The sequence below is a fragment of the Tinamus guttatus genome, unplaced genomic scaffold (genome assembly GCF_059628265.1).
Source record: "Tinamus guttatus ecotype Peru unplaced genomic scaffold, ASM5962826v1 Tinamus_guttatus_pri_ptg000847l, whole genome shotgun sequence".
Lineage (NCBI taxonomy): Eukaryota > Metazoa > Chordata > Aves > Tinamiformes > Tinamidae > Tinamus > Tinamus guttatus.
In genome coordinates this window covers 6,630-294,987 of record NW_028289381.1, presented here as the reverse complement: position 1 = coordinate 294,987, position 288,358 = coordinate 6,630, and the positions used below count along the sequence as shown (strand labels likewise).

Below are 288,358 nucleotides of genomic sequence, written 5' to 3'. Positions count from 1 at the left end.
CCGTCCAGGTGATGATCCCGGGTTTCGGCACCACTTGTTGCCGTTCAAGCGGCGTGGCAACCTGGTTCAGGAACAGCAAGGCGACCACCCCCAGGCCGGTCGGGCCATCAGCACGCTGACACCAATGTGGTGGACGGCAAATGGCGTTTATTGATGGGTAACAAGGTGTTATATAGCTAAGGTTTACAACGTCACATCCGTCTGCTTACATCATAAACTAACACTATTGGCTATTAGGGGCCCTATCTTTCCGTACAGCGTGATATCTTCCGGCCGCCGGACCCTAACTATCTGCAACACTCAACCCTGGCAGTATCGGATTCACAAACAGTCTGTCAACTGTAGGTCCGATCGCCTCCCCCCAAACAAGTAGCCGAGTTCACAAACAGCATGATTTATTCAAATGCAACATTTACAAAGCAGGTTTCAGATGTCAGTACAGGAAATTCTCTACTACAGCGTGGGGTTTTTAGCTACCTCTGATGTACAAATGTGCAATCATCACTCACCCCAGAAGATGGGAGAGGGCTCTCAGTCTCAAGTCTCCTCAGGTGGCGCGCCAGTCCGAGGGGAGGAAAGGGAGATCAGCCTGTCAACTGACCCAGGAGTTACAATGGATTCTTCCTGCCCTCCTTTTCATCCTTATTTCGCCTTTTATACTTTTCTTTACATTCAGGGGGAGCTTCAGTGACTAGAGTCATACTTAATATTCTTATTGATTGGTGAAAAAGTTTCTCACTTTCATTTAAAGGTACAGTCAATCCAAGATCTAGAGCGCATGCTCGGTGAGGGGTGGTCATACCTCAAAGGCAGGTAACTTTTGGAATGGAGGTGTGGTTTTCACATTATAATGAGCAAAGTTCAAGCAAAGTTCATCTGAAAGGAGTGATTTGCCACCTTTGCTGGCTCAGCACTGGACTTGTTATCGTATATCTCCCACTGGACAGCTACTGTGCGGCTTATCAGCAGCCCAGCACAGGGAGTGCAACAGAGTTTGGCCGCGGTGTCTTCACTCCGCTCCATCCTCTGTTACTCCCCTTTGCAGCTGTGAGGAGGGCAGATTGTGTTGCCTAGGGAACCGTGGAAGAGCAGAGTCTGTGCGCACCAGCCATCCTGGAAGTGGCAACTGTGTATCACCCCAAGCAAGCTTTTGTAATGCCAAATCTTCGGTGAGGCCCTAGTTTTCCTCTCAGTCTCTCAGTTCCTGCTTTCAAACAATTCTTCCACAAATAATTCTTCCACATACTCACAGGAGCAGCTTTATTCATGTGTCTCAGAACTGAGGAACTACATTTTCTTACACTTGCTCATGTCTTCAGCCAACAGTTTTCTCCTTGGTGTGCCTTGTTTTTGTTCTCCCAGCCTTGTTTTGTCCCTTCCAACCTCACCTGTTCTGGGATTCTGTGTGATTACCAACCAACAGGGCTGTGAGTGTGTTAGAACATAAACATAGCAATAATCTTAACACAAAATAGGGAATTCTCCTGTGAGGAAAGTCATTGACCTCCTTAAGTGTATGCAAAAGGCTGAAATGAGATGGACTACATTTATGGCCATGTCTATTCTGGTACATCCTCTGGAGTAGAAGTGTTCAATAATTACTTATGCTTAAGGTCTTGCTTTCTGATAGCATCAACTTGTTTCTGTGGTACAAAGCAGTTGGAAAGCCATCATAGCCTAGTAGAAAGCAGGTCCTACAGATACTGTTGCAAGGAAGGTTCACCATGATGGTATTTCCTGTGCTTAGCCTATAAGGAGCTAATATAAAAAAGGTGGTGAAATTCTTGGGGAAATTCATGTTGATTTCTATTAATTTGGAGCAGGCTGTTGAAATGTCTTAATGCTCAGAATAAGCCTGCCAAAAGATCTACCTCCGGTAGGTGCCATTAAGATAGAGCTAATAGTGCTTGTTACCAAAAGGTGGCACAAATCTCATTGAATTTAATGGACTGCAGATCAAAACCTTTCTGCAGTGTTTTCCATTTCATCTACAAGAAGATATCGCTCATACACTTTCAGCTTGAGAGTTATGGAGGACCACTTTCTTCCCACCAGTGAGACAATGAAACTCTCCTCTCTTCCCACTGAAAGAAAAGGATATGGAACAGCAGGGGAAGTCATGTTACCAGAGCTAGTATTTCTCCTGGTATAAAGCAATGTGATTCTCTTATCTTCAATGAACTGATGAAAGTTTACAACAAACATGCTCTGCAATTTCAGGCTACCTAACTGAAATCGTTACTGCACCAAAAACAAAACAAAGCAAACAAAAAAACTTATAATGAATATATTAAAAACAAATCCCTGTGCCGATAGACATATTTCTATAAGCCTTAGCGCATTTTCCATACAGATATGCACATTGTGTAAGTTATTATTTTCCTCATGATGTCTTGTGCATAGAAAATGCAAAGCTCAGGTATTAATAATAATCATAAAAACACCAAACCCAACAATAATAATAATTATGGAACCAATTTGACATGATGGCAGCAATAACTGGTTTTGAAATCCCGCGAGTGTAACAGGCTTGTTTGTTTTATGAGTCTGCACACAGTGCTAGCCTTAAAAATAAGAAATGTTCTTTCCAACTCAGATTTCATAAAGAAAAAAAAATACATCTTTAATTAAGATTTATGATGTTCAATAGGACTCAGCAAGGATAGAAAAACTGCTTCGGCATGTAAAAAATAACAATTAAAAATGGGGAAATATGATTAAGTGCCTTTAATTCCTACTTCCTTTACAGGATTTCCGATGGCCTCAGGCAGAAATAGGCACTTATTGTCTTTAAAACGGCATTATTCTTGGCATAAAATGTTTATGGATCAAGATGAAACTCGTTTTGAGAAATAACAACACTGGCATGAGTTGAAAGGACCTTGCCTTTGGAAGAGAAAAAAAAATAAACATATATTTATTTTAATGGAAAAATATACTTAAAGAGAAACACTTTTAAAAAAGAGAGAGAATTTCATAATGAAAAATACCATTTAGACATATAATACTTATGAGACCAGAGTGATTTGCATCTCAATAACATGAAGTTAAATTTAAATCTCAGTTCAGCCTTGGAGATAACATGGAGATAACAATGACCCTTAAAAGGAGAATAAAACTTTGCAAGGTGCACCATTAAGTATTTCTAGGCAACTGTATTGCCTGAGGCAGTGAAGAGCTGGAAAGGTGGAATCCCTCAAGGGCTCACACTCCTAAGTACTGGGCACCTACGCCTGCAAATGAAAATACATGGTACAGCAACTGCTTGGTACTGTGGACAACCAAACCCTTGGCTGATTCTTTGCAACCACAAATCCCTCAAAGGGCTTGAAAGCTACAGCCAAAAACATCCTGGAAAAGATAGTATTACATACATGACCCAGTTTTTAAACCTTTTGCACATCCCAGAAACGCATTCTAGATATAGACCAACTTGGCCACGGGTGGGTCTGTTGCCTGGAGGGAAACACGTCAACTCACTGGTGACTTTGTCAAAGTTTGGAGCTCATCAGGCATTAATAACTCAGGTCTACAACCCAGCTTTTCCTCTTGGGAAGGATAAAGAGCGACAAGAATTGGGACTTTTGCTGGTCCCTTGAACTGGCAGCATGTAGTATCTCATGAGGAACTCTGTTCCTTTGAATATGATTGTTTACCCAGTTGCATGCTGAAAGACTTGCACCCAAAAACCTTGATTAAAGTGCAACTAACCTCAGCCAGAAAACAGTTCAACATGATGAAACCAAGAGGACTGATGAGGCGCTAACCAATTCCCTTTGATCTTGTTGAATCTTTGAACTTCAAGTGGTATTAAGATCCCCTTTAACATTTTATCTAGTTGCAGAAACTTGGTTAAACGTTTTGCAGTGAGTAAGATGGCAATCTTGCTGCAAGTGGGTTTTCGGATTTGGTTATGGCTGTAATATAGACAGAGCCTCAGGGAAATGTAGAAAAATAAAATAGCAGCAAGCAGCATATTCTCTCCCATCTGACAAAAGTGTGTTCCATTAAAAAGTGTTTCATGCAAGTAAACATCTAACTTCATTGAGATGACACCATAAAATGCTAAGGAATAGACTATATTCTTTTATCATCTCTTCCTAACCAATAAAGGTGAAATACACTGGATGCTCAATTACTTCCTTCAGAAAAAAAAAAAAAAAGAGAGAGAGAGAGAGAGAGAGAGAGACAGCCTGACCATTATTTTGTTTCCTAAGATCAAAGCCCATAGAAAGGGAAACCCATTCCCTGCATAGCTGTCCCAAAGCCTCAGCTCATACCTCTGCTAGGTGTCTATAAGGGATCACATGTGAATTTATCAAGACCCACTATTGCTCAGCACTGCTTGGACAGGGTTTCTAGAAAAGGCCATCCTGAACATGTCTCACCAAGGGGACATTCTGGGAATATCCCTGATAGACAAAACTTCCAACAAAATTCAGGGACAAGGGTGTCTGAAACTTCACCTAAGCTCTCCCTATATTTGAAGCTACATAACCGCAAAGAAAGAGGGAAAAAATAAAAAGGAAAAATAAAACCAAAATCCTAATAAAGAAGAGCTCAGACTGGTAGAGCAAACCGAATGTGCTGTGCTTCATCAGTGTAACTCATCTGAAGGGCAACAGACACAAGGGCCATTCAAATCCCCCCATAAGCATCCTAAAGTATGATTATTGACTTGGCTTTTACTGATGAGCAAATTTACATCTTTCACCACTTTTCACCTTCATAGCAAGCCCCTGAACAGGTCCCCAGATATCAATTAGTTTGCAAAGGTACTTACTGGAAAGGTACTCCATAAACTCATTTTCATTGAGTTACTGAAATAGTTTGTGGGTCTGTGCTGCTCATCACCTAACCCTTACTGAGATGACAACCATCCAGTTCATATTTACACAAAGACACTCATTTCTGGGCAAGGGAGAAAGAGGAAGCAGGTGTGTGTGTTGTCTTTTGCCCCGTAAGCTCAGCCGGATCACTGAACTGAGCTTCCCATATCGAAAGTGGGTGCAATACCAAGCATTTGTGCAATCAGTTTGAACCACAGAAAGAGATTTGGAGATTCCAAGAGAAATGAAGTTTTTTTTTTTATTATTTTTTTTGCCTCTCAATGACACAGCAAGACACAACTTCAGACACAGATCTGAGCTCTCCGTAGGGCTAGGCACTGCGAGCAAAAGGTTAAACATATCTCTGTTTATGAGATGCTTCATATCTCTGTCTCTGCAGTATATCCCATTTCGTTTTTCTGCATGATGCTTTATTTCTTCCTTTCCCTCTGATTATGACTTGGAAATATTTAGAGGTGAGCTTTTAATTTTTATCTCTTTCTTTAGTCTATCATCTAGTGAGCCCACTGGAGGCTTCAATAAAACCAGAAGTACACAACACGAGATAATTGCTATAAGCTAAAAATACAAGGGGACTACAAAACAGCTCAGCTCATGGGCTTCTGTGATCACACATCTGAGGCAGATCATTAGCATTTTAAGGAGTGGGTGATGCTTGCAGCCTCTCAGTTAAAGCATTGTAACATTAACTGACAACTTGTGGAAATCAAGGCATTTTCCTTACATATGTAAAAATGAAAGTCATGCAATAGTTACAAATTCTGCACTCCAGGGGAAGTGGGCAACATTAGCAGAGGATAATCACATGGCTGAGACTAGGAGCCTTGTTATTCTCTCCTTCAGGGCTGGCTTTTTTTGGAGGCAGAAGTAGGAGCAAGAGTGTTGCTACAAGCCTCCTTTGTTGCCCCTTTCAAGCTAGAAGGGGCAAAGCTTGGGACTGAGGTGGGAGCTAATTTGTTACCTATAGCAAATGAGAGAGGGAATCAGGAGATAAAGATGCTAAAATCATGGTCATTTTGAAGTATCTGTAGTATCCTAAGTACCCCGCACAACTTCTGATAGGAAGGGAGGGCTCGAGAATAAAATTCTTTCAAGTACAATGCAAATGTCATGCATTGGGAATGACATTAGAAAGTCAGGGGAGAGACCCTGGGCCAACTTCATGCAAATTCCTATATTTTTGGCAAGTTCATGTCAGTATGCGTTTTGAACTTAGGATTTTATTTCTATGCAATTATGTACTTTTGAAGGACAACACTGCACTGTATGTATTAGGGCTTACTGGAGGTGAATTCCTCTGTCACTTAAAGCTGGGTTTCGGCTTCATTGATACAAATAACACAGATTTACATCACATAACTGTGACAGAAAGATTGTACTCAGCTATATATACACCTAGTCTGTGGTCAATGTATGAAGTAATTTTTCTGTAAAAGAGGTACTTAAGACATTTCTGAAGTCTGACTTTATTTTGGATATTTTTTAATCCAAACTTTGAAAATGCTTAAGAATTCACAGCCAATTTCCTTTAAATGAACACTCTGGGTGATTTACATTGCAATTAGGAAAGTTACTTTTTTTTTTTTTTTCACCTTCCCAATATATTCACATTTGCTTTCTCAAAGTGAACACCATTGTCAATGTCTTCATCATTTCATGAACGTCTTTGTTCATGGTCACTCTCTACACTTATCCATATGCGACAAATGCTCAAACCAAAGAATAGTAGCTAGAGGGGTTTTTCATATCTATTTTTAAATGACTTATGTTCAGAACCTATACTAAATAGTAGGGTTTTATTTATTAAATTAATTATATTTTAAATTATTTGTATATGTTTTTTCATTAAAAGGAAAATAATTAATGCTTCCCACAAGCTGGTGCCCAATTATGTTATCAGTATGTTATCATTCCCTCAAATGGGAAAATATCTCTCCAAAATGAGGGTACATATAAGGCTGAAGATGTTCCTCCCTCAGTAATATTTTTTAGCATTGCACTACTAATAGCAATCTCATATAAGATTTCTGTTTCTCCTTCTGCCTTTCTTGACCTTCCCATTAAATAGATCAGATCAAAATAACTCTTCTCCGAAAAGAACATTCCAGAAATAGCCACTGTTTCCTGTAGCTCCCTTTTCCTAGCTTGTAAGCATTCTCACATGTCCTTTTTTCTTTGCTTCTACAAGAGAACTGTGGTCCATTAGCATACAGATGCACACAAAACTGCGAATGTAAAAATTTTAGAATGATACTTGCAGGTCAGAATATTCCCAGCTGACTTTGAGAAGCAAACCTTCATGTTGGAAAGCAAAATGGGGTCCTTCAGATACTGGATGTCATTTGCATGTGCAAACTTAGGAAAACTTGGACCTGCATATCATGGGTAGAAGGATTTTGTATGTTCTGTCCTCAAGACTCAAGTGGAAAAGAAACATTTCCTAAATGTGATTTAGTTGTTAGAAGGTAGTAACTAAAGGAGGCAATAGAAAAACACTTGTTTCCAAATGGAAATCCAGAAGTCACTGGATCACAGAACCGGTAAGGAAAAATACAAGAGGGCGGAAAGTCTTCACAAAGGTTCTCTCAAACCTGTTTTCCTGGACCTCTCTGAAGTCAGTGGTGAGAGAGGGCTCTCAGTTCCCCTCTGAAGGGATCAGTGTCTAACAGGGCCTGCAGAAGGAGACCAGGGAGACCAACTTCTCTGGATCAACATTCATTTTTCCATTGGCCTCCCTACATGGTGCTAGTAAAGCAGAAAAGGTTGTTTTTGTCCTTCCTGAGCCTTGCTGCATTTTTCTGCACAGCTACCCAGCTTCACAGAGGATGTTCTGAATTCTTTCTTCCCTTTCCACCTTGCCACTCACTCTCCCTAGAGAAAGTGAGTCCCTTCATTGGTACCATGAGGCATGAAAAACATTCTGCAAGAATTCAAAAAAATAATGGAGTTCAGTTTGTCTCCTAGTAGCGTGTTTTATGTCACACAGATAGATAGCCCCTTCTTTGGTTTTGTGCTTATTTTTTAAGGAACCTTTAGCCTGTTGAAAAGCCAAGCTGCTAAATTAAGTCACAAATATTCACCGAAGGTAAAATCATATCCGTATAGGAGGCTGTTTATGGCTTATCTCCTCTCCTGGAACCCACTTATTAGTTTGGGCTTCATTTCAAGTCCTCTAAGGCACTGAATATTCCTGAGAGCAACTATCAAACCACATAAGCAGTTGCAATATTCAAAATTGACACTTGGTTGGTTAATTAATTGAGTAATTCAATCAGGAAGCAGCAAGACTGCCAGGTGACTGGTGTAAGTAATAGATGAAGCGTGTATTTTGACGTCCCAGCAATGAATGTCCTCCCCAAACCTCTGTGTGAGCTATTCATCACTTTTCAAGTTGTTTTCAATAACGAATACATGTGAGAATGTTGTGATTGGCTCAAATATCTCACTGGCCAAAAAGAGTAACCCACAACCAAATAAATGGTCCACCTTAAATGATTCACTCAGCTCTGTTATTTTCTATTGAAAGGCTTTAGGTAGCTGGGATCACTCCTCTTTCACATAAACAAACATCTTAGTACTTGGCTATTTGGTTTGATTTATCTCAATAACAAGAACAACAACAACAATACATTTGTGATAAAATTAGATAAAATAGGGAGATAGAGGAAAAAGTGTCAGGTGATTTATATTAACCAGAATTATATGATTCTGCTCAACAAACATCCATACATCAAGTGCAATATGTTTCACCAGGAGATTGCTCCTCACACCCTGTTGAAGTGTCTCTGGCAGGCTGTGCTTCTCAGCCTGTACACAGCGCTCCAGTAAATGATGACTGACATTACATAGCACCTTTCACCTCCAAATCCCAAAGCACCTGACAGATTGCTCAAATTGATTGCAAGCTGTGGACCAGATTCTGCTCTCTGCTGTGTTAGGGTAGATGGAAGGATCCAGCCTTGGTAGCCTGGCTGCAACCTCAGCTACATTAGTGCAACTCCACTGGCCAGTTTTTACTCAAGGATTGTTTTATTAGTTCATGAAACTTCACTCATCTTACTGAGTTGGGCTTCTGTGCTGCAAATCAAAGGATTTTACACAGCCCACCCACATTCATGGAGAAAGTCCATAGCAAACAAGCATCAGTGATCCCCTCAGCAATAATCCAGCCTAAAGACCATAAAAATCATCAAGAAAAACAGCACTTTGAGACCAGATGTTCTTACAGCCTATGACTCCAGTTTAATACCAGAATGTGGAGTTGTTCTTGGAGGAAAATGGCTGCCCGATGAACCAGCCATACAAGACGTTGGAGTAAGCACATGGCGCAGAACAAAAGGTTACTTGGAACCTGCGACCTAAGGGAAGATTGACGGAGCCTGACAACAACCAATCAGAAGAAAGGCTCTAGCCAATCAGATGAGATAGGAGCATGTGTGCGCGCGCATGGGAAAAGAACTGGTATATAAGGGGCGGCTTTGTTTCAATAAACTGTTTTTTTCAGGTTGATTCACATTGGATCGTTCTGAGCCCACGGTTTTTCTCTCCTCACCAGAAGGTAAAGTAATCCTGAAAATTGCAGAGTATCTCAGCTTCCATGTTCCTCAGAGAGATGAAGACCACGAAGATTGCCATAGTCTTGCCCAGCCATGCTTTTAATATTAATAAATATTAGCACTCATCATACAGTTCTGCCCTGTACTTATGACCAACTATTCCCAGGGTACATTGCACAGCCATATGTATCTTTAAAAAGTCAGGTCTTGTTCATGTTGGTATGGCAAATACTCACTTAGATGGTGTCCTGAATCAGCTGGGAATAGAGTTCACATGGGTATTATTTGAAATATAGCTATAGCATCATACTCTGCTGCAGCATTTTTAGGCATGGACTGCAGTTATGAAGAATCTGCAGATACATCCATCAGTGAACTCCAGCGCAGGAGGTTAGAAGAGGGAGGATGATGAATTTGAATGTCTGGGCTGTTACTTGTTGAAAAGCTGCATGTAAAGGGTTGTCGAGATGAAGTTGTGAGTGTTACAAAACATTAGGGAATCTTACTAGCCTCCCCAAACTTTCAGATTTATTATGTGCTGTGTTAAGCATAGCCTAAGCTATTCTTTCTATCTGCATAAACACAGAGCGTGCTTGTTAAAGCCAACAAAAGTGCAAGGGATTGCCCAAAAGCTGACCTTGCACATTAACTAACAACCTGAAGTGTGAGACTGTGGTCTCAGGTCACCTAATGGAAACATGTTGCAGGTAGTTAGGTCCGGCGGCCGGAAGATGTCGTGCTGTACGGAAAGATAGGGCCCCTAATAGCCAATAGTGTTAGTTTATGATGTAAGCAGACGGATGTGACGTTGTAAACCTTAGCTATATAACACCTTGTTACCCATCAATAAAGGCCATTTTGTCGTCCATCACATTGGTGTCAACTAGTTAATGGACCGAGTGGCTTGGGGGTGGTCTTGAACCGGGTCGCTGCGCTGTTTGAACGGCAACAAGTGGTGCCGAAACCCGGGATCGTCATCGCCTGGATGAGCGAGCAGCGTGAGCAGCAGCCAGAGCAAGTGGACCATCCCGGCGAAGGGGACACTACCGAATCAACAAGGAGGATGGAAGCCCTCATAAAGGTCGTATCGCAATTACATAAGTACTGGGGGATTGATTGTAAGCCAAAAGATTTTACTCTTGCAGTTACAAGGCTTTTGAAAATTAAGGCTATAGACCAGCCGGTGGATATTCTCCACCCTGAACTGTGGGACAAATGTACTAAGGCATTAGCTGAGGAGACAATGTTCTCAGGTTGTGGGAAAAACCTTAAGGCTTGGGGAAAAGTTGTACAAGCCTTACAGAAAGCTATGAAAGAGCAGGAGACTTGGGTAGCAGTAAAAGACTGTTTAATGACCACGTCCAAAGTGGGAATCGGGACAACTGCACAGACTTTGGACCCCCCAGATGATGGCAATTCTACTGAGCCTAAAGGTCAGCAAGAGGGTGAAACATCCCCTCCATCCCCGAACCCCACCCCACTTACAGAGGAGCAGAAACAGCCGAAATCTGTTTGGAGCGAGCTAGCCGAGGAAGCTAGAAACATTGAAAAGAAGTCAGAGCATGATGACGTCTGGGCCAGGCCACCACCCTATGCCCCTCAATATGGCGCCGAGCCACAAGGGGAAGGGCGGGGCGAGGGTGCCCCCGGCGCGAGCGAGGCGCCGGAAATCAATGGGAGTGACCGGACACCTGAGGGCGGCCCGAGGGAGGGGCCGAGAGCAAGCCGGAGGGAGGGGCGAAGAGCAGACCCGAGGGAGGGGTCGAGAGCAAGCCCAAGTGAGGGGCGAAGAGCAGACCCGAGGGAGGGGTCCAGAAGAAGCCCGAGTGAGGGGCGAAGAGCAGACCCGAGGGAGGGGTCGAGAGCAAGCCCGAGTGAGGGGCGAAGAGCAGACCCGAGGGAGGGGTCCAGAAGAAGCCCGAGTGAGGGGCGAAGAGCAGACCCGAGGGAGGGGTCGAGAGCAAGCCCGAGTGAGGGGCGAAGAGCAGACCCGAGGGAGGGGTCCAGAAGAAGCCCGAGTGAGGGGCGAAGAGCAGACCCGAGGGAGGGGTCCAGAAGAAGTCCGAGTGAGGAGTGGAGAGAAGACCCGAGCAGTCATTTCAAAGAAAAACCGGGGGGGAAAGAATCGCCTTACACAGACTGGAAGGAAATAAAGATCGCATGTGCCGACTGGGCCCCATCAGCCAAGCTAGCATTCCCGGTTCGGATGGAAGGAGAACAGAGGGTCTACTCGCCGATAAAATCTAAGGACATACAAGCGGTTGTTAAAGCAATTGCAGATAAAGGAATTAATTCTGCCATGGTCTCAACCCTCATAGATGGTATCTTCGGGGGGGACGATATGCTCCCGTTTGATATAAAACAAACTTGTAGGCTAATCTTTGGTGGAGCAGGGATGATCGTTTTCAAACAAGAATGGGAAGACAACTGTACGAGGTATTTAGCCCAAGTAACTGGGGTAGATCATCCATTACACGGCTCCAGCCTGCAGCGGTTAATGGGTACAGATCCAACAATGATTACCCCCCAGGCGCAGGCCCACAGCCTGCGGCCCCATGAAGTTATGGCAACTACTCGTGCGGCCAGAGAAGCCATTAGCGCAGCCATTAAAGTTGTCGCCAAATCAACGCCATGGTCCTCAATAAAGCAAAATGAAAGTGAGAGCTTTACACAATTTGTAGATCGTCTCCAAGCAGCGGTCGACTCTTCATCCCTCCCTACGGAGGCAAGAGGCCCGGTCATAGCGGAATGTTTACGCCAACAATGCAATTTGGCAACCAAAGAAATCTTGCGATCATTACGGACGGGGGCAAGTGTTGCAGACATGATTAAGCATGTTGCAAAGGAAGAGCATTTAACCCCAATTCAGGTGGCTGTTCACGCCGCAGTAACCAACGCAATGGCATGTCAATGACATCTTTCCAGGTATATAAAGATCACATAACATGGGAATAAGATGCAACTATATGTGTGAATGAGGGTACAGTCGCATAGCATGAATCTTTACAAGCATCAGTAGCCAGATTCTTCATCCTCCAAGTCCCCTGCAATATCAAGTCACCCCCATCCTGGAGATAGATCAATGAAATCTATCTTCTTCTGTTGTTTTTCTCCACCTAAATGACTTCAATGCAGAAAGAAAGGGATGATGAATGAGACTTAAATCCATGCTTCTAACTGGTGTAACAAGAAGAGTACTACCAGGCAATTATTCTCCAGGCTTGGTCTTGGAAGTATTTATTATTCATTGCAAGGCTTCATCAGGACTGTATGAGTAAATACTTCCCTGCTAACATTCAGCACATGCATTAACTAGTGCTAATCACCACTGCGCTGCATGTGACAGCAATTGTCATCTTTGTTAACTCTGATCGCTGAGAGATAAACAGTGCATCTGTAACTCAACTTGTTTAGCTGAGAGCCTGCAAGCAATTATGGAGCTAAGGTGAAATTGGCTAGCTGTGTATTTTAGTCATATTGCATGCAAATCTCTTCCTAGGGAGAAAATAATAATAATAAGACCAAGGGATCAGCTCCGAAGGGCAAAAGAACCAGAGCAAGGTAAGGACAGATGGCATGTAAGCCTCTTTACATGATTGCCTATTTATCCTTGGATGCTGCCACTTAATAACATTGACAGAAGAATAGTTAACAGAAGCAAGTGATTAATTAGTGGGTCAAAGGCCATCTCCACTTTGTTCCTTTTATTTACCTGAGACAAGATCAAATCAAATAAAAGCGCCTAGAAGGAGACTTCTGAGGGAAACTGCTAGTCACAACTCCTGTACTTAGTATTCACACTGTGCTCTCCAACTCTGTTTAAAAAAAAATGGCTGAGAGAATTGCAACAAGAAGCCAGGCGATCTATTGTAAAAACAGGGGCTCCTGGCTAGCTTTTCTGGGAGCTTTTACTCTTTGAATTGGAAAGACCTTATTGAGTCTAGAGTCCCACAGCTCCAGCCAGTGAAACAAAACAGATGTTGTCAGAATACCATGTATTATATTTGACAGAAAGTTAGCCCAATTTCACATGAACCTGTACCCAGGCATGAAATAAACAGACTTATAATATTTACTAATAGACAATATCCTCCATTCTATTATCATGTTCTACTCCCTTAGTGAAATATTGGATTTACAGTTTCTTCTTTTGGTTTTGTAACAGATTGCTTTATAACCTTGATGAAAATTAGTAAATAATAATAATATAGGAGCTTTATTCCTTTCTATTGATCTTGTTTAGCTCTTTGGGCTGAACACGGTATATTAATTCAGAGAAAAATGGGTCCTCCTTCCTGTTATTGCTCTACTAATAGCTAGGAACCCCATTGCATTTACAGACATTAGTGAAATACTGGAGTATCAGTGTTTCTGCTAGGTAGAGGAATACATGTCCCCATGAATTCAAAACCACTTTTGAACGATTGGAAACCGTCTGTTTTCCAGATGCACACTTCTAGGGTGACTTCATTTCTATGGCAGGCCAAAGAGAAATGCTGGACTAAAACATGCTAGGAAATTCAAATTTTCATCCAAAACCAGGTGATGTGGTTTGGGACCACCTCTATGTTTTATGAGATTTGGATACTGAAGGTCCCCCTTGCCAGAGTCAACACATGAGTTGGTGTGGGAAGCAGTCTGAATGACAGCAGAAGCCAGATCCATTTGGGTTGGGTTGCAAATCCAGTTCCAGGGCCAGGCTCACCATAGAGCTGGTTAGGGTCTCCAGTTGGGCTTGTACACAGTTCCACATGATGTTGCTGTGCAAACAGCCAGACAATTCTTGAGATTTGTTTTTGAAACATGAAGCTTTTTCAGACTTGAAGCTCAAACCCAAAATAAGAGGCTCTGAAGAACTGGGCTACATGAACCAAAGCTTAGAAGAACTCAAGGGTGACTGCATTTCTTTCATAAGAAAGAGAAACAAACATATATGCATTCATTGCTTGAATATTCAAAACACCAGACTGATAGTAGTAAGATGAATTAGAGCATTTTTAGATGAGAAGAAAGCTTCTGTGGGTCAGGTAGGCTTTAGGCTTATTTTCTGTCTCTGCCACAGATTTTCTATGGGATATGGGTAAATCCAATGCAGATTACTTAGTTCTCTTTGCCTCTACACTTCATCTGTAAATAATAATATTTGTCTATGTCTGCTTGAATATAAAAGATGAGGTGTTCAGTTGTTGCCATCATGAAAGCCAAATAGGTGTCTCAGATGCCAAGATCTGCAAGTTTGACCATGTAGTTCTCCAAACCTCTAGAGAGTTTTGTCTTGTCCCAGTTATATGGCTGAAAACCATTCAGATGCACTCAAAATGACAGCTCTCAGATACCTCTGGTCTCTAAGCTGCACAAAAGCATGCTTTCATAGCTTGAAATTTTATTTTTGCTTGATTTTCCTTCTTTCTTTGTTGTTCTGCTTTATTGCATTTCATTTAGTAAATTAAGCCTTAAATGCTTCTGGACATAATAGGCTTAGAGGTTAGCAATATAACAAACTAAAATGAGTTCGAGGGGTTAGCTATAGTGAGACAGAATCCTTAGCCTCATCAAGCTGTCCTGTGGGTGGTGTTGACACCATTGCGACATGATAAAGGTGTCTTGAAACCTAGCATGGGTCACCCTCCAGGAAGTGTGACACTGGCGTACGGTCCACAAGTCTGTTTTACTGGGGCTGCTAATGCTCCGTGACTCCATACCTTTTTCACCTACCTATTAGGTTCCAGACTAATCCTCTGATTTCCTCCCCTGAGACGACCTGACCCACTTGGCTCACAGTCTCTTTGCAATGACAGCCCCAAGGAAACTCTCAACAGAGCTGCCATGCTTGCATAGCCTCATGCTTTTTAGTGTCTGAAGAGGACTGGAAGTAATTCTAAAGGACAGCGAGAAAAAGTTTAATCTGATAATTGTGATAATGTTATCAGCCTTTAATTGTCTCCATTGAAGAAAATATAATTATCCCACTTAGCCCCAAGAACCCACTAGCTGCTGATAGGCTGAGGCTTCCAAGCAACCCAAATGTTTGCAACAACCTTGTCACATGAGTGCTAGTGTTTTCACATCCAAGAGATATCAGTCATTAAACAAAGAGTAATGAAATGGTGAATCGGGGCAACTGTGCCGAGTGGAACAGGTTGGCAGCACTGGCAGCCTCCAGGGCTGTCCTGACTGTCCCGCTCTATGGGAAGAGTTTGCGTCTCTTTTAGCATCAGCAAATGAGGTTTCTTTTGGCAGGAAAAAAGATACAGGAAAGGTTCCAGCTCCATAAATTTCAATAAAGTCTCACCATCTTACAGTCATGCTAACTGGTCTGTCGGGGATTGCGGCTGGTCAGCCGGTGGGCTTGGGGGCCGGCGCCCCCGGAGGCGGCCATGAGCTCTGCGGAGCGGAGCGCATGCCCGGAGCCCTGCGCAGACGGCCCCTCCTCCGGCCCGGGGCACAAGATGGCGGCAGGCAGCCGGCGGCTGCGGCCCGCCTGGATGGCAGCGGCAGAACAGCCTGCAGCACCGGCTGGGCCTCCCCCCACGGCAGCCCGGCGGCGCCGGTGGCGGAGGCAGGGGCAGGGGCAGGTGCTGGCTAGGGCAGCAACCATTTACTGCATGACCGAGGTAGAGCTGGTGGACGTGGCCCTGAGGATTCTGGCCGAGATCAGAAGCTGCAGCGCGAGGAAGCGCAGGAGAAGACCTGCAGCGCAGCCAGCATGGAGGAGCGCAGCAACTGCGACACTGGTCCACATCAAACACTTGCACTGAGTGATGAGAAGAAAAAAAAAAAATCTTGACTATGGGAAAGAGGAGTCCTGCCACGTGAAAATGTGTGTGTCGAGAGATTTTCTGGGGCAGAGAAACATGCCATGGGAAGAAGAACCCATGCTTCATTCTCATTTGCTACTTTGAAAGGTCATATTTGACTGTTAACGGCATTTTCTATCCTTGGATTGCAAAGGACGTGTAGGTTGAAGGTGACATAATCTTGCCTGAGAGAACCTTGTAACACCTCCTCATTTTTGTGGCACTCAGCCTCACAAGATGGGAAAACTGAGTCAGCCGACATTAACAAAATATTGTGTTTTCCAGATTCATCAGGAGGTGTTGTGGAAGAATTGTTTGAAAGCGGGAACTGAGAGGAAAACTAGGGCCTAACAGAAGTTTTGGCATTACAGAAGCTTGCTTGGAGTGATACACAGTTGCCACTTCCAGGATGGCTGGTACGCACGGACTCTGCTCCTCCACAGTTCCCTAGGCAGCACAATCTGCCCTCCTCACAGCTGCAAAGGGGAGTAACGGAGAATGGAGCGGAGTGAAGACACTGCGGCCAAACTCTGTTGCACTCCCTGTGCTGGGCCACTGATAAGCCGCACAGTAGCTGTCCAATGGGAGATATATGATAACATGTCCAGTGCTGAGCCAGCAAAGGTGGCAAATCACTCCTTTCAGATGAACTTTGCTCGAACTTTGCTCGTAATAAGCTCATTATAATGTCAAAACACACCTCCATCCCAAAAGTTACCCGCCTCTGAGGTACGACCACTCCTCACTGAGCATGCGCTCTAGATTTTCGGTTGACTGTACCTTTAAATGAAAGCGAGAAACTTTTTCACCAATCAATAACAATATTAAGTATGACTCTAGTCACTCAAGCTCCCCCTGAATGTAAAGAAAAGTATAAAAGGCAAAATAAGGATGAAAAGGTGGGGGGAAGAAACCATCCTAACTCACAGGTCAGTCGACAGGCTGATCCCCCTTTCCTCCCCTCGAACTGACGCGCTGCCTGAGGAGACTCGAGACTGAGAGCCCTCTCCCATCTTCTGGGGTGAGTGATGATTACACATTTGTACATCAGAGCTAGCTAAAACCCCACGCTGTAGTAGAGAATTTCCTGTACTGACATCTGAAACCTGCTTTGTAAATGTTGCATTTGAATAAATCATACTGTTTGTGAGCTCGACTACTTGTTTGGGGGGAGGCGATCGGACTTACACTTGACAGACTGTTCATGAATCCGATACTGCCAGGGTCGAGCTTATAGGTGATTACACTATTTGGGAACTCGATTCGCTCCCAGGAAGGCGATCGGACCTACGGTCCACAGACTGTTTGTGAATCCGATACTGATTTGATATCTCCTTCCCCGCCCACCACCACCACGACGGCTTTCAAACTGCAACATTTCAGAGGCGTGAGCCTGGGGTATTTTCTCCGGCAGTTCCTCACCCTGCTTCAACATCAGATTAGCAGAAACCGTGAGGGGGTAGACAACGTGCCATTTGGACAAGGAACGCCTTCCAGATTAGCATTAGCCCTTCTCCGATCTCTGGTGTGTGCCCATGTTCTGCATGTGGAAAGTATATTGGAGGTGGAGCTGTCCTTTCCACTGTGATACCTCTCCTGCAGCAAGAGTGGAGTGGTAGGGGCAACACAGCTCTGAGTTCTGCACAACTCTCAAGGTTCAGCACATCTCCAAATTGCACTTTCTGCCTGCAGCTGCAGCGATGCCTTGCAACACAGGCTCTGACTCCAAGTGATCACAGCTGGTACATCTCTTTGAGATGAATTGGTGAAAGACAGAGTGAATGACAGGTTACTTCACTGCAGCTCTAAGCAAGAACTTATGGAGATTATTATGAAGTAGCTGGAAAGACATCACTGGAATCTGCTCGTGGAGCTGACAACTGAGTGATAGCTTTCTTTGATAACTTTTAATCACTGTGTTTTCTACTTATGCAAATTGCAATAATAACCTTGATGCTCTGGATTTCTATAGCATTGAGACTTGTGGCAGTGACATAGAGACTCAGAGCTGGATGCTCATCCGCCACTTGTTTTCCTTAAGATCTTCCTAAAGAAAAGGCAATGCCTTTCTTTTTTTCACAGGAGCAAAATCTGTTTTGTTCATTTTGTAAATGAACTGGAGGTGAAAGCTGTTAAGTATTTTCTATGTTTATTCACAAAGGAGGAAAATTGCTGCACCTCGTGGTGACAGTTTACTTGATAGTTCAGACCTGTGACTCCCCATGCTCATCTCCAGCAGGGTGGTCTTGCCTGGCAAAAGGGAGGTGCCCCGAGTTAGGTTAACTTCTTCCTTTGGGGACTTTCAAAGGCATTTGTTTAGAAACTACACAGGGAATATAGAGGCAATTACTTTTCAAATGCATTCCTCTGAAGCCTCAGTAGTAGTTATAACATAATTGTGTATAAAAGGGCTGCCCCACTGATTTGTGTAGGCAAAGGGTGCCTGGTGCTACTCTATGAGCAATTCCTTCTACTATTTGAAAACAACTTCAGCACTGGCTCTGTTCAAGTATCCCTACCAAAAGTAGCATCCTGATTTAACTAAATCAGGGGCACAACATATGTTAAGTTAAACAAAGTCATTTAGCTCATCTTAATCTTTCAGCTGCTGCCCCCTTGCCTGGTGTGTAAATTAAGAGCTCTCGTGCTAACCATTGATTCTCCTATCCAGTACAAGGATCCCAAGGGGATGTATCCTGCTGGTTTTATTCTTGAGGAAGCCCATTCTGCTGCTGCACAAAGCTGGCATTGTCAGGAAGATTTAGCTCCTGATGATGAAACATCTTTCATTGTGAATTCTTCTCATCATAAGGAGCTTACAAATCCTAAATCACAGTGGGGCCACCCCTTATTTTGCTCTCCGCACACCGTCGCAATTCTTCCACCTTAACTATCACAGGAATGCTGTCTATTCCACTTATCATGCTTGGGTGAAAGGTGAATATCTGTGCTTCTAGGTCACCGTGATATGAAGTGCTGTGAAATACGGTAATAACAATCTTTCGGGATTCTGTGAAGCCAGTGTGTAACCCTCTAAGCCAGGGGTCATCAAACTATGACCCGCGGGCTGGATACGGCCCCCCAGGGTCCTCAATCCGGCCCGCCGGTATTTACAGAACCTCCCCGCCCCTCCCCCGCCGGGGGTTGGGGGGGAGGAAACCAAGCAGCCGCAGATGACTTCCTGCCATTTAATCTGTGCGCCGGCCTCCGCAGCCCCCAAGCACCCACCGGGACTGGGCTGAAACCAGCGCCTCGTCCTCGACTTGCCCCCCGCAGGGGGCGCCTCTCGGCTACAAACCGCGCCTCCTCCTCCTCCTCCTCCTCCTCCACTGACTTGTTTCTGCATCAAGGATGCACGTATGACGGTGACATACAGTGATTCTAGTAATACTTGTGTCATCAGAACAAACATTCAGAGAGCGACATGCCACAAAATACCACTACAGGAGCCTCCACTCTAGTTTCAACACGACTTAGGATAAGTTCACAATGTAAGTTGCAGTTAAGCCCCTTTTTTGTGTGCCCAAAACAAAACAGGCGCCTAAATAACCCTCTACCAAGCTTTCTGCCAGTCATCTTTGCAATAGAGCACAGGCAAGGCAAGCTTGTGTCTGCTTGCAGTACTCCACGTATGACCCTAGGTGTCTAGTCCTAGATCAGCAGGAGTTTGGTACCTAAGTACTTTTAAAAGACAGAGTGTTATAAACTTAATTCTCACTAGGTGATACAGTGTGTTTTAGATGCCTAAATCACCATGCTGTTTTTTAAGAAGAAATCAGGTTTCCTAAATCACTCAAGGCAGTTTTGAAAATGTTGTCCTGGATCTTTATAGAGACATAGGGCTTATTGGATATCATTACCTGGTATGGTATCTACTTATGAATGACATGGAAAGTACCTATTTATTCCACTCTGGCTCCATCATGGGATTGGTCCTTATATTACACTTACTTACCAGTGGTTTCTTTGAAAGATAATTTAATAGGCCAATAGATTATAATGCTGTCAGTAGCTATGGTGCTGCTAGCTCATACTGCCACTAATTGAGACTTAATACATCCCCTTGCTTAAAATAATGTGAGTAATTTTATCTTGTTCTTCAATCTAAACTTTCCTTCTCATTACTCCTAGCCTTACCTACTTCAGCCACCGTAAATGATTACTCTTCCTGTTTTCACCTATGATAAGGATGTGCTGGGTTATCATATTTCACTCTCTGTTCATCTGCCTGTATTTAGACCAAGGTATAAAGTGAACTGGATCATCAAGGTCAAAGGCTTGTCCCAAAAGAATAGGTCAAGAGGAGAAAGGAGAAGGGAAAGTTGAGCTCTATAAAGGTAGTGCAGTTGATGAGCTGAACTCTGAATAAAAGTGAGCCCGGCATCTTCAATTCCTTTATTTTAATCTTTTTTTTTTTTTTATTGATGTACTTTGTTTTTCATAGTTATTTGCACTGGCAGTGACTGAGGATGTCTGCCTGGCCTGGATTTTAGGTTTGTGGAAATATCGCACAAGCTGAGTTTTTCTGGTGTGACACAAGAGCTGTCAGCGTTAGTTAGCTAGCCTATGTTATCAGATAAACATGATCTCAAGTTTAAGCCCAGGTCCACACTCGGATACATACTCTGAGACTTGCCCAAAGCACACAACCAACCTTCACAGGTCTCATTCACTGGTTTGGAAACAGTGCCATACGTCAGATTAGGCCATACATGAGATTTAGTAGGCCATGTCTCTGATATGGCCAGATAAACTGAAGGCAGCATGGTGTGGGTGCTTTGAGTGAGATTCATTACATCTAACTTCAGCAAAGAGTTGTAGCGATAGGGCTGAGCTTGCAGATTAAGACCCTGAAATGATGTTGCCCCTTATTTTTTATTGCTATTGGAAATGTATTAGAGTATTCCATCTGGTTTTCATCTGTTCCAGAAGAGCAAAAGTCCAGTATTGTCTCCTCCATCCCTTGTAGATGTCTCAGACACTCTCTGGCCTTTCAAGGGCACTAGAAACCTGTATATGTGTAAATGAAGCAGGTCACAGGTGTGGCTGGCAGAACCTAGAGATCCATTCAGCTGATAAAGGGTACAATCAGTAGCCCAGACATAAATGTTTAGTGTTCTTCCCCCTTTGCTATTCCTCATGGCCTCCATCTGCTAATCCATGCTAGTGCTGGTCTCATAGAGCTCCTATGTCATCGCTGGCCTTGAAATTGTCTTAGATACTCTAGGATATGTCAAACGATACCAGGCACCTAAGATAGGCAACCGAATCCCATCCCCAAAAGTCAGGTGAGTAGAAAAGGTCTCCAGAGTCCACCTCTGCAGTGACCATAGCAATAACCTGGCTCACCTTGGACACTGAAGCTCAGGTGTGATGCTGAATCTCACCTGATGAGAGAAAAGACTGGTTTATGCACAGGTAATGGCTCTGATCTCTTGGAGCTTCAACAGGTATCTGGACTATGAATACAACCTATGTTCATGTGCCCTTTTGCTAAAAGCTGATCATGATGGTATTTCTCTTCTTAACACATCTCTCACATTCACAGTGCAAACTCTATAATGTCAACCTTGTCAGCCAGGTTTGCATACCACTTCACAGAACAGCTCCACATTGCTGTTGGTTTCTCTAAAATATGACAGTAATACAAATAATAATGACAATAAAATACATATTTGAAACCTTCTCTAGCTAATTCAAGTGTGACTAAACTCATACAGGCTCAAAATTTGTTTGGAGGCAAATTAGCCAAAAAGTGCTCAGTATCTACAAAAGCATGTAAATGCCATATTTTCCAAGCAGTAAGCAATCAGCAACTTCCATTTTGATACCACTTAGAAAGATTTTTAGAGATAAGGGCTTTATTGTGGAGCATGCCATACATCCAGACTAGAAGAGAGGGTTCCTGATCCTTATGATATAAATATTAAATAAAGCTAAAGCAAAATTGCTAAAATAAGGTTACCACTGTAAAACAGTGTCACAAGGTTTTGATGGGAATGTGTGTGTTAACATTTTCAACCAAAATCTTATCAAATAAAATGTTTCATGAAAAGAAGTCTTCATTCAGTTATATCATTCTGAGTCATTTCCTTGTTATTTAACATTTGGAATCTGCATAAATATCACATATACAGTATATACAGTTTGAAATCCATATTGCAATTTTTCATACTGCCTATGCAAATCCTTCTCTTGTTTTGAGCTCCTTTTGCTGTGGTGAAGTTTTTGCAGAAATCCCATTCCATGGGAAATTTTGAGAATGCATTTTTTTCTGTCAACTCAGTTTTGAATCAAAACATATTTGAAGCATTGCCATTTCTTGCTGGGCAAGAAATATGTTTTCTTACCAGCTCTATTGAATATAAAGCGAGTGATGGGAAACAAGGTACTTCATTCAAGAAAAACAACCGAAGTGCCAGAGTGAAAATGTCAGACTAGATTAAGTGCTTTTGTTGTGTTTGTATATAATACAAGGCAGGGGTCCTCAAACTACGGCCCGCGGGCTGGATACGGCCCTCCAGGATCCTCAATCCAGCGGTCCTCTGTGATGCGCGGCAGGTGAGAGGCGCGGGCATCTCCTCTGCCGGGCAAGCTCAGTCGGCAGCCTCTGGACTGCGAGGTCCAGCCAACTCGGGCGAATCGCCAGAGCCCCGGTGCGGCAAAGTTCCTTCGGTCCCTTCTGGCCACCCTTTCCGGACTGCGCGGCCGGGCTGAGGAGGGGGGCGGCGGCATCGACATCAGCGAGGTGGGCGGCTCCCCCGTCTCTCCCTCCCTCCCTCCAGCTCCCAGGCAGGACAAGCAAGCCAGCACCAGTGGGAAGCACGCGCACCATCATGTCAAAAAAAAGACAAATTGACTCCGAGTGCAGGGTATTCCAAGAAAAGTGGACTTCTGATTATTTTTTCACGGAGTACAAAGAAAGAGCTGTTTGTCTGATATGCCAGAATTCAGTGTCTGTGTTCAAGGAATACAATTTGCGTCGACACTACGAAACTCAACATAAAGATAAATATGATCCATTGGTCGGACAAGTGAGAAAAGATAAAATATTAAGACTGAAACATGGATTGACAACTCAGCAAAATACTTCTGTGAAGCAAAAGCAGCTCAATATATCATCACTTCGAGCAAGCTATCAAGTTGCCAAGCTCATAGCGCGCACTTGCAGAGCATTCATAGAGGAAGAATTTGTCAAAGAATGCCTTCTTTCTGTTGCCAAAGAGATGTGTCCAGAGAAGGCGGATTTATTTAGTACAGTGAGGTTTTCAGGACCTACAATGACACGAAGGATTGAAGAAATGGGGGAAAATTTGAATCTGCAGTTGCAAAACTCCTCAAGAAAACTTTGCTATTTCTCATTGGCACTCGACGAAAGCAATGATGTTCGTGATTCTGCACAACTTCTAATTTTCATTCGTGGGACAAATGATTCTTTCGAAGTCACAGAGGAGCTTGCTGCACTGAAAAGCATCAAAGGAACAACTGCAGGAGAGGATATCTATGAGAAAGTTTGCCAAACTACGAATGATTTGGAGCTGGACTGGGGTAAACCATTCAGTGTGACAGCTGATGGTGCTCCTAGCACGGTGGGGTCCATGAAAGGAGTGGTTGCACGCATTAACAAAGAGATGGGCAAATGCAACCATTCACATCTAATAGCCATACACTGCATCATCCGCCAACAAGCACTGTGTTGTAAATCACTGAAGCTGGACTCTGTCGTGAAAATTGTAGTTTCTTGTGTTAACTTCATTAGAGCTCATGCACTAAACCACAGACAGTTTCAGGAATTTCTGTCTGAGCTAAATGTTGCCTATGAAGATATTCTGTACCACACAGAAGTCCGTTGGCTGAGTCGAGGGAGAGTTTTGAAACGGTTTTATGACTTACTTCCACAGGTTTATGATTTTATGCTTTCTAAAAACAAAGAAGTACCAGAGCTCAAAGATGCAGAATGGAAATGGCACCTTGCGTTTCTGACAGATGTAACAGAGCTACTCAACAGTTTCAATGTCCAACTTCAAGGAAAGGGGAAGCTCATCTGTGATATGTATTCACATGTGAAAGCATTTCAAGTCAAATTAGACCTGCTCATTAACCAAGTAAAGGAGGAGAACTTCTGCCATCTCCCCACAACTCAAAACCTGTCTGCAGAAAAACCAGCAGTTGCATTCCCAAACAAAACATGTATGGATGTACCAGAAATGTTGCAAAAGGAGTTTCAAATTAGATTTAAAGAGCTTCGTCTCCATAAACAGGACGTACAGCTTTTCCGGAACCCATTTTCTGTTGACATTGAAACTGTTGATCCGATTTACCAAATGGAATTGGCCGGACTACAGACTTGTGACTCGCTGAAAGATGCATTCAAATCAAGCAGCCTTACTAATTTCTGTGCATCTCTCCCCTCAGAGACATATCATAATCTCAGGAACCATGCACTCAAAATTGCAACCGTCTTTGGCAGCACCTATGTCTGTGAGCAGACTTTTTCCCGAATGAAACATCTGGAATCTCCAATCAGATCCATACTAACTGATGAACACTTGCATCACTTTCTACGACTAGCAGTGACAAATATGGAACCTAACATTGACCATCTCATTAGCCAAAAGCAGGCCCATAGTTCACATTGAAATATTATTTGTTTTTGTTGATTACAATTGTTCTTCATTTTAAATATTGCATTCTTTTTCCTGTTTTTTGTGCACTACTACAAATAAAATATGTGCAGTGTGCATAGGAATTCGTTCATTTTTTTTCCAAACTATAGTCTGGCCCCCGACAGTGTCTGAGGGACAGTGAACCGGCCCCCTGTTTAAAAAGTTTGAGGACCCGTGCTCTAAGCGGTCCTGCGTGACTATCTTTTTTCTCCTATTGCAGTCCTGATGCTAGTTTGGCACAGAAGGTTAAAAGTCCTCCTGAAAAGAACTTCTGCATTTGGGGACAGGGCTGGTTTTTAGTCATCAGTATTATTGGGAATCATCTGGGAGGGGAGTTACACAGTGAATTCTGGTCTATAGTGCAGTTGACAAGCCTTGCACACTTGATACGTTTTGCTAGTGTAAATAGACTCTAATTACTAGAGTCATTCAATAACCTTTCAGTGCCCCTTCTCTTTAAAATAAAGACTTCTTTGTTCTTGAGGGAAAAAAATACCACCCCCCCACCCCCAACTAAAAAATGTTAATGAGCTAAAAGCTTCTTCACTAAGATAAGGATATCCATCTTTCAATAAGAATAAAGAAAAGAGGGGGGACAAAAGGGTTAGTTAGCTACCACTCGTGTGTGGTGGACTGTGTGTTTAGGGAGTGTTTTTGGTCTTTCTGGAGCCTCGGCAAATCCTGGTTGTGGAGCATCAAGGACAATGATGATAGTGGGGAAATACTGGAAGAGCGACACCAAACCAAGGGCTCTTAATTTGATACTGTACAGTGAGCGATGTATGCACGTGGTAAGTAGAGAGTGTCAGGACGGCCAGGGATGCATGCTATACGTAAGCTTTTATTGATCAAGCAGGTACAGTACTTCAGACCCCACGCTCAGCGTGTTCCCCCCCCCCTCCCCCCCGAGTCCTTCTTTTATACTCTTCATCCTGATCATGGCTGCATGTTGGTTCGCGATTGGCCGTTCCGCTTAGTTCCTCTTTGTTGGCAACTTCCACGGCTTCACTTTCTTTAAGTTGTTTACTTGCTGCAGTCTGGGTTTTTTCAATCTTGTTCAAGGACATGGTATCTTGAGAAAGTCCCGGCTATCAGACCAGCTGAAGGCTGTCCGACCATCTCTCAATCCCCACAAGAGAGGATAGCCAACACCGTCAGCTCTGTGCTTTGAACCCATAACAGTCATCATCAAAACAAGAAGCGCCATGAAATGGAGCAGAGATGGGCAGAGATAAGCATGGTAAAGCACAAAAAAGAAAGCATGGAAGCTTTTTATTTTGCCTCTTGCTGCAAAGGCCAGGAAACACAAAGAAAAACCTCTTCCCCTCAGTTTGCTTAGGTAAATGAGCAGAATCCAAATTCCGCTAATTTTGTAGAGTGAGAAGCTGAGGCAGGGATATTTCAATTGCATCCTATATTGCCATCGATAGCGCTATGGGGATCAATGCGGGTCAGTCCCTCAAAAGCCATATTGTGATTCCCCAGCCCTGAAAGGAATGAAAATCAAGCCGCGCTCCATAGCAGCCCAGCAAATAATAGTGACATTAAATCTCAGCAGCAGATAGCAGTCACACTTTCTGCTCAAATCCCCTTTGGTCTTCATGCGCTTTTCCCTGCCCCTGGTCCTCTCCCTCTGCCACTGATCTAGACCCCTTCTCCTCGACATGCTTAAAATCCAGAGACAGGCTCACTAATTACAGCGCCTGTGATTTGCAATCTGTCCAGCGGTGCCAGGAAGTGAAACATAGTCTTTTCAAGTGCAGGGGCATCAATCTGGCTCCAGTCAAAACATAGGGATGTGTTTTCAGCTCCTTTGGAGGTTCAGTGATGACAAGCCCCACCAAACAGAGAGGATGGGCTGTTAGAGCATGCAGCAGAGTCAAGAACTTGCCACATAGGAAGGGAAAGGGGCTTTTTTGTTTTTATTTTGATTTCTCGTGATCCTATATATCAAAATAAAAGAGGAAAAAAAAAAAAAAAGACGAGAGGGGGGTTCCCCAGACAATTTTGAAGTCTGTTTTCAGATTGACTATTTTTTTCTCCGGGGTTGGTTTTCCTCCCACTCCCCTGGCCTTGCTTCCTCTTTTTTTTTTTTTTTTCTCCTCCAGAGGTAAGTGATTTTTCTAATAGTCATGATGAGATTTTGCCAATTTCAGATTTTTGGTGTTATAGAGTGCAATTTGTTTTATAAGAACTAAGATATCTGGAGGAAAATAGAGGTCTCGGACCTGGCTGCTTTTGCAGCATATCTTGACAAAAAGTAATTCTTACAGAAATAAGGTAAATCATATTAAATTACATTGTGTTGCTATCAAAGCATGTATGGTGTGTTGAAAAATTAAATTCTGAATTAATTGAATGCTCCGGAAAATGTGAGAATAAACCTGAGTTTTCACACAGTTCTGACCAAACTAGAGAAAAATCATTTTTAAGACCAGAACCAAAACTTAAGCTATCAACTTTTCCAGCCTTCTATGTAATAAAGCTTGCAACAGTTAATAAAATTTTTCAGAGGTTAAGAAACAGTCATTTAATTTCCCCTTTTTTTTCTTTTCAAGTTTTAGAAAATGATAAGGTATGTAAAGAATATGTGATTTATTTCCTCAGTGGCAGAGTTTACAGATGCAAGGGCCAAGTTCCCTGGATGGTTCTCATATATACAAGTACCGAGACTACGACAACATGATGCCCTTGTCATGCAGCCATAAAATGCCATTGCTGAAAAGATCTGTGACATGATAGACAGGAGGTGACTCCCAGACACATGTTCCTCAGCAAAGACAATTGAGAACTTCTGAGGTGGGAATCAGCTGGAAATCTCCTATTTGGCCCTATGAACATATATGATTAGGTGTGACACTGGCCTGGCTGGTACACCTGAGATCTTGGGGGATGTCTTGAACTAAACAAGAGCTTCTCTGGGGATTAATGGCATTATTGCAAAGATGGTGGATATTTTTCATGTTTGACTGGGCTATGCAACTTAGTCAAATCCACTTGCTGCTGTATCCTGTGTTCATTTTTTGTGTGTGAGCAAAATTAGTTTGAACTGAAAATGAGTAATTAAAAAGTATTATTGGACTATAAATTGTTATATATAACATTGCAGATGCATAGCCATGTATTTAGTCATGGATGCAACAGGAAAGAAAATAAGCATCACTTTAAATTAAAGAATAATCTGTGCATTGGCAAACTGTCTTTTATGTTCAAGAGAAGGAAAAGAGAATTTTTGATCTTCTTAATAAAAACTGATGAAAAAGATACGGTGATCAACTGTGATCTTTTTTTAAAAAAAAATTCTTTAGAGAAAGCAAAATTTTCGGGCTTACACACTCAATGGTAAACTGAAATCACAGGATAACATAGACTGCAAGGGACCATGAAGGTCATGGCGTCCAACCTTCCATTCAAAGCAAGGCTTACTTAGGTTAGATAGCCCAAATCTCTACTGAAATGATGGAAAAATCAGTAGTGTTTTGTCTCTTGAAATACCTTAATTTGCACATCATCCTAAACATATTTCACTCAGTTTTAGTGAGGTCTGCCAGGTAACAAGGCTGAGATTGCCTTAGAAAGGAGCAGAAAAAAACTGCAGAGCTATCCTAGTGCTGTTTCCTCAGAAAAGAGATTTCTTTCAGCTTTAGACATCTGAACTGTGGATGTTTGCAACCGAGCGAGTTTCTTCAGGCTCCTTTGCAGTCAACCAAGAGAAACAGGTAATTTTAAAGCCTGATCCATCTGACCTACTTTAAATGTCCACTTCAGGTTTTGATGAATTGCATCTTAAAAGTGTCTGCTTCTCTCCACTGGCTGCAATGGGGAATCTGGTGTGATATTCATAGTGCATCAATGAGTTCCATCTGTTTTTTAAAAGGCAGGTGTCTTTAACACTTCACTAGCCAACCACTCTTAACTCCTTTTCTAGTCAATGGAATAGAGGAAATGATTTGACTCATTCTAAAGCAGTCATCTACATGGGCAGATGAACATCTTACACCTGTGTTAGTTAGATCTCTACTGACAAGAACGGGAGCCCATGGTGACTATTTCCAACACAGATATCACCACTGTGGACACCTGAAATTAAGTAGTGAATTCTATCACAGTACTGGAAAATATTCCAACCTACACATCTGGATCATTGTTGAGGTCTGAGCAAGATTTATTTATAGTTTGATTCAAGAACTGACTCAGATTAGTGTCTTTTAACTATTTAACTATTTGTTTTTTGTGCACTACTACAAATAAAATATGTGCAGTGTGCATAGGAATTCGTTCATTTTTTTCCAAACTATAGTCTGGCCCCCGACAGTGTCTGAGGGACAGTGAACCAGCCCCCTGTTTAAAAAGTTTGAGGACCCCTGATACAAGGACTTCAGTGAGAGCAAGAGTAAGTTTAAAAGAATGGGAAAAGAGAAAAAGAAATAATAGAAAATGGATGCAAGTAACAGGAATAAAAGGCAAACCAGAAAGACTGTCTAGAATTTAAACTGAAGATGACATTCTTAGGGGTGACCATTCTCTGGGGTGATGTGAAGGTCTATCCTTTGTAAATGCAAGGGTAAATACTGCCATGGTCAACAGCAGCAGTCCCTCGTGAGAGCAGATGAGCTGATGGCACCTCTGCACAACAGGTTGGCAATGGTCTGGGCAAAGCACTCAATTCAGCATAGTGCCATAGATGCTTTCCATCCCTACCAAAAAAAAGCTTGGCATTGCTCATGTGTTGAAAAGTGATGCCCAAAGTACCTATCAGTCCCAGGTGGCAAGGAGATGAGAGGCTTTTGGCATCAAAGATTGCAAGAGCAGTAATGCAATAGGCAACAGAGGACAAATTTACTGCTACCTCTTTTCATAGCTTGTATTCATGGGCAGGATCTCAGAGGTGATGGCTATGGCTCTGCTTCTGCTCCAAAATCTTTTCTTCTTGCTGCTTTAGGATCTCAGTCTTTGATGTTGAATCCTGTCTTTCATGCCAAAATCTATTCCAGAGGCTCAGTAGGAAGAGGATAAGGTCTTCCACCAAGTCTGCTGCTCCTACCCAGGCGACAGGCTGAGTAAATAATTTGGGTAGCAGGAAAGTGAAGAAGAGGGATATGAGGTGGGAGAGGAGATATTGCTACATAATGTGACAATCATCTACTGTCTCTGGGCTACAAATTTATGTCCAGCACACAGAAGCTTTAACATGCAATTCGCAGTTATGGATAAACCCTGTAGGATGTGAAATAACCTGAGGTCTGGTGCATGGTCCAACACTCACCAGATCAGGAAATTATAATGCTCCTTCTGCTTTTCTAACCTTAATCCTGGCCTTAAGAGGAGGGCTTTCATGCCAGTGGCTTTCATCAAACTGGTACAGATTCTCATGGTAAATCCTATTATAAGATTGTTTTTCTTCTGGCTAAAGGTCTGTGTATTCTGACAGATACAGGATTGGAAGACAGAAGGGTATATGTAACTGATGAAGCAAATGCCTAATTAGTCAATTAAAAATAAAAAAATCTTAGCATTTTCGTATGCCTGTGGTCAGAACACCATGAGAATGATTCACACTACAGTCCAAATCCACAATGGTCCCTTCACAACCAATAGAGAAATATTCACAGATAAAAAGCAAGAGAAATGACAGGCAAAGACTAACAAAGTGGGGCAAAGTCTCCAAATCCTGGGTGATTCATCACTAACCTGGGTCAGTCAGGGAGGGTCCAGACCTAAAAAAAAATGTCCTTTCTCTTAAAGATTCTGCGCCCAAAGGAAATTCCACACTCCCTCCCACAGGATTAGGACATAGGGTGTCATATGTTTGTCACTTCCAGGATGGATTACTGAAACTCCTGGCATTTGATGATGAATAAAAAAACAATGTACAGGATATGGCTGATCTGAAACATTTTTTCTTCACTTCCTGAAGGACTTAAGCAGCCTTGAATACATGATGCCCATGTACCAGCACCTCCACTCTAGTTTTCATCTAGTTTTCTAGTTTAACATCTTGATCTTAACTAGACATTGGTGATGTTCTACAACCAAATATTTTATTTACAAAAAAAGGAAGAAAAAAAACCCAGTTTCCTATATATTGAAATTCCACGTGAATTCACATTTCATTTATTTAATTGCTGGAAAAAAGCTTTTCTTTTCAAGTCAAAATCTCTTACTTTTACCTTCTCTAATGCCAACACCTATCTAAATTTAAGAAATGATAACAAAAAGAAACACAGTGATTTTGACCTAAAATGATGTTTTCCTTTTTTTTTTTTTTGGGGGGGGGGGAGGAGGAGGGGGAGGAGAGCAAGAAAACAAATTAATAGCTGACTAATCTGAAAGAAAAATATTTGTATTATCCTGAGGGGTCTGACTAGGAAACCAAGAAGCTTATTGTTCACAAAGCTGTAATCTCAATGTAGAAAGCAAATAGTTCATTAAAAACGGATACATTAAAAACAAGCTTCCAAGCTTTGAACCATACCTACACATTTAGAAGTCTAAGTCAGAAAAAGCATCAAGTTCTTTTTTTTTTTTCATTTTGGAAGTTATGAGCTAAAAAACAACTTTTATAAATTGTGAGAGGAAGAGATATTACAAACTAACAGCTCTGCCTACCCCACTATGGTTTCAACCAGAGAGCAGATCAGCATTAAGACCCTTGTCTGGGGGCTCTAGACTTGTATTAACTTCACTTATGCTAGATCTCCCCTATGAATCAGTTCAAGGGAAGGAGGAAATGGCAGTTTAGGTTATAAGAACTTCATGTTAAAGATAAAACACATTTACATGTCTAGGGATAGACCACGTCTCTCATATTAAAGACCCCTCCTAGATCAAGCCCTCCTTGGTTTAATCTAGACCAAATGTACATTATACTGGACCTTACTGGGTTCTTAACCATGGACTTTCCACTCCATTCCCTTGGAAGATCCCATATTCTCGTGGCCTCCTGAGAAGCACTGCTGTACAGGAGGGCTGTGTGTGCCAGCTGGCAGATGCTGTTACTTGCTGAGGATAGAAGTGCCCCACCAAGGCATTGAGAGGACATTCGCTGTTAAAACCCCGTTTGCTCTTAGCTGGCCATATTCTAAAGGAAAAAGCCTCTTTCTGTCTGCTCCTGCCTGCATCTGCCCGAGTGGTCTCAGAGCTGTCCCCTCCAATTGGGCTTGCTGCGCAGCCCTTGTCAGGGGGTGGTGGCAGTGACCGTGGTGATCTCTCACGGTCCCTTTGAGCCTTATTTTTCCACGATTCTAATGTGCTCCACATGGGGCTTGTGTGGCAATCACTCTGGAGATGAATCGATGCTGCTCGCAGCTGCTCGCGGCATGGCGGCACCAGGAGCCGTGCCAACCACTGGCAGCATTTGGAGAGAGGTATCGCTTCAGATGTCTGGATCTCCAAGAGGTTTCAAATTAGCCTTGTTTTTTCTCCCTGGGTAATCCTGATGAGTTGAAGGCCTCCTGTGCTTGCTTCCCACTGAATGAAAGCCTCTTCCAGCCCAGCTGAAAGCTCTTGGCATGGATTATAGCAGGTTGTGCTCTTCGCAGTTCAGCAGTGCAATCGCAGGGGGTTTCACTGAGATGGTGTCTGACCCGGCTATCCACAGCCAAAGCGTAAGAAAGAAGTGAAGGAAGACTGCTGAGGCTTTCCTGGAGCATGCTGTCTGCGCTGGACCAAGCAGCGTGTTTTTCCTGAACTGCTGCAAAAACGCCAGCACTGCCACCAGATCGTCTAGGCTGTTGGGAAACTAGGTTTACTACTGGAACGTGACTCTGTGGATGGGGCGAAGGGATGATTTCCACTCTTGGGTGCATCATTTGGTTGTTTGCTTTTCCATGGGAAGGCTTTTCAGTGGTTATTTCACGAAAAGGACATAAATGGTTGCAGATGGAGTTAGGGCACATAAAATAATAATAAAGATAAGCAAATATCATTGTAGCCACATCACGAGTTAATCTTAGGATAGAAGATCCAAGGATTTGAGCTTAGACTCCCTCATCCTCAGCGAATGCTAAGCATGTAGTAACGTTATCTCAACGGACTTGGGATGGGTCCCCTGGCCTCTTCCACCTACCTGATTAGATAAACAGAGAGCATTTCAGGTTTCTTAGGAAGTATGGACTTGGATATTTGGAGACTGTACAGGCCTTAATACCAAGCTCCATAGGCCAAGTTCCCACTATTTTTTTTTCTTTTGGATGCATTTAGACCTGTATTAATGTCCTTTGCTAGAAGTCATTACTCATCTAAAATACCTTCATCTCCATGAGGCTACGTAATCAATATTGCCAGTACTGAATAATAGCTTCTGGGGCCGTGTTAAACCTTGGGAGGTCAGTCCTGAAATAAGGCCTGATGTGGTATAAGCAAAGGGGCTCTGCCCTAGATTTACTGGGCTATTTGAGAGGAAAAGTGTCAAGTACAGGTACCTTTCTTTGGAGTGACCTTCTTCCCTCGGGATGGGGTTGGATGTGGCTGGTGTGGAGCAGCTGAAAGGCGCCAGGCACAGGATGCAATCCATGCCAGCAGACAGTAAACCAGGCAGAAATGCTGTGGTTTTGCCAAGCAGCCTCGCACCTCGCAAAGCAGTTTATCTAGGGAAGCGGCTCTGCGCGGCGTGGAGCTCCACTCATCCAGACGATGTTGTCATTTCCATGGCAACTGAAGTACCTCAAAGGCAAAAGAACAGATGGAGACTGAAGAAAAAATAATAATAATCTGAGGACCAAAAGTGAACATATGTAGTGCAAGAAAAAATATTAAGCTGTGGGCAGCTATTAATTAGGTTTATTATCACTTGTGAAGGGAGACCTCGATAAACTCGGTCATGGCTCTGTGGCAAGGAGGGGCACAATCAAACCAGACCTGTGGCAATACAAATTTTGCAACAGCCCTTATCCCCTCAGCTTCCTCGTAGACAAAGATCAGCAATAAGGTTCCTTGCTCAATGAATGGCAACAGCAGCCAAAAAGTTTAACTCTTCATATACTTGCCTGCCTGCTCACCCCATTGCAAGTTGTTAAGAGTAAGGTCTCCAGGAGGGAGGCAGGTATCTGTGTTTCCCCCTCAGCTGTGCAGGCTGCAGTAGTCGGGGAGTCAAAACATCTCTGGGATGCTTGGTTGAGAGCATCGCCCTGTGAATACGCAACCCGTAGTCCACTGTATCCCATCCATAGGTATCCTGCACTTTGGATATACACGCATTGTTGTTTGAAGTCCACGCTTGAAGTTCAGAAACAAACTCGGAGCATCTTCCAAAATGGGTTAATAGTCACAGCACTGTCTTCGCTTGACTTCCCCTGGAATTAGTCCATCTTTATAGACTGCTGTCAGTCAGGAGGAAAACTTGCAATTTGCATAGGACAATTTGTTCTGTTTCAGCATTCTAAGGCTCCGAGCAAGGCAAGTGTAATTTGGGAACAGGAGCTGTGATAGAGAGAAAAAAAAAAAAAAAAAAAAAAAGAAAAGGAAAAAAAAAGGGGGGCGGGGGGAATGTATTTTTAGCTTGCTCTCCCTAGAAGTTCTCTGCTCTATATTATATAATTTATTTTAAATGCAAAGTTTCTTCAAAGTGAAAAAGAAGTTTATAATGTATCATGCCAACTAAAATACCTGCAATCGGAGCTGGACGGAGCTGGTGTAAACTTTGGAGAGAGGAAATCTCCTCCTCCCACTCAAGACTCCTGTTGTGCTTTGATGTAAAATATTTTAGTTTTTTTTTTTTTTTTTTATGCCTCACTTCCCTGTCTGTAAAATTGGACCGTTGCGATCTCTATGTCTGACAGGTCATGGGTATTAATGTTCTCTACGGGACTGCAAGCTGTTCTAACGAAGGACCAAACACGCATCTAAGGTAACTGCATCCTGGGCTTAAACAATGTTTTTCATCAATGGCTTTTTACTCCCTGTTCTGCCAGTCTACATTTCTTATTTCTTCATTTACTTATTTTTTCTTGACTTTCTTCTCTTTCCCCAAATCTAAATAATGGGCAGCAAGTCTTCAAGCTTTGAATCCCTAAGGCCGTGGGCGCTGCACTCCAGTGTCCGAGCATGCGGCCAGCTGTTGCAGAGAGCCAGCAGGGGGCAATGGTTCATGTCTATTAAACCGAGCGCATGGAAACTCAAAAATCAGCGGTTTGCAGGAAAGGACAAGGAGGAAAAAAAAAATGATGCTGTGATGCTAAAGGCAGCAAGGAGGAGAAGGAAGGAGCAGGTGTCCTGGTAGCACTCGGAGTGCACAGCCTGGTGTGTCACCCAAAACTCAGCTTTGGCAGGGGGGAGGGTCCCAATCAGCAAAGCACCCCAACACACCACTTCTGTTTGCACCCAAAATTTGCCCCTTTGCACTGAAATTCAAGGCATCTTGCTCTGCTCATGCCCATGTTCAAATATTTAGGGTGTCCCACAACAACCATAAATGATTAAAAGGTACCAGGCATCTGTGGGTCAAGATGTGCAAAGCCCTGGGAGGAAAGGAAATGACTTGGCTATGCGTGAAGGAGGTTGGGGGATACAGAGGGCTGGAAAAAGGCACCCTTTGACTATTGATATTATTTCATGGTTTGAGTTTCCTGGGTTGTGGTTGGCACCATAAAGTCACATGGAGCAAATGAGGAAGAAGTTTTCCATTCTCCTAAGGTTGTGAAGATTTTTGGAGGGGAGGGTATGCCTCATTTTAATAAAGCCAAAGCCATTCTGCTTTTTTTTTTATGAGAAATAAAAACATCCACCCTCTCCATGGGGTTGAAAATGTACTTAGGTGAAGAAAATCGAGACTCCCTGGACCCATCCATGTCATTCATGCAGACCAGAAAGGTCCAACAAAATCGCATGACAGTCCTGCCTAAGAACAGCCGGCTGTGTTGCATTCAAAGCACTAATGTGGAGGCCCAGGTGCTGGATGGAGGTCCAGCAGTCATGCCGCCTCCCATCACCACTAGGATCTGACCATGAAGGTGCCATGAAATCCAAATAGGTCAAATCCTAGGCCCTGGGCATTGCAAAAAAAAAAAAAAAAAAAAAAAAAAAACACCAACACCAACAACAAAAAAAACCCCACTAATTCAACACCTAGACTCATTGTGAACCCAACACTCGAAGTTAGGGCTTTCCGTGGACAGAGTTGGGAACCTAAAAATTGAATTTACAGTGGGTACAGACCATTTGAACTGTAGTTTAGAAAATCCTGAAAGAGGAATGGTCTCAGCCCTGCTTCTTTGAGAAACTTATATGCATGACTCCAAGCCTCCAGCACCTTGCAATATCCTCCCTTATAAGGCATTTTTCCCCTGGAATCAAATCTCTCTCTGATAGCTAACCATAATTCTTCAGCGCTTGCCCTGCAAATCATTTTCTCCAGCCCTCAATCATTTTTGTGGCTCATTTCCATACCCTCTCCAATTTTGTTGCCATATATTTTAAAATGCGGCTGTCAGAACCATCCAAGAGTCTCTCAGAACCGACCTTACTCGTGCCATCCCCTGCAAGTCACCTGGCCAGAGAGCCCAGGACCACATTAGCACTTTCTGACCTGAGGGTCCTGCAGTGCTTCTCCAGCCTGCAGTCCCTGGTGTTACAGAGGGTTGTTTTTTCTTTTTTAGGTCTATTTTTCCAAGGGGTCAATCTTGCATTTCACTGCATTTTGTTTGCATTTCGTTAGCCTGATCCAGGCTCTGCTTTTATTTTTTTCTTCTTCTTTATCACTAGGTTGCTCTGGACTCCTCACTCTTTACTGTTTCACCAACCATAATGTCATCTACAAATGTAATCAGGAGTAGCTTTATATTTACTTACAGATCACTGATGAATAGCACAGGGGACAAACTCTAGTAACACTCCTCTTCAGCAACAGTTCTGCATTGGCAATTACTTTCAGAGGTCTGTCAGTTAGGCAGTGCTTAACTCATTTCGGGTCTCCTCTTGTACTGAACCAAATTACTTTTGCTTGACTAAAATGTATCTCCTGCAAAGTCACCGAGGCTCCAACCTGAAAATGTCAGGAGATGGTGATTTTTACCAATCGTCCTATTAAGTTTCTGGAATGATTAATCACTGTCAACCACGTATATCCTCATTGCAATGTGATCTTTTCCCTGACTTCAACTTCTAGTTATCAACCCCTTCTTATGACTTCTCTAGCTAGATTAAACAACTCTCTATACCTAGAATGGCAGATCCAGTATTTGCATTCACTTCCTATTCCTAAATTATGTAGCTCTAAATTGTCTCCTGCCACTCCTATGCTTCTTTGACTGATATTTTTTGCCTGATGTTATGCTTCTTATACATGTTACAGCATCTATATTAATTTATAAGGATCTATATACATACATATATATATATATGTAAAATTGTAATCAGCATGAAAACTGTGATTGAAATCCACAACATATTAGAGGAATGATGCACATAAGAATCCAGGGTAGGTTTTGATGCTTATTAGTAATTAGCTTCTTTGAAGTCATTTATGAAGGAAAGAATTTAGTGCACTTACTAAATCAGAGTTCCTGGTTTGCTCCAGAAAGGCTGCAAAATATAAACACAACAGTAAGAGTAGTAACATGCAGATATGTGTTGAAAGAGCTTCAGGATGCAAAAATTCAAGGACTTTCCAAAGGACTCAAATGTCGGAGCAACCTGAGCAAAGGGCATCCCCTGATCTTCTGCTGGTGAGTCAGCAAGCATCACATCAGCACATCTTATAGCTTCTGAATATATCCTTATTTTGGAGCAATGTTTGGTTGCTGGCTCCTTAGCGGGGAAAGCAACTGTGGAAAGATCTGACATACAAGGAAGCTTGGAGTTGAAGCCAAACTTCCCAAGTCTCCCACACTACAACACCGTGCTGCGAGGCCACCACAGCTTCCTTCCAACTGCTACCATAGCAAAGTTGCAGGTAGGATTACTGTTTTTTGTTTGTTTGTTTGTTTCTAGATAGTAGCAATCAAGACATAGTCTTTGGCCACTGCGAGGAGATACTGAGATAGGGATAATGATACTTAATTAAAAAAAAAATATGCACAAGAAGCAAAGGTTTGGGAATGCTGGGAAAAAAAAAAAAAAAAAGACAAGCTAAAGCCATGAAGAATTCAACCAAGAGAGGGTGTTTTGTCTTCTCTGATTAGGTTTCCAAACCCTTGGCCCTGAGTTTCAGGCCTTGCCTGCTATTGTTCCTGCAACAATGCTGCAACCTGATACAGCATGTCTGTGCCCCCCCAAAAAAGGGGGCCGCTGAAAAGCACTTCGATTTCTATTTTTGGACCAACCGCTCAACAGCTGAATTTCAAATTCTTGAACCAAAAATAAAAAAGAAAATATGGGAGGACTTCTCCTCCTCCTTTCAGCTGCCTCGGAATACAGTTTCTTATGGCTTAGGTTGCAGGATCCAATCAATTGTAACCACTATATGCCCAGGAGTTTCTCATGGATGCAAACCTCAGAGGTCTCCTAGAGATTTGAGAAGATAAAATAAGTAGGCTAAATGGCCTGATTTAAGCAATCCAAAATATTTGTAAATGGTTGTTTTTACATTTTTTGTTTTTAATCCTTCAAAGTGTTATAGGTATTTGACCAGGGGTTTTGCAAGATACCCTCTTTTCCTTTCATATTAGCTTACAAATCACCTGATAATTCTGCATAACATTAAGCCATGCCTTGAACCCAGGAAGACTTACACATATTTAACTCAATATGCTATTTATATAATAATAACAGGCTCGTGGGTTTCATTATAAAACATCTGCCTATCTCATGCAGTCAAGGTTAGGTTATGTGCTCTAGGTGTCCCTGCTGGAGCAGGGGGGTTGGACTAGATGATCTCTAGAGGTCCAGACCTAAACCATTCTGTGATTCTGTACAGATTGTTAGGCACAAATAGGAAACACATCCCAGGTCCACTGCAGAAAACCAAACCAACTTTAGGAGTGCTATGGTATTTTTTAAGTGAAAAGAACAAAGAAAATGAAACTTCCTTCTGCAGACAACCCACCCGAGTTATACTAATGCCCTGACACATGGAGTGGAGGGAGGAGATTTTTTTTAATAAAGATCCAGAAGACAAAACTATAGATAATGAATCTCTTGAGGTGACCCCTGATCCTTGATGACTTATTGGTTGCATATGGTAGCCACCAAATGGACTCTGTCCTTTCATGTTAGTAAACATGAGCTTGACTTTTTTTTTTCAGGGTTTGAGGCCTACAGGTGGTTAGACATGATTATTTTGGCATTTGCAAGTTATACATAAGAAACGCCTAAAAACAATTTTGGTCAGTCAAAAATGTCTTATAAGGACTTTTTATTTTTTTAATTTTAAACATTCCTATGACTTCAAACTAGCAAAAAAAAAAGTCAATATCTCAATTGCTTCCTAAATTAAACTTCTCATTTTGAAATTATTGAAGTGTGGCTGCTTAAATATATATATATAGGTATATGCATATGTAAACTCTCCAGAAGCAGTGAAAAGAAAAAAAAATAGCAAAGACCCAAGAATTTTTTTTTTTAATCAGAAACTTATTGAAAATGAGCTAAGCTATTTTCTAACAAAGGAAAATCAAAAATAATTTATGTGTGTGTACTGAAATATTTTGTTCCAAAGTTGGATTTTCTGCTAACCTGATGAGTCCAACTATTTCAGGCCCATGTATCAGCTTATTACAGGGAGGAAGACGATGGCCAGTGGAACTTTTTGATGCAGTTTTATCTGCCAAAAGTTTCCAAACCCAAAATTCTTCACAGAGAAATGCCATTCTCAGTTCTGCCAAGGAACACTGAAGCTCACTTTGTTTGTTTTTTGTTTTTGTGTCATTTGGATATAAAACGACAAACTGTAGCTCCAGTTGGGTGATTTAATTTAAACAAAAAAGCCCACGTCCTATGTCAAAGCACTGATGCAAAATGACAATTTCTGTTTGTTTTCAATCAGAAATGTCAACATTTCCAGTGTGACATTTCCGACATGCAACTTTCTGGAGTGGGTGTTTGTTTGGGATGGAGGTGGGGTTGATCTGTCGGCCATATATTTTTTTGTGTGTGTGCGCAGGCGTGTGCATTGCTCAGTGCAATTCAGATCCGTGAGCTTTCCCCCCAAAAAAGCAGGAGAAAGCCCAGCGGGGCTGACAGCTCCTGTTGCCCCATGAGGACAAGGCCACCGACTGGTTATGGGTGTGATGGAGCCTTGTGGGCAATGCAGAGCCCTTGTGTCCTGGGTGAGCACCCTTGCAGCACATCAATGGCATCTAAATAAGCCTTCATGGCTGGCAGGGGTCAGGCCAGGTTGTCCTTGCATGAGTGCTCCTTGGGCTACCTCCACCTGCAAGGCGACCTCTGTGGATCCGTCCCACCGTCTCCTTCCCTGGAGTCCCTTGTCATCACCCATGTGGTTACTCCAGCAAGCTGATGATCTACCCCATGGTAAACCCACAACCCAGAGTGCTTGGAAGGAGAAAAACCTCATTGGTTGTTTTTTGCACAACCCCTGCTTTTGTGTCCCCAGGCACAGAGCTGCATTTGGGCTGCGCTTTGGGCACTGTTTCTGTGTCACATTGAGAGCAGGTGACGGGGGCTTTAATCCTAACCTTGCAGAGGGTGTTGGAAGCACCAGCCCAGCCCCAAAGTGGGTCTCCTTGCCTCGAGTGCGAACATGAGACCCTGGGGAGCATCCACCATGGGACATGCAAACCCCGCGATCTGCAGGATAAGACAGGAGGGGACAAGTGGGTGAGAGAGATGCCTAAAAGAAGGCTGCAGAAAAGAGCCTGGGCTGGGGAAATCCAAGCAAAATGGGTCCCTCAACCTCCTCTGCTTCTGCTCCCCTGCCCCCATCACTGCTGCTGTTGTGTCAGGTAGTGGCACTGTTGAGTACATTAACCCAGGGCTGAGCACTGCAGCCACACCGTGTGTGTGGTGTATGTGCTTGATCACTGCCATTTATTTATTTCACCATCCCTTCCTCCCCAGCCACTAGTGCTGCAGGACGCCGGGAACAAGGGAAAACCCGAGCTGGGGCGGGGGGGGGACACGACAAGCGATAGCCGCAGCCGTGGGCCCCAAGCTCTGCTTATAAACAAACTGCCACCTTTCAGGCGAAATTAAAAAAAAAAAAGACAGAAAGACAGAAAGACAGAAAGACAGAAAGACAGAAAGACAGAAAGACAGAAAGACAGAAAGACAGAAAGAAAGACAGAAAGAAAGACAGACAGAAAGAAAGAAAGAAAGAAAGAAAGAAAGAAAGAAAGAAAGAAAGAAAGAAAGAAAGAAAGAAAGAAAGAAAGAAAGAAAGAAAGAAAGAAAGAAAGAAAGAAAGAAAGAAAGAAAGAAGAAAAAGGAAAAAAAAATCTAAACTCACCCCCTGATGCCCCCCTGTGCTCTCGGGTGCGGGGGAAGCCCGCAGGGGAGCCGGGTTTGGCCGCCCGCCCTGCGCAGAGCAGCGCAGCCTCTGCCCGGGGTGCGCGAAGAGGCTTCCGCGGCGCTGCCTGCGCAGCCCTTTCTCCCACTCGCGGGGCTGTGGGTTTTTATTTATTTTTTATTTTTTTCCTAACTCCTCGCCGGGAAAAGCCAAAACCAAAACGCTGCTCCCCCTCCCCTCCCCTTTTCCTCTCCTCCCCTTCCCGACCTCCAGAAGCCCCCAAACAGCCACCACCACTACCAAACAAAAAGAAGAAGAAAAAAAACTTCTCTCCTAAAAAAAAAAGGGGGGGGGGGGGAAGGCACAGAAAAGCTAAAGCGAGCAAGCCGGGGAGACAGAGACAAGCTCCATCGATTCCCAACCCATGATTTTATCCAATGCATTGATTTTTTACCCGCCCCCCCTTCTCCTTCTCATTTTATTTTGACTCCTACTAAAATTAGCCGGGACTGCTCTGGGTGTTGCGCGTTAATTTGATTTACTCTGGGATTCCGGCTTCCAAGACGCCATTTTCCACCCCCCCCCTCCCTTTCTCCCTCTCCCCCTCGCTCTATTTCTCGTTCTATCATTTATCTCGCTATCTTTCCCCCCACCTCCATACTCCCCCCCCCCCCCGCCCGCAACCCTTTCTCCTTCTCTTTCCACGTCCCGTCCATTTCCCTCTCCCCGGGTACCTTCCTCCTCCTCCCCCTCCCGCAGGCGCTGCGTGCGCGGCGCGGCCGGGCTCCCCCTGATGTGACAGATGAGCCGCGCCATGGGTTTGCCGCAACGCGAGCACCAGCACCTCGGGAGGCTCTGGCGAGGGCTTGGAACCGGCGTCTGACACGGAGGGGGGACCAGAGGCAAAGGGAAGAGGGCCGTGAGAGCCCGGGCGAGGAGGAGGAAGAAGAAAGAAGAAAGAAGGAGCCGCCTCAGAAAGCCCCGCCGCCGCCGTTTTGGGGATATGGGTTAGTAAAAAATAATAATAATAATTGGAAAACAAAACAAAAAATAGAGAGGCATTGAGGAAAGGTGTGTCTGGGTGATGCGGGGTCCCTGCTCCCCCTTTCCCTCCCCCCCCCCCCCGCATGCAAAAGTTAATGTCGTCTCCTTTTTTTCTTCTTCCCTTTTTTTTTTTTTTTTTTTTTTTTTTTGTGTGTGTGTGTGTGTGTGTTGTGACTTTGCAATGGCGCGGAAAGAGCTTATTTATTTTTGTTGGGGCGGGGGGGGGGGGGGGGGGTTGCTCTGCCGTGCAATGCCTGCGAACACCGCCCGCGCAGACCCCTTCCCTCCCCGTGCTTTGTGGCCGCCGGTGGTGCCGGGAGGGGGTGTGTACGCGGGGGAGGGGGTGTTAAACCCGTGCTGCCGGAAAGGGGGTGCATTTATTTCGGGAGTTTGTATAATATCCCCTCCTTCTTTGCTAGTGTGTATCTGTTTTCCCCGACGGGGGTCGGTGGCAGAGCTGCGTGTAAAGGAAAAGGGGAGTGGGGGAATTCTCCTCCCCCCCGCCCCATCCATAAATTGCATGTTAAGTGAAACTAGAGAGCAACACTAACCTTAGGGGGGGGCAGGTTGCGCGTGCCCGCGCGTATTTTTTGACATTGAAAAGGACACGCAGTCCCGAAAAGCGGGGCTTTGCACCGGCGAATAAGTGTCTCCGTGCAGAGGGGCGGACAGGGGAGCTGCAGTTCGCAACGCGGGACTTCCACCCTCTCCCGCCTTTGCTGGACTTCCCCCCATCGCCCTCGGCTTCCCCTGCTCGTGGCGGACGGAGAGCGCGTTAATCATGAGGATTAATAAGGCTGTGACTAGCCGGGATCGCCCCTCGCTTCCCCCTGCCGGAAATCAAGCCAGGTAGAAGTGGAGTTGAGCATGGGGCGGGTTGCACACGCATGTGAGTGAGTGAGTGTTGGAGGGGGTGGACACGCGAGGTGGGACCGGGAGGGAGCAGCGCAGCCCGCAGCCGAGGGCGGCTATTGTCACCTCTAGCCCTGGCCAGGGGCCGCGTGTTCCCCCCGCCGTGCACACGCGTGCAACACGCACATGCGCGCACACCCCTGCTCGGTACCTCGAGGCGGCGGGTGCGCCTCTAGGTGTCTATAGGTGCATGCATATGTGTGTGTGTCTATATGTATATATATATGTGTGTGTGTGTGTGCGCGGCCGCGTGTGCGCGCCCGCGGGTGCCTTTCTGCGTCTCCTAGGGCAATCGAGAGAAGGATTTCCAATTCGTTTCCGCTTCACATCAGCAGCTCTGATAATTTCCGCGCGGCCGCCGGGCGCTCCGAGGGCAGCGCGGAGCCGCCGCGGGCGGCGTTTGCGGCGCCCGGGCGGCCGTCGGGGGGGGGGGGCGACGGGGTGTGAGGCAGCGCGGGGGATCGCGCTCCGTAGCGCGAGGCGGGCACTGGGAGGAGTTCGCGACAAGCGAATGCGGCGGCGGGCGCCGAGGTACCGCAGAGAAGGGAGCAGCTCGGGCTGGACGGGCCGGGTCGGGTCGTCGGGGGTGTGTGTGGGGGGGGTACAGGGGTGTCTGTCGGGCTGGGGGAATCGCCGCGTTGCCTTATATGTCCATCTGTCAAAGTGCACGGGGACGTTGCGGCAGGGGAAGCACTGAGCTGTCTGATCCAGCGCTGTCACGCAGGGTAATTTGATCCCTCTCGTATTGACAGGAGGATTTGAGGGGTGAAGAGCTCGCTGGCAGATCCAGTCCCGTGTTTAATATCGCGGGCCCGAGTGGTAGCAATTATCAATTCAACAATGCTCGCAGCCAGGAATGACGCGGCGCCCGCGATCGTAATGGCACGAGTGCCCAGCTGGCGTTAGGCAACGGTGCTGCAAACCTGGAGAAACAAGTGTCTAGGGCCTGTGATGGCAAACGAGGGGAAAAAACTGCAAGAAAAAAAAGCCCTTTGGTGAAAATGTCCAAGCGTGGCTGTTTCACTCGCACCTTTCTGCATTTCCTCGGCCTTCAGTTACATTGCTGCCCTGGTTAGAAGCTGCTCCCACTGGAGGGAGAAACTTATCTTCTTTTTTTTTTTTGGCCATTTACCTTTTTTTTTTTTTTAACTAAAAGGAGAAAAACCCTGCAAACAATGTAGTTATACTTTAATCTCTGCTCCTAGCTTGGAATGGTTATGTAAAAGCAGAGGGGGGAACAAAAAGGAGAAACACACAGTGAATGTGCCTCTTTTTTTTTTTTTTAACTTTTCAGACTCAAAGTTTTAATTGAAACCAGAAATCTATTGAGAAGTAACTGAGCCAAGAAAACCTCTGTTTTCTCTGCAACTAGGGGTGGGGAATAAATATTTTTTTGCTGATGTTATTTCAAGTTGAGTTCTTTGGCTCCTGCCAAAAAGCCCAGCATAGGTTATTAACACATTATCATTTTAGGAGGACGCACTCTCTGAAATGTAATAAAATGGTGTGTTAGGTTTGTGCAGAGCCATAAACTATGTTAGTTGTTGGCAAACAAAAGAAACAGTGGCCATGATTTATTATTAATAATAATCATAACTGAGCTATTTAGCTTGACTTGATATTTACTGAGTTTCTCTACTGAGGTTTCTCAGTATCATTTCCAATAATGTGCTTTAAGTTGGGAACCATTCTTTTTTAATAACTGCTCTTGCCATGTGTTTAATTAACTCAAGAAGTTAAGTGCTTGAAAATGTTCAACCATCATTTTTTTTTTGGCTTTGGATGCTGCTTAATCTCCTCTTCTGGTCTGTTTTGACCTGTTCTTGGAGGTCCGTTTCCCCCACGCACACATCTCTTAGGTGTAAGTGCCGTCTTGCCAACAGGGCTCTTGTTTTCCATTATGAGATTTGGCTAATCCCAGTTTCAGTGACTTTTTTTTTTTTTTTTTTGCCCTCTCAGTAGGGCTCAATTGCTCATGCATAATCTTTCCCTTCTGTTTTCTTTCCCCTTTGGACAACACCCTCCAGGACTGAAAAACTCTTGCCTTGTGCTTGGAGACTTGCAATTACACAGCAATTTTGACTCTTGACCCAACTGGTAGCAAGAAAGGCTATTGTCTAATGAACCGCATAAAAACAGTCCTCAAATCCAACCGATTGCTCTGAATTCACTCACTCGGTGAATCGATGACCGATTTGTTTACCCATGCTCCTTGGCAGTCCTTCTCGCTCCCCATAGCTGCCCACCTCCGGAGTGATGCATGGGTCTAGGAGGGTGCTGGTGAGCAGCATTGCTAACTGCCCAAGTGTGCTCCATGCTATATGGGGCAGTAGTGCCCATTGAATTAGCCTTAAACCATCTTCTGAAAACTTGGCATGCTGCTTTTGCCTGCAATGAGGCATGCCTGTGGCAGGAGGAGAGGGGCAGCCAGTCTGTCCCATGCACAAAAAGGTGGTCAAATGAAGCCCACTGCAAAATCTCTCTTTGGTTGAGTCACTGCTGAGAAGTCTGGGCACTTTTAAGATAGCAGCCTCACAAAGTTGAGAGTTAGCCCAGAGTCTAGTGAGAAAGGCAAGATTTTGGGGAGATGCTTAGATATTTAGTGGAGAAGGTTCCTGGTGTTTTGCTGCATAGCTTGTGGTTTCTGCTGGGACTGAAGAAAAAGAAGTTTCCTTCCCCATTATTGATGTTGAGGAAATAAAATGACTCATCCTTTTAGGAAATTGTCATCTTGATTGAAGATGGGCTTTAAATCCCCTTCACTCTAGTTTCTAGCCAGAGGGACTGTTAGATCTGTAAATAATTCCAAACTTTCCAGGTTGGCCATGCTCTGCTTTTTGTTGCGGACATGAAATCGGGTTGCAAAGGCATTTTCTTAGCATGCTCACTTCTAAGATGCCCTCAGAGTCTTGGAGCTGGTTTCTTCCTCTTCCCAGTGTGAAGGTTGACATGGCTTTGAAAGTTTGTTGCGTACTTGGACCTGCTTGGGCAGCTATGGGATGCTGTGAAGGTCCCCAAAAGACACCTGGATTCTGCATTCACATTTACTTAATTAATGCAGATTAATTATTAGTTTAATGCAGGTTGTGAGGAGAGCACGGTGAGGGGAACATGGAGGTGAGGGCAAAAGAGAAAGGAAAAATAATTACTTTGGTTGAATAAAAGCAGTCAGAGGATAACACAACATGTCTTCCCAGGCTGGGCAATGTTGGAGTGGTAATTCTTGTTTATCAGCAACAATAGAGGGAAGAGAATTAAGGGCTATTTTTGCCATTTTGGAGTTGGATTTACTTGATAGCACAGATTGTCCAAACAAAACAATTTGCTTTTCCTGTAAACTGTGGGGCAGTTCATACAAAAAGCAGTCTTTTGATATGATTCATTTAGGCTCTTGTTGTCTTTCGTAAAGTTGAATATGCCTAGAAGTCCTCAGATTAGTCAGACCCCTCCGCAAAAGGCCAAGTCAAAACTCTAGACCTCAAATACCCCAAAGACAGGGAGGATTTGATCTGGACTTGATTTAGATCTTCACAGCTCTACTTTATCTCCAGTCTAGCTTTGGGTCTCTGTATCTCTGCCATCTTCTTCAGGCTGTCTGGCCACCAAATACGTGTGCCGTTGCCAGTCTATGATGATGATCCTGCTATCTTCAGATGGGGGAAAAGTGGAGAGCTGAAGCACAGGTGACAAAATGGGAAAATGCAGAAGATCTCGAGGGATTCAGTCCAGTTCAACTCAGGATCAGCTTCACTCTTGCCTAAGATTGGTGACCTTCCAAAGGCACCACTCTGGGGTGTGTTGGGATACAAGGGCCTGGAAGAGTGGGGTGCTGTGATTATATCCAAATGCTGCTCTCTGGGCAGGAGTGACTCTTATTTAGCTTTTCTCTTTGTCTGAAGAGTGAGTTCTTGGTTTTTTTTCAGCAAGCAGGGACTGCAAGAGTTGTTATATGGTCCTGTAGAGCGAAGCAAGACTGCGTCAGTGGGTGACAGCAAAAGTTTCCTCTCTGCTAGTACAGAATCTCCTGTAATAATGCTCCACAAAACTATTCAGAAAAATGTGTGGTAGGCAAGCATGGGATAATCCAGTACTCAGTTATAGACCTCAAAATTAGAGATGGGTTAAAGATTGGAGGCCTGAGGTTTTATGTTGCTTTGAAATTTTTGTTAGCCATAACCTTTATAACTGAGAGATATATATGCATACAATGAATCATTCTGTTTCTACCCCAGTATTTTAGCAGATAGGGAACTGGGGTTTAAGATGGAAGGGAGAAAATGATGATACTCAAACCATAGGTCAAGCCGCAAGGCATGTCTTTCCTCCATATGAATGCACTTATCCTGAATGTGCTAGTCATGTGATTTGGAAGACATGGATATTGGTCTTATTTCTCTGTGTGTTTCCAGACCCAGGTCTAGAACAAATACTATGACACATACCCGCCTCTTCTTGAGTCTTGCTAAATTTTTGGTCTGGGAAGATGCAATGGAGTTGCACAGAAACTTCTCTGAAGTCCTGTTAGTTTGCTAGACAATGACATCTTTCCTGTATTTTTTTCCTTTTTCCTCTTTCTCTCTCTAAAACCTTCCTATGGAATTCTATAGTGGGGAGTCAATAGAATTTTATACAGGGGAATAATTCTCTGCTGAATCCTTTAGTCCTATTTTTCAGAAGGGATCAGAGATGTGAAGCTTAAGGAAGGAAGTTTAGCAAGTGTTTGAGAAGGATTGTATACATGCAAAATATTATAACAGGCATCTAGGCAAAGAGTTATTATACATGCCTGTTATTCCTAATGTTGCAAAACAATTTAAAATGTTAACCCATATATTCACGTCCTTGTAACTTCCAAAAACCCTCACCTAATGGGATGAAAAATGTCACGCTTTTTCTTTGCTTGATGGTAATTTTCTTCCTGAAAGGTTGAGTAAATTCCCTCCTGCTGTCAGATGTTTCTCTTTCTTTAAATTTATTCAGGAGGAGTGAGGGTAGGGGAAGAAGAGGAGAGACTTTCCCCTTTTAAATTATTCTAACCACATGCTTTTAGACAGGGCAACAGTCTAACCTGCTGGACTTTGACCTGATAAATGGATATAAACATAGGGCTTGCTGAGGGCCTCTGTCTTCTGCTGACATGTTAGGGGGAAGAAAAAAAAATGGAGATCATGGTTCCTGAAGCTGTGACAGTTTGAAAATGGCCTTGTGAGCATCCTGAAGCCAATCAAAATCTTTTAGTGACTTGACTTAAACAGATAGCATTTAACAGATAGTGGATAAGTGCCACAAGCGTTATCTGCTGTGGATGTTGCTTTACATTACACCCCAATTTTGTGCCATGGGAGGTGGTCACAGAAACAGCTCCTGCTCTTCCATCCTTTTATCTACCTTTCTGTGTTCAAGGACTCAGATTAGGAGTGAGCGGAATGCTCAAGTTTCTGTATTCATCAATAAGGGGGTTTCTCCACAGTTTGGCTGAAGAGCAGGACAAAGGGAGGGGAGACTGAGTGGAGCCATGAGCCAAGTGGGACAAAAAGAGCCATCTGCAAGGAGATGGGGCCTTTACAAAGGAGGGAAATAGGGCAATTCCCCCACATTCTTTAGCAAGGGGGACAAAGGAGTTGCTGAGCTCAGGTGAGAACAGATGGCGGGAGGTCGGAGTTCGGTGTAGGCGGGCCGGGAAGGCTGTAACTTCTGAGTACCTTGGCCAATGGGGAAAAGGAGAGGGCGTCCCTCGGTCGGGAAATTAGGATAAAAGGGGGGCTGCGTCCCCCAGCAATTTGAGAGACCCCACAGGGATATGCCCGGTGGACTCTCCCTTTATTCGAATAAAGTTTTAGGACTCCTCTGTCTCCTTTTGGACATTCAGTTCTTGACAGCGAGATTTTCCGCACAGGAGCACAGTGACCCATATGATATTGGTATAGAGAGAGGGACACTTGTGACTGAGCTGACCTTGTATTCCCCTAAACTCTAACCCTTCCTGACCTTTGAATCCTCCCCTGAAGTTAGCAGTGTTGCAAGTGAATGACTGAGGCCAGATTTTCACTAGTAATCTTTAGCTATCTATGAAGATATTAAGCCTGCAAAAATTTGTCCTCCATTTCTTCCAGATGAAAATGGTTGGATGTACTGGGCTGGCAGAGCAGAATATTTCATGGGGAAATGCCATCCTGAAAGCATGGTCCTGCTACTCTTCAAGTCCTTAATCTGATGTTCTTGATCCTATTTGCCTCCTCACATTGAGTCCAATGTTTACTCAGCAGGCCTTTTAGCTCCTCAACTCAGCTTCTGACTTAACTCCTATTTTAACTCCCAACTCAATTCTCCCGTTTCTGTAACCATTTCGTCATCGGCCTCATTAGAGGCTAAGCTACTCCTCTCCTTTGCCCATATTCCTCTCCTTGTGTCTTCTTGTGTCACACTCCTGTTTCAGGTTTATGCCTCTTGACTCCACTCTCTATGCACTGCAGGTGGTTCTTGGTGCTCTCCTCCCTATATCCTAAATCAACATTCTCCTCATATGACATTTCTTGTATGCCCCGTTTTCTCACAGCCCCTCCGTGGGCCTAGGGATTCCTCGATACATTATTCAGCACCAAACATGATACTAGTGCTTACTCATCATACTAACACATATGGACAAAATCCAGCCTTCCTTATTCCTAGCCTCAATTGAAGCATGCAGAATTGGGTAACATGGGATGTGTTGTTTGTACAGCCTGCAGACTGGGCACAGGATAGATTCTGGACCGAAGCCTTTTTGGTCCTTCTTGTGCCATCACTTACGACTCTCAGGAATGGATACTGAGCCAAGACCGGGTGCATTTCCTATCAGATGTGTTGTTTTATTTTATTTATTTCTTTGTTTTTCCTGAAGGGAAGGAAAGCTGGTGTCTTTGGCATTTGTGCAAGAGAAAATGAAATAATGGAGGAGGGGAGAAAAAAAAAAGGAGGGGGGGGAGCGGAAGGAAAGAGGAGTCCCATGGCAGCAGTAGTAAATAAAAACAAGGCTCTTGTTAATTATTTATATAGAGAAATCATTTTCCACACATTTCAGGGCACAGAGGGAAATGTTTGATCAGAGGGAGGAGAGATTACTGCCCTACCACAATGGTGTTAGAAGGAGGCTACTGTGCCTGATGGCAGCTTTCCAAGAGCAGAGTCAATCTAGGAAAGTTTGGTAACACAGATGATGAAATTGTGCAGGGTTTTGCTTTCTGTGGCTGGTCTCTGTGCCAGTATCCTCTCCCTAAATACCCATAAAACTTTCCATTTGTAGCTTGGAGCTGCCTTCATTACCTCCAGGATGGTGCATGTGGCACCAGCTGGGTAAAGCAGAGTAAGCATTTGAAATGTATGTTGACACTTCTCCCAAAGAGTTTTATGTCTGTTTTTAATGGCATAAACTTCTTCCCTGTAGTGGTACACACTGGTCCACCCAGCAGAGTTTAGACTATTCTCCTAGATCATCTCAGGAGTCACCTTTGAGTATGTCATGCTTGAGCATTGAGAGATGATGTACTTGATCTGGGAGCTCGGCAAACTGTGCACCTGATGTAGGTAGATCTCCTGGATTGGCTCGTTCACTTGTAATGAGCTGGAGTACAGTTTGTATTTCATTCTGCTTTCTAATCTCCCGGAGGCCTCATCTTTGCAAGGATGACGAGTAAAAATAACATGCTATCTGTTGGCATCAATGGGATCAAACACTCTTTCTTGCTTTAGAGTATTTCTTGCATCGAGTCATGCTTTACAGCAATTCTGCAGCAGCATTTGTCTTTGAGGGTGCAATTTGGGTGAGATCCGTCCTTCAGAAACCAGCAGTGAGCATTAGGAGATGTTTATTGGTCTGATAAACAGACTCTTTTCCCTCTATACCCAGGGCTAGCTTTAAGTTGTGAGTGAGTGGATTTATAAATCCTTGGCGCTGTTCTCAGGCAGGAGCTTGTAAAAGTCCTTGGGCAACCTGATGGGCATCTCTCCTCCTACCACAGATGGGTGCTTTGCTATGCTGGCTGTTGCCACAGCTGTACCTTGGGCAGTATTGCTTTTATGGGCCTTGTGATTTATGGCCGTGTCAGTTGTTTAATCATTCAGTTGGCCCTCCCTTCTGCGCTGTACAATAGTTAGTTACTTACATAGAAAGGTGACTATCTGATCTAATTATGGAGTCTCCAACCTAATTATGAAGTCAAATATGATTCCATAATCTACTCTTAATGTCTCTATGTAGAGAAGACAGATACACACGTGTGTAATGTGCACACTTACATGCCTCCGTAATTAAGGATATGCTTGGGCTCTCATTTATTTTTGTCTCTTTATCTTGGGTGGAGATGAGATGTTGTAGCCTTGTCTGGCTGTGGGAGATCTTTGGGTTATCTTGTCTTTTTTTTTCCCTCCAGACTGACTTTTCCTGGCTGCCTTTGCTGAGCTTAGTTGTGCTAGGGTAGACCTCAGTCAGCTCATTCGGTCACACTGATGGAGGTGCAGAGGGCTGACAGCACTTAGATTCAGGGCAATCTAATGGAAATGAATGGAGAGATTACAGTTTTGCTGCTTCTGGCCCTGGCCGGTAACTGTCATTACCCTTGCTCTTTATTTTCATGTGGATAGACCACACTCGAGATAAACAATGTCCCTTCCCTTCAGAAAATATCCACCCATAACCCACACAAAATCAGGTGGAAGGGCCAGAAGAAGGGCAGGGGAATGGCACAGAAAGGGGAAAAGCTTTCCTCTGTGTAACCCCCTGTGCATGTAACTCCCTGTATTAAAGAATCACGTCTTATTTATTTGTACAGATAATCAGTGGATTATAGGTATTAAGTTACGGTCATTCCTCTGACAATCATACATATCAGTTGAGGAGCTGATACTGCACTTAGTGTATATCCACTTATATTTTACACATGCCCTGATCCACGTATATCTTGTATACAGGTATCTTTGCAATGTGTTTAAAATTGCCGTACAATAGAGTCCAATTTGTCCATCATTGGAGATAAAGGCCAAAAAATACACCACAGAATCAGCAAATGGTTGAGGTTGGAAGGGACCTCTGGAGATGGTGGAGTCCGACCGCCCTGCTCAAAGCAGGGTCAACTAGAGCAGGTTGCTCAGGGCTGTGTCCGTTTTTTTTTTTTTTTTTTTTTTTTTGAAATCACTAGGTCATCTCTGATTCTTTATTAAGAGATTATGTTCATTTGTTTTGCTTGAAGGGAAACTCTTTCTGCCTCCTTTTCCTCACAATTGACGTCAGCCAGGTGAAAAGGAGAGGGTGTTTCCTATGGGATCTATAGCATGGGTGGAAAATAGTGGTCAAAGTCATCCTTCTAGCTCCCTGCCAATGCAGGATTGTTCTTGCAGAATATCTTGGCCACAGGAAGTGGCTAAGGCCATGGTTCAAAGACAATGATAAATCTAGCTCTAGGGCACCGAGCTGCAGATTAAATGCGCTGCTGGTGTGTGATACCAATCCAGTATAAAGTCATTCTGCTGGTGGAAATTTGTTCAGAAAAGTACAATAGCTTAATTTTATCCCAGCAGGCTTTATACTCCATCAAGTATCATCTGTCTGCACCACTCTGACTTGAATCACTGCATTTTTACCTATCCTCTGGAGCTGCCTCTAAGTTGCTATGAAAGAAGGTCCAACCTGTTTTGTGTGTGCTGGTCAGTTTGAGACAAGTGTGATCACACACTTATTGCTGCTCCTCATCGGACTTGCTCTTACCACATGGTGAGAACACTGTGCTCGAAGCTCCTAGACTTTTGAAAGCAATACGGAAATATGTTGCTTTTTTATTGCTAATGTGGGTTAACTGAGTTCAATGCAGCTTGCTGTATGCCAAACTATTGCTCTTTTATATATATATATACACACACACACATATATTTCTGTGTAAGTGTTTTGGTGTCCCATGATGGATTCTGAAGTTTCGCTGACACTTCTCATAAAAATAGATTTCTGACCCAAACATTCCCTCAGGTTGTCCATTGGCCTGTGCCCCGTAGGCAGCTACATTTCATTTCAGTGGTGACCACTGAAATGAAACCCAGGATTCTTTGGTGTGAAAGGTGATATTTTGTGATTAAATATTGCTGTAGAGTCTCCAGCACTTTGTGGTGAAGGGATTTAGAAAGATGGAGTGTAAAGAGGTTTCCAGGACTGCTGATACTTGGCAGAGATTAGGGATTTCTTAACAACCCTATGGCACGCGGAAGAATGTGAGTTCCAAACGCTACGCAGTAGATATGGGCTCAGGAGAGGCTGGCTCTACTTCACCTTTGGTGTGACACGCTCTTATTATTTGAATCCCGTTAATAGCATTGCTCTTTCATTTCAAGGTGTTTTGGACTGAATAGATAAAAAGAAAGCAGTTTTAGTAACTAGGCATACTCCGTGCTCTCTCCTGGTGTCCCCTGTGCTAGTACAAAGCAGCCAGAGTAGCAGCGCAAGTGTTGGGCCGCTGACTCTGACTTGCTTTTAGTTGTTTATTCAACAGTCCCTATGCATTTTTTGTTTGCCTATTACTAATGCAATCACTACTGTATGGCAAAAGCTGTACCAAGTGTTATAGCCACTTTCTTCCATCGCATGAAGAATTTAAAGTATCGGATTTCCCCTGACCCTGTTCTTAACAAGGCAGCGGTGTCTCACCCTTGTTTTTGTCCTTAGCTAATTTTCAGTCTAAGCAGTTTACAGTCCCAGATTTGAATACTTACATACATGTGATTGCCTGAGGCAGAATAAGGAAGTGTGTTTGGAGCCTATTAGGGCAGATGTCCAGTTTGACCCAAAGGGAGATGTTGGATTTCAAGCTTTTGCCTCTAAAAGCAAATCTGAGGTGCCCAGAGCTGCTGATAAGAGACATGTGAGCAACTGTAGCAAGGCTGAACACATAGCAGCTGTTTGATAATTTCTCAGTACTTATCAGAGGAAGTGTGAATCACTCCCTAATTAGGAGCTAATGCCAACTTCTGTGAAATTTGTTGTCATTCACCTGTGAATTATCCTTCTCAAATTTAACTTGAGTGCAGGAAGCCTGATAATGGTAACACTTTCTTCTGGGAGCTTAGTTTGGATGGTAAAATGCATCTATAGTTGCTTATTTATCAGGACTTGATGTTCTGAGTCTCAGGGGCATGGGAGGTCAGTTTGGGTAACCACTTAAGTGTCTAGACAAGTCTGATTTCTTGGGCTTTTTAAAACAGAGCTACAAGTGTCTTAGAAAATAAACTTCCTTGCTAGAGTTGGAGGTCTGCACAGTGCTAGCTAAGGCAGAAGAACTGCTAGAGGAAAAGTGTTTTTTGCCTTCTCGTAGAGTACTTCTTCATGAAGTCCAAGCGGTGGCCTGGAAGGCAGAAGTCCAAAAGATAGGCAGTTGAACTAGGGGGGAAGCTGGTTCACTGCCCAGGTGATTTTGGGAGTTTATTTTCTGCTTGTTCTGTTTTCATAGATCCCACTTCTTGCTTTTTTTTTTTTCTCCTTTTTTTTTTTTTTTTTTTTCAGTTGCAAAGTGCAGACCCCCATATCTTTGGTGGTGGGGACACTAACAAAAAAAGTGTTGTGGCTGCAAGGGAAGAAACGCAGCTCCCATTGAGAAAGCTCGTGTGGAGGGATCGGGCCGATGGGGTGTCTCGTGCTGCCCATGCTTCCACATGGGGAACCATTCCCACCGCTGCAGTGTGCCTGGAGCGCAGGAAGGAAGGGAGCGCTGGAACCTATCAGTGGGGTTGCTTGCTCAGAAGCCTGCGGTGAGTCAGCATGCACTTAGCCTGCCTGAACAAGAAAGACGAGTATAATGTCCCTGCACCCAAGTCATTTAACTATTAGCCCCGAAGGAGAGAAAGGAGATACTTGAAACAATGACCCATTTAATGCTGTAGAGCATTTGAGCTCTGTGTTATTTGTTGCTACCTATGAGTCTGTTGATATCATCCTTTGTGGACTCTTAACATAAGGTGAAGCCAATATTTTTAAGCAGAGTTTTAAGCTGGATTTAATGTCAGCCCCTCTGATGCTGGTGGGACACAGTGACTTTATTCCTCCCTTTCTTGTCTCTGCTGACCTGGAGGTGCACACCCAAAATGTTTGGATGGTGACCTAAAGTGCCTGCTTGAGACCCAGGACTCTCCTTCAGGGAGGAACCTGGGTTTTTTCATGGCCTTCCATAAAGCATTGCCCAAAACACAGAAGAACTTTCCTTATTTCCACCTTATTTCAGATCCCCTCTGGATGCCGGGTCCCAATCCTAGAGCCCAGCACCCCTGTTCGCTTGCCGCGTTGGTGGCCGTAGCTGCCCCTGCTTGGCCGTGGCCTCCTTGGCATGGTGGACCGTGGCCCACATGCTGACCTAGATACTCTGCAGGAGAAGCCTGCTCTTTTCCGCCAGCAGGGGGAGAGGTTAATGGGCTGTGGGTGGAGGCTGGCACAGAGTGCCCATTGTACATGCGTGTAGAGCAGTAACTCCCTGGAATGCTGCACAGCTGAGCTTTTACCACCTTGTGTTTATGTTGCTGCACAGAAGTGTGTGTACATTGTGTCCCTCTCTAAGGAGATTAACAATGTGAAATGGCAGATAAATAAGACTGCCTTCTTTCCTTCTTTCTTTTTCTCTCTCTTCTTTTTTTTTTTTTTCTCCTTCTTCTTCTTCTCCTAATTGGACTGTTGGATTGGTTGGAAGAGGAAGGTAACTGTGACTCCTATCTCCATAGGCACAAAGGAGAGGCAAGGTTGGTGGGTTAGTCAATTAGGTGGCCCAGTGCCATCCAGCTGGGCAGCTTTAATGTGCTAATTGCATTAGTAATTAGCAACTACCACATGATAAACACTCTTGAGTTTGAAGCTATGTATGTGCATTAGCTAACCCACCTTTGGAGGGGCTTAAATGAGGTGGTGTTCTTTTGTAGGTGGTGAAAGAGGAGAGTTGCTGACTGCAGGGTGAGTCAGTGTGGAAAGGGGCAGAGGTGGGGGATACCTTGGGTCTGTTGGTTCTTCCAGATCATCTTAATGAGACAGGAGTGACAACAGCTCTGGGAAATGAGTCTTTTCCCTATCGCCAGGAGATATGCAACTTAAATGTTTTTGTGCTGTTCTGCCAAGGTACTTCTAACTACCATGAGCTACAGAAGCTACCTCTAAGGCTAGATGATGGTTCAGACCCAATGACAGTCTCCCTCTTCCCCCTGCCCCTCCTGCTTAGGCTGTCAGCTTGTGCTATTTATGAGAACTCTATTTAAATTTGTGCCTGCTGGGACCTGGGTGGAGGTCACCCAATGATTTCATGGAACTGTAGATTGTTTAGGACTTTCCATTACTAGCCATACTGACTAGGGTTAGACAAGTGAGTGGAAGTGCAGCTGTGTAATTAAGAAAAGGTGCTTGATATTGGCTTTTTTTTTTTTTTTTTGGGGGGGGGGGGTGAAATTGTAGGCTCATGCAAGAAGTCAGTGGTAAAGTCCTTATAGGAGGGTGTGTTGGACCTCTCTTGGTGAGCTGCACTTTGAAGTAAAACACACTAAGAGTGCTGCTATGATTTGGTGATAGGTAACAGGATGATTTCTGTTTCTCCTTTACAGCTTATAGCTGTGAAGAATGGCCTGGGAAATCCCTGGCTGTGCTCAGATCTTGCCTGTATTTGGTCGGGGGGGGGGGGGGGTTGGCATTATAGCCAAGCTAATCTAAGAGGGAGCTACTGCTGCGAGTGTAGGTCTGTACCCCTAGCACCTAGTCCTGGCAGTGTGTTCTCCTTTCCTTCTCTGCATGCCAGAAGCAATACTCCCCTGACCCCTCGGGGAACTGTTGCAGGGTACTGACATAGGATAAACGTTTTCTCCTTCTTTTCTGAGTTATTCTTCTTCCAACTTTGTACTCTCATCTGGTTTGCTGTAGGGTGGGGATTTTATATGGGGGAGTTCAGCATGTGTGAAACCACCTCAGTACTGACAAAGAGCAGCTTTCACAACACCCTCTGTGTATTTCTCTACCAAATGTTTGGTATTTGGCTCAGCTTTTTTATGTTACTGGATGATTAATCTCTTGGCCTTAGAGGTCCATTCACAGCTTCTGCTGTTAATTTTTGGCCAAGGCTCTTGGAAGGTACTAAATGTGAGCGTTTCTATTTTGGAGGGTTACATTGGTGATATCCCTGTAGAAAGCCCAGCTATGAAGAGGTGAGAGCACAGTCTTTACTTCTCATGGCCTGGGCCTTTGCCACCAAGGGCAGGAGTAGCTCTGATGTTGACTCTATCTTTCTTCCATCGCTATTTAGGTCCCTGCCACACAGGAGACCAGGTGGATCCTCCTATGCTTCCAGCAGCCCAGGGGAATATCTCAGGCTCCAGACAGTGTGTGTCTGGCCCAGGGATCGTTGAATAATTCATCCAAAGTGGAGTCCCTGATAGAATAGCCAGCAGCTGAGTGCTTGAGTCTCCTGCCTAGGAAGCAGGGGACACTGAAGTTTGAAACTCTACTCCCTGTTACATAGGGCAAAACTGTGTTTTCAGTGTTCTGATCACATAGTTTAACCTAAGGCAAATAAGTCTTTGCCTCCTCCTTTTAAAAGGTGAAAAAAGAAAACTCTAACAGGGATTGTTCTGAAATAACAAGGACATTCATGGGTATGGAGAACTGGTTCCCCATTCGCCTTTTTCCCAAATCCAGAGTTTGAGGAGTGTGCATTTATACACTGTCTTCCATGTTTTTGAATATCCACTTTTATCAGCATAGCAGTACACCTGGCTGTCATTCTTGGGCTCAGCTATTCCACAGCACCAGATCCAGCTCTGGGAAGTGCAGGGCAGCATCAGGTCCCGTTTTGCTTCAGGGAAGGTATTTGAGATATTGCAGGGGAAGCTTGATCGTGCTCCATTTCAGTCACTTCCACAGTCATGTTTGCAGCGTATGTGAGTGCTAACTTCCTTTTTCTTCTCCTTTCTTTTGACAGTTGCAGATTTGATCTCTTCTGAGCTCCCTGTGGTACCTGGACTACTGGGACTCTGAATCCTGTAGACAGTTACCATCGTACCTGCCCTTTTTCTTCTCCTGCTCTCCCCTTCCCTCTGATAAGACTCCAGTGCGCTGTGGTATTGCTATGGAATCCAGGGAGACTTTAGGCAGCTCCCGGGAAAGGGGAGGAGAGGTAGATTTTATGCCAGCCACTGTTACCTCTGCAAAGCCCCCACCTGCCTCTAGCTGCACAGGGGAGACCATGCTGCCTGCTTTGGACTTGGGGAAGGGGATCCTGGTGAGCAGAGAACGGATGGAGCCTGAGGAAGAGGATGAGTTGGGTTCTGGCAGAGATGTGGATTCCACTTCCAATGCGGACAGTGAGAAATGGGTGGCAGGAGATGGCCTGGAAGAGCAGGAGTTTTCCATCAAGGAGGCTAACTTCACGGAGGGAAGCTTAAAACTAAAAATCCAGACCACCAAGAGAGCCAAGAAGCCCCCAAAGAACTTGGAGAACTATATTTGCCCTCCTGAGATCAAAATCACCATCAAGCAGTCTGGGGAGCAGAAGCTCTCCAGAGCTGTGAAAAATAGCAAAGCAGCTAAAGAGGAGGACAGAGAACACTCCAGGAAGAAGGTAAGGTCCTACTCTCCTTTCTTAGTCTTCCACACATGCAGATCTCTTCCGTAGTGGTTGGCAGCCAGAGCTGTCAGCCCTCTCCACCATCCCCTTGCTGTGTCTTGCTCGTGGGAAGGCAGTCTGCCCCATAGGGCAGAATTTGGCTCTGGAGGTTAGATACTGTTATTTTGCACAAGAATATCCAGAAGTAATCAGCCTTGTTACCCAAATGAGGCCAGGACAATGGGACTCTTGCTTGTTTGGGGATCTTTGTGCTGGTATCCTCCTAGGAAGAGGGTAGATCAGCTGAAGAGTTGATCTGCTTGGACATGGGGTTTTAAGCCTATGCAACTCTTGAAAGCAGGGAGAAGCTAGAATTAAACCTGTCCAAAACAGCATGTGTCAAGACATAACCTTAGCGCAATATGCAAAGCTCTGCTTGGCTACAAGGAAGCCAACACAAACTAGGGATCCTCCAGCGTTCCTGTGTGCATTAAAGAGATGATCTTGAACTATCCTTCATATTAACCAATTCTGAAGGGATCAAAAGTTCAGCCAGGCCTCTTCTGTTTTACACGTAATTGAGACTTAAGATCACTCATTACATGAGTGAAAAATGAAGGAACCCACTTCTCAACTGCTTTGTGTCTGAACCTTTTGGCAGTTAAAGCTTTTTTGACTACATTTTAAAATGCAGGTATGTGCACAGAGAACAATTGAATCCATTCCTGTATTCCAGGCTAACGGCTCTATCCTTAATTACGGCATTGTGCTAGCAACACTGTAGTTACGCTCGAGAAAACATTTCCATTATAAGTCTCATTTTCTTCACAGTGCTTATCATTTTCTTGAAATAGCTCACTTTTGGCAAGAATTTTTTGATACTTTAAGTTGGATTAAAAATATATATATATTTCCGATTCCTTCAAGAAGAAGCAGAAGAATCCTTTCTTTATTAACTATGTTTTGTTTTCCAGAAGTGGCCTTTTTGTCTTGTTGGTTTAATTTTCAGTAATGTACCATGCATGTGTGTTCTCATATGTTTAGTTGAATGTTCTGAGCAGTACAGGGGGAAAAGTGGCAGGGGGGAAAATCCTTGTGACTAAGTGTGTTACTTTGGGTGTTAGGGTGTTTTCTGTCCTCAGTGTTGGACAAAGGAGCCTTGCTCACGTGGAGGTTTTTCTCATAGTACTTCACCTCTGTAGCACTGCAGAGGTTTCATGACTAGTTTGGTTAGGAATCCACCTTTGATGAAGGGTACATGAGTATCTCCAAAACATCGACAGATTCATGGACAAATTCCTCTAGGATTTAACCACAATAATTTAGAGCTCCAGGGATAATTTATCCTTTCTGTTCTTACAGCTTTTATTTCCCTCACAATGTAGGAGTTCTCCACTGCTCATACATGTGGTGGATGCTCAGAAAGCTGCTTTAAGCATGAGGAAGCTTACTGCCAATGATGCACACTCATCCACAGACTGTTTTAGACCAAAAATCTGTTAACAACTCTAAATCATATTGCTGAAGTAGGCTTTTTTTCTCACTCACTCCAGGCAGATCTGGGGGAATGAGCCTTACTCACTTTGAGACTACTTCAGTAGAAGCTAAACTTGGGGGGGGGGGGAAGAAATCAAGGTGTGGTTTTTTTTTTTTTTTTTTTTTTTTTTTTTTTTCTCCTCTCCCCACTCTCTCTTCCTCTTAGTGAATGACACTGTGTGTGAAAGATGCTTCTTTAGCCTAGCAAAGAGGCACTGGAGGTTTGGCCCAGGAGTATAGTAAGACTTTTCTTGTGTATTGAATAAGATGGGAAGTTGTCATAGCATTTATGTCTCCTTTCTACTCCCCTTTCCTCCCTGAGTAGCTCCAGAGACCTGGGGGAGCAAACTCTTGTGTAAGACCATGCTTGATGATAACAAGGGTGTTGCAAGCAATCCTTGCATGATTGTGCAGTGAGGGAAACACCTTGCTATCCAATGCCTGCCCTGAGTCAACCAGGGGGAATGTGGATGCTTCGAAATGGGAGTTCTCATTTCCACTTCTTATCTAGTAAGATAGTTATGGAGGAATGGACACACCTTCTATGTAGCTGTCCAAAGAGAAGGTTAAATAAACAAAACTAGCTGTGAGGAAGCTCACAGGGGATAAAATTCTTGCAGCGTGGTCACATGCCAAGTGAGATCTTGGTTGCGCAAAGATAAGGAGCTTCAAAGCGGCGGCTCTCGTTGCAGCCCCAACATGGGCGTGTGCAGCGTGTGTTTGCAGACTGTGCGCCAGCTTTAAGCTCTTTGGGGCTGCACTGGCCTGACCTAGCTATAAAAAGCTGCAGGTGGATCCTCTGAGCAGATGGGGAGAGGCTGTCCTGGTGCTGTGACTAGCATAATGTCAATGGCTGCCGCATGGCAGCTGCCTGACCAGGGCCGAGCGAACCCATGGAGAGATTTGAAGGCTTGTGGTGCTGTGACCTTGAAGGATTTGAAACCCAGAGATCTGCATTGCCCTCTCTAGAGAGCAGTAAATACAGGTGCTGCTGCATCTCCTGTGTGGCTGCACCTTGGGTTGTCCCATCTGGCCTAAACTGTGAGCATCTCCTATCAGTCCTTGATAGAAGACACTGTGGGAGAAGCAGGTCAGAAATACATGGGAGAAAGGCTCCAGCAGTCAAAGTACCTGACTGCTTTAATGACCGACATGAGTGTCTCGTGGCAGTTGCAGAGATTTTTGTCAAGAGAGGGTTAGGAGGAAGCAATGAATTGAAACTTGACTTGAACTGGTGCTTTCTGGCCCATCTGTGGGTTTTCCCGTGAGAGAGAGCAGTGGGCAGGTAGATTTTTTTGCATATACTTGCAGAAATGTCCAGAGCTGCAGTAGGGATAAGACAGCGATGGCTACATTTAAATCATTGTGGCTTTTTTTTTTTTTTTTTTTTTTTTTTTTGGCATTTTGGTGACACTCCAGAGTTGGACTGATTGTCCATTGCTTTAATCAGCACAAACTCCAGAAAAGCAGCTACTGGGAGGAACAGCAGCAGTGGACAAAGGCACATGTGCATCAGTGGGCCAGATACTTAGTTGGATGGATGCCCCTGTCCTCTGTGGACTTCTACCAGGAGAGTTTGGCCCAATATATGCATTTTCCTTGGGAATGAGAGTGGTGTCATTTAAGTTTATGCCTTGCTGATGTAGGCAGGGTTGTGTTGTGTATTGTGTCCAGTTCTGGGCTCCACAGTATAAGAGGGATGTGGAGCTGCTGGAGAGAGCCCAGCGCAGGGCCACAAGGATGATCAGGGGCCTGGAACATCTGCCCTATGAGGAGAGGCTGAGGGAGCTGGGCCTGTTCAGCCTGGAGAAGAGAAGGCTGAGAGGGGATCTAATCAGTGTCTATAAGTACCTCAAGGGAGGGAGTGCAGAGGATGGTGCTGGCCTCTTTTCACTGGTGGCCACCGACAGAACTAGAGGTAATGGCCACAAACTGAAGCACCAAAAGTTCCACAGGAACTTAAGGAAATTTTTTTTAACAGTGAGGGTGACAGAGCCCTGGAACAGGCTGCCCAGAGAGATTGTGGAGTCTCCTTCTCTGGAGCTCTTCAAAACCCGCTTGGATGCAGTCCTGTGCCACGTGCTCTAGGTGACCCTGTGTGTGCAGGGGGGTTGGACTAGATGACCTCTAGAGGTCCCTTCCAACCTTAAGCATTCTATGATATGTAACAGGAAAGACAATATACTCAGGACATGTGTCCTATTCTTTTTCCAAGCAAATGTTTTTCTAAGTGTCACATGAATATAGATAAAAATGAAGCCTGAGACAGAAGCAAGAGAGTAGCAGCTGTACCGGTTGTACCATCATGGTTTGGGGAGGGAATATATGAAATTCTTCTTCAGAATCAATGTATTTTTCAGCCAGAGCTCCCAGATGAGATAATACTGCTAAATTTAAGATACATCTGAAATGCGTATTTGATCAATATATTTTCTGTCTATTCTTGGAAGATCATTTAACATTTAACCTCTGTCTTATGCTTAGGGCTTTCTTTAATGTTGTGTAGAATTTTTAAAGATCACTACACAATTCTCCAAGTTCCTGTCTACAAAGAGCTATATGCGTCACTGGTAGAATTCACAAAATCTTTTCTCAAGCTATAAATCACTAATATGTTTTTGAAAGCAATTGATTGGAAAAGCTCACCATAGCCTACCAGATAAAATATAAACCTGGGAGGACAGATTGCATAGTTAAAACTCCTATAGATAAAACATCTGCCTACATGGAGGTCCTAGTAAGTTTTCAATACATTAATAATGTACATAATATAAGAAAAGAAGTCAAGGAACTTTTTGTCTTTTCAACAGAAGAGGATTTTTATGGAAGCAAGAGCTTTCAACAGTGATTTATGATTCCCAGAGGATGACAGTCCTGATTTATCCTAGAATACTTAGATTCCTCTGACTGAATGGAAATCAATGGGTTTCTTCCAGTGGCAGATAGGAGAAGAGTGGCTGAAGATATCCGATATGTTTGCTCAGTTTCTAATGGAGTTCTTGATTCACAAAATAAAGGAAAAAGTCTGCGGAGAGAAAGTACTCCCTGCATTGTTGCATGGGCCAGTCTGGATGGATGGAGAGCTGGACATAACCTGAACTGGGACCACCATGCTCCTCTTTACAGCTGGTGGAACTGGTTGTCTCACATCTCATGGAGAAGCGCCTGAATCTCCTCTCTCCCCCTTAAGGAGGAGCTAACTCTGTTAGGACTTGAAAAATTGCTGGAGTTTGTTGCATAATAATTTAAGCTGCATCTATAGTAGACCCCAGCACTTTGAAGTATTGCTGCAGCATTCCTGCAGGAGCTCCAGTGTGGAGGGCAAATAATAAAAACATAGAAGCAATTTAAGTAGCAGCATGTGAGTACACCAAGGACTAGGGATGCTAGCCCTGTGAAAAGGGGCTGTGAGCTGGGGGTGTAGGATTTCTTCTTGGCCACTTAGGGTGCAAGAAGATATGCCAGATCCTAAGCTTTCTCCTGTTCTGCTAATTGGGCCAGTACCTGCTTTCCTATGCTGTGGTCGACGATGGGTGGTGATTAGAGCGGAGCTTTGCAGTGCACTGTGCTGCTCATGTGCTGAGGCCTGTTCTACTTTATTTATTTAGGTTTTTCCCCTCTCTTTGATTCCAGCTGCTACACTATATTAAAAAGAAGTAAGGATGCATTAAATACTTACCTCAGTTGCTTTTCCATGTGAGCAATTGCCCTGGGGATGCCTGATGATGGGGAGGGAAGGAGGGAGGCAACCTCGCTGGGTGTGGTTGCCTTTGTCCCCCCTGGTGAGGAAGACGAGGGGGTGAGAGAGCATCTGGATTGCAAAGTTCAGTTTTGCTGCCTTCAGTGCTTGGCACTAGCCCAGGAGCTCTTGTTTTTTTGGTCAGAGCCTTGCCAAGTTTCACATCAGCTTTCTCTCCGCTGCTCCCTCTTTAAAATAAGACCCAAGGTGATTTCCTCCTCTTTTTCTTTTTTTCATAGGTCTGCTGGTGAGATGGATCCCAGCACGCTTTGTCTGCAGGGGCACTTGTGCGGCGATTTGAAAATGCAGAGGTGTTGGGTAGGATTTGGCTTGGGCTTCAATGGTCCCACACCTGGGGATGGAGCTGGCTCAACCATTGCTGCTGCTCAGCCCCATATGGCTTATTTACTTTTTTTTTTTTTTTTTTAAGGCAGGTTGCCCAGGGGACAAGGTCCTGGCCTCGTGCTGTGGTGCTTTCCCACCTGCAGTGGGGTCTTCTCCAGCCTTGAGCATTTTGGGAGTGCCTCTTTCAGACCAAGGTAAATGTGCTGTTGGTTTTGAAGGGCACTAAAATCATGGCACCAAATGCAGAGGAGCAATCTGTTCTGGGCCAACCTGCAGTGATTAACAAGCCCCAGATGAGTGGTATTTATTTTCAGTTTCCCCTCAGCCTTTGTTTGCTGCCCTCTCTGCTTTCCTGTGTCTGCAAACACTTCAATTTTCTTTTTTTCACCTCCTTTTTTAAACATATCTTGGCAAAGTTTCTTTGGTGCTTCCATCATTTGCATAATTTACTGCTTCAGGGGATGTAAACTCTTTTTTTTTTTTTTGGTAATTATTACTGCACACTCTTCTTGAGCAAGCACTTGGGATGGGTGAGCATGTTTTATTGCTGCAAGATGAGTAGCAGTAAGTTGATTGGAAGTAAAGCTTCCTGTGTGCAGTTGGAGGAAGCGCTATCCTTGGACATATATATATATTTCTTGCTGCATGATTTTTGATTTCCTCTTGATTCCTGCAGGTATATCCCATTTGTCTGCGGGAAGCTGTCCTAGTGGCTTTTCTCTGGAAATGCCATTCCCTGCCTGCCTTTCCACTGCTTAGACTCACAGAGGAAACTCTCTGCTTGGGTCCCCCTCTTCTTTCTGCCTCCCTCTTTGAGAGCTCTTATGTTCACATGCTTTTCCCCTTGGATCCCTCCTCCTTCCACAGGATCATGAACATTTTCCTCCTGTTTCCCTTCCCTTCTTTGCATTGCTGAGTGCACATTGTGCCTTCCCTCCTGGTTCTCGTGTGTGGCGAGAGATGCGGATGCACCCCTGGCCATTGGTGTGCATGAGCATCACATTGCTCATCGGCTGTGCTTGTCTCCCTTGCAAAGGGCGTTCCCGCTTGAGCTCTTTCTAATCGCATCCCAAGTGTGGCTCGGGGAGCTGGGCTCGCTCCCTGGACTGTGTGGGGACAGCAAGGAGAAGCCGTTTGTGATTTTCAAGGGATGATGGCAAAGCTTGGAGCCACCCAAGCCTTCTTGGCTCAGGCCTATTTCTGTGCTGCTTTTGATCTCCCAAACTATCTATGAGGCTGACTGCAGGTACTGAAGGCTTGTGGTAGCAGTGGGAAGCAAAGGGCAGTGTTGTAGACCTCATCCTGGGTGTGGGGTTGGGGCAAACCCATGGAAGTGCCAGAACAAGTGGGGCGATTCCTCCTGGCTGTGTTAAGGTGAAGCTGGGTTTTGAGCAGCTGAAACTCCAATTTGGAGCTGCTTGAACAGGCACGAGGCTCCTGGTGCTTTCACAATCTCTCTATCCAAGCATATCAGTGCCAAGTTACATGAATTCAGCTCTTTGATATTTATTCCATTTTCTTTCCTGACTACTGTTTTTTTTTTTATTATTATTATTATTCTTTTTTCCTTCTTCCCCACTGTGTTGTTGAAGATGCAAATGAAAGGACTGCAGTTTGGTGTTCTTCCACCGCAACCACCTCCAGAAAAGGGAGAGAATGGCATTCTTAGATAGTTTAGATCTTGGGAAACCCATTTCATTACGAGTTGAAAACCATTTTGGCCCAGATTCATCTCAATCCTTGAAACCGGTTAGCCAGGACACCTGGACAGGGGAGCTGAGTGGCCTCTGGGCTGCCTGTGTGTCACCCATCAAGCCCCTCTTGGAGGTGGGTCAATCCGCACCATGCAGGAGTGTTGAATACTGAGCTTTTTAGTCTTATTTTTCTTTCACCAAAGCTGCTGCCTGTTGGAGCAGTGCCCACCCTGCATCATGCCATGGGTATATCGCAAAGGGAGTAAAGCGGCTCTTTTTCCATCTCTGTGCTTTGCCTAGAGCCAGCTGATACCTGTTTTTCACTGTCTGTCTCTGCTCCTGTTGAATCGGTGATGTTTTTCTACATGTAGTCAAGTATCCTTTAAAGGAGAAGGAGTCTGGGAGTAGAGGGATGGGTTGGGGAAATCTGAGCGGACTTTTGGTGCCAAATGAGGAAGAGTTGCTGTATTTCATTAGCTACTGCATGATCTGGGCTAGGAGCCTGTCCAGAGTGAGGGCTGGTTTTGTTTTTTGGCGGGTCCCTCCCACGGCCCAGCTCTGATGGTCCTCTGTGTCACTTCTTTGTATCCCTAGCCATCCCTAGACCTCGTGCCATGCTTCTTTCAAAATATGGCCAAATGTCCTGTACACTGCTTGGTCTGGTGTTGTGGGGATGCTGTGCCCCTTTGGAGGGGAAGGGAAAGTAACTGGGATCAGCAAACCTAGGACCTGGTGATGCCGGATGGCAGGAGCCAATTGCCCCAGCAGGACCATGCCAAATGCAACAGCAGGGAGGGGCCGATGTTGTGTGGCAGGGAAGGGGCGGATGCTGCTCCCAGCCAAGTTCGTAAGGGCTCGGCCAAGTCGGCACACGCTGGCTGGGTTTCGAAAGTGCTGTGTCCTCCAAGGTTAGTGGAGACTCATGTTGCAAACCTCTGCCTTGGTTATGTCTTTATCTCTTACATGCATGAGGAGCTGGTCCTTCATGCATGTGTCCGTGTTTTTCCTGCCTCTCTTCTTCAATGCGGTGCTCTTCCAGCTCTACTTATGGGCATGCATGACCAGAGAGCTGCTGATTTACCTCCAGCTTTTTTTTTTTTTTTTAAACTTGCTTTCAACCTTTTTTTACACACTTACATGCCCAGCTATTCCTCCTTAGGTCAAGTCTAGTCCTTTCTATGCTTCATTCTTGAACTGCATTCTACCAGTAAATAAGCTTGTGCGTAGCCTGCTGTAGTACCCATTGGTTGATGGACTGGTCTAGAGTTAATGGTCTAGAAGGAGTTCACCCACTACCGGCAGCTCAGCACAATGCCCTAGCTTGTTGCTTGCCCCAATGTTGCCCAAGAGGAGGTAGATTTTTATATATGTAACTTATTTTTTAATGAACATTGGAATCTGTGAAGATTGGTTTCTGATGACTTTCTCTTAGGTAGCTTCTCTGCTGTTTAAGGATATATGAACTTACTGTCTCTTCGAGAGCTTCTCTAAGGTCTTTCTTCTGGGTGGCTAACAATTTTAAGAGAACTTTCAGGGATGTAATACTGTAAAGATTTAGGTTCTTCTGTCAAATTTGATTGAAATTGGCCAAAATATTCAAAAAAAACATTGAGGAGAAGGTCAGTCAGGCAGAGAGCCTTGCTGTATATTCATGTATGCATGCATGCGCATCCAGAGTGTGGTCACATTAGCCTTGTTTCCTTAGGAAACCATTCTAAAAATATCCGGAGTAAACAAACTTTGTTTTGTTTCTTAACTTTAAGACTTTTTCTACTCTTGAAACTTAAAATGATTCTGTTTGAGACATGACTCTGGAGGACAAGTCCCATTTGCTGTGTTTTCTTAAGAGCATTTTCCCCCCTGTTTCTTGCTGTGACCTCTAACGTGAATTAAACCAGTGGCACTTGGCTTCTTCATTTCAGAACATGAAGTGCTATTTCTATAGTGTGATTATATTTGGACTCAGAGCTGCAGTCAGCTGATATTAGGACAGGGCTTCTCAAGCTGTGATGCATGCAGCATTAGCAGGACACAAGCTGCTTCAGAATGGGATGTTCAGCCTGGAAAAAAATGCAGTTGTTTTGGGTGGTATGAAGTAAAACTGCAATGCTTTTTTGGGTTCTCTTTTTCCTTTTCCAGAGCTATGGGCTAAGGGGTGAAAGGGACAGCGGAAGGTCTAAGGTGTCTTAATGCAGAAATGATGTTGAGTACTTCAGATGTGGTCTGGACTCATGCCAGGGAGAGTGTTGCTGAAGATGAGGACATGGTTATTCAAGATGAACAGTTGACTGCAGCTGTTTTTTTGCAGATCTGAGTATGTGTCTCTCAGGTTCATTTTACGGTGGTGTCTCCTGTTTCTGCTGCATGCTGATGTCTACAGTGGCAGGCCCTGTATGAAGGCATGAGAAGTTTGCCTTTCTGCAAAGCACTCACAAGTTTGGTAGGAAAAAAATAAAAAAGGAGGAGAAATGACACAATATTGTTTCTCGGTGCAGCATGGGAAGTAATGAGATTGACTCGTTCAAGGAATTTGCTACAGACCAGAGGTAACACTTGGGCCTTTTTCATCGCAGTATGGTTGCCTAACCATAACACAATCGATCCTCGCATCCCTGGAACTCTTTTTCCCTGTATTTGTCACAGTTTGGTTGGAGGCTGCACAGCAGGATCAGCTTGGGGAGCTTTCATCCTTGCTACCTTCATGAGCCCTGGCAGCTTGATGATCTCCTCCATCCTGAGGACAGCGTGCATGTGCGTGTAGTTGTCTGAACATAGTGATGGAGGGCTGATCAGGTCACAAGTAACTTTCATGACAGAATTACAGCTCAGAAATATGTCCATCTGTGAAAACAAAAAGGCATAGGGGGAAAAGGGGAAAATGTCAATGCTAGAAGCAATAGATCAGAATGCTCCAGTAGTTGAGAAAATGGCTGCTTTCTTAGAAAAGGCAGTGGTGGCCCGTTCATCAAATGATATGTGCATAGCTCTTCTGGACACCAGTGTTCTGCTTGATATTGAAATTGATGGATTTATTTCAGAGTTTGTGGCTGTCTGCATCTTTGGCAGCTTGAAAATAAAGTTTATTTCAAATAAGAGTTAGGGCTTGATACAGAAATCTGGAGACTAAGCTTTTGGGCTTGTGTTATGATCAAACTTGATGCTCTTAAAAGTCCACTTTGGTTTCTAAACGCTGAAGTGTGGTAAGAGTCAAATTAGGCGTACTTATTGCAGGAACTTATGTACTTAATATTGCATTATCTTCTCATCGGTTTCCCATGGCTTTCTCACCTGGGTGGCAAGGTTTGTCGAGAGAGATGGTAACTTCTATTGACATCGGTGTTATGGCAACTCCACCGCTATAAACCTGGGTGTTTCATTGAGGAATTTCAGTGCTTAATAGCACCATAGCCTTGGTGGCTTCATGTGAGCTGCTCTCAATGTGCGTGGCTGCAAGATGAGGATCAGCCTTGGAGGTCTTTTGTGCATAATCTTCCCTTGCCCAATGCACCCCCTGGAATGCGGTGGCACCAGCAGCAACGCCAGAGGCCATGGCGGCCCCGCTGCTCTTGTTGCCTGCCTTGCTTTGTTTGCAAGGAGAGGTCTGAAGGGTGGACTTCTGCACAGGGTGCCACCCATTGTGCTTTTGCTTAACCAGTGGGTTAGTGTCGCTCCGTTCCAACCACCAGCGCATGCTCCTGGCCAGGAGGCAGCTCTTCTGTAATTGCCCTTGGCAAGATGTCTGAGAAGGAAATGGAGGAAATTGTTTCTTTGTGCCTTCAAAGTAGATCTTATGCTGTCATTTCTGAAATGACTTTTTTTTAAACAGTCTTCCTGTCTCTTCCCCTCTCCTTCAGTCTGTGCTGAAGCGCTGTACTAGGCTGGCAAGCTAAACTCCTGCATGATTTCCAAGTGGGTAATTTGTTGAAGGCTTACTTCTAAGGCTAAGAAAAATAGAATTGAAGCAGATATTTTCCCGCTGGAGAGCAGCACTGAGAGGCTTGATCAACCCTCGTTCCTGCCTCTTAGCCCTCCTATCAAAACCCCTCCACTATAGGGACAGCCCTGAAGCCAGTGTCTTGCTTAATACATACTAGCAGGGAGTTTGGAGGCACTTGTTTTCATTGCATCTTCTAAGGGAACCCATGTTATGGGATTAATCACATGGTTAATTTCTATCTTATAAACCTTATATGTATAAGTTAGATGGGGATAATTAACATCTTTTCTGCTTTGCTGATACTATCCTGTAATTTACAGGATGTTTGCCAGTGCTCAGCTGAGTCATTGGCAAACTCTTCCTGAAGACAGCCTGTCACTTTGCATGGGATACTTTTCTTCAATAATTTATGCAATCATTAGGATGAATTCCCTCTAGCCCATTTCTTTCTTAATTCCTTTGCGTTACTTGTAATTATATTCCTGATTTGGAGGAGAGGTGTGGGGGGGAAGCCTATTTTCTTTTGTAACTACAGCAAACCAATTGCAGGAGGCATTTAGGAGCTTCATCTGCCCATAGGTGCTTGGTTCTTGGGTGTGGGCAGAAGCAACTATTAGTTACTTATGGACAACAATTGCTAACGTACTTCCTGGGACTGGGAATTTGTGAAATGTGGGACAACTCTGTGGAAGGGCAGCTCACACTTTATTTTTTTTTACAAAACAAAATCATTCTTTATCCTTGAATTGCAAGGTGGGACTTGGATACTTGGACCATGGAGCCTTTAGACCTGCTTGGGGCATCCTTGAAAATAATGGGACTTTGACTCTCGATGCCAATGAGTGCAAAGAAGAGGTTTTAAGGAGGAGGGATACCCTTTAAGGAGGGAGGGACACCTTGTAATAGGCAGCCAGATCCTTACCCTGAAGCATGTGAGTGCTACATAGTGAACTGACATTCTTTTCTTTGACTCTCCGCATTTGCAGGGGTTCATATTACTGCTGTATACTTAACGCTTTGGTAAAGTGCACTGGTTTCAGGTTATAGAACAGTGCTACTGAATAAATGCAGGAAAAAAAAATTCTTTGCATTAATAATAATTAAAAAGAAGCTCAAGGAATTGGGACAGATACTAATTACTGTTTAAATAAGCCTTTCACTCCTTACATGGTGAATTTGCCTGCTGAACTTCACTTCTACCTGCTAACATTAGCCTGTGAGATTGGCATGCTGCACTGAAAAGATGGGATGGAAATCTGGGGAAACCTTGTTGTTTAGCGCTGTCTCTCTATCTGGCCTCGCTTGTGTATTGTGCTAATAAAACTTTGCGTGAACCTGTGGTGTGCAGCAGCTGCATGCTGGAGATACAAGTTGACTCAGTCCATCTCAGCCACATGGTTTAATGGGCCTCTGTGAAATCCCCGGATCAGAGGCCATCTACCATGCCCATCTTTGTCACATCTTGGTGATGTGTATTCTGGCAGGTTTTTCTTTTTGTTCCCTCCCTAGTATGGAAAGAACCATCTGCTGCATTGGCTTTCAGAAGAATTTTGAAAAATACCAATTTCCCTTTGTTCCAAATCATGCTGGTGGTGGGAGGAGGGGAGGACAGAACGGGGATGGAAAGCCTGACCTAAAATCAAGCCAGTATTTGTAAGGGTTTTAGAATAGCTCGTATTGTGTTTCCTACTCCTCAAGGAAGGGTTGTCCTCTTTCTTCTTTTCTCTTTGATTCAATTCCCTGTTATTCTGTGAGCAAGTCAGAAGCTGCAGCTGCTGCTGTCAGCTAGGGCAGGGAGTCCCCTTGTTTAAAACCTATGTGCTAATCCCTGGTTAGGAAAAGTAGAAATGCTTAATGTTCCCTCTGCAGTTCCTTTGGCATTCTGTTTGCCTGCCTGGAGTCCTCAACACTGGATCTGGGTTGTGTCTGCAGTTCAAGCTCGATCTCTTCCATAAAATACAACCAGCTTGGACCAAATAGCTGATCACCATGCATATATCATGTGCTTGGTTATGTTACAGGGACAGTTTGAGACTTAGACTGGAGAAGAAGAAAGGGACAGTGAGAGAAGGGGAGGGACATGACAGAATCCCTTTTCTACTTGCTTTCTGTTCAAGTCAGATGAAATTATAGATAGTGGTAGCCCCAAAATGACCTGGTTGGGGATTGCCCAGTCTTTGGGTCTATTTATTCATGGAGCATCATCCTACCAGACAAAGAGACCAAACATGACTGATTTTCAAGTGTAAGGAAGGAGTTAGGAAAGGCATAAAGTATGTTATGAAGTCTGAGAAAAATGATGGAGTGGTTTCCAAGTAAGGAGAGCCATTTCTGTGAGGCTGCAGATGGATAGAAACATTTGCTAGCCAGGGCTGGGCAGTTTCCAACTCTTGGTCATGAACTAAAGCAGACCCTGTGCCTTTGAGGAAGCACCCAGTGCCTCCTCAAAGGAAAGGGGGGGGGGGGGAAAGGGGTGAGGGGGAGTGAAGTTGGTTTCTTCATTTCACGGTGCTGTCAGGTGCCCATTGCCACCTCTAGCCATTGCGTTTGTGTCTCTAAATGACTGAAACGCAACCGTATGCTGACCACAATATTGATTTCTTGGGCGTTTCAGCTGTTTGCTTGCTCTTTTTGTTTGCTCCGCTTAACTGGGCCAAGGCAAAATGTAGAAGAATTGTTGTTTTCTCCAGCTAATGCATCTCGCTTTCCGCTTTATGCGCACTAATGTGTTGCCTTTGTATTCGAGGTCATGGTTCTTGCTATGTTGCCTCATAACTCCCTTCAACCACCTCCATCCTTTTTTTAATGGGAATAGAAAATAAAATAAGTTGCAAACATTTTTTTTTCTGTACCTTTACTATCAGTAATACATACTCTTAAATTTCTTAAGGCTAACCTAAGTGGAACGTGTCTGTACTGGGATGGATGGTCTTTCCTGTTGAAAAGCTTGTGTTTCTGCTGTGTGAAAGTTGCAGAAAAATGTGCATGGGATAGGCAGGGTTTTTTTATTTTATTTTTTTTAAGGTAGAGAATGGGGTAGTGGTGTGAAAGAATGAATTAGTTATGGCAAATCTTATTAGCATCTGTTGTAAGCAGAGAAGCAGAGGCATAAGGGAGCATTGCAGAATTATTTTTTTGTTTATTCAGCTTCCTGACTGAAGCAATTTTTTTTTTTTTTTTGCATAGTGTCATTTATTTGGCAACTGGAGGGGTGTGGAAGGTGTGTGTGCGTATATGTAGCGAAAAGACGGGGGATGGGGGAAGCACAGTATTGGTATTCCATTAAAACTGACGCTCAGTGCTTTGTCTGTCAGCTTTTGGCAAGGCTTTTTACTTTGAAAACCCTTCAGAAAGGATTGGAGCAGATAGCAGGGAGATCCTGTTTGTGTTATTTTTGGACATTCCCATTAAAAGTCTCAGATCGTTGTCCTTTTCTTTCTTCCTTCCTTTCCCCCTTTCTTCTCAAAGTTTTTTTTTTTTTTTTTTCTTTAAAGAAATGCGTATATTGTTAATGATACAAAATCACGTAAAAGCAGAACGCATTTCTGAATGACCAAAATGTGGATATTTTATTTCTGTCAGCCTATGTTTGGAAAAATATGGCAAGGGAGATTGCTTCCTGCTGCCTGTTGTGGCCGAACTGGGTAGAATTGGGAAGCAGAACTGCTATTTTGGGGGAGTTCAGTTCAATAGTTGCATTTTGCCCTAGTTGGTCAGGCCTAGGAAATGAGTTGAGATTAAGTTTCTGATAAAACAGCTTTAGTGACTTGTGCAACATGTGTTTGTGACCTCTATCCTTCTTAAGTGCTCCTGGTGGAGAAGGACAACTGTAGATAGACTGGAAAAGTGGGCTTTGCCCTGGCTCTTCATGGTGGTCTTTCCACGTCACTGAGATTCATTGGTCTTAGGTGGTTGGGAAAGCTTTTGCTCTAACTATGCCCAGCTTCTGGGCAGAGAGAACTTGGTTGCTTTACATTCCTGCCATGAGCACTTCTTCCAAGCAGTAATTTAGCTTAATATGACAATGCTGGTAATGCATGGGGAAGTCTTCAGTACCTTTGTACAGGCAACAGAGTAAAACTGAGTCCAGTCCAATCAATTAAAGTACTTGGCTAGCTAAGGTCCATCGGTGGTGATGTGCATGCACAAGGTGGATAGGAGGTCTTGGCCAGAATCAGTAGCCAAAAGTTCAGGTGATTCACCCCAAGCTCATCCTGATGATTAAATCTCTTAAAGTAAGTGGGAAATCTTAAAGAAACAAGCTTTCTCATGCTTGTGCTGTCAGTGGTTGCTCCTAGCTGGGAGCAGATATTTAAATCTTCAAATCTGTATGTCTGCTGATAGAGCACTGTGTTGAAAATGTTGCAGTTTGAAAGCCGTAGTGGTAGTAAGGACTGGGGGGGGGGAAGGAGATATCAAAAAAAAGTATCGGATTCACAAACAGTGTGTGGACTGTAGGTCCGATCGCCTTCCTAGGAGCGAATCGAGTTCCCAAATAGTGTGATCCACTATAAGCTCGACTCTGGCAGTATCGGATTCATGAACAGTCTGTCAAGTGTAAGTCCGATCGCCTCCCCCCAAACAAGTAGTCGAGTTCACAAACAGTATGATTTATTCAAATGCAACATTTACAAAGCAGGTTTCGGATGTCAGTACAGGAAATTCTCTACTAGAGCGTGGGGTTTTTAGCTAGCTCTGATGTACAAATGTGCAATCATCATTCACCCCAGAAGATGGGAGAGGGCTCTCAGTCTCGAGTCTCCTCAGGCGGCATCCTGACGCAAGGGGAGGAAAGGGGGGATCAGCGCATCAACTGATCCAGAATTTATGATGGAATCTTCTCCCTCACTCCTTAGTCTCCTCAGGCAGCGTCCCGACCTGAGGGGAGGGAAGGGGGCTCAGCCTGTCGACTGACCCGAGAGTTACGATGGTTTCTTCCCTTCCAGACTTTTCATCCTTAGTTCACCTTTTATACTTTTCTTTACATTCAGGTGGAGCTTGAGTGACTAGAGTCATACTTAATATTGTTATTGATTGGTGAAAAAGTTTCTCGCTTTCATTTAAAGGTACAGTCAACCGAAAATCTAGAGCGCATGCTCAGTGAGGGGTGGTCATACCTCGGAGGCGGGTAACTTTTGGGATGGAGGTATGGTTTTCACATTATAATGAGCAAAGTTCAAGCAAAGTTCATCATTTGCCACCTTTGCTGGCTCAGCACCGGACTTGTTATCGTATATCTCCCATTAGACAGCCACTGTGCGGCTTATCAGCAGCCCAGCACAGGGAGTGCAACAGAGTTTGGCCGCGGAGCCTTCACCCCGCTCCATCCTCCGTTACTCCCTTTTGCAGCTGCGAGGAGGGCAGATTGCGTTGCCCAGGGAACCGTGGTGGAACAGAGTCCGTGCATACCAACCATCCTGGAAGTGGCAACTGTGTATCACCCCAAGCAGGCCTCTGTAATGCCAGAGCTGTGTTAGGCCCTAGTTTTCCTCTCAGTTCCCACTTTCAAACAATTCTTCCACAAACACTTCTTCCACAAGCACATTGCCATGTTTCAACTATGAGAACGTCAGGCTTTGGCCCCAGAACTATGAGTGAGTCAACTTAGCAGCCTTAAGCTGAACTATCCTGATCCTTGAAGAAAGTTTGGTTCAGGTTTTGTCTGAGTTCAAGGTGATGATTCATGTTGTTTTTTAAGGTTACTTGAACCTGTGTACCCACATCCTCAATTATTATTTTTTTTTTAACCAGTGCACCAAGGGAAACCCAGTTCAGAAACTCTGAAAACTTGCCTTCTTCTTGCTGCTATGCCTTGCTAGACAATTAGCCTCCTCTTTGCAGAATTTCCAGGATTTTGCTCTGCAACATTGACTTTTTTAGGTCCACATTTCTTCCATGTTCAGCTTAGGCACCTGTTGCTCTCTACCTGCTGCACAAACCTTCTGCCTCGAGGACGGATAGGACTGTCTTTGCCCTGTGTTCTTCCTCGCTCGAGAAGTTTCCCCTCTGAGAGCTCCTGGCTATGAGATGGGAGCTTTCCCTGGCATGTCAAGGAGCGAGCGAAGCAGCAGCCTCTGCCTGCACAAAAGGCAAACCCGGCCTACTGTTTATGTAGTTACTTAAACATGATTTAACCGAAATAACGTGCGTGGCGGCTGGTTGGAGTGGAGGGGAAGGGCTTGTCCCTAAAGAACTGGGAGACAGGTGATTAATTATGTGCTAAGGGCAAATAACGGATAGCAAACCGGGACAGCAAACTGTCTGCACTGGTGAGGGGCAAAATGCCAATACCAGCTCTTAAAGCGCCCATGTGACAGGAGGGCTGTCAGTTTCTCATGCAGCGGGAGGATGGCTCAGGCCCTGGGGGACTGACATGGTGGTGTGGACGACACAGGACCCATATTTCAGGGCCTTATGGTGCTGTTGCTGTTCAAGTTTTGGTGGTTGATGGCCTGGGTGTTATTTTTTTTTTTTTTTTTTTTTTTTTTTTTTTTTACCACATGAGCTGCTCAACTCAGTGCTGTGCAAGACAGTGGGCTGGGAAGGAGGAGAGCAAAGGCTCTGGAGATGCTTAGGTACCTCAAGGTGCTGCAGCCCCCTGGAGGAGGCCCGAGGGAAAGGAAGCCCTTCTCCTCCTTTCCTCCCCTCCAAATCTTATTTTTCTGCCACTTTCTCCCAAACATGGGAGCGCAATCAGTGTCTCCTAAGATGACAAATATATACCTCTTCCGCCTCCAAATATTGCAGTCTTGGTGTCTATTGTAACGTTTTTCCATCCCCCGTTCGTCCTTCCTTCCCTTGCCAAGGACCTTCTGCTGGGGGCCATGGTTGGAGAACCAGGAAGGGAAAGGGCCCATGGATTAGAGCAAGGAAGGTCACAGGTTTAAACGTGTGGGGTCTGCAGCGTTTTAAGGGCCACGATGGAAAGATCTGTCCAAGGCTGACAGGCAGCAAAATGGAGGCAGGCAAGTGGCAAATTCCTGTTTTCTGCCCTAATTGAGGAAGTATTTTGAGCTGTACTAGTTTCTCCTGTGAGAGGAGTCTTTGGGAGGGCCGCTTCCTACTGGGAGTGGGGAATTAGTGGAGCGCTCTGGTCAGAAAAGCACCCAGGCTAAATCTGCTCCCCAAAACTTTCTGCTTGTGCTGGTAGAAATCCCTGGAAACTGGTATTTACAGATTGCTCAGCCATTTGGTTCCCCCCCCTCCCCCCTCACATCTGCAAGAGCAGAATTTGACTTGTTCTTGATGTCTTTCAAAGGAGACTTGCTCTGCCTCTCACATAGTTGGTACCACTTGGGAAATGGTCTTCATCAAAGACCTGCTCTGGGCATCCAGTCCATTGGGATGTAGATGAGCCTGTTGCAGGGCATAATAAGAATGAGACCTACTTGCATGACAATAAAATGTGGCAGCTGTCCAATCCTTGGTATATCCACTTGTCAATTAGACCATATTTAGCAGCATTTAAATTCAGAACAGCAAGGCATACTTTAGTAACCACGTGCCTGAAGTCTGAAATGATTTCAGGCAGGGAAAAAGAGACTGGAAGGTGCACATGTGCAGCAGTCAACAGAGATGAAGCCAGACAGGCAAAATTTTGTCTGTCTGACGCCTTGCAGATGAGTCGCCCTGGTTCCTGGTCACTTGCCCTCTGACATGGGAGGTTTCAGTGGCCCTTGGGAGGAGGAGGTTCTAGCCAGGTGGGGGCCTGGTGTGAGCAAAAGTGGCCTTTGGCCTTTCATACACTGAGTCCTCCAGCAAGAGGCAATTTAATTGTTCCTTATCCTCCTTTGCCCTCCCCCTTCTCCAAATGCTCCTGCTAAAGCTGATAATGTCCTGAGAAGGTTTCAATTAACATAATTTCTCTCTTGGAAATCTGTGGTTGGTTAAGGAGCCTAAGAGAGGTGAAAGAAAGATGTGCAAAGAATCAGTTCCTTGAGCTGAAAAGCAGCCCAAGGGTCATCAGAGTTTACATTTGCTTCTATATACTCAAGCCATAAAACTCTGCGATGGGGTTATAAAATGTGTTTTTTGGAGAATGCTATAGCTGCCAATGCAAGCTGCAATGTAGTGGGGTTTTGGCAGGGTTATATCCTATTTATGACCAGCAAATTATGTTGCTTTTGCTCCTTGAAGATGCCCAAGAGAAGGTCGGGAGCATTTTTACAGTCAGTACAGGCTTGATAAAACCATCAGTGTTCATTGACAGGTCTAAAAAATGTGGCTGATATTAAGGCAAGCTCTCCCTCTTTGCTTATTTTATGCACCATCTTTAGATATAGCATGCTGAGATGTGCCAGGATTGGCTCCTACTAGTTGGGCCTTGGAGCTGGATGCTGGAAAGGTCATGGGGGATATTCCTGCTGCAGGAACAAGGGAAGAGCCTGCTCTTTTCTGGTTACACTGCTGGTACTGCAAGCTTGGATCTTGTTTCTGAAGTGCTTTAGCTCTGGTAGGAACAGACAGAGAGATTACCAGTGTACAGTGCGGAAACTGAGGCATGGAGGCATTCAAATGCCTCCTGCTGTGCTATGCTCTGTATCAGCAAGAGCGAAAGTGAAGCCCCAGCCCATTCAGCCACCAGACCGTCCTCCTGCCATGAAATCACATGTCTGTAGTGACCTTCCCGTACTCTGCTCTGTGGCCGCTAGGCTTGCACAAGTGAGAACAAAGTGGCGCTTGTTTGCCCCGTCCAAAGAGCTCAGTCAAGCAGGTGATTGTCTTGCCTCCTTTTTCAGCCCCGAAACAAAGTGTTGAAAGTGGTGTCCTGCGATGTAAGACATCCCGTATATTCCTCCCGGGGTTGAGTTTTGTTTTGGCAAAGCTCTGTTTTTTGAGTGTGAACCACACTGAAAGGAGGAGAGATCAGGTTCCTGAAATGGTAAAGTTAGGGGAGATTATGGGAGCACCACTTCTCTGCACTTTTCACGGGCTGGCCTTAATAGCTCTGGTTGCACTCGCTAAAGAGCTGATCCTTCATTTGCAACCCTGCCAGCAAAAACAGAGAGAGAGGAAGTCAATCAAAATCAGTTTCAAAAAAAACTTCGTTGTTTATTTGGGTAGAGTATGCCAAGAGGCCAGCAGATCAGAGACCGATCTGAAGCCATCTCCTGCAACAGAGCCCCTGGTTCCCAGCAATGAACTGCTGCTCCTCTTGATCTGCTCCCTGAAGTTTGCAGCTTCCTTGTTCAGCAAGGGTATGGGCTCTGTTTTGTTTAATCAAGTGTAATTTTGGAGTAAGGCCAAACGTGCTGCCTCCTATTTGCATGAAGGTATGAGGATTAAACTCCAGTGGGCCTTGGGCTTCCAAACCCATGCATATCTACTATTGCCAAGGAATTCGAAACACAAATTATTCTTAAAATGAGAATATCCAGGCATTTAAACTTAATCTGGTTTGATTTCCCTTGCTGCGAGTCAGGGATATGTTAACAAGGTCCAACATATAGGGGAAAGGAGGTAGCCTCCCAAGACTATACTGCATTTTGAGCCCCAAAGTGGTATCTCTGCTGTTTCATTTTGTTTGGTCTGCTTTGGTTTCTAGTCAAAACTAGATAAATGTGGAAAATTCGGTGACGCTTTCAGTTTCCGTTTGAGTCTGAAGCCCCAAAAATGAAAGAGGAGGGAAGCAGGAAACACAATCTGAAACTAAAAAGGAGACCTGAAGAAACCTGAAAGTAGTAGAAACTCTGAGTTAACTGGGGTGCCTTCAGCTGTAATGGTTTAACTAATGCTGGAGTGGAAGATCATACTTCTTTGCTTAACGAGGAGAGCTTCCCTGGGGAGTGCTGAGCCTGGCCATCTCAAAGGTCTTAGTTTCTAAAATACTATCTGCAACTGCTAGCTTTTTATTAGGGCTTTCTGTGGAGAGAGGCAAGGTGCTTTGGAAAGTCACTTTTCGGGGAAACTGAGGCCCAGAGCCATAACTTGAGTTGCTGAAAGTTGTTCATATGCTAGGTCCAAAAATGGTGGAATTTCATGACTTCCGGGTTTGGGCTTTGTTTCTGCAGGTCTCCAGGGCGTTTCGCATAGTGCCTCAGGGTTTTGGGTTGAGAAGACGTGCTTTCTGATGCAAAACTTAGAAATTTGTCTGATATACAAATTAATTTTGTTGTTGTTGTTTCACTGCATGCCGTTTCTGGTGGGCTGGTTCTCAGCAGCTCATTTCTCAAGAAGAGGTTAAAAGAGCATTCTGGCGGCCCTGTGACACGTGGTTTCAGTAAAGAGGTGGCCAAAAACAAATCCAAGGAAATGTCTTGCTTGGGTGTTTGTAGTCTGACTCAGCAGCCTGGACCATGATTTTTATCTTTCCAAAGGAATGGGTGAGAGGAGGAGGCGATAACAGTTAAAAGCAGTGTAATTTCTGGCACATGAGGCTGGAAGGTATGATAGTATTTTACAGTAAAGGCTATCGTTGTGATACTTCTAATTGGTCACTGGTCCCGTTGCTGTAGCGCTTTGCGGCCAAAATAGTGGGTCAGAGCATCCTCATTTTGTAGAGGGCACCTTATTCAGAGTGTTGTAGGAAATAGAGAGAAGCTTAATCCTGCCTTCAGGACGTTGCTGTTTGCAAAGTATAGGTGCAAGCTAACACCTGGAATGCGGAGGAGATGATGAAGTGACATGGTGGAGACTGAAGATAGACTGAAGTTTGTTTGGTGGGCAGGATCTCCCTCAGACTTTAAATGAAAGACAGGTCCCACTCCCCAAAAGAGTAATTCTTTTGTACAAAAAATTAAACACTCAAGGCATTTTTTCAGTCTTCAGATATTCACAAAAAATGCTCTGACATCCTCAATGCTGTGGTGGGACTCCCTTAACCAGTCTGTCATGCCACCCCTCAGCAGTACAAACATGCTCCTCTTCTTGCCAACATGATTGGGTGTGATGCAGCACTGAGGAAGCTCTTTAAAGGCTGAAGATAACAAAGTCCTCTCCTCTTGATGGGAGGAAGCAATCAGTGGAGTTTCACTGCCAGTGGTATTATAGCTACTGCAAGAGTTCCTGCCTGAGGTTGTGATCCACATCTCTGTGCTAGATTGGCCTATTTGTTTGTTCAATATTTGGATGGCTTAGCTATTGATAAGCCTGGGTTCTGTTGGCATAAATAAAGAAGTTGTGGTTGAGCACCTGGTGTTTAATGGATTATGTATGATCCTGAAACTATGATTTGAAGAACTTTTTTCAGGCCCCAGGAGAAAGAATGGGCCTTAATAAAAAGATGCATTGCCTCTGAGATGGAGGGAGGGAAAGAGTCACGAAGAGTTAAAGTGAATTTCCAAATACAAAAAGCAAAAGCAAGTCAAGGTCTCCCAAACTTCTCAATGTCAGACTTCTCAATGTGGTCATTTGATGACATTTTTTGCTTAGTCCTGTATGCTGATTCAGAGTATTTTGCATCTCAGTTTAGAAAATAGGAATGTGAAATGATGTATTTCTGGAGTGGCTTGAGTATTAAAACTCTGGATGTGAAAGATGGACCTTCTGTTCTTTGGTTTACTGCAGACCTAATCTGTGAGTGGGCAAGATGCATGGTCTCTTTGGGCTTTCGGTGTCAGCTATAAAGTGGGGAGCATCCTTATTTCTCTTTGCACACTGAGTCTATTAGTTTCTGGGAAACTAAGAGCTAAGAAGCCTTAAAGTGCTCAGGAGTGAGGCTGGACATCCTTAGCTCAGTGTTGGTCACTCCTAATTCCTATACCTACAAACAAAATCCAGAAACCTTTCATTTTTCCAGTCTGCACTGAGTCTTCCCTTCTCATTGAATTTATTTCAGTTTATTGTTAACAAACTGACTGGGGAATTTTCACAGAATTCCAGAATGGTTGAGGTTGGAAGTGACCTCTAGAGATCATCTAGTCCAACCCCCCTGCTCCAGCAGGGACACCTAGAGCACGTGGCACATGGTGGCATCCAGGTGGGTTTGGAAGATCTCCAGAGAAGGAGACTCCACAGCCTCTCTGGGCAGCCTGTTCCAGGGCTCTGTCACCCTCACAGGAAAGAAGTTCTTCCTCACATGGAGGTGGAGCTTTCTGTGTTTCAACTTATACCCGTTACCCCTTGTCCTGTCACTGGCCACCACGGAGAAGAGCCTGGCCTCATCCTCCCTACAATCACCCCTCAGGTATTTGTACATATTCATAAGATCCCCTCTCAGTCTTCTTTTCTCCAGACTACAGGCCCAGCTTGCTTAGTCTTTTCTCATAAGATAGATGCTCCAGTCCCTTAATCATCTTTGTGGCTCTCTGTTGGACCCCTCTCTAGAAGCTCCCCGTCCCTCTTCTCCTGGGGAGCCCAGAACTGCACCCAATACTCCAGGTGCGGCCTCACCAGAGCTGAGGAGAGGGGCAGGATCCCCTCCCTTGACCTGCTGGCAACAGTCCTCCTGATGCAGGCCAGGATCCCATTGGCCTTCTTGGCCACGAGGGCACATTGCTGCCTCATGGTTAACTTGTTGTCAACCAGGACTCTCAAATCCCTCTCCTCTTTTTGATTTAATGCTGCAGTGGATAGGTAGTGCTTGACACTGTTCCCCTTTCCTTCTACCCTGTTTCCGTAGAGTGGTGTAATATGAGTTTTGGCAAGTTCCCTTTGTTTGAAAGAAAACCCTCATGAAGGAATTGGATTGATTGTTGGGTTTGTATGATTTTCTGCTCACTGGAATGTCTTCCTATTGTAGTAACATAAAATGTAAAGATTGAGGAACTTGACCCAGCAGGTGACAACTCTTGGGAATACAAATGCTCAGTTGTAGGAAGAAACCTTTGTTGCAGCAGTGCTGTGGAAGCAATTAGGTAGAGGATAATGGATGGGCCACAGTAAGATATGAGGGAATCATTCCATGGAGGTGCTTAGTGGTGAGATTGTAAACCACAAGAGCAAAGAGCTTGGATTGGTTTATAATGCTAGCAGAAAGCCATGGTGGAATCCATCTTCTTGCACGACTGCAGGCTGCAAAAAGACTTTTCTTTAGCTGTTGCTCTTGTTGTTGCTGATTCCCAAAGCTGGAATCCCTGCTGGCGACTGACTGCAGCAATTTTAAAGTTAGCAATGATGCTGTGTTTCAGTTTTAGGAAAATCTGTTTTCTATTTCTGCTGTTGTTACTGATGAAGTATTCTGCAAGATTTCCTTCCTTTCCAAAGATTCCAAGTGGGTTCCTTGGATGAGGAAAGAGCTGTTCTATATCAGTTGGAACCATAATCCCAAATACTTGAAGAATCAACTCAAACTTTGTTTTTGGGTATCTGTTACCATGCTTCTGCATGTTGCATATGATATCTCTTTGCCTTTTCCTCTGTGTTTGTTGAGGAATTGGCGACTTGGGTAGAGACTCACAGCTAAAGCAAGGCTCTTAATGGTAGATGCACCAATACCTACCTTCTACCACCCTCCTCCAAGGAGGAAATCCCATCTGGGATTTCTCCAAATGCATGCTGCCTCTGGAAGAGTAGGGTCTGCTCTTCATCCTGGCTGTCTCTCCCTGGAGGGGTTTCCTCACCATAATCTCATGGAGTGCTAATAGTAGTTACTGAGTTGTGACTCAGCAGCGTCTGCCTTGAGATGAGCTGGTGAAGGTCTTTTGATATGTATCTCAGTGAGGGTGCACAAAACCACATCTCAATTTATACCACCTTTTACAGGCAAAGACAAGATGAATTCCTCTCCCATTTCTTGTAGATGTATACATACGCAACTGTGTAAATGGACTGGAATATAGTTAAATTCCACATCACCATATGTACCGACCTTTCCATGCATATACACTGTTTCATTGCCTTTTTTTTTTTTCTCTCTTTTCTCCTTAAGCTGAAAAGGCAGTAAAAGAGGTTGATTTTAGCTTAAATGACACGTTTAATCCCTCTCCAAATGCAGTTTTCTCACCCTCTTTTCATTCTGCTGAATAAACGACTTTGTAGTTCTTTTCTACAAATTACTTTTCAAGTTAATCTATTTTTAAAACCCGGAGGATTTTTTGTCTTGACTTGAAAGACAAATAAAAATTCTATTATCCCCACAGCTCTGTTCTCCAACTTTTGTCCCCTGCCACAAATCTTCAGTAATGGTGGACTGTGTAACTTCGGAGTTTGTATTTTCCCCTTCTGCCTTCTCCTTTGGCAGGGTCAGGAGATGCCTGACAAGCTTGAGTAGCTTGTGTGGATGAAAAAACAAGGCAGAACTGCAGACCTCATGCACCCCCACGCTTCTCTCTTGGTTAGTCTACTTGCAATGCTGTAGAAGAAATAAGGTGATGTTGAGAGTGAAGCAGCTGACGTTGCACTCTGCTATGTCTGGTGGGTTTTCTGTGGCCCTTTGCAGCAGATGAAGATCTCTTCTCCACAGCAGGGAGCTCTATGCTGGAGCACTGCCCCTCCATGCCTGGGGAGCAGCACATGAGCTGATCTATCTGAACAGTTTAAATAAACAGGACTATGGGTTAATTGTCACTGGTTCTGCTGTTCTCCATTACTGATCTATCTGGGAGCCCAGCTGAGGAGCAGATGTGAGAGACAGCATCATCACCTCCCTCCTCATTGTGTCTGGCTTTATCCTTCTTCTCCTTCCCCCCCCCCCCCCACACACACTTTATTTATTTATTTATTTATTTGCTGCCTTTAGCTGAGCAAATGTGCCATGGCTCACTTTTTGTCTGTTCCTCTCATTGTCATCTGGCCTCTGGGCAGCCTGTTTAATTTTGGCTCCTGTTGGGTAGTAGCTTGCAGAGAGAGAAGTTACAAAAGCATAAGAGGAGGAGATGCGTGTGCTTGAGGGACGGAGGGAAGGGGTGACCTTTCCTGGGGGAAACCAGATTCAATTTGCCCTGGCCGGTCACTGGAAGCCCCATCAGTGCAAAGCCCTTCCGTAAAGTCGAACTGTTGCCGTGAGGATGACGCGGACAAGGGAGTATGGAGGGGACTGAAACCCTGGCCGCATTCCTGACACAAAGCACTAAATTAGCTGTTTCCGTGTCAGTTTGTGTAGGAAGTCTTGTCAGGTGCAGAAGGGAGGAAAGATGGAGATGTTCCTCCTCGGAGGAGGAGGACGTGTCTCCGATTTCCATCTCACCAGCCCTCCCCCAACCATGCTCAGGCCAGACTTGCTGTCCTTATGGAGGTGGGGTCCTGAGCCCAGCTGTGCAGGGGAACCGAGCTCAAACTTTCTAGCTGTGCATGTGTTTGTGCAAGCTCGCATACACGTGTGTGCATCTGCATTTGGGTATATGTGATTTTTGCATATATGCTTGCATGTGCGAGATCATTTCTTTGAAGGAGAAGAGATTGCATTTTGGGGTTTTGCTGCAAAACTAAGTAAAAAGTAGACACACAACCAAATAAAAGGCAAATTTGGAATAATGCATCTTAAAACTGCTCTCTTTCTCCTTCCCTTCTCTATTTCCCATGCATTTTCTCTCTCTTATTTTTGCTTTTCAGTTTCAAACTGTTAGCTGTGAAGTTCTTGCTAGCTGTTCATTTTGTTCATGCATTTTGGATTTTGCTGAGTGAGATGAAAATAGGTCTTGCCTTGAACGTGCCTCAGTGATTTAGGGACAAAGAGTTAATTGCACTAAATTATATATATACATGTGTGTATATATTTATAAGTGATGCTAACTGGTTTCATTTTGATGAACTGGGACTTTGGAAAATGGAGGGTTACAATCTGTTTCTCATATTTTTCACAAATATATTTTTCATCAAAATAATGTTGAAGTACAGTCTTCAAAAATGCCAAAGCAATTTAGGAACTTTAGAAACTGTAGTCCTGTTGGTTTTCGGTGAGATTTCAGACTCCTCGAAACCATTTTCCTTCACCCATGAGGTGCTTGAAAAAAATCGCCTGTTTTGGCACAAAACCTCCATGTTTTTTTTTTTTCTACTCTTTGATGGGAATGAGCACCCCGCGTGAATCTGAATGCAACGGGTTGCGTAAACCTGGTCCCTTGCCCCCCATGTAGGGCCATTCAGAGGGCTCTAAATATTGTCAGCATCTCGATTGGCATTGTGGAGCTTGGGCTCTATGCGCCCGTAGATGCGATTCAGCTGTGAGCTCCGTGCTCACACTTGGCAGGCTGGGAAAACGCTACAAACCAATTAGCCCTGGAAATCTCAAGACCTGTTGGCAGACTGTATAAGATCCTCGGTTGCAATTGTGCTTCGTGCCTGCACAAAGAACTTATTATACAGCGTTAATTCTGCAGAGAAGTTTTTATTCACCAGAGAGTCTGGGGAGAAATGATTATGCATCAACTGACTTGATGGAGCAGAATTTTAACTTCCAACTCAGATATTCCTTCGCTGATTAGTTACAACATGAAATAGAAACACAAGCCTGTGATTTATTGGTGAAATATTTAAGATAGGTTGTTAAATTATTCACGTGGCAGAGTTCAAAGCATGCAAGCAAGTGGAGGAAAACAAAAAAGTAATCCAAATAAGATCTCGGTTCTCTGAATTTCAAAAAATTACATTTGGAATTGCTGGGTATGTAAAACAAATTTAGTTATTGCAGCAAGAAGAAAAATGTGGTTTAGAATGAAAGATCTTGATGTTATTTTTCTACCAACAGACTTCACCTTGGATCTTCCTCCATGTAATTCCAGCAAACTGAGTTTCAACTAGTTTGCTGGACCTCCTTAGCCTTCCTGCCTGCGGTTCCAATATTGCCTTGTCTGGTCTTGCATGTTCAGCTGGTCTCCAGTTCTGCCTCATGCTAGGAAGTCTTTTAAATCTGCTCTATTTGTCATTGCCCAGTTTCCTTCTGCCATCTGGATTCATGCAGTAGAACCAGAGCTGTCTCCTCATCAGAGGAGAATGTCCACGGTCTGTAAGTTGACCTCAGTTGCAGCAATAGTAGCGTTGTAGACTCAGTGAAGTAAAGGGTGGGTAAAGAAGGCGGCTTTTTGTGGAAGCCTTAATACTAAATCCCCAATTTTTGAGAATAAAGCGTGTTGAAATTGCTAGGTCTTAAGGAACGCTTGTTGTTGTTTTCTGTCTCTGTGTACCTCAGTGTTTCCAAATCTGAGCGACTGCTGGTTCCTACAGCCCTATATTTTCTAAGATCAATGGGACACTTTAAAAGCAGAGTTGATTGGATTTTTGACACACCATCAATTAAAACGCCTGGGAAACATGCATCAAAATCTCTAGACTGCTTTGAAAACTTCAGCCCTTTGTCTTCATCTACTCCCCCAAAAAACAAACAAAAAAAAGTGTTTTTCAAGTCTGACCTCCTATAGCTAACACTGTCTTGCACAGGGTAGCGGAAGAGAAGAAAACATGCAAGGTCTGACTTTCAGATATGTAGCAGCTTTTTGTGGGTGCTGTCTACTCCTACACCTGCCTTCAAAGGGAAGCTGATAAAGAGGATTTGCTTGGCTTTTTTGTGGCCATTGCCACATGCTTGGGTGGGAGGAAAGGGTTCCATTTGCATGTGGTGCTGCAAAGCAGATGCTGCAGGTGAAATTACCCTGGATTGTGCTTTCCTTCCCCCCCCACCCCGGAGGGGATAACTCCTCAGACCTCAGCATAGCTGCGAAGGAAGGGGGATTGCGTAGATGCAAAACACTGCATTTTTTTCCTTAGAAAGACCACATCCGTGTTGTTTTTTTTAATGCTTTTTTTCAGGCCGCGAGGGCTCATGTTTGCGCCGCTGCTGCCGCTCGAGTGGGAAAAGGCAGCCTTTGAGGTTCACACAGGAGGAATTTGTGACAAGGGCACAGAGCAGAGGGGCACAGGCCGTGCACCCGTGCATGCGCAGAGGCTCGTCTGCCTCTCTGCATAATGTGTACAAAGTGCTGCCTTCTAATAAATGCAACCTCAGGCGGCTGGGATGCAGCAGGCCAGATCTCACCATTAATAAACTGGGAACATTCTCCTTTTGAGTCCCTTTCAATGGCAGCCTGGTGGCTTGATCTCCCTTGAATGCTGTTCCCCCTCATTTGGGGCTCCAATTCTGAGAAGATTTGGCGCATTGTTTGAGGTCACAGGCTGTCGGATTGATTTCGAAGCTTTTGTATTGACTTGGGGCTCCTGAATGAAGCTGTCGTGTGTCTGCGGTTGGCTAGCGGGCTGTCCATCTGCAAGCTGTGCCTCCCTTTGTTGTTTTGGCATCATTGAGCTGAGGAAAGAGGCTCATTTCAGGGTGATTTACCACCACCCAAACACCAGCTGTCTGTTGTACTGCTGCTTGTCTCCACCTCGGATTCAGCATGTGTTTTCCGGTGCTTCTCCCCCTCTCTTTTCACCTCTTCTGCTCTCCCAAGCCATTCTGGAGGCACTGGGACAGCGGTTTCTTGAGACCCATGGAGCATCTCAAGCGGGTAGCAGCACATCAACATGGGATACACTGTCTTTCTCAACTCCATTTAAGCAAGCCCCATTTTTTGGGGTTCTCTGTTGGAGCACCATGCATGTATCTTCTCCCTGGTGAAAGCCTGCAGACCTAGGGGAAAAAACAAAAGTATGTTTGCAGTGCTTATATAGGTATCAGGAGCTGTTGTGGGGAAGGGCTACAGTGCTGCACAACTCAGCTCCATGAAGCTCCTTAAGGGAAGTGCTCCTCTCTGAAGCAGAAAGATGCTTCAGCAGATGAAATGCTATTAAAAACCTTGGAAAGTCTATGCTGGAAGCTTGGCACTTCCATGGGTTTCTTCTGAGACACAGGGTGAGTCAGTCAGCCATTGGACGCCCTAGATTTTCATCTGGCCGTGTGCGATTTTAGCAGGATATTGCAAGACAGGAGGGATGGAGATAGGTCAAATACCTCCTATAGCCAAACAGGAGGGGGAGCAGCATCTGCTAATTTAAAGGAGAGGCAGTGAGAAGCCGGAGGGGCATATTGGCTGCTGACATAATCACATTCTTGGCAGGATTTGCAGCTTTGTTTTGGAGAGGTCCTTGGAGCTGCATGAAATCTGGAGGTGCAAGAAAAGTCTTGTGCCAGGTGCTTGAGGATGAGAACATTCCCTAGATTTTTTGGTGAGCACAGTTGGCCCAAGCCCCTCTATCCATTCAGTCATGCCAGCTGGTGGAGGTGGCCCATTGAGCGGAGTCTGTGGCGAGGGGCACCATTCTGGAAAACATGTCAATGTGGCCACCATGGGGGCCACCCCGTGCAGCGGGATTTGCTTGTCCCCAGTGCCGCTCGCGTGAAACGAGCTGTGACGAGCCTGCGCCCCACTTCTGCTTTGACGCAGTTTGGGGGTTTCTTGACTGTGGGGCCAGGTTGTTAAAACTGGCGATGGATCAGCACCTGTCACCTGTGAAGCTAAGATGATTAAGCCTGTTTTGTTGTTATTTTTTTCTGCAAACTTTGGCCTGCTGCTGGAGCCCCTGGTACGGTGGTGGCATGTGAGGAGGAGGATGCTGTAGTGCTTCCCCGTGGCAGTGTTTGAAGTGGTGGGGTAGTGACCCGCACATGCTTTCCTCTGATGTGCTCACAGTTGAGCCTTCTCACTTTTTCTTTTGGGAAGAGGAGTTGGTGACAAGGGTGGGAGCAGCAGAAGGCAAAGCGAGCTCCTCCATCACTCCTACCTGCTTGCAGCCCGGAGCATCGCCCCCAAAGCGAGCGGCACACGAGTGTTTGGAAATGATGCATTTGTGAGCTTGCAAGAGCGCAGCTACAAACTGTTACCCTCCCCAGCCTGATTATTAAAGGACTGTGAAAATGATGCTCCCTAAATTAAGACTGACTATGCGTAACTCCTCATGACTTGTTGCAAAGTTCTCTTCTGCCCTGAAATCTCTGGAGCATACGGACAGATAGAGGATGGAGGGTCGTGATAGGAAGCGATGACCTTGGTGTCATGGCCCTGGTGAGGTGTTTCACATGTCCTGACCAACTCCTTGGGCACCAGCAACTGTAAAATAACACACAAATAAACAGACCCAAACTTGGTGACCCTTAGCACCCCAGAGGGCTGCGTTTCAGAGCGCTGAATAAAAGACACCGTTATACATGCATATTTAACGTAACATGCGGCGTGTGCCATGGGAAGTGCCTGTTCCTCTAATCTGCTTCCAGACAGCAGCCTCCAAACAGAAGCCCCTTTCTATATCCCCACTGAACTGCCTGGTGTATGAGAGGAAACACCGCAATGACAAGGCCTCCATTTCCCTCGTGGCCAAGAAGACCAATGGGATCCTGGGGTGCATTAAGAAGAGTGTCTCCAGCAGGTCGATGATCCTGCCCCTCTACTCAGCCCTGGTGAGGCCGCATCTGGAGTATTGTGTCCAGTTCTGGGCTCCACAGTACAAGAGGGATGTGGAGCTGCTGGAGAGAGTCCAGCGCAGGGCCACAAGGATGATCAGGGGCCTGGAACATCTGCCCTATGAGGAGAGGCTGAGGGAGCTGGGCCTGTTCAGCCTGGAGAAGAGAAGGCTGAGAGGGGATCTAATCAGTGTATATAAGTACCTCAAGGGAAGGAGTGCAGAGGATGGTGCTGGCCTCTTTTCACTGGTGGCCACCGACAGAACTAGAGGTAATGGCCACAAACTGAAGCACCAAAAGTTCCACAGGAACTTAAGGAAAAAATTCTTAACAGTGAGGGTGACAGAGCCCTGGAACAGGCTGCCCAGAGAGGTTGTGGAGTCTCCTTCTCTGGAGATCTTCAAGACCCGCTTGGACGCAGTCCTGTGCCACGTGCTTTAGGTGACCCTGTGTGTGCAGGGGGGTTGGACTAGATGATCTCTAGAGGTCCCTTCCAACCCTAAGCATTCTATGATTCTATAATCTGCTCTTAAATGGAGCTGCGACTGGCTGCAAATGTTGTCCATATGCTTTTTTTTTTTTTTTTTTTTTTTTTTTTCCCTCCTCTCATTCCCCTTTCAACTTAGACACCTAGCCCCAAATTAGGCAGCTGTTCGCAAAAGGACTTTTCCTAAAAAGTAGATGAAGGTAGCAGCTAATGCGGGCAGCACATTGAAAGAGGGAGATCTGCAGTCAGAGAATAAGATGGGATCATTCATTGAATGCTTTGTTTTCATTTGCTTTTTCTAGGGAACAGAAATATGCCCCCTGGAAATGCTTTCTTGTACTGTCAAGGGAAAAGGAAACTATCAAGGTTTGGGTTTGGATTCCCCCTCTACGCTTGGTTTTCCAAGTGATTATGGCCAACATCTTGTAATTCCTCTCTGTTACACAAAGCTCTTAATACTTCCCTCCTCTCTATGAGAACATTGCCTTTTTTTTTTGCCATGAGTTTAGCTTGCTTGGGAGTGTATCCAAGAAATGAGAAGTCAGAGAAGGGTCTAAAAATGGGAATTCTTCCTCATTTTGTGGTGTAAAAAAGGCTGGATTATCTTTTCCCACAGGGTGACTTTGCAGTAGATACTGAGACAAGTTGACTACCAGGAGGTCGTATATGGATCTAACTGCCTAAACACAGGCATATGTTGCCACTATAGACTCCCTGAGCTATCCTGCCCATCCATCAGCCGCTCATCAGGAACTCTGCAGGTCTCCTTTAGGTCCTCCTGGCTCAGACTTATCATATCTCAGATAGCCTGGGATGTCTAAAAAGTTTTCTTGGGTCAGTGGATCCCTTCCTACGCCTTGGTTTCTCACGTCTAAAGTAATAATTTAATGCAATTGTTCTGCCTGTTACTTTAATGGTTTTAGAATTTAAGATATTACACATTGAATCACTAAGGAATTGTAGTAAGGGGGCAAGAGCAAAATATTTTCAATAAATAGGAGCCGCAGGCAGAGACTGCCAGTTTTAAGTAGTTCCCCGGAAACACTGAATTCTGATAGTGTGTGATCAGGCCTGAGCATTTGAGTATTTTGGTTACATATCGGATCAGGGCACAGTCCTTTCAGCGTGCATTTGGAAAGAGCAGAAAGAATATATTTTGCATATTACTTGGCCTTGCCTGAGCTTTTGAGATGTTGGGGGTCACAAAATGAGAGACCCCAGCACACCTGTCAGGTTGCAGACTCCTGAGGTGATCCCAAGTTTATCTTCCTGTTTGTAATTCCTGCCACCGAGGGTCATCTCTCTGCTATGGCCTGACATTGAAGAATGGCTGCAATTCCTTTTAATCACATCCTTTCCCTTCCTCATCATTTAGGGCAGAGTGTTTCCACTTTGTTAAACTCATTAACTACTCTAATGTTGTAGTCTCCTTTTCCATAAAAATCCATCTGGCTGAAATCTCGCTGCTCTCCAAAGCTGCACACAAGTAGATTCCCCTTCTGTTGCCCAGCACATGCTGAAAGTGATTATTTTTCAGCTGGAGACTGCAGGTGTCTGAAAAAAGACAATGTCTTTGTATGACTCTGACGGAGAACGTGTAAATATGACGGGTTTATGGGGACTTGATTAGCCACGTTACTATCTGAGCTCAAGGGGTTTTTGAGAAAATCTAGAATCCAAGCCCCTTTCTACCAGGGTGATTTATGAAGTTCTCCAATTTGATAAGCTCTGATTATTCCTTGGTGAGGAACCGAAGTGATCCAAAAGATCCTCAGAACTGAATTGGATTAATGTGAGACATCCTGCTGCATGGATTATGCTCAGTCAACCTTACAGGTTGTCAGTGAAAAGGAGTTTATTGAGCTCAGGTTATTTCTCAAACTGTTGGCTGTGGCCAGAGGGAGCGGGAGGGGACTCCGTTTCCTCTGAAAGAAATCTCCACAGCATTTTAATGGTGATGTTGGCTCTGCTCGAGCAGACTGTAGTGTTTGATGAACGTAGGTGCTCTTGAAATCATGGCAAAGATTAGCCAGCGGTTACATGGACCAGTTCCACAAACATGGCTAAGTCACAGCTTTAGATCTGTATTTAGCTAAACCTAGTTAATCAGGAAGCACTAGCTTGGCTACAGTACACATTAATGCTGGTATATGAGGTTTTATTTCAAGTTACTTGAGCTTGGTCACAGCACTCGACTGTGATGGACACGAAGATATTGGGCTGTGTTAGTTCCTTTTCAGCTTGGCTTGTCCATATTCCCTGTATTTATTTCTGCACACCTTGCTTTCCTTCTGCCCCTTTCCTAGTCTACATGGCCTCCCTGATGCTGCTGCTGGTCTTTGAGGATGACTTGGCTGCACACAAGCTATTTCTCTGGAGCAGGGCATCTCCCAGCAGTGCAGGATGAGTCTCCCTTTCTTCACCCGCCAGCTGTCATAAATAAAAAACATCTTGGACTTTGATGATTCAGACTGTGATTATGTTTTTCTTGAATTATCTTTTGTAGAGAAAAGTCATTGGAGATGCAAAACTGCTCATGAGTTGTGGTTGCAGAAAAGGGAAAAATGCTCTGGTAAAAGACTCAGATCAGGTCAGTCAATACGTACCTTAACTAGTGGAAATAAAAGAATGTGTTAACGTTTGGTTCATTTGAATTGTGCTGTTGTATATCTGAGTTCCTGGACACAAATAGAGTCTTTGGCATGTCTGACAAAGATACTGCATTAATGCTTTTAAATTTGTTATTTGTAGAAAAACCCTCAAGTGAGATCAAGGATTCATTGCGCTAGGAGCTGTTAATGCCCTGGCCTGACTTATTCCCATCTGGTTTATTTATTCATGAATTCTGTTTCCTAATAATAATCCACTCTGGGCAATGTCATTCTTAAAGATTATTGAACTTCATTGCTGACTAAATGCACGCAACCTTTGGTCTCATGCTGTAGCTGTCTGGATGTGTGACAGTTACAGAGAAAAGCACCATTTGTTACATGCTTTTGTTCTGAAGTGACACCACCAAAAAGAACATTCTTTATTGAGGTTGCTAATTATAACCTCATTAAAAACTTGCTCACAAACAGAAAACTCATGGTTTCAATATTAATTGCCCAGAAGGAACAGTACCTTCTTCTAAAACTGGTCAAATTGACATCACTGTAGAGTTTTGCTGGTAGAGCTGAGCGATTGCCCGGGCTCAGACCAAGAGCCATCCAGAGGTCTGCTCACCTGGTTTTGGAGTGAAGTGATCTCTGAACCCAGAGATCATTCATACCGAAGATGGAGCAAAATTTGAGTTGGATAGACACATTTTATAAATATTGGATCATCCACTATGAAACATGTTGGTGTGAAGCAGTTGATTTCAAATGTTGAATCACTGGCTGACTTCTTTCATGCAGCTTGTGAACAACCCATCAGAGCAGGTATAGCCCTCAAGTGGATTCAAGCAGAGTCCACAAAGCTCCAGGAACTCCAGATAATTTACTGATGGGGAGAAGGACTGAATTCTTGGAAGGAGAAATGTTTTATTTTTTGTTTTAATCATTTATGTTCATAAGACCTAATTAATCATGATGCCTCTGAACCTCACTTTGTTATGATCTAAGAAGATCCGAGTGACTTCGATCGTGCAAACAGATCTATTTATCCTGCTATGGGCTCTGTTGTGAGTGCGCGGAAAATCTCGCTGTCAAGAACTGAATGTCCAAAAAGGAGACAGAGGAGTCCTAAAACTTTATTCGAATAAAGGGAGAGTCCACCGGGCATATCCCTGTGGGGTCTCTCAAATTGCTGGGGGACGCAGCCCCGCTTTTATCCTAATTTCCCGACCGAGGGACGCCCTCTCCTTTTCCCCATTGGCCAAGGTACTCAGAAGTTACAGCCTTCCCGGCCCGCCTACACCGAACTCCTGCCTCCTGCCATCTGTTCTCACCTGAGGTCACCTGACTCCTTTGTCCCCCTTGCTGAGGAATGTGGGGGAATTGCCCTATTTCCCTCCTTTGTAAAGGCCCCCACCTCTTGGCAGATGCTCTTTTTGTCCCACTCCCTCATGGCTCCACTCAGTCTCCCCTCCCTTTGTCCTGCCTCTTCAGCCAAACTGTGGAGAAATCCCCTTATTGATGAATACATAAACTTGAGCATTCCGCTCATGAGGAATTCTAGTTACATTTATAAATGCTTTGAAAGACTGAGTACTCTATTTTTCAAAATTAATATCTTTAAAATAACCAGTTTATTTATTGGCATGAGGCATACAACCTGTTCACCACTGAGACAAGGATTCATGTTGCTTTTCTTTAAAGAATAGCTTTCTGTTGGGTCAAATGGAGTCTTAATTTTCTCATCTTGAGCTTCTAATGCATCAGAAGAAAACTGATTTAGAAAAGGGGGGGGGGAGGAAAAAAAACCCAAACTAACACTGTTACCCATTGTACACTTCTGTATTTTGATGTACACTATTTGAATTGTCCTTGATATACAACAGGCTAGAGCATGGTCAGACCACAGACCCTGTATAGTGGAGATTAATAACAAAATGGGAACATTCGGATTGGAGAGAGGTTTTGACGAAAGCTGCATGTGGGACCTAAAACTCATTGATGACAACGCTTTAATTATAGAGCAGGCAGTAGTTTGGGGAGGAAAAAAATCCCATTCTGTTTAATATTTTCTGGGACCATAATAAATTATTTCTTTGCATTCACTTGCTTTCTGAAATCTAATTTTTGGTATCTGGTGATGTGTTGATGCTCTAAGTATTTGTGTTTTTTTTGCTGGTTCAGCTTTAAACTATAATGCAAAGTGCTAGATCCGGAGGCTGTAAAGAGCATTTATGGTGCCTGTGATTGGATCAGTATTTCAGAGGACAAGACGTAGATGGAGAGGAAGTTAGGGCAGGAGGGTGGCTGGCGAGAGTGGAGTATCTGCCTGTGAATGTAGGACCTCAGTGCAGCTTATAAATTATCCCCTGGGCCTTGTAGGTAAACACAGACTTCTATGGTGACAAGGACTGGGAAAGGCAAACACTCACTTATGATTGTAGCCTAATCCTTCAGAACACTAATTGTCAGAAAACCAAGGAAGCATTATTTTAGGAGCAGCTTGTTTCACTTTGTGAAGGGGAAAAAGAGCGTGCTGGATTTATTTTTGTTTGCTAAGGTCCTTCCCCCCAACCCATTCTCATTTTAAAGATTTACCTTCATTATTATTGTGCAGCATTTTTTTTTTGATCCTGTTTTGTGTTTTCCCGGGGTGAAAATGTAAATTTAGTTTGTTGTCATTTTCTTGAATGTGGTTATAAACGGGTGTGTGTTTTTATTTCATTGACTGTTGCAAGGTTTAGGACTAACCATCTACATCTCAGTGAAAGATAATGGTTTGCAAAAATTTGCCTTTTTTTTTTTTTTCCCTGTAACTTACTTTTCATATGAATTCAGAGTCTTGCAAAAAGTCGAGGTACGCTACTCTGGCGAAAAAAACATCCTTGGTTAAACCAAGTCACGATTCTGCAGCCGAAGATTCCACAGTTTGGGATTTCTCCAGCGTGCCTTTGGAGAAGGCTCTTTAATCTCCACCTGAAATGCCTTCCCCTGTGACGGGCAGCCAGCAGCACCTCTCCAGCTGGATGTTTTCCACGGTGCGGTCAACAGTGAATAAATCCCAACCCTCTTGCTGTACATATCAGACATCCCAGCAGACTCACATGGGGCTGGGATTTCACAACAGTCCCAACTTCACCTTGGATCCTCCCCAGAGTAGGAGAGGAACCGTAGGTGCGTGTCAGAGGACCTCCCAATTCCTGTCAGTTTGCACTCAAATCAAACCCTGCAAGCTGAGGTGAAGGGTGAAGTGGTGCAATAGAAATGTTAGGATCCCTAAACCCCTGTCCTTCGTCGTCTTCTGCTGTGGATAGTCTTGACGAAGCTTTGCCAGATGACTAAGAGGAGTCCCAAAAAGCGGCCATCTCCTGGCAGCAGCACAAAGCTCCTGCCCCACAAATGTCCTGCTGTAATTGCAAGGTTCATCTATGCCCTTCAGAGCGGTGATTAGTTTCCCCGTAATTTATGTCTCCCCATAAATTACCGTGCTGTTGCTTATTATCTGCAGCGCCTCCTTGTATGAGGGTGGCAGTCGGGGACGCAGATTTCCTCGTGCAAGGTGCTGTATTAACATCAAGCTGGGAGGATGCTTCCCAGAGTGTAGGGGGACGTTGTACAGGGGGGTGCCTTTGACTGTCCTTAACCCGGACTGAAAAGGCTGACGTGCAGAATCACTGAATTTCGGTAAACAACTTTTAAGGAAGTACCTCCTGTACTTGAGGAAGTTCCTAGGGCTGAGATACTGTTTTTAAATCTTGCGGTTAGGCGCTTGGATACCGGCATGGCAACCTATCAGCTCCATAAACGTCAATACAGGTTAATGCAGATAACCAATCATATTATTACATGATGCGCTGTTGCTATGGCTTGGGCTATGTATTCTGCTAATTAAAAGCTAATAAACGAGATCAGATGCAGCTTCCATGAAGTTTCGGGTCTGATTCTCCACACCGCTCTAAGTTTCCACGGCACCAGGAGAACACCCTGAGTAGGGATTCCCTACACCAGAGAGCGATTTCAGCTGTGTCTAGTGCCTTCTGAGGAAGGCAAAATGTCATTTGAAAAAAGGGGAAAAATGTGTGGGATGACAAATAATGTGTATATTGGAGATGTGCGTAAGGTTGAGAACTAGGAGTAGCAAAGAGCTCCACATCTTCAACAGATGAGAATCTGCCTGCTCAGGCTTTAGCTTTATTTGTTTCTCCCCTGCTTCTCCCCAAAGGTAGGCAGCTCCTTGGTGTTTTAAGTGCTCTTTTCCTTTGCTTTATTATTATTATTTTTCCTTTTCGCTTAGCTTTTCTGGTGGCTTATGTCAGCTCAAGTGTTACTTAGAGCTCCAGTCCTGCTGTCCTTCCGTGTGTTTGTTTTTGGTTTTAATATGATAAATGTGTGCCTTCTCTGGAAACGGTATCCACGCTCCAAAGTAATTATTTAGTGAATGGTGGATCCAGTTCATGTGGGCAAGGATCAGATTAATCATTATTAATCATGACCCCTCCGACAGTAACTTCATCCCTTGCCTAAGTGCTGCTCTTTATTAAGAAGCAATAACTATTAGGGACTGGTTGGGCCGCTGCTCCTGTTACACCATCAGAGTGCTCAGGACTTCTGGCAGGAGGCAGAGGAACTTGGTTCAAAATTAAAAATAGACACACATGGTGTCCATGTTCCAAAAATGAAGTAGGCAGCTTCCCTTGTGGGCTTCTTTGGCTTCATCTCATGTCCTCCTTTCCCCTGAAGCCTCCTGAGAACTGTTTTTCTTCAGAAGATTGAATTCAGTGTTGGGAATGAAATAACATCACAGATATTTTTTTCATTTATCTGTACTTTTTTTTCTTTTTGAAATTGGATAGACCCCACTGCAACCCAATACTCTTGGAGGCCAGAGCCACACAGTCCTTAAAAGGATAAGATTTTCATGTCCAGGCTGCAGCAGATTTCGGCAGCTGATGAGGCTTGAGTTGGCCTTGGCTTCCTGGGACTACGAATGTCCCCCAAATCAAACACCTTACCAGGACTTCAGGGTTTATTGAAAAACAACCTCAAAACCCTGTGTTCAGATGGAAAAGCACAACAGCATTTGCTTCAGGCACTAAGCTGTGAGAAGTCCAGCTGCTTTCTCCAGATCACCGGACTTGGCATTGCAGACCTGTGTATATAACCTGACCACTTGTGACACCAGGGATCTGCTGCTAGCAGGCAGTAATTTAATTCAGATTTATTGTGGTTTTCCTAGCCCTGCAAGCTTTTTTTCAGGAGGTAAGACCCTGCTGTTAATGGATGTCATCTTCATTACAGCACAATGACTTAAGTGCTGGATCAAAACTGGTCTCCCCAAGCCCCCACCTCAAAACAAGCCACCTTAATTACCTTTTAAAATGTTTTCTTTGACCGTATGGAGATCCAGGACAAAAATCCTTTAGAAGAGAGCAAAGGAAAGAAAAACTTTGTTGGTCTCCATCTCCTTCCTCAATACCTGGAGGGTAGCAACAGGAATTTGGAGCAAATTTCTTTTGATCTCTGTCAAAGTTGTTGCGGGAGTAACATGGTTTAATGTTTGAAGGAGTTTACTGAAGAATAAAAGTAACAGCAAAGCCAAAGGGCCCAATACAAATTATCTGGTAAACCACTGTTAAATTTTACGTGCTCTGAGCTACTGATAATTTCACGTCTTTTTTTTTTTTTTCTTTTTCCTTTAAAGGAAGAGAGGGGGAATATGGGAGGAGGGAAGGAGGGTTAAAAAGTGTAAAAATAAACCCACTTCTTTAAATAGCTAGCTGGCCTGGACTGAACTGTGCCAGAGCTAAGTTCCCTTAGCAGCCATTGCTGCAATATCAGCAAGCCTGGATTGCATCCCCACAGTGTTAGCGTTTCTCTCTGTTAAGAGGAGTAGTAGGAGAAAAAATAAATGAAAGTAGTAGCTAAGTGTTGGAGGTCCACAGGAGGGAGAAAGCAGAAGGAAAAAGTGAGAGGAGAGGAGGAGTCAATGTATCGTCATCTGTTGTCTTCTGCTCTGAGCGTATGGCAGAGTTTGACTCTTGGATTGCTCAAAAATCATTGGATTCTGCCCAAGTTATGAAAAGCTGAAGCAATATCAAAAGCACAAAGAGCAAAGTCATGAATTGAGGTGTCGAGGCAGGAGGCACCTTTAAAAATGCTTCTTTCATTGAGCGAAGCAAGCTAGGTGATCGTACAAGAAAAGCAGGATCATAGGGGACATCCCTGGGTCAGCAATTCCCTATAGCACCACTCGTAAAGGTGCCCCTTTTGGCACCAGCGCCTCCTGAAAGCAGCATTTGGGCCTCTGTATTTATGTTGACTTCACTGTTTGTCTTTTGCTCTCCAAGTCCTCGAGCATGTGATACTTCTGCGTCTCATTACTGCCACTTGGTGAAAGGTTTTTTTCCCTATGACATGAGTGTTGATCTCCATGAGGTGGACCCTTTTTGCTTGTCCATTCACCCGCCAAAATTCACTTGCTACTGGTGGTGCCCCAGGAGGAAACATGTTCCACTTGATGAATCAAAGCAGTGTAGAATATTTAATCTGCAAAAACAAAGAAAAACTTGAAATCTCTTCCTCTCCATGACATTTGACTTTAGAACAAGAAATGTTTGAAGGGTGGGTTCACCAGTTACCTTTTCTCTGGACCACCCAAATTCCCAGAGCAGCTGTACCCTGGTGATCATTGAAAATAGTGCTAAGCATCTGTGTTGATGATGGTTTGGGGAGTTTTTTTCTGTTTGTTTTTGTTCGTTTGTTTTGTGCAATTGAATGAGTTGTGAATCGGAAGCTGTATGGAGAAGTCCCCATTCTTCAGTTTTATATAAGTTTTAGAGGTATCTTGCTATGAAAGAAACTTCTCAGATGTAAGCTTGTGAGTGGAAGAGCCTGAGGTCGTGGGTGTCTTGTGCAAGTTCAGCTGTAGCGGGTGTGTGTTGAGGTGGGTTACACCTCTCTTCACACAATGCCAATGGAAACCTGACATTTCTAATGACCTTCTGTAATTGCCTATTTCCATTTCTCCCTCGGTTTATGAATAGTCTTCTACTCACTTCAAGAGTTTCCCACCTTGTGGTCTCCTCTTACAGTTCATATCAATTTCCACATGGGCTGGGCTTCCTGTGAAGTGTAGACTGAAGTTAAATAGACTCTCCTTTCTACAGGAAGAGGGTGGTGGGGAAAAAGAACTACCAAAAAACTTACCATGCCCTTTTCCAGGAACAGCTCCAGAAATGGCAGTCACTAAAGTGTTTTTTCCTCAGAGTCGGTTCTGAACACGGGCTCCACCATGATGTTCTGCCCCTGCTAGCAAGGCAAGACTTAGGGCTGGCCTTTCATGGTGAGGGATGATCCCATGGCACTTTCCCTCCTGAATTGGAGTACGCAGCTCTTGGCAATGGATATTTTGTCGAGATTCCAATTCAGGAAATGTATTCTGCCAACTCGACTTGACCCCGTGTGTTCAGCGGGATACATTATTCTTCCTGCCATAAATTGCTGTGTACTACCACCTTGTATTGATAAGTTCTTTGTTCCATCTCAGAGGTAGTTTCATTTCAGTGCTGGGTGAAGTGAGTCAGGCCAGTTTTAAAAAGCAATTTGAGAGCCATCTGAATGAAAAGTGCTTCACACATGAAAAAATTAGTGTTATCAATTGTCATCGTCAACCTCAAGTCCTGAATTTGAAAGGGTCATTTATACTTGTCAAAGGCAAACACCCGTGAGCATGGTAAAAGGGAGCTAAAGCAGCCAAAGAAAATGCTGCCTCATGTCATTTCAGGTGCTGGAATCCAAGGGAGTATTAATAACTATTTTGTTCTCTTCGTTGATCTCCCTATGTGGATGGAGGGAGAAGTGTTGCTTTAGCAGCTCACCTGCTCCTGCAAGACTTGGAGCAGACAACATGCATGTGAGTGGGTTGCGGTGAAAAGGCAAAGGCATGAGTGAAAAAGGAGTACATTAAGATTTGGATCAGTCCCTTTGAGAAAATGCTGCTCCCAGTTCTTGAGTGGAAGATTTTGGACGTCTTATAACACATGATTGCACCCATTTTTAACTCCCAATATCCCAGAGTAAGTGTCGAGATAAGATGAAATTCAAGTCCTGCATCTCAGCAGGTCACCTGTCAGGTGTTCTGCCATACATAGAGATCTGCATTCAGAAGATGTTCCATTAAACCATTAGTTATTCAAGGAAAAGAATTTGATCTTCTAAGCAAAGGCCTGGGTGGTGCAAGGATATCCCACATAGAACAATATTTTGGGGGCTTTGTTCAATGGAGTTTTCCAGTGACTCAGGTGATGACTCTTCCTGACTTTCTCATGGGAGCCTGCTCTGCTGCTGAATTGACCATGCTGATAGGAGTATTTTTGCATTTCTCCATCTAAGCAGTCCTTTGTTAATTATTTCTCTTTAATCTTCCTTATATCCTATTTGGTGAATTTCTTATCTGTGTCTACAAGTCTGAATTGGCAAGCGATTAGTGACAGACTGAGATGCATGTGTACCCTGGGCTTAGAATTTGATTGTAGGGCCAAAGTCACTTTTTAAAACATACCTCCTGGAATCCACTTAAAAGCTCTGTAAAGACAAACAAACAAACAACAACAACAACAACAAAAAAAAAAACAGAAACAAACCCAAGAACCCCCCCAAACTCTTAACTAAAGTGGTATTTGAGAGAAAAATAAAACCTGTTGCAGGGGGAAATTGTTCAAGCTGTAACTTGAAAGTCAATATAACAGGACAATTTTCTTCTATAAGACTAGGTGGGATAAGAAGTCATTCAGCATCTACTGAGTCAGCTCACTTGTCAGTGCTTGAGTCTGCCACAGGTTTTCTACACAAATAAACACATGATTTAATTCCCACCAGACCTCATCTCTTTATTTGGGAAGCACTGGAATCAGCACAGATATCCTTCATGCTAAAGACCAGGGAGTACTCAGTTATGAGAGTGCTGTAAGCCTTGCCAGAGGTAGATTAACACCTGCTTGAAATATGGCATAGTATCTCGACAGAGGGGATGTTTTATTCTTTTTTTTTTTTTTTTTAAATGTCATATCTTAAAAAGAACCAGACACAAATCTGATCTAACGTAGGAGAAAAAGGCATATGTTTGCTGCAGGACTAAATCCCCTCTGCAACTGGTTCCAGCCTACAGAATATATTTACATCTGAGTTATAAACCCTCAAAACCAGTCAACATAGTTTTAACTAACAGAGCACTACTAAGGTACTGCTATAATGGGATCATTCTGCTATGGCTCATGGGCACATTTTAAGTGTCATCAATTTAGCCTGCAACTGAAGGCTGTTAAGTACAAACTGTTATAGCAACTGCATCTTACATGCAAGAATGATTGAATATTGATGGATTTTTTTGCTGGGAGAAAATATGGAGAGAAAAATGAAAAGCCACAGGAAACCTCACTGTCCTTCCTCAAATAATTATGTGTTTTTGGAGGGCAGCAGAATCAGTCTAGCAGCTATGTGTTGGTGCAGGACGCAGGGAAATCAGCTCTCCTTCTCTGACACTGCTCTATCCTATAAACTTACTTTATTTTATCCTGGTTTTCCCTCCAAGTGCTGTCTTTTTAGGAAAGTGAGTTCTTTCTCACAGTGGTTATTTAACTCTGTTGTTGGGATGGCTTAGACTTTGCCTGGGAGATGTTGTCCTTAGCAAATAGGGAAAAGCTCTGAAGGGTGATGCTTTATTCCACCAAAGATACCCATCATGATCACTTTGGTGGTTGGTGTCAAGCTTTAAAAGGAGCTCAGTTTGTTTTGCAGAATCGTATATCAGGGATGGGATCAGGAAAAGCAATAAAATTAGCTTCTCCAGTTCACCATTCCCTGGATTGCAAGATGATGAGGTGGTACCAAAGTTTCCATTTGGCTTCAGATACTTGTGTTGTCTCTAGAAGTTATGGGACAGGTCTTGAACCAGCATCATGAGGCTGCCGAAGTCGCTGTGTGCACAGGAGGACCCTGGGCTGCTGGGCGGCTTCCCCAGGCTTCTGCGTTCCCCCCTGCTGCGAGATCTGAGCTGCTGGGCGTGGAAAACAAGGGAATGGTTCCTGCTGAGTAGCAGTCTGCAAAAGCTTTTACGTGCTCTTTCTCTCCTTATCAAGTCTCCCTAAAGAGGCTGCCAGGTGAAGAAACTCTCCATATTCGTTTTGAAGAGGTGCTAGGATGAGGATGGCATTTCAAAATCAATGCTAGGGCTCATACACCAAAGAGCAAATGGGAGAGTCATTATAAGTTGCTTCTCATCTCTAATTCCCCATATTCATAACTTAAGCCCTGTCATTTGGATTTATCCTCTATAGCCTGCAGTGACACTGGGAAAAGTCCTTCTTTTTAATTCTGTGGCAAAAAAACAAATCAAACAAACAAAAAACCCAACACTGCAGCACTGCAGGGTAGGATCATATTCCCACAGAAGTTTAGGACTTAAATGTTTCATGTCGGGCACCAGATTTTGCTGTCTTCTTCCCCTCTCATCTGTCTCCCTTCTCCCTCCTCTGCTGCTGCACATCAATCATCCTCTTTCCTAGAGGCAAGATTACAAACGGTGTATTCCCAGATTGAACTGGTGCTGTAGGATGCAGCCAGTGCTTGTCTTGCTATTGCGCTGTCTTCCTAGATGCCATTGCTAAATGTAACAAAAGGCTTTTGCTGATGGGAGGGCTGCAGCTAGAGGGGATGAAGTGATGGGAAGGGCAGTCTAAGAAAGACCTCATCTTTGGGATGTTCAGCCGATCCCCTGTATCTCCATCTGCTTCTCATGGTGGCTTTCTAAACGTTTCTTTCCTTTGTTACTTATCGATTTGTGTTATCTTGCCACTGAAAGCATCATAAATATGGTTTCCTCACCAGCAATATCGTTAATAGTGACCTGGAAATGGACCTTAGACCTGATTCAGCCAACTCAGCTGAACTTTTCATTGCGTGTGAAGGATTGGTGTTGAATTAACTCATGACTCCGAAACAAGGAAGACTTCCTGCATAGGTTGCTTTTTTTGAGAAAATACTACAAGCTCAAATGCAATTCTGCTAGGCAAGCTTCTTGAGAGACTTGGGGCTTTGTTGGTTCTTTTGGTTTGGAAGTCAAGAGCGTGGTCAGAAGAGGAGGTGTGTTACACACCTCCAGAAAAATGCTGTGGTAGTATATATGTTCAGGAGAAGCTGATGAACAACAGTTGACTTCTGGCAAGCCAGGGCAATGGTGACTTCTTCTAGCAGCATCGTCTTCCTGCTTTTGTGCCTATTGAACCCAGCTGGAGACTGCATGATGTTCTGCTGGCAAGTTCTCTGGTGGAAACGCAATACTTTCTCTCATCTGCTAAGCCCTTATTAAACCCCATGACCACACTATTACTTTTTCTAACTCCCCTCTGGACTTTGAATTACGCTGCAGTGAACTGAGCACATGTGAGTAAGAGCTTAAGGTCTCACTCGCTTGGGTGGTCTCATTAAAAAGACCAGGTTCGCTGCCTTGGCTTCAGAGCCATTCTAAACACTGCTGCTATTTTTCTTCCCCCAGCATTTCTCACCTGCCTTTTTTTTTCCCTTTTCTTTTCTTTTCTTTTCTTTTCTTTTCTTTTCTTTTCTTTTCTTTTCTTTTCTTTTCTTTTCTTCCATGCCCAATCTATTAATACGCATTTTAACCAGTTAACTTTGGAACCAAAATATTAACTGCGGAGGAGGCAGCTTTTCTGAAGGTTCATAAAATATGTATCAGAGCTGGGAATATGAAATGCTCCCATTTTACAGTGGACAAAACGTATAAAGCACTGAGTGAAAATTGAGAGGGACCCAACTCAAACCTCTGAAAAGGTTTGCCAGCTCCAACGCGCTGTATTTATTTTGCCTCAGAGCACTCCATCCCGGTCCAGATGAGGTTATTTGGTTGGAGGCACATGTGTCCGCCGGGAGGCCAGAGAAGCCTGCGGGATGCTCCAGTCCCTCAGTGCTGAGCTGCCAGGGAGCAGCGGTGGGAGCGGAACTGGCAGCCCGGCCCTGTGTTGATGCTGATGCCGGAGTGTAACCACGGGGTGGAGGCGTCGTCATGTTTAGGTTGACGTCTTTTGAGGCAAGCGGGGCAGTGTGGCTTTTGTGACCTGAGCTGTGCGCCGGGTAGGGTAAGTGGAGGCCATGCTCAACGTGCTCCAAGACTTTGGGGATGGGGCTCTGGGTACAGATGGGGTGTCTGCAGTGATACAGCTACATGCAGCACAGAGCCTGTATTTCTTTAGCTCTGTTCTGTCTCTCATCTTGCCCTCTTTAACCCATGTCTTCTCCGCACCTGATACCCGCTGAGCACCATTTTCCTTCCACCTCTTCCTGCTCCTGTACCTTTACTTCTCCTCAACAAGACTAATAGCTTGACCATGTTGGGACATATCTGCAAAATGTCACTTTTTCCCTCCTGGAGTGCCATCCCCGTCTCTCCTTGCTCCGTCCCGGCCATCAGGAAAGGTTTCTGTGTCCTCCAAAAGGAGCCCTGGCTGCCCCTCTTCCCCCTTCAGCCTCCCTGCCAGCAGTGCGTTTGCCAACACTTTGCACGAGGAAGCCGCCTCTATAAAAATAAACCATGTTCAAATCCGAGAGACAGAAACCATGCCAGCCTCGCACTTTGTTATTGGAATGGCAACCTATTTGATTCCCATTTGCAAATGGTAGCCTGTGTATGGTCCTCACTGCGTGGCCCTTCTCCCCACATGCTTTTGAGCACAACTGCAGGTTCTCTGAGCCTGTTGCTGAGTCTGCTCGGTGGTTCGCTCGCTGTAAGCCCCAGACCATGGGGGCAGATGCCTGCTTTGCAAATAAAGCACAGAAAAAAGCCTGTTAAGTCGCTGCCTTAATTGCCTGGTTGCTCCCTGTCACCACGGGGTTGCCATCTGCAAGCGGCTTGAGCCTCTTCTTGCATTGGTTTCACCTTTGTGAGTTTTTGCAACTTCTACCCTGCTTTTATTGCTGATTTCCAGAAGGGAAAGAGGAACCAGCCCTGTATTTCTTCCTTTCATCCTCAGAGACCACGTGGGCATTGCCAGGAGTCAGCAGAATGTGCCATACAGCACCTCCAACAGTAGTGGGACCTCACTACGCAATCCAGCCTTGAGGTCTTTGGGAAGAGACTGGATTTCCCGGGAGATGTCTCTATTAAAAAACAAGGAAGAAGTGGGGTGAAGGAAGAGAAGGAATGCTTTCTCACCAGCAGGATGAATGCTGCATTGCCACGTTCTTGGAGGGAGCCCAGCTGCGCTGCGGTGGCTGCTCACCTCCAAGCTGCACGTGGTTATATGGGGTCTCAGCTGGTCGCAGCAGCAAGGGGCCCCAGGAGGGCTTGGGAGGGGGGACACAAACACAAGGCCCACGCAGGAGCTGCCTGTATTGACTTTCACTTGATTTACTGGAGCAATTGAGTTTGTCAGTGAAATGCGAGATGGGCTCAATCAGCTGTCACACTGAGACACTCCTGTCACTACTGTCAATAGCTTCGAGTTTCTGATCCTTTCTCAGATTAGCTTGGTGCCAGAACATCAAATGAAAAGCTGTTTGGAGGATGAGGAGGGGAGAAACTCTAGGCAGTTACCTAGGAATCGGTTTGCAGACTTCAAAGCACTGTCCGTTTTATTCTGAGGGTGTAGAGCAGCGCATGAGGAGCAGTAATATGTTTGGAGTGTAACTAACTTAGACGCTCCTCTTGAGCCCAAGTTCACTTGCAGCCTGGTAGGCAGAGCCCAGAGAAGAATAGGGACATTTCTCCTGGTGCAGCCAAACAGCAACCCGCATGAATGCGGATGCTCTTCTTCCCCTGGAAGACCCGCACTTTAACTTGATGGAATAACTTGCTTTTCTTAGCTTACCTTTTATCTTGAAGGATTCTTCTACATTTCGCTTGGCACTGAAATGGAGCCACTTCTGGTAGCGACGGGTCACAGGAAAACAACACCCACCACAATAAAATGGGAATCAAAAGAAAGGCCATGGATTCTGGCAGATTGGATAAAAAGCGGGTTGGCGAGGGGTTTCCAGGCCGTCCATCCAAGGAGTTTTCTTTCAGTGCTGAGTGTTGAGGGTGGGTTTTTTTTCGAATAGCAAATCAAGAGCTATGTGGCCCATTAAGTTCTTCCAAAACCTTTTACTTGAGGTTTAACTAGTTGGATCTTTGGATCTGGGACATCCTTTATCATGAATATTCCTATCATCAGGGATGTCAAAACAAATATTTTATTTTTGCAAAGATTAATCCATCAGGAAACTTTTTTTAATGATTAAAACAAACAAACAAACAAACTCCAGGAGCGAGCAGCTCTTTCCTTTGTTCAGCTGAAACAGTTTGTAGCAAGGTGAATTCACCCATTTGCACAGATACCAAGAGGGTAATGTTAATCCTATTAGAAAAATAATCTACCCCCCCCCCAAAAAAAAAAAAAAAAAGGAATGGGAAGGGAATCCTTTTGAGGCAAATTCACTGAATAATTCTTGTGAATCTACTCTTTTCTCCTCAAGGTTGAGATGATAAGCCTTTTGCTATAAATATGTGAATTACAAAGCTTACTATTTTCCTTTTATTAAGATTTTAAGGAAGGGAAAGGCCATGTTCCGCCTCATCTGTGCAATTTCTCCAGGGTTGTGTCTTTTAGAGACTGCTCCATTAAGATGGAGCAGGTCATTAAAATGCTCCAGAGACTAGAACATTAAGATGGACCATCTCCATCTCAACGGGAGGGACAGTGTCACTGGTGAGGATTGACTTGCACAGTCCTTATCTGTGTTATTTTCCTGCATTGCCATGTTAACATGACTGATGGGTGATGAAATTAAGGCAGATGGGCAATGATTGGCCCAAGGTGGCATTGCCATCAGTGCAGGCCTGGGAGAGGTGTAACCCATTATTTATATTAACATTAATTATTATTAATTAATAATAACAATGATATAAATAATGAGGTTAAAAGCCTTTCTTCTTGAGGGGAGGTGAAAAGGGAGCAGAAGCAGAGCTGCTACTCAGCTTCCTGGCTTTTCCAGGAGTTGCAAAGAGAGTGCAAAGGGTATTGCAGGATATGTCAGAGTATTTAGGCTTGACTTATTTGCCATCCTGTGTTATTCCCTCACAGATATATTTCAAAGAAAGTGTTTAGCTGGAGCTGGTGATCTCATGTATAGTTTAGGTTTCCTGTGATGAATCCCCAGTTTGGTCATTTGGGCTGTGGCAGCTTGCAAGGTTGCAGCTCCCTGGCTGCCTTGGACTGAATTCATTTCAGAGGAGGAGGATTTTCAGTGTATCAATAAAAACATATTTATTTTAATGATTTGCAAAGTTGTTCCCCACATTTTCTGCTTAGTAATGTTTGAAGCTGGAATCTGTGTGTATGCTTACATATGTACATATGTGCTTGGGTCTATGAGATGTGAGGCCAAAGGTAATTCCATTTACATCTTTCTCTTAAGTAACATAGTTGCTCTTGGATCATCTAAAAAGTGTTTCCATTTAAAATTTTATTCCCCCTGGTATCGTATTTGCTTCTATGGAAAGGATGCTCACAGCATAGTTGAAGTTAAGATCATATTTTGTATTGAAGAGACCATTTTACTTGTAAAACATCATTCTGAGCTGTTCCTGATTATATAACACACTTTTCTTCCTCCATCACTTCTTTTCTTCACCCCATCTTCAGCATTTAGTCTCTGCAGACTCATGTACAACAATGAACAGCTTTCGTTCTCAGCGGGCCAAGGTTCCTCGCTTGGCCGATTCATTTTGGTCTGATGGAGCATTTCCATCCGAATCTCTCCCTCCTGCCCCTGTTGTGCACTTAGCACTCAGCTAGATACAGGAATGGCAGGACGACTGGTTTGCGTGGGTTGAGCTTTGGTTTGGGACATGCACAGGCAGTTGCTGTCATCTTTACGAAGAACATTATGATGGGAGGTGTGCAGTGTTTTGTTTTCCCATTTTCTTTCCTTTTCTCTTTAAGTCTCTGTAGCTGCATCCATGAGGCTGAATTTCTAACCCTCAAAAAGTCACAAGTCACATAAATAGTATCTAAATTGCAGGACTTTTGAGCTAATCCTGTATTTTTGGCCCATGCTCTTCAAATATTTTGATGTTAGCACTATTAGCAACTCCAGTGATAAGTCTGCTGGTAGTGGCTCACATATAGGTACAAACTTTAATCAAGGGGATGTGATTCACCACCAAATAACTATTACTTCCATGTTCCAACTGCAACATGCTTTCCCTGTAGCAGCTGGGTCCTTTTAGTAAATACAATAGAGACATTGGCCTGTTCCTCTGTTTCCTTATTCAGTTCCCAAGGCAATTTTTTTTTAAAATGAACTTATTAGTTTTGATAACCCCACCTGCTCTTTCATATTACAATGCAAATGTTTTTTTTATATCCTATATGAGTATTTTTTCCCATAAAAAAGATAAGTGTGATTTTCACTTTTACAATCTAAAGTAACAGTAAAAAATAAACATTATGATCTAAGATATGATATACAGTAAGGAGGGCTACAAGCTTTCAAACTGTTTCAAACACTAGCCACAAAACTACTGCTCCGTTTTTAAAATTGGACTGAAATTCTGAATTGACAATAGGTCTTTCAGTTTGTCTTCTGATTTCTGAAGCTGTAAGGAAGTTTGGAGTCATGTTTTAAAGGTTTTATCTTCAGCACACGGTTCAGAAATTATCACTCAACCCAGACGATGGGACACAAGAAACAAAAAAAAAAAAAAAAAGAAAATTCACAGGAAACGTTACATTTGTGCGAATTGGGAACAATATTATTTCAAAAAAAAAATCCCATCAAGTTGATGCACATCTAGTAAGCATTGCGCTGTCTTGGGAGAAAAGCTTGAGGTAATGCAGTTAGATAGCAGGAAAATGAGTTTGTGCCAACCTGAAATTTGGCTGGAAAGGTCACCGAGTCCCTTCATAATCAGATTATCATCCCATGCATCTTAAATATTGCTGTCCAAAGAGGCTTCTGTGTTCAGTAGATCATTTCCTGGCCTCCTGGATGGCCTTCACTAAGTTGCAGAGCCCTCTTTCCCCTGTTTCTCCATGCGTTAAGCAGGTACCACCAACTACTCCAAGCGTCATGGAGCCAGGCGCTGACCAGGCCCTCAGTGACCCCACCATGGCAACACTAGTAGAAGGTGAACTATCAAGAGGACTTTGCTGGTATGGGGGAAGAGATTGTTCCTTCCTTGGCAGTCGGGATATGCGTGTGGCTCTCTGTAATGCTGTGTGTTCATGGCACTCGAGCCATCTCTTGGTCGCTTCTCATCATGGGCTACTCATCTTTTGTCAGGTTCTCTTCATGGGCTACATACTCATCCTCTGTCAGGAGAACGTTTGCATGGTGAGAGACAGTGTCCTCATAGAAAGTCAGCTGAGCTTTTCTGCACAAACTTTCAGAGGACTTGACTCTTTTTTCCTCTCTTTCTGAAGAACCTTTTGCCCATATTTACTTGTTTTTGTGTTGATTTTTTTTTCCCCTCTCTGAAGGCTGAGAAATGCCTCTGGAATGCACTTGCTCACTCTCTGCTACCTCTCCTGGTGTTGTATTAATTAGCTGGAGCACTTCACATGAATGAGCAACTGCAGGCTGATCTTGTTAAACATTAAGCTCAACTAGAAAAGCAAGAGCTGTTAAAGATACACCACTCAATGTCATCCTTGTCCGAATGTAAAAGAAGGTCGTCACTGAGCTGCTTGCACTTGCATTTCCGAAAGGAGTGAGAAAGAGCAAAGGAGATCCGTTTTGCAGGGTCTGCTGGAAATAACTCCACCGCAGATGGCTTCTACCTTTCTCTGATCGATATTTGCATCAATCACAGTCCTTTCCCACTCGCAGCCTTCTCTCAAGGAGAAGGATGTGCCAATTTGTGTGGCCACTTCTGGTTTTTGACTTTCGTTCGGGTCTTGTTTTAGTGGTTAGGTCTGAAAGCCAGCACAGGTCTGCTCCTTATCTGCTCTTTAACCAGAAGCTAGTGCTTAAGGCCAACGTTTTCAAATGTAAGAGTTTCAAATCTTGCAGTTACGCCCCAGTGGAGTCATCCAAATTAGTGGCTGTCTTGATCATTATTGACTTTGCTGGGTATTTTAGGTAACTCTGTTTGAAAATATTGACCTTATCACCACTTTGCTTCAATTTACCCTGGGGGTAACTTGTTAGGAGAACTCTTTATATGTATGTGTATATATATATATATATATATATATATATATATCATGAGGCTTGACTGTTATTAGTAAAAATATCTTGACAACCTCCTGAGAAAGTTTCAGAGTATTTATTTGTTCATTAACCAGCTGGAAATTCCAGTGCTGAGCAAGGATGGAGTGAGAGCCTCGGGCTCAAGCAGCAAAGCTCCTACTTTCTTCAAGCCCGTGCAATTGCAACCTAGCAAGAGCAACTGCCGTGACAGCCTATCTGCCCCGTGCATTTGCATGGGCAAGAGATGGGGGTTTTGTAGGCACGGTCTTCACAACTGTCCACATGCAAATCAAGCATACTGTTTGACCTGAGTTTTTATGCTTTGCTTTCTTAAGAGTTACCGGCATAGCCCATGTATCATAGGATGCACCTTGGGACCTGCTGTAGACTTGCCAACCTTCCAACTTACTTTCTGCTCCCACCTGCTCTCCAGTATCCTGGTGAGGATACAGCAGCCAGTACTTTTCCTTACCGACCGACTGTTTGCATTATGCAATTGGATTGCAATTGATAATTCATGAATCATTTCCTATCGTGGTCAATATTTACCCTGCTTTCTACTTGCTACTGTGTAGCAAGGGTGCTGGGAGGGACGGGAGCAGGGAGATGAAAGATATAGTCGGAGAAGTACAAACTGTGTGAGAACGCCAAGTCTTCAGCAGCAGTCTCTTATTTTTTTCATCCTTTTTTTTAAAAAAAAAAAAAAAAGTAGATGTTTCTGTAGTGTTGCCACCAGCAATTCTGCAGAAGTTGCAAGTGCTGCTTGGTGGCCATTGTAGCAACCTCAAAACAAACAAACAAACAAACAAACAAACCCCAAACAAACAAAAAAGAAAGGGAAAATGCTGCTCATTGGGTTTTTTTCTTTTGTCCTCTAGCATGATGCATCCTCTGACTGTGTTTAAAAGCCACTGTGCTTGATTTTCCTCCCTAATGGCTTTAGGGCTGGAAGCCACGCTGCCCTTGCTGCTGCCCATCCCTTCAGACGTTATGTCACGGTTCCCAGGGCTGCTCTAGCCAATCTCCCAGTGGGAGAGAGCAGGTTCCCTTTGCCATGGCAGCAGTGCCCACGTTTAAGAGGCTGCAGTACTGAGCCATGACTGCATTAGTTCTGCTACATTAGAACAGAAGCAAAGAGCTTAATTTAATTCACTGGCCTGTATACTGACACCTGAGGGCCACTAATTCACTGTCACGTATTCTCAGGGAAACCAAGCTCTTTATATTGTGCTTTATATATATATATATTATATATATATATTCCTCTTTTGCAAGAGCAGAGTCTTTCAAGGGGAATGCTGATTTCCTAGGGCTGGAAGAAAATATTTCCTTGCAAGGTTCACGGTAGGTCAGGATGACTCACTTTTGCCAGCGTCCACAAGGGATGGAATATCATGTCCCTTTCTCTCTCTCCCTCTCTCTCTTTTTTTTTTTTTTTTTGCTTTTAAGTGTATAAATTGATCTCTGTTTGCTCATTTTGTGATTAGCAACATCAGTAAAAGAGTTGATTCAGAGTGACACATACCTGGCCGTAAAACATCCTGGCCATAAAACATTTATTCATCACAAGAAATATTTGGAAATATTTCAAGGGCTCTGAGCCTATCAGATGCTTCAATCTGCTCTGCCTTAGCGAGTTACAGGATCAAATCCTATAGCACTATTTTCTGCTTTGTAACTTCCAAGGACCAAGTCTCGCCTGCATTGTTTGTGCATGAGGACCTATTAAACTAAATGAATCCCTAAGGAAAACCTACAGACTTCAATGGAATGTTACCAGGGACAAATTAGGCCTATTGATTTTTAATGAGGCTCTTACCTGAAAAAAAAGACAGAAAAAAAGAAAAAAAAAAGAAAATGGAATTTCTCTTCTGCTCTGTTCTATTGTTCTACTGGAAACATTACCATAAGCACCTGCTTTGGCCCTGAATTTTTAAGCCTGGAAATTCTTCACCTCTTAAACAAGTGGAAAACTCTTTCCCCTGCCCATAATTTATAGTCAACACCCTTATATAATGGGAAATGCTGCCTGGAATTTCCACAGCTCCAGAAACCGTTTTTTTTTTTTTTTTTAAGTGATTAGACTGCCAGTAAAATTACAGGCTTTCCACCTTTCAAGACCAATCTCCTCCTCCAGATGGCATCAGGGCACAATGGGCTTTCTCCACACTAATGAATTTCTAGAGAAACCATTTTCAGCAGTAAGGACTGGCCCATTTTTCTGATCAGAACTAGCTGAGATGGTCCAAGCCTCACTTTTTTATACTAAGGATTTCTCAACCTGGCTCGCTCCTGCTGGCCTCACCACACCCTCCGAGCCCTCATCAGATGGATCATTTGGAGGTATCTCACATCCCCAGGAGACACCTCCATGGATGGGTTGGTCGTTGGGGATTTATCACCACAAATTGCTTCTCCCCTTCATCTCATGCTGCTGGTGACCATGCCAGGAGAGGGAAAGGCAGCCCTTTAGGGAGCAGTCTCCACACCTGGGGGTCTGAGAGGAAGGCAGGGACCTCAGGTCATGCCTTGTGTTCAGTGCAGAGGCAGTGCATTGCTTAGTTAATATGCATGTCATGTTTTCATCCCCTTGCTCTACTCCTTCCTGACCCCAGCAAGTGACAGCCCACCTGAGGCTTCTCTGGTGCTTCCCTAGTCCAAGCAGTGATTTTTTTTGGGGGCCCATGTCTTTATAAAGAGTAAACATTGCCTGTAGAAGGTGATTCGGGGGGCTTTTGCTGTAACACACAATATTCAGGGTCTGGATAATTTTAGCATGACTTCCAGAAAGGACTTCTCCTTCAGCTCCCTACTGAGGTCTGGGCTCTGCTCGTAGTGGGACGCACCTCCATGGCCCATTGGAGCAGTCAAATTTCATGTCTTTTTGGGTTTCACAGGTGCCTTGTTCCCCAGGGCCTTCCGTCACTTTGCTGTCCATGGCCCACACTAGTGTGACCAAAGATGTTTGCCCACAGGACTGCACGTCAGTGAAACTTGGAGTGCACCGAATTCTGGCTCATTTGCATCTTTTATGGTGTTTGTTTTTAATTGTCATGTTTAGAAATTAATAAGCACTCATTCATTCCTGCAAAGCTGTTAGATAGGTATCAGCATTAATAAAATTTGGTTAGCACTGGCTGGTTTAGGTTTAACCACTGATCTAAATGGCAACATCTCTGCAGCCTCCTGAGTCATCGTGCAGTGTGAATGCACATTGCTATTGGGAGAAACATTTATATTTGCTTAAAAAAGTTAGTGGAAGTTCATGGTTCTTTGTGCCCTTTTAACACATCTGATGGAGCTGAGAGGGCTGAACCTGGCCGATACTAACTTGAGGTCTCCACCTGCAATACTTGCACATTTCTTGAAATGTGTTTATTTTAGAGCAGTCTTTATTCTTCTGTTTGAAGATATTTTTGTCATTTGTGGCTAAAGTAACAAATGGTGTAAATAATTATGCAGGTGGATAGATGGATCCTTTTGAGCTGGTAGCTTGCATGAGATTTTTTTTTCCTGTGTTTGTATTTTCAGAATGGTACCTTTAACTTTTGTTTATCTTGTAATTACTTTAATTCCTGCCCTTCTCAGAGCCACGGCAGTGAACTGTGATTCTCCAACGCAGGATTTCATAGAAAGACTGAAAGGAAATAAAAACTCCTTGAACTGGAGTCTCATTTCGGAAAAAGCAAGCAAATATGAGTATTCCTATGACACGTAGTGAAAGCCCTTATTTAAGCAATGCAAAACACAAGACGTAAACTTCTTAATTGCTTAAATGTCGCATTCTCAACATAATCATTCTGTCTCATAGACCCATCTTTCTTCCCAGAAAATACTACCATGTCCTCCACAGCATCCATGGGCGGCAGGAGAGATAAGGAATGCTCCAACGTAGAAACATACCCTAAAAAGCGAAAGGACCCTATTTGCTTGCAGGGAAGCTCAAAGCCTTTAAACTAGCCCCCTAGACAAGAAGAATCAATGTCTCTTTCAAAAATGCCGCACTGTTATATAGCAGACCGTTAAACTATGCTAACAGCCATATATTTTCTGTTCAAAACTGTGCCTCTTTGTATATAAACACGTGGAGGCTCTGTAGCTGTATATGTCCAGATTTTTGACATGGGGAGGAGGAGTTTGTGCTCCACGAGTCTATTCAGGACTTAGCAGATGCCCTAATGGGATCCTATTGACTTTAGTTACATCAGGGACTAAATATAGACCGTGGAATAATGTACACAGGGCTGGGTCTGACAGCCAGGACAGAACGTGCCATCCGGCTGGACGCTCTTCAGACATTGTTTCTCCACGGATGCTCCTTTTAGGTCCCTGCTCTTTCACCCGCCTGCCCCCTCACTCCTGGGCCGTGGGGGCCCGTACAGATCCTGCCGTCCATTTGGGATCAGGCCGGGAAGGGAGGTGGAGGCTGCCCTGTGTGCCGATGGGTCAGCCGGTGCCTGTTGGCATCGCTGCCTTGAAGTGAGTTGTGCTGATTTATCCTGGGTGAGGGGCTGGTCCATGGAGACTCTCCAGCGTGAGGGATAATCACACTTCAGATCTGTCTCCACCAACCTTCCTCAATTACTGTGGCCTCCTCCATTCCTCCCTCGCTCCCTGGCAATTCCTGTTTGGAAGTTGGGGCTGGCAGAAGGGATGATAGGCTGTTTTCCCTCAAAATTGCATGCAAGAGCCATCGACAAAACAGGAGCATAGCAACCTTGCGAAATCTGCTTGAGACCTAGCTGTGGAAGGTACAGACTTGCCCGTGGTGAAGAAGAGGGGACTAAAGCAGAGCCCTTTCCCAAAGCCATGGGGCAGGTGTGAGCCACCTCCCTGCTTCCCGAGGTTGCGTTTCCAGCAGCCCAGCCTTCCCGTCAGACCCTTCCACAGCCTGAACTGTGATGACATGGTCCACGCGTGCCATATCTGTGCGCTCAACAAGAGTGTCTGTCCCTCTCCTTACTGTTAGAAGATAGGGAGATCTGAGACCTTCCCCCTGTTCTCGGGTGCCCTGTCCTCACGAGAGCCCCGCTCAGAACAGAGCCTGTTCTTTTTTCTTATTGTGAATGAGGATGAAGCCTTCCAAGGTAACCTCCCACCTTCCCAGTCTCTACTGCTATTTTTAAGCTAGTAGAGCACCGGTCATGAAAGGAATGTGCTCGTCCTGATAGGCTCTATCCAAGAGCGCAGACAGGTTGCAGCGGCTCTCAGAGCAGAGACGTTAAGGAGCTCTGAAGACTTGGCAAGCCACGAGGCAGCCAAAGGCAATGCCCAAGGTGCCCGCAAGTTCAGAGAGCCTTTTATTTCCCTTCCTGGGAAGTAAAACACAAGGCGCTCACATCACAGTAAGTGACAGTTTTGAAGTGAAGCAGGCTTGATAGTCCAAATGCGCTGGATTTGCTCTTCTCTGGGAGTGTGGAGTGTGCGTGTCCCCTTGGAGCTGTTGCTCTTGTGGATTCAAATGCAGACGGTGTCTGCTGTGCTCAGAGAGGACCCATGGTATGTCCCAAATGACTTCAGTATGCACAAACTATTAAGTCTACACTTGCTCATTGTTCAAGCTAACGTTGTTCCTAACACAAACTACAGGGAGTCATGTAGTTGTGCTTGCAATGGTGAACAGGATCCGACATTTTTATGAAAAACATCCATTTAAGGGTTTTTGGGTTGTAGTGATAGACAAGGCAAGGGATGATCCTGGGTGTTGGACTCTTTGCTTTCTCCTTTATCGTCTGTAATATATCTAGAATATTGTCCTTTTGCTCGCTGTCATATTTCTAGTTCATCCATATTTACTGAACATAGACACAATGAAAGCAACACAGGCTATGTGGGAAAGGACTGCATGTGCTTGTTATTCCATTTGGTAATTTCTAGTTGCAGCCCATTGCCATGAGCATTACGAATTATATATTTTTGACACTTGTTTCTCATTGCTTGCACAGATAAAGCGCACTTTCCCTTCCCGTTCAGACTTTGGACAATCATTACTGCTTTAGAGTATGAGGAGCAAAGTAGAATGAGCATATTGTCCTCCAAAATTTATAGTCCAGGAGATAGGTCACAACCCTTAGCTACTCTAAAAATGATCTATACTTCAGAGACCCAGGGAACAAACCTGAAATATATATTTTCGTGTGTCTGAAGCCGCGTTGTGAGCTGCGAGCGTGGTGCAAGCCCTGGTCCATCGTTAAGCAACGGTGTTGCACAGCACACCAGTGCGCGCGTGGGTGGGAGGGGCGTCACCTCTTGGAATCTGATATTGCGCTGACAGAAGGGATTGATGGTCCCACGTCCTGGTCATGCCATTGGGATCCTGTAATGAGTTTTTGAAGATTGGGGAGACATTTGCTCGCGTGTGTGGCAGTGTTGCTGTCGCTTAGTGCTGTTTTAGCAATGTACAGGGGGAATAGGACGCTCTTCTGTGTGAAGCACTGTGCTGTCCACCACCAGTGTCACCAGAGCTTCGCCAGCAGCTCCAGCGCCAAGGTTGGGCCCCCGGCTGGGCCTCACGAGTGAAGCTGTTTCACTCTCAACCCAATTTTTTCCTACCCTCTCAGTCAGCCACAGTGAGGCCCACTTTGAACCTCCAAAAGTGGAATTTGAGATGTTCTGTTCAGAGACAAAATCCACTTTTCCTCCCCTTCCATGTGTTAAAGTTGGACTCCAGGAAGCCCTGTTGTGACTCTGTAGTCAGTGACGGCGAGGAGAGAGATGGCCTGGTGCGGCATTGGGAGGTTCCCTCGGGCCCTGTAGTCCACAAGCAAGTCCTCAGCCACCCAACCTGCCCCATTGTTCTCAGGAACACCTGGAGGAAAAGGCTGATCTGTCCCTCTGAGAACATCTTTTCCTTCTGTTTCTGTGCCTGCCCACAGAGGTTGTGCAGATCTATCTTGTTATTATCTATCTTATTATTATCTATCGTGTTATTATCAAGAGCCTTGACTGTGTCAAACATGCCTACAGGGTATCAAGCAACTTGCCTGCCTCATCCCAATGTATTGAGGGGAGATAACCTCTGAACTGTTTTTTTTTTCTTTTTCTTTTTTTTCCTTTTCCTTTTTTTTTTTTTTCTTCTGGAAGCAGGAAAAACTCTAGTTAGGTACAGAAATGGAAGAAACCAGAGGTGAAACATCTGTATTCTTCCCTAGATATGGAGTGATTTGCTGCTTGCTCGTCAGGTGTCCTGAGCCATGAGCAAGTATCACAAGGAGTCCTTTCCTTGCAGAAGTTGTGCTTATCCTGTGATCTCTGTTTCTTCCCTCTTCTCTCTATTGCTGCTCTTATCATTCTGCTATCAAAGAGCTTCAAAGGAGACCAGCAGAGCTAGGTCCTCATATCCTCTTGAGTTTCAGTGAACTGATGCAATACTAATTTTGAGATGTTCCAGATGCCCCTTAGTAGTTAGAGCACCCTTAATGCTCTGCAGCTGCTGTGTTCTGGAATAGCTCTGCTGCCAAATTCCTTTGTGAGTTAAAAGGAAGGAGGTTCAACTGATGGACAGGCAGGAGCCAAGCACTGCGAGGGCCGCTGTGGAAAGGAAGGGGCTGGGAAGTACTTAGTATTTGCTTCTTTTCTCTTTCTTCCCAGTGTGCCTGGTTGCTTTCTTTCTAAAGCAATGCTCACACTTTTCTCTTGGTCAGAAGGGTGCCCTGCAGACCACACCGATGCCCCCAAAATGATGCTTTAAAAAAAGTTTAAAAGCTTTAACACTTTAAACTCCAGGTGTGGGCTATAGGTGCACATTTGCCATACTTCCCACTTGCCACGTTTGTCTTCGTTCGGATAAAACATCCAGATAAAACAGGGGTGCTGTGCTGGCCACATATTGAAAGCAATAGCAGGGCTCCCAGGGCGAGCAGGAGAGCAGTGCACGCTCTGGAGCGCTTGGAGAGCGTGCACAAATCCGTTCCACAGAGAGATGTAATCGTGGCCCTCACGCAGCTGCTGAAGTTGGAGATCAACAGATCAACAAGCTGGTGGATATGAATAGCAGCCATCCCTCCTGATTTCCATTTCTGTTATTTTAACCACTGCCTGAAAATCAATCCCGTTCCTGCCTTTCAGGATAGGTAAAAATACATAGCCCACGCTCATGCTGTAAATCGCGGACGTTTTCTTATCTGCACATAAATACTGTCCTCCTCCCAGGGCTCTCGTGCTTGTGTTTTTTAATATTTCCCGCACGTATCCTGCAAACCTTTTAACGTGCTAATGGATTCGTTTGCTTGTCAGGAAGGATTTTGACCCCTGCAATGACAGTTTGCAACTCTCGCTGCAAAAGGGCAGGGCGAGCAGCCGCAGACGGACAGGCATGACGAGCCTCTGCCAGCAAGAACGGCTCCCGACTCCAGTCAAGTTCCTCACCACTCTGCTCAGAAGCCGGTTTAATCATGTTAATGCGCTGCCTAATTATGGTAAACACTGCATATTATTCAAATTAAAAATGTATATTGCCATGCACGTAGTCAGCCAGCAGATGTTTTTGCGCATTAGTGTTTCCTAAGCTGAATGCCCTCTGGTAGGAACTGAAGGCTTTGGAGCACCACAATTAGCTAAAATGGGAGATGGAGGATCATGTACTGTAGCAGCCTGATTCAGACAGTGTTTAGCTCTGCAAGCTGTCCTAAGTTGTCTTTGCTTGATGATACCTCCATCCTACAAAGTTGTCTTTCCTTAGTGGCACCTCCAATGGCAGGGATTCAGCTCATAGGTGCGTTGCATCGGAAGCAAGAGGCTGCTTTTGTAGTTGAAAGCAATCCCACTCTGAGTTACTGTGCTGGCAGATCTGCAATTACTTATGAAGGACACGTAATTAGACCCAGAAGTTTTTGACATGGGTCCAAGCTGGAACGTATTCACCTAAATCTAGATCTGCGGTTCTCTGTGGGGGATTGCTGGGATCACTCACTGGATCCAGCGGCAGCATCAATAAATAGTCCCTTGATTTTGCAATTTTTGTCGATGATGAGAGAGGAAACGAACATGATATATAATAATAATGCCATATAGCCCATCTGCGCTATCAGATATCTGGTGTAGTTTCTCCTGTAGGATTAGGATCATGTTCAGACTATTCCATATGCCTATATGCAGTAAAAAAATCATATGTACTCGGATATTTTAGTAATGTCCCATTTTTATACCACAGTCATGGGTTATTGAGTGGAAACATGAGAGTACTTCACAGAGCTGCTTAACAAGTGGGCAATCAATAAAAAGCTGGACAGGACACTGCAGTGTGTATTAGGAGGCAGCTGGATAGTGCTTAGCAGGCAGGGTTTTTTGTTTGCTTTGTTAGGAAATGGGAATCTTGCATGCACTTGGCTCCACAATTATACAATTGGACCCATAAAATTCTTTCTCATTGTATTAGGCATTTATAGATTCCCTTTGAGGAGGTTTCTTTCTTCTTCTTTTCTCTGGAATGCAAGGGTAGATGCTTAGACTTGTATATTTAGTGTGCTCTATTATTCTTTTGATTGCCTCCCCATGCTTCATTCACTATGGTTCAAGCTGGAAAATTACAGTGGAAAGGACTTTTGTGCCTTGGGATTTCATTCTTTTAGGGAACAGAAAAAGTTCCTTGAGACAAATTACATTGTGCTGCAACTGTCCCAGGTTATTTGTTTGGTTGGTTTTTCCCTGTTTGATTTGTTTTGACTTCTGGGAATGGTTCCCAGTCGCCATCATCTTGTAGAGCTGGGCTAGATCGAGGAGCTGGAGGAAGAAGGATTTTCAGACATATTAACACATTCTGAATTTTAGCTCAACAATTATCCGCTTCTAGTTTTTGAGTATTTGGGGACTGAATATGTTCTATAAGTGCATATGAGGAATTGGATGCTCTTTAACGTAACATAGGTTGTGCGTAGGTGGGATCACATACTGGTTTGTATACAAAGAAGTTCAGGAAGAAAGAGGAAAAAAAACACTCTGGGTGGTTTTATATGATCATTTGCCACAGATAATCAAAGTCAGAGCAGATGATAGCTTGCAAAGAGCCTTCCAGATGGTATATTTATGTCCTGGTTGAATTTTAAAGCTATTGAACACATGGATAAATAATTTATTTGGTCCTAATTTACAAATGGATTTTAACGCATAGCCAGCTCCCTAATTGCAGTCCTGCCTAAGGAATCTTAATGATTAAAAAGTTCGTTCTCGATACCAACTTTGTCCTGAAGAGAGAGAAGAAAGTTGCTAGAGGTATATATTGCAGGATGCGTGAGCTATACCATCGTAAAGGGTATCCCACCAAGGGGAAGCAAAGGCATTAGAGCACTTTTTCCACCTCACGGATGCACAAGTGGTACTTTCTGGGAGACGAGGAGGAGGAAGGAGCTGCAGCCCTGCCTCAGGTGGGATGCACCTTGTCCATGTCCCTCCTGTTGGTGCAAGCTGGTCCAGTCCAGCTCTGATGTGTTGTGTCCAGACCGCTGGCACTTTGGAAAACTGAATTCCTTGTATTTTGTTTTTCCTAATGGAGAAGCACGGCTGAAGTGCTCTTCCTGGAGGGACTCAGCCAACCTCTCCCTACCTCAGTTTCTCTCTCATCGATAAATGCTGATGCACGGCGAGGAGGCCAAATCCATATTTATGAAGTGCTTTGTGCTCTCTGGAGCAGAGCTTCCCATTCTTGCATATGGAAGAGCCTGGGAATCCCCATGCTCATCCCAGCTTTCCCCCCCCATGAGACGCGACGCCGGCTTTGGGGATCCTTCAGGCCACAACAGGAGGCCTCCCGTGCGCTCCCCTCCCACTTGGGCCCCGTCTCAGCTCCGTGATCAAATGCTCTGTGTACAGCATGGATGTTGCTCCAGAGGCTGCGCTCATCTTTGTTCTGGCCGGAGACTCAGGGCCATTTATCAGGGCAGACAATAAACGGTACCCTTTGGTTCCCGTGGGTCCGGGCTGAGGGGACAGGAAGGAGAAGGGGCTTCCTTCTTCTCCAAAGGCCCTGCAGAGCCTGATGCATGGAGGACAGGGCTGTAAATTTTCTACCCCCTTTCCTGGTACTCTCTCTGTCTCCCGGTCATGAGAGGCTGGATGCTTAGTCACACTCGAGTGCCCCGTGGAGTGCCTGGGCCCTGTTTGATAATGTAATACTTATTGCAATAGATAGGGCTAAGAGGTATTCATTACTGTGTAAACAGGGGCCGCACGCTCCACCGATGCTCCGAGGTAGCCGCCGAGTTGGCTCCGACCGGCCTGGAGATGGGACAATTTACAAATGATGATCTAGGAATAAATAAGTAAATAAATAAATAAATAAGGTGCAACTGGGAGAAGCCTGCTGTTTGGGCGCACAGAGTGTCTCTACCATCGGAGGGCAGCACGTGTGCAGAGACAGCCGGAAACCCAGTTTTGGGGAGAAAAAAAAGGAAGGGGGGAGGGGCGCATGTGAGCCAGTGGGAAGAGGGACAGTGCCCCATGTCCATTGCTCTTCCAGGTGGCCATTTGGTATGACATCCCGAGTTGGGATTTTGAAGAACTGAGACACTCCGTGGTGCGAATGGGCGATGGCTACGTGTGTGAGTACAGGCTGGAAATTTTGGAGGAATATACTTCTGTAAAGATAAGCCTGAACCACAGTCCCGGGCATGGTGCTGGGATATTTGACCTGGGTGGCCGTGAATTGCGTTGGGTGACAACATCCTGCTTGTCCTGCACTTGTCCTGCTCTGGTGTTCATGGGACCCTCTGGGCTCCCACCTCCTTGGGGACTTCAGCCAAGCTGATTTCCCACATGCAGAACTCGGGTTAGGGATTTCTCCCAACTCCTTCTGCATTTGGCTTTGGAGTCGCTGATGGGTGTTGCAGCCCCTGAGAATATCTCATGCTGTGGCTGGTGGGCAAATTGTTTCCTTTGCTCCAATTATTGCTGTCAGGCAGTGCTGGGAAGGGGAGAAAAAAATAGCAGAAAGCTGAGTCTCTAAAACTGGGGAAAAACGTGGGAACCTTAATGAAAAAAGTGTAAAAAAAAAAAAAAAAAAGGAGAGGGAGAAAAGCAGTGGCCAAAGAGCAGCGAGGTGGAAGGGGCAGGGACAAACGCGAGGTGGAAGGGGCAGGGACAAACACGTCTGGCGCAGACAAAGGGCCTGGAGCGCGGCGAGTGCGGGGTGCCCGAGTCCCCAGTGAGCCGCGCTTTGCATCCGAATGCATCGCCTGCCGGCCGTCCCGGCCAGCTTGGCTAATGGGGCAGCCGGATGAGGGGGGGGTCCCCCGGCACTGGGGGCCCATGGCAGGTGTGGCCGCAGCCACAAAGCCCTGGCGAGCCCAGAAGACAGCCACTTCGTCCTCCTCCTCCTCCTCCTGCTCTGCTTCTTGCCCGCATCTCGGCAGGAGGCACGGGGAAAGGGGAGACACCGGTGCAAAGCTCCCTCCCTCCTTCTCTGCAAATAATAGATGGTGTTTTTACAACCTCCCAGAGGCCTGCTGCTGGGTACACAGTGAAAAGCAATACTGCAGCACTGCTGGGTTATGGGAGGCTATAAAACCGCTCTTTCCTATATTTATATATATATATATATATATATATATTCTCTCTTTTGACAATGCTCTTTTTGCAAAGTGCTTCCTCTCTTTTTCTTTTATCGCTGTTCCAATCCGTATGTCACCTCCCTCCCCGGTCCTGTCCTCCCCTCTTCACTTTGACCTGTCAAACTGTAAGTCTTACCCTGAGCTGACGGGGAGTTGTTAAACGACTGACCAGGCCACCAAATTGAGGGAATTGATGATCTTTGGAGCTTCCCCTCTTGCGGGTCAAATTATAATGTTGCCCTTTGGGTTAAATTCATACATTGTGTTGGGAAACGCGGGAGCTTCCAGTGAACTCGGGGCCAGGGGACAGCAACCAACTTTGGTCCTAAGCCATCATTTAAGAGCTGACTTTGAGTAGAAGGACACGTCCATTTGTATCTTTTTATCATGTTTTTTTTTTTTTTTTTTTTTTTCGGCCCTAATTTGCTGTGTGGTCTTCCCAGCAGCCATTTTCTGCTTGTCTTCTAATCTTTAAATGAAAATGTTGCTTTTTATGTATAAATATAGATATATATTCATATCCAAAATATGTGTTCTGTACCACATGTACAAACAGAAGTAAACGGAATTAGGTTCATGGTCTTGGAGTCCAACCTGTTGGTGCATCAGACCAGGGCCTACAGGTGATGCCATGTGACTAATTATTAACAGTGTCTTCTAGTTTCCATGTTATGGTCTCCTTTGCACCTTGCTATGTCCTCTTTACGTCAACTCTTCTGTGTCATCATTATCTTGTCTTCCCTTTGCTTCTCAGCTCAGTGACCGCACATCAACAGCCAACTACGTTTTGCTTAAAAACAGATATATTGAACGGTTCAATAAATGGGGAAAAATGACTACCCTTCTCCCTTTTCGCATTTCACATTCTCTTTGGAATCATAAACAAATCATGGGTAATGGGCATTTATTTCCCTCTGCACCAATGACAAATGAGACTGATATTATGGGTCTTTAGCCGTTAGTGGTTACAAAATGGTTTAAAATCTACTGGGTCCATTCAGAGCATAGCCTACAGTTGTTTTTATGGGCATAGATTTTGATAAATGCATCCTATTTTTTTTTTCCTGGGGGAGATTCCAGTCATTCTCCCCCAAAATCATGAATTTTCACTCACACACATTCAGAGGAACTATCTATCTGAATTATTTGGAAGGAAAGGAAGGGGAACTGACCCCATGTGTTCTACCTTCGCTCACCAGTGGCTCGAGAGACACATAGACCACTTAGCTGGAGATAAGGGTCTGAGTTCAAGTAATACTTTGGGCAAATTTGCATCTGAATCTAAGTCAAAGATGCTTTTGCTATGGGAAATCATCTGCATGCTTGACTAAACAAAAAGCATACATCTTGCCCACCCCTGTGCACAAGGTTCAGGTCATGTCTTTCTCATCCAAGAAAAAGTTGAATTGGCCAGACTTTATTGCAGGGGTAGGCAGGCTCGGTTTCTGAAACAGTGCCTCTGTCTGTGTGAGAACAAGAGTACTTTGACAGATACTTAAATAGGCAGTGATAGAGTAAAAAAGAAAAGGCATCTGTGGAAACTATAAACCCTTCCACTTTCAAATATGTGGGTCGAAATCATTTGTAGGGGCCTCACATTCAAGAGCCACAAGAGGCCTGGAATGAGGATACTCTATTAGCATCGCTCCGACTCACAGATCGCTGAGATTTGCTCCCTCTCTGAATACCAAGCTGTCATGTAGCAGTGCCCCATTTGAGGCCCAGTCGGGGCATGTTCCTTGCAGTGGCACACCCTGACAAGCTTAAATCCCTGCTGTTGAACCTGGTATGAGATTGCTTGACAGGGGCTGAGCTAGTGCTGGACTCTAGGCTATATTTTCTGGACCAAGAGCTGCCTTGACCTGGTAGTCTTGGCTGTTCGAGCAGTCAACAGTGAAGGTTCATTGGGTATGGAAACAGTGGAGAATCATATTGTGTTTTTCTTTCTCAATTTTCTACAGGATTTAAGCTACACAGGCTACCTTGTAAACACAGTGGGAGTAGAAGCAAAAAGCTACAATTGGTTGGCAGCTTCAAAAACACCATGGGGTGTTTGGAGAGGGCGTCAGAAATGAGCTTCAGTGTCTAAGAGCAACGTCATTTCTGGGAGCTTGAAGATAACTTCTTTACCAAGGCTGTTTCAGGTTTCCCGAGGGATCTTTGGGGAACTCAGAAATGAAGAGCTGACCATTTTCCCTCAAAACAATCAGACTTGCTAGTCTTCACATAGTCAGGCTTAAGATACCAGCGATTAGGAATTAGTTGTGAAGGTCGTGTTGAATTTATGGTACAACATTAGCACACGCCTCCTGGGGAAGCAAGCCTTTGGTCAGAAAATCTCTTTCAAATATGCGTTATTGCTATTATTCTCCCAGAATATGCCATTCAGTGTTACTGGGTGAATTTGGGTTGGTAGAGTGAACGTTTGTGTCAGATATTTCACCTATGGTAATTGCCAGCTTTGCATTAGGAGACCTTGAGTATGGACATCTCTGACAAGGAAATACTTCTGAAATTTCCCAATAGCTCATTATAGCTGTTTCAATGTAAAGCATGTAAATAAATGAGGACTTTTCTTCCCTGGATCCTTACGGGGTAGTCAGCAGCCTGCAGTAGACAAATTGCTAACCACATAGAGATATCAAGTGTCCTTCAGGCCTCGGAGAGGGAGATTACTTGCTGCAAGGAGTTTAATGAGCAAACATGGAATAAGTATATTCAGCACAGAGTTTTCTCAGATATTATTGACATGATGGTATTTTGCCTTGATTTAAAAAAGCAAAAAAATCAACTTGTTGATTATTATGTTCTGTTTTCATCTTATTAAGGTTTCATAGAATCATAGCATTATAGAATGCTTAAGGTTGGAAGGGACCTCTAGAGGTCATCTAGTCCAACCCCCCTGCACACGCAGGGTCACCTAGAGCACGTGGCACAAGATTGCATCTAAGCGGGTTTTGAAGATCTCCAGAGAAGGAGACTCCACAACCTCTCTGGGCAGCCTGTTCCAGAGCTCTGTCACCCTCGCTGTTAAGAATTTTTTCCTTAAGTTCCTGTGGAACTTTTGGTGCTTCAGTTTGTGGCCATTACCTCTAGTTCTGTCGGTGGCCACCAGGGAAAAGAGGCTAGCACCATCCTCCTCACTGCCTCCCTTGAGGTACTTATATACACTGATTAGATCCCCTCTCAGCCTTCTCTTCTCCAGGCTGAACAGGCCCAGCTCCCTCAGTCTTTCCTCATAGGACAGATGTTCCAGGCCCCTGATCATCCTTGTGGCCCTGTGCTGGACTCTCTCCAGCAGCTCCACATCCCTCTTGTACTGTGGAGCCCAGAACTGGACACAATACTCCAGATGTGGCCTCACCAGGGCTGAGTAGAGGGGCAGAATCACCTCCCTCGACCTGCTGGAGATGCTCTTCTTAATGCACCCCAGGATTCCATTGGCCTTCTTGGCCACGAGGGCACACTGCTGCCTCATGGTCAACTTGTCGTCCACCACGACACCCAGGTCCCTCTCTGCAGAGCCGCTCTCCAGAAGGTCAGTCCCCAGCCTGTACTGGTGTCTGGGGTTATTCCTCCCCAGGTGCAGAACCTTGCACTTGGCCTTGTTGAATTGCATGAGGTTTTTCACCGCCCAGTTGTCCAGTCTGTCCAGGTCCCTCTGGATGGCAGCGCAGCCCTCTGGGGTATCGGCTACTCCTCCCAGTTTCGTATCATCAGCAAACTTGCTGAGGGAGCACTCTGTGCCTTCATCCAGGTCATTGATGAATAAATTGAACAGGACTGGGCCAAGGACTGACCCCTGGGGGACCCCGCTAGCTACAGGCCTCCAACTAGACTCTGCACCGCTGATCACCACCCTCTGAGCTCTGCTATCCAGCCAGTTCCTAATCCACCTCAGTGTCCACTCATCTACCCCATACTTCCGGAGCTTGCCCAGGAGGATGTTGTGAGGGATGGTGTCAAAAGCCTTGGTGAAGTCTAGATGGACGACATCCACCGCTCTCCCCTCATCTATCAAGCTGGTCATTCCATCATAGAAGGCTATCAGGTTAGTCAAGCAAGATTTCCCCTTGGTGAATCCATGCTGACTACTCTTGAGCACCTTCTTGTCCTCCATGTGCCCAGAGACAAGAGCCAGTATGAGCCGTTCCATCACTTTTCCGGGGACGGAGGTGAGGCTGACTGGCCTGTAGTTGCCTGGGTCCTCCTTCTTGCCTTTTTTGAAGACTGGCGTGACATTGGCCTTCTTCCAGTCCTCCGGCACCTCCCCCGTTCTCCAGGATCTTTCAAAGATGATGGAGAGCGGCTTAGCTATGACCTCTGCCAGTTCCCGCAGCACTCTGGGGTGCATCCCATCAGGGCCCATGGATTTGTGGGTATCAAGTTTCCTTAGGTGCTCTCTGACCCAATCTTCCTCTACTCAGGGCAAGTCTTCCTCTCTCCAGGCTTCTTCTCTTGTCCCTAGGGCCTGGGGCTCTATAGGGCTGTCCTTAGGAAACACCGAAGCAAAGAAGGCATTCAGCAACTCTGCTTTTTCTGTGTTATTCGTAATCAGGGTGCCCATCTCATCCGCCAGCGGACCCACGTTTTCCCTGATCTTCCTTTTGCTGTTAATATATTTTAAGAAGTCTTTCTTGTTATTTTTAATGTCTTTTGCCAGGTTGCGTTCCCAATGTGCCTTAGATTTCCTTGTTGCATCTCTGCATTCCCTGACAACGTTCCTGTATTTCTCCCAGGGGGCTGTGAAATGTTGCAGTTTGAAAGCCGTAGTGGTAGTGGTGGTGGGGGGGGAAAGGAGATATCAAATCAGTATCGGATTCACAAACAGTCTGTGGACTGTAGGTCCGATCGTCTTACTAGGAGCGAATCGAGTTCCCAAATAGTGTGATCCACTATAAGCTCGACTCTGGCAGTATCGGATTCATGAACAGTCCGTCAACTGTAGGCCCGATCACCTCCTCCCAAACAAGTAGTCGAGTTCACAAACAGTATGATTTATTCAAATGCAACATTTACAAAGCAGGTTTCAGATGTCAGTACAGGAACTTCTCTACTACAGCGTGGGGTTTTAGCTAGCTCTGATGTACAAATGCGCAATCATCACTCACCCCAGAAGATGGGAGAGGGCTCTCAGTCTCGAGTCTCCTCAGGCGGCGTCCTGACGCAAGGGGAGGAAAGGGGGGATCAGTGCATCAACTGATCCAGAATTTATGATGGATTCTTCCCCCTCACTTCTTAGTCTCTTCAGGCAGCGTCCCAGCGCGAGGGGAGGGAAGGGAGGTCAGCCTGTCGACTGACCCAGGAGTTACGATGGATTCTTCCCCCCAGACTTTTCATCCTTAGTTCACCTTTTATACTTTTCTTTACATTCAGGTGGAGCTTGAGTGACTAGAGTCATACTTAATATTGTTATTGATTGGTGAAAAAGTTTCTCGCTTTCATTTAAAGGTACAGTCAACCGAAAATCTAGAGCGCATGCTCAGTGAGGGGTGGTCGTACCTCGGAGGCGGGTAACTTTCGGGATGGAGGTATGGTTTTCACATTATAATGAGCAAAGTTCAAGCAAAGTTCATCATTTGCCACCTTTGCTGGCTCAGCACCGGACTTGTTATCGTATATCTCCCATTAGACGGCCACTGTGCGGCTTATCAGCAGCCCAGTACAGGGAGTGCAACAGAGTTTGGCCGTGGTGTCTTCACTCCGCTCCATCCTCCGTTACTCCCCTTTGCAGCTGCGAGGAGGGCAGATTGCGTTGCCCAGGGAACCGTGGAGGAGCAGAGTCCGTGCGTACCAACCATCCTGGAAGTGGCAACTGTGTAGCACCCCAAGCAGGCCTCTGTAATGCCAAAACTTCTGTTAGGCCCTAGTTTTCCTCTCAGTTCCTGCTTTCAAACAATTCTTCCACAAACACTTCTTCCACATTATCCACCCCGTGACTACAGTCACTCAAGCTTCACATGAAATTGTTTAGGTGTTAATATTACATGCCCTAAACATGATGCAGTTAGGCGAGTGATTGCACTTTGGTACATTAGACGGCGGAAGTTACAGAAAAGGCAGGGAGTCTAGTTCTACAAGAATATATACAGAAATATTTGCAGTTACAATAGTAAGCAATGATTATAACAAGCTTTGTATCCACCCCGTGACCCCAGTTACCATTGTATATTGAAATTTAGTCTCAAATTAGAGTCTTAGTACTTGGGACATCAATTGGGTCATCCACCTGTAAAGGGGTATAAGCGGTGAACTGAATCATCTTTACGTTAATAGCTTTCATTATAGTAGATTTTACACAGGATATTGCTATACTTAGGATAATTATCATCACAATGAACATCACCACTGTTGCAGTTCAAACGGCTGCAGCGACCTGGTTCAGGGACGGCACGGCGACCACCCCCAAGCCACTCGGGCCATCAGCTAGTTGACACCAATGTGGTGGACGGCAAAATGGCCCTTATTGATGGGTAACAAGGTGTTATATAGCTAGGTTTACAACGTCACATCCGTCTGCTTACACCATAGACTAAACACTATTGGCTATTAGGGGCCCTATCTTTCCGTACAGCACGATATCTTCCGGCCGCCGTTCCCTAACTATCTGCAACACACCACATAGTCTATTAAACTTTGGATCCAACCAGTGACACCAAATCCAAACCAACTAAACACCTTCGCCAACCAGGTAGTGTTCATTGATTCCTGGAGTTCATGGGTGTCTTTCGCCACCTGTCGTATCTTCTCTAATTGGATATCGAGGTCCTGTGTAACATTAGGGATATAAATGCAGCAGTCGGTACTGGAGAGGTTCAGGTAGCCACAAAGTCCATTTTGGTGTAACAGCATCAAGTCCAGTGCCATCCGGTTCTGAAGAGTCATTTTTGATGTGGCTTGTAATTTATGATTGAGCAACTGTATCCTAGTATCGGTGGCATTAGCTAATTTTTCTACTTGATAGGCTATCTTACTTAACCATAATCGCGTTTGCATAGTAGCACGACCAAATCCAAAAAATCCTTCCATTCCCCAGGCTATGTGGGTGGCTGCTCCTGGGTCCTGCCACCCTTCTACATGTCCTGACAGTTCTGTTTTTGCCCGTTTTGCTCGAGCCATCCAGTGGGGTCAGAGAGGAGTCCTCCTCCACATGGGACACAATGTTGGAAGGCCCAAGGTACACTGGAGTTCAGGTAATCCAGCCCATAAGGAGGTATACCTATTGCCATCACTGCAGGCCCAGATCAAACCAGCCGGAGTGTCACCAGAAGCTATACGGCAATCATTACGAGGCGCAAAGTCTTCACTTACTGATTTATATTTTATGCTGTGATTATGGCACAGACAGCCTATTTTTAGGGAAATGTCAACTGTCCAGTAGTGTCTGACCCAATCGTGTTGTTCCTAATTGGAGCAATTTATCACATTTTAGCAATACCACAACACTGGCTTGTTTGATACTGAACCAAAAGAAAATCCTGGGCCAAATGGTGTAAAACCCATGAAGTTAGGAATTCTCCAAACCAAGAGCAATCTAATTTATGTTTATGTTGAGGGGGACAATCTTGCCCTCTCTTCCCCTGTATACACCAGGATGCATTTATAGGTTGACTATATTGCAGAGTGGCGGTTGCTCGTCCCCAAGGTTGTAAATCTGTTGCTCCCCATAAGATCCAGTCAAAGGGAAGAGTTGCAGTATTATTGTTTTCATAATAAGTGCAAATTGTTTTATCAATAGTAGAAAAATTAAATGGCTGACTAAACTGCACAGCAACTCGCTCTCTCTTTGGAGAATAAGGATTCACTATATGGAGAGTGCCTGGTGTACTCCACAACCTCAGCAAGTTCCCTGCTATGTCAGTGGGAAGGATACCCATAGGAAGGGGGTCTTCTACAGATTTAGGTAGAGGCAAGCAAGCGGTAATACTAGATTCACTGAGAGCAGTTGCAAACCCCTTTAATAAAGTTAGGGCTAAGTTATCCTTCAAACCATGGGTGGCAGAGTCAGGGACGGATAAGGTTTGTGCGTTGTCACTATGAGTATCTCCTTGATTCCAGTGCACTAAACATATCAAGCCAAAGCATATCTTCCCAATGCAAGTTGTAAATATCATATTTGCTAATCCTAACTACAGCTCTATAACCCTATTACAAATATCTGATTTACAAATATCAAAACAACACTTTGTAGGAAACTAACAATCCCGATGGATACTCAAGATCAGTATAGGAGAGTCCTTGGCTGCAGGTACAATTGTCCAGCATTCCGGGTTTTTGATATCCTGGAAAACAAAAGGAAGAATGCTCGGTCTCTGCCTTGACCGGCACAAATTGGATTGTTATTGATTTTGCAAGCATAAACAAGCAATTATATTTGGTCAGAAGTTGGGAATGATCCACCGACTGCTTATGCGGTGTATCTTCCCACTAGCATCAGTGGCTTCCCAGGCACATAATCCTCAAGGTTTGGCCAAAATTAAAGGAACGACACCAATAGAGGGCAATTTTGCCATCACAGGCTGTCCCACCTGCATTTGAATAGGTGTATGATTTTGTGACTTTGAGGGCTCTGATAAGGTGGGAGCAGGAGGTCCTGTGGGACAGAAAGCTTGTATTTTGGGGCTTCCATAAGTTCCCCATCTGTTATTTACTGTGTAGACTGCTTGGGATAGCCGCAGATCCCAGTTAGGCTGTGACACTTTTGCATGTTTCTTAATCATGCCATTGACTCTTTCCACTATACCATTAGCTTGGGGATAATAGGGAGTGTGAAGCACCCATTTTATTCCTTCTTGTTTTGCCCAATCTTGCACTACAGTAGCAGTGAAGTGACTGCCATTATCACTTTGTATGCACTCTGGTGCTGGGAGGCTACTAAACCAGTCCTGCAGGGTTTTCACAGTATTCTCACCAGTGGCTGCACTTACTGCCGTAGCCATGGTTAGTCTGGATACTACTTCCACGCTTACCAGGATATATTTTCGACCAGAAGCGGGTCTTAATGGTCCTACATAATCAATTTGCCAGGTGCTCCATAAGACTTTGTTTCTTTGAATGTGCTGAGGGGGAGCTTGATTAGGATGATTCATTTTCAGAGTTGGCATTGAGGGCAAGCTGATATGATTTCACTAACTAATGCTACTGACACAGGCCATCCCCGTGCCACACATTCGTGATATAGGTCATTTTTCCCCGAATGTCCCCTTTTTACATGCAACCATTTGATTAGCCTTTGCCACTCATCTCCTTCAGCAGCTACTATTTGCACTTGCGCTAACCTATCGACTTCCTCATTCCACTTTGTTGCTGGTGCACTAGTTTTTGCATGTGCCTTTACCCATCCTATCTCTAAAGGTCGGTGTCTGCTTACTTCCAAAAGTCTCTGCCAGTCACTTGTCCTCCACACCGGTACACGATTTACCTCCCAATTATTTGCTTCCCATTGACATATCCATTCTGTTGCTCCCTTAAATGTGGCATAGGAATCAGTATAAATTACTTCAGTTCCATTTTCCACAGGTAACAGCAGGGCTCGGAGTTCCCTGACCTGGGCGCTACCGTCACCCTCCTCAGTTACTGACCGTCCTGAGCTTATTTCCAGGGCTGCTGCCTTATAATTCCACCCCGTGCTTGTTCTTTGGGCAGAGGCATCAGTAAACCACACTCCATCCTTTTTAGAGGATATAGTGAATTCTGGAGCTACCTTAATAGGTGAAGGCTTATAAGGAAGACATAATGTTGTAATGTCTGAGCTTACTGGCTGTTGTAATTTGGAGGTCTTAGTTGGTCCTTCTTTTAGTGCTAGCAAGTGGCTTATTCCTTCTAGATAAGCATACCATTTGCGGATCGTTCCCTTCTGTTCGACACCTTCAGGAGGGGGGGGTGCCTTTAAGGATAGGGCTTAACAATGGAAAAGGCCCCTGAACGATGATATCCTGTGAGGTTCCTAGTTTTTCTGCCTCTTTCACTGCACGAACTAAGGAGAGGAGTCCCTTTTCCCACTCAGAATAACGCTGCTCTGTCTCTTTAAAGGAGGTAGACGAGAAAAGCAGGGGTCGTGAAGGACCTGAAGCTCCTTTTTGAAAGATGCCGCAATAGGAGGCATGTTCAGAGAAACCCCATTCAGCCCGAAAAGGGTCCACTGGATTTAGGGGGCCTAACCTCTGATTGATAACTAATTCATCCTTTAGGGTTTTAATAGCTTCTGCATGGATCGGAGTCCAATCCCACGGTTTGTTCTTTCTCAGCAAATCATACAGAGGATGGGCAATTACAGAGAACCCAGGAACATGTTTCCTCCAATATCCTAGTGTTCCCATTAGTTGTTGAAGTTCCTTCTTGTTTTGGGTAGGCGTCCCTTTTCAATCTCTGTTAATGTATCATCGGGCACAGCTACAGCTCCTGATACCCACAAAGCCCCCAGGAATTTAACTTCTTGCGCTGGACCTTGACATTTGGATGGTGGTACCTCCATGTCATGGTTTGTTAATAGTTGCCAAACAGTTTGAGCAGTTTCTCGTACACATTCTTTGTTGTTTCCACCTATTCGTATATCATCTATATATTGATAAATGCATATTTCAGGGGGTTTCTTTACTGTGGCTAGAAGCTTTGCGAGTGCATTATGTGCAATAGTGGGCGTGTGTTTATATCCCTGTGGCAATCGATTAAAGCTGTATTGTACACCATCCCATGTAAATGAAAACTGTGGCTTATCTTTATCATCTAAGGGTACCATAAAAAACATATCTTTGATATCTAGGGTGGCCATCCAGGGGTGTGCAGCTGATCGTATAGCCATGACAATCTCAGCTATGCTAGGGACTGCCGCTGTTAGTGGGCCAGTGTTATGATTAAGTTTTCGGTAATCAATTGTCATTCTCCACTTGCCATCCGGCTTCTTGACAGGCCACGCCGGGGAGTTATACGGAGAGTGTGTTCGGCCAATTATGCCTCGCTTTTCAAAGTCCACAATTACTTCAGTTATTCCCTTCTTTGCAGCTGCAGGCAAAGGGTACTGGGGAACATTGGTCACATGAGATGGGGGCAGGGCATGGGTTACTTCCAGCACTCCTACCGTTATGCTTTCTTGCTCCTTTCCTCCAAAATTCCAAACACTGCCATTAGGCAGATACCATCGCTTTCCTCTAAGCACATCATATCCTAGAATGTTCCCTGGGTGTGAACTTAGTACCACATCCACAGCTGTCATCCTCTTTTCCCCAGGCAACCATAATTGTGTCCTAGCAAGTGGGCATTTTTCTTTAGCACCTGTTACTCCACTAATCACAATAAATTTTTGAGAGGGTTTAATTCCTAATGATTCTGCTTGCAACTTGTTCAGAACACTAATCTGTGCTCCAGTATCAATCAAAAATTCTAGACTAAGCTTTTTTGGACCAACAGGAATTGATATATAGGGTTCTTTCTTTGTTTTTGGACCATTGAAAAATATGTATCATGCGGGTTGGGCGGCCCAAATCCCAATCTGCATTGCTTAGTTTTTTGATCTCCTAAACTCTTCGCTTAGAGGCGCAAAGGGATTGTTTGTTCTGTCAGAGGAGGGGGAAGAGGGGAAGTTCTTGTCTTGTCTGCTTAGAGGAGGAGATTCAGTTGCTCTGCGTTCCAGGATTTCAACCAATTTTCTGATGCAGCTAGTGGATTGCCCCTGCAGCATAGCGCGGGGCACTCCTAAAGCTAATGCTTGTAGCCATAAATCATTGCGCAGAGGGCTGTTAATTTGATTTACTGATGCCGACAGACCCTGAAAGGGTTCCAGTTCATGTTTCGGGTATGGTCGACCCTCCAATTTTCTTGTGTGAAATACCTTCCTACTTCTCCCTAATTGTTCTGACAGAGGCTCAAGGTCCGACCATGCCATCTCTCGTCCATAACTCACCATGTCATGTAACAGCTCTGCCCAAGTAGGGACGTGTGCAGGAGGGGCGTGAAGGTTCTGATCATTATGCTGTTGGGCCCTAATGACCCTTTCCTTTAAATTTTGCATATATATCTTTGCTGTGTCAGGCAGACCCTTAATAAGGGGCCTTAGGTGGACTGGGTCTACCGGAGCCATTAACGGAACATCAAAACATCCTCGGTCATACATTGCCTGAATACAAGCAGCTTTCTGCATTGCCTCTGATAAGCCAGACAGTCCCCTAACTTTGATTATTAGTGTCTCGCCTCTTTCTCTGGGGTCTATTCCCCCTGCCCAGTAAGCAACTCGAGCAGTAATAGATCGATTATCATCTGGGAACCCCTCATCTAGAAACACTCCTGGTCCCCAGAAGCCTAAAGATTCTTCTCTGTCTAACAATATTCTGTCGCCACCTGAAAGGGAAACTCTCCACAAGTATTCGGTTTTGTTTTCCCCAGGCTTTCTTGAAAATTTAGTCTGCAGTTCTCCTAATTCTGAACCTGAATAAGGAGTAGTCCGAACTGTGGTGCGGGGATTCCGACCTCGGGGTCCTTCAGATGTTTTGGTCTTTATCAGCGACCGAACAGCCACTGGTTCTGAGGATTCTTCTTGTATCTCTTTATCTGGATCTCCCCATATGTCCCCGTCCCAGTCCTCAGGCTCAGTGTTAGCAATTAACTTTCTGATTTGCCGCATATTAGGGGGTCGGGGTGCCTGCTTCAGCATTGTTTCAATTCGCTGCTCCAGTAACTGGGTACGTCTCTTTTCCTTCTCTAATTCATACTGCAAATGTTGAATTTCTGAATTCTTACTTTGATTATCTAATTTCAATTTCTCAAATATTTTATAGTCCTTCTGCGCCTGAATTAAGCAACCGCCCAGAATAGCACAAATAACACCCTTCCCTTTGCCATCCTTAAACTTAGCATTGCATTCCTCCATTCTTTGCACAACCTTTTCAGGATCTGACCAATTATCTCTGGCCCAATCTTCCCCACCTTCTGAGGGACCACATTTCTGTCTCCGTAGGAATTCCTTTATCGACATCCGGCCGACTACGCCAATTTTGCGAAATGTTGCAGTTTGAAAGCCGTAGTGGTAGTGGTGGTGGGGGGGGAAAGGAGATATCAAATCAGTATCGGATTCACAAACAGTCTGTGGACTGTAGGTCCGATCGCCTTCCTGGGAGCGAATCGAGTTCCCAAATAGTGTGATCCACTATAAGCTCGACTCTGGCAGTATCAGATTCACGAACAGTCCGTCAACTGTAGTTCCAATCGCCTCCTCGCAAACAAGTAGTCGAGTTCACAAACAGTATGATTTATTCAAATGCAACATTTACAAAGCAGGTTTCGGATGTCAGTATAGGAAATTCTCTACTAGTGTGTGGGGTTTTAGCTAGCTCTGATGTACAAATGTGCAATCATCACTCACCCCAGAAGATGGGAGAGGGCTCTCAGTCTCGAGTCTCCTCAGGCGGCGTCCTGACGCAAGGGGAGGAAAGGGGGGATCAGTGCATCAACTGATCCAGAATTTATGATGGATTCTTCCCCCTCACTTCTTAGTCTCTTCAGGCAGCGTCCCAGCGCGAGGGGAGGGAAGGGAGGTCAGCCTGTCGACTGACCCAGGAGTTATGATGGTTTCTTCCCTCCAGACTTTTCATCCTTAGTTCACCTTTTATACTTTTCTTTACATTCAGGTGGAGCTTGAGTGACTAGAGTCATACTTAACCTTGTTATTGATTGGTGAAAAAGTTTCTCGCTTTCATTTAAAGGTACAGTCAACCGAAAATCTAGAGCGCATGCTCAGTGAGGGGTGGTCGTACCTCGGAGGCGGGTAACTTTCGGGATGGAGGTATGGTTTTCACATTATAATGAGCAAAGTTCAAGCAAAGTTCATCATTTGCCACCTTTGCTGGCTCAGCACCGGACTTGTTATCGTATATCTCCCATTAGACGGCCACTGTGCGGCTTATCAGCAGCCCAGCACAGGGAGTGCAACAGAGTTTGGCCGTGGTGTCTTCACCCCGCTTCATCCTTCGTTACTCCCCTTTGCAGCTGCGAGGAGGGCAGATTGCGTTGCCCAGGAAACCGTGGAGGAGCAGAGTCCGTGCATACCAACCATCCTGGAAGTGGCAACTGTGTAGCACCCCAAGCAGGCCTCTGTAATGCCAAAACTTCTGTTAGGCCCTAGTTTTCCTCTCAGTTCCTGCTTTCAAACAATTCTTCCACAAACACTTCTTCCACAGGGGCCTGTCCTTTTTTCCACATTCTGTATACCGCCTTCTTCTGCTTGAGCATTGCCACAAGCTCCTTGCTCATCCACGCAGGTCTCCTGCCCCCTCTGCCTGACTTCTTACACACAGGGATGCACTGTTGCTGGGCGTGGAGGAAGTGCCACTTGAAAACTAACCAGCTCTCTTGGGCCCCCCTTCCTTCTAGAACTCTAGCCCATGGGATTCTTCCGAGGAGGTCACTGAAGAGGCTAAAGTTGGCCCTCCTGAAGTCCATGGTTGCAAGGCTACTTACAGCCCTGCCTCCTCCTCGTTGGATCCTGAACTCCACCAACTCATGGTCACTGCAGCCGAGACTACCCCCCACCTTCACATCTCCTACAAGTCCCTCTCTATTTGTTAGCACGAGGTCCAGTAGCCCAGCTCTCCTTGTCGGCTCCTCCACAACCTGGGTCAAAAAGTTATCGTCGACGCTCTGCAGGAACCTCCAGGACTGTGTGTGCCTGGCTGTGTTGTCCTTCCAGTTGATGTCAGGGAAGTTGAAGTCCCCCGTGAGAACCAGGGCCTGTGACCATGAGGCATCACCCAGCTGACTATAGAAGGCCTCATCAACCTCCTCGTCCTGGTCAGGTGGCCTGTAGCAGACACCCACCACAGTGTCTCCCACATTAGCCTGCCCTCTAATCCTTACCCACAAGCTCTCAACTCGCTCATCCTCCACTCCCAGGTTGATCTCCATGCATTCCAGTTGCTCTCTCACATAAAGAGTGACTCCACCACCTCGCCTTCCCAGCCTGTTCTTCCTAAAGAGCACATAGCCTTCCATGGCAGCACTCCAGTCGTGCGAGCTATCCCACCACGTCTCTGTGATTCCAATGAGATCATGTTGCTGGGACCGCACACAGATCTCCAGTTCATCCTGCTTATTCCCCATGCTTCGCGCATTGGTGTACAGGCATTTCAGGGAAGTAACCGAGCCTGCAGGTTTCCCTGGAGGGGTGAAAGAGGACCCTCTGTGATCATTTCCTATCCTCACTTCCCCACTAGCATACTCCCGCTGGAAGCCATCTGACCTTGGCTGCGTGGTACTGTTTAAATGTAACTTCTTTTAAACTCCAGTGACTTGTTTATTTTACTTTAAATTATGTCATAGAAACCAACCTTTCATTTCTGGGCAGAGCCTCCAAACTCATATCTTGATTAATAAAATATGAAGAGTTTATCTTGTTTATCCTAGATTGAAAGTGCAATTTTTCTGTTACTGAGAAGACAGGTAGAATTGCCAAGAAAAGGAGATTTTTTTTTCTTCTTTTTGCTAAGACAGTTGAGTAGGGGATAAGAAATGTGGGCTCAAATCTCAGCTCCGCCAAAGACTTTATCAGTCATGTTGGTTGGATTCAACTGACAGAGCTTTAAACATCCTAAACATCCTTGTTACATCTGAGATGGTCACTGGAGGCTCTCCCATCAAGGACAGGTCATTTTTAGACAGCTCTCTGGAGACGAATTTCTCTTGGCTGGCTGGAATCAGTAGTTCATGGTTGGATGTCTTAAGTTAGATAAAGTGAATCCTACTCTTTATTTTATTCTACCGCCAGACTCCATTTTTAAAATGGAGGTAATGGTCCTCTATTTTATACATCTTTTTGTAAACTCTTTGGGGCTTCTCTGTCTTAGCATACACTGCACAGCGCAATGATGCTCTGATCACAGTATTGCCCTGGAGGTATTATTTGTATTTCAGATGGCAAGAGTAATAATAATAATAATATTAAATATGTATATAGCACACGCATATATATGCATATAGTCTATATTATGCTAGAATAGCATGATGTGTATGACCATTATAATCAATTTCATGCCTGAACTCCAAATTATGAGGCCAATGTGAAAATCTAATCAACATCTAGAGATTAGCACCGCATCCTGTGGACACTTATATGTATAAGCTCCATGTTTACACATAGGCAGCAGCATTTTAAGACCCATGCTGTTGAGATTCTTCTCACTATTGGAAATATAGCCTTGTTCTTGGTTTTGTTTTTAATGAAATGCAAGATTTTCAAGCCAGTGGATGGCTCCAGAAGTTGGGAGTTTCAAAGACAACAAAGTCATTCAACTTGATGGCATCAGGAGGGGCTCCAAGCTCTGCAGACACCTACTCGGGCTTTGCCCTGCAACACAAAATAGAGCCCTTTCTTTTCTCATCTTGTTTTCTTTGTTGACAACACCTCCTCGCTTTTTTTTTTTTCTCTCTCTTTTTGGTGGCAAGCAGAGTAAGGGACAAACTGCTCTTTGTTTGTTTGTTTGCTTTGGATCTGCCCTAGCAGGGCTTTTCAGGGCTGCTCCCTTCCCCTCCCCCTCCTGCAATGCTTTGCAGGCTCCCCCCCATGCTTCCCTCCGCTTTTCTTTTATTTATTTAGGTTTTGAAAAGAGCCAAAGGGGGTCCCCAACATCCCATCCTCTAGGAGAGCCACATCGCTGCCAGACCAGCAGTGGGCGAGGAGAGCGTTATCAATCACTCAGCGCATTAAAAGAGGAGAAGGAGAAAGCGAAAGAGGGGAAGTGAAGGTGGCAGGAGGGGAGGGGGCGGAAGGGGACTAAACTGAATTGGAGGAATTTCCTCCTCCCTCCGGCCCTGATCGCTGAAGGGAGCTTTTTTGGACATCTCCCCAGACACATGCCAAGTTAAAGAAACAGGATAAATTCTAGCAGGATGAATGGATGAATGGCGGGATTGGAGCGGGAGGAGGCCAGGGAGTGAGGGCTATTGCAGGGAGGGGGCGGTGCACAGCAGCCAAAGGGACAAAGGAGGCCTGTGGGCTGCGATCACAAGGACTCCGTGGGCTGCGATCACAAGGACTCCATGTGTCTCTGTTTATGTCTTGGCTTTTTTTTGCCCTCTTGTGTATTTCAAGCCTTGCTTCTTGTACGACCTTGTCATGTAGATTTGGGGCCTCTCCGTTGGGTGGCGAGAGGCAGCCCATTGCTGTTGACTCTTGACATATATTGTCTGGAAGAGGCCTGAGAGCAAATGGCTGGATGACATGACCCATAAATACCTTTTCAGCTGCTAGGGTGGTTGGGTTGTTCCAAAAAACTATTTCTAGACTCTCTCCATCTCCTCGCACCTGGTGTGCGCAAGTCCCTCTCTGAACAGCTTGGTCCCTTGCTGTCTTGGTATCCATGGTTTCAGGTCACCGCTTCCCCAGCTATCTCGGTTTAACGGTTCATTTGGTTGCTCACTAGCCCTGTTATAGCAAAAATGTGTATTAGACCCCCCCTCAGACAACGAGTCCACCAGCAAAACTGAGGAGACATCAAGCCTTGTACAGTAAAAAACAAGTTGCAGCTGGGCATGGACTGGTAGCAGTAACCCCTGTGGTCTCTCCTGGTCTCAGGACCAGGAGAATCTGAGAATTACTCCAAAATAATTCACAAAGTAAGTAAGTCACTAAAAGGCCTAAATAGCAGCTTTCCTCCTCTCAGGTAAACAGGCCTGAAGAGCCTCTTTGAACCTCCTTCTCAAACCCCAGTGGGAGTCTGCTTGCTTGAATACCAACTGAAAGGGAAGCAGAGCCTTGTTTGTTTGAAGCAGGTTCTTTGTTCTTCCTGCAAATCTTTTCTCTGGTTGTGCTGCCAGTTTCTGGTGTTGCTTTGATAGGTTTCTGCATTTTTTAGAACTGTAAGCGTTTCTTATCATACAGATCTAGTATGACCAAATTTATCTAAGAACTACAATTGGTAGGGCCAGTGAAAGTAACCTGGGTGAAACCTGTGACTCCACAAAGCTGTTTTTTTTTAGCTGCTCAAAGGAAAACCAAGGGTAACTCATGTGAAAAAGCATTTCAGATCTGGGCAGGATCACTTTACCAACATAACCATAAAATTATGCAACAACAGATAAGGCCTTTGAACATACAGAGTTGGGGCTTACTGACCAGTGTTAATAGGCCTGGGGAAACTCACATGAATTATGTTGTTTTTCAATACTGAAGAAAGTTTAAGCATATTTTCTGAAAAGCACAGTACAAAACAGTGATAGCATTCATTTATGCTAGTGCAATATATAGTTTTCCTAAATTATAAGTCTTTAGCAAATGCACTGTCTTATCCACTCACTGAAAATCCAGATTAGGTGGAAGCTGATTTTGGCCAGATCCCTAAGTCTTGTCTGCTGTGATGGCACCTTACAGTATTTTATTTCATATTCTACTCTCTTTTGTTTCAAAAAAATGGTCCATCGTCTGCTCCTGAAGCTTGCCTGCAAGGTTCCAGTTGTCTTTATGGCATCAGTGATCACTACAATACTGTTCAGGGTAGTAGTACTCTGCTTCTGAGACTGCAATGAATAGAAAGCTCAAGAGCATGTTTGGCTCAGTTGTTATAATAATTGTCATTACTATCCACTTATTTAAATTAAAAATATTTCCTTTGCTAGGAATTCTAGTTACATTGGCCTGGTGGAAATGGAGGGTCTGGTCTCCTCCTTTCCTTCTTCCTGTCTTGAGAAACAAATAAACAAAAGGTTTAAAATATAATAATATGTTTTTTTTTTAAATAAAACAAACATTGGTTTAATTCTTTCCAGGACAAGTTGCTCTAACCATTCAGCAACTCAGCTTGAAAAAGAAAGAACAAATGAGCAAGGTTCACCTCTGAATTTGTCATTATCATTATTTTATATTGTGGTGCAGTGGCTTAAAAAGAAGAAGCGGGGGGCAGGACTGACATTTTGACTGCATTTAGCCTTTGTTGAGGCTTGCACAGGTCTATTAATTCAGTTGTTTCATTTACCTTCAGCATAACATCCCTCACTTGGTAACAAAAGATCCTGTTAGGCATTAAAATGAGTTTGTATTTTGCACAATCGAAGTGCAGTTGAGCTGCAAAATATAAAATCCAAACTAAAAAGAAATAAAAATAAAAACCTCAGCTGTGATGCTAGGAGAGTCTTGGTTGGGTCGAGAGAAACCCACTGGGTACATAAGTAGATCAGGGATCCAGAAGATAGATAGAACCCCGAGCAGATGTTGATGCTTAAAAACACAAAAAATATGGGCCAAGCTTTTACTTGTTGTAACCTGGAATAGCTGTAGGAATTGCCTCTTCTATTCCCAGGAAACAGGGGCCGTTGTGGCTAATCTAATCCTAGGGCTAGACTAGAAAACTTGAGAGAAGTGAGTTGAAGAACTGGCTAAAACACTTAAGTGCATGAAAGCTGGGACTTGAAGAAGTTTCCATTCCTACCGTTATTCCCAGCAAAGCTGTCCTGGGGGAGAGGCTTAGCGATCTGCAGGTTGTGTTATTTGTGCAAGGAAAATAGGTTTGCTTGGGCAGTGAATTGTGGTAGAACATAGAGACTTCCATGCTGAGGGTGTTAACTGAGCATCCCTCCTTGGTGCGCTTCTTTCTGGCCTGGGCAGAGGTGCGGTGCGGAGTCTCGCTCCCAATGAGCGAGATTTTAAGATTTGATTTGGCTCCTCTGTTGCGAAGTGAATGGGCCAGAGAAGAAAATTGCTCCCTCACCGCTCGGGCAGTTGGAGTGAAAAGCTGGCAAACACCTTGGGGCCTGCCAGGTGCACTGTACCTACCGCTACGGACCTGAGGATTCAGCCCCAGGGGCTTCCATCCTTGGACCTTCCATCCAGCCTTGGCTTTGTATTCGCCTCAATATTGCAGTTAAAAAATAAGTGGCAAAATCGAGGAGAGCCATTTAGAAAAAGCAACTTAACTTTAAAAATTCACTCATATTAACCATCTGCTGTCACACTTTCAGCATTCTTAGGGCAGATGATATAGTGTTTTTCACACTTGGAGGGCTGGTCTCTATAGACCATTAACCATTCTGTGCCAGGGTAACACTCGGTGCTTTTTTCAATATGATTAGTCATATAACACCTAGATTGCACACGATCCTGTGAATTAGGGTAACTTTAAAAATAGCATGTTCCCATTCTCACATAGGGATCACATCCCAGATCTTTAGCTTAGACGTAAGGTACTCGGCTTGGAGGACGGAACGGCTTTCTTGGGCAGCCAGGAGGTTGACCCGCCTGCCCAGAGAGTGGGGTTGTCAGTGTCCTTCGCCGAGCTCCAGTTACAGCAGTGTTGGCAACGCTGACGTTGCGTTTGGCTCTGCTTGGGTCCCGATTTGCTCGGCAGCGCTGTACATTGAAATGAATAACATCTGGTCAACCCACATGCTCTGTTTAGACTGGTTACACAAATGCATGGTATTATGCAACCCAGACCCGCTATCCTATTCCCCCCCCTTCCCCTCTCTTCCAAAGCATTTCGTATTTTGTTTTTTAATCTCTTTGGACAGGCGGCTAGACGGCTCCCAGGTGCCACTGCTCAGCCTGCTCACCTCGTGCTCGCCCCGTCGGCGCAGGTCGACCTGCCACCGCCTCATTGTTTCGCAGGAACACCGCATGTCCTTCCTGCCACCTAGCCACGAGCCTCGGCGGTGCTCACGGGGCCCAGAGACCAGCTGTGGGAGCGGGTGAGGTTCTTCCTGACACACCGTGACCCACTTCAGGCAGGGCGTTGAGCTCGCTCGCTCCTTGAGCAGTTCCTGTTGGAGAGCTCAGGCGGGGAAGACCTGCCTTAATAGTGTTGCTAACCCATGTCCTTTCTGATTCGGACAAGTCTGTCTCGCTTGGAACATCCACCCAAGATGTTCTAACTGGGGGAAGCAGCACCGGGCAGCAAGGTAGGAGTCCAGCACAGGATTTCCGATCGCTGTTGCCCAATCCTCTTTACTGTGCTCTCAGTGATCACACAAATGCATTTCTTCATTGTGTTCTCTTTTTGGGCTAAAAAACAAGCAGGCCGTCTGGGCACAGTGGTTGGGAAAAGCACAGCGATGAAAAACATGGAGCATTGTCCACTTGCTTTCCACCAGGCTTACGGCTGTTGAAAAATCAAGTTTAGTAGCAAACGCTCTGCAAGCTCAACTTTTAATTAAAAGTGCATAATTTAATGTTAGAGACATCGTTCTCCAAGGAGGGTACCATTAGGCGTGCCTGCATCTGACCTGGATTGCTGAAATTGGCACTTTGCCTCCATTACACTAGAGATAGCAAAATCAAACTGCCTTATCGGCGTGGGACCTTGCCAAGCAGGCAGAGGAACTGTCTCCAGCTCAGATATCAAAAAAGAACTAATGTTCATTGGAGTTGACTTATGTTGTGTGTCAGCTGGGGCAACAACATAGTGTGGTTGCAGGAAGGGCTGCTGAATGCTGGCCTACACGTTGTCCACACTATTGGCACGTACATTAATGGGGCTGGTGTGCAATGTGCTATCCCAAAGTCCATCTCTGGAGGGTCTCCCAAATTACTTCCACGGTCTTCTGATCAGGTGGTATCCAATTGCAATGCTTCCTATTCAATACAAGTAGGTGTGGGCCTCTTAAATATGTTTATATCTAGACATGTGCACATATAAACAACACTTCATATCTGGAAGAGAGGTTAATGAAAAAAAAATTAGGGCCTGTTATCTCAAGAGCTCATGCTGTTCTTCCACTGTCCAGTTCATGCTTCCTTTATAGGATTTCCATTTTATCCTGTAGTAGACCTTGCTATAATCCTGGGCTTTGCCAGCCGAGATGGAGAAATGGCTCCTTTAATTTGCTTGGAAGCGGTCCAGTTGTCAGAGTATGGATAGCTTGGGTTCATATCTTAATAATTTCCCTGCCTTTGTATGAATTATTGAAATGGGAAATACCCTGGCGAGCCCCTGGATTACTCACACTTGACTCATGGCTGCTGTTCTCCAGCGAGGCAGCCAAGGATGCCCCGTGATCCGAGGGGCAAGGAGCTCCTCGCTCGTTTGAGAGAGGAACCCGGGCTTTGCTGCCCACGGGCGCATATGCAGGCACACGGCATGGCGTGATTCACCCCTTCTCGACGCCTCCTTTTGCCTATTAGCGTCCTTTGAAGGATTGAGTTACCTTGCCAGTGGAAATATATGAGCTCACTGTGTGATATACCATAACTGCAACAGCAAATCATATAATTTTCCCCCAAAGGCTTGTTGCAGACTATGTTGAGTCATTTGTATTTATGACAGCTTGGGGGTGATTTAGTGTGACCTCACTGATAAAAGCCATTTAGAGTTCATAAATATGGGTGATGCGCTGCCTCTTCGGCTCCGATTTTGAGTGGAGAGCTGCATTTGCATTGCCATTGGACTTTTATTGTTGGGGAGAAGTAAGCGAGGAAGGGAAAGAGGGAAAGAAAGCAGGAAATGGAAGGAGTGGGTGAAATGCAGAAGTGCAATGCGAAAGTGCCCTTGAGAAACCGAGGATGCAGCTCTGCTTTGAGCTTCTGCCGCGTCCCCGTGTCTCCTTCTTGGCCGGGCTGCAGGCAGTGACGCTTCATCTCCACGGCTCACCCCAAGGAGCAAGCCCATGAGGAAATCAACCTCTTTTAAAAGCTTAAATCATGCCCGGATGACAATAAATTATCGATTTTATTGGCCCAAGAGGCTTCCACGGCTTGGAAGCCGAGCTTCCACGGCTCCTGCCACCAAGGGGAAGTGTTCCTTTGGAGTATGCCAGTGACCTCGACCAGCCTCCTCCTCCACCACTTCCACGCAACCTCCCAGCCCTCCTGTATGGTCCTCGGATTACTTCTTACACAATTTCCTGTTGCATCACTATTTTTGTGGAATTTACTTCTTTTGCTCTTTGTCCCTCTGGCTGTCAATGAACTGGATTCTCCTGATGCGGGAGAGTATGAATTTAGCACTCGGTTATCAAAAAAAAAATAATAAAAAGACCTCCATGCGCTAGCAAGCTTTCTTTTGGGTTCTGTGCTGTGTTTTTTTTTTTTTGCGTACTTTCAAGGAGACCTTGCTGGACTGTATTTATATGTCGTAACTAGATTTATAGGGGAGGTAGACAATTTATGGTCAACAATAAAAGATACTTAAGCCCAGTTGTCAGATTTCATGTATTAGGCTTAAACTGATCACTGACAGAAGCAAGTAGGAAGATGTTTCTTTCTCAGAAAATTACATTATTTTTCATAGTTCTTAATGCTTAGAGGAGCCTGAGCATCACAGCCCACTGAATTTGGCGCAGATAATATGAATATTTCTAAATGGGGATTCGAAAGATTAAGTGGTTTTCATCTCTGTGGAGACGAGCAGAGTCAGGAGCTGAATCCAGGTGGATGTCCTGACGATCAGTCTGCTAATCGGTGCACTCCTTTCATCCATGACTTCCTATGTTCCTGGGCTTTCCTTCTTCAGCAACTGGTCTAGAGCGATGGGAATGACTCGGAATTATGCTTATTGGCTGAAAAAACAAATCTAACATGTTAAAACCTGTGATGACACTGTCACCGAAAACTGGGAATAAACCTCTTAACACCAATGTAGTATTAAGAAGCAGGCATTCACTTTATTGCAGCGCTGGGTGCACAGGGGATAGCTCCACCTATCGTGCACACCCTAAGGTGTGTTTGCTAAAGCCTTTATTTCTAAATTATCTACATATGCATTAAATTCTTGGAATGATCATACATATTCATTCTATTTCCCGGAACTAATTATAATATACCCCACCCTCACACGCGTGGGCTCTCTGTCCCTTTGGTGGTCTCTGGTGGTCTTTTGAGACTCCCCCTGGTGGTCGTCTCGCTGTATGCACTCGATGACGACCCGGAACTCACTTCCATATATGGCCCCATTCTGGCTCAGAGGCCCTGTTTTGGTCCTACTGCCCAGGTCCAGACAGTTCTTTGAAGATACAGTGGTCCTTATCTTTGTCTTCAAACGGTCTTTGCTGTTTTTGTCCATATTCTCTCATGATGTCCCAGGAACATCTGCTGTATTGTCTGTATTTTCTGGCGACAACAGCGAAAACATGTCCTTGGGTGCATTCTCTTTCGGGGGTTTCTCATAACAACATCAGTCCTTATTGCGGGGAGATGGGGATCAGCGTGCTTAAAGCTCTTCTGTGCTTAACATGAAATGTTAAGGGATCTGGAGGACCAAGTTAAACCAATAGAAGAAAAACTTTTTAACAGCTTCTGTCTGCAGCACTAATACAGATCTTTCTTTAAGATTTCATGTTTGTAAAAGCTTTAGGTCACGCTTTAAAAGTTTTCAACAGCAGTGCTTGCAAGAGTTGCCACCCGCATCTGTACAGCAAAAGTGTATGAGCAGACAGCTTTTTGAAATACAGTGCAAAGATTAATGCTGATCACTTTTTAAGCCCCATTCTAGCTTTCTGGAGCTTTCTCCATAAATTATAGTGATTTTATTGAACATTATTATTAGTTTTTGAGTCTAACAGGATAAATCTATCACAAAGTCAGGCAAAATAAATCTTGCCTGTCTTTTAAAATGCTCTCCAGTGCAGTATATCAATGTGTACCAGATACGTGCCGACAGAGTGATATAATCCACAATTATTTAATCATGCAGTGAAAAGAGATAACTAGTTAACCAGTTTGTCCTCTGAGCTGGCTAGTGATTCTGCATCAGACTTTTGGTCAAATTTGGTGTTTGCAGTGACAAACTGTGTGCTTCCTTTGTGATCTTTTAAACCAAACATCAGTCATATCAGAGCCTGGGGTGGCTCTGTGTGGACCTGCAAGGTTTTCCAAATAGCTTTTTCCAGAGTCGCAGATGGACAGGCGAAGTTTCAGAGGAGGGTCTGCATGAAGAGGAAGGCTTTGAAGCTTGGCCTGGTGCTTGCCATTAAGCAAATGAAAAGCAAAGCACAGTCCCTGCCCCAAGACTGCGCACTGCCAACAGCGGCAGCATTAGTGGGAAACGTCACTGCGCTCGGAGGACCAGTAAAACGTGTGTGATTGGGCCCTAAAGACCAGGCGACCAGTAAACTGCTTACTCTGCTTCAGTTTCATGAGCCATCAGGGCAGGATAATGGCACTTACCTTGCTCCACCAGAGCTGGGGCTCCGGGTAGTTATCACTAGCACAATTTTGTGGAGGAAAAAAATAAAAAATGCAAAAAGAAAAAAAAAAAAGCCCTCCAATTCTACAATGCATCAGGTGAGGATGGGATCCAGGCTGTGGCACGTGGCTTTGCTCATCCCTGCTGGCTCTGTGCTAGAACCAGCTCTTCTGGTCAAAGAGCAGGGAGATTTGATGTATTTTGTCACACGTGTTTCCTGGGCACTTGGAGAGCATCATCACCTGCCCTGTGGGCATTGGCCGGCTTTGCAGAAAAGTGCCACGCGGCCACAACACGATCCCCAATCTGTGCTCCAGGACGGGTACAAGGCTGCCAAAACAGAGGCTCATAGGAGATCTGACAGCTCAGTGTTGTGCAACACCTGTCTGCACTGTGCCTGGCTCACGCTCCCACCATTTATCTCTTTTTTATCTCTTTATCTTTTTTTTTTTTCATTAAATGAGCTGATTTGGTCTCTGCTGACTTGAAAAGCCAATCAACAACCCCTGTGAATCTTTGATCAATTTTCCTACTTAGCCGTTCTCTAAAGGCTCAATTTCCTCTCCTGTCATGCTTTAGAGGGGGGGAAATACACAGCCTAGTCCCCAAGTTATAATACAATTATTTGGTGGGAGGGAATTTTTTTTTTGCACTTGAATAAATTAGTTGTTAATTAAAGCTTTTTGATGTAGTGCAAAAGGAGTCATATTTGATACCAACAGCTGTATGCTGTTTGATTTATGGTCCTTTGGGATGTTATTGGTTACAGCGATCCATTTCTCCTCCTTCCCTCACGAAGCATGAATGCACACACACAAACACTTCAAAGACCATTAAGCCAATACTGTGTTTTTAATTAGAAGGAGATTTTTTTTTTGTTTTATTTTGTTTTTCACTTTTGTATCCATTGTTTTAAAGTCACTGTGAAAATTGAGGGCTGTTTCACCACCTCGACTGTTTCCCAAGTGACTTCCTTTTCTTTCTTTTACTCCTCTTTGAAGATCAGACCAAATCTGATGTACATTTGGTGCTCTTACTGATTGCTTTGGTACTTCTAGTTTCTCATGAATTGCTCAACACTCCTCAGTTGTGTTATGACTCTCTCTGGGCAAGTGATTCCTCATGGTAGGGACCGTGCTCCATCGTTATTTGGAGGTGGCATCCCCAAGAGCTACCCAGGGACTCCTCCGACATGGGATACCCTCACATCCCTCACCAGCAAGGAGGAGAATGATCTAGGAAAAGGCTTTTGCCTATTTAATGTGGTATTCACACACCAGTTGAGGAGGAGCTACTCTGCATGTGATTGATAACATTTTCAGTCGATTCCCAATACAGTGCTTGTTAACTGTGATGGAAGTTGTTGAGCTCGCTCTCTGACACTGATCAGAAAATGTGCTTCTTCATGTTGGGCTTCTGCTCCTGGGAAATGCCACCAGGACCTTTCTAGATTTGTGAACTATCAGGTTGGGTGCTTGCCCTGGAGCTGGCAGCACTTCAGACTTGTTCCAAGCTCAGATGAGTAGGGCAACAGGATCAACCTCCCATGAAGAGAAGAAACCCCACTTCTCCAGGAATCCCTATCCCAGACAAGGCTGTCCTACTGCTGCCATTTAATTTGGCTTAATTCAATGGGGGGTGGAAATGGGTCTTAATTAATTGTCTTCTACTCCAGACTCAAGAGGAAAACCTGCTTTGGAACAGATTCATGCTATTGAAATCTGCAGGTTGTGAGGCTGCTGGCAGAGTTCCCTGTTTGTGAGTAAAAGAGTGCAGATTTCCAGCTTTCAAGAATGGTTCATAAGCTGGGAGCATGGGAGAGATGTTGGTGGAGACAGGAGTTCTAGGTGCTAGATGATGACAGAGCTGGTGCCATTGGAGATGGACAGTCAGAGAGGAGTTGAGAAGCACCTATTTCAAATTTCCAGGGAATGGTTCTTTGCCCTCCCTGCAGATGAGGCACTGTGACAAAACCACGTCTTTTAAGAAAATTCAACCTGTTTATTCAGAGATAACTTGCTGTTCTTCCTTTCTTCTGTCTCTGTGTTTCCAACATCCCAGCTCTGGGTTTACTGACAGGTAAATGCTTTGTGAAAAAGGGCCATGAACACCCTATATCTCATATACTAGTTAGGTGTAGACATAGTTCACTCATAAGAGGTCTACACTCAGTAGGTTGTTGAGTTTTCTCATGTCTGAATCCCTGACTTTCTATATATATCTTTAGCATTATTTTTCCCTTTTTGTTACCTCTGCAATAGTGATGGGGCCTGTGATGTTTGCCTACTTATCCAGTTTTTGGAGTTAAGCATTTCTTGTTCCAGGGAGTACCTCTTGGAAGGACTTATTTATCTAAGTATCAATTTAATGTTCTAATTCTTAGGACCAGAGAAAATATATTTTCTGAGATATTGAGGGACTTTCTATTTGTTCTCTACTGTCTGTTGTTTTAGTGGGACCTATGGAAATATACAGTATTTCAAAGTGCTTAAATGGATTTAATAGCAAAGAGAGAGCTTGTTCATGAACAGTTTGATTTATGTCCCTTTGGCAATTGATTATTTTGAAGCTCTTGGCTATTCTCTATTTCACCTGTTTAGATTTAGTTGGAGAGGGAAAATAAGTGGCTATCATATGAGAAAATTGAAATTTTGCATGGATGGGAGCAAATACATACTTTCAGTTGTGTCTATATCATCTACTCACTGGAAAGCAGAGTGGATATCCCGATACCTATTGGAAGTTTCAGTTCTGCATTACTAAATAAGGACTTTGAACCAAGAATATCTGGCCACTGGTTAGTGCAAAGGAGTAAGTGTTCAAGAATGGGAATTACCTCTCTGCCAGATGTCCAGAAAGGCTATGCTGAGCTTCACCTTGCATGATACACTCCCGCAGTGTTTCATGCAAGTTCTCAAGAAGATGCTATCGTCTTCTGAGCTATCTGGAGAGGCGATACCATCATACTGTCGATCCTGTACAGCCATCCTAAAACACTGGTTCCTGAATTACTCAGGTATCTAGAGACAGGGGAGAGAACGAAAGATAGGTATTAGGTGTGCAGGAGTCATCAAAGTGAAAAATTGGGAAAGAGTGAGAGAAATGATGGAGAAGCAAGAAGGGAGAGCGCAAATGTCAACACCAGACCGTGAGCACTAGGCCTGTGGGACTGAGGACCTGATCATTAAGAGTCACTGAAGAGACTGGTGAAAAAGTGTCAGTTCAATGGGGAAGGCAACAGGCCCATGAGAGAAGATCGAGAAGAAAGCCAGATGAGAATAGCTTGGGGCAGTGTCTGGGGGTGTCAGAGCTATGTTACTGGGACAGAGAAAACCAAACAACTGGTAGGGACTGGACCAAACTGGGCCAAACTATATCTGTGCAGAGCCTCTGAATGAATTTTCTTTAGTAGAAACATATAAGTCCTGGGTTATCTCCTAAATAAAATGGCAGTGGTAGTTAGTACTTTCTGTACGATAGGGCACTGGCAGTGACTCCTGTATTTGGGTTACTTAACAAGCTTCATTATAAAAAAAGTTTCACACAGTTTATAGACCACCTTATTTTCTCTTCTGTGAAGACCAGTGTTTCTTAAGTAAGTTCTTAATGTTCTCCATTATCAAAGGTTCTCATGACCTTTGGATTTTTTTTTAAAGAGGCTGTAATATCTTCATTGTTTGAAAAAGAGCCTTTGAATTTTGTCAGGGACAACGCTCTGGGGCTAAAGACATGCCTTTCCCTTCTCCCATGAAATTCCCCTCAGCTCTGGCTGAGTTATGAACTGTTAAAGATCACCATTCCTCATTTCTCGCTTATGTTTCTCAGGAAAATGTTGGCAGCAGGTCAGAATAATAACTGAACATGAATATTCTGCAGAGCCGGGCCCACACCGCTGCCAAAGCACAAAATAGCAGAGGCTGCATGGAGAAATACCAGGGTGCTAGTGGGGCAGGTGGAAAGCTTGGCCATCGAAGGAAGCCTCACTTTGCCTGTCCCCAACCTTTATATCCCTCTCTGGGCACTGATATAGACCACAGCACATCTGCTCCCAGGTGAGGAACAGAGAAGACCCATTGCCACGGCATCCCACCTCAAGTGGGGATCCAACCCCTTGCCTTCTCCTAGCAGCGGCCATAGGCTGTGGTATTAGCCCAAGGGGTAGGTTTGGTCCCCAGTGGTGATACCTTAGTACCCAACATTATTTCTTGTGGTCAGAAGATAGGAGGAAAGCCGTGTAAGCTGCAGAGTCAACTTCCTGGAAAGTGGGCAATGCTGGACTGCTGGCCACAGGTGCAGCTTTGGTGAGATGCTGCAGTGTGTGCGTGTCCATCACCGGGATACGCATCTTCCCCACCATGGACAAGAGACTGTTTCATCCATACTGCCTGATAGGCACAGAGCAGATCAGTTTGCACAAATAACTGTCAAGTTGGGCAACTCCTTCCTTTTTTTTTTTTCTTTTTAATGCTTCCAGTCTAATCATCTCTCTTATTGCAGTTGTGCATGTGATAAGCACATAGGAAGGGTGTGCGGGTATATATGTACATACGTGTGCTATGTATGTGATGATAGGCGTCATCACGTGAGGATCTAGAGGGTGTGGATGGCCATGTGAGCATCAGCACGTGAAACGTATGTGCCTTTAGGTGTCCACGAACACCGAGCCACCTCGGTGACCCTCCCCAATCAAACCTGCCCGTGTTGGCCCCCTCTTCTTCGCATCAGCATCGTGGCCTCCACCTCTCAACGCGTCAGATGCCGCTCCTGACAGAGCCTAATCACTTGGTGCACCAGTGTGCCTGTCATTAAGCAACACGCTGATTATTCTGGCAGCCCTGCTACGCCGGTTCCCGCGGACGCAGGCAGACACGGAGAGAATTGGATCTTTGCCAAGGACGGGGCAAAAGGTCGCTCTGTCCCGTGGCCCGCGGAATAGCTTGTGGCTCCACTCTCAGTTTGTTTGCACTTGCATCCCGCTGCAAATGGACGTGGGATCGTCTGCCATGATGTTGGTGTCACCCGTTTGCAAGGAGATCATTGCTTGGGATCCACACGAGGTTTAGGATGATGATTTCCTGACAAGGGCAAAATTCCCGCTAGCACCTGCTCTCCTAATCCCATAGGTTGAGGAGGAAGTGCGAAGATCTGGCAGGAGGCCCCTCTCCTCTCTGTTCACAAAGGAGTGTAGAAAGTGCAAAATCGCTCCTTGGTGTCTCCTGGTTTTCAAGTTTTTCCTTATATTTTCCTTATATATTATATTTCTTTATATATTATATATTTTTTAATCCAGTCTTTTAAAGTGGGACAGGAAAGCCATGCATCGCCTTGGTAATTCCCAGGTATGGCAGAGGATGGTGAGGCAGAGCAGCAAGTGCAGCTTCATCTCCACTGGAGAGCTCAGCATCTCCTCCCGAACCCGCTCCTGAATTTCCCAAGCAGGCCAGAAAACACCTTCCAGGCACAAAACAGGGGACTCGCTCTGCGCGGGTCTTAGCAACTGAGCTGCAATCCCGGGACTTGACCGCATGTGGAATAAACTTGCCCAAAACCCATCAATGCTAATTAGCTTGCGCTGTGAATGGATTAAGGGAGACACCAGCTGCAGAGGGGCATTTTGATTTGGGTTGCAGCTCAGTAATTAGATGTACATAAGCTGGCTGGGGGACTGTCAGTCTCCTCTGCAGCGGGAGGAAGGAGAGCTTTTCTTTTGTGTGTGTATGTGTGTGTGTGTGTCCCACCATTGATTTTGCTGTGAACCTTTGGGTGATGTAGCAGGGATCCTATACAGTGTTCAGCGTGCACCAAAATCCTCCCTGAGCTATGGCTGGGTAACGTTGTGAATTCAGAAGTTCACCCATAGTGCAGCTGAGCAAAGCTATTCCGATTTCTGCTGTAAATTGCTCCTCTTCTGCTGGCTGTTAATGCTAACAGCAGCCCTCCCTCGCATCTGTGTCAGCCTTCCCTTTATTTTCTTATCTACTACTGACAATTGGAATGGAAATTCAGGGGAATTATCTAGAAAAGTGATGTTTGTTCTAGAGAAGTGTACAAAATTGAAATTGTCGATGAACGTGCGTAAATCTGGTACTCTGGGCACCTACAGTTTTCTCCTCTATAGCTGGACTGGTCACCCTGAGCTCTCTTTCAGCCCCACGGAGAGAAATAGGCAACAACAGTGAGATCTGTCCATTTCAGATATCAATATTGGGATGAGAGGAGTCGTTCTGCAGCAAGTCCCTGGCAATTTGTTTGGATGAAGCTGTCTGGTTTTTAGACTTCCGTTTTTAACAGATGAGTCAGGAGGTAAATCCATCTTTTCCTCACAAATCTCAAAACTTTGATGAGAATAAAATAACCAGGCAGCAAGTTTCTTTAACGTGAGGAAATGCAGAGAGTGAAAAAGGAGCTTGACTCTTCCTGACATGGAGCCTTTATGAGCTCCATAAATAAAGGGCATATGCATGTAATGGCTGACTGCATCTCAGATTGCAATACCAATGTTTTAAAAGCCTGCCGACGGAGCATCTGCTTATTTCATTACTCCTCCAATGTCTTTGCAGACAAGTCATGCTTTATACAGTACAATCTCTAGCAAGGCATGACCAGAGGGGGACAGTGTGTAAAAATTCTGGATGGTTCATTGCTTACCTTTACCTTCCAGGAGAGAGCAAAATAAAGAATTGAGCTAATAGGTGGAATTTGGGAGTTAACAAAGTATTCGTAGTGAATTAATATTTGCATTTTTAAATGCAGTATGAGTCTTGACACTGGAAGAGTATTCTGAGAACCTAGGCTACAAATGGTGCATACGGTCCAGCCTAAGCTTCAGTATGTGCTGGCCTGTCATGTGTTGTCACCAGGAATGTGGAGGAGAAAGTGGAGGGGGAGTTCACAGAGTTTCAATCCTAGTCCCACTGAAATGAAAGGTAAAGTTTCCCTTTAGGGCCAAAAGTTGGCCCAGAGTTTGTAAAATAGACCTCATGGCAGAAGAAGAGTTAAGTGTCTCCTCTCTTCACACAGGTTTTCCAGTTGGCAGCTTCCCTTGAGCTTTGTACTGTGTGTCAACTCAACTGGGTCAACTCAAAACACGGGATGGCAAAATCTTGGGTGTTTTAAAGCAGTATTTGCACACGGCGTGAGCAGATTTTCTGAGGCCCAAGCCCTTGCTCCCCTTCATGCTGTTAACTTGGATCCTCGGGCACCAGACGTGTGTCTGGTGACGTTCTCTGGCTTGACTTGCAGTTCTCCTGCCTTCCTCGACCATGAGCTTTTGGGCTGACAGGAGCACGAGTTTGATGTGCTTTGGGTATGGCCTAGAATTGCTTGTAAAAGAAGGCACAATTTGAAAGCTGTTTTGTCACCGCAAAGGATGCATAATGCCATGTAAAGCCAGGGTTCCATTTTGGGCAATAAGACATAAAATCTGCATGTATATTCAGCAGAGGTAATAGGATTGAACATAATAAAAAGGCCCAGGGAAGTATCTTAAGATTTTGGAGTGCAAAATGAGTTAGGGACCAAAAGACTTAGAGCATTATAGGCTTTCTCAATTACCACCTATAGCCGAAGAAATGCTGTAAGATATTTTCCACAAGTATTCATTAGCTGTCGGGTTTTATTAGCTCAGTTAGACTTTGTATACTTTCTCCCACCAATCCGATGTATTTGCTCTTGATAAATATTCCAGCAAACGTTTGCTAGCAGGGGTGTTTGTGGAGGCTGTGAATCCTGGGGAATATTCCGGAATAGTGCCTTAAATATTCCTTCTGGAAACCTGCTTCTAAGAATTGTAACGTACCTCTGTTCGGGAGACAAACATCTCCATGTCCTACAGACATTTAACAGCCCATCAATTGGGAAGAGATCAAGAGGCGTTTTTAGGAAGGAATCTCAAATATGTATTTTGGGACAAATAGCAATCTGCTACTAGCTCACAAATCAACCAGCTCAACATCTCAAACGACTCTCTCCTCTGTAGTGCCCCATTTCTGAGATTTAGGCTCACTGGCAAATTCTGAAAGCAAAACCAAATATTTTATTTGCTCTTCTCCTCAATTTCTCTCTGTGGAAGAAAAGAGGTGGGGTTTTTTTCTTTTTTTTCTTTTTTTTTCCCTTTCTTTTTAAAAATAAGTCTAAATAAGAGACTCTTGCTCTTGACTTCTACTTAGATGAATGATTTCTAAGGCTTTTCTTTTTGTGACAGCGATGAATTGGTCAATGTTTGTATTAAGCTTTCCTAAGTGCACTATTAAATGGGCAAAACTTCAACAATAAACAGGCTGACTAGCTCAGTGATAAATTGAAAAGAGGGGGAGTGTGTATTTTTAGATGGAAGAATCATCATGGAAATTGTCTGACTGCCATGCATTTGGAGAAGGGCTACATGGAAAAATGCTTCAAATAGGTACCAGGCATTAACTGCTCTTAAATCAATGAGACTATGCTTTGGGGGAAAATAAATAAATAAATAAATAAGCAAAGTTTGTCTGGTCAAGGCATACGTAATCCTAAGGGATGTCTAGGATCTAAGCATTCCTGCTAGTGTTAGAAGCAAAACCTTCAGGTTTTCTGTAAAATTCCTTGAAGTTCCCTCTGTCATCATGTCTAGCAGACCTTTCTTCTGCAAACCCAAAAGATAAGGGCATGAAAAAATGCAAATAAAACGAAAGGGACTATCGCAGGCTTCTCTTGTTTTGCCCAGAATCAGTGATGGAATTAAAAAATTATGGAAGACAAAAGAACCTCCAATTTCCTTTAGTTTTTACCATGTCCATAGGACCAGCGCAGTGTCTTCTGCTCTCTTAGGGATAAGATTCATGAATGATTATTTCCACTGAGGACATGAATTTATGTGGTTTCTGTTGACCAGTGAGGAAGTGGGACCTCAGTACAGGGAGAAATTCAAGTTTTTAAATTTCAGACAGCCAGAAATGAGGGCGCACGGGCAACCCCAAGCAGTGATCCCAAGTTTCAGCGTAGGCCACCACCTGATCCAGTTCCAGCGTGGGGTTTTGGGTATCCACCTTGCCAGTCGGCAACCCTTGTTGAGCTCGTGCCACCTTCGCCCGGCTGCACAGACACGATAGGAGCCTCTGTCTCGCAGTGGGCATTAAGAAGCTTAATTCATTAGTGTTTGCAAAGTGTTTCAAGATCCTCAGATGGAAGGCTCAATCAGCAGACGAAGTATTGCTAATTGCCAGCTTACCCTACTGTAGGGGAGTACAGCAAAAATGTTTGGTTGGGTGTTTTTAGTCCTCTCCATTCAGCTGGCAAGGAAAAAGAGGCTGATTTATTCAGCCCTTTCCACTTTCTGAATTTCCTGCAGTACCGCAGTGATGTCGTGCTCAGGTTTCTAGTTAACTTTTTGTTGGCGTAGCGGAAGGTATCGGGAGTCAAAATAAGTTGTGTAAGCAGTGCTATTTATATTTGCAAGCTATGTTATTCATCTGCATTTTTCTGTAAAGCCCGATCCTTTCCGGCCAAGCTCTGTGACAGGTTTCTTCAGAAATTAAGTATAAAAAAATCCAAGAGATAAACAAAAACTTACTTAGTGCTCTTTGCTCTTTAAAATACATTTTTTTTATTGAAACCGCAACATTAAAAAGTAGCATGTAGCCCTTTCCCACTAAGTGAAGTCCTCATCTGGTATAAATTGGTCCAGCTCTATTCAAATTAGGGCAAATCTATATTAATTTGCTCTGTTTGAGGCTCCAGCCCTGCAGCTTTACTGGATAGAGAAAATTTTGCATGGGGCGGATTTTGGGGATGGACAGAAGGTTTTGCTGTGCAACATGGTTATGTGTCTAGGCTTAGTGTGGTGGGAAACTCTCTATTTGACATCTGCAGCATACACAGCGAGTGCTTTGGCAGTTAGAATTAATGCCTTTTGAATTCAGAGACTGTTTACTTTCAACTTGAACATGGATTTGCTCTTAGCCTCAATGGGAAATCCAACACAGGAAGTAATAGGACCAGCCATCTGTCCAGGGAGGCATGAGAATTCCTACTTGCAAAAAACAGTAATGGAGATTGGGAACGAATTCACCCCGTATCTAATCTCTGGCAAGCCAACTGGGATGCTCCTAAGATTTCAGACCGGGGACCCCATCCCTCAGATGCTGCGTGAGCAAGGTGAGATTTGGAAGAAATGACCTGTAAAATGAACCTGGTCAATAACCCTTTCCAATGGCTGCTTCTGCAAACACACATTACTGCAGTGCTTTCCTCCTCTGCTCTGATTTACAACCGGTTTTGGCATAGGTGCCGTGCACTTGCGAAGCATCGTGCGAAATCGTAGCTGGAGCCTGGAGTCTTGGGGGACCTGTAAACAGCACGAATGAATGGGAAGCTCAGTCCCCCTTCAGTGCTTCCTGCATGGAAGTATCAATCCATGTGTTGGTCATAGAGAATGGTATTGGAGCCAGAGAGATCGGGCCACTTTCTTGAAAAAGCTCAACACCAGATTTCTCAACTGTTCAGCACTCTTGAAAAGATCCAAATTTTTCTTTTTTTTTCCTTTCTTTGAAACCAAAAGTTCAAGCCATTCCTCCCTCCTGCCACCTTAGTTAAGGAGCTAAATGAGAGACAGGTTTTCAAAACATGGTCAGCATCCTGCAGCTCTTAGCGGGACGTGATGAACCAATCTTGCCAAGAGCACACAGCATGTGACGGGTAACAAACAGAGCTGCTCCTGATATACACATGTGCACACCAACGGAGAATGGGGCCTCCTGGATGTAGCTGAACCTCCAGATCACCCATAACAAGAGCCATAAACTTAGGTGAGAAAATATTTAGATGGTAAATAAGCGCGCCTACTATGCTGTGCTGTTTGAAAGACCAAACCCTTGCTTCGAAAGTCTTTTTAGTAAAAACTATAGGCCAGATCTTTTCCATGGACTTCATCACTCGTCTCCACCAACTTGGGTAGAGTTATCCTGATCTGTACCAGCTAAAGAACTGGGAATTAGGAGGAAACGCCATCTGGTCTTCAAAATTCTTGAAGACCATTCATTCAATCTTGAGGATGTATCCAGGTAATGTATAAGCTCTTATTCTTCTCAGGGTGAATAGTTCAGGGACAAAGGATATCTGACAACATCCTTAAAACCACACACATTAGCCTGATTCTGATCCAACTTACATAGTCATAAGCCAGGAGCAACACCGCTCGAGATATCCTGCTATAAATCCGGCAAGAGATCAAAACCAGCCCTGGAACAACCCTGTTTGTCTAGAGGACTTAAGCAAAACATACTGCTTTCATCCCAACAGTACCATCTCTGGGCTATTTTACCTCAATTACACTCCAATTTAAGAAAACTGAAGGGTATCACATTGCGCACAGACTGTTTCCTCCCTTCCTCCTCTGTCAAGTTGCGACCACTGCAGATGTGATGAGTTTCAAGATTGGGGTGGGGGGCAAGTATCTCTTCAAAGACTTCAGTTTGTTTATTGATTCAATAGTATTTATGGACTAATAACCACCCAAGGCTAACAGGCTCATTTTAACTAGAAATGCTGTGATCCTGCATGTTATCTACAGCAAGAATAGACAGCTTATGGGTAAGTAGTCTACTTAAGATGAGAGAAATCAAGGCTTGCAGTCCTGCCTTAGGGAAGCCAGTTTATTTTTCTGCCAATTTGCAGGGAGTTTTCTTCTCTTTTAAAGTTTTCCATAGAATTGTAAGATCATCTTTTTCCTTATTTCCCCTGTATGTGTGCAGTCATGAGAACCAGGATTGCTTGAAATTAAATAAGCACAATCCAACCTTTTAGTCAAACGCTTTGAGGTTTCAGGTTTTGCTTGGAACCAGAAGCAGAAGAGCCCAAAAAACACTGCATAAAAGAAGAAGAAAGCTGTTTTCATGGTATTTTTGGCATGAGCGACTGCTCCGAGAGATACTGGAAGTCATGGGAGGAGGATCTGTTCTCAGGACATTCCCAGTCCTGCTCTGAAGGCTGAGAACTTTAGATAAGCGTCTGCATGTACAGATCCTTGTCCAAAACAAACTGCTGAGCCTTTTATAGCTCACCTGTCACTAATAGCCATTCCCCCCTGCATGCTTGTGCGCGTGCGGAGGCAGCTCAGAGGCATCCTAAGATCAGGAGCTTTTACTTGTCTGTAACATTTGAACGGCCTGTAGAGCAAGATCTGCTCTCTGGCAGGAGAAGGCGAAAGAAGAAGGTGGTAAAGTACCCCACGCCTCTGCCACCAAAGGTCTTCCAGTCTTCAGCCCAACAGCGCGCGTCAAGACAGCTTCATTCCTGCATTTTGCAGGATTTCACCCTCTTCCCAGGGACCGAGGGCCCTTCCTAGTGCTGGTGACAGAGACAGAGACGTCAGCCCCATGTCGGCAAGCGTTTAGCCCCGCAGCTGGGACCTGAACTCTGCGTGACAGAGTGTGCCGCTGGGTCACCGCACTAAAGCAGGCCAGATCAATCAAAAGCACTCGCTCTCTCCAGCAATGAAGGCATCAGAAGCGAGTGGTTCTTTATTTATTTATTTATTTTTAAATATCTACTAATTTACAGGGCTCTGATTTTTTCCTGGAAAGGTTCATGGCAGAGTGTATGTTTACTGTCATAGCCCCCCAAAGTGACGCAATATTTGTATGCTGGCTGCCCGTGAGGGCTGTAGCGCAGGTCAGCGGAGACTTTGGAGGTGTTATAGCAAGCGAGGGAGCATGTGCAGAAGCAATGCACCACATATTGTGTGAAATTATCGGCTCTAAAGACCTGAGTGATCGTGACTGCCAAGAGTTAATGTGCTTAGAAAGAGGATACTAAAATATTCTTTCCCGCTCCAGTTTGCAACTGAGAACTTGTTAGTCTGTAATATCTTTTATTTATAGTGCTTTCTACCTCCAAGGAGCTGCAAGTGCCTTCTTGCTGGGAGTCACTGTAGTGAACTACAGATACCTCCAGGCAGGGATGCTTCTCTCCGGGGTCTTTCTGGGTCTGCATTGCTACGGACATACCTGGAGGGACTCTGTCCTCCTTGCCAGGTACTGGCTCCTCAAGTTTGGAGAGAAGGGCAGATGAGCAAAGAAAGGAAAATGTTGTGTAAATGGGATAGGAGGGAAGATTTGGACTCTGATGGTTACCAGCGAAGTTAGTGGCTTCTCCTGGGGAGCAGACGGGCAATTAACCATTGCCAGTGCTGGATGATGTTCTTAAGGAAAAGGTCTTGGAGAGCAAAGCCAGCAGTCAGAAGGAGGGATTTGATTGCCCAGTGTGGATATTACTCCTTCCCCCTGGACTCCCTGAGCATGTGCAGCCCCACAAGCCCCAACCTTTCTGCTGTATGGCCCGTGGCATCCACGATATGGGTCACCACAGCAGCCCTGTACCTCCAGCCCCAAGCAGGCGACGAATCCCTGTGGTGAAGGTGCCCCTAAGGGTGACAAGCCCTCATGGAGGAGGTGCCCCTAAGGATGACAAATCCCCATGGAGGAGGTGCTCCTAAGAGAGACAAGTCCCAATGGAGGAGTTGCCCCTACGGGTGACAAGACCCTGTGGAGGAGGTGATCCCAAGGGCTTGTGCCCAAGATTCGGCCCAAGTGCTCCACACATATCCCTTAATGAGACAGGTCATACGCTCTGCCCCATGCAGCACCCACGGCCACAGGATCAGCCACTCCGCAGTCATCCAGCACTCCAGTCCCCAACTGCCTCGCGTGAGCAGGCCAGGGGAGCAGAAGTCAGCCCGGCTGATGGGTTTACGACTGCAGCCTGCGGATTCTGCTTCATCCACTGCCAGGCCCGACTTTGCCAAGATACATATTAGGCAGCTGCTCAGGACACTGCTGTTTTGTCTGTACCACCACGAGCGTGCTGTCTGTCTGCCTTGGGACTGCCACCATGACCCTGCTCTCTAGCCCACTGTTCTGCTCTTCCCTGAGTGCCTGTCACCTCTTATAAAGGCGAGAATTGGATGGGGGCTTTTTTTCTGGGGGAGACATTGCTGTATGGAGCGGCGGGCCTGGTGCATGGCACGTATCCGTCTGGTTTGCAACCATCCAGCTCTGTTGGCTTCCAAGGAGTGCTCCTTCCACCAAGGAGTCCGCCTGCCTTGTCCATCCCAGGCCACCTCCAGCATCAGTAGCATCATTATTTTATATATGCATTTAATATATTTATATTTAGTTATATATATATATAAAATGGGAGTTGGTGGAAGTGCCCTGTGTTTGGGTTCCTTAAAAAGGAAAAAAAATACATCCTCCCTTCCTCTTTATTCCACCTCTCTTTGTCACCCACACCTGCCAGTCCGAGCTGGACTCCGGGTGCCTTGCAGGAAGTTTGTGCATGAGAAGATGCTGAGGGATGTCCATGGAGCGTGTCCCGTGTGGCTGCCTTCACACCACGCCAGGGCTGCCGGAGCCTCTGGGGCTTCGCACAGGGGTCGCGGTGGCTCCCTGCTAGGTGGAGGTGTTAGCACATTGGCAAACATGACCTGATTATTATTATATTATTATTATAATATATATATATTTTCACATGCAATGGGAGGAGGTGGAGGAGGAATCTGGGAGTAAGGAGGAAGGTTGGAATGCTTGGCTGGAAAAATTTAGTGGAGCACAAAAGCGAGAGTGATGGAAAAGGGTGACAGGAGGAGGAAGGAGGCTACGACCCAGCTGCTGCAGAGGTGGTGAGAGATTTATGTTTGCTGGGGGGATTTGCTTGGGAGGGTGCAGGGGGAAGGAGGCGAGGCAGGGGGTTACACTGAAGCACAGAGGGTCGTTTTATTTCATTTCATTTGTTTTTATTTTATCCTTTCTCCTCCTCCTGCCACTGGGTGCTCAGGGGAAGGGAAGACAAAAAGCTGAACTGGTGCCAAGAAGGAGCCGCAGCACCTCGCGAGCGATGTTCTGCACTGCACTAATATTTTGCACCAGGCCGTCTCTCAAGGAACGTGCTGGGAATGTGAATGGCTCCAGCCATGGGGCCGCCTTCGAGCCCCAGCCTCGTGTGCCCTTTGCCCACCCCAAGCTGGGTGCCCGTGTTTAGGGATTCCAGGATGGGGACAGGGGATCCTGCTGGGTAACTTTGCACCGTCTGAAATCTGCCTGAGTGCATTGAGCATCGCCACCGTCTTGCCTGCTTTTGCACCCCACTTTGCACCCCAGCTCTTGCCTTGCACCCCTTGCGTTTGACACTGCAAACCTTAAGGTGCCCAGAGATGTCTGTCCAGGGGGGTACTTAGACCTGCCACTTCGGGCGTTGCTTGGGGAAGGGGCGAGAGGAGGAAGAGGAAGGCAGGAGGGGGCCTTCAGCCCCTTCGCAGCCCTTCTCCTAAGCGACCACTGCAGCGAAGCCGCCTGGTCAGAAATGCTGATTAAAAATCTTATGGATTAAAACCGTAATGGAGAAGGAGGGTGGCATGCTGAGCCCCTGCCGGCTCTTCCCTCTATCTCCGTATTGGGGAGGGTATTTATTTTTATTTTTTCCCCCTCTTCCTATGGAGGAAAGGAAGATTTGATTCCTAGGGAGTTTTCTGATTGCTTTCCCATCGCTGCTCCTTCCCTACCTCCCCGCTGTCCTCCTCCTCGTCCTCCTCTCCTTGTGGCTACGGAGCCTGATGCAAGGTGACTTAGAGGACGCAGGGAGCTTGGCAAGGTGCAGTGCAGCCGGTGCCGTGTTCCCTTCCCTGCCCACGCGCCGTGGGAGGGGGCACCGGGCAGCCATGTTTTGCATTGCAAAAAGCCCTTTTCCTGCAAAGCCCACCTGGAAAAAGAAAAAAAAAAGAAATATATATACACATATGTATTATTTTATATATGTATATATTTATGGCTGAAGCTTTGACAGTGGTGCACAAGGCTGATTAATTCACAGAGGCTGACCTTTTGCTGTGATTATCCAGTTTTGCACCGTGGTGATCCTCTCTTCCCTCCATTTCATCCTGGCTATAGCATCAAAGATGCATGTTTTTTTTTTTTTTTTTAATTTGTGTTTTCTGTTTTGGAGGAGGGCTCTCCATTTTAATACACTCACCAGCACCAGCAAGCAGGAATGCAAAACTTGGAGGTGAATGCCAAGCTCCCCCCCAACCCCTTGCACACGCTTCTTCCTGCATCACATCAGAGCTGAAAGTTTTACATAGATTGGAGACTGAGGATGGGAGCTAAAACCCTCACTTTGGGGTCTGAGCACAGGTCCAGGTGCTGCTTCATCAGCTTCCTCAGCTCAGTTCATGAAGTTCCTACTACTTGCTATTTCAGAAACCAGCTCCCTTTCATTTCCTTGATGTCTTGGAAAGGACACTTGGGAATAAGAGGACTTGTATATGTCCATTTGGTTCCAACCATGGGGAGATACCTCTTTATCTTGGGATGAAGATCCTTCTCTTGTACTCTGAGCAGTCCAAGTGAGCCATCTAGACAGCATGGACATACTTCCCAATAAGTGTTGTAACATACTAACTGCAGCTGAATAGCTTTGTCTCTATTTCTCCCCATAGCAAATAGGTGTTTTGGGGTATATTTCCTTCAAGTGTGATGTCTGGTGAATCTCAAGCCGCTTCCTTCAGACTCCTCTTCCTTTTAGCACTATGTAATGAGAAATGTTGCCTGCTTTGGATTGGTATGAGATGACTGGTGTCTGGAAGGGTTAATCTCGAAAAGTCTTGAAAGGCCATCTTCTCCCTAGCCTTTCCTCTCTCTTTTATTTATTTATTTATTTATTTATTTATTGGACCGGTGGCCTCAAATTTCTGTAATCTAAATTTGCAAATGCTTTTCAGTCATGGTCCAGTAGCTGGATTAATCTCAGACCCCTGAAGTGGCAGATTACTGATTTGTTGCTGATTCGAGTTGCAGAGCATCGTGTCACCTATTATCTTTGCAGAGGCTGCTGCTTAAAAGGACGCCTTGGGCGAAACCAGTGAAAAGCAAAGCAAAGCAAACGTTGTCTGATCTGCATCAGCACAGGTGCAAATGTAAAATATTTCACCTTTGTGCAAAGGGTTCGAAAAGGTAGACAAGGAGGTGGGAAGGGACGATGGGTGAGGGAAAGATCTTGTTTTCATACCAGAAAGGCTGAAGCAAAGGGCAGGGTGGATTTGCCACAGTCATGATGCTGAATCACTGCCACTTACACTGTCTTAAATGGTTTTTGCAATGCAGTAATGCTGGACTTTGACCCTTAAACAAAACAGACTGGTTGGCATCGTGTAGCACCTTCCTGTTCTTCCCAAGCCTTTCCAGAGTGAGTTGTCATGGGAATGCGTGACTCAGCTCCCCATGCCGTGGCCCCTGCTCTGCCACTGCTACTGGGGAGGAGAAACCTCATGGAGAGCCTGGGGGGACCTTCCAAAAGGGAGGCGGACAGGTGCCAACACCGGCACTACTTCCTTGTCAGATGAGGGTGGACATACTGGAGTTGGGAGGGAGGAGAAAGGTGGGATGTAATGGAAAAGGCAAAAAAAAAAAAAAAAACTTTGGCTGCTTGTGACTGTTTTCTGCTCTCCTAAACAAGACTCTCTTCTCTTTGCTCTGGGCATGGCTGCAGAATCAGATGAAGAACTTGGGAAGAGAGTGTGGGTTCCCTGTGCAGAATCCAGTGCCGAAATCCACGAGCAAGGTAAGACCAGAGATGATGGCTGTGAATGTTTCCCTTTCTTCCTTTCTGCACTCCAAATCTATTACTGCGGCAGTCAACACGAAATTTAGGATATACAGTTGGTATTCCAAGAGTGAAAGGGTCTGAGAAGATAAAGCTAAATAGGGCTTCTTCTTAACGTCTGCCACTAGGATGGCCTTATTTTTTAGAAGAGCTTTTATTGTATCCAAATGATATATGTGTGAATAATTGTTACTAATCTCCTGACACCAGGACCTAATTAGGAAGTAGGAGCCTTAAATAGGCCATTTGCGTAGTGAAATTCCATGTGTCTCCTTGCGCAATGCATTTGCTTCTCTCCATTGGGATATAATTAGAACGCAGCTCCTCAAAGTGCCTTTGACTCTGAAGGCTCTTCTCTTCATCTTCACTGTCTTCAGTTGGCATGACCCCCTATTAAGAAGACACTATCTGTTTCCCTTTGTTCAGAAAGCAGAAGCTCCTGGGCTATCAACCTTATTCCAGATTGCACAGGTTTCTCGATTTCCATGTTTCCAATGGAAATAGGAGGAGAAATGCCAAAGCAACAAGCAGCCTAAGAAAAAAAACAAAAAAACAGAATGATGCCAGAGAAAGCCCTATGAAGCTTAGGACAGGCTGATCTTGAAGGGGTATCGCCTAGGCAATCCGGGATTCTTCAAAAGCCTGTTAAAAAGCTAATGTTACTGTGTTTCAGTTCATGTGCAGATAAAATAGAGAGGGATCTGTGCTGGTTTTGTTTGGATTCCTTCCTCTTAGGATGTGAGGAAGGGGGAAAGTTTGGTGCAGAGCTGTTTTAGTTATGTCTTGCTTTTGAATATTTAGCTCAGTCTGGACCAACATGTTTTCCAGGGCTTTCTGTTCATTTTATTTTACAGGAGAAAAAAAATGCCTGATGTTTTAAACATAGATACAGAAAATACCCTTTATTCCAGAATTCCTCTCCAAACACACGACTCCCATGCTTCAAGTGTCTGGCCTCATTCTTTTTACTACCATCATTCCCAAAGTCACCAACACTTAAGCATATAATTGTATGCCATTTTCTGTTGGGGCAAACTTTAATGATTGCTTGAAGGTCTTTTTTTTTCCTTTTTTCCCCCCCTTTTTCTCCCCCCTGCGCCCCCCTCCCCTTGCCAGATCAGAGGCCTTATTTATTTCCCTGCAAAAAGCCAGTTCCCCGCACAGTGATTTTGTTCATGATAATTTACTTGCCTGTTCCCTTCCAGGAATTGTCACTGCCTTCCAGAAGGGAGGTTAGCACTGGTCCCCTCGCAGTGATAATTATAATCAGACCTGTCAGCCTTCACACAGTCTATGCTTATCACATGCATTTAGGAGGATTTTTCCTGAAGCCTATTACCACTGCTGCTTCTTAGGGAAAAATAGTCATGATTTTCCAGCTAATCTTTGATGGCTCTCAGCTTTGAAAACCAGGCGAGTAGCAAAACGACTGCCAGTTGCAGTTACAGAGCTCTGCATCTGGGGAAAAAAAAGCGGGGGGAGGGAATTGATGAAAAACTGAGGTGTCTCATGGGATTTTGGCAAGTCCTCAGGTGTTCAGGGGACTCAGTGCAGTTGGACTTTTCCCAACCATCCAGCAGGATGGACCCACTGCAGTCGCGGATGGACTCACTGACACTGGAGTATAAACCTGACCTGTTGAAGTCCTTCCCTCTGGGCCAAAGCTGTTGTTTCTGTTAGGATGTGATTCAGTGTTTTTTTTCCTCTCATCCAACTCACAATGTTTGCAAATGGTCCATCCTTGTGTTCCTTATCACAAGTTACATCCCACAAGTTACTAGACTTCTCCTTTTTCATTCTATTTGTTCTATTATTAAATAATCTGTCTCTCTGCTGGGTTTGCTAACTTAATTTCACTGTATCACCATGCTCTTATTAATGTTCTCATAGGTCTGAGCCCCCTAGATTTTGATAGACCTAGAGGACAGCGAGGACTTCACAGGTTCTGCACCAAAAGAAATGTTAGGACAGCGAGAACTCTAGTGCTCTCTGGGATCGTGTATTCACAGTGTGCAGAGATATGATTTGCCTTCCTTTTATTTAAATTCACCAAGAACTAGTGATTTATTTATCAGGTGTCACTCCCTGAAAGAAGATAAATGCCATATAGCAAAGACTTAATCTATTATACAAATAGATTTGAAGGCTGCTTCTATTGCATTTCTCTGGCTCTTGTACGAGAGTGAAAAAGCCTGCGGCTGAGCAGGGGCAGAATGATACTTAGCTGCAGCATCTTATGACCTTTTGATCAGCTGAGATCTCAAGCCATATTAGTGGACAGATTATGATGTGATGGAAAGAGGTCCAGGAATAGCCTTTTTATCGTGAGAGCCTTCCTACGAATATCCTCATTCAGTATATTCAAGTGGTTAATCACTGGGGCCTGGAGGATGATTTTCAAACAGGGAGGTGAATTATCGACACAGGCAACCCAAACGCGTTTGAATTTGCCAACTCTGTTTGGAAAATGCAGCTCGTGGTTTCTCCCTGGTACTCTCCTATCCTCCTCTTTCTATTGGGGCTATGGGTGACATTGCAATATTTTGTAGCACTAATCACCACATTTTGGCAGAAAGCTCTGCACAAAATGGACCCTGACTCCTCAGACTGCAGGGGAGCTGCAGTCCCTGAATCCACAGGATGCACATGGTGAATATGGATATTTGATTAAGAAGGGAAATGCTCATATGGAAATGTCTCTGTAGCATTTTTCTGATAATAACAAGAATGTTTAAACCTGTCTGAACACTGTTTAGAGAAAATATAGGGTTTAAAAATTGCACAGCCCTGATTGATAGGAATGTTTTTTATGGAGTCTCAAATCCTGTCAAGCAGAAGCCAGGCTACCTTTTGCATTGACCTTGCCCATGGCCTATGCAAGATTCCTCCTTAAACTTTGTTGTAGGTTCAAATTAACCTCCTCTTTACCTTAATGATCAATATGAATCTTCAGTCCCCTTGAAAACTGGGTATAAAAGAACATTCTTTCATTGCCAAGACTGCACTTCAGTAATGGTTGCTCTCAGTTTTGGCTGCCAGGGCCACTTCTGTCAAGGATGGACACACTGATGCCTGTGCATCCTGCCCTAAGTGGTTTCAGGTGCATGTGAGCATGCAAACATCAGCCCGTGCCGCTTGGGTACCTGCTTGCACGGGGCTATCTGAGTTATGTGGTGTCATGTTATGTTCAGTGCAGAAGCCCAAAGAGCTGATTAGTTGCCCGGAGCGAATCCCAAATGGATGGGGCTGCAAGTGGGGATGCTGGTGCTCTGGGTCTGCAGAACAATAGCCGCCACAGCCCTCTGGAAGCTCTTTGAAAATATGAAGGTTATGGAGGTGGAGAAAATGCACAGCAGGACACTGGCTCCTGTTATCTCCCCCAGCCTCTTCAATCAGGTGCCTGCTGGGCTTCCCACTCCTCCTGCCTTTTGCACTAGATCATAGGATCATAAGACATTAGACTGCTGGCATTAAGTCATCTTCCTGGCGTTATCACTCCCTGAGTCAGGAAGCTGCAAAGAAATGTTGAAACGGGGAGCCCACATGGGGCTTTCAACTGCAGCTGTCCAAGCTACAGAGGCGTCCAAAGAGGGATTGCAAGGATGCACCAGGTGCCTGACATGTTTTTTCCATCACCTTTCCCTTGGGAAATGCAGGATTTTTTTTGACAGATGCGACTTGGAGGCTTATGAGCAAAATGGTTCAAAGATGCAGGTTCCTTTTCCATTATGATATGGGAGCTGCTAACACTGCTGGGCCTTCTGCCAGATGTGCCTGGCCTGTACACGCTTCCTCTCAGAGTGAGCACTTGTGTTCACCACCCTGCAGTGCACAGGGACCATGGAAATGGGCTTACCTGCTCTGAGCCACTTGGCTGGCGGCAAAGACTACATAGGACACAGATGCAGGTTCCTCCAGTGTCGTGTGCTTGGAGTGCATGGTAGCTGTTTGAGGCAGGACATCCGTTTCAGGCTTTGCAATATTAAGCTTCATGTGTTGAATATGTAGGTGTGAAAATGTACAGACAGCAGTTATCTCCACTTTTTTGCTGAGTAAGAGTGATATGAAACAGGATCAGATAGATGACGTCACGAACCAAGGCCCATCTAGGGGGCTGTCTACAGCGAGGCAGTCAGGCCCATGCCCTGAGGCTGCTCCCCCTAAAGAGAAAAGGAGCACCCGGAAGAAGCGGCAGGCGATCGTCGTGGGTGACTCCCTGCTGCAGGGTACGGAGGCACCGATATGTAGACCGGACCCCTCATCCAGAGAGGTCTGCTGCTTGCCAGGGGCCTGAATAAAGGATGTTACAGAAAGGCTCCCAAGGCTTGTCCAGGAGTCTGATTATTACCCCCTGGTACTGTTCCACATGGGCACTAATGATGCCATGGGGAAACTGAGGGATATCAAGGGAGATTTCACAGCCCTAGGGATGGCCGTCAAAGGTATGGGAGCCCAGGTAGTGGTCTCCTCTATCCTACCAACGAGGGGAATGGATTCATGGAGGAGAAGGCGGATATGGCAGATTAACAACTGGCTGCGCCGCTGGGCTTGGCAACAGGGTTTTGGCTTCTATGACCATGGGACTCTGTTGGATGACTACCACCTAGTGGGGGATGATGGGAACCATCTAAGCAAGAGGGGCACACGTCTCTGCCTAAAGGCTGACCAACCTGATTAGGAGGGCTTTAAACTAGACAAGAAGGGGGAAGGGGAGTGTCACACAGACAGGGCAGTCAGTACCACACAGCCAAAGTCAGATGGCATCCAGCGGGAGTATGGTAGTGCTTGACTAACCTGATAGCCTTCTATGATGGAATGACCAGCTGGATAGATGAGGGGAGAGCAGTGGATGTCGTCTATCTCGACTTCACCAAGGCTTTTGACACCATCCCTTACAACATCCTCCTGGGCAAGCTCCAGAAGTGTGGGATAGATGAGTGGACACTGAGGTGGATTAGGAACTGACTGGATGGCAGAGCTCAGAGGGTGGTGATCAGTGGTGCAGAGTCTAGTTGGAGGCCTGTAGCTAGCGGGGTCCCCCAGGGGTCAGTCCTCGGTCCAGTCCTGTTCAATTTATTCATCAATGACCTGGATGAAGGCACAGAGTGCTCCCTCAGCAAGTTTGCTGATGATATGAAACTGGGAGGAGTAGCTGATACCCCAGAGGGCTGCGCTGCCATCCAGAGGGACCTGGACAGACTGGACAACTGGGCAGTGAAAAACCTCATGCAATTCAACAAGGCCAAATGCAAGGTCCTGCACCTGGGGAGGAATAACCCCAGACACCAGTACAGGCTGGGGACTGACCTTCTGGAGAGCAGCTCTGCAGGGAGGGACCTGGGCGTCATGGTGGACGACAAGTTGACCATGAGGCAGCAGTGTGCCCTCGTGGCCAAGAAGGCCAATGGAATCCTGGGGTGCATTAAGAAGAGCATCTCCAGCAGGTCGAGGGAGGTGATTCTGCCCCTCTACTCAGCCCTAGTGAGGCCACATCTGGAGTATTGTGTCCAGTTCTGGGCTCCACAGTACAAGAGGGATGTGGAACTGCTGGAGAGAGGCCAGCACAGGGCTACGAGGATGATCAGGGGCCTGGAACATCTGCCCTATGAGGAGAGGCTGAGGGAGCTGGGCCTGTTCAGCCTGGAGAAGAGAAGGCTGAGAGGGGATCTAATCAGTGTCTATAAGTACCTCAAGGGAGGGAGTGGAGAGGATGGTGCTGGCCTCTTTTCAGTGGTGGCCACCGACAGAACTAGAGGTAATGGCCACAAACCAAACCATGGCACCAAAAGTTCCACAGGAACTTAAGGAAAAACTTCTTAACAGCGAGGGTGACAGAGCACTGGAACAGGCTGCCCAGAGAGGTTGTGGAGTCTCCTTCTCTGGAGATCTTCAAAATCCACTTGGATGCAGTCCTGTGCCACATGCTCTAGGTGACCCTGTGTGTGCAGGGGGGTTGGACTAGATGACCTCTAGAGGTCCCTTCCAACCTTAAGCATTCTGTGATTCTGTGATTGTTATAACCAAATTTAGAGCCATACAACTTTCTTCATATCACTGGAAAGTGGTGATCTTGGGCAGGAGAAGGGGAAGATGGACATTTATGCCATCCAAGTGTCTAAGTCTACATCTGGTTTAGGCCAATTAAACAGTATCTGGGAATGTTGCTCGGCACGGGAGCGTGGCCGGGTGTACTCAAAATACTAGTCCAGTCCTTTGCACTCTTTTGGACCATGGCAACTGCTACACTCCTAAATCATTCCTGAGCGTGGATCAGGGTTCACCCCAGGAAGCTGTTTACATTTAGCCATTCTGTTAGGGAAGCTAAGCCATGGGTTGCTAGCAGAGATAGGAACCGTTCTGTGCCAGTTGGCCTGAATGCCTGGGAACGTTTCTGGGCCCATTTTGTTTACTAGTGGCTGGAGAGTCTCAGGCCCAACTGAGAAACTGAACTCCATCCTCCTAAACTCCATTAGTCATTAACAGGGAGAGGAGGGCACCATCCCAGGTTGATTCAGGCTCTCTAGGTCCTGACTCATATAAATGGGTCAAAAATGCAGGAAAGGATCAAAATGCTGATAGCAGAAATTCAACCATAATACTGTTATCCTGGAAGAGACTATATTTCTATTTTGTTGGGCATCTCTGGCAGCAAGCAACAGCAGAGAGTGCAGAATTAGATGTGAAACTCCATCAGTACCTAACTGGAAGGGACACACCAGAATAAGGGGAAACACTTCACCAGGTCTTCTCAGCAGACCTCTAGCCAGTGCATCTCTTAGCTCTAGTTTTGCCTCTTGTACAAAAAGTAGTGTGGCATGGCTGATGGGGAACTAGCGGAAGGAAATAAGTGATTTTCCTGGATGATCCCCCTGCACCGCCTTCCCCCATTTGTAGAGCCCAGCTCGTGTGTCTTTTCATCAATATATGCTCTAGTACAGCTGCATCTCTTGCATATTTATTAGTTCCCTCCCTGCCTCTCCATGCTCAGATGAAGATTTGTAAGTCAACAAATTGTTCTTCTGGCTGCAGTGAGAGCCACCTGTTATTTTTCTTCACAAAAAGAACTTTTTTTCTCCCTCACCATAGGGCTCCCATTTCAATCATTTCCAGGCAGGAGTCTGACATTCTCTATGATTTCATTTTAACAGTTTTAACGGTTTGGTGGTTGATAGTTAAATGTGTCCACGAGAGACAACTGCCAACTTAGATGTAATAAAATGTCTCATGGAAGTACATGACGCCATGTCTTTTAAATACAAACAATCCCTTTATTAGATGAATAAAGTTTTATTTCAGTTTGGCCCTCTCCGGATGTATCTATTTTTCACAGAATCAAAAGCTTAGGGAAAAAAATAACTTTAATTTTGACTATTGCCACAAAAATAAAATGTTTCATTACCTTTTCTTTCAGTGTAATCAGTTCACTCGCAAGATGGTCAGATATAATGAATGGAAATGTTTTGTGTAAACATATCAAACCTTTTCCCTTCAAATACCTCAAGTGTTTGGTCACAGTGGAGCTGAAATTATTGATTGAATGTGGCACTTATTTGGAAACATGACCTTAATATGTAGGTTTCTGTGAAGAAGGCATTTTCCCTAGGTATTTCAGCAAGTCAGATAGGTAAATCATATTTTTGACATTTTCTATTTTAGACAAAAAAAGTAATATCCCAGTTGTGTCACTGAAATGCAATGCCCTGTGTTTCTTGTTAACAGCTACACATTTATTGTTTTGGTGTCCCAGTTTGCTATCAAGTATCAATGCACTGCTGCAGACCAAATAATCAATAGTTCTGTCAGTTGAGTATGCCCTGGAAATATAATACTACTGTTAGCATCGATCTACAAAGCAGAAATCAAGGCATCAAACTTTGCAGTCATTACTTGCCTTGCCTTGATTTTTGCCTGCAGAGCGACCAGCTTGTAAATCTCTGCAGCACATTTCCCTCTGGGGCCCAGTGTTTCCTACACATCCTTATTCCCTCTACAATAATGGACATGGACATAGACAAGGGTGTCGGTGCACACATGGCTTGCAGATAAGATGCATGTAGCTTCATTCAAGGCATCTGTGATTTCCAGGTGCAGTGTATTAGCTTCCAAGAATGCCCATAAAATCAAGATGCACCGACTCTGGTATCTCCTGTCTAACTGTATCTGGGGATTTTTCAGAGACATGAGCTTATCCTCACCTCATTCACAATGTTTCTAAAGATCGTGAGTGCTACAGATCTTTCTTTTCATCTTCCAAACAGAGAGAGGATGTGCAAAAGGTCAATGCCATAGCCATCCGATAATTCAGATGCTGCTACGGCCTTTTTGTTATAGTCTCTGAGCAGCTGATGATCTTCAAGATATTTATCAGTACCTATATAGATATGTTTATCTGTACCTATAGTGTTTTCTGAGGTGAAGAAATGCTCTTATCCCCAGGTGGAAGGATCCTGAGCACAGCTCCATGACTAGGAATGACCTCTTCTAAATTGAATGTCTTTCCCTCTGCTCAGAGTAGCAGCCCAGCCAGAGGACCAAGAAATGCCCTCGGGTGTTGTTATTAGAGCGATAGGGTGAGATGCATATGGGAACAGCGGAGACCTCCTACCACTTTCTCCAAGCATTAGGAGAAAAGACATCAGTGAAGGCCCATATGCATTGGCTTGTAGAGTTCACTTCAGACTCAAGTTACCAGGTAGGAGGAAAAAGCCCCGCAACACTGAGATGTACTGGCAGCTCTAGGAGATTGCCTGTTCCTTGCTGTCCTTTCCTGCCCTCAGGCTATGTTGAACTGAGGGGAGGAACAAAATGTTGTGCTTTGCATTTCTACATGTGCATTCACACTCATCCCTGTGAGTCTGGCGGTCTTCGCTGTATCTGTAATGGCTTCACAATGAAGCGCAGAAGTTGTCCAGAATTTCATTAACTAAGACATAGTTGTGATTTCCTATAAGCTCTTTCCAGGTTTTACTAGATCCAGATAAATTAAATCAGCATCTCAGTTCTATGTCACCAATATTAATTGACACAGTGCTCTTCATATAGCAATACTATCATTTGAGCAGTAGCTGTCTTATGAGATGTTATTGTCACTGATAATATTGGTTCTACTTGAACAATATGCGCTCTGGGGAGCAGGTAGTCTGGACACAAGTGGAGCATAACCCCAGTGAGGATATACATGGTGACATAGGCATTTGTGAAAAGTGACTGACTCCACCATGTCATAACTCTCCAGATGGATCAGCTAATAGCATGTGAACATGCTCTTGGTTAGAACCAACTCTAAGGTCTTCACAGAGAGCGGATTTATCTGTGATACCTCTTGAGACCCCATTGCTGAATATGGGAAAAGATGTAGAATGGTGATGGAAGGGTAAAACCAGAAGCCTCAGATGGCTGGAAGGAGTTCATAAGAGCCCCTACTGAGGTGTGGGAGAAAAAGGCTTTCATCATAGATGCCTTGGGAAGAAAGGGAATACAGAGAAATGGGTACCCTTTACACTGCCTCAAAAAGGTGACCTCTTTCTTGATTCACTCTATTCACTGCTCTGCTCACAGAAGGTATCAGGCAGAACCATAACAAACCAGCATTTGAATAGGTACAAATGGAACAGACTGATTATAACAAAAAGTCCCTTACATACCAGTGCATAAAGCCCTCTGAACCCACTGCAAAGACACCCAGTGGCTCCCTTTTCTTTAGATCCAGCCAATAATCAACACACTCCTGGCTGCACATCAGAAAGAGTAGTAATATCCAGATTCTGATCTGGCTCCGTGTAAAACTTGTGTGACTCTGCTAAATAGGTTCCCACTGCTCAGCTGTCACTGTAGCGTCTGAGAAGCTTCTGATAGCGTATGAAGCAACACGACTAACAATAGTTGCGTTTCTTCCCTTGGAGGAGGAGTGTGTGCCGTGGGGTGTCTGCTTTTGAAGTTCTCTGTGATATGGTGTTGGTATTTCCTTGGGCATAACTACGTAGCGTATTGGAGTTTCCTGTGTGCTGAGGGCTTCATATCAAACATTACCTCTTTCTAAATGCTCTCTGAGAGAGTCTGCACACAAATTCAGCTATTGAGTCATCTGGAGGTAGTATGACTTACAGGTCAGGGTTGCAACTGTGCAAGATCATGGTGTCAGTGAGGAAATCATCATTGACTGTGGCTATGTAATGTCAACAAAAGGAGACAACATATATGACTGCACACTCCTCCAACATTTTTTTTCCCTTCCAGAAGTATCATCACCTCTGCTCTATATGGCCTCAGCAGCTCAGTTCAGTTACTGCAACTGAAACCACAAATGATGTCATTGTATTTTCTTCCCACTGAATGGTGAATGAGTGGCCATTTCTGCCCTTATCTTCTCTTTGAGATAAAATGCACCCAAATGCCATCATTGAAGTTCAGAGGTCACTGATGACTTTAAAATTCTCTCCAATTGCCTTGGATCAAAGCCAAATGAAATAAAAATCAATATGAGAGTCAAGAGGCCAAAACACCAAACTGATATATCCAAGGCAAGCAGCTTGCTGGTATTAGAGTATTTCTGGCAGCCATCTGCTTGTTTGAATTTGAGGATGTGACGCTTTTAAAAGTCAAGAGAAAAAAACACACGCTCGACCACAGCCTCCAGATATTTTGCTTGATAACAGGATTCTCGTTTTTGTGCCCATTTTCTTACAACCTCAAGAATGTCCTGTTTTGCAATCATACTGTCAGCAGCTGTTCACCGTGCTGAAACACCATATTGTGTAATTCTGCTCTAACTTATTTTTTTTTTGAAGGCTTGGAACATTTTCTCCTCACCCCTCTTCATGAATGAATAACAGAACTGCCTATGTTATTAAAAATCAGTAGCCTCTCATTTGTTTACACGAATATTTGCCCTTTTTAACTGAAAGGGTTTCATTTTTTAGTACTGCTGCTGTTTCCACTCGTCTCAAGCTTGTCCTGTATAACAAAGAAACTGATACTTTTATTGATGGTGTTAACAGAGACACCAATGACTGAGTCACATTTAAGAGCTAAATTCCCCTTTTATTATTGAAGGTGGCCAGGATCAAAATATTGCGAAGCCGGGACTATAGGGAAAAACTTGAACTACTGGCAGATCTTTCCTGTGAGCAAATAAAAGACATTATGGGTTCCCCAGCTACCAGTGTGACCCATTTAGTCAACAGTGTGGCCACAGTTAAGAAGATGACATTGTGCCAGTCCATAAAAGCTCTTGTCGCATTGGGAGCATTAAAAAGCAAATATAATATTGCTCCTGGCCCAGGGACTTTGTGGCATTAAATGTTTAAGGCAGGAGTCAGCGGGTGGGCTGAGGGAGTCAGGAAGCCGGGAGACAAAAGCTACGTGGTGCCTATCTGTGCACCAGCCCCATAATCGCAGCCAGGTTTTAGGGAGGGTTGTATGATCCCACTGGAAGAGGTTTGCAAGGGGTATAACGCCTGCAGAGACAGTCTTGTAGAGAAAATGAAGGTGTATTAGCAGAAAGTGTTTACACGCTTGGCAATTGCTTAGGGAAAACATTATTTCTAGATTTTTTTAAATATATGTGAATAAGGCATTCATAACATAGTGAAAGGTCCATTTTCATCAATTAGAATGGATCCCATTAAATTCTGGACATTTATCGCATCACAATGTTTATCTGCAAGGCAATATTTCCCCACGCTTAATAAAAGAGAACAGTGGGAGTATTGCAGCAAATTTAAGCCACTTCTGGCACTCAGTGTCAAGATTTTAATGGTACCCACATTACCTTGGATGCTTTTTATAGCTTCATCTCGCTTTATGTGACAATACTTAGTTTTTGTTGTGCTTTTCAACTGTAAATCTCAGTGTTTCACAAAGCAGGGTGAGAAGCGACACCCATTTCAGGCAATGGAAAGGAAAACAGCGAATGAGGTGGTTGGGTTGTGGTCACAGAGTAGCTCAAAGCCCTGCTGAGAACAGGCCTCGATGGTCTGAAATCTCATCCCGGGAGCGTGCTGCATCTTCAACGAGGTGCTTTACCCAGGCTAATGTGGTGTGCGAACCCATGGCCGGTGCCAAAGCCTGGGGAAGCAAGCGAGAGTCTTTCCGTTGGCTTCCGAGGGGCTTGGATTGCAGCCAGGTGCCCCTCTCTCGGTTCCAAGACAACACATCTTCCCTGTCTTTTTGTCAGAGCTCAGCACTGAGAGACGGAAACGAAATGTAGAGGAAAAATACCTGTTTGGTAGATAAGCAAACAGCACAAGGCTTCCTGTATTTTCCTTCCATTCCTATCACTGTCATCTCATGACTGTTTGGCTCTTTCTAGAGGGATTTTCTCTTAATCTGTCCTGGCGCTGAGCTTGCCTGTCTGTTGTCTTGGTCCCTCCTACCTATTTAAGCTTGCCCAGTTTGAAACGCTCTCTACTGCTGCTCCTCTCACTAGACCCCACCTTTTTCTGTCTATTCTCTGTTTTTTCCTCCCCTTTTCAGTTTCTTCCCCCCTCATTTTGCACCTTGGAGATGGAAATTCTTGCAGGATCTTTACCCAAATGAGGACTAGCCACAAGCTTTGTGTTGTGCCGTGTGTATGTGAAGGTGGGCAGATTGCGCAGAAAATGTAAAATGTGGCATTCATGGAGTGTCCTTCCACACGGGGTATTTCATTAGGACTGAGTGCCTTCCTGCATTACTGAGCAAGCAGAATGTCTGCTCTTCATCTCCAGGTCCCATCTAAAATCACCATCAAGCTCCTCGTCTTAAGAAACAGAGGGAGAGCTTTGCATCCCATTTCCATGCAGAGGGAACTGAGGCACACAAGAGTTTAGCGCAAGGTGCCATCATGCATCAGATGGTTTTGCCAGCACCTTCTTCAGCTTTTGTTTCTCCAGGAGGGACAACCGCCCTCTCCCTTTGGTGCTGCGACTCTCCCCAAGTGGAGCTGCCTGTGTTTCATAATGACTAAGTATTTGACAGATGAGCTCCCCCAGGGTCCGTCCTTGCAGACAAACTGTAAATCTAAGAAGTGAGTTGTGTTTCGGCGAAGTTGGCCAGTGAGTGAATCAATCAATCAGGCAGGGCTCAGAAACACTCCCACTGCTTCCGAGGAGATGTTGTGCTAGGAAGTGACTCCCTGATAAGGGAGGAGACCTGCTGTCCCTCTGCATGGGGCTCTGTGAAGGGAGTCCATGGTGATGCAGTTCTCAAGAGCAGCAGGTGGAGGAAGCAGGCGACAGTATCGGTCAACTTCCTTGGGAGCGAAGCTCGCAGGGGCTACACTTGGATGCAAAGTGAAGTAGCCAGACTTCAAACTGAAGAAGTCAGAGCAATTGCAGCCATGAACTCCATGGTGCAAATAGGATTCCTCCAGCTCCCACTACAGACCAAAGGGAGATGCAGAGCCAGGGGAACGATAGTGCAGCCTGGAGTCTTGTCTACCCTTTGCACATCTGAGCGAGGAGCTTTCTGCTTCTAGACCTGGTCTTCCTCCAAAGCTCAGATCAGAGGGTGAGGACCAGACCTAGGGAGTTGAGTGGAAATAAAAAGCAGAGCTAAACATGTCTCAGCATCAAGCCAAACTTCCCTTCCAGATAAAGGGAAAAAAAAAAACAAAACCCTCAACCCCACATATCACTCTGCAGGTTAATGTTTTTGTGCTGCTTTGATGCCTCTGGCCAACATTTTCACTGTCTGTAGTGGCCTGTGCCAGATGCATGACACTCCCCTTCTCCCACCCCCACCAGGCATCTAATTTTCTGGAAGAGGCTTTTAAATCAAAGGCTGAGGATGCTTTGACCAAAGAGTCTAGCAAGTTGAGGGAGAAGCATTTCCTGAGCACACAAACTTAGCCGTTATTAACTTTTATCAAATGGCATGAGAAATAAGCTAAAGCATATGAATGAGCATGTTTATGTGAGATTTTACTTAAAGCACTTCAACCAGCCTTTAGTAACATGGCCAGATGCAATTCTCACCCCTGTGTTTAAATTGCAGCATTTTAAGTTCCCTATTCAACCTGTGTGTGTAGGGCTTGGTTATCCTGCTTGGTAGCTTGAGCTGAGCTCTTGAAGACCCGGGAAGAAGAGATGAAAAGATTCAAGTTCCCAGCCAGGCCTGCTTCTCTCCACATGTTTTCCCTATGTTCCTTAGTTAGTGCTAAGTTCCATCCCTTCCTTTCAGGGCAGGTGGACAGGGCTGGGGAAACAAATCCCCAGGTTGCAGTCTGTAGACACAGGTCTGATCAACTCCAGAAGAAGAAAAGAAAAGAAAAGAAAAGAAAAGAAAAGAAAAGAAAAGAAAAGAAAAGAAAAGAAAAGAAAAGAAAAGAAAAGAAAAGAAAAGAAAAGAAAAGAAAAGAAAAGAAAAGAAAAGAAAAGAAAAGGAAAGGAAAGGAAAGAGCAGAGCAATCGGCTACATGCGAATCAGACAAATTAAATATCTGTGCAGTATTTCAAAAGAAAACATGGGTGGCATCAGAAATTTTTTTCCATCAACTGTAATAACACCAATTACTCTGCCAATTGCTGATTCCATCATTATTTATGTAGTGCAGTCGTTCTTCAGACTCTTGCCTGGGCTGATGGGCTTCGTTTATTCTTGACGGATCATCTGCAGCACTTTGCTCTCTCTCTTCTCTCTCTTCTTCTTGTGCTGTCTTTCTCCATGGGCCCGGCTGGAAGTCTAGAATAGTCCTCCTCCCCTGTGCTCTTTTGCAGCCAGAGCAGGGTGTGAGTGAGGGATGATGAGTCTTTGGAAGCTGAAGACTCTGCTGCTGTTTGGCGCTTCTCAGGGAGTGCAAAGATGGTCGTTCCCTTCCCCCTCTGCCACCTGGTATAAAAAAAATACTAGAATCTCCCGAAGAAGCTAAGTAGTTTGTTAAGGAATGTGCAATTGGGATGTGTTTGGGACAGTAGCTGTGGAGATGAGCACTTGTATCCCAGGGACAATCAGAGAGCAACCTCCTGTACCTCTATAGATGACAAAGACACACAAGCACATATGCGTGCATGCACAGAGCAAGCCTCCCCGGAAAGTTAACGGGAGCTTTTCATTCCTGTTTACGTTTAAGTCCATGGAAATTAATGGGTGTCTCTGTAGCCACTTTGCACAAGAGCTGTGATTCTTCTCCTGCTAATTGGGAAAGAGAACTAATCATGGGCATTTAAGGAATGCATCTGCTTGATTGACAACTTGAATGTAAACTGCTGTGATACCTACCAGAGATCTTAAAAGCTGGTTTAATTCCCTTCTCTCGTCATGCAGGTCAGTGCTATGGAGGGCTGGATGACCTCTTCTGCCCTCTTACCTGAGGCATCACGGCCTCACTAATTTTGAATCCAAGGTGCAAAACTAGTGAGGCTGTAGTCACACTGTCCCACAGCAGAGGACTGCCTGCATTTATGCTTTTTGTGCACCTGGTTTTATCTTGGCTTTTCTGTCCCAGGCAGCTGTTGAGAAAACATGAGAGCACTTTGGTCAGGGTGTAGCACAACTTGTTTCTAGCCATTCCTGTGGGGGAATGTTGGAGGCAAAGGTGCCCCAAGGAACATGAGATGACATACAGATTATCAGATAGAGGTTAGGATATCAGCTCTCTCCATTTGCACACTCACTCTACTTCTACTTACTCTAACGTGGGAAGATCAAAGCACAGGTAGGCTTCAGAAGAAGGGTGTGCAAAGATGTGCCCAGTGCCCTTCCAATAGCCTCATGCCCACTGCCTGGCAGCTCATGCAGTACTGTAGACTGCTAAAAAATGTAGGTGGATCTGGACTCTCTCTGTTCAGAGTCCAGTAGCAATATTTTTCATCCACTTTGCATTCATCGTAGCACAGCTACAATGGACACTTGGGACACCAGCAATAAGCCTTATTTTCTTGGTAGGAAACTAAGGCACAATAAAAAAATAACTATTTTTTGCAAGTCATAAAACTACTTTGCGATCAAGCTAAAAATAGATGAGAACATATCCTGCCTCTTGTCTTGCCTGCAGGACAGCCTTGCATTCAAAGGTTATGTGTGTGTGAACATTTGTAAAACAGTTAGTAATTCAGCAGTCAGTAAATCCATAGTGCTGTTCAGTTAACCTGCAACCAAAACAAACATTTTTAGTGTTTTGGGAATACCCAAAGATTTTCATTTTCAGAAAACGGTCATACCTGCCCCTTAGTAAATCAAGTTCAGTTGAGCTTGGCACTCTCACTAGTATTTTTCTTTTCTTTTTTCCTCCCTGCCCTCAATATAGTTATTAAACAGTATTAAAGGATCACGTCTACTTAATTGTGTGTGTGTGCATTGCAATATAATAAGTCATCTGGAGGTCAGAAAAGGCGGAGGGATTATAAAGCTAGAGCCATCTCTGTTGATATGGTTGGCCGTGGATTTATTTTTAGGGAATGACCCATTATCTTGCTGTACTGGAATGCTGCCTTCAGAGTCTGGTCATTTCATGGCCTGCATTTAAGGTTAAAGACTCTCACTGAATGGTTTGCCTGGCAGGTCCTTTTCCCAGTTTCTAATCCTGCTTGTTTGCAGGGTCATCTGCTGGGTAAGAGTGGCATTCATCAAAAGAGAAAAAAAAAAGCCAGGTTTTTCATTGGCCTTATTAGGGATTATACACTTTTGGGTTAGTAAATAAAATGCCATGGATTCCCATCTAGATGTGTTTTCCGTTGCAAGGTAGGGGAAGCCAAGCAATGGTATTTAATTGAGATCTCATGTGACATACTGCAAAGACTTTGGTTAGGTTAATTCTAGAAGACTTTTGAGACTTTTTTTACTCCTTTCTTGGATCAAAATAGTTGAATATAAGGTAAGAAAGACAGCCACCTACTATAATGGGAGACAGCGTCATTTGGTCAGAGGATAGGCGAAGAGAAGATGTGCTCTGTAGCTTCAGCTACTGTCTTATAGGCATTTCTGAGCGTGTATATCCCCATCCATAAAATTGGAACATTAATAATTCTCTATCTTGGAGAGAGTTGATAAAGTAAATTAATTACTGTTTGTAAAGCTGATTGAGATTCCCAAGTGGACAGTTTGGCATGTTCTAATTATTATTGTTATCATTTCCATTGAGGTTTATCTTCATATAATTAGCTTCCTGTATGTGCAAACAGGTAGCCTTTCTTAAAGTATTTGGGGGTGTTTGTCATGGGACAGATCCATGCAGAGCAGTGTGGCATGAAGCAGCAATGGGAATCACATCCGATCCATTCTCCAGCTTGTCTTCCTCGCCCCAAAACCACTTCCATCTCGCTGCATGGCTATGCTCTTCAGAAAGTCACCTTTCTGGCAGTGAACAGAAACAGCTAAAGGAAACCACTACAATTTTATGCAGCATTATATTTTTTTAATGGTAAATTATACTTCTGTCTATTCTCTGGAATAAAACCCAGAGATTGATTATGTCCAGTCCAGGGAGGAAAAAGGTTTTACGACAACTTTCATGTGTCACTAGATTAGGCCATCAGTTGCTGCTGGTTTTAACTTTAAATGAGGTCTCATACAACGTGGGCCAGTCCCATACTGTTTTAGTTTATGCTTCCAAGTCCTGTTGAGCTCAGGAATCCTGAGTTAGCTCATTATCTTCAAAAAAGTCAATAAAAGCTGAGGTTGTCATTACCAAAGATTCACTTGTCAAACACCTCTCCCACTTAAAAGTAGCACAACTGGAAGCAGAACAAAAAGACCTACTAAAATGGCACAGTTTTAAAAAAAGAACAACCCTTAAATGTTATGTAACAACTATAGGAAGTATGTTGTTTTATTTATGAATGTGGAACTCTGTCTATTCATTATTATTTCCTGCGTCTGGGTTTGTCTGCTTGGCTTTTTGTTTCTTTTCATAAGCAAGTAATAATTGGGATCGAGACATTCAAAGGAGTTTTATGGCTCTTGAATCACCAGCAACTTTTGCAGAGTTTTCATCTAAGAATAAACCTGCAGAGCCTGGGGAAGTAAACAAAAATAATCAAGTCAATGTGTCATAAAAAAAAAGGCTTTTCAACTTGATCTGAAATTGTGCTTGTCTACAGACAGTGTGTTTTATCCAACAGATTCCTGCTCTTCCTGATATTAGCTCTTACATGTCATTTCATAGCGTTTTTACTGATGGTTTCCCCTGGAAATTCTTTTTCTCTTCCATTTCTCAAATATTTGATCAGTTCCTCCTCTCATGGGCTTTGCAAGCATCTCAGGCTGCCAGGACTATTTCATTTTGCTCGCTTCCTGCATTTTACGTAGATGCAATGTGGGTGTCAGCTTTGAAGTAGTTTGTCCAGTCACTTTTCATGTGCATAGAGCCCAGAGGAAATGAGCACAGGGCTAGGAAAATATTTTTTAGCAATCTGAGGTACCTCAAGGTGGTCTCATCTCCATCACACTAGGAAAATAGAGATAGGAGAGAGACTCCTTTTCAGAACATATCCAGGGACTCTTAGACATGTGAACGTCTTTAAAGATGTGCCACTATGTTTCTGAAGGGGTAAAATGAGAGTTGTAATTGGTATCTATTTGGGTAGGAAATATGGGGTTAGAGGGGGGAGTTCGTAAAATACTTATTTAATCATCTTCTCCATGTCCAGCCAGAACCTGCAAATAATAGAAGCACAGCCAGGGTGCTTTTGCTTGCTAAGTGTTTCAGCAGTTTTCCCCATATTAGCTAATATAGTAGTGGAAAGAATTTTAGAACTACATTTGCAGGATTCCCCAGTGTTGCTATCAGCAACCTCCCAAATCGATCCATTGAGCTGGGCCTTTGATGTGTGATTAAACCCAGGAAAAATAGCTTTGTGTAATGTATAAATAGAAGAGAGAAGAGATAAAGGCGGTGTTGAAGTCAGTTGCTGACAGCTTGGCATTCGAACGTTAAAGGTGCATTCTACTATCTCCGCTTAAGAATGAAGTTCCTGAAAAAAAAACGCCTGCTCCCTTCCAAATTCCAATCCCCTGAAAATTAGCACTTTATTTACCTTACCGATGCTTTTGTTCAGGTGGAAAGAAAGTGTCTGCAAGGCTGACTTGATTTGTCTTAACAGCAAAAAATAGGATTAAAAAAAAAATAAAGTCTCTAAGACTGTGCTTCTATTAGATAGGGTTTTCTCTTTATCTCTGTAAAAATAGCATTCTTGCAGGAAGCCGTTAGGTTTACCCGTTCTTCTTGATGAATAGCTGGCATGTGAAATATAGACCTCTTGCATGTTGCAAAAGGTCAGAGTATGTGGCATGTTCTTTGAGCATCGGGGATAAGGTGCTCTGGCACATTTTGATTAACCTGACAAAAGGGTGAGATAATCCAAGTGGAAGCTACAGTATTTGAATGAACTTCTGCCATTAATGTCTGCCATATCTGCAGGTCTGACTGATCTCCTGCCAATTTTACCCTAGCGTAGCTCCGTGGCCGAAGCTGAGCTCTGTCCTGCTTTGCATCAGAAGGAAATTCAATTTCATCTTGAGGAACCCGAAGCAACTGATGCCAAGGGAGAAAAAAAAATCATTCGAGTTCAGAATTATAAGGAAATGTATTCAAGGCAAAAAAAAAAAAAAAGAGGTGAAATTATCCCTACTATTAATGTCTTTAAAAAGTTGGGCATTTAGTCTCACCTAGGCTAATCCCTGTAATACAAATCTGTTAAATTCCACCTTAACCTTATTTGGGTTTACTATGCTCACTGCTCTGAAGGGCGTAAATGAGCTTCAACAGCTTGTTTACTTCCCTGGTATGAAAGCGCTAACATATCAGTAGCAAGTGCATCCTCTCCAATGTCTGTTTTGTTGGACTTGTGCAAGGCAGGTTTTCCTTTCTTTTGAGGAGCCCAGTGGCCAGACCTTCCAGCTGCTCGATTAGGACTTCAGGCCAGGATATTTAATTATGTCCTGGCCTCCTCCTCTAACCAGATTATCCCAGTGACACAGTGGCTGCTGTGCCCTTGCAGTGCCCTGGGGCTTCACTCGCTGCTTTTGCTTGTGGTGACCCTGCCACCCATGGAAGGAGGGGGCCGAGGCTGGAAGGAGCAGGAAGATCCAGGGGGTTTTGTCTGAAAATAAAAGAACAATCTGTGTTTGCAAAAGCAGTTAGCTTTGGGATTTTTTTTTCATTGTCCTTGGACACCTGGGATCTTATAAATTGGGACCTTCAGTATTGAAGATCATGGCAAGCACAGAGATGGGCAGTTTCGGTAACAGACTCCTTTTTTCCCTTATTAATTCACCCACTTGGGGAAAGGGGTCTCATTTGCCATCTTTCACCATCCCCCCCGAGGCTACATGTTCGCTGCTTTCGTCACTGGTTTAATCCCAGCAGTATTACAGCTGCTGAAATGCCATGTTTCCAGGTGGACTTCCCTGGGCATGGGGGCACAGCTGTAGCTCTGGAAGCAAAAGCTCCTTTTGCAATGGAAAAAGCCCTTGGACCTTGTCGCATGTGGTAAGGTATCTTGGCAGGACTCCGTTTCCTCAAAATTTTACCAGCAAAATTGTGGGAAAAAAAATGTAGCACTGCCTAAAAAACCTGTTCATACATTGAGGCTAAATTCACCTAGTGATTTTGACTCCAAAAAAGAAGATTTTGAACCTCCCCCAACGTGATGTTATTTTCAAGGGAATCAATTTGGATTTTCATCCTGGAAGGCATACTTTTTATTGAGAAAGCTGGAAAAGGGAGGGAGGCTGAAAAAAAAATGAAGCATAAGTGAAACTGGAAAAATCTTTCTTCGGCCAGAATATGAAAGAAATGCATTTTCTACGCTATTTTATGTAGATTTGACTCAAAAACATATATTATTCTCTCAACTTGTTTCCTAGATGCTGTCACTAGTTCAAGTCACAAATTGATGTGTGACCTGCAGGAAGTGACAACTTCCATGAGACTGGGTTCACCCCTCTGCCAACCTGGTGTTTTTAATGGGCTTTGTTCATTAAACTTGCCTGGATGCTTTCAGAGCTTTCGGTGAGGATAGTGCTGTGTACATACAAAATCAGGAGAGAAACTGTCAGTCTTATTTGCTCTAATGAGACTTTGCTCTTAGAGAGGACATCGGCACGTATCCCATTCACTACTGTCACATATAAACAACTTGCAAGATATTCCCAGTGCTGCATTTCTTTAGTTAGTTTTATGCCTTTTACCCCGATTCTTTTTTATGATGCCAAAATTGTGCTTCCTTAATGCAAGCTGGTGGCAAAAAAGTGAAGAATTTTGGAATATCTAAGGCAGTTACTTTACCTTATATACTTTGCATCGATAGAGCCCCTTTCTTATGTTGCTGCTTGTTATATGGTACGACAGCCAGGCAGGCAACCAATTCACTGCTCGAGAACATGAGACGGGCTGTTCAGGTATGAAATAGGTGCTGAAGTCTGTCGTGGCAATGGAAAGCAGCAGTCATACATCACTGCATGACATCACTTTTCATCATCTTCTGCCAGCTGAGCTGTGATTAAGGCATTAGTAAAGTTTGTCAATTGTCAGATCATAAAACCGATCAGCAGACTTGCACGAAAACATGCAAATCTTTGAACACAAGCCAGGCCTTCAAGCTCATGCAGGAGTGAAATACAGACTTTCAGTTTCGTCAACCAGGGCCTCGCACAAGAGAAGAGGTGCAAGGAACAACCTAGTGCCATCCAGACATATCCCAGTTAAGCCCTATGATGACATCTTATCAGAGGAAGACACTAAGATATATTTACTGTTGTTCCCGTTTCCTAGTCTTTTCTTAGTGTTCATACTTTAGCATAAAACACGATGGTGTTTAACAGGATTAACTGCATTAACCTTTACAAAACAGTGGTTACTTGAAGTAACAGGCATGAGAAAAGGTGAGCAAGCTAAGGAGCATGACCCAGGAGCGAAGATGAGTGAACAGCAGATGCCTTTACACCAGCATTTCTCTGCTGTTTGTAATGTAAGAACACTTAGTCATTTGGAAGAAGTCATTCAGAGGAGCCCCAAGTTGTTTGATTTACAACCAGTTTAAAATGCTGCAGCACTTTCAAAGGGTATTTACCGCTTTCCTTTCCCTTGTCTGCTTGCTGGCATGTATGAAATTATGAGGGAAGGATTTGGGTTGTTACTGTGGTTTTACTGGTTTCCAGTTGTATTTTGCCATTTTTATGGATCCCTGAAGATCCATAGGCCACCCCTTGAGAAACAATGCCCTGGAAAGACAAGGCAGAAAATCTGCACGTAATGAATCCTTGAAGTTCCTTGACACTGTGGGAAAAAAAAGAAAAAAATAAATAAAAAAGGAGAAAGAGATGCAGGAAACTTGGTTTCATTGCACAAAGAACTGTTTTATTGCAGCAACAAATGTTCGCTTCAAACAAAGCTAGGCAAGTCTGAAACAGTAGTGCAGGGAGCGCATGGTGCTTGCGACAGTGTTGCCTGCCACAAATGCACCAAGCTCTACTCAAGGCGAAGAGCTTAGCACCACGAGCACCAAGCCAGCATTTCAATAAGTGTTTGTACAGATCTGTCCATCATTCCTCCACCTCCTCAAGGCATGAGAGGCAGTGTTTTTGTCCCTAATTTATGGGCAGGGAGGTGAGGCAGAGGCTTTGGAGGGATTTAAGAATTTATCTTAGAATTTGGGCTTTCTTGTCTCTGGCATCCGTGCTGGACCACCAGACTTCCTCTCGCATCTTTGGCTGCGTGTCTTATTAGGATGAATGCCTGACAGACTGACCGTCCAGCTGTTTTGCACCTAGTGTAGACGTTTGCTGCTTTGCACTCTCTTTTCATTAGTGTGAAGGACCAGAAAAGCTCATGGGCCACGATGCTTTGAGCCCATGGCAGAACACTTGCCCATGCTACATCCCCAAGGGCACTGCAGATAAATTGCTGGTCTGCTTCTCAGTTTTCACAAGACACCAAAGGGCAGCAGGATGAGCCAGCTGAGCTGCCATGGAAAGAAACTGTGTGTGTTGTGGCAACTGGTGTCCCTACAGTGCTGGATGGAGACTCATCTCAGACTGTAGATGTCTAAGCAACATTGCAAGGATGCAGCTCTAGCAATGTGACCTTTTCCCTGTGCTTTGCAGTTTGCCACAAGAATGGATTAATTGGAAATAATGCATGTTCTGGTAAAACAGATCTGCTCAGTGACGTGCAACCACTCCTTCTGGCCAAGCTTGGTTCTCTGAACACCTTGGGGCTACTCTGTTGTTATCCCTGTATCTCATACAGAGAACTCTGTCCCTGAATGACCCAAGCAAGGTGTTTTTGACAGGCTGGGTTACACGCTGCCCACTCAACTCTAGCTGTGGCAGCACAGCTAGAGTTGTGGCAGCTGTCCAGCTTAGGAATGCAGGTATTTGGGACTTCTCTGGAAAGACCCTGCTGAAAGATCTTGAGGGTGTACTGTACTAAGCATAAGCCTACTGCCCCCAGGGTTTGGAAGAGAGCAAATTCCTTCCAGGATTAGAGGATTAAGAAGCTGAAAAGTGATTCAAATTCTTCATTAAAAAGAAAAAAAAAAAAAGAGAGAGACATGAGGGGAAGCTCTTCAATGCATGCATCACTCAATGTGTTTTCCTTGTAATTAAAGGAAGTTATTGAAAAATATTTGAGGGGATTAAATGCTCAGAGTATATGTGCTGATCAAATAACAGAGGAGTCTGCATTCTTCTGAGTAATCAATGGAGAGACTTGAATGGGGAGGTTCAAAAGAGCACGGTTATTGTAGAAGTGCCATTGTAGTATCCCTCACCATATTGTACAGCAGATGGACAGGCCCAAGGGTTTTCCAGCAGGAAAACTTCACTAGGGCTGAAAAAAACAAGGGCCTAGAGTTCAGATGTGGGTATTTCCATGCCAATTGTTAAAATTTCAGGTGGGTTATTCTTGCCTTTCTGTCCCCTAACCTGCCCCTCTTTCATGGAAGCAAAATAGGAAAGGGAAATCTTGTGGGCAAGAAAGGTATATCACAGAGTGCACAGGGCATATCAAATGGGAAGGAGTCTTACTGTAAAGTTGGAATTGTAGTTACTGCTCTTTGCTCTTCTGAGGCTTAACTGTAAGTGGTTGTTATTTAGGTCTTAATTAAGAGATCATTATGTCCTAGAGACCTAGTACCTAGAACACATTGGGCCTGCAGTCTGTAACCCTGCACCATATACACCTCACTGCTATGTGTGTGTTTGCCCATGTTTTGTGTTACTCTATCCCAAAATCTTTAGTTTATCCTGGCTTTTCCTTTAGACATGTTGAGTGTCAATACCTCTCATAAAGTGTGGCTCAGTGGAGAATGGAGTCCAAAGGCAGTTGAAAGTCTATGAGAATTTGATGTTATCAAACTACTGGGAGTCAAATTTTCCTGTGTTACCGTGGTCCTTCTTTCAAGAGGAGGAAACCTCCTGCCTTGAGACAGAACTTGGCCCTAAAGTTGTTCTTCTGCCTTTGCTGCTGATCCGACACACAGTCTGGGGCAAGACACTTCACCTTGCTAGCTCTGTTCACATTTTACAATGCAGATTAGTGGCATCCACATCAATCCCCGGAGCATGTGTTCCGGATGGGCTCAGGATTCAGCAATAATCACACCAGAACGAGGTGACTACATCGAGCATTTATTCAGGTGAAAAGAAGCAAAGTATGGATAACTACTCACAAGATGATACCTGCCGGCAGGATACTGAAACTGAACATCCTCTCGAGCTGGCAGATCAGAGAGAGAGAGTTGCTGACCGGCTCCCACGGAGACAGCGTAGGCCTCCGAGTTAGGAGTTTCTCCTTCCCCCTGCTCTCTCCACACTGTCCTCTCTATGCCCAGTGCATCCTGGCACATAGGTTCAGTACGACCCAGGAGGCAGCCCGGAGGGTGGACAAACTCCGCCTTGAGTTGCACAACCTTCCCTCCTGGGTGCGCAGACGCGCACACCAGTCGGGAATCCCAGCCCTCAATTCGAGGGTCCTGCCTTCCTCCTCTTCTTCCTCATTTCCGGGTGTTTGGTCTCCAAAGCTAGTTCGGAGGATGTCTGCAGTCAAGTCGGCTACAAGCCCGACCGAGTGGCTGGCTTCAACAGGTTTAGGAGATCAGCTGTGAACCTGGCTGAGCAGCTGCCTCCATCCCCCTTATCGCTCAGCCCAGGTGGGCAAACATCTTCTTTCTCTGCTTCTCACAGGAGATTTTTATGACCTTACAGATCATAAAAATTTCCACCTCCTATACAGCGTGTGAGGTTTAATTCATGCTTGAAAAGTGCTTTGAGGTCTTCAGATGAAAGATGACACGTAATTGTCCAAAGATACTGCCTTATTCCCCTTTATTGACCTCATGTAAAGATGTTCACATAGAGTTGAGGGAAAACATCACCTCCTCTCCTCTCCGCTTCTCGCAGTTATTCCCATGATTTGCTTTCAATAACATAATAACTACAATGTTCAAAAAAGTTCCTTTCCCAGAAGAGTCACGTCACCTAGCACCTCTTTTTTTTTTTTTTTTTTTTTCATTTGAGTTTATTCCTGATGCTAATTCTCATCCTTAGTGTCCTGTGCCACAAAGGGGCAGAACTTGCCTCACAGCTGGCTAGGCAATAAATGTAATCTTCTCTGGGTCTTCTTTTTTAAAGGGAGGACTACAAATGTCCAAATCATTTGGGGCAACAGGATGGTCCATTGAGAGGATTGTTAGATCAAATACTTGTGTTCAGTTCAGTGTCCTTCCACAGATTTCCTGGGTGACGTTTGTCTTAAATATGTTATGTCTTTTAGAGATAAATAGATTTTAGACTTTGGAAACCTGTGATGGTATTCATCTGACTGAAGGTAGATGTCTGCATTGTAGATGTGAACCTCCTACCTGGTTACTCCATGTTTCCTGCATGGTGAGTAGGAATAGCCTAGTAGGAGAGACACTGCAATATCTAGGACAAATTGATCTCATCCTAAGACAGATCTCTAAAATATGGCAAATGAACTGCATCCAGAAAGTGATTATTTCTCTCTCAAGGGGATTTGGAGTGAGTAGGTCAATAATCTTCTAAATTAACTCTTCAGTGTCTGAGAATATAGGACCATAGAAGTATGGCAGAGTTGGCCATATGGAGTGAGACCGGTGCTGGAGCTCATCACCTTTAAAGTACATTTTCTCTATATTTTTATGTATTTCTGCAGCCAAGGTGTTCGCTATAAAGAGGTTACACACACCCAGCATCTGACCCAGCATCTGGATTGCTGATGATCAGAGTGAGACTTCTCAGAGAGAGGGCAGGACTCCACTCCTGCCTCTTCCCCCTTGCAAAAGGCTGCTGCATCCCTCTGAGATGGATGTCTTAAAAGGCCAGGATCTGAGCTTGAGAGCTTCCTGGATCCATCCTCAGGTGATCTGCACCGACACGCGGCTGTCCTTGCCGTGTGCATGTTTGTCTTGATGCTTCATCTAAATTTCCTTCACTTTAATTACATTACTTCTTAGGCTGTCTGCAGCGAACAGGAGCCCATTAGTTCCCTTCTCCAGGGTTTGGCCACCTCTATTAAATCAGTCTGGAATTTGATCTATTCATAAAATGAATCAATTTCAGACATCCCATTATCCTCGTGCTTCTGCCTTGCCAGCAATGTCCAAATCAGGATGACTGTGTCCTAGCCCATTGGTTCGAGCCTTTTTAGGCACTTAAGAGTAAACTTACTTACAGGGATCCTTAGCACACTGACTAGCTGAAATGAAGTTAATGGATGCTCTGAGAGTCAGTCGTGTTTATTTTGGCACCTCTCTATGCAAGTAAAACTCTGATTATGGGTATCTGCATAAGAAGACTGAAGGACTGACCTTTTTTCCTTTATTTATTTGTTTTTTTAATGGATACCTTTTTGCCTGATCAGCCACGCATCTTTTCTCTTCCTCCTCCTGAAAAAGGCACTAGATGGCATAAGCCAGCATCAAAATTTCCCAGTGATCTTTTGTTTAACATTCAGTAACATCATGCATCTGAAAGGCTGAACTGACACTAGGGGTGTGGGATTTTTTAATAAGCCAAATCATTGTTTTCCTAGGTTGCCACTTAAAAAAAAACTCACAGTCCAGTGTGCGTTGCAGGTTGCCAAGCAGTATCAGTAGGTGCTGAAAGTTAGCAGAACTAAATACAAAGTGATCTGTGGATTCCTGTATCTGATGCCTTGGAAATTAATGGAGTAGGTATTTTTTTAACCTTGCAATTATGGTTAATAAAATAATGGGTGAGGAATGGGTGAAATGTTTTTTTTATTATTATTATGTATTTATTATATTTTTATTTGCATTTGGCTCCACAAACATGCTTAAGCAAACTGTCTCCTTTGGCAAAATAGTTTGGGGTGGTTTTGGAGACCTTCAGTCAAAAAATATACTTGCAAAAAAACAAGCTGCCAAGGAGCAAATACTTAACTTTTCCATTTGTTTTCTTCTTTGCATGGAGCGTACATGACAAACCTAATTCATAACTGCTAATGTTGTAGTTAATGTCAACAGAGCTATAGTTGGAAAGGAAATTACCCGGACTGTCATAAGTTCACATCCTTTTTGTAATTTCTTCTCCTGGACAGATTGCTTTTCCATGACGACAGACACTGAAACAGATTGACTTGCCAGGCAACCCGGAGAATCATGCAGTAAAAATCAAGCCATGGAGTTCTGTATACAAAGAAATTACCCATGGAAAGTACCCACCACAATGAAAAAAACAGAACAAAACCTATGACCTGGTATGTCTGGTTAAAACTAGACAAGCACAAATTGCAATTAAGGGGCAAAAAATAAATAAATGGACCAAGCCAAATTTGGGTTCCTGAGGATTTGCTGGCTTTGGATATGAGGGGAGGCTTTCATGGATTATGTGATTTAGTTGAACTTTGCTGGACTCCATGCAGGGATCAACTAGGATAACTGTGTGGTCTGTAGTGTGCAGGAGGTAAGAGTAGATGAAGGCAGTCCAGCCTTTCCTTTGAGCCATGATGAGCTGTTTCAGTGCTCTCTCAACCTCAATTTGGCCAACGCAAATTGGGATCCTATTGCCTGCTGCCCTACATCTTGAAAAAAAATTGGTACTACAGAAAATTTACATACTATGCAATTAAAACAGCTTGGGTTTTTTTTTGCACTGGGAAAAGACAGCAGTGAATTCCACCAGGCTGCAAAGGGTATGTGAAAATCATTAGGAGAAGGCGGCTTTAACCAATGAGACTTATCATGATAATAAGTTTTAGGCTTGGTAGTCAGTAGTAACAGGGTCAGTGCCTTAGAGAGTAACTCATTGTGGAGTGCCAAGGAAAAGGAAAGTGATTAACTCAAACTTCCAAGGGAAAATGAGCAGTCCACAAGTTCACCACTAGATTGCCTGTCTTTTGTCTCTCTCTCCTTCACCAGTGGAAGCAAAATCCCTGCTCAGGTATGTGTCTTCGATTGCTAAATCAACTTGCTGGAAGTTAGAGGAAACCTAGTGATCTGAGCAGGAGAGGGACCCAGAATATCCTGAGTCCTCATGCTAACGCTTGGCAAAAAAAAATGTCTCCTGTAATTTCCTCTTCTTCCTGCAAAGAGGTTAACTCCATAATTATTTGAATTAACAAGATCTCTGCATGCTTGGCCAAAGGCCAGTGATTCATCCAAACTTGTGGGCCCACTTCCCTGATGTTCAGGTCGGTTGGTGCCCTGGTGCTGTGCAGAGAATTGCAGATGCAGTGACCCCATCTGCTACCTTGGTAAAAATGGCAGAAATGTTTACCCTCCAGTCAGATGCACATGCAAAAAAAAAGGTTTAAAATCTGAACATCCAAATGGGAAGTCGTCCCTCCAACATTTAATTCTTTGCTCTGCTGCCTCATCTTTCCCTTCCTGTGAAATGAAAACAATTGCACTAAGTCCTGCCTTGCCCTGAGGAACTGGAATGAACCAGGCCTTTCAAAAAGACTTTGAAGATAGATTATTGTTTTTCATTACTGTATGTAACACTTCCCACCATGAAATGATATTTGAGAGAAAAAGGTACCATTTTGCCTTGCCAAAAAGTAATGCTAAGTTTCCACCAAAACCCAACTCGCTGCTTTAATTGTTAGGTGGAAATCTGATGTGTTTTTGGAGTCATTTTGTAGCCATTGCCAGCACTGTGTGGTTCAGACCTGGTGTATTTTTTTTTCCCTGCTTTCTTTGGGGGATTATGTGCGTTGTGACTTTGACTGGATACGTTTCCTTTCTTTGGGAAAATTAAGCTGCAGTTGTTTTTCTGCTAGCAGCAAGTATCATTTGCAGCCTACGAAATACCGTTTCCTCCTTTTAAAATGGGTCAGACCCTTTTGGTTTTTCAACCACAAACAATGGAGTGCAGAGAAAAAAATCCAGAGGAATATGGACTTTGGAGCCTTTGTGGCTTCTGATGTGAAACAGGCCTGTCTAAGGCATTCAGTTCCTTGTCAGCTGTGAAAGAAGTATCTAAAGTTTCATAATATCATATCAGTTGCACAAAGAACTTGTCCTTTTAAAGTAGGTGCTCAAAACTGCACTTGGTTTTAGTAAAGGTTAGTCCATTTTTATGCTTTACAAGTGTTATTTTCTAGGGGTGGCAGGAACAAGGCAAAGAATTAACTTTTTTTTTTGAGAGAGAGGACAAAGTTACCCCTTTTCAAATGTCTTTATCACGTTCAGGGCAGTTAAGAATTTCATTTAATTTGAGGTCCTTTGATAAGTCTAGGAATTGGTTACTAGTTTGTACCCTTGTTAGATTTAAACTGGTTTTCATTTTGACCATAGGGCAGTATTCTGGGTTGAAGTATGGACCTGCATGAAGTAAATCATAGCGACATGTCTATATCTGATTTTCATGTAGACATCTCAAAGCTCTTAATCATGTATTCATATTTCGGGTCAGTCCTGTGAGATGGATATGTTGGTTGTAGCATCTCCAAAATGATGAGGATTATATCTAACTAACTAAACCATACTTCTCCCTTCCTTCTTCTGAAATGGCTGTTACCTTGAGGAGATGATAGAGTAGACGCTGCAATGTGAGAATAGGTCTATGCAGCCTCCAATCTGACATGCTTTCTTTCAAGCGAAGGGATACAGCTGAGGCTGAATCTGATAAAGGACACTGACATTCTTAGGGAATTGTGCAATAGTAATTCCTGTTAAATGCTGACAATCCCATCAATATCATCTGACACAGTTTTGGCGAGCTAGATGGTTGAATGTCTGCTGCTCAGAATTGTTGGTGGCCTTAGGGCTTTCTCCTGGCAGGAATGAGATGTAGCTTTGAGAGACAAAGAGCTCCAGCTTTTACTCTTCTGTGTGATCTAGCCAACAAGTCTTGTGCAAGAGGCGAAGGGCTGTTACCTCTTCTTTTAGCTGTGTTTTAAAAGGGAGAAGCATGCTCGGCTCTCCAAAGGAAAGACCCATGTCTGCCTATTTAAGGAGAAGACCTCAGGCTATAAATCTCAACTGGGTAGCTCTCCAGTGATTCAGTCCTGAAAAGGGGATTTTCTGTGTAAGGATTTCCAATAAGATGGAAGCTCTTGCAGCTTCTTCATTAACTAGCTTGGGTGGCTTTTTGCTCAGTGCACTGTCCGACATTGGATGCACATAGCTGTCCATAGATACTGGACAGAGCCCCTCCAAAAAAATAGATCAGGTCAAACATTTAAGTATATCACTATCTCATTTCTTTTGGGTATCTTACTGGGCCAGTTACAGTCCTTCAGTAAGAGCTGCAGCATATTATTTGCCAGAGCTCTTTGTTATAATCCTGAGAGATGAACAGCATGATGGCTCTTGTGGGTCATCTCCTGCAGAAGGATAACAAAATCTTTGTGTATCTTAAGCAGATGGAGGCGTGAGTAGCAGAATCATGTGGGGAAGCAGGTACTTTTCTAATTATCCAGAGAAGGCTGCTCACCTTCACAGACCATCAGAGCTGGTTTAATGCAAGAACTGCAGCTCTTGCGCCCATTGAAAGAATAGCAAAGAATTGCAAAGCTGCCATGGCAATGTGTTCTTTTCAGGGTATCCCAGACAGGATTCTGGCCAAGCCAGCCCAAATTTCTCTTGTGCTTTCCACTGCCGCACTGCCCCTCCAGCTGGCTACATAAGACAAAACCAAGCCCATGTGCTGAAACAGAGTAAATATTAGTTAAACATTTACAGCTCTTAAGGTCTTACAAGCAGTAGAACCAGCTGTTAAGTCAGGAGATACCTCCTCTGGTGCAGGATGTACTCTTGCCACAGTGTTTCGAGGATGTTAGAGGTGAGATTGGTTACAACTGCCTCTTCAGGGAGTGGATTAGGTGGTCAAGTTCAAGATCTTCCCCTACACAGGTGTTTCAGTGATTTCAAAAACCACAGACTCTGAAGCCATCTTCACTCCAAGTCTCCACCTGGTGAAGTTATTGCCTCCCCATCAAACACTATAGGAAAAAGGCTCAGCAACCTGCCTGTTGGATGTTCAGAGAGCTTCACTATTTTTTTTTTTCAGGAAGGTGCTCTGTCTTATCTTTATCTGTTGTTGTTAGTGAAGGTACCATACAGTGCTCAGTTTTGAGGGCTTGCCCCTCTCTCCAAACAAGCCATGTCTGCTTTGCATTAATCATTGCTTGCCTTTGCTGAAGCATAGGCCTTCTGTGTAGACACTCATAGTGAAACAAGCAGAAAAAAAATATTCTTTTTTTTTCTCTTTTTTAATCCAGTCTGTTCTTATGAAGCAAGATATTGATTGATCCTTCTCATGTTTCAAAATATTCTATGGAGTCACATTAGCCCAAAGTGACACCTGTATTAGAAGTCTGCAAATACATCTCTTCTTTAGTGCTTTTCAACCAAATAATTCAAAGCATCTATTTTTTTATTCTTTCTGTGTTGTCATGTAAAAATAGATGATATGTGTTACATATTTTTCTCAAATATGATTCAAATATAGATCTCAATCACAATTTTTCATTTCATTCTACATTTATGCAATGATTAAAATACATCAAAGTTGCAGTCAGAAAAAATTGACATGTTGGATGACTTTAACTTTGGGGATTACTTCTCATCTGTCCCTAAGCATGAATAAATATGCTAGTCTTAGATATTGTCAATAGTCTTTTTTAAATAGGGCAGATATGATGAAGTATTATATAGATATGATTGCTAACAGCCTGGATAGCCTTTGAAGTTTTAAATCCTGGTCATAGGTAGTCAGATGGCAGTTATCTAGTTTGTAGCTAATTTTATAAAAGAGAAATTCAAGTGGCTCTTTTGGGAAAAAAAATGTTCACTTTCAAGACTGGGAAACCTTGAGGAGAGAGGACTTCATTTCATCCTTTTATAAGATTCAGCTTGGAATATGAGTGCGAATCTTGATATTCCAAAACAAGTTCTCTGAAGTTCAGACCAGATTTTCGGGAACTTAAGAACAGTTACTAATGGCTTTGCTAGTTAAGATGCAGCATGAAGCACTGTTCATTCTGTTAACAGAATATGTACTCTAAAAAAAAAAAGACTCATATAGTTTGAAAGTCAATGAACAAAATTTGCAGAAGTATTATTTCATATTTTTCAAGGAAAAATAACTTTGAGCTGAGGCGTAATTTGGAAATAATCGTTTGGAGATTAGTATAAAAAAATGGCCTAAAATCTAGAGTGGAAACTAGAAAAAAAGAGAACTGAGATTAATCATAGAAATGCTGGGAGTCTACATGATTTCAAAAATAAAGCTTGTGCTGTGTCAGCACCGATGTTTCTATTTACATTCAAAGCTCAAAAATTTGTTAGATGATGTAGGCAAATCACTGTGTGTCTCGGATGTCTCATCTGAATAATGGGTATAATAATACATTCCTCCTCAATATATTCTTTATTTGTGATGTACTTTGAGATTCTTGGCAAAATGTGCTAGATAAAGACAAGTTATTCTTATAGCATGTATTTTTTGTGGGGATAGGGAATGCATGCCCACATTCATGTAGAACATCAAGGGGAGGAATAATTTAGTAGCATAATTTCTAGGAAAAGTAGGTCAAGAATCCAAGGCAAAAAGTAGCTGAATATGATGGATGAAGGTTTAGCTACTTGTCATAGTGACAGGTAAGTAATGAGGTTGAACTACTGCAATATTGTCTGGAAATAGAATAGATGACATTCTGAATAGGCTCAAATTGTTTCTTAATAGTTCAGACCATCTGCTGAAACTGTAGAATAATAAAACCAGTACTTTTATTATGACCTTCATCTAAAGCACGCAAAACACTGTGGGGAAGGTATGTGGACATTTCTAAATCTATGTTTTGGTTGGACAGTTTGGAAAAAGTAATTTGCACAGGGCTTGAGGGTCAGGCTGTGACATGGTTGGTAGAACAGCAACCCTCTGAGGTTCCAGCTGTGTGTTGCAGATGCTTGACAAGGTCACCCTCCATTTAAACTGTATCCTCAAAACCTGAATATTGTATATGTAAGAATAATAATGTGTGTATGGATGTATGGGTCAGGGCATGTGTATAACATTATCTTCTTACACTGACTTTCTGGTCACAAAGTTCTTAGGTCACCATATAGACCAAATTGTGACTGAAGAATATTCATTTATAATGGAATATTCTGCTGTAGACGAGCTCGGTGAAAACAAGAGGAGTTGAAGTTGTGCAGTTCTTTGTTGAAGAGCAAGCAGTTTGAAATAGGCAAACAAAGCACATAGTTGAAATAAATATGAGATGACGAGAGCACTGGAAGATGAAGATAACAAAAATGAAGACCTGGAGACATGTTTATACTTGAGGATGTCTCCTGTTAATGTCCATTATAAATTAGCTTAAAAGATGTAAAACTGGAAGGAACGCTGTTACTAGGTATATCTGGAAGCTGATCATAGAAACTTGTTATCTGTATGATATGATTAACTCCACTTAGCTTCTATATATAACCATGGGATATTTATATGGAGGCATTTTCAAGGATATTCTTTCACTTTGGCTATGGTAGATACAGCCCTATGAAAATAGAAACCTAGATATCATTTCTGTTATCTTGTAGTCTCCAGATCTATGATAAAACCAAAAATGACAATAGAATAGAATAAATAGAATACACTTGTATCAAATGACTGTTTCCAACACATCTCTTATTCGCATAGCTCCTTGCATTTTTGCTAGTGAGTTGGATAACTGCCCACTGCACTGCCCAATTATATCTGCAAGTGACTGTTTCATCTAACAGAGAGATTTGTTTGTGATCACTGAAGGTGGAAGGAGAATGTCAAAACCTATCTCAGGTGATGACTCTAAATCATTGACTGCATTGTAACAAATACTGTGTTAAATCCAAGCCAGAGACTGGAACTCCTTTGTCTTGGACTTGATAAAGAACAAAAAGTTGCCTGGTTGTCGCATTGAAGATAAAATTTCTCTTCTGTAACCTACATTTGTCCCATTGCAGTAGGAAAAAAAAAGTGTGCTTAAAGAAAGCAGCATGTTAAGTGAAATCCAGTGTGTAAAAAGACAGTATTATAAATGAGGAAAGTAGAAATCTGCTCCCAGCTCTGCTGTGGAGCTCAGTCTGTTACTTGTCCTCTCTGCCCTCTAGTTTCTCTGTTCTCAAAGAACATGTAGCAATATTTGTTTTAAAAGATGTCCAGACATAATTTATTAATGTATGTAGCCTTCTTTCAGATCACTAAGATACTGGAAGACAGAAAGACATCAGTATTATTGCAGAAGGCTATAGTTCAACACAGAAATGAACTGAATTTTATGCTAGGTGGTAGAAGTTTCTACTGAGATCTTTATTTCTGATGTGCTGACCATTTACCCTTCTACCCAGGTGTGAGTGCAGGAGGGAGAATAAGAAATGCCTGTCAGCAGGTTACATGTACCCTGAGCATGTGCTAGTGTCTGGCTGGGGACAGTCAGTGTTTGGCTTTTGGGTTTGGTGACTTGATACAGAGAGAAAATACAACCAGCTCTTCAGTATAGCAGAGAGGAGCACAATTTTAACCAAGGGCAAATTGGAACCAGAAATGTTCTTTACAGTGACAGTGGTTAATCATTAAAGCAAAAGGCCAGGGGAAGTGATGTATTCTTCCATCTTTTGATGTCTTCAAGACTGAAGGCCTCTCTGGAGGAAACATTTGAGACAGAAGTTATTTGGCTCAACAAAAGAGTGAGTGGGTAAAAATTAAAGCTCTATGGCATATAAAAGATAGATGATCGACTAGTCCCTCTAGGGGTGTGATTCATTTCACACAACTTTAGATGTCTAAAGTTAGATGCCTAAGGCGGAACTGGTCACCCTAGGCTCCTTTTCTAGTCAACAGCAAGAAATAGGCATCTCCAGAGAGCAATCTATTTGATGTGCCTTAGATGCCTGTTTCAGAATGATGTGAATTGTCCTCCGGGTACCTGTTCCTCTCTGTTGACTATCGAGGAAGCCTACGGTGACTGGTTCATATTCTGGCATTTCATTTTTAGATGCCTGAGGAAAGATGCACACCACTGTGGAGCAAAGCCCTCCGTTTACAGGGCAGAGACCTGTTTTATGGTAGTACTTGTTTCGAATCGTTTATGAGTTTGCTCCTGAATTCCCATGGTGATGTATTGTTTGGTGTTTTGAAAGGAGGACCTGACAGCATCATTTCCATATCATTATGGGCACAGATGTGGGTAAAGGTGGTGCAAATCTTGGTCTGAGTTACACTGGTATATGCTTCCTGCCGTCTCACAGTCTTTGATGGAATTGCCATGTCTTACACCTGAAAAATAAAAGCAGAGTGACCCTCTTTTGAAGACAGATCTGAAGGACAGATCTGGAAAAAAATGCTACGCATCACAAAGCACTTATATATAAAAAAAGCGCTTGAGAAAATCCTTGCTGAGAATGTGGAGACACAATGTTAAAACACTTTCATCTCTGTGTCTTCCTGCCCTGTAGTCTTCCTGGCGCTGCTCCAGATCCATTTCATCACTGGTTGTTTCTTAGTTTAGAACTGTGCCTGTTGTGGATCCAGTTAATAGCATCCTCCTGTGCGGGGTAGCCAAAATCCTGGGGCATAGCCCTGGCACTCAAGGTGGTGAGCCTGCCATGGTGCTAGAGGTATGCCCCACGCAACTTGGGACAATATTTAGGCCCACTGTGAGTTGGGTAACTGTGATGCTCAACCCCGCTCTTTCATCAGTGAAAGAAGTGGGTTCCTCTGGACGGCTACTCTGACAACCAAAATCTGTCATTGCCTTCTAGTGATGGCAGAGAGGACAGGACCATATGTGACTTGGATGTCTTGGTCATGTGCCCACTGTGAGATGGCTTGGATTCACTTTGTGGGATAACTTTTGATCACTTAAGCTAAGGAGTGCACGCTTATTGCAGTCCTTGCAGGGAGGATGAGTGGCTCATATATGGTCTGTCCTTGCCAGCTGCCTGATAAGTCACCCTTGACTGTCCAACAGATGCTGCTTTCCTCTTAAGCAGTGGCAGAGTGATCCTGGTTTGCCTGAATTCAAGTTTCAGAAACTCTGCGAAGTAAATAAATGTGTTGCTGTAGAAGTCATGCACCGCTTCAGTCTCTGCACCTCTGATCCCAAGGACAGCAATATGTGGCATGTATGGCCACACATCTGCAGCAGTAATGGTGGGAGCAGATGGCATGGGGAAGAGTGGTATGGTCATTCCTACATGGCTCCTCTTTGGTTCTTCAGCGATGCAGTTTGCAGATTCCTGACATACTGTCCCACAGGCTGCTCAGCCATTCTTTGGTTCCCACTTGCTGCTGCAGAGAAATCTGATCCTCCCCAACTATGGGAGACACAATATTCTTGCTGCATCCAGGTCTTGTTGACATAATGGTATGTGCACCATCTCAGCCAGTGGTGAATTTTCTGTCTGCAGCAGCTTGTGCCTGGGTGACTATAATATGGTGGTTGAGGCAAGCGGTAAACTGTTGCTTCCCTTGGAGATGCAAATCTTGCTGCGATTGAGTCTTCCTTGCAAAGGTTGCCATGAAGAAATTCACTGTACCCTGCTTGGGACCATGGATAGAGAGGCAGCCTTGGATTTTTGGAGTTTACACACACTTGTAAATGTGCAGTTTTCTCTTCTGCATGACAGACTCCAATTGACATCAGTGAGAGCTTCACTCGCAGCACAGGTACAGAAAATGCCTGAGAGGTCTTTCCAGCAGGAAATAAACAGCTGAAGCCTTTAGGGTAACCTATGAAATCATGGCTCTGAAGTGACATTTATTTTCTCCTTTTTGCCAGAACCCACCATGGAGCGATAAATCGTGAGAAGCATAGATAAACAAAAACCTCTTTATCTCTGTATCCCTTTTTTTTTTTTTTTTTTTTTTCCCTGAAGGGCCTCTGCATTTACAACTGAAGGAAAAATGGAAAAAGCTGCTGAGACTCATTGGCCAGCTTGAAGTCACATAGGGGTCTGAACAAGCATCACCACCTTTCATCTAAAGTAGTTTGGGGAGTTGATATCTTGGAGATACTAGCATGCCTGTGGAGACAAACACCCATCTTCCAAGCTTGTTTATAAGTTTAGAAGCTTTTTCATTGCCAACTTTTAATCTAACATAGGTTTTGTCTTTCTTCTTCTTCTACTTCTCCTAATGTACTGTAGGAATAATTTAGCAGGAGGTAACAGTAACATGAGATCTTACCCTATGGTGGTGCAGATGTTGCTGGGCCAAATCTCTGAAGGGCTAGCACCATCCCGGGAGATGAATAACATCTTTCAGGTGGTGCTTTGTGATCAATGTGTCCTGATTGTCAGCTGGGAATGATGGTTGCCTTCATTCACACAGGAAGGCTGCCCAGATAATAATAATGAGTAAATTAGTTGGTTTTTAACCCTTGAGATTTATTAAATTTTGGAACATAGGGACTGTTACACCAAAGTCTTACTGCTGTCCTATTACTAGTTTCCAGTAACTGAGTGTAGCCAACACCAGATGCTTCAAGTGAATGCATAAGAAGACACGTAGTAGGCAATTATAGTAGTTATAGTTTGCGCATAAGAAAAATAGCTTTTTACCCTCTTCTCCCACTCAGTGTTTGGCTTAGAACTAAAAATGCAATAAAACAAGTGATGGTTAAGTAAAAAAAATGATATCTATATCTTAAATACGAACAATTAGGACAAGGAGTTCTTAAGATAGCAAGAAATTAAACCGGTTTGGGAGAACATGATGTGCTGTTCTTTTTTCTGGATTGTGGACATAAGGCATTTGGCAGTGCTTATGTACGAACTGATTGGTGGGCAATCAGTTCAGCCGTTTCCCCTATGCAGTCTCATCATTGCAAACCCTCCACTTATTTATGCAGGTCCTTTGCTCACCAGGGAGAGAGAGAAGTGCATTAAAAACTGAAAGAAAAATCCCCCGGGCAGTCACTTCTGATCATACCCTTCACTGTTATTATTCTAAAAAGAGGAATAGAGAAGTACAAACAGAAAGTCCTTGTTCCATTTGCCTTCCTGCAGCATGAAGTTGACGTTCTTGCTTTCTTTGCAAAGAGCGAGTGAGGAAACAAATGACATCTGAAGACAAAAAAAAAACCTGAGTTGCTCACCCCAGATTTTTGATTGAAGGTCACCTTGCAGGTCTTTGCAGTTGAGACATGCTTCTATTATTCCTCTTCTAGCTATTTTTTCCCCTAAATTAAATGACAAGTTACGAAACTTTGCAGTTTAGTTGTTATTAATGTAGTGAAAAATGATCATATCCTGAGTGCATGTGGCAGAGCCTTCCCTCCTCCTGCTCCCAGCTCCCCCCATCAGCTGCTGTGGCTCTTCGCTGCGTTTAACCACTTTCAGAATAGATTGGTTTCCGTTCTCAGACCTTCTTTGTCTCCTGGTGCAGCTGCTTGTTTCGCAGCGCGGTCAGTGTTTGTGGAGATCAAACCCACCTCCAAACCCTCTTCACCTTTCTTCCTTTTTGCTGCTGCAAAGGTCATGTATCTGCCCATGTTTCTGCATTCATGCTGTGAGGTATCAGAAGGGAGAAAGGTAAACCATTAGCAAAGGATGAGTGAAGCAAGCTGTAGAGTAGCAAATCCTGATCCTATATCCTGTCGGAGGGCAGGAGATTCAAACTGAGCCCTGAAGATCTTTTTGCATGTGTTTAAGAAGGCAGTGTATAAATGCTGCAACCTGATCACAAGAACACTCTTGCTTTTGAAGTGGGAATGGCTGTGGTTGTACTCCACACTTTTTTTTTTTTTAATTTGAAGTTCTTTTTGCATGGGTTTGAATGAACATACCTCCAGTCTGGTGGAGAAAATTCTTCTGAATATCTGCAATATCATATCTCTGTGATGGACTCCCAAGTCACACTTCCCAGTGAGACCTGAGCTCATGTACTCCAGGTACGTATGTAAGTGCACCCATATGTCCTGGGGGAATGACACAGGCGGTCCTGTGTCATATCCCAGTGGGATGTCTCAGCTACCCAAAGGTGCCTGGAATACCGTTAGACTCCTATATTTAGGCAACTGAACAAATCCCTGGATTTCCTTCTGTGGGCCAGCAACAGTCCCATTTCTTTCCTTTGGGGCAATACCAGTTAATTCAGGGGGGCAAGAGTCTGCAGATTCACACCTAAATGAAGACATCTCCATGTAGGCGGCTGAAAGAAAACCAGGTGATTAATCTCTCATCATAGCAAGAGGTAACCTTGACGACTATTAAGCTCGTGCAAAGTAGACAGCTATGTTAGACAGGCTGCTTCAAAAGGTGCAGGGTTTAATCTTCTAGACAGTCACCTACTGCCATTTTAGATGTCCTAGCCTATCCAAGACAAGCCTTCAAGACTATCAGAAATGATACCTGCCTTAGGTGATACCCAGATCAGGATACCCATATGTAGGCACCTAAAAGAGATTGGATCTTTCTTAGGTTGGGATCCTGGTTGGTCCTCCCCTAATTTCAGTTTGGACATGGTGTTCAAGACAGACCATGAGGGAACAAAGTGATCTGAAGTATTTTTTTTTAACCCGTCAGTCTCTCCGCAAAGTGATTTCAGGCAATACTTAAATGTATGTCCTCTTCTGGCCAAGGGATTAGAAGCTTAAAGTATTCAGAAAGTAAGATTTTGCATGGATAGCAGACAGAGCTGGAGAAAAACAAATTTCAGAACATGACCTAAGAACAAAGTGTTACCAAGCCTTGATTTAGAGTTTCCCGAATTAGATCTCATCCTGCTCCCACGCAGTTGTTACACCTAGAAAAAGGACACAGCACCTCCAACAGCTGCTAGGACACTATAAAAGAGAAAGTGCCTCTGCAGAGGCATAACTCGAACATAGTTTGCTTTGGAGTATTCCATAATAAATTCATCATAAGTTGTTTGGAGAATTAAGTATCTGTCTCTATTCCCTGTGCACATTGGCTCTGCACAAAATGCAACTGATTTTAGAGATGGTGTCTTCCTTTCGGACTGAAACTCCTGGGTGTGAGTGAGCATTGCACATTGCATTTTGAGTGAGAATGTGCCAGAGTCCTTCTTAAAAAGCATAATTATGAATTATCCCATAGAAATATTCATATAATTTGGGAGAGTTTAGTAAACTGAAGTGATTTTGCTAGAGTATTTTTTCCTTTTCTGAATACTTTCTAAATGCTGCCTAGCAGCTTACATGGGACAAAAAAGTGCTTCCTGTACGTGCCATGAAACCTTTATAATAAAAATAGAAATGTTAAATATTCATTGCATTTTTTGTAATCCTTAGGGGAGACAGCAAAAGGCACCAAATACTTCATTCACTCATTCACTAACATCTATATGCAAGTAAACTGTTGCTTCAATAGCATCAAAAATGGTTAGCAGCTCACAGTGGTGTAGACCCTTGTAGCAACTATTTCATCCACAGTAATAAGAAGAAGTAATAGTATTAACCTTTAATGAAAAATACAAGTCCACATATATTGATTTCAGTCCTGTGTAGGATAAAGATAATTTTTTTTAAAAAAAAAAAAAGGAAGGAAGGAAGCAAATAAAAGAAATTTGAGAAGGGGACCTCTTCAGAGGTGTCTAAAACTTTCCAAAAATATCTCATCATGTGAAAAATGATGCTTCTCTTGGTTTTGGCTGTTACGTTCACTTGCAGGCAGTACTACTCCATCCCAAGTGCTATATATTCCACATGATCAATTATAAAGTGATGAGCGAGGAAGACATACGGGCATTCTTTATGCCAGGAGTGGAGGTACTCTTTTTAGGATAAGTGTGGACAGCACCATAAGTGAAATACGGGCATCCGACTGACTATATGATCTCCTAAGGAGGGAAACAAAAGAAAAACAGACTCTCAAAGAAATAAAACTAAAGTCTCTATCAGTGATCTCAGGAGATGACGTTTTTATCCTAAAAACAGTGACCACTGTAACCCAGTCCATGAATCATGGCACTTAAGCATAAGGATGATGTCATATATCTGGATTTCAGCAAGTCTTTTGACACCGTCCCTCACAGAATCTTCCTGGGCAAGCTCCGGCAGTGTGGGATAGATGAGTGGACACTGAGGTGGATTAACAACTGGCTGGATGGCAGAGCTCAGAGGGTGGTGATCAGCGGTGCAGATTCTAGTTGGAGGCACGTAGTTAGCAGGGTCCCCCAGGGGTCAGTCCTCGGTCCAGTCCTGTTCAATTTATTCATCAATGACCTGGATGAAGGCACAGAGTGCTCCCTCAGCAAGTTTGCTGATGATAGGAAGCTAGGAGGAGTAGCTGATACCCCAGAGGGCTGCGCTGCCATCCAGAGGGACCTGGACAGACTGGACAACTGGGCGGTGAAAACCTCATGCAATTCAACAAGGCCAAGTGCAAGGTCCTGCACCTGGGGAGGAATAACCCCAGACACCAGTACAGGCTGGGGACTGACCTTCTGGAGAGCAGCTCTGCGGAGAAGGACCTGGGTGTCATGGTGGATGACAAGTTGACCATGAGGCAGCAGTGTGCCCTCGTGGCCAAGAAGGCCAATGGAATCCTGGGGTGCATTAAGAAGAGCGTCTCCAGCAGGTCGAGGGAGGTGATCCTGCCCCTCTACTCAGCCCTGGTGAGGCCGCATTTGGAGTATTGTGTCCCGTTCTGGGCCCCACAGTACAAGAGGGATGCGGAGCTGCTGGAGAGAGTCCAGCGCAGGGCTACAAGGATGATCAGGGGCCTGGAACATCTGCCCTATGAGGAGAGGCTGAGGGAGCTGGGCCTGTTCAGCCTGGAGAAGAGAAGGCTGAGAGGGGATCTAATCAGTGTATATAAATACCTCAAGGGAGGCAGTGAGGAGGATGGTGCTGGTCTCTTTTCAGTGGTGGCCACTGATAGGACTAGAGGTAATGACCACAAACTGAAGCACCAAAAGTTCCACAGGAACTTAAGGAAAAATTTCTTAACAGTGAGGGTGACAGAGCCCTGGAACAGTCTGCCCAGAGAGGCTGTGGAGTCTCCTTCTCTGGAGCTCTTCAAAACCCGCTTGGACGCAGTCCTGTGCCACGTGCTCTAGGTGACCCTGCGTGTGCAGGGGGGTTGGACTAGATGATCTCTAGAGGTCCCTTCCAACCTTAACGATTCTATGATTCTATGAAGGAGTCACATTCCATGTTGACACAGACCTTCAGTAGTCCCATTAAATGTAATGGGGTTACACAAGATGTAAATCACTGTAAAATATGAACCCTGATCTAATTTCTTTCCCTGAGATACATTACTTCAAGGCAATTGTTCCTCATTCGAGGCCACCAGAAAAATCTTAGTAAAGCAGATTTTTTTTTGAATAAACAGTTCTAAATATTGGTAGTTTTCAAAGAAAGGCTACAGTTAGCATTTTTTTTTTTCATTTAGCATTTTCAGTTCAAGCTTTCCAAGGCAAGAATAGTTTTCTTGCTTGAGATTTTACCTCAGTAGGGAGCTATGGGGTTTTACTGAACAACCTGTATACAAGGATGTATTTCATCAGTGAACAAAGTCAAAAAGTACTATTTGTGTTTATATTGGAGTATATTGGAAAGTAATATGCATGTTCTTGTCAAGAATCAGTGGTCCATTGCATTATTTCTGTGGTATTTAGAAGGCAAATGACTCTTTTGGTGGCAAAATCAAATTATACTTGTGAAATATTCAGCAGGGACCATGGTACCTATCGCAAGAAGATGTCCTAATATTTACAACTGGATGCATGGCAGATTTCAAGCTACTAATGAGGAACTATTCACCAGTAGTTAAAAAAGTCTCTATATATGTCTCTGTATGAGAAATAGGAACTAAATACAGTAAGTCTTCTTGTCTTCACCTTATTATTACTTCATCTGTGGTTCTGGGAAAGAGCCCCTTTTACCTATGCAGTGTTAAACGTGCAGAATTACAATCAGAAATAGCCTCCAAACTTTGACCACCTTTTTGGACATAAATGTGAATTCAGAACATAGTCAATGTTATTGTACCAATGGGTTCTTTTTTGACATGGAAAAATGTGAAAGGTCTTGCATTTTTAAAACAGATCACAGAGTTACGGGCTTTGTAGTGTCGTATAAAGAGCTGTCTGCATTTCCCATCTGGCCACAACTTGTGGCTAAAGATACTATGGTAGGGTGGTTTTTCTGTACAGAAGGTTGCGCTAGGTCACAACTGAAGTCATTAAATATTAGACCTTCATGTTTTCCCTTACTGAGCTTTGCATAGAGGACTACATGGCAAGCGAGGCACATGGTATTATGGGTGTGGTGGGTTGGATATCCTTGTGCTTCTGAAAAAGCACTAAACCTCTGTGGAGCTGTCTAAAAGTTTCCAAAAATGCCTCATCTGTAACAGAGGTGGAATAGTGGGAATATGTGGTGCTGGGTGGTGGTTTGCAAGTTTTGTCAGTGTACATTTGGGATGACTTACATAACTGATTCATGGCTTCATCACTCATGATTAACGTGCTATAAAGTTACAGGAATGAAAAATCTTTCATATGTACTCGGTGAAGCAGGAGCCCTGCAGAAAAGAGCAGTATGTGATCATGTAATTACAGTCCATACCATTAATCTGTCTGCACAAATGGGCTGAATTAAGGTCATGCTCACAAACTCATCATGAGATTTTTTCAGGTTCTTGTCTTTGCCAATGCAGTGTTTTCATGACAACTTTTTAATATCACTTATTACGTAGAACTATAATACAAATCAAAGTGATTACTTAAAAGTAGACACAGATAAAAATTAGGGAGAACAATGACAGGCGGTATGCATCTCCTTGTGCATGGTAGTCTGTGTTTTTTGTTTGGGCCCTATTATTTCAACTGCCTGAGATGTTTTTGCTCCTTACTTCTCAAGGGCAAGAGGTGAAAGCAGCTAATTCAGTTAAATGCTGCAAATGGACTGTGTCCCCATTGCATGCATATAACAAGAGAAGACCTGGGCAAAAGCAGCCCCCTGTTGTGGTAGGTATTCAGGATAGGAGTCGGGCTCTGCTCCTTTGAGTGTACCAGCTAAAACCAAAACAGGCGTATGTAGCAAAATTCAGGAAGCAGTATTATTTCTTTCCATTTTTGGAGAGGGCATTTGGTGAGATGTTTTCCAAAGTCTCAGCATCTTCTGAGAACACTGTTGTCAGTGCTTGGGTGCCACAAACTGAATTCAGTCCATAGAGTCTAGTTATAGTCCATGGACCTCCAGTGGACAAGTTAGGTTTTTCACTGGCCCAATCACCGTGTAGAAACACCCTTCTGTCTTCCTTCACTAGCCACAGAAACAGCCATGGGTGACTATGATGTTCTTCAATCAGGAATCTCAGTGAGGAAGGGTATTACATTCACTTGATTTCAGTGCTTATATAGGAGGTGGCCTCTAGAAGCTTTGGCAAGTAACAGTCAAGTTCCTTGCCTGAAGACAAAGAAGATATGAGAGAGTAAGGAATTGACTCTGAATCTTTGAAATCCCTATCCAGTGTCCTTATCATAAAAATTTCCTTCTACTGAATGAGCTGCTGCTTGTCCTTTGAGTTTGATTTTCCACTAGGTTAAATATGTTCCTTATTCATGTCTTAATAGCATTTCTCAGTACTACATCCATTCCGACTAAGCAACAGTTCATTGACTTATTGGAGATTCCTCCATTTCCCCTTGATGGGGAGGATGATAGCTAACATGCAACTGCGTTAAACTCTTAAGTATTTAAAAGTATTGCAGGCATGTGAAAGAAGGTGGGGAAGGGACAGTGGTAGGTAGAAGAAAGCCGCACGCTGGCTCCCAGTGAAGAGACCTCTCTCCGATATCAGATAGGTCCAAAGGACTGCCCTACCATACTCCAAAGAAAAGCTAGTCCCTGAGATCATTATATTCACAATCCTGCCTTGTGATCTTTATAAATTTCTCTCTGAACACAGAGGATCAGCATCCTAGTGGGATTGTCAAAACACTTTTTTTGTATGAAAGCTTGGTTCAAAAGGAAACAGAGTGCTCTGAAGTGTCTGTGAAGAAGCAACTGTCTGAAGGTTTTCCTTATGAAAGATTAATTTGAATCCTAGTTATGTTTTTTTGTTTTGTTTTGTTTCTTTTCTTTTTTTTTTTCTTTTTTAAGAAAGGCTCTTTTTAAGGGCTCCTGTTTTAAATGCTCACTGTTTAATTATTTATGCATTCTGAGCTGTGTTTTCTGCATGTGAAACTTGGCCATGGTACTAACCTTTTCCTTTCACACCGCTGAAAGCACACGCTGCACAGTGAACAAAGGCATCTGAAGGATGAGCCTAAAGGTCCCCTGGAGAATGCATGCAGCAAGTGTGTACGGTCCATTAAGTATGCATGTGAGATGGCTTATTTGCTTGGTTGCTTTAAACAGTAAGTGAAGGAATGTGAAATATAAGTGTGTTGGTGATATGGTTTCAGGCCTAGTTTAGAAGTGAGAAGGTGTGGCTTCTGCACTGGAACCTGTGTTGGACTTACTTACCCTACTACCTGAAGTGCAGAGGGTTAGGATGGTTTCTGCATGCCTTTCAAATCTCTATTTTTTTTTTTTTGCATATCTGTGTTTTCTTAGACGTGTAAAAGTTAAATTATATTTTCTTTAAGAATTTAGTTATACTGTCGAAAGAAGTATGTTCAGATGGGCTTGCTAAGTCACCTCCCACCAAAATGATAGTTGCTACAGACTTTGATATCCAGGACATAGACTGTGCTCTGGCTTATTGTGCCTATGTTTCTAATGCAAGGAAAGTCGGGAACAGATAAGCTTATAAGTGCTTAACTTCTTATAAAGTGCTTAACTCTTGTTAGAGACTTGTAAATGTAGGTCTAAATGCATATCAGAGCAACTGATCCAGCAGCTCTGTGTAATTACTGAAACCCACCCTTGCTCAGTGTGACACATCCTTGGTTCTGCCACTCTAGACCATCAGAGACCATCTCAGAAGGCCTTTTGTGAGGCCTGTATCAGAGTTGCCTCATTCTGATTATGTGCAATGAAATACTTCAAACAGCAGGAACTCTGAGATTACTGTAGAAACATGGAAGGAAAGACTGAAAAGGACAGAGATGAATGGCTTAGTAGTCTGTTTTCCTATCATTGCACAATTGTTCCCTGTAGCATTTTCTCCATTCCCTGTTTTTTTTTGTCTAGTCTTAAATGCTCAAAAAATGGGTTTCCTGTTAAATTTGTAGGCTGCCCTATAACTTACTTAATACATCTCATTGTCAGCAGGTTCTGATATTAAGCCTAAATTTCATTTCATTTCATCCCTTTCCTCTGATTTGCGTTGCGAAAAGCCAGAAGTGTCTTCAGGTGTCGAGAGTATCATGTCTTGACTGAAAAGGGCGAGTTTTGCAGCCTCTCTACATTCGATAGACTGTTTTACAACTGAGACTACACATGCGTTATCACTTGCACCTGCATTTGAATTTAAAGATTAGCCTAAAGCTGGGTAGAAGCTTTATATGTTCAGTGCTAGCTCCCTGGAGAGGGACTGTTTCTAGATCAAGTCAAACTTGACTTCATCTGAGAGTATATTTGTTGCAGCTTGGAGCAGGTCAGGAATGCCAGACAGCAACTTCATAGAAGCTGGAACTGACTTCGTTTATTTCGCGTTAGGTATCACAATATATAGGAATTCGCATAGCAACATCTCGGCAGAGCATCAGTAATTGGTTACAAGCATTAACGTACTAACATATCATAGGTTGCTAAGCCGTATCCAAGCGCCTAACTGCAAGATTTAAAAACAGTATCTCAGCCCTAGGAACTTCCTCAAGTACAGGAGGTACTTCCTTAAAAGTTGTTTACCGAAATTCAGTGATTCTGCACGTCAGCCTTTTCAGTCCAGGTTAAGGACGGTCAAAGGCACCCCCCTGTACAACGTCCCCCTACATCTCCCCCTTTTTCTTTAGATCAAATGTCCCCGAGAAGCAAGCCAATCTTGAGGTGTTAGATTCGGATTACGTGACAAGGCAGTTAACAAACGTGATATTAAAGCGCGCGAACAGGTCCAAGCGATCATTAAACCAACTACAAGCAACAGTCCCCATAGTAACAACATTAATAGCGATTTCACCAGCGATTTTATCCATCCCCCAATTCCAAACAAGTCAGTTAACCCATCAAGTCCAAAAAACACAACATCTTTTGTTATTTTCTCCACATGTTTGATCAAGTTGTGGAGTTGTCGATATACGGCCGCTGAGTGATCTTGCAGGTCCATGCAGCACATTCCGTCGAAGTCCTGACACCCATGCCTGTGAGCAAGAAGCAGGAAATCAATAGCGGCACGGTTTTGCAGTACAGCGTGTTGTACCTGGGTTAAATCATCTGACAACTCACTAAGCACAATACTGGTTGCGTTTGCCTGCTTAACTGCCCAGCATGCAAGACGTTCAATATTCCTGTGAGCTCGGGCGGCTGACACCCTAGGACCGAAGAAAGACGCCACTATCACCTCCCAATCACTCCATAAATCAACATCATCAATGCAATCACTACTTACAGTAACCTTTGTACTTCTTCGTCGCCTAACTGCTATTTTCCGGCTCACCCCAGGAGGCCCATGTGGCCATATCATACTAAGGCGACCGATTGTGCAAGGTCCTCCCATAGGCTCGGCTGGAATGCCAGCCCAGGCTCGATTTCCGCATATAAGAAAATATCCGGGAGGAAGTTTACGAGGAAGGGCATTACCTTTAACCTCAGGGACTGACCCAGCACACCAGTTTTCCCAACTTAAACTGTTGCCAATCGGATCTACGGGGGTGGTATTATTAGATAAACGCATTGGCCAAGGCAGTGGCACTGCCTCGGCACTGGTATCCAAGAAAGCGCAAGCAGTAGCATTAAGAGAATCTAGCAACTCTAACTCCTGTGGCGGGTTATCCATATCCAGCTGGCTGTTAACCCACCACTCGAACTGCAACATCACGACAGACATTTTCTTATAGTCACACCAGTCGCTACTTGCGTTCTTACAATTGTTATCATAGTGAGCCGCAAAAACCGCAGCTTCACTGTCATCAAGTGGGACCCCTACCAGACAGGTCACAAAAGGTGTGCTGGGTGTCACCAAGCTGGCACAAAATTGTGTAGCATTTAGCTCTCTGGCTAATGTTACCCATATATTTTGACATGATTGGCCCGCACACAGTCCTCTGTCCTGCACTGATAAGCTTGTTTACAGGTTCTTCCTCTCCTACTTCTATGTTCTTGCAGCTGGTGACTTCCCCACGATCTTTTCGCCTTGGCCTTAGTCCGGCTCATTGTATCCATCTTCTATCGGGAAGCCTCCGTTACTTAGATACGCTCCCACTATTCCCCCTTTTTTACACTGATATGATGTACTGAGTAGGCTATATGGATTCAGGTCTGTCCAGTTGCTTAGAGGAATACCTAACACCAGTGCATCAAATTGATCTGCTGTCCCACAAAGCCAACAACTCTTAATTTGGGTATAATTAACAATATGCCTAAGAAGCATAACATATCCATTAGTGTTAAAAGTAGCATCAGCTTCTATAATAGCATTAAAAGTAACATTACCTCCTAACAGCCACAATATACAGCTAATAATAACAGTAACACTTCTTCCTCCCATGTTGTTCTTCTGCAGGCTCACACTTTCCACAGCTAGGGTACCAGCTGCCTGCCTGCTACATCTGATGTATGCGAGTTTGCTTCCAGCCAAGGTTTCACCCATTTTGCTGGCACCCATCTGGTTCCAGCATCTGTAACGATACAAGCATACCCTTTTCCCCAGGTTATCAAGTCCAAAGGTCCCATCCCTTTTCCCGTGTTCCAGTCTCTCAGCATCATCTTACACGGACCCGACTTTACTTCTGTCAGGGCTCCCTTTAGCCCAGCCCTGTGTTTGACCATCAGAGGGACTAGGCTATCCTGGGGTAATTTCAAAAAGTTTAAAACATATTCTGCTCTTGCCAATTTTTCTGCAGGCATAATTCCCAATTCTCCTCCTTGTTGTTTTTTTGTAGCTGGCATTTCAGCGTTTGGTTCATACGTTCCACTATGTCATGGTCCTCAGGATGCAATAGTATGGTGAAAAAACAATCTTTTAAATCAATTATTAAGATGCACCAATGATTTTGAAGGGTTCTCAATTTCCATTTCTATTTATGTTTGCATAGCTTCAATTTGGTTTCCTCCCCAGAAATTGCTTGGGATTTCCATATATTAAGGAGGCCCCCGCTCCAGTAGCAATTGAGGCTTTTACAATTTGTAAGGACTGTTGCAGGTCCTTCTGTGCCAGTTGCACTGGAGCTTGGCCGTCGCTTCATTCTTGTTTCCCATGCTAAAGTATTTCCCTAGTCTCTTTCCAAGGATACAAGTCAGAATACGGCTCCCAGTCCTCCACTGGTGGGGGGGACGCCATAGTCTGAGTTATTCCTGACTTTCCCACTTTCAAATTCTGGACTTTCTTGTTGTGCTTATTTAGCCCTCTCTGCTGATATATATTACACAATAAAGATCTAAAAACCACACACACAAACAGCACAAACACAATTTCTATCCAGTGGCACGACCTCATGTAGCTGTGCACTCCACTAGTGAGTTCCACTGTTTTAGTTGCCAAGTCCCATCCTCGTTGCCAATTAGGTTGCGAATGGGTTTGGGATTCGGCAATAATCACACAGAACAAAGTGGCTACGGCTATTCAGGTGAAAGCACGTTAAAGAAGCAAAGTATGCCTAATTACTCGTGAGGTAATACTTGTCGGCAGGACACTGAGACTGAACATTCTCTTGAGTTGGCAGATTAGAGGGTTGCTGACAGGCTCCTAACGCGGCGGGCGTCCCCGCGGAGACAACGTGGGCCTCAGTGCTGGGAGTCTCACCCACCCCTTTCTCTCTGCACTGTCTGTTTAAGCCCGGTGCATCCTGCCACATAGGGCCAGTACATGCCAGCAGGCAGTCCGGGTGTGGGGGGGGGGGGGGCAGACAAACTCCGCCTTCAGTCACATAACCTTCCCTCCTGGGTGCGCAGGTGCGCATGTCAGTAAATTGTCCCAGTCGTCAGTTTGAGGCTCCTGCCTTTCTCATCTCCCTCCCTCTCGGGTGTTTTGACCTTCAAATTAGTTTAGAGGATGTTTGCAGTTAAGTTGGCTACAAGCCTGGTCGAGCAGTCGCCTTCAACTGCTTTCGGAGGACGTCGGCTGTGAGCCTGGCTGAGCAGCCGCCTCCATGCTCCTTATCACTCAGCCCGGGCAGGCAAACATCTTCTTTCTCAAGGTCTGGATTCTATTTCGCACAATAATTTTATGACTCTACGGATCATACAAATTTCCACCTTTCAACCATACCTCGTGTCAGCATCGATATACAAAGGATACAACACATAATAGAGATGAACATAGCAAATAGAAACAATAGCCCTAATAACAGTTTCTGTCCTCACTTAAAGCATTACAATTCTTCAACCCCCACTTTAAAAGACAGATCAAATCCCCCTGCACCTCCCTCCTGGCTGTTGTCAAGCCCTCAGCAACATAAGTCTCCTTGATCTCATTCGCCTTCTCTTCCCCGGCCCCCCTTCTCCTTTTCTTCAAGGCGATCTAACAAGTCCTGGACCCAGCCGGGCCGTTCTTCAGGCGCGACGGGGCGGTCCAGGAGCGGGGGCACAGACGGTGCAGGCGCCACAGGCGCAGATGAGGACGCAGGCGGGGGGGGTTGGCAATGGATCTCCAGACACCAGCGGTTTTCGGTGGCGTGGCGGTCCCGGTCCTGAAGTGCTCACAAAGGCCTTTACAGGTACACTGCTCGCAGCTTCGGGAGGCTCACGATCCGGCAGTGGCCCTGTGATGTCCTTTGGGCGATGGTGGGGCTCAGAACCCCCTCGCTTCAGCTTGGGGCTTTGCAAGCGTCCCTTGTCTCTAGCCCATTTATACAGCTCATACAGCTTCTTCGTGCTCACTGCTGCCTCCCTTTTTGCTAATAAGTCCAGCAGCAATTGTACAGCAGCTTCTCGCTCCATTTTGTACGTACACCGGGGTCTCTGCTTCTAGCCCTCCCCTGACGCCGTCTTTCCGTCCCGGCCCCAGCTTCTTGTCCCCCAACGCCATCTTTTCCGTGTGCGCAATCACAGCCGGCTTACCCGCTCCGGTCCACCTTCTTGGTCGGATCACTCGGCCGCACCCGTACGTCGTCTTCCGGAATCCTGCACCGTTGTGCCAGGTGCCTGTACTGGTCAATTGGGTTGTCCCTGTGGTCCCTGTTCGGGCGCCACTTGTTGCAGCTTGGAGCGGGTCAGGAATGCCAGACATCATCTTCATAGAAGCTGAAACTGACTTCGTTTATTTCGCGTTACGTATCACAATATATAGCAATTAGCATAGCAACATCTCGGCAGAGCATCAGTAATTGGTTACAAGCATTAACGTACTAACGTATCATAGGTTGCTAAGCTGTATCCAAGCGCCTAACCGCAAGATTTAAAAACAGTATCTCAGCCCTAGGAACTTCCTCAAGTACAGGAGGTACTTCCTTAAAAGTTGTTTACCGAAATTCAGTGATTCTGCACGTCAGCCTTTTCAGTCCAGGTTAAGGACGGTCAAAGGCACCCCCCTGTGCAACGTCCCCCTACATATATTGAAATCAGATGTTGTCCCTTTTCCATCTGCAGAGAAATCTGCAGAATCTGGGCAAGTTTTCTCCAAGGGAGATGTCATGGCCTGTTGCGAAATAGCTCTTCATTTTCCAAAACACTCCTGCAGCTCTATCTTTCCCATACATGGAGCCCCCTCTCTACATCTACAGCACACAGCAGCATAGCAGCAATTATATACGCTCTGTGTATCATGTCTGTTTCTTTTTTTCTTTTTTTCTTTTTTTTTACAAGAAAAAGCGATCAGACATTTTGAAAGCACTGGTGTTTATTCCGGGAGAAATCCATCCAAGACAAGTGAACCGTCAACACCTACTTCTCAATAAACAACTGTCAGGAATTTGAGTAAATGAGGGCTGTGTGTGTGGGTGTGTGTGTCTGCTGGCTATTTAATTACACCGTGAGTCTGCTCGTATCCCCAGTAACCTTCATGTTTTCATTTGAGTTATACCATTGCCTTACAGTTATTTTCCCCAAAGCATTGCTAGTGCTGTGACAAGATTGTCAGGCACTAGCCCAACTTTGTTTGCTGCTCATGTCACTGTAGCATGGGCAGAAGCTTTAACCAAGGCCCCTGTGACTTCCCTGGAGCGCATTGGAGGGATTTTGGGTAGACCTAATGCCATTTGGGTACACACCCTCCCTTCACCTAAGCTCAGAAAGAAAACCCCCATAATCTTTTCTTCTAGAGTTACTGTTTTTGTAGCGCTAAGAGTTAGAAGCCACTGCCAAAATTGGGGTTCTGTTTTGCCTTGTAATCGCGCAGCAGGAAAGGGTCCTCAGCCCACAAGGTGTCAACTCCAGATAGACCAGGGCTCGCTGAAGTTAGTGGCAGAGCCAAAAGCACAGTTGATCTCCAAACTCCTAGGCCTGTTAGACCATGCCTACTTCCACAGTTGGGGCACAGCTCGACTGTGAGGAGTTAAAAATCCTCTGCTTTAGGTAGGAGGTATGTCATCGGGCAACTCCCATGGGGTTTCTGTTCACTGCATTCAAAATGCATTTTCAAAGAACTACAAGGATGTCTACAAAATAATATTAGGTGGAAATCTCAAAAGCTTTGTCAGGAACAGGTTGGGCCTCTGTACCTCTTACTGAGGTAGAATTGTGCCAGGAAGACTTCTGTGAAGGTACAGATCAGCCCTTAGAATGAAGTGGTAGGAAAGGAGTTAAATGAGCATTAAAGGACACCCACATAATTGGGAATATATTCATCCTGCCTCCCTTTAGGTGGCTAATTTAGGTGCCTGAATTAGCCACTCAGGTGCTCTATATAGTCAGCTGAGTGATTCAGCATGCTCTGGTTTCCTCTCTGGAGGCCTCATTGGCTATATGGGCATCTGGATTGTAAAATTAGGCATCGGGAGAAGTTAGGTGGCAAAAGCTGCTTTCTCTTTAAATATTCCCTTCATTGATAAGAGTAAATGTAAAATATGTTACACATGGGAAAAGAAATGCTAGGAAGCTTTGTTTCTCTTCTCTCCTCATCACTAGAGATAGTATATGTATCATCTGTTACATGGTACCCATGTCTGTCTGTCTGTCTGTCTGTCTGTCTGTCTGTCTGTCTGTCTGTCTATCTATCTATCTATCTATCTATCTATCTATCTATCTATCTATCTATCTATCTATCTATCTATCTCCACTGTTCCTCGCCTTCTCCAGAGGAAAAAAAAAGACAGAAAAAAATATTGTAATAGATCTCAAGACCTGTAATCAGGGAAAACCCAAATTCTGCTCAACAAGCTGAGCAATCTGCAGCAGCAAAATTACAAGGGCTGTGCACTGAACTAGAGTCTTTGGCACTTTAAAGTGCACATTTTCCAGCTTTGCCCTTTCCATAGCATTCCACGGGGGCCACCCTTCACAACTGCTGATAAGGTCGTGTGCAGGGTGAGTGATGAATCTGCACTGATTTTAGAAGGTTTTTCTGTCTGATTGCAGAAAATATGCATGCATCTATCCTTGAAAGAAATCCTTAAAGGGAAAATATACAGGAATATGTGGAAGAAGAAATAAGAGCTAAAAAGTAATAAGTAAATACTTTACCTAGGGTAAGAATAGGTACTTTCTCTTTTTTGAAGCATATTTAAGCATTCACCAAACAGTCACTGTACCAATGACTTCAACATATGTAGCCTTTTTGTTCAGTGTTTTGAGATATGCTGATTCAGGCAGATACCCCCCAACAGCTTGGGATGGGGTGGGGGCCGTATATGGGCTCCTGTTTTGAGCCAGTGATGCAGTAACCAGAACAGTAGAGGAATTCAGGACAGGAAAAGACTAAATCAATACCTTCTTCAATATTGAAAAAAAAAAGGAAAAAAGCAAGAAAACGGCAGCCAGTGTCAAAAACTGGTCCCAGCGTTTCCCCTGTATTCAGCTCCAGGATGCTCTGATTTTTTGATCTGTTCTACAGATGTCTGCAAGGTTTAGCTCGAGATCAGGTGCAGCCTGTGCCTCCTCATAAAGTTCAGAGCCAAAGCTCAGCTAAGCCCTATTTGGTGAGGAGAGAGTGAGTCTGAAGGAACAGGAACATTGTGCGCGCACACACACATATGTATATATACATTTACTTGTGCCTGCATTCAGCCTAGGCATCCTTACCCATTTCGCTCAGCTCTGCTGTTTCAATGGACCACACCATTTTACAGCAGCAGGGAATAAGGCAACAGGAATGAATTGTGGGAAAAAACAAAACAAAACAAAAACTCTATTTTTGGTATGTAGGGTGAGGAAGAATCGCTGGGATTAATCCAGAAGTGAGGTGTGTCTAGGGAGAGAAACTGATTCCAGGGGAAGAAAGAAGATATTCTGAACAGCGAGATTTCTTGCGCTGGGATATAGGCTCCCAAAGGAAGGGGTTGAAGGCACATACATTTCTGGAATTGCTAAACACTAGGTTGGACAAAACACTGGAGAATATAGAGAGGATATATAGTCACAGATTTTTAAAGCTAGAAAGAGCCGTTGTGCTCACTTAGTCAAACCTCCTGCATAACTCATACCAGGGGATTTGCCTAAATGTATTCCTGTTTTTGCCTAAATGTATTCCTGTTACAAGTCCAATAGCTGTCATGCATTAATGCACATGTGTTAGAAAAACACCCGGGCTTGATTTAAAAGATGCTTCCAGTAATAGAGAATCCATTGTTATGATAAACTGTTCTTGTGATTAATTATACTCCCTATTAAAAACATGGGCTGTGTGAGCAGGAAAACTATCTCAGTTTTCCTACCTTTGGCTTTGAATCATGAAATCATCTTTTATCTGCTAGACTGAAGGATCTTCTGGGCAAATCTCTCCCTTGCATAGGTAGTGATAGTCCCTTTGATATCTATCTATCTTAGATGCTCAAACACCTCTTTCACCTGTGCTTTAGTTGATCTCCCTCTATGTCCTCCAGTACCCCTTAGAAATATTTGCCTTCTGCCAACCTCATCATGCCAATCCTACAGAATAAGTTGCATTTTGGAAAAAAAAAAAAAAGAGGCATAAATAACCTTGCTCCCTCAACAGTGGACATGTGCACTTTCACATCTGCAATGTGTGCTGCCTACCTCTGCTTTAACCTGTGTGCCAAGCAGCTTGGACAGGGGTTTGCATCTTCGGTGTCAGTGTTTTTATAGAGTTGCTCAATGCGAGCATAAAGTCAGCACTTAAGAGGAAGTAATAGCAGCAGTGGGAATGGTTCTGCTTTGTCAACATGTGCAGGGCGAAGAAATGTATTTAGATCATTTAATAGAGGAAGGGCAATTAAAAGTGCTGGCAGTACCTAACCATCATTATATCTAGTCCTGAAGGCTCCACTCCTAAAGGGAGTGTGTGGGTAGAGATCACTGAATTTCAGCATAGGTTGAAGAACAGAAGGGTTTCTCTAGACCAGATCATCCAAATAGGATGAGCAAAATCCTTACCCAGAAGAGATATGAATTTTGCTGAATTTTGTTTTGTTCTGGGTGCTAAGTCATGGCCTGAATTTGTACTAAAAGACTTTTCAGTCACTTATTCAGCCTTATGGGTGAAGGCCAGTGACTAAATAAACTGAATTTTATCCATAATTTCTTAGATGAGCTCTTAGAGAAGTTCACAAAGCCTTGCTTGGAGTGCCTTGCAGATCTCTCTCTATCTGGGTTGTATTTGTGTCATTTTCTATGTTCAGAGACCAAGTTCAACATTGGTCAAGGCATCTAAGTAATGCTGTGCTGTACCTTAATAAAACCATAGTTTATCTGGTCCCATTTTAAAAGGCCAAGAAAGTCTTGAAAGTATAAAATCAAGGGGCAATTAAATGTTGGGTTGAGCTCCCAAAGGGATTTCCGCTGGAGATTCACACTTAATAAAATCCAGAAAATTGCATTTTATTTTGGTACATAAATACTGGCAGTGGGGCACTGTGGCATTTAGAAAGAAGAATTGCTCCACCAGAAGACTCACTTCAGCAAAATGATGCAGTCCAGTTGAGCCCTTTTTATGATCTGAGAAATGACTGTTTTTATAGCACACTAAATAAAACCTGCTATTTGAGCTGGAGATTTATTAGTAAAGCTGATTTTGCCATAGCTAGGCAGGAGGGAAGGAAGGAGAGATGGGAGATGAGCGTCAAAGCAGAGACATGTGATGTTCAGAAAGCGCCCAGTGATGCCCCAAGAAAACGGTGTCGCCTGTAACCACTCCACCTGGCATCGCCGCAGAAGCATTTTCTGCTGTTTTTTTGTTGTTGTTGTTGTTTCTTCAAAAGCTAATTGTTGACTGGTCAAATTTTACACCACAGGAAAATGTTCGCTACGGGAGTAGTGCAGGAGCTGACGTGAGTGCATGGACTAAAGCAGATGCTTTTGTGGAGGGAACGCTGCCTCTACCCAGAAGCAGAGCCCTCGACCACCCTTCAGATGTATTTAATGTATTCAGCAAAAGTTCTCCAGAAATTGCCCTGTGCAGTTGGTAGGAAAAAGGAAGAGGAAACATTTTCTTATCTAGCAGCAGTGAAATGAAAAGTAGACCTAGGTCATACGCAGTGGTGAAGGGAGAGGATCACACTCATGAAACTCCACCTGCCCTGTAGCCTTCTGCAAATCGGACAATTTTCACTGGGTGCCTGCCTAGACTGTTAGGACTGCCTGTGTGAAGTGCAAGGGAAGACAAGTGTTTCAGTCTCCTTTAATCAGAAGATAAGGATGTCAATGGTGAAAGACAAGGGAGAATCCCACTCTGCGAGCCTGATCTGCGACCAGCCTCCTTTGAAGCCTTCAGCATACGTGCCATCTCCTTCTGGTTTATACCACACCATTTGCTGTCTTTGCCTAACCTCTTCCATCTGTCATGGGGAGAAGTGCTGAGATGTAGGGGGAGGGATAGAAAGAAAACAAAATCCAGTGACAAGAAAGGCAATCACGGCTAAATAAAAGTCTTGGTGGCTTAGGCAAACTGTCCACTTTTACATTTCTGTTGAGGAGTGAAGTCTAACTATGGGAAAAACCGGGACCATGCAGGTTCTGCCAGTTTTGGGGGGTACTTCTCAATCCTGCAATGAAGCACAGCTAGCATACTGCATTCCCTAGTAGAATAAACACTAAAACTTCTCACATCCATATGATGTGCCTCATTTCTGTCACTCCTGTTCTCCTGGGCAGTCTCTGGTCTCCATTACAGTGGTCTACCCTGGTCTACTGAAATTTTTGAGTAAAGAGCAGAGCTAGAAATTTATCCCTTTGACCTTGTTAGGCCATTTTTCCAAAAGGAATGAGTCTTCTCCACTCATTGCAGATCACCAAAGTTCACCTCTTCAGTCTGAATTGGCTCCAGTCACAGGAGATGCTCTCACTAAATTTGTAGTGCGAGACAGCTCTTAATGCAGGGAGATGAGAGGACATTCTTTTCCTCCAGCATATTTGATATCTGGCATGAGTTTTCATGACACAGGTGAACCAAATAGATATTCTGGCAGATCTGGGGATTTTTTGCTTATGTTGCAGAACATGCAATATTTCATGTTAGATCTTAGCTGGAATCAGGATGCTTTGAGAGAATTAATCTGGCGGTCAGTAACTGCTAAATGAAGTAAATGCTAAAAGAGCGATGAGCTAACTGATTGGAGATCACAGCTTTTATGAGCTTCTCTAAATGCCTGTTTTCAGGTGAATTCAGCATCTCTTTGACATTTAAGGACTCAATGTATAATCAAATTATTTAACTCTAGTGGAAAAAATCACTGGCCTCAATGGAAAAGCCATTTATAACTCCCCCACCCCTTGGAAGAAAAAGTATTCAGGGTAAAACTGCAATTTCTATAATAAATGGAGGATAAAATAAATCTCTCAATGCAAATTAAGCACCGCAGGCTTTTAAAAATTATAGGAGAAACTTACAGAGCACAGCTGCTCATCCTTATTTCCAATTTAGTAATCCAAGGAGCGTTCAACCTTTAATGCTCTGGACAACACCCCAAAGCTTCAGGAGAGAGATGGCATGTTATGGCTTGTGCTCAGGCTATCCTGGCATTCTTCTTTTCTTTGATTTGGGCCAAGTCCAAACACACATTGCCCTCAAACCCTTGAGATTTGCAGAGCCCAGAGCGGCGAGACATTTTGCTCCATGAGCTGCGTGGATGTAGCGCCAGATGGAAACACTCGCTTGGGGATCTTTACCCTGGCTGGAGACTAAGCAAAGGACTGAGCCGGGGTTATCTTGCCAGATGAATGGGGCAAAATTGTCTTTGTCCTGTTGTCCTGCACCTTAGCTGGTGCCCAACTGTTCACTTCCAGCTGCCTAAACAGATCCAGCCAACTGTATTCTGCTTAACCCCGATACCAAAACTGCATTGTCGTGCCAGCAGTGATGGGCTCTTTGTGGAAGATGATAGAAAAATCCCATTGTTTAGAGTTTTCCCAGACTCAATGCTTCATATGGAGCTCTCAAAAAAGCTATGTTTGTTTAAACAGTTGATAAAGAAAATATGCTCCAGGATGGGTCTATCCCATTGCTAAAGGAGTGAATCAACTCCCAGTTCCAAGCTAGACTCCTGCCTTTGGGCAGTCACTGCAGCCTACTCGGATAAAATCCTGTGCCCATGCACTTGGAAAATGGAAGCAGCTGAAAACCAGCAGAAAATTGACACAGCCTGTAAATTGTCCTGTTTAAAGCCTAGAGTGAAATTAATTTGCAATAACTGTGGAACTTGTGAAGTGCTTAGACGGTCATGATGCCTTATCAAGAACGCATGAATAAAATACAATTTGCAGACACATGAGCATCTTTGGACCCTTACATACTCTGTGCCTTGCTATGTCTTTTATTTAAAGATAAGTGTTTTAGATAATTAGCTGCCAAACAATTACATTGCGAAATGCAAAAAAAAATCTGCAACATCACCCGTTTCATCAACAATCTTACTTATTTTTCTCGACTGTACCCATGATACAAATAGTGATGTGCAAGAAATCACAAGAAATAACAAGTCCAACATTTCCCCCAAACTTCAGCATCTCTCTGCTGACGTTAATACACGAGGGGAGACAGAGCTATGTGGCAAAAGGAGCATAAATCCGGAAAGATCCCCAGCAGCTCCAGCGAAGATCCTCCTGATTTACGCAGGCTTACGAGTGCACATGTGGTGTTTGTGTTTGGGGAGCAGACACAAACAGGTGATGCTTTGCTTTTAATTAACCCACTCCCAGCCCATGCTGTGCTGTGCTCTCGAGGGCTACCCTGCAGCTTTCCGTTAATTCCTGCCGCTCTTCTGATTTCCAGGGAACGAGCTGAGCTCCTAGGAAGGCAGCGTCTCTTGGGCTTTACGCGATTGAAAGCTTAGGGATTTGGGGAAGTGAGGAGTTCTGGGAGCAATACATTTTGACAAAACTGCTCTGAAAAATCCCCCTTCTTTGGGATGATAACCATGAATTTTGTCTTAGTGCCTGTTGACATGTTATTTTGGATCTGTTTTAATTGGAATTAAGCCCCTCTGATGGCTTTGCAGTAGCTCTGGTAGGGTCTGGTCTCTCACAAGATGCTACTTGCCATCCCAGCAAGTGCTATACGCCAGTTCATGTTCCCCTTGTCGGAGCCACTGAGGACCTAATGAGCTTCCTGAAACCATTACAGCCACCTGCTGTGATGGGCTGGCCTGACTGGATGGCATATCCCCTCCTACAAATGAACCGCATCTCATTTCTTCAACTGATCAACCCTTCAAGCCATCAGGCCAGAGATAAGTTGACTCCAAGTGAACTTGGAGTCCCTTCTGCTTGACATCTTTTGTTTGCGAAGTAATGCAGATTCAGTGCACTCACCAAGCTACATGGAAATACTTCCAACCTCTAGCTCTGCTGACGGGCTTCAAGTGAGCAATTTTCTGCCATCCCATTGGGACACAAGACAAAATGCTCAGTTTCAATTTTGAGCAAAGGTATGATCTGAGCCAGGATTATTTATTCATGTGTTGGAGCTGAAAGATCTCAGTTTTCTCTTCCTCTCTAAGGGTTTTCTCCTCCAGTAACATGTTTTCACACATGTCTAGGAAGCAGAGACTGAAGAGAAAGCTTTTCAAGAGGAACAAATTGCCTGGAGTTTTTCCAGTTTTTAGGAGTTCCACGTGAAGCATCCATGCAGAGTCTGCGTTTTCAGAAGCCAGGTGCCCATTGCATTTTCCACCTAACTTCAGAGCACCCAGATCTATTCCCTCCCTTCTGAAAAATGTCTGACCTTTTGCTAAGCACCATAAGCCCATTTTCAGCACTGTCCAGGGCACTCCTGAGTATAGGCCTACGTTAATGCAGGTAATGCAGTTAATTCTGGTATGAATTTAGCCTGGGCTTTGCTCTGAGCTGCCTGGATGGAATGAAGGTCCAATTTGCGTGAAGTATATCTGGTTTAGCAGAGTGCTGTGCCTGAGCTAATATCCTTCCTCACATGGCTTATTGGCTTGGAAACAGCATCTTGCAACCAGCATCCAGCCAAGCCAGGCAAAGTGGTGCAAACATCCGCGTACCTCCAAGCAGCCACAGCTTCACCCCATTGATTTCCAATGAGATATTAGCTCCTGGCTGCCAAAATTGCTTCCAAAAGCAGGTTAGAAGCTCCAGGACCCCAGAGAGGTTTTGCACAATGTTCTGTGCAGCTTTGCTCTCGCCAGAGAGGCCAGGGTGGCCTTGAGATAAAAGCAGACATTTCCTGAGTCTCTGATTCTAAGTGACATGATTCGTTTAGGAAAGCCTTTCCCCTTTCCCTTTCTTTCTTTTTCTTTCTATTCCCAGCCCGTGAAGGCGATAACGAAGGACGGTATGTCTCCAGAGCACGCTCTGATGTGTCACTGCCGATGCCTATCCCCACAGACGCTCCCAATGTTATTAATTTTTAAAACAAACTTGCTAATTGAGGTTCTGACAGGAAACAAGGAGACTATGTACTAATTAACCCACAGAAAAAATCAATGATGTACCTTTTTCAAGTTTCAGGGTGATTAGAATATGCAAATGGAGAGCACAATCGTGCAGATGTTTTAAAATCACAGCAGACAGCAATTAGTGACATGGGAACCAGCTGCATATCTCTCCCGATAAGCCTCTTAATAGGGAATTACACTTGAGGAACCATTACACAAATGGATTTGCAAATGATTTAAAGAGGGGGCATTGCAGTGTTAACTTTGATTTGCAAGCCAGATTCCTGACAAGCTGTGTACACTTTACCTCTGGAAGAAGATACATTTGGAGCAGGATGGTGCTGTGCTCTGTAAGTGAGTGGGTTTTTGCCAGGTTTTGGGCTTCTGTGTGTGTGTGTGTGTGTGTGTTTTATAAATTATATTCATTTTAATGCATTTTTTTCATAACTCCCCCCCCCCTTTTTTTTTGTCTGATTGCTGACATCTTTTCTCTGGTTTTTGCTTGGGGACTGGAGGCTGCGTCTGAATGCAGAATGGCCCTTGACAAGGGAATGATCAGGCTGGGCACAAGAGCAAACACTTGTGTGCAAAGCGGCCCTGCAGGTTGTATTTGGCTGCTGGATGCTGCTCACAGAGGAGGGTGCTACTCATCATGACATGGTCTCATCCTCCCTTTTGCTGGGAATCTGTGTAGCTTCTGTATTGGAGCAGGTCTGCAAAGGCATATGCAACCCCATGAGCCACATCCTTTTCTCTCTTGCTGATGCACTTCAATAGCCTGTATGTGGGATGTATCCCAATCACAGGTCCACCCAGCACTGCCAAACCTGAACACTAATACAGGTTTTTGCATTAAAATCATCACAGCAATAGGAAGAGTATTCAAGCTTTATTTCTGTAGCCTTTTCCTAGGCTGGTACATGTTGCTCAAACTTCTTCACAGTTGCAAGAGCTCTTAAGTTGTTGTTGTTTGTTGTTTTTTTGGTTTGTTGGTTTCTTTCAGAGGAGCTATGGGATTGCTGCCTAATAAGCATGTCCAGTAACCTGAATGTCAAGAGAGATATTAGCCAAGTTTCATGAGATGTGATAAAAGCATAAGGGTTAAGTTGGGCTTTTAAATCTCTCTCTTAAAAAAGAAGAGGGTACAGATGCCTGTTCCAGAATAGCTGAAGAGCATCTCCTGCAAGGAAAGGTCAAACTACAAACAGAGCCAGGCACTGAAGGCTGAAGCATTTTTAAAGTCTCACAAAGTAAATACAGGTAGACCTTTTCCCCAGAAAAAGCCTCCTCATGGTGCCTGTCTCAGCCATGCTGGGATAGTAGCTCAGTGCAAATCAACACTGGAGAGCAGCTCTGCGGAGAAAGACCTGGGTGTCATGGTGGATGACAAGTTGACCATGAGGCAGCAGTGTGCCCTCGTGGCCAAGAAGGCCAATGGAATCCTGGGCTGCATTAAGAAGAGCGTCTCCAGCAGGTCGAGGGAGGTGATCCTGCCCCTCTACTCAGCCCTGGTGAGGCCGCATCTGGAGTATTGTGTCCAGTTCTGGGCTCCACAGTACAAGAGGGATGTGGAGCTGCTGGAGAGAGTCCAGCGCAGGGCCACAAGGATGATCAGGGGCCTGGAACATCTGCCCTATGAGGAGAGGCTGAGGGAGCTGGGCCTGTTCAGCCTGGAGAAGAGAAGGCTGAGAGGGGATCTAATCAGTGTCTATAAGTACCTCAAGGGAGGGAGTGCAGAGGACGGTGATGGTCTCTTTTCAGTGGTGGCCACTGATAGGACTAGAGGAAATGGCCGGAAACTGAAACACCAAAAATTCCATAGGAACTTAAGGAAAAATTTCTTGACAGTGAGGGTGACAGAGCACTGGAACAGGCTGCCCAGAGAGGTTGTGGAGTCTCCTTCTCTGGAGATCTTCAAAACCCGCTTGGATGCAGTCCTGTGCCACGTGCTCTAGGTGACCCTGCGTATGCAGGGGGGTTGGACTAGATGATCTCTAGAGGTCCCTTCCAACCCTAAGCATTCTATGATTCTATGATTCTATGAACACACTGCAGCTCTGAGCAATGGGCTGTTCAGGGAATTAAGATGCAGCCATCAGTAGGGCTTGGAAGAGCTTGGCCAGCTCAAGCAGGGGGCTTAGACTGGTTTTATATATATATTTTTAAAGCTCTCAGCTCTTGATCTCAGAACCTTTGCCTTGTGATGCTTGCCCAAGTTGGCGCCATGGATGACCCAGGCCTGTCTTACTCGTGGGTTATACAATGGGCCTTGCGGTGGCCTGTGGTGTTACAGCAATGCCAAGGTTATCATCAGGGATCTGCTGCATCATCACTTGATAGCATGCAGCACAAGGAAATGAGGCCGGAGGAGCTAAGCAATATTAGCAGTATTCATCTCCCATATGTAACTGTCTGCAAGCTCTTATTAACTGCCTTTAAATATAGATCGGAGATGATTGCTGCTCTTAAACTAGAGCAGTGTGCATGCAGCAGCGATGGAAGGAGCGGAGTGTTGCCAGCACGTGATGTTTTCTCTCGCCGCTGGGACCCTCTCTGTTTTCAAAAGGGGTTTTTGGGTCATTTAGTTTTACAGCTTGGCATTTGGGGAGGAAGTCGAGTGTGAAGAGTTGCTGGGATTGCAAATCCCTGCACAAGCAGGCTGGTCCCATGTTGATGCAGGACCAGAGGAGACCTCAGATATTTTCGAGACAGAAATCCTGGTGGCTGGGGAATATGATGTTTCATTTAAAAATAAAATAAACAATAAAGTAAAAAAAGTGAGGCAGCTAGTGAGGAAGGTGGTAGCACGGGCACTGACCCTACTGCGTGTGCCACATGGTGGCTCCAGTGTAGGAGGTCACTCCTGGAAGGAGGAACTGATTCATTCTCCAAGGTCTGTTTATGCTTTCAACTCTTTTCTCAGGCTGAGAGGAGGAGGAAAAAAAAGCCGGGGGCAGGGGGGTGGGTGTCACGAGCCCATGAAATCTACAGTCCTACCACATCTGCATGCTTTCATTTTCTCACTTCACAATTCCTGGAAATCTCTGCTTTCCCTGAGCGTAGCTGGTCCATATGCCTGACAGCTGAGCTATCCGCAGGATTTAAGAGTCCCAGGTCGCTCCTCAGACAATGGACCAGAACAGCTTCCTCCTTGCAGTGTATTCCAGAAAGGCTCCGTGCCTGATTTTATATTCACAGTAAGGATGGATCATCATCAAGTTTGCCAATAACACGTGTATTTACTGGTCGCTAAATAATACACTGTGGGCTCAGGTGTGGTTAACACCTTTCAGCTCACTCTGAAGTTATTGGGATGCAAGGAAGCCTTCCTTCCCGGAGACCCAGAGCTCAACATCCTTGTTCCTTCCTGGGTTGCACGTTTATTTTGAGGAACTCGTTGTTTATTTGGTGTTCAGAATAGTGTAATTGCAATAATAGTTTATGGGGAACAGTTGTTTGTGATGTACATGCATGTATGAAATAAGTTTCACAGTTTTATCCAGATTAAAAAATAGTAATATAACAGGGAAAACAAATGGATAAAGAGGTCAGTTAGTGAAAGTAAAATGGGTTTGTTCAGCTTTAAGAAAAGATTGCAGCAATAATAAACATTAATTTCGCCATCTGAAGGAGGGCCACCAAGAGAAAGTACTTTCTTTTGCTCTGAAATAGTTTTCAGCGTAATTTTGCCTGTTCTGTAACCCCTGTGGTTTGAGGGGCTGCTAGAAATAGTGTTGAAAATATCTCTTATTGACATTGCAAATAGCAGATTATTAAAATGGGAAGCGAGTAATGCAAATCTCAAGCCTGCCAAGTTTGCCTTACACACTTGACACTATGCATATGATTTTCAGACTAACTTTGCGGGGATGACTCCTGTGTGGGAATTTAAGCAAATAAATCTTCGCAGATTCAGGCTTTGTAGGCAAATGAACCTGTGGGTTTCCTTCTTGTTTGTTATCACTTCCTAGATAAGTTTATGGTTTTTGTTGCTTAGAACAATGAGCTTAAATCTTCCATTTTTGAGCTGCCCAATGCATTGAGTCCTGGGAGGGATTATTTTTAAGGAAAAGAGGATTTCTCACCAGGAGGTTGGTTTGCAGCATTCATCCATTGAAAGGAATATTTTACTTGTGTTTTAAATTAAAAATCAGTAGAGTATGTTTCCTTAGCATTTATGGAAATATTTCCATTGTTTTAGAATGGGAAAACAGAAGTTGTTTACAATACATAAATCTAAATGTAAATTTGACTCCAGTATAAGAAGACTTTATAAAGACTCCTAACCTTTAAGAGGACATTACTTAGGAAAAGTTGTTGTTCCCTGGACAAAAAGAGTTGTAATTAGCAATTATGATTGGACCAATAAACTAACTTTTTTCCTTTTTTCCTTTTCTTTTCCCTTTCAGGTTTATGACAGGCCACAAAAACATACTGCTCTGCACTATGATCCAAGTCTACAACAAGACTTCACTGGTGACACCTTAAAATCAAAGCACCAGCAGAAAAGCAGTAACCAGCACCATCTTGACTGGTCGGCAAGCTCTGATACTGGATCCACTTCTCAAAATTGTTTCATCAACACAGAATGCAGTCAAGAAGCTGTTAATGCCAAGGTCCCCGCTCCGGAGCCAGTTGTCTCTTACAACAAATCTCAAGTAAAGAAGTCCTGTGCTGGAAGCATGTGGGGACAGCTCTCGGCCAGCAGTAAAGAGCTTGCCATGTGCAGCGCAGTCCCGTCACCCAACAATATTGGTGCAGCCTCCCAACCTAGCAATGCTTCTGAGTGCAACGGGCTTTTGCCTGTCATTGATCTGGAGGGAGGTGTGCAGCTGGAGATGCCTGATCAGCCCATGGGGACTAGCAAGAAGTTGTCCAGCAAAAAAGACTTGCTAAGTCAAACCATCCAAACCACAGACATCGAATGGGTGAAGAGCACTCAGAAAGCATATGAAAGCAAAAGCCATGACAGCATGGATGGGAAAAAGGAGTCTTACTCAATGGATGGTGTGTTAGACACATTGCCCACGAAGCAGAATCCCTGTTGTGCTAGCAGTTCTGAAAGTGATACCAGTCACGTACGAATTACTATCCCAATAAAGTCTCCAACAACAGATACATCTGGCCACAAAAGGAAAAAAAGGCAGTGTACGAAATCTTCCATAGAGAAAATGATCCAGGAGAAAAACCTGTCTTCTGGACTTCCTTTGAGCAGTGAAGTAGCAAACAGGACTAGCTTACAATCAGAGGGGAGTAAAAAAGATCTTCGAGCTACAAAGCCAGGGAAAGTAATTGAAAACGAGTCCCCTTTAGTAGCTAGTGAAAGCAGTGTGCTCACTGACAAAGCTTCCCCCAACAGTGCTACTAGGCTCAGAAAATCCGTAGCTGTGACATCCACACTCCTACCTACTGATCTTCCCACCACTAGCAAATTATCTGAGGTCCAGCACCCCAAACTTGCAGCTAAGCGGAGGTGGACCTGCAGCAAACCTAAATCTAGCCTTCGGGAGGCCTCCATGGCAACATTGGAGAAGCTGATGGTGGAGCCTCCTTCAGCCTATCCTATCACGCCATCCAGCCCTCTGTATACCAATACAGACAGTCTTACTGTGATCACACCTGTCAAGAAAAAAAGAGGACGACCAAAGAAACAGCCTTTGCTCACTGTTGAAACCATTCATGAAGGAACCTCCACCAGCCCAGTCAGTCCAATCAATTGTGAATTTCCAGGAACAAAGAAAAGGAAGAGGAGACGGAATCTGGCCAAGTTGGCCCAGATGGTCTCAAGAGAGGACAAGTCCATCAGTGAGCTCAAGTTTCACAAAAAGGTTGGGAAGCTTGAGGTCTTGGATAAGAAGACCATCAAGACCATTAATAAAATGAAGACTCTCAAGAGGAAGACTATTCTCAATCAGATCTTGTCCTCCTGCTCCAGCAACATAGTTCTGAAAGCAAAAGTTCAGTCACCATCTAGTGCTGGGCCAACAACCATTGATGCCAGACTAGGGAAGCAGATCAATGTCAGCAAGAGAGGGACTATCTACATTGGCAAAAAACGGGGCAGAAAGCCCAGAGCAGAACTGCAGCCTCAGCCAGAAGAACCTAAGACAGCCATCAAGCATTCAAGGCCTGTTTCCAGCCAGCCAGAAAACCCAGCAGTGCCTTCCAACCTGCAGTCACTTGTGGCATCATCACCAGCAGCTATTCATCCACTTTCAACACAGCTAGTGGGGACTAATGGCAACCTTAGCCCTGCAAGCACTGAAACAAATTTTTCAGAGTTAAAAACTATGCCAAATCTTCAACCTATCAGTGCTCTTCCTACAAAAGCCCAGAAAGGAATGCACAGTGGAACTTGGAAGCTGTCCCCACCCAGGTTAATGGCTAACTCACCTTCCCACCTCTGTGAAATAGGTTCTCTGAAAGAAGTCACGCTGTCTCCAGTGAGCGAGTCTCACAGTGAGGAAACCATACCAAGTGACAGTGGGATAGGTACAGACAACAATAGCACTTCTGACCAAGCTGAAAAGAGCTCCGAATCCCGCCGGAGATACTCCTTTGATTTCTGTACCCTGGACAATCCAGAGGCTATCCCATCTGACACCAGCACAAAGAACAGGCATGGTCACCAGCAGAAACATCTCATTGTGGATAACTTTCTCTCTCATGAGAGCATTAAAAAGCCAAAGCACAAGAGGAAAAGGAAAAGCCTGCAGAACAGAGATGACCTCCAGTTTCTGGCAGACCTTGAGGAACTCATCAATAAGTTTCAAGTTTTCAGGATTTCCCATAGAAGTTACACATTTTATCATGAGAATCCATATCCCAGCATCTTCAGGATTAATTTTGATCACTACTACCCTGTGCCATTTATTCAGTATGACCCATTGCTCTATCTTCGCAGGACCTCTGACATGAAGTCTAAGAAGAAGCGTGGTAGACCTGCCAAAACCAATGACACCATGACGAAGGTGCCTTTTTTACAAGGGTTCGGTTACCCTATTCCCAGTGGGAGTTACTATGCACCCTATGGAATGCCTTACACATCAATGCCTATGATGAATCTTGGTTACTATGGTCAGTATCCAGCTCCTTTGTACCTGTCTCACACGCTCGGAGCAGCTTCCCCATTTATGAGACCTACTGTGCCCCCACCCCAATTCCGTGCAAGCTCTCATATGAAGATGTCCACCACTGCCAAGCATAAAGCAAAACATGGAGTGCATCTGCAAACACCTGTGGGAATGGGCCTTGGAGACATTCAATCCTCTCTGGCCCCTCCAAAGGTTGGAGGGACAAGCCTTTCAAGTGGCCGACTTCACAAAAGGAAACACAAACATAAGCACAAGCATAAGGATGAGCGGATATTGGGGACGCATGAAGATCTGAGTGGTCTCTTTGCTAGCAAGTCCACTGGCTTCTCCAGCCATGTGATCAATGAAAGGCTAAGCGGCTCGGATAAAGACCTCTCCTTGTTCAATGAGAAAAGCAAGCATAAGGAGAAACAGAAGCACCAGCATTGTGAAACTGGACACAAAGGCTCAAAGAGTAACTTTGAAGTGGATACGCTGTCTATGTTATCACTTTCTGATGCCCAGCAGTGGACACAGAGTAAAGATAAAGGTGTCTCAAGCAATGATCCCATTGACTCTTGCACGAAGAGACTCTCTGGTAATATGGAGAGTAATGCAAGGTCAGAGTCCCTGGACATGTTTGGTGAAATGAATTCCTCGAGTGATAAGTGGGACAATGATGCAAGTGGGAGTAAAAGAAGATGCTTTGAAGGGTTTGGAACTTACAGGGAAAAGGATGTTCAGCCTTTCAGGACGAATAGGAAGGATAGAAGCTCTTACGATTCTTCAGCCTCTTCAGGTAGGCTCCTATTTATTCTATTTTGTTTTATTGCACTTTTGTTTTATGCTGAACAAAGATTTGCCATTTTCAGCAGCTCCTTTTCTGCGTCACTCACTTCTCTGGTTTTCTGTAGTGGACTCCCATTTTCTCATCCAAGCTTTGGGGAGACTGTTGAGGTAGTTGACTGTGCATCAAGCCAAAACCTTCAAAAGGCTTTCAGTTTTTACACAGTTTTTTTTTTATATATATTTTTCCTGTCTTTTCTTATTTATCCTAGCTTGTGGCATCTCCTCTAAAAGTCTCTGCATTCTGTTCTGCAACAGAAGCAATTTTAATGCCTGTTGGCAAAGCAAATGTTCCTCTTATTGGAATCAAATCTCTCTGGGCAGAAGTTGTCACCTGGCCTTGGGGAATATGGAGCCACAGTACCGAGCAGAGATTCTCCTCTCTGGTCCATGAAGTGGACAGGAGCTATTTGCTAGTAGCCTGGTCTAGACATGTGGGAAGCTTTGGAGTTGGGTCAGTGTCCCACAATTACTGCGGTGTACTGCTGATCCAGGGGGACCCAGCATGGTGATAGCCCCACTAAATCTATGGAGACCCTGGGTGCAATCCCAGTGTAAATCTGTCACTTCCAGTTGGCAGGTGTCATGTAGAGTAATTATCCTGAGCATTGAGTGGCTGTGAGAAGAGGCTGGTGTCATGGAAACAATAAGCCCTAGCCAACTGATTCTGAAGAGTTTTAGGACTCATGACTTGGAAATATAAGCCGGGGTGATGGGGAGGGAGGAAGCTCCTTTTGGATGTTCAGGACATCTGTTCCTCCCCCACAGAGGAGAGGGCGGAGGAAAAGGAATCTGAATCTGGTCTCGGAGACTGGGTTGTACATTACAGTGGTGAGCTGTCTTCATGATGAGAGACAGGTGTTTTGCTGTAGCATAAATGAATCTAGCTTGGGAGCAAGCCCAGAGCTCCTGCACCATCAGGTATTTATCACAAAGCAAATTTCACACTTCTGGAAAAGGGTGAGCTTTGCTGAACCAGCAGTGAAGGGGATTCTCATATGTTAAGAAAGGGCTTCAAAGAAGCATAATTCATAGCCTCCAAAATGAAAAGGCAGAATCAACTGAGAACACAGAGGGAGCAGAGAATTTATATAACCTGCCAAGGTGATGCCCTTAAGTTTTTTGCTTGTTTGTTTGTTTGTTTTTGTTTTGTTTTGTTTTGACTTGTAGCTGATTGAGATCCATTCCAGCTGCCTACCAAGAGTTTTATATTCAAGGATCACAGCAAAAGAGACAAAAGAGACCTGAAAGAGCATCATGATATCTGCTTAAGCCTATTAAATGCTTACCCAGAGAAGGAGAATTGTCCCATTTGCAAGATTTGACTGAGAAAGAGGTCAGAATAATTCCCCTGTAAATCAAAGGGTGAGAGGACAGGGCAAAGGGAAGTTTTGACTTTACATGGATGTGTTCTTATGCTACCTGGGAGATGGGAAAAGGTGCAAGGAGTCTTCGTAGGGATCTGCAGTGGCTTGTCAGTGCAATCGTGCAGTTGGGTAGGGATCCCCACAGCCTTCTGCTGTGCCATCAAGCCTGACCTAACTTGCCCGTAGGGTAGTGCTAATTTCAGTAGGCTTCAAGATGGCAACATAGAGCAAGCTGTCAAGCAAGGGCAGGACTAGACAGCTCTGAGGGATTTGCTAATGAGTGATCAAGCCTTGGGTCACTGTTTGAAATTTCATCTGTGAGAACAGTGACAGAAAATCAAATAAAAGTGCTGACGTCAGAGTGATGCTGGAGCAGCAGCGAAAGTGTTGCCAGAGACTCATGCAGCACACAGAGGCAGCTTAAATAAAGTGGGAGCAAACCGTGAGGAATTTACCTGGACAATCCTCATTGCAAGCTATATCATAACCAATTTTTGTTGTATCAGTCAGTAATTCTGCTGGTCCTTCTGCATTTTTTTCTATGAATGACATCAAGGCATCTGATCCTAGCACCTGATCAAAGCCTGATGTTATTCGAGTAGCTCTAGAAATAAAGTTGTGAAGGCAATGAGGTAGACTTTGCCAGGCAGTGCCATGGTGTGTGAATCAGCATCATATAGTAGATTAAGCAGGTAACCTCCATGTAGGATGTTGTCATGAGGACCCATGTCAGGGACAGCAGTTACCAAGAGTCATTCCCAGGACTCTTTGCAGTCTCCAAGAAGACCAGGTAGTTTCACTGGAGCTTTCTCAGGGCTCACATTGCTCAAGCTGTAAATCCAACTGCCAATCAGGGTTAGCAGAAAAAGGTCAGCGATCAGGTAGACACCTTTATAGATGCCCCTATTAGTGGTAGCAGCAATGGGTGCAGTACTGGCTTCCTAGCTCAGTGTGCTGGGGCCAGGAGAGCCAGGCTTGTCCTCCTGCTCTGGGAGAAAGCAGACTTTACTAGCTCATGCTGTCAGCACAGCAGCTCTTGTTGCTCCTAAACTAACTCTTCATCTACCCACAAGCTCACTCTACCTTCTGCCCCACTGAAGTGCTTGTTGTCCTTTTCATTAACTTTTAGGAGCCTTTTAGGAGCCTATGGTCCTTCCTCTGCTACAAAGCAGCCATTCTGTGTGATGATGCATCTCCAGATGGCATATTGCAGCTCTGTGTCATTGGCCTTCCCTGCCTCCAATATAGCAATAGTCAGCATTGGTTTTGATGCCAGCTATGATTAGTTGGCATAAGAGCACTTAAGGCAGTTGACACAGCCTTTGAGTTGCTTGGCTTACTTTTTTTTTTTTTTTTTTTTTAAGAAAAAGAAAAGAAAAAGAAAAATTCCCTGGACTGCTCCAGTATCTCTTTGCTGCCTGAAGTCCAGTCTGCACCAATAAAAGCTTGGACTCATCCCAAAATTGGGATGTGCTCAGTTTCAGAACAGTTGGCATGCTAATATTTATTTATCTTCTGTTTTTGTTGTTATTGTTGTTATTTTAAAAAAAGAAAGAAAATCTGGGAGAGCAGCAAGATCAAAAAATAGTTAAACTCCAGATTAGAGCAGATTTCCTGTTTTGCTTCTCAACAAAACCTCAAAACCACTTTGAACATGTTTCCCACCTCAAATGAGGGTGGAGTTGTGTATGCCCCACATGTGCTATTGTCCTTGGGTGCACTTCTTGAGGCCACATCTTCTTTGGCATGGTGGGGCTAACTCCTCTGCTAGGAGGGCAGCCGGTACGTGTGCCTGTGCACGACTGCCCAAAAGAGCATTTTACTCAGCCAAGCCCACTGGAAAACTTTTACATTTACTATTTTGAATAGAACAGGCTGAATAGTAGAGATGTGGCAGGACAGAAACTGGAAGTTTTTAGAAAGAGGACACCTCTGTGAGATGCCAGGCAAATATGGGCTATTGGTAAACTTGATGATCTTACCTATTATTTGATTTGATCTGTGAGATGGCATCTCAGTAAATAAAAGGAGGAGAGAAATGTATTGCTTGGAAATTTATGGTGCTGCTTGATCTCCTGCTAAATGAATTCACTGCAATCTGAAGTAATACATGTGTTCTGCAAACCCAGCACTCTTTGGCTCCTACAGTGCATCATGACATTACTTTAGGTGGTAAGGGAGATCTTGTTTGCGATACAGTGTGCTGCAGCAGATAGTAAAGCAGCTAGATGCCTGGGAACTCTGGATAGAGCTATGGCATTTGGGTGTGTAATACTAAGCAACAATAAGCAGTGCTTAACATTTCCTCCCACACTAGAAGCGTACCCATTAAAACCTTAGCCAAGTCAGCTCAGCAAGTTCTTGCATAAAAGGACAACTGCTAGAACACTAATGGGAGTCACTCTTATGTTAAGGAGTGGGTAGAGCAGGATGTATTAACCCAAACTCTTCTCTTCTGCTAATCAGGAGTCTTGCTGAGATCAAAGAAACCCCTAGCAGATAAAAATGGTAATAAATCAGGCTCAAGTCCAGATTCAGGACTCTCAAGTCTTTTTTTTTCTTTTTTTTTTTTTCCTCTCAAGTCTGTTTCTGAGATTCTGCATAGTTTGAAGATGGTCTAAATCACTTTTACTGACTTCTATGAAGCAATGTAAGTCCTTGGGTAAACAAACTGGAAGTGTCTAAGTGCCGAGGGATGGTTCACTCTGTCTCATCTAAGGTAGCGCCTACATCCCAGAGGCACTGAGTGTGTATATATCTGGACAGTGCATTTTAGACTAAAGAGTGACCTAAGCACATAAGCATATGGTTTTGCATGTGTTCCTGTAGCTGAAAGCTCAAAGGAGCTAGGCATGTAGCTCCTGGCAGTCCATCATGACTCACAAATGGGTGCAGAGCTGCTAATATCTCCCAAGGTGTTGAAAAGGGTCCACATCATTAAGTCATGGTCTGAACCAAACCCATGGGTTTTAGATGATGCTGAGTTAGCACAAAACACCTCAGTGAGGCAAATTTGGGTCATTTTTATACTTTTTTTTTCTTTTCTTTTTTTTCTTTCTTTTTTTTTTTTGGTGGGCCAAATCAGAAAAAAGAGTGTAAGCCTCTGGACTGCTTATTGCTGTATTGCTGGCTGGCTTGTGTTCACACAGCTTAGAGCTGTAGGACTCTATAGAGGAGAGACCAAGCGGTGTACGGTGTTTGAACCTCATCTCCACTGGGCTCCATCTCTGTATAGCCCTGGGATACAATACTTTTTTTTTTTTTCCCCCTCCTCTCTCTCTCCTCTAATACAAATGCTAGAATAGGTGTTTTGCTGCAGCTATCTGCTTTCTAGCATGACCCTCAGGAAGGTTGTGTGTGCTCTGGGAAAGGACATGAGGGGTACCAGGGGGTTGGAGACTTCAGGCTAGAGTTGCACTGAGTAAAGAGCCAGTGTTGCATGGTACTGTCCTCTTAGCCATGGCCAGCTTCCCTCTTGAGTGGGGCAAATGTCTCTCTTCAACAGGGACACCAGCAACCAGCTGACAAGCAGACTGTGGGAGATCTGGATTCCAGCATACAGGAGAGAGACAAGGGAAGAGTCAATTTGGCAGTGCGGAAACACTCTAACGTTTCGGACTGCCAGATAAGTCTGGACTATGAGGAAGAGACAGTTTCCTGGCCTTACTATTCATATTTTTTCTCCAGTGGAGCTCTAAAACATAAGATGTACAAGCAGAAGACCTCCTCTTCCACTGGGCAGCCTCATCCTCTGATTCACTGTGAATCATGAAGCCTACTTAAAATACGGATGGTATTGATATATTTACCCTGGTTAAAATGTTCTGGGGAAAAGACATTACTTCTCACTTCAAGAATGCTGGCCAAAGTGCTGGCAGCTCCCTCTCTCTTTTCTATTTCTCAGTATTACCCTTCTATAATGAAGTCCTCAGCCAGTTTTTATGCAAGATGTGCCAGAAAGTAGCTGGAGATGTATGATTTGCAGAAGACCTAATTATTCCCTTGAGACAGTGATAGCTAGCACAGGCATTCATCCAAAGCACTTGAAACATTAGTCCCTTAGCGTTTGGTCTTCTGATTGATGTTAATTATAGCAATGCACTTTCAGTGGTGGGCAAGACACCCAAGAGAAGATGTTAGTATCCCAGAAGTCCTTCTGTGTACTTAGTATCATATTAACACACAAAAATCTTTGGAGTTAAGTCCCATGGTAGGTCACTCCATCAAAATAGCTCTTTAGGTTGCTAGTCAGGCTTAGTTTTCTCTATATGTAAATTCCTTAATGACAAATGCTATAAACTTATTAGGTAAGCACCTACCCTTCAACAGTGTGTGAAACACTGGCTAATGCTACGGGGGAAAGACAGAAGAGAAGGAGAATCTTCCTTCATGACCCAACAGTACAACTCCCAGTGATCCCACTAAAAACCCAAAGGATTTAGGTTTTTAGGGGCTGCTGTTCAGTAGGAGAAGGTGGCCTCAAGAGGAGGTGGCTAGATGGTCATCTGGTTCACAACAGATTTCCTGCAGCAGAGCAGATCTTCACATCTTTTAATGTGTGTAACATGGTATAGGCAGCTTCTGTTGCTCCTGAGAGTGCACCAGAGAGATCCATCTGGCCTCCCCATGCATGCTGGTATTCGATCACTTTAATAGCTATTGACCCTTAATTGTTTTTCCAACCATTACCAGAACTGGAAAGCATCATCCATTCTGTTATCAACCTTAAGTCTTAGGCCCTCATCAAAGATAAAATTTACTTTTGTCCTTGCAGGAAGTACATGATTTTAGGGATAGGACATGCTTTGAAGGCCAAGTAAATTTTGCCAATGTAAATTGTCCAGGGGTCAGTTGTGTTTCGCGTAAATTGGACACTGACACAAAGTTCAAACGAAAGTAAATCTCACAAAACTGCATTTCTCGGTGAGGCTTGACAAGCCATTTGGAGTTGTGCTCACTCTACCTATGCTGTAAAGTACTAAATATTACCCTTAAGTTGTACACCTAAGTGTTTTTCAGTGGTAAATCTTAGACCATTTTTACAAGGGAGGTCAGGATTTTCACCCTCATTTTATGGGTGAATAGACCAAGGTGTGGGGAGGTCTAATGCCAGAATATCGGTGTCAGAGCAAGAGATAGCTAATTGCAACTGACTTTAATGCATCATTGTGCATGAGTGTCAGTAGTTCTTACTATGGTGTCAACTGCAAAGTTATAAATACCAAAGGCAAAAATAGAGCAGTGCTTACCTCATCTCTGCAGATAGGGTTGTGCTCTCCAACCTGGCTGAAGAGGGACAGCTTCCTGGGTGGCTACATCCAGACTCAGTAGAAATCATTTTTTAGGACATTTTTTTTCTTCCCATTTACCTCAAGCCAGTAGTGATGCTTATTTTAACACAATTCTCAAGCCAATTTATTTTTACATCTTATCATTGTGATATCTGTAATTCTTGCCTTGTTCCAAACAAGTAAAGACATTTCAATGGGAACATGAAATTCACTGGAAGAATTATTACTGCCTCACAAATACATACTGATAGCCTAAGAAAGCAGGGAGCCGTTATTTCCCATAACTAGAAATACTCCAAATCCATAAAGCATCCTTAATACTTACTTCAAAAGACCAAATCACAAGTTAGGTTACCTTTCAGTAAGAACTTTATAGATTTTCTAGCTTTTAAGTGAGTTCCTTAGGGAGTTGTATTTCATCCAAATGACATTGTTCTCTTGATGACTATCATGCTCCTATGAAAAAAATTGCCAGTGGGGCATAATCTTGGTTTAAGGGGTCCTAGAAGAGAATACAAAATTGAAGAGAGAAAGCGGGAGGAAAAAAAAAGGAAAGAAAAGAAAAGTAGAAGGAGGAAGTTTACAAATTGTGGTTTGTAAAATTCATACAAAAAAAAAACATTTACTGTGAACAAACTAATCAGCCACATGTGTTTTTATAAGCAGGTGTCAACTTGATGTACTGCTCTTCTGTGCTTTATCCAATTATCACATTTCATACAAATGCAATAGTTGCAGCACTGGATCTACAAAGTCCAGTGTCCAACGAGAAGAATGAGGCAGAGAAGGCATGTATGTGTGAAAAGAAGCCAGCACAATGTGTCTGGGGAAGGATATTTCAGATAAATCCTGCTGCAGGAAGCAAAAGTTGAAATGTGACCAGCCTTTTAGGAACAAAACCATTAAAGATGAGAGTCCTTATGGAAACCGTCTCCAAAGTAAGAGCAATGAGTCATAACATATGAGGTTTAGTGGATAGAAACTGTGAGCAGGACTAAGATTTCAGTAAGGACTCACTGATTTATACCAGGTGAGGACCTACCATAAGATACCATACACTGCCTGGATGCCTTTTGTCATGCGGATTGCCAAAGGAGTTGAAGTTGTCAAAGAAAAGTCATTTATTCATTAACATGAACCTACCTCTGTGCAAGAGAGTGACAGTTGTGCAGCTGTGCTCTGAATTCCCCCTCACATGTTTTAAGGACTGGAAGACCGTGAATATTATTTACAACAGGTTCCTAGAATTACTCTAAAAGTAGTTTACTGTTTCCCAAGTTTCTTTTGTTCTAGCTCTGGTTATATAAGATACTTTAAAGGCAAGTTTAAAGAAATAGATTTTCCAAACTGACTGCCAAGAACCCAGGAAGAACTGTCTAGCAGTGTGCAACCTATGAGTGCCTTTTTTTTCAGCAATAAATGATATTTTTCAGTCTGCAGAATGACATAGTTTCATCCTTTGGGTTTTCATGCCTTTTTTTTTTCTTTTTTGGCAGGACTTTTTTATTGCACAATGAAGACATATTTATTTTGACTTTTAATTTGCAGTTCTAGAATAGGCCTTTGGTGGTTGGGAGAAGGCATGACAATGAGAAAGATTCCTCTCTGGAAAAAAAAAATCAATTTTTAACCATAACATCTGGCCAAATTTTGAGTAATTACTTGAGGCTCTATCTTGGACATGTTTTTGGATCACCTACTAAGGATATTCATTGAGGGGATTTTGATGGTTTAGAAGGCCTAAAGAAATAATTGTGGATGATAATGTGGCAGGGACATTGTCACAGTAACTATGAAGGTTCAAATCTTCATCTTGTGAAATTCTGTCACTTAAAATGAGTAGATACATAACCTTATATATGGATCTTAGCCCTTAGCTATTTTACAAAGGATACTATCAGGTACAGAGTGGATTTAGGAGCTTGTCATCTACCCTATTTGATTTTCATCTTTCAGTTGATTTTGTCAATGAAGCTACTTGGTTCTGCTTTGCATTTACTCACAGAAACCCTTCATAGGTTCCTCTGAACTAGCAAATCTGTTGAGTTTAAAAGGAGCAGAAACCAGAGGATGGCTACATGTGAAAACACCATTTTTCATGAGAATTTTTTTTTGATGTCACAGAAACAATGTGTATCCATAGAGCTTTACACAACCTAATGAATGACCAGTTGACACTGTGCCTCTAATTGTCCTCACCTGGAAGCAAATATGCTGCCTCTGAGTCAAAGCTGATTAGCACTATCGGTTGATGAATTTTCATTAAAAAAAAAAAAGGAGCCAAGAGGGAGCCACAACAGTTAAGGACTTTCGCAAGGACTGCCTCTGCTTTAGGGGAATTTTGCTTTTTCCTGCTGTTTTGTTTGTTTAAAAAAATGGTGATGTCTAATCTTCAGGAACGTACCCCATCATCCAACCCACAAACTGTTGGCAAAATAATAAACCTACACAGAATGTACTGTTAGATTTTTTTTTTTTGCTTCTTCCTTTCAAAGGTATAAATCACAGCTTTTTTGCTTTTGCAAATTAAAGTATAGGCTTTGCACTGCTTAGTTGGCATGGTTTCCTTTGGCCAAATGTTCCTTGCTGCTTCCAAAGAAACTGTGGAAATTGAGTTGGCTATAGTTTGTCTTTGAACTCATTTGCAAAACCTCAGTCTTTATAGGCCTCCAAGAAAAAAATATATAGTTTATTTATTAAGATGCAGTTTAACTCGTGTGTGTGTGAAGCTGCTGATGGTAATTCTGCTTGGGTTTTCATTTTGTGATTTGTTTGGATGAGTTTTTGTTTTTTTACTTCTGGTCTCCATGAATGGCATCATCCTGCTATAAAAGTCAAAACAGACCAGGGCATTACTTTCTTAAAATGGGCTGAAATAGTTTGTAAATACAAAGTAGTTCCTTTGCTAGCTGATTGCAAGAGTAAATTTCAAGTCTAACCACACTGGGTTATTATTGGGCAAATATATATAGAAAAGTTTCCCATTGTATTTCCAAAAGACTCCTCAGCTATGTGTTTGACTTTATATCTTTATAATGTAGTAGACAGACAGCACTATCATTGCAACCTGTGCTGCTAAGTTGAGTACAAGGTATTTATAAATAGCATGGAAATAGGAATGTACCACTTCTGAGGGTCTCCCTCCTTAAAGCAGTGGTTAGTTTTGTCTGTCAAATATGGTTTAAAGTTTTAGTCATATGAGTGTTCAGCAAGGAATAAATGAAAGTTATTGATGTGTAAAACATTGCAGATCTTGTTTTAATCTTAGACTTTTCCTTCTAGCCTCCATGTACTGCCGCCTTCTTCAATGCTTCCTTTCTATTGATGTGATGCCATCTTTGGTACTCTAACAAAGAGCTGTATAAATGTTTGGAACCCAGAACAGATGTTTTTGGGCAGCTTTCATACAGTTTGCCAAGTTCAGGCATAAAACAAGATTCTGACCACTTGTGGTAATTGTAGATTATATGATTTTTTTCAGAAGAAGAGTAAGCATGCTGGGTCCAATGACTTCCTGTCTTTTGACATCCTACCACATGTCTTCTTTACTATACCATAATGTTTCTCAAGTTTGCTTTTGTTTCACTCTCATATTTGGCTTTGTATATCCACTGACTGATCTGATTTCCCTATCGAGACAGGGCTGTTCACTCCAGATTTTCACTAGTGTAACTGAGAGGAAAATTTGGTCCGTATGCTCTGTAATAAGATATATCATCACTGTCAATATTTTTCTTCTTCCCATCACTCTCCTGCCATATGGCAACTTCACAGGAAAGAAATGAACTGCATATGTTCTAGGTAGGACTTCTACATTCCCTTGCAAAATTGAGGTTGGTTTTAATACCACTCATATTTAAAAATGGAGGAAGTCCTTAATCCTGTAGCGTGGGTTTTTCATCTGAAGTTAGCTGGCCTACTTAGCCAGTAGAAAAGAGTCACCTGCCACTGGAGGGAGGAACCAAATTTGAGAGGATGATTCATCATGTAAAATGAGAGTCAGGGGGAGTTTTATTCTCACTCACATGAGTGCAAATCTCCTGTAGAACCACCAGTTTTGGGTGTTGCGCTGATAATCGGAGCTGCAGACCCAAAGGGGGGCTCTGTGTTAACGAATTAAGCAGGGATGAGCGTGAGCAGTGTTGCTGAGCTGCCTGGCGTGGTTTTAACCATGGCACTTAAGCTCTCCACAACTAATACCTGAGCATGACTCACGGACATCATGAGCCAAAGCTTATTTTCAGCTGACATAAAGTTACCCTGTTTTGGGTGGAAAATGTTGCTTTACCAAGATGAGCTGTGCCATCCACTTGCTTTCATGATGAGCAAATGTGTGCCAGCTCATTTAATAACCTGGTATACCTATAAGATATATGTATGATGTGTGGTATTTATGTAGTGGTGCAATATAAGAAAAAGAGAGGTGGATTTGAGAGCTTTTCATTTGAACAGTGTGAAGCTGGGCTTGGAGGCAAGTAACAACCAGAGCCAAGTGCCTCTGTGAGTAAGCCTTTTTTATTAAGCACATTTTAAAGATACTTTGTGTTGTGTAGACTGACCCCCCATGAGCGACTGAAGAGAACAGGATTTGAGCAGAAAGATTTGCAGGACCTGCTATATCTAAAAGTGAATGCCTCTATAAAAGTGGTTGCAGTACAGATCCCTTCTCTAAGCCATCAGGAAGAAACCCATCACCAAAAGCTTAATATCCAAGAAATGCCCCAGATCATACAGTGCTTCTGCAAAGGTTCTGTTTACTGGATTTTCAGATATGGGTGAAACCTGCCTCAAAAACATTCACTGTTCACCGCAGAGTATCCAGCTCCAGCAACAAGCAGTACAGAGCATTTCAGCTGCTCTCAACCACTGTTATGAGGCCCAGGGACCACGGGATAAATTCAAATGAATAACCCTATTTCTCAGTTGTTTCCAGGGAGTATGTGGGTGTTGCAGACATTTAACTGCCAGGCTATTCATTCTTGCTGCACTGATAGTTTCCATCCTAGCTGACTGACCAGTCTCCCTGATGTGTCATGTCGATTTTCTTATTAAATAAGAAAATAATGAATGTTAGGAATGAGCCTAGAAAGCTCCTCATTCCCCAAATTGGGCCTTGATGCCAAGTGTCTGGCTGGCATCGCCTCCAATATTCTGCCAACAACATCTGCATGAGTGGGCCGGTTGTGTAACTCGTAAATTCAACGCAAGTGACTGCCGTGATTTGCTGTGCAGCACCGAGTAGAGCCACTTTGCTGCATGTGAGAGAGATAGAAAGGCTGAGCTGGGAATATCAGTGCTTTGGAGTCAACTGACCTATTGCAGTAGCTGCTTCGTAGGTTAAACTGGAGGTGGATCTCCTGGAGGGAGAGTGAGCTGCTCCATGCGAAGAGATGGAGGCAACCAGGAGGGTGCATGAGGGAACAACTTACTTATGACAGCTCATTTTTTTTGTAAAAGGCTGAATTTCAGGATTTTTTCCTGCTTAAGACTTTCAACATTTCCTTTAAGTTTTTTTTTTCTTTTTTTTTTTTTTCCAGGCGCATATAAAATGCTTGTCCAAAAACAGGGGAATGGCAGAAAGTGAAGTTTTTTTCCTAGACAGGCACTAGGAACATCCTTGTTTGCTGTTTGCCTTAACCTTGGGCTAAAAGGTAGCTGAAAAGACTGCCTCTTGCTTGATACCTGAAACTCTCCAAAGAAAACAGACTGAAACATGTAAATAATTAAGCTGCACACACAAAAATGACACTGAAGAATAATGTGCCGGGTCAAACTTTAGTGGGGTTAAATCAGGAATTTAGTGTAATCCCTCTTTACCCTGCTTAAATGTTCCTCACCTGGGTAAGTTATGACAGTGTGATGGATGTGCTCCTTCCTCAGCTCAACCTAATTTCTCATACATAGCCCTGTTCAGGTGTTAACTACCACATTATCTGATCCTGGTAGTTGCCTCCCTGTTTTCTTCCCCCACCCAGACATTAACCATCAATAACAGTCCTGATGGCCCTATCCTGATGGGGAGATAAGGCTAACTGTGAGTACAGCAGCCAACAGTCATTTCTGAATTGAAAGAATGACTATCAGTCAATCATCTTATCCCATAAATACGGGGACAGCCCAAGAGCCCATTGAGCTCTCCTTGCATGGCAGCGGGCTGCACGCTAGGATCTCCCCTTGAGCAGGGACGCCTCTCAAGGATACTCCTCAAGGTTAAGAGATCCTTCCCACTACAGATTTGTGGTAAGTGACTATAGCGCGCCTTTCTCTCTTTGAATTTGTAAACTTTACTTTGTAATTGTGCACAAATCCCTTAGACATAAACCGTTAACCACGTCTGGGACTAGGACTGGATCCGGCCGCACCCAGACTCCTCTCAGAAGGAGTTTGGAAAGCAAGGGGGTCCAGTCTGAACCTCATGACCCAACGGGAGGGTGTCCTTGGTAATTCTGTGTGTATCTTGAACCTCCATGCAGTAACTAATAAGTGACCTTGCCATAGAATCTCGTGAAACCATTGTCATTATCAATAAAACCTATTCCTATTTCTTTCCCACGAGTGAAGTGCATTGTGTCACTCACCCCCACCACCACTCGTTCCATAACAGACAGCTAGAAAAAGCTCGCCTTATCCTTCAGGATAACTCCAGCACCTCAGGAAGCTACCGAGTCAAATGAAAAACAGAGACAACTGGCAATGGCTTAGTAGCTTAACCCATATGCCCCAGCTCAGTCTGGTCATCGCTTCAAATGCCAACAAGATTGTTACAAGCTAATGAAGATCAATTGAGTACTTGGTCACTTAGTGCAGGCAGAGCAAGGCTTGTGGGTTAAATCCTAAGAAATGAGGTCTTCTGGGGTTTTCATGGCTATAAAAAATAACACTTTTCAGGAGGAGAGGAGGTTGCTCATCCTGTGCCCTTGACCAGATTGTCCCTTTGCTCCTACAAAGTGATGATGGGAGGGGAAGGAAGAACAGAAGACATTCTCCAGTGCCTGCTGCAAAAGTGTCACTGCTGCTGTTATCATATCTCCGAGGCACTGTGTTTTCCTCGGTCCTAGGATGTTGTTCCTGAGCTTATGTGTCAGCAGCATAGGTAGCACATTGGGTGCCTTGACACCAGCCTTGTGGACTCCTTGCTGTTTGTCTCAGGCACTTGGCTCGCCATGCCTGCTAGCTACAGGGAGCATCCGTGTCCACCATGGAGAGGCTGCGCCAGCTGGACCTCCAGGTCTGGTGTCTGTAGTTGTAAATGCAGAGGCGTTCGCAGACCACCATATGTCCACTCTATGAGTGCAGTGACCAGAAGGCTTCAGAGATACAGAGAAGACTCATGCGTGCAAACAGACATTTGCACACATATGCTGTGGTTTCTGTTATCATCATTAGCCTACAATTAGGCGAGCTGGTCAGAGATCAAAAGCCTGTGTAATCTCATTATAAAACAAAAGATAGACATAGGGCAAAGACATATGTGAGAGCAATGAGATTGTGTCAGTCAGTAGAATTTGAAGGACAGTGATCTGACCAAAAGGGTTTGTAGCCACTACAGAGAAGGAAAGCTTCAAGGCAGACGGCGTGATAGTTTTGTGGATGTTTAGGGGAAAACTCACTGGAGTGTAGGAAACGCCATGCAAGATAGATAGTGCAGAAATGCTTTAATACCAGAATTTTATGGAAGGCCAATGGAAGATGGTGCTGTAGATTAATCAGAGACAAGAGCAACTATTTAGATAGTAAATAAGGGTGTTATGCAGTTGATGGGGTGCATACAGGTCTCAGATGTGAAGTGAATCACTGGGATTTGGCTCCAGATTCAGACACATAAATGTGGGCAAAGGGATTAAAGAGAAAACTGGGAGGAACGCAAAGGAAAGGCCAGTTGATAATGAAGATATGACTTGCTACTGCAGTGCCCCTAAAACGCACAGCTGAAACCTGGGTGGCTGATAAGGTTTATTCTCACACAAATCACTCATCTTAATAAAAAGATATTGAGTGAAATACAATCCCTGGCCTTAAAATCTGAGTATCTCTACATTATGATTTATTGGTGTTCTGTATTTCCATCTGTCATGGGTAGACCTTCAGCATTTCCAAAGTCAGTAACTCAAGTGTGTCTAATGCCAGAAATTGGGCACTGGTCCAGCCTTGACTTCTTCAGCATCCTTCTATGAAACACTGGCAAGATGCAGAGACGCTAAGTGACTTTCCCAAACCTGGATTATATCTGGCAATATGAGCTAGACCTCCTAATTTTCTGTTCTTTAGCAATCAGCTGATAATATTCTCATGGCTTTAAGTGATTGATTATTTTGAGACTGAATAATTTTGGAAAATTGTCAGAACACTCAAAAAATGGCCAGTGAAATTATGTTTAGTGGATCATGCAGATTTTAATTCATTTTCTGTGTTAGCTTTTTAATGATGCAGTTCATCCCAGTAAGGATACAGAGTGCAAGTTGCTTTTCTCCTTTCAGCTAACATTTGTGGTGAAAAACACCGAATGTTTGAATTCTTAGCTTGGAACAACTCTGCTCGAACAAATAATAAAACAAGAGAATGAACTTGCTTACTTATCTGTAAGATAAAGACCTTGGAGCATTTTGGTAAGAATGTTTGAGAGATCAAAACATTTCAGGTTTCTCACCATCTCTGGGAATTGAAAAATAAACGAAATTAGGTAGAGAACTGGCTGAAGAAAACAATTTCTAAGAAAAAAAAAAATCCTCCTAAATATGTTGTTCTCTTTGCAATCTAGTATTAAGCCAAAAATTCCACTGGTGCTGAACAAGTAATGATTTATACCAGAGAAAATCCAAAGAGTTTCATCAAAGATGAGGTAGGGCTTTTATGTTTAAAGTGCCATTACCAGCAAAAGGCTTCAGAGCATTTTCTTTTAATTACTTCAGCAGCATGCAAAGAGCCGAACGATAACTTTGAACTATCCTGCATAGGTTATGAAATGTCAAAGCCTAATAACTGATATAACACATGGTGCCTATGTGGTTCAAAAGGCTAGGGAAGCAATCCTTTATTCCAAAGATTTCAGACTAAATCCCAGGCAGTGAAAATTGCAATGTAATAGAGTTTTGATCTGAAATTAGTTGGTTTGCAGTTAAGATCATCTTGGAGATAGGACCAAAGATTTGAATCAACATGATGGCTGCCTGTCATTATGGAGGCAGACTGGATGATTGTGTAAGATTGGATATCTAAGTTTTAGGTGGCCGGAATATGAGATAAATCCCACCCTTCCTGACTTCCCTCATCTTCTGCACTGAGCCCCGTTCATCTTCACAATAACACCACCAAGGGTACCCAGCAGAAATACTGTATAAGCTCAGCTAGCAGAGGAGCGTAGAGGGAACTTCCACTGTTACCAAAACAGTATTTTCTGGGCAAGACATGTTGAATCATCTTTTAGAGCTTGATCTTCATAGGTCTTTGTCATTCAGCCACCATCCCAGAAAATTATTTAACGCCATGCCCATTCCCCCAGCTTGGATGGTGATTATCACTTCTTAGCTAAACCCACACCAGAACTGGGCTTCCAAGGAGATGATCCCAAAGGGTCTTCCTCTTGCCCTTCAGCCAGGGAGCATTTTCAGGATTAGGTTTAATCACGAGAATTTAGGAGTGTTGTTTCGTACTTTGACGTTCACATTAACTCCACTTGCTTCATAGACTGCCTTTAGCAAGCAAGAGCTTCACGGAAAGGTTATAAGGGAAAGACCTTGGCTCCCAGGAGATAGCAGGTAGCATCTGAATGATGAAGAGACACTGTTCTGTGACAGAAAATGGGTAGCTAAACAGAGAAAAATATTACGATGTTAGTCTCATGCTCCAAGGTGTCTTACCTAGCAAATGAGCCCATGTTGTGATTTGGTTACCCAGCATCAAAGACTTTCACTGTTTGCCAAGGGCCAGAATGGAAAAGTTTGAAAGCAGGGAGGGATATGAATGGAGACTCTCAAATGCAAATATATGACCTGTCACAAATACTGCCTGTGGGAGAAGAGAATGAACAATGTTTAGTTGCTAGAGTAAGAGGAGAAGACACGTTTGATGGGGTATCAGCCCCATCTGCCCTTGAATCTGCATGCTTGTATAGCTGTGCTTGCTTGCTCTCTTCATCCTCTCAAGCAAACTACATCCTTGTACTCACTTTAGAGCCATCTATTACTCCCCACTGTGCATACACTGACCTCAAAATCCATAATGGGTCTCGCATCGAATTTGTGCTCACAGTCAACTTGTATCTAAACAAATTGAATAAAGCTGAGAGCTCCAAAGATATTCTTATTTATCCCATGACAAGCAGAGAGACTCACAGTTCTTCCACTTGTGACACCTTTGTCAATAAAATGTGCAGAAAGAAAAGAAAGTTGTTTTATAATTCATCTCCTTGACAAGAACAGAACCTTTGAACAGGAATGCTTTATGTGGTTAGCACAAGAACTGTGCTGAAGCAGAGGTTGCATCAGCAGAGTGCAAAAATGAAATTTTGTTTCTCTTGAAGAGTCACATTTCAAGCAACTTTTTTATCTAATGAAAAAAATCAGATTTGATTCTAAAGAAGAATTTATATTTGGCAGGCAATTAGATCATAAGAATCACAGGACTTATTAGATCATATATTCCATTCCCCTTCCACTGCGGGATCCTTTTTCAGACCTGAGGTCTAATTTCATTATTTTAAAAGGACAAAATATCAGACTTACGGAAAGCAATGTAACTACTGCCGAATTCACCCAAGAAAGAATCTTTTTAGGCTGTACCTCCAAAATTAACTGCTGGCAAAAATAAACCACAGGTGCAAATACTGAATACCTATTTAATTGACTTGAAGGTGACACCAGCTCACCTACCTGCCCCACTTTGCATTCATGTCTATATATGAGCACATAGCAGGAGACTTTTAAAAAGTTATGCCCCAGATCTTTAATATATATGACAGCCATTCTAAATACTCGGTTACAGCTGGAGCCATTTCAGCGTGTTATGTAAATACAGTGGGAGTTTTTAAAATAAAAGGTGGAAATTTTGAAAACATTTTGAGCATTAAGCATGTCATTGTATTCATTTCAATGAAAAGTTTATATGTCAAAATGCTGGTCCTAAGACATTCAGGGAGGAAGTTATGTATTTAGGCAGCAATTTTAGATCATTTCACCCAAAAAGAAGGAACCTTACTTGATGTTGCAGTCAGCCTGCGGCCAGTGACGGGCAGTGTCTCCTTGGCAGATGGGGGAGCTGAGCAGGAGAGGCGGGAGCTGCAGCCACGCGGCCAGCGCATGACCAGGCAGCTCATTGGGCGGCCTTGCGCGTGGTCAGCGCATGATCCCCTGCCTGATTGGCTGGTTGGGTTGCTGGGCTCCTTGTGCTGCCGGGCAGGGCGGGGGCTACTCCGGGCTCGGAAGCCATATAAGTTGTGTTTAACCCTAAATCAAGGTCTTTGGCTCACCATCACAGAGACCCTGCTCCTCCATACGCCCGCAAATGGCACCCAACGTGGGGCTCGAAGACTAGCTGTCTCTCCGGTTGCACTGCCCAGATGAACTCCGGGATTCACGCTGAAAGGAAGCATAAGGATCATGCTGAAAGGAAGCGTCCTTTGTGCATGCACTAAAAGCCTCTTGAAAGGAAAGAGGTAAGCGGCTGGGAACTACGGGTTCATACCTAACAAAGGAACAGAAGGACTGAGTCCGCTCCTTCACAAGGTGCAGCAAATGGCGCCCGAACAGGGACAGAGATAGGCGACAGACGCGCTTGTCGCACCGGGGTGTAGCTCGACTGAACGAAGGCTGAAAGGAAGCCGTGCGCACACAAGTGCCTCCTGCAGGATGGAGGTGAGCAGTCGAGAACCATGGTGAACTCTATGACACAGGAGCAGAAGAATGTGGGAGAGGTGGCTGATTTGAAACAGAGCTTGATATGGGCACATGAGCAAGAACCGCATCTAAATACTCATTCAGTGTACGACCCACCAACATGGGATAAGGTCGGGGTGATACTATGGGATAGGGCAGACGTGGCCAGCGGTGCGGGCCGGTGTCTGTGGCGGCCACGCTGCTTATCGGGCTCCTGCTATGGGTGGCGGATGGGCCGCGTGCCGCAGTGTCCCCTTCAGGGCAAGCTGCCCCGGCACCGAGCTCAGCCTGCCCGCGAGTGGTGCTCTGTGTAACTACATCGTCATGACCGCTGCGGATATCCTTTCGCTCATATCCCGTGGCAGTGAGGAAGAAGAGAAGGACTACAACTGTCCTACTCCAGGAGAATTGCTGGAATGCCTTTTTAAGAAGAGAAATAAATTGGAATACATTTTTAAGAAGAAAAAGAAACTGGTCAGAAAATAAACAAGAATGCTGTCTTGGGAAAATGATGATAAAGAACCCACCATCAGAACCAGATCAAGAAGATAAGGACAGCTGGAGAAACAGCAAGAACTGATGAAGATGCCTTTTAGAAGAATTGAGGAGGAAGAAATGTATTCAACAAAAAAAGAGAAATTTTCTTCCATCTGTAAACCAGTTGCTGTTTGAAACCACCAACTATTGACTGTGGGAACAACCCATATCTCGAAACCGACTGATGACCAACTTACAAAGGAGTTTGTGGTTCCTACTGCTTCCATGGCAGGGGGTTGGTTGTAGGAGGTACAAATTCTGCTATGGCAAATATGTTACCATGAGGATAAGGAAAGTGGACGAGGCCACGCCAATGCTGCGGCATTTTGGCAGAAAAGAACCAACCCAACCTAGTAAAGTCATGGTGGAGGTGCGGGACCCAGGGATGGGCCGATGGGAAAAGCAGTACCACTGATAACATGGGGGCGAGGGTATGCTTGTGTCTCCATAGATAAGGCCCGCAGTGGATTCCTGCACGATGGGTTCGACTGGCCCTAGCGATGGCCTCCTCCTCCCTTTCTTCATTATCCTCACCAGAACCATAACAGCAAAAAAACAAAAAAGGGGGATATGTTGCAGTCAGCCTGCAGCCGGTGACAGGGAGCGTCTCCTAAGCAGACGGGGGAGCTGAGCAGGAGAGGCAGGAGCTGCAGCCACGTGGCCAACGTGTGATCAGACAGCATATTGGGCGGCCTCTCGCGTGGTCGACGCGTGATCACCTGCCTGATTGGCTGGTTGCTAATCTAGTAGCAGGCGGCTTCTCTGTTTTGTTTTTAAAGCTCGATAGGTGTGCTGGCAGAGGAGTTGAGATTAATAGATTTATTAATTATTTGCAATTTGCCTTCAACACTGCCTACGCCTGTACTATGAAATATGCAACAAAGCCACTGTTGCTAGTGGGTTTTGTATTTCTCTGGGGCCACTGTTTGCTTCAAATGTGTCATTATCCCTCATAAGGAAGTTCAGCTCTACTCTTGAATCAGTTCACATTGTTCTTATGCTCATCAGCCAACTCTGAAGGATATGCAGGCAGCTGCAAAGAATCTAATTAACATGTGACTAAAAAAAAAGAAATTGCAATCTACTGTACTATTTAATCTGTCAGCAAAGGGCTGAATTAGAAATGGGTTCAATGTTACCCTGTAGCTTTTTCTCTGTTTTAGTATAATAGATTCAGAGTCATTAGAGGTGGAGAAAACGTATTAATTTATCTTGTCCCTCTAGCCCTGCTGCTGTTTTTACCCTTTGGATGACCCTAAGTAAAACTTCTTTCCTCCTTTATGTTCATTGTCATCAAACACCTGCAGATTGTTATCATGTCTACCTTTAGTCATCATGAGCTTGGGTTTATGAAATTTGCTTAATGTTTGCCTGCAAATCAAAATTTCCATCATTCTTCATGTTCTTTTTCCCTTAAACAGTTTCTGGTGTTCCGGCATTATCTCTGTAATGGTAAAGAGTGCTTTTACTACCAAAAAGAAATAAATATATCCTATATTACATACTATCTACTAATTGGTTTACCATCACTGTTAGTGAAGAAATCTTTCAAAGTATTTCTGTGGTTTATTTATTTAAAAAAATGCATTTTGGTGTGACAAATGTTCTGTAATACATGTAAGATAGAACAAAGTATCATAAAGTGCAGACTGATTTGAAAAGGAATAGCTTTTCCAGATTAATCTGAACACATTGAGTATATTTTTTTTCCGAAAAAAATAGGAGAAAGATCTAATTCTAAACTGTTTTAATGGGAGAGAGCAATTGTGTTGACAGCAGCCATATGAATGATACTGTTTTCACAGATGGACTGGTGAGAATCAAATTGAAGCTATTGATCTGTATTTGCGTAGGATCCTGCTAAACAGAAAGATTTGAGGGCTTTGCCATTAGCAGCATGGGTCATTTTACCAACTAGGAAAGGCAACATGCTCTGTCTCTCTTATATACGCTCTGTTGCTAGTGCAATAGAAGATGCCTGGTCTTCAAAAAATGTCAAGTGCCCTTCTCCAGACATGGGTAATGCAGTTCAGATGATATAATTAAAAGCCTTCCCTTCCATTCTTCTCTCAAAAGGCACACACACAAACGATAGATAACTCAAGGCAATGCATGAGCAAACTGGAGAGACTCTAAGTCAACTTTCTAACTTGATTAGCTTTGCATCTTGTGTTCAGTGGAAACTCAAGGCAAACTGAAAAGAAACTGCAATGATGTCCTTGGATTTTCAATTGATTAGTGTCTTTGGGAGAGCAAAGAGGAGAGCCCAGGGCTCACCTAAGGAGGGCAAGAGGACTGTTTTGGGTCTTCCTTATATCTCTGGAATATGTGTGGATGCAAAAGAGATGATTATTTATCATCATGATTTCTGGTAACTTTGGGACCATCACCAACCTGCTCCCCTGGGAACATGTAATTGCATCCCATGGGCAGCAGAAGAGCATGGCAACTGTGAAAATAAATACCTTAGGTTAGTTGAGGTTTTTTCATAAGTACATGAATCATGAAATTCATTTGTTGTTACAGGCAGGATGGTTTTATCAGCTGAAACATATTTCTTGTTTGCTTTGATATTATCATCAGGCTTATGTAGAGGGATCACATGTCAATACGACATCCATGGACTGATGCCAGATAAGGGCAAAGTATTTGTACCTTCATAATCAGTTTCCCCCATATGTAGAGTAACATTTCCCTTATCAGCCAATGGAGAAATAATCAAGGCATCTGATTTCAAAACTTGTAAATGCATCCTGTGTGCCTACGAGTGGCTAGGAGGAGGAAGGATAGACCATGTTAACCTTAACCAAACGTTAGATCAAATAATTTAATCCCTGTGCTTCCATCCTATATGCTCTTACCTAGGAATGCTATAAGGTGAGCTGAAGCACTGTTTTTTGTCATGCATGGATTAATTTTACTCATTTTTTACTGTTTCTCCAGGTTTAGTGGAGATAATAAGAAAAAAAGTCTACAGCTATCTACAGCTATAACATTTCCACTTAGATTTAAAAAATCTTTAAAAACTTTATCCACCTAAACAAAATGCAGTGAAGTCCAAAATATTATATATATATATATATCAGGAAAAATCTTCAGTTTGGAAAAGTGAACTTCCCAAAGACAGCAATAGTTTACTGCACTCAGATTCATAGTTCTTGGTTATTGTCAACAGAGTGGCATTGCAAGAAAGGCCAGTCATAATTCCTATGTTAATGGATAGCAATGTATTTTGGAAGCTGTGGGTTAAAACTGCCAAATTCTTGCTCTGGGGTCAAACTCTTCTCGGTGATGCACAGTGACAGGACAAGGGGTAATGGGTATAAATTACAATACAGAAAGTTCCACCTCTATATGAGGAAGAACTTCTTTCCTGTGAGGGTGACAGAGCCCTGGAACAGGCTGCCCAGAGAGGCTGTGGAGTCTCCTTCTCTGGAGAACTTCCAAACCCGCCTGGATGCCACTCTGTGCCACATGCTCTAGGTGTCCTTGCTGGAGCAGGGGGGTTGGACTAGGTAATCTCTAGAGGTCCCTTCCAACCTCTACCATTCTGGGATTCTGTGATTATCACCACTGATAGGTTGCAGTGGTGATAAATAAAGCCTATGTAGTAGGCACAGACTGAGACTTTACCCTAATAGAGTTTTTGTTTGGTTTTTTTGCATGGCCTGAGTGTAGCATACTATGAAATGGCTTAAAATTAGGAATGAAACAGATTTCAAACCTTTTTTATACTCTAAACACGTATAATGAGACCTGAAGAGCCAGAATTGATCCAATAGCATATAGTGATGGTCAAGAGAGACCCTTTTTTGGGCATGGTATCAAATACCGTGAGGTGACTCTGAACAATCTGAGATAATTTTGTATTCAGAAATGGGAAAAGCTTGTATAAAGCCACATTTCCAGACATTATCCTACAAATTTTTTTAAAAAAGTAAACAGCCCTTAACTACAGCATACTGTGAACTCCATTGCAATGGCTGTTTAGCAAGGTTATGAATTTTCCATAATTGCTTTGTGCTACACCTTGTGAAGGAAAGGACTAAGTCCTTCTGTTCCTTCGTTGGGTATGAACCCGTAGCTCCCAGCGGCTTACCTTTTTCCTTTCAAGAGGCTTTTAGTGCATGCACAAAGGATGCTTCCTTTCAGCGTGGTCCTTACGCTTCCTTTCAGCGTGAATCCCGGAGTTCATCTGGGCGGTGCAACCGGAGAGACAGCTAGCCTTCAAGCCCCACGTTGGGTGCCATTTGCAGGCATATGGAGGAGCAGGGTCTCTGTGACAGTGAGCCAAAGACCTTGATTTAGGGTTAAACACAAGTGACCTGCTCAGGCAGGACACGGAGCCCGGCAACCCAACCAGCCAATCAGGCAGGTGATCATGCGCCGGCCACGCGCGAGGCCGCCCAATGAGCTGCCTGGTCACGTGCTGGCCGCGTGGCTGCAGCTCCCGCCTCTCCTGCTCAGCTCCCCCGTCTGCCGAGGAGATGCTCCCTGTCACCGGCCGCAGACTGACTGCAAAATATCTCCCTTTTTTTTTTTTTTTTTTTTTTTTGCCATTATGGTTCCAGTGAGGATAATGAAGAAAGGGAGGAGGAGGCCGCTGCTAGTGCCAGTCGGACCCATTGTGCAGGAATCCACTGCGGGCCTTATCTGTGGGGACACAAGCGTACCCTCTCCCCCATGTTATCAGTGGTGCTGCTTTTCACACCGGGCTGTCCCCGGGTCCCGCACCTCCACCATGACTTTACTAGGTTGGGATGATTCTTTTCCGCCAAAATACTGCAGCACTGGCGGAGCCTCATCCGCTTTCCTTTTTCTCATGGTAACATATTTGCCATAGCAGAACTCGTACTTCCACCAACCAACCCTGCCATGGAAGCAGTAGGAACCACTAAGAAACTCCTTTGTAAGTTGGTCATCTGTTTGGAGATATGGGTTGTTCCACAGTCAATAGTTGGTGGTTTCCAACAGCAACTGGTTTATGGATGGAAGATTTCTTTTCTTTTGTTGAATGCATTTCTTTCTCCTTAATTCTTCTAAAAGGCATCTTCATCAATTCTTGCTGTTTCTCCAGCTGTTCCAGGTTATGGTGTTTAAGTGGCAATCCTGGTAGTGGCTGGCAAAAGATGTCATTCACAGGGGAAGCCCTGAACCTATATTTAGGATGTCTGCGTAACAGAGGTGTCAGTATAACCACTTCATATACACAAGTTGTGATTTCAGCTACAGAGAGGATCTCGTGCTTAGCTTCTGGATGGCAGGTGTACATCACTGTGCTTGGTCTGGGTAAGCTTTGTCTGAAGCTACAAGGTTTGTCATTTCCCATTTCTATAGGGTCATTTACTCTTCTGTATTTTTTGTAGGTATCCCTTTTGCACTCTCTTTTGGATTATCCTTTTCTTCTTGATCTGGTTCTGACGGTGGGTTCTTTATCATCATATTTCCAAGATAGTATTCTTGGATGTTTATTTTCTGACCAGTTTCTTTCTCTTCTTAAAAAGGCGTTCCAATAAATCTCCTGGAGTAGGACCGTTGTAGTCCTTCTCCCTCACTGCCACTGGACATGAGCGGAAGGATATCCACAGTGGTCATGACGATGTAGTTACACAGAGCACCACCCGTGGGAAGGCTGAGCTCACTGCCAGGCCAGCTCGCCCTGAAGGGGACACTGTGGCATGCCCGCCGCCCACAGCAGGATCCCACCGAGCAGCGCGGTCACCACCGGCACCGGCCCACGCCGCCGACACCCCGTTCTGGCACCCGAGGGTCGCGCCGAGCCGAGTGAGCCTAGGCGGCCGCGGAGCCACCACCACCGGCCCCCGCTGCCAGCCACGTCTGCCCTATCCTGTAGTATCACCTCGACCTTATCCCATGTTGGTGGGTCGTACACTGAATGAGTATTTAGATGTGGTTCTTGCTCATGCGCCCATATCAAGCTCTGTTTCAAATCAGCCACCTCTCCCACATTCTTCTGCTCCTGTGTCATAGAGTTCACCATGGTTCTCGACTGCTCACCTCCATCCTGCAGGAGGCACTTGTGTGCGCACGGCTTCCTTTCAGCCTTCGTTCAGTCGAGCTACGCCCCGGTGCGACAAGCACGTCTGTCGCCTATCTCTGTCCCTGTTCGGGCGCCATTTGCTGCACCTTGTGAAGGAGCGGACTCAGTCCTTCTGTTCCTTTGTTAGGTATGAACCCGTAGTTCCCAGCCGCTTACCTCTTTCCTTTCAAGAGGCTTTTAGTGCATGCACAAAGGACGCTTCCTTTCAGCATGATCCTTATGCTTCCTTTCAGCGTGAATCCCGGAGTTCATCTGGGCAGTGCAACCGGAGAGACAGCTAGTCTTCGAGCCCCACGTTGGGTGCCATTTGCGGGCGTATGGAGGAGCAGGGTCTCTGTGATGGTGAGCCAAAGACCTTGATTTAGGGTTAAACACAACTTATATGGCTTCCGAGCCCGGAGTAGCCCCCGCCCTGCCCGGCAGCACAAGGAGCCCAGCAACCCAACCAGCCAATCAGGCAGGGGATCATGCGCTGACCACGCGCAAGGCCGCCCAATGAGCTGCCTGGTCATGCGCTGGCCGCGTGGCTGCAGCTCCCGCCTCTCCTGCTCAGCTCCCCCGTCTGCCAAGGAGACACTTCCCGTAGTAGCAAAATGTGGTTAGTAGCTACGTGATTAGTAGCAAAAGATGAGGAAAATGGCCATGTGCTGCTCTAAAAAGGCACTCTTTGGGTCAATATTTGTAGTAATAAAACAAGACTTTGTTCTGCTGTAAGGCTTTTTCTCTGTAGATCTTGTGCCCTTTAGTGACATGAGTTGAGTGGTATGTGTTTTGCATATTTTTACTTTTCTTTTTCCTGTGGCTTTTAAAGACATCACCTCTGTGTGTATGCGTTGTATGTATTACTTTTTGGTGGCTTTCTTTTCCATGTTACACTTGCTACTTTCTCCAAGGGATATATTATTGGGGTTTTTTTTTTTTGCTGAAGCAACAGGTTGCCTTCCGATCAGGTAGTTTGCAATCAGCTGATTCTTACTTTTTGCCTTTTCACTTTCTTTTTACCTTTTTCTGCTCACTCCTACTGAAATTGTAAATCCCTTGGGAGTGTTTCACTGTGTTTTTGGAGGAGAGGAATAGCATTAATGTGTGTCTGTACAGACTCTTTCAACTGGTCCCCATCCCTATCTGCACAACCTTTGAATATATATTTTGATAATATAGGCCAATCGAGAGCTCGGCCCCATGTGTTCCATCCACTTTTGTGTTGTCTCAGTGTTCTCATGTGTAACTTCAGTTATGATTCTTCTTTATAACAATCATGATAGGTTTTATAAAATAGTGGTAATGCCTTAGTCTATTTGCAAGTCTCTTCAAGATAAATTCCTGAGAGCCAATTCAAGTGGCCCCCTTCAAGGCTCTCTTGTACATGGAGTGAAAAGGTAATTGAAATTAATGCTGAGAAGCAGCACCAGATGTGGGATTCTTCAAAAGCTTTGGTTTTTTTTTCCCCTCTATGTCTTCAGCAAGGACAGTAAAGTCTACAGCAGAGCACGCAGCCTCTGCTCTACCTTGCCTCGACACTTACTTCAAGGTTTGAGAGACAAATTCAAAGAATTACTGCCCGTTCTATGCTATTCTTGTAACAGGATCATCTCCACTGGCAACAGGAATGGCAATATTCTCATTTTCCAGAGGCTGCTTTGTAGACATTGGATGAGAACAACTTTATTATAACAGCAGCAGCCCGGGAGGGGGAATTTGAAGTTCGTTTTTTGCTTTAAGGCATCGAGTCCATGTGAGCTAGCTGAATGTAGTGCTTTGCAAACTGAAAAGTCTTAAGTTTGAGGCAGATTCTGATTTTAGTTCACAGTCTCTGATTTTTATTAATGTTGTCAGTATGTCATTTGAAAGGTATAAATGATCTGAAAGATATTTATTCAATAAGTTCTTGAATGTGACCTTATCTAAATTTCTTACGATGCTCAGGAAACGTCCTCCAAATTTGAACGTCTCCTTTAATCCACATTGTTCCTGAGGCTTTTTCTCTCCCTGCCCCAGCCAGTAGATAAAGAACATACGGTGTTTTTTTCACTCCACAACTGAACGTCAGTCAACCGACTGAAACAAAGATAACAAGCATAGGACTCAGATGCCTCTGAGATGCTCCTGTGAGAAGTGCTAGTATCAGGTCCTGGGCAAATATATAGACCTCTTTCTTCTTGCTCCGGGTGAAACAAATACTGGAATAGTCACTGATTTCAGGCAGGACAAGGTTACGTCTTCAACCAGCCAATAAAAAAAATGTTTAACTTGACAAAATCTGTTGAGAAGAAAATTGTTGTACAGCAGCAGCCAGTGTCCAGTTCTTCTCGGAAGATACTGAGGCTTCGATAGGGGTAGGGAGATCTGCTGAGGTGCAGCACCTAATCTGGGAAACAGCGTAAAAGTGGTTAGTTTTTGCACCAGTGCAGAGTCCCTGCATGGGACCCTTCCTGGATGGGGATGTGGGGACACTGTGACAGCCAGGGTAGGGAAGCAGACACGGCCGGGTTGAGTTACTGTCAGAGGAAGGGTTCTGATCTCCATTCACAAAAAATATTAAACCTTTTAAAGGCATTCAGACTTCAGCGATAGGGGGAAATGCACCTCTAAGCCTCTTTTACTGTGTAAAAGCAGACTTCAGGCAAATGAGAATGAAACCCCAGTGAATATTCATGTGCAGGCGAATCGCAGCCTAGACCCTGTGCACTCTGCTAAGTCAGTGCAGGCTAGTCCCAGAAATGCCCATTGCCCATATTTCAGTGCTCTCTCTCTCTCTTTTTTTTTTTTTTTCCAGGAAAAGTGTGTATTTTCCATGCACAGGCCTGCATCTTCATTCAGGAAAACTGCAGGGGTTTTTTTGGTAACCATAATGATTTTATCCCATTTGCCTTCATTTAATTTGGAAATGGAAACCATATCTTTAATGCTAATTAGGCAGCACATTACTTAGTCTTCCTGTCCTCATGTAAATAACAATTAGCAATAATTTAGCAGTTGTACACTCTGGCATCTTCTAAGCCATACCATTGTATACCATTCCAAATTCCTTTGCATTAATTAGGATCATAAATCAATCAGCACTAATTAAGAAGAAAATAAGTATAATAACAAATGAAACAAAGCTAGTGATTTATATCTTTTCAGTCGTTCTTTTTCCCTCTGCAGTTTATCAAATAGTTGTAATACGTAGGAACTTCTAATTGAACCTAATTATGAGGTTTCCCCTGCTACTTTGAGCCTCATGTTCAAAACCCATGAAACTCATTAAATAAGTAACAAAGCTGGAATCTTTAGCACATATTGTAACTTGGTTCACGTTAATTAGCACCGCGTTCTGAAGGTAGTAAGGCTGTTCAGCAGCAAACGTTATCTAAAGGGACATTAGGTAGGGATTTTTACAGATATAAGAGGCTACATGGAGACCTAAACTGGGTATCACTGGGCATTATCAGACAGGGCTAAAATGTTACACATCTGCCCAGCGAAGGTATGCTAAATAGCATTGCTTTTTCAGTACAGCCCATTCTGACCCTGTCAATGTCTGTTGTTATTTGAAGCAAACATCTGGGGAAATGTAGGCACTTAAAAATACAGTCATTACATCTGAAGGTCATCACTGTCTATCGGTGATGGTGTCATGAAATAACATACATTTTGCACTGCTGTTTTGGGTATAATTAGCACCATTTCACTTTCGGAAGTGGGCAGCAGTCTAAATACCAGCATCTTCGCAGATCCCAGGCATATTTAACACACTGAAATTGCTACGTGAGGTTTAATGGCACTGAAAATATATATGTGGGTACATGCTGGCTCCATTCAGCATATATAATAATTTAGAGGTAGGCAGTAGGCATGTATTGAATACAATTCAAGATAGGCAAAAGAAATACACAAACATATAGTTTTGCATCTTCTCACTGCAATTATGCCCCTCTGTAAGCAGTTATTTCAGTTTGATCTTATGAGACAGAGCCTCACACTTATCTTGCAAGAGACTGCTACGTTGCTGTTGTACTGCCACTCAATCTTTGTGGATTGAGACACGCATGACCTGATCTTATTGGAAAAGCTCAGATGCCCTGAAACCAAACTGGATTGGAACTAATCACAGTCTTGTTTGTGCTTACATGCTTTCCCTTTCCAGCTGACATTGTTTTGAAACCATTAATTAATTAATTAAATTAATTGAAATACCCTAAAAGTGGTGCAGTAACTCTAATATCTTGGGTGCATGGTCACTGTTGGATGTTCTTTGGATTCCCAGTCATGTGTATGCAGATTGCTGGAGGTCTCTCATCCCATTGTCAGTTTGAGGTACTCTTCTGGAGACTGTGAGCCTGGCCCAAAAGTTGCCACATTCCAGAATTGTCCTCCAAAGGGGATGTTATCCATGCATTTTTCCTGCCCATGGGGACCATATCAGGACAGCTTGGAGATGGGGCGACCAAGGTTCAGGATAACTAAAGATGAAAGCTGACTCCCATGGTGGCCAAAATGAAAAATAACCTCATATTGTGTCAGGAAGGAAGAGGTGCAAGCGCCTTTCTTTTCTCTACATTTCCAGACAAAGTGCTTTCATCAAATGACTCATCATTTGAACTATTGTTTAAATGCCTACTGTGGAAAAGACCACAGAGATTCATCCCAGGCTGCAGAGGTTCTGGCTGAAAAAGGATGACATGCAAATTATGAAACTCTGAAAATGTCTGTGATCAAAAGTTTCTGAAAACATGGAAAGCCCCTCTTCTTCAAACCTAACAGATATCCACCAAATAGATACTTTCCAAAGACACAATAAGCTGCTTTATGAAGGCAATACAGAAATCCACATCTTTGTCTTTTGCTGTGCATGAGAAGACCATGAGAAAATGAACAAGGAGCAGAGGGAAGCATGGGTGATGTTAAGCATGAAAAAAAGGTTATGTTATTCTCAGGATTATATGGAAACAGTTCAGTAACTGGAGCAACTGGTCCTGCAGGAAACGTTCTAAGACTGGTTGCTAATCAAAAGTACCATTCTTCATGTTAGATTTCTTAGCATCATTCCCTTCCAATTAAAAGTTTAAATAATAATAAAATGTAGTTCCCTGTTTTCAAATGAAAACATGCATGGCTAAAAGGAAGTAAAAGAAGTTTTAAAAAATGAAGTTTAATGAAAAATAAAATACGTATTGTTTCAGTGTTTAACAAGCATATATCCGAGTAGCCCAAAAGTGTACTGAATAAATAAATTATCCGGGTTCTGTATGCTGAAAATAGAGTGGACCCTAGTGAAAATAGAGCGGACCCTAGTAAGGAATAATTGAGCAGGCCTGCTCCTGAATAATCTCCAGTGAAGGCACATCAGAAAGTTGCCACCTTTTCTATCACTCATTAGCACTTCTAATAGCATTCCAATGAGAGAGTCTGAAGACCAAATGACTCTGAAACCAAAGCACTTTCTTACTCCTCCGAGATGACCAAGTCAATGTGGCATTAAAGAGAACAGGAATGAAAAATGAGGGGAATTTGCCCTGCACAGCTCTTGTATTGTGGAAAGCAAAACAATAAAGGAGACATCAGGATATTTTTTTCTAATGGGATTTTTTTCCATATACCTTTCTATCATTTCTAGTTGTGATCTATAAAGAACTGATTATAGCAACCACAAATCGGTTGTGTGGGTACTTTCCTCTCTTTCAGAGGCTTTTTGAGATTTGATTCTACAAAATTCATAAAGTGCTTGGAGATTGTTGTGCGAAAAAAAACACCAAATAATAAAAATGAGGTGAATTGCCATCTTTCTTCTGCAATCTCTCCAGAGAGCAAGTTTATTATGGTTAAAACTGTTGGGGGAAAATGTGGCCCATCTCTAAGGTAATTGTGTTTTTTACCTTGATCTGAGATGGAGCCAGGCTGAATTGCAGACAGTCTCGCCTTTAAAAAGACAGAGAGAGAAAAGCAGAAGGAGAAAGAAGAAAAAAAAAAAAAACAAATGCACACGCACAAAAAAAAAGGGGGGCCCTTTTTTTGTGGAAAGGATCAGTTTCTGATTTCAATTATTTCTGGGTTGTAAACATTTTCAGGGACAAGGAATTCCTTTGCATACACATATTGCTATTTCCAAAAACCAGGGCCAGTCCAGTGGAATTTTGTTTTTGTCTCAACAGAGTCATTTTATTCCTCTGGGAGATTTTATTTAATACTCTGGTATTAATGACAGTAAGAAATTAAGCAGTTGTTTCACTCATTTTTCTCCTTTTCAGTGTGTGTGTCTTTCTTTCCACTACCACCACCCCACCACCTCCGTATCTTTATAATTATGTTTTAAGACCGTAAATGTTTCCAAAGGTAGTGCCAGATTTAAAATACTGGTTGTAATTATGTGTGGATGGCTTTACCCTCTCTGTTTGCAGCTTTTATCTCCAGCTTTTATCTGCCCTGCTTCAATCCTCCTACTATGAGAGAAGGATCCAGGAAAATGAACTAATTTCAGGGAGAAGCAGCTTGACTCCTTTTTATGATAATTGTGATTATTTTAGTCTGAAGTGACTACCCTTTAGCAGGTATAACCAAAAAGGAAGGGAAAAGCAGAAAGTCTAGGAAGATGAAATCTCAATGCAATCAATTCATCAAGTGGGCAGCTCCTGTCTGCCGGAGTCGTCTCCATCTCATGGACATGCTTGCGAGGAGGTTGCTCCTGTTTCACACTACCATGGCACAGATGAGAAGACGAGAATTAGCCCCAACTTCTCTGCCAAGTATGTTTAAAGCAGAAAAGATATACTTTTAGGCAGTTGCAGTATATCCTGAGCCCTGCTGTCCTTTTTGCTGTACTCTGGGAGCAGTGGGTAGACCCTGTGGTTTGGCCTTTGGAGTTTACTGTGGGCATTAGCTGTCCAAAAGTGTCCACTCTAGGTTGGGCTGGAGTGAACCTTAAATCTGTTGCCTATAATAGGTAGGTTTTGGCTATGAAGCGCTCACTCAGGGGTAGATATTTCTACCTCTGAGTAGATGGGCTTTCAAGGATGTTAATGTGCAACCAGAACCTTCCAAGATTTTCTCAGCCATTAATGCAGTCCTTCACAATCAGTAGAGTTTCCCTCTATTTGACTAAGAGGACTGTAAAAGTTCAACGTTTCCCACTTATTTACACTCCAGATTGGCTCTATTCACATATCACGACTCTCAGTTCCTTATTGGAGCACCACTAGTGCTGAACTTTGAGTTTACTGCCTGGTGGAAACATGGTAGCTCCCCAGTAATGTGGATATTTCAGCAGGCATCCTTTTTTCTATTAGACAAGAGCATGGTTGTATCTATCTGTTTAGTGCCATCATAAAGTCACGCTAGTCCTTCAATAAAAGGAGCGCCTGCTTGCTACTAAACAGAGAGAAAAATGCTCACCTTTGAAACCAGATTTGGGATGAACCCGACGTCTACTTAATGGATCAGTAGCTGGCGCTTCCGATGGATCTGATGATCCTTCAATCAGCAGAACTCTCCTAAATATCAGAGGGTTTCCTGGTGAGTGAAAAATCCTGCCTGCAAACTGAGCAGCAAAGCTGTCATCTCAGCTCATCTTCTCACCTTTCCATCCCCTGTAGAGCAGTGAAGTGTTTGCATTTCTTGGGTCCAAGGCTTTGTGAAACACGACAATGTGTTTTGAACTTGGAGCTGTGCAGCCGGAGTCTGGCTCTGGCATTTTAACTTCAGCTGTTTATGTTCCAACTAATTAGCTATAATGTGCTGGACTGGGGATAATAAATTAGATATGTTATGACTCTTTCCCTGCACTGCAGTAAGTGACAATTCTCCATCTGTGGCTTGTAAGTGCAAGGGCCATTTTTTTTTTCTGTGAGATTCACGCCACCTTTCGGGAAAAAAAAACAAATATTTAAGCTAAAGACACTTGATTTTTTAATTTTATTTTTATTTTTGCTTCTCTGGGTTACGATCTGTTTTGATTTCATTTTTGGTCTCAAAAGCTGGTCGTATATTCTAAACACATGTAAGTAAATTCTCAAGCAAGAGCAAAAGTATCTGGGAAAGTCTGTGTGCCGTCCAGGCCAGAGGCTGTAGGCTGCAAAAAAAAAGCTATATGAAAGAAAGAAACAAAACCTCAATCCATATTGTATCATTTAAAACCTTGACACATAAAATAGACTTGGATCCTGCTGAGACCCTTGACTTAGCACGAGTTGCAACCCCCTACAAATGAGCTCATTAAAAGAAGCAGGGATGTTTGCAAAGATAGGGCAAAACAACGTGCAGTTGGGCCAGCGTTTCGCGATTTCCTTAACGCCAGCCCTGATTTAGCAGCTCACAGTTAACATCGCCTTGGGTTTGTCCATGGAAGTGGTGCGTCTGCTGCGCACATGGTGGGTCTCAGCATAGTGTCCCTGCTTGCTTGCAGAGCAGTGGTGCCATGAGCTGCATGGGGTGGGATTTGAGCAATTCCTGGGGTGCTGAGAGCATCCAGGGAGCCAAAGTGGTTTGGAATGCGGAGATGCCTTGAGCTTTTGAGTGCTTACTCGTTGGTCTGGTGGTGGACTTCCAGGTGCTCTTGAGGGAGCCAGCTATCTGCAGCAGCCTCAGGCTTTCTCCTGGGAGCCTTCTACTCCTTTGGGGGTTTCTGCTCAGCAGAAATTGCAGGGCTGAGAAAGGAGGCTTCAGCCTTTTACCATTCCCAGAGAATAATGTTGCCAATTACCTAAGCCTTCATCATTGAGGATATCCCCTACATCCCTGTTGGGAAATGAGAAACCTGATGACTTCCTCAGGATGAGCTGCCGCAGAAAGAAAAGGATCCAAACAGAGGTCAAAGTCTCCCATCCAGCTTTTCATTTCTCCTTTAAAATGAGAAGATACTGTGTTTCTCTCTGCCAGCCTGTCCCTGCCTTCCCTTGTCTGTTCTCACCTCTCCACCTCTCATGTTGTCCCTTTGCAGCGGTAGCGGCCATCCTTTTTTGATGTGTGTAAGGCCCGATATTACAGCCACCAGCTGTGTTGGGGTATTGTCATCCCCATGAAGTTTTATCTGCACCTGCAATAAGACAGGTGGAAAATGTAGCACTCCACAACCCTGAGCATTAAAATTCTAGCTGCTCCTTCAGATGGAGCCACCACCTGCCCTCTCTGTTTGACCTGCCTTTGCAGGGAAGTGAATTTTTTTGCTAACACCACTTCCAGTGAATCCCTAATGTGTAAACTGGAGACTGAGTTGCACCTTACTTATTTTTTTTCCTGTAAACTGTGCAAATCTTTGTCGGCATGCACAAAATAAAAATAGGATGAAGAAAAAGAGTGGTGAGAAAACCATGTGCAAAGGTCAGCAGTGAGGTTCAGAGCTGGGCCTCAGCAAAGACTTGAGGAGTGACTTGGCAATGTTTTCCATGGAGTTTTCCAGGGAAGAGGCCCTCACTTTGTCAGAGGAAGACTGTAAGACCTGTCCTTGCCTACACGTGATTTACGTAGACCGCATTGCTATTAAACTGGTGCCATCCATGCTGCACAGATGTGATGACCCTCAACATGAAGAGGCTTTAGCAGACCCTTCTTGGCCAGGCCAGTTGGCAGTCCCAGTTGCCACACTGCACTATATAAATTACAGACCCTTCATCCCTTAAAACATCTCAGAACACCGTGCATATGTTCTGCCCAGAGCAGAAGACGAACAGCCATGGCTGTATTTGCTAAATGGTTTTGAGGGCAAAACATCCTAAAAGGCAGTCACTGGGAATGGGGCAATGCCATGACCAGCCCCTTTTCTCCTGCTTCCTCTAGCATGTCCTCATTCAGAAAAGCATCTGCTCTCATCACAGTCAGCACCACAGCGCTGCAGGACACATTTTTTTAACCGTTATAATTAAAGCTATTATTCTTATACCCAGCCAATATTTAGATAATCTAGGTCACCACATACATACAGCCTGCAAGAGTGCACATCTCTGTGGATAGCTCTCACCGCAGCTAAGTCTCATACCATGCAGTGTCAGAGAGCATAGAAGAGGCTGTGCAACGTTTTGGTGGTGATATTTGCAGGGAACTGTCATGTTTGGTCCTACTTAAAGGTCTCATTCATCCACCCCTGTGAGGAATGAAAAACCCAGGAAAGAAGGATCAGGGAGTTGATGCCTCACAAACATTTCTACCGAGCATTTCAGTCTCAGTTCTGCCCTGACACGGACTTTTCATAACACATAATTTATATATGTTCATTTGTATCTGTATAATTATATAAGTAGTCATCAGTCAGGCTTTCCAAAAGCAACTAGTGTCTTGCTCACCCCGCTGAGGGTCCTTTTTTTGTTGCAGATGCTTCGCATCTTGTGGAAAACTGCTCTTGGGAATTAGGTACCCGCAGTACTATCCCTCCCACATCAGAAGACAACCCTTAAGCCCTCCCCTTTGGTAACCATAAGGAAATTAATCTAACATCAAGCGAGGTTGATACAAGGAAAACTTATCCTCCTTTATAATAGCATTCCCCAGGGAAATTCCCAGGGAAGCCCAGTCTTTTAAGGTTGAAAGGATGGACCTATCCTAGAATGGCTGGAAGGATGGGCTAGCTGAGCTAATATGGCTCTTTCCATTTCTAATATATCTGACCTAAACTTGGACTGTCGAGACCACCAACGCAAGCAGGCATGCTTTCAAGGAACACGCTGGAAAATGAGGAACAGCGTTTTTAGTAGGCAGGCAAGTCATAACCACAGGATCCCTGGACATTCAGTTGTGCCTTTTTTGTCTTCTTCCCTCTCCAACTTCTGTGCTAAGACACTTTGCTCTTTTTGCGCCTTAGCAAGGGCTTGGTCCTTCTGTTTCTGAACTGATGTCATCTTGTTTGGGAACTTGGTAAATGGAGTTAAAAAAGAAAAGACAACGGAAAGATCACTGAAGAAAAAGTGCTAGAAGATCAATATATGCCTTGTTATAGTGCAGGTTTCAAGTAAATGACTAACATTTCAAGCAAGAAAAATAAACTTTGAGTTGGAAACATGGATAATAAAATTTGGGCAATACTTGGTTTTCTTCCCACTTGTCATGGTCTGTGGAGTCCAAGTAAATAAAGTATTGCTTAATTTTCATGGTGATTGTTCAGGATACCCAGGCTTCTATGCCTAAGAATGTTTTAATTATTGCATTTCATTTTCTGCGTTTCATTTTCTGTAACCCCAATTCTTTGGGAAAAAAAAAAAGAAAAAAGGGATCTTTGCAGCAGTGGTTTGGGTCATTCTTCCCCTCTCAAACTTGAGCTTTGAGAATAAACAAACTCTATCATTCGTAGCAGTTCAGGGATGAGTTGGGATGCTTCCAGGAAAAAATGTCTGTTGGATTACACCAGCAACAAATTACACTGACCTTGCCCTGTCAAAAGCTGCATCTTGAGCAGCTATCCAGTGCCAGAGAAGATTTGGCGAAAGGTCCTCTCAACACAAGCTCCTCCATGCTCACTCTGCGATTGCAGTCCAGTTTATCCTTAGCAGTGTGTAATGATGGTTGTAGCCTCCTTTTTCTACCTCATTTCCGATAGAGCAAAAGAGCAAGGGGATGTGAAAATCACCACAACATGGGAAATGAACTGAGAGCTCCAGTAATTGCTCTTCTCGGTAATGAACACAGACCAGGTCAGGCTTGGAGCATGTTTTTATTGTAAGGAGCGAAATCTGGGCTGGAGGATGAAGACAGTAACTGGAAAGTTTCTGAGGGAAAGAAAGAGGGTCTTCACCTAGGAGAGATTTGACTACATTTTAACTCACAGGGGTGGTATCTGTCATCCTGAAGACATCTAGCCTATATATCACCCAAAATCTATGATGTCAGCCCTTTTTTTTTGAGCTGCTGAGCTCATATACAGAGATCCATACATACCTCTGTGTAAGACTACACAACTTAAACAGCACAACCTCCATCTAGCTAGGGATCACATCCCTTATGTTGACAATGTTTTCTCTCTCAAGCTAATTCAGTAAGAGACATTTATTGCATTTACTTATGAATGCACATCTCGCACCGCCAACATCTACACCAGTATGTTGCCAGCACTGCAGTCTCTTCCTAGACCCCTAAAGGGTAAAGCTCCTACCTCTCTCCCTTCATAAACTGGACTGCAGCAAGGGAGCAGGACTTCATGCCAGGGAGAGGCTAACCAGAGCCTGCATGGTGCTTAGAGAAGAGGGACGATCCCATGGGCTCAGTTGTGCCGCTGCCCTTCTTGCAGCAGCAAGGCTATAGGGCCTGTAGGAGCCCTATATAGATAGGCCCTTGGGATTTATCGTTGCAGGGAGAGTGGATTTGTTCCTCAACTTCCCAGGAAAGCATTTCCCTGAACATTTCACTTTTCTTATTGGATTATCCCTTGAAAATAAACCAGAAGGGGAGTCACCTCTTCTCACCTGGGGGTGTTGGTCCCGAAAGCTCCACTGTCATGCCTCAGGCACTAAAGATGTGGAGATTGTTTCAGATTTGTTTAAAATTTATAAATACAAAGTAGTGTTGAATGTTGTATTCAACAATTTATTTCATGCATTCCTAGGGTGGAGTGAGGTAATATGTTTCAAGTATTTTTTCTCATCACCATCACAAACAACACTTTTGTTTTTTTTAAAAAAAAATCCCATGTGCACTGATCACTTGACTCCAGAAGCATCAGCTTTTAAGAAAAACACAGTGAATAATTAAATTACAGGGTGCTAAATTTGCACAATATTCATTTCTGTTGCTTCCACATTTCCAGAGTCTAAGTGCATGCTGATCAGCATAGGATGCTCAGTCTACCACTGGGACTTCCCTTGCAATCTTTGTCCAGACGTTATTAATGCAGTAGCATTTGCCCAAACAATCAAATTCTCTCAAGTCAGTTTTTTTGTAGCCACCTAGCTGCAGCTCTTCTGATTTGGTTGGTGCATTTCCAGGTCTTGCAAGGTTGGTGGATGCCTCTTGCAAGAGGAAAGAGGGGTTGTCTTTTTCTACCACAAACATGTGCTGTGTCTATTGGGAGATATTTAGTAGTTAGGAAGTTCAGGTCCCAATTCTCATTTTTTATTTAATTTTTCACATGCTTAGCAAAGTGAAGCTCTATAATTACCTGGAAAAGATGCCACTAGAGAGGAGGGTTGTGCCTGGAATTGAGCATTGGAGATTCAGTAGATCCTGCGTCTTCCTCGGAGCCAGCACCAAGTCATTTCTCCAGGTTGCCGTAATGACACACTAGGAAAAAACACACTATTTTGCACCAAAGGCAAGGTCTCCTTCAGTCATAGAGATTAAGGACTGAATCCTTTGGGATGAGAGAGGCTAATGATATATGAGCAGGTCAGTATTTACAGTCAATGGAGAACAGTCAGTGGAGACTCCATCCTGAGATACATTTCTCCAAACCCAGAGTGACAAGCTCCTACCATGGACATCTACCATTCAGGCACTTGCAGTCAGTTGATATCAATCTTAAATGCATGAATGTACTCTATGAATTTGGGCTAAAATCGAGTTTGGGTAATTATTGCAAATTTGTGTAGCTGAAGATCACTTTCCCCCTTCCAAAGTGTTGGTGTCGCGGTGTTGTGCATGCTGCACAGTTGTTGCATCCTGTCCCCAGGATTACTTGATGTACATGTGGTTGAGGATTTATCACTGTATGAAGGGCTTTGGGATCACTGCAGCAGCCTGGGCAATGGAAATACAAGTTGATGTCGTGTAGTAAAGAGCTGAGATACAATTTTTGAGGGCATTTCCATATTTCTTTTCCAACATTGTTTTATCCCTCTCTGTCTTCCCCCTATGTCATAAAAGGATTTGTTTGTGGCATATGTAAGCTGCTCGTAGAGAACATAGAGGACTTAAACAGCTTTCCTAGATGGCCTTTGATTCACTGAAATTCGCCCTGAGAAATGCCGTGGTAGTCGATGATCTCCTCCGTTCCTCCTCCTGGTGCAGTATTTTCACTATATCATATTTCTCAGTATTCTCCCTGGCAGCTGTGTGAAGAGGGCAGCAATAAAAGCCCATTTGTATGACTATGAGTTCATTGTCTCTACTCCAAAACAGTGAAAAAGCAACATTCAACGGCCTTGCTTTGCAAGCTTATTTTGATAATTCTTCAAGTGAGCAGCAGAAATAGTGAGCAGCCTCGGGGCAGGGAGAATTAGCAGACAGGATGCCTGGCCTGAAACTGGAAGCCTCCGAAAAACAAAAGTGGGTTTGAAGCTGGAGGCCCTGGGACTCAATAGATGATTGTTTGCACGTGGGGGGCCATACAGAGCCACCACCATCGAGGATTGGTTGGCATTGCTGTGACCAGTGGCGTCTCTCAGGGGTCTGGAGTGCGCTCATTCCTATTTGCAGGCAGCACAAGCAGATCCGGAGATTTGGGTTTTTTTGGGGGGGAGGTTTCCTTAAAGAAAAATCTATGTGATGAGGCAGGAGTGATTTAGCAGAGAGCATTTAGTGAACTGTGCTCTTATTTTTAAGCTGCCTGCACCCAAGTCCTGCTTAGCCTTAACAAATACATTCCTTCGGCCAAAGCTTTGATGTCATGAGTGGAGATTTAGCTTCGCAGCTCTCTCTCTCAGTTTAGTGGAAACCTTTCAGCTAAATATACATGCATCAAGTTGACAATGTATATGTTTATTTTAAATTATTCATTTAGGGCCCAATCCAAAGCACTCTGAAGTCCATAGAAATCCCATTAGGGCTTCGGTAGACATTGGACCACGCTGTCATGAAAAAAAAATGCCTTTATTAAACACATTCCAGAAGTCAGATGGACCAATATTTAGACAAGGTTTCCTTACCAACCGTAAATTCTTCCCTGTCAACACAAGCAGAGACTTGTTTCGTGTGTTTTTTTCTTTCTTTTTTTTGTAATGTTATTTTTGCAAAACAAAGCTGACCAGGTGGACGTTCTGATGTTGAAAACCATGTAATGCTCACCAGGCTGCTAGGTATTGGGCTGTACGGAGATACATTGTAGATCTCTACACCTCTCAGCTGTAGAGATACACAGGTATAGCCAACTCTGTTGGGAGCAGAGGGAGATTTGCCTCCTTCATAAGCACCTACACTAGGTGCTTATCACCAGAAGGGCATGTAACTCCCCTTATCCTCCTCTACACTATATTTTATCTAGGGTGCTTGAGGACCAGGGCATTAAAATAGTTTTTAATAGCTCTTTCTTGCATTACATAGCATGGAGGTCTTCATGCTTGGCTGAAGGCTGAAGGTCTACAGAGTTGTTCCCCCTCTCTGGATCAAATCCCTCATTTATTCCCGCTCCATGTATTGCCGCCGCATGGAAGCATTCCCTTCGTGCAGTGGGGGTGGTCCCTGACGACTCATTGAATGGACCTTCAATTACTCTATGCATCTTCAGATCCACTAATTAGAAAAGGAGAGATTATTTGGGGAATTAAGCACTCTGTCTTTATCTCTAATGCCCACTCAGATGCTGCGGGTGTAATACGGAGAGTCTGCCATTAGATACCACACATGCCTCCCCACTAAAACTACAGAGAAGTCATGATACAAAATCGATAGGACTGCTTAGTTTCTCTTGCTAGGAAATAAGGATCATATTTCTCCCCCCCCCCCCCCCGCCCCGCCAGGGGTCAGGGACGTGTAATTTCTTAATATATCAAAATGCTTTGCACTGCTTGAGCAAAAGGCACTACGAGACATATGCGCAAATCTATTATTAAACTCCAAGGGTATCTGTTGAAGGAGCATCAGCTGCCCCAAACCCAGCCCCGAGCCGGGAAGTTTGGAATGCCAACACAAGCCCGGTGTCTGTCTAAAGGACTTTGGGAAGTCTCCGAAAAGGGCAGTTGGATTTGCTGGCATGCAAATAAATCACACGTAGAAGGGACCAAGGAAAGCTACAGCTGCACATGAGTAATAAATAAGGAAATTATTGTCTCCCCATCCTATCAAAAAAAAAAAAAAACGGGCAAACAGCCTCAGCATGCTTTCGTTTAGTTAGCATTGTGTCTTCTTTACAACCAGCAATTTCTTGTTTTCACCTATGTAGCACTTATTGTTCCCGCCAGCCCCACAGAGCTGAGATAAGGAGTGTTCTGCCCCTGCTACAGATGGGATAAACTGAGGCAGGAATGTGTAGACCATCACTTGCCAAAGGGACTGTACAATATGACTCAACAAAGCTCTCCAGGAAGATGTGGCCGAGTGGTCCACAGTGGGGGCAGCCCCTCGTCTTCCTCCTGTCCTGAGGAAGATCTAGGGTACCTTGGAGGGTTTTCAAGCACCGCCCGCATCTGCAATACCTCCCTCTCCTCCTTTCCCAATATTTTCTGAGATCTCCACTCTCTCCCCTCCCTAAATTATGGGTTGATCATATGGAGCCAATTGCCATTTGCCAAACCAGGCAGGAGGAAACACACTATTTCCCATAGAAAGTTTCCTATCAAGAGCAACAGCCTTGGGCTCCGCCAGCACTTTAATCCGCCCAGATTGAACCCCAACGGATGCTGGGTGCCTCTCTGAAAAGGAGGGTGCTAAGGACCTTGTCGGGAGGCATTCAGCACTTGGCAAGATCAGTCTGCAAGTCATGCTCCTCTTTTCTTAATAAAAAATTGCTTTTTTGGGGGGGCAATAAAAAAAGGAAAAAAAAATATCCCTCCCCAAATATGTTATCTTTGAAAAACCAATCTGCCTTTGCAAGACAGGCTATAATTGAATCCCAGCTGAACGCAGCTGCAGTTGGGGTGAGGTGCCAGTGTCATGAGCAGCATCTGGAAAACCACAGAGAGACACAGAGACGAGTTGCATAAGCAGAGAAGCTCTTTAAAATATATGTGCGTTGGGAGGAGGTGGCGGTGGCGGCATATAAATAAAATAGAGAAAACTAAACAGAGTAGCCGGGACCGCCAAAAGCAGCATGGAGGAAGATGGTGACGGAGTCCTTCTCGCTCCTAAGCCCCCTGGCTTGCCAAGCATCCCGCAGGCTCCCCATGCCAATGACCCCTCTGCATCTTTGCTCGCTGCCGCCTCCAAGCATTAGCCTGAGAGTGTTTACTTTTCCCCGGCTCTCCAAGGGATATGATTCACATGTTTTCAGATTTATTTGAGCAAAATGCAATAAATATGCTGCTTCAATTTTAACTGCTGGAATGCAGCCAGGGTTTTTAATGAATCTGGCTTGTGCTATTGAAGTGGTCCAGGATCTCAAAGGCTCTGGGCACTGTTAGATTATACGCACAGGCATACACACACACATATCTCCCCCCACCTCCTGTTCCCTTGGGGCTCTCTGAGTCACATGCAACTGCAGGTTTTTTGGTTTCGGCTCTGGTTAAAATTAGCAAAAAGCCTTTATTATTCAAGAAGAGGAAGGATTTCTATCGCAGCTGCCGCAAACTGCCATATTTTTCTGGGATTTGCTGCATCGACCTATTGTAGGTTGCCTTTATCTGTTATTCTTTGTTTACCTAAAAAATAGTAGCAAGACTGAGTCCTGTCAACACTGAATTTTAATTAACAGTTTGCAAAGATCGCTGCATTGATCTGTAGCTGGGCCATCATTTTTTTTTTTATTTCCCTATGCAAGGGGCATCTCTAAGGTTTCAATCTTTTATAGCAATATTCTGTAGCAAGGTGCAGTCAGTTCTCTGCTGATCAAGGCACTAGTTTTGCAAGCTTGAATAAAAGTTATATTCTAAGTAGTTTTAAACACCATGTTTTAGTTACCAGAGCAGATAGTAAAAGGGTTTTTTTCACACCAAAACCTGAACAAATGTCATCACTGTTATTGTGATTACATGAAGTCAAGTACCAGATTCATTCAATTCACAAGCTGCGTGCATTTAAAAGGAAAGCAAAACCAGAAAAATGAGTTATAAAATAGTGACCAAGACTCACATCAACATAGTAGGATGGTTTTGACCACATCCCAGTAGACCCACACCTCCCTGACCCATGGGACCAGGGCTGCTGTAGTCGCAATACACAGGCACTGCTGGATCTTCACCATTTTCTAATGGGTCCCAATCCAATGGAGGCGCATTGCCAGGGCCACATGGAGAAATCAGAGGATGTCAAGTCTCCTGCGCCTCCATCTGTGCGGTAATCGGTGGAGCATTAAAATTTGCGAGGAAAAATTCGTTTTAGAAATATGATAGAGAGAACAAACAAAAGGCAGAAAATTAAAATTTATGTAAACAGAGTGGTTCCCAGAGCAACTATAAATGAGCCACATTGCATATATAGATGAAGGCATAAAAGTTAATACCATGTGCAGCAATACCATACACTACGTATGTACTCTGGGGACTCTGTTACATTTGCTGTGGGACCCATCATTTTGAATGCTTTGACTTTTACGCTTTTTAAAGTCTCAAACGTAACATTGCACTAATGCCAAATGGGAATAGGGCATTTGCTGTTTATTTGTTTGCTTGCTTAAAAGAGAGAAGGGCCATTTGAACAGAATGAACCACAAGTTGTCTTTTCCTCTTGTTGCATAGTGCAGACACGAGTTCTCTGCAGATTTTGGGGAAGTTTTGTGGGTATTCTGACAGATTGCTCTGCACTGATTTTATACCCGCAAAGTGAGATGGAGAGCAGCTCCCTTGTTGAGATAGCACAATGTGTGCTCAAGCGATGAACCTAAGTAAATGTGGGATTGCAGATGGGATGGGAAGCTTGTATTCATATCACTTTTCTGTTTTTTTGTTTTGTTTTGTTTTCAAGCAGTTATCCTGGGTTTAGTGCTGCACTCCCTCCTGCAGTTGTTGACATCAGTAACATGAGTTTAAAATGTCACCGGATCAGCCGGCAGCTGGCATTCACCTTGCATTTGTATTCATGACTATACATGGGAGGGCAGCCCGGGGTCAGGCCCACAGAGATCCACAGAGATTACTTTGCCAATGTAGGATGTTTATGCTCTGATGGGGTGTTTTATAATCAACTCTTAAAACCTTGCTGCAGACTATTTGCTCTGCCTTTGTGGCTGAGCGGATGGGAACATGGGAGCTGCTGCGGTTTTGAAGCTTTTTTGTTCCTTCGCTCCCCCCAAAAATATTGTGTCTCCCCTCCTTTTTTTTTTTTTTCTCAAAAGATTCAAAAATTCCCAAATTTTAAGCATTTGCCAAGAGAGCAGGTTTATATGCTTACCAGGTATGGTCCCTGAGGTTGTCTGTGCACTCAGTTGCTGCTGCACACAGCCCTGTCAGAGCCAGACCTTTCCCAAGCACCATGGCATGGCTGTGCCTGGGAGCAAGTCCCTCCTTGCCTGAGCCCCTTGCCAAAGCGTCAGCCTTGCTGTGTGACCACAGCTTCCATGTGTCTGTTGCAAGACCCAGGAAGGTTGCACCCTCCCCATCCCATGGGCATCCATGTCTGCGGATAGGTCCATCGAGATGTGTGCAGACCTTCTTTGCTGTCCCAGCAGCAAAGCTTCTTTTCAGTGTGTTTGGTGCTGTTGGAGATGCCAACATTGTGCTGCCTTCAGCGCACCTGCTCCTCCTGGATTTTCCTGATGTCTATGTATGGAGCTAATCCGTGCTTAGGTTTCACATACTCTGGCCTCATATCTACAGGGAAAATGTAAGCCGCAGGATAGTGACAGATACTGCACGTGAGCAAGGAGCAGTGAAACCAGCGCTTGCACCCCTTGGTCACCAGCACCATCTACTGACACCTTCATCAGCCAGGGCATCTCTCAGTCTTTTTGAGATGGCAATACACACTGACATCAGTGAGATGGATGTGTAGGCCTGAGCTAGCCAACAAAGGTGCTGCCAGGGGCAATTAATCTTAACCTGAACAGAGGCATCTAACCCAGCTGGGATAAGTTGCCCTCTGGAGATGTCTGTTTACCTCTGTTGACTATCAAAAATCCTGAAATGACTTAGCTTGAACTTTAGTGTCTGACTTTTTTAAACATTTTGAAGGGAGGGGTTCTGTTTCCCATTCCGCTTTCTGGTTCTTGCTTCTATTTTTTGTTTTTTTCCTTTGCTCTGTTTTGTGACATGAGCTGTTTCTCACTGATTATGTCTACTGCGACTTGTGCAGTGGAGACCTCAGACTTGACTGAAGCCAAATGCTTCACCTAATTAATAGTAATAAAAAAGGGGGAGTGCAAAAATTTTTGATTTTTTTTTCTCCTAATTCCTGTTCAGCTGAAGCAGCTTGTTTCTCTTGAAACGCAATTGAAATGCCATTGTTTTTTTCATTAGCATGATGACATGATACAAGGCAGGCAAGTAGATTTGGGGCTGGGACTGATAAATTTTTATGATATTTTTGTAAAACTGTGCTAAACACTTCAGAAGTCACATGCCAAGTGGTTCCAGATCATTTAAAAAAACAGAAGACTTGTATTTTTTCCTTCCTTTTTTTTTTTTTAACTCCTGGAATGAGAAACAGCCACATAACTATACAGAAATAGCATAACATTCCCTGAAAATGCCCAGCAGTGGCTAAACATATTTTTTCCTCACTGAAACAGTGGATCATCAATGGATGATATCTTACTGATAGGTCTTTGGCACTTGAGTTTCTTTTTCTTTTTTTTCCATCCTTAAAGAATGACATCTCCAGATGAAATGGCTTTTGTGTTTTGAGGAAGGAGAGACATTCCTGTGGAGAAGCCCAGTTTAAGGCCTAACCATAACTTAGACTGTCTTTAGAAGGTTTTTTTTTTTTGAGAGGTTGAGCTGGATTTAAGTGATGCATGTGCATGAACTGTCTTGACAGTTTTGCTTCCAGTGCCTTTCCCCATCACTAAATGAACAGTGAAGAATGGATAAACAAGAAGAGAGAGGAAATGTTAAGCTTAGTTGTCTAATCATTCTGATACATTTTGCCCTCTTTGCTTTGAGTTAGCTTCAGACACAAAGTGAACTATGCATTTGGGGTGGCTTGTACTTGTGTCTACTGGGATAGGTTATATTTATTTCATTGATACTTTCTGTACATACTAGTAATTACAAAGCTGTGCCCCATAAGTTCCTGTGGTTCTCTCCCACCTGCGATTTTGAATTGCAAGGTTGTTGGCTTTTTTTTTCTCACACTTTGCTTCCTAGAAGAAAGAAAAATCATACTTTCTTCTTTATAGTGTCAAACAAAAGACTTTTATCATGGGCTATTTATATATGCATATATATAAAATTTTCTTCTTGTGTAAGGAATCCATTGGAAAGGAGTACAGGAAATTTCTGCAAATTTAGGTTTATAGCATGTATACTTTGATGTCTTGCATTGCAGCCATTTAGTTTTCCTTTCAGGAAAGCGTCATTATGTCATGTTTGTGGTGTTTGTTCGTTGATGACAAGAGGATTCCAACAATGATGAGGTCTTTGGGACAAGCTCAGATCAAGGCTTAGGGCTCAATTCAGTTGCTTGCACAGAGTTTTCCTCTGTCATTTGAGATACCTTGGGTGCCCTGTCTAGCCTCCAGTTGCTCTTCCAGAAGGGGAGAGGTCTTGCCTAAAGCCCTTTATCATGTCTGCCGCCTCACACGGGTGGTTCAAATGCCTTAGGGCATTTCAAATACAAGGAGATGCCTGTATAGAGCCACTGGATCAAGCCACCATATTCCTCCCTCTAACTCTGGACACCCAGCTAAGGCATCCATGATAAAACATCTAATTTCTAGAGCTAATCGAGGGTAAGATTCTGAAGCTGCCAACATGACTGACCTGTAGAAACTGAATTATCCCTGGAAATCTCCTGAGTGCCCTCTTGGAGTGGATCAATTTCAACTTGAGAAGCTGTAGTTTGGTTACAGAGATGCTGGATGCATGGGATCTTCACACTCAGATTTAGGTGTCCACAGCACAGGTAGTACTTGAGTTAGGTTTCTCAATTTTTGTTATAGGCAGTGAAAGTTTATCTAATACAGCTGAAGAAGTCTAGAGATAAATCATCTTAGACTAAAGCAGACCTATGCGGGAGGCCAGACACGACTCCTGAAGGCTTCAATATGAGTCTAACAGAAATCGCTTTATTCGCGTTACAGCACTCTATTTATCTACTACATTTCTGTTAAGTCATCTAGCCACACGTACGCTTACATTGCAATTGGTTGCATACTACTGTCCACACGTCTTCTACTGTACTAGGTTGACTGTAGATATCGGGGCACGCGTTTACATGATTGGCCCACACACAGTCCTCTATCCTGCGCTGATAACCTGTTTACAGGTTCTCCCTCTCCTACTTCTGTGTTCTTGCAGCTGGAGACTTTCCCATGATCTTTTTGCCTTGGTCTTAGTCCGGCTCATCGTACCCGTCTTCTATCGGGAAGCCTCCGTTACTTAGATATGCTCCCACAATTCCCCCTTTTTGTTCTTGAACCAGCCAAACCTTCTTTACAGCATTCTCAATCATATTGGATATACATTTCAATAAACAAGGCACCACTAGTAGAATGCAACATAGAATCAACAACACCATCCCAACACTTCTAAATGATGAGCGAAACCATCCCGAAATTCTCCATCCACTTAATGAATTGTCCAACCATGACAGACCCTCATCCTCTGTGACTTTATGCAAAATCTTTGCGTGATCCCAAATGTCTTGGACATCCATGAGTATTTTTCCGGACTGATCAATATTAGATATGCATTCGTGGTGGCTCTTCCAGTGTTAGTCTCCTACTCCCACAGGATAGCTACTTGCAGAATTTATATCCCCGCTATGGGTCAATTTAAGCTTTATGATCGTCCAATGGCCTGTTTTGTTTTGAAAGGTGCCTAGATTCAGGCCTGATAAGTTATAATATATATAAGGCACTGTGTTACTAACCAATTGAAGTATAAAGGGCTTTCCTTCCATTGCGACATTCTCCCGTGTACACTGATATGACGTATTGAGTAGGCTATACGGATTCAAGTCTGTCCAGTTGCTTAGAGGAATGCCTAACACCAGTGCATCAAATTGATCTGCTGTCCCACAAAGCCAACAACTCTTAATTTGGGTATAATTAACAATCTGCCTAAGAAGCATAACATATCCATTAGCGTTAAAAGCAGCATCAGCTCCTATAATAGCATTAAAAGCAACATTACCTCATAAAAGCCACAATATACAGCTAATAATAAGGGTAACGCTTCTTCCTCCCATGTTGTTGATCTGCAGGCTCACAATTTCCACAGCTAGGGTACCGGTTGCTTGCCTGCTACATCTGATGTATGCGAGTCTGCTTCCAGCCAAGGTCTCACCCATTTCGCTGGCACCCATCTGGTTCCAGTATCTGTAACGACACAAGCATACCCTTTTCCCCAGGTTATCAAGTCCAAAGGTCCCGTCCATTTTCCCGTGTTCCAGTCTCTCAGCATCACCTTACACGGGTCTGATTTTACTTCTGTCAGGGCTCCCTTTAGCCCAGCCCCGTGTTTGACCATCGGAGGGACTAGGCTATCCTGGGGCAATCTCAAAAAACTTAAAACATATATTGCTTTTGCCAATCTCTCTGCAGGCATAATTCCCAATTCTCCCCCTTTTTGTTTTTGAAGCTGGCGTTTCAGCGTTTGGTTCATACGTTCCACTATGGCCTGCCCAGTAGGGGAGTGTGGAATGCCCGTAACATGCTCTATGCCCCAAAGATGGAAAAACTCTTGTGTCCCTTGTGCGACATAGCCAGACCCATTATCAGTTTTTACCCTTTGTGGGACCCCCAATGCTGCCATAGCCACTCACATGTGGCGTTGAACATATTTGCTGGATTCACCCGTCTGTGCCGTGGCCCAGACAGCCATAGAAAAGCAGTCAACTGACACATGGACATATTTTAGTCTGCCGAACTCTGGTATATGGGTAATGTCCATTTGCCACAGTTCCAATGGACCGGTACCTCTGGGATTCACCCCAGTCGGGCGGCCACTCGTGAATTGCTGATAATCAGGGCAAGTTTGTATAATCCCTCGTGCCGCAGCGTCTGTCAGGTTAAACTGTCGTCGTAGCACCTTAGCAGACTGATGGAAAAATTGATGGGAACGCTGAGCCTGTTGAAACTTATCCAGCATGGGGCCCGTCCATGCTGGCGCTACCAGCCGATCTGCCCATTGGTTTCCCTTGGGCAGATCACCTGACAAATTTGTGTGACTCTGAATATGTGTAATAAAATATGACGCCTCTCGTATGTCGAGTGTGAGCCAGAGTGTTTTAAAGAGGGCAAACAGAGCTGCATCGCTAACTTATTTCAGAATTGCACGTTCCACGCATTGAACAATACCTACTACATACAGGGAGTCACAGACCACATTCAGGGCCTGATCCGGCCAGCACTGAAAAGCCATGACGACAGCACGTAATTCTAGTTGAGTGGAACCACTAAAGTCCGATAGCACCACCTCCTTCCAGATGTCTCCCACTTTCCAGGTTAATGCTGACTTCTGTGATCTCCCTCCGGCGTCCGTAAACACAGTCACTCCCTTAACCGGCGTTGGGGATCGCCGAGGAGGGCGCTCTTCGAACTGTCCAAGTTTGACCGTGACCATAAAACGATGGGGTGGCAGGTGGATTCTAACCTGCCCTGGATAGTCCAAGAGGGCAACTTGAAGTGGCACAGAGTTCTGTAAAGCCCACTGTAGGTATTCTGCAGCCAATGGCACAATGATAAAACTGGGTCAGAATCCTGCTATTTCCACTGCCCGAGATCGGCCTTTCATTATCAGCTGTGCAAAAGCTTCTAAACGAGTTGTCACTGTACGCTTGGGTTGAATAGGCAAAAAAAAAATCCACTCGAGTATATGAAGGGAATCTCTATCCTCAAACCATTGCATCAATAGCAGCAGCGGGTAGTGGTTGTGGTTTAGCAAGAGCAAACCCGCCGGTTCATCAGGGTCCCAGCGGCTGGCATATGCAGTTGATACCCTTTCGGATACCCTTTGTAGTGCTAGTTTTGCTTTGGGGGAAAGCTCTCGTGGGGCATCAACTCCGCCTCCCTCCCGAAGGAGTTGTATGAGGGGTTCTATATCCACGTTGGAAATACCGCAGACCGAGCGTACCCAATTAATATTGCCCAGGAGCTTCTGTACATCATTTAGGGTAGTGACTTCTGTTCGCAGAAAGAGCTTTTGTGGCCTAACAACTGTTCTGGTAATCTCCCAGCCCAGGTACCGCTGCCAAGCTGGCTGCCGTTGTGCTTTCTCTGGCGCTATCTGCAGACCTCCTGCTCCTAGGATCTTTTCCATCTCTGTCAGCAGACTTTCTGCCTCCAGATGCTTTCCGGCTACTAAGATATCATCCATATAATGGTAGATCAGCAGTTCAGGGTGTATCTAATGGATGGGAGTTAATGCCCACGAGACATAGAGCTGGCACAGGGTGGGCGAATTTTTCATACCCTGGGGAAGCACTACCCAATGATATCACTGCATAGGGGCTTGTTTGTTAACGGAGGGTACAGAGAACATGAATTTTTCATGATCCTCAGGATGCAATGGTATGGTAAAGAAACAATCTTTTAAATCAATTATTAAGATGTCCCAGTCTTTTGGGATCATCACAGGCAATGGTAAGCCTGGTTGCAATGCTCCCATATCTTTCATAACTGCATTTACTTTCTGCAAATCATGCAGCAATCGCCACTTCCCAGATTTTTTCGGGATAGTAAAGACAGGCGTATTCCAGGGACTAGTTGAAGGCTGTATATGGCCCCTTTCTAATTGCTCTTGTACTAATGCTTGTAAGTGAGCGACCTTTTCTGTAGACAGCGGCCACTGGTCGACCCAGACAGGTGTACTAGCTGTCCAGGATAATTTTATCACCGGTCGCTCTCTCCCAGTGACCGCCGCTAGAAAACCTGTTGATCAGTAACCAATCGCGCACCGAGTTGGCTTAGCGCGTCTCGTCCTAGCAGTGATACTGGTGCATTGGTGACATATGGTTTAATACTGCAACATCTGCCATCTGCCATACAGCATTGAACTAGCTCCTTACTAACACGCATTGTTTGCACTCCACCTACCCCCATAACAGGAATCAATGGAGTTTCTAATGGCCAGGTGTGAGGCCAGGCAGCCACACTGACAATCATTACGTCCGCCCCAGTGTCCACTAACATTGAAATTGATGTCTGATGCCCACATGGGTGTTTTGATGTTACCCGTTCCATTGGTTGTCGTTTTGAGATGTCCATTGCCAGGTGTATTTCAGGGGTCGGTTGAGCCAAAACCCTGTTTCCCTCTGACTTTTGATGTAGATTTGGGAACGCATGCAAAAAACGGCACTAGCTGTGCGATCTTCTCCCCAGCCGGAACATGAATGGGCGGACTGGGGGTCCAGACCATCACATGAATGGTACCCGTAAAGTCCACATCGATCACGCCAGGCAATACAAAAAGGCCTTTGCGCGTAACCGATGAGCGACCTAACAGTAGTGCACTTAATCCTTTTCCCAGCGGGCCGCAAGTAGTGGATGGGAGGCATTGTACACTGGAGTCGGTGAGCATTGCGTCTACTGCGAGGTCAATGTCCACTCCGGCACTTCCTGTTGTGGCGGCGGTGATGCTATCCAAGCTCCCCGGGATCTTACTTTCATCGGCGCGCAAGATCCCAGCACGCTCGCCTTCCCGTTTCCCAACCTGGTTCCGTTTGCGTGTGCCTGGGAGCGGCACTCCTTTTCCCGGTGACCAAACCTCCCACATCTATTGCAACCTCCATTAAACGCATATCCACCGCCCCTTTTATTGAACTGGCACTGGACTTTTTGATGACCGAGGCGTCCGCACTTAAAGCAGGGTGGGTTGTTTTTGTTAACTAAAGGTTGTACGACTGCTGCAAATGCATGTGCCATGTAATCCGCCTTTTGCTCATCCGAGCCAATACGCTCACAAGCCTCCATCATTTGCGCGATCAAGGCATCCCGTGGTAGTGCTCTAAGCGCTCACTTACACTCCATAGTAGCGTTCTCAACCGCTAAAGACATCAGTACGGCTTCCCTCGCTTCTGGAGTCAGAGAGGCGCGTTCTAGGGCCTCTCGCAAGCGCTCTAAGAAAGACATATACGACTCCCTGCTTGCTTGTTTTACCTTTGTGTAAGGTGGGATCGGTTTCCCGTCCTCAAGTATAGATCACAAAGCTTCCCTGGCTAAGTCCGCTGACATGCGTAGCACCTCAGGCGGAAGTTGTGCTTGATCTGCAGGGTTAGCAAAATTTCCAGATCCCGTTAAGGCAGCAGGCCATCCTAGGTGCAACGGATCCCCGTCATGCTGTTCCATGTTATTGAGGCCT

General features: G+C 44.2%; 2 protein-coding genes and 1 pseudogene across 3 annotated transcripts; 2 read left to right on the top strand and 1 right to left on the bottom strand.

The window, feature by feature from the left end:
• The first annotated feature begins 58,148 nt into the window (after window positions 1–58,148).
• LOC104577418 (SET-binding protein-like) lies at window positions 58,149–186,257 on the top strand. Of its 2 annotated transcripts, XM_088537683.1 has the most exons (4): window positions 58,149–58,760; window positions 93,196–93,279; window positions 166,677–166,748; window positions 186,127–186,257. In XM_088537683.1, exons 1-4 carry the CDS (start codon window positions 58,269–58,271, stop codon window positions 186,130–186,132), a joined length of 654 nt encoding a protein of 217 aa, XP_088393809.1. In that variant the 5' UTR covers window positions 58,149–58,268; the 3' UTR covers window positions 186,133–186,257. The 2 variants fall into 2 exon arrangements, with proteins under 2 accessions (XP_088393809.1, XP_088393810.1); XM_088537684.1 differs by lacking the exons at window positions 166,677–166,748; window positions 186,127–186,257 and adding an exon at window positions 103,095–103,136.
• Window positions 186,258–230,373: 44,116 nt separating this feature from the next.
• On the top strand, window positions 230,374–236,916 carry LOC104580205 (SET-binding protein). The gene is made up of 3 exons (XM_010227664.2): window positions 230,374–230,553; window positions 232,559–236,021; window positions 236,837–236,916. The coding sequence occupies exons 1-3, from the start codon at window positions 230,374–230,376 to the stop codon at window positions 236,914–236,916; spliced, it is 3,723 nt and encodes a 1,240-aa protein (XP_010225966.2).
• Window positions 236,917–259,934: 23,018 nt separating this feature from the next.
• Window positions 259,935–287,578, bottom strand: LOC104577750 (endoplasmic reticulum lectin 1 pseudogene; annotated as a pseudogene).
• Between the last annotated feature and the right edge of the window lie 780 nt (window positions 287,579–288,358).

Coding starts and splice junctions, on each gene's coding strand:
- LOC104577418 (XM_088537683.1), top strand. CDS start 58,269: ATGGAATCCAGGGAGACTTTAGGCAGCTCCCGGGAAAGGGGAGGAGAG. Junction 58,761..93,195: donor GAGAACACTCCAGGAAGAAG/GTAAGGTCCTAC, acceptor TATCTTTTGTAG/AGAAAAGTCATTGGAGATGC. Junction 93,280..166,676: donor TGGTAAAAGACTCAGATCAG/GTCAGTCAATAC, acceptor GCATGGCTGCAG/AATCAGATGAAGAACTTGGG.
- LOC104580205 (XM_010227664.2), top strand. CDS start 230,374: ATGGATGACCCAGGCCTGTCTTACTCGTGGGTTATACAATGGGCCTTG. Junction 230,554..232,558: donor GCAGTATTCATCTCCCATAT/GTAACTGTCTGC, acceptor TTTCCCTTTCAG/GTTTATGACAGGCCACAAAA. Junction 236,022..236,836: donor CGATTCTTCAGCCTCTTCAG/GTAGGCTCCTAT, acceptor CCTCCCCCACAG/AGGAGAGGGCGGAGGAAAAG.